This window comes from Macrobrachium rosenbergii, chromosome 40 (genome assembly GCF_040412425.1).
Source record: "Macrobrachium rosenbergii isolate ZJJX-2024 chromosome 40, ASM4041242v1, whole genome shotgun sequence".
NCBI classification, from domain to species: domain Eukaryota; kingdom Metazoa; phylum Arthropoda; class Malacostraca; order Decapoda; family Palaemonidae; genus Macrobrachium; species Macrobrachium rosenbergii.
The window spans coordinates 31,785,070-32,073,427 of record NC_089780.1 but is presented as its reverse complement, the minus strand read 5'-3'; the positions used below and the strand labels follow the sequence as shown (position 1 = coordinate 32,073,427).

Sequence of the window (288,358 nt, the reverse complement as noted above, 5' to 3'; positions counted from 1 at the left end):
ACCAGTGTGCGCCTATTCTCAACCTGTGAATCTGTGAGTAGACACAAGATTTGAGGGAAATATGAAGGCATATTCGAAGGTTCCTATAATCAAGCATTAGCCTAACTCTTTCCTCATACCTCGAAGAGGAAAGAACAGGGGAAAAGGAAGCAGACTTCCATTTTCCACCATGGGGAAGCTTCTGCAAGATGACAGGAACCGAGACAATTAGCTCTAGCCGGCTGGCATTTCCCGAATCGGGAGCACGGGAGAGGTGGTGGGATAAGAGATCGATGGAAAGAATTGCCGAGACCTAAGGGAAATAGATACTTCTCCTGAAGGAATCCATTCCCAGGTCTCGGCAATGTTGCGCTGCCAGCTCCAGAGACTCGATAAGCATCATTTTGTCCAGGCATCAGCAGTTGCAATCTTCTTCTGAAGTCTAGGACTTCTTAGCTAAGGAGTTGAGGTGGGCTGGCTTGAACCCAAGGTCGAGTTGAAATGACTAAGACCCAAAAATTCTTGGCCATTGTCCAAAGGACAAGGCAGTGCCCTGGTGGGAACCTTGATTACCAGGGTATCTGGCAAATCTCTGAAAGAGAAAGGCAGAACCAAGTAAAGGTTCGTTCCCAAGGGTCGAGCCAACTCGGGACTTTGAAACTGGAGATCCGAATTGGGACAAAGTCCTTCTTCTTAGCACCAGAATTGCCCAAAAAACTGTGGTCAGCAAGACCCTCCGAGGCAAGAAGAATTCATATTCTGCCGAGGCAGGGGTGGAAGTTTGGTGTTTCGACCTGAATTAACTCCATCGAAGAAAAGAATCCATCAGGTCGAGAACGTTTCTCGGAAGACAGGACCTGCGCGGTCCCTGACATTCTCGGCCCCTCGGAAACTGCAAGGGTTGCAAGTGATGAAGGTTATTCATTGGGGAGCTGCGGTTCTGTCCCAGGGATCCTCGCGCCGACGAATCAGCGTGAAGTTCCCGAGAACACGGGGCGATCGCACTTGAAGAGGAAGACCCTCGCTGTTCTGATCGTGAAACCCTGTACTTCTCCCTTGGAGGAGACCTTGACAGATCCCATGAAACCCTTCTCAGCTACCTGGTTATAATACGAGAGAATCGGGGGACCGATACCCAAAGCACGCCAGGCAGCCGAACTCCGAAAGAAAATTTCGTCGGAGCTCTCTCTGTCCGTCTCGCTCCTCTCGGAACAACCGAAAGGAGAAGAGAACAGGTGAGGAGAAAAGAGTAGCCCTACCTGTCCTGCCAGAATGATAAGCAGGAGAGGCGGACCGTGAGCAATAATCAACCGAAGGAGATTACTGCCACACGGGGAAAGAAGAGCACCTATGCCGTGGCAAAGTGCTTTCCTGGGAAGAGCAAAAATTCACTCGAGCATAGCCGAGAACCCGAATCGAAAAAACCGAGTAGGGCGAAGTCGAGCCGAGGCGATCACGAACGCGATCCAGCTGGTCGGTATGCTGCAGACTGGGAGGCAGGCGAGATGGGGCGAGCCGAAGCATCGAGCCAAGCCAGTCTGGCAAGCCGAGAGTCAAGTCGAGCCGAGCCAGTCTGGCAAGCCATGTCGAGTCGAGCAGAGCCAGTCTGGCAAGCCAAGTCGAGCCGAGCCAGAGCCAGACTCAAAACTGGGCAGGCCAGACTCGTCTGCTGTGAACAATTGCTAGTTTCCCGAACTCTAAACTCCTTCGAGGCCGAAACTGAGGCCAAGGCCCCTCGAGAAGAAGGTTCAAGGGGAATTCTGTGTCTGCTATCTTGCATGCTCGAACCCTAAAGTTCGAGACACAAGAACGAAGCCCCGAGCAACCGAAGCAGCTGGCGGGCAGAATCGAGACACCTGGCGTCGACACCTGGGGTACACCGACACCTGGGTGTACCCGGCGACCAGACACCTGGGTGTCTCGGCAACCAGACACCTGGGTGTCCCAGCAACCAGACACCTGGGGCGTCCCGGCAACCAGACACCTGGGTGTCTACCTGGGCGTCCCGGCAACCAGACACCTGGGTGTCTACCAGACACCTGGGCGTCCCGGCAACCAGACACCTGGGTGTCTCGGCAGCACTTTTCTCTCGTCCTATGCTCTCGAAGGAGAGCGCTGTGATTCATAGAATTCGAGCTACCCACGAGACTTCCGAAAATCGGGAGCGGCTGCTTGTTACCTAATAGATTAAAAGAGCCAAGCACAGAACCAGTCTTAGATGCAGACTTCCAAGACTGGCAACGAGGGAATGGCCTCGAGAGGCCGTGCTCTCGCGGCCCCGAAACGCAAGATCCCACAGGAAAATGCGATCGGGTCATCGGAGAAACTTGTCTTCCGGAAGAGAGTCAGTCCCTTGGAAGTCCCGCAGGACTCCCAAAGTGAATCTCTTCCTTGCTTCTTCTGGTGTTCGAACCGAGAGGTTCGAGACACCAGGCTGGGAACCCGACCGAGCACTGGCAAACACTCGGGGAGCGCTTGCGGTGCTGGCAGGAAGAGGAACCGAGACACCTGGGTGCCTCGGCCCTTTCTCTCGCACTGCTCCCGAACTGGGCCCAGGAAAATCTCTCCAGACCAGATCGGGATACTCGATATTCCATAGAATCTCGAGCACTCGGCGGCTCGCGATCCAGCGCGCGAAGCAGCCCCCATCTTAGAGGCGGAACCTCTAAGACTCGGGAACGGAACGCAAAACTGAGGTCTGCGCGCTCGCGCTTCCAAACACAAAACCCACGGCTATGCGAATCGGTTCCCTAACCCAAGGTCGGGAAGAGCCAACGAGAGACCCACTGCCTCCTCGGAAGGAGGCAGTCCCTAAATGTCCAAGGGCATCAAGGGGAAGAAGCAGCATCCTTCCTTCGGCCGATGGAGGTCTGTCCGATTCTCGGGACCTCAGGACCTCGGGAGAGGAAGGGAAGACGCAGCAGAAGACGAAATCGAAGATAAGATGAAGAAGACGGCGGCTACTTCCACAGGACAGCTTCCTTCATCTCCACTCCCACATCTTCTACAGGATGGTGGACACGAAACATCGTAACCTCCAGGGTAGTCCGGCAGGAACACAACGGACACCACCACCAGGAGAAGCATGATCAGGACAGCCGATGCAGGAGCTACGGCAGCAGTTCGGAGGGCAGGAGCTACTGCAACGGCCAGGAACATCACCTCAACAGGACCACTTCCTAAATCTTCACGCCGACATCTTCTACAGGATGGCGGACATCATAACCTCTGGGGCAGCTGGCAGGAACGCACGGAAGCGGACCGGGCACGGCGACCGCCAGAAGCAGCAGGAATGATCAGGACAGCCGATGCAGGAGCTACGGCAAAGGTTCGGCGAGCAGGAGCTGTGCAACGGCCAGGAACGTCACTTCCACAAGGCCACTTCCTTCCCTTTCACGCCAACATCTTCTACAGGATGGCAGCAGGCAGGAACACAACGGAAGTGGCCCCGGGCACGACCACTAGGAGAAGAAGCGGGCACGATCAGGACATTCGATGCAGGAGCTACGTTAGCTGTTCGGAAGGCAGGAGCTAATGCAACAGACAGAGTGTCATTGAAAGTCACCAGCATCGACAGGAGCGATCAGGGCGGCTGCGGCAGGAGACCAGGAGAGCCCCGAGACTGTCGTGGGGTTGACATGAGCAAAACACAGGGAACAGCAGGAGCAGATAGACCACAGATACGCTAGAGGGAAGCATTGCAACAGCATACATGAAAACCAGCAATGACAGCGATCGAACTACATCGGCGGGAACAGAGTCAGAGCGATCCCGACGTGGAAATATGTCATCTAATCAGGTATTGTGGTCGATCCCGAAGCAACACTGAATGAAAGTCGGGACTGCTTCATGCAAGATATTCTTGATATATGATATCCAGCCAACTACTGCTGTCTCTGCAATGCTCACTGTCAACCTGAAAGAAAAAACAAATATGATTAGTAGAGGGAGGCTCCTCCCGCTACAAGGGGAACAGCCCTACGCAGCGTTAGGAGTTACTCTAGACGAGGTTGCTCGCTCCCTCCCCCCTTCCCCGTGTCTTCACCCCGAGCGAGCAAAGAGGGCGAAGGAGAGAGAAGGAAGAACCTATGGGAAGAGAAAAAGGACAGAGGGGAGGCCACCAAGGGCGCCGTGGAAGCGGAACTTATCGACGACGCCCGTAACCTCCCACTCAGCCCGCAAATCTCTAAGCGCAGGAGAAACACTCAACATAAGAAGGAAGAAATTAGTGATGCCCCTTACACACGGAGGCGGAAGCCCAAGAAGGGACTAATCTTAAGTCCCGATCGATGTAGGGGAAGTGAAGAAAAAGCGTCCCAAACTAATCCCGAAGTAAAGGGCGCTTCCAGTATTACGTAAAGGGCCGCTGGAGAGAAGCATTACCACTTGGTTACGCTACTCCAGTTATGCCCTTGGCCGTCAAACCCAAGACACAGGCAGGGAACGACGGCTTACACAAGGTTATCACAAATCGTGGGTTTGTATTACCAAATATCAAACACACGCAATATATAAACAAAAATACAGAAAGATCCCACCGTAAGAGCTTAACGACAGTCAGCAGAGAGAACAAAAACACGTCAGCAACGGCTGACGGCCAAAAGCAAACTGGAATGTTTACATCCGGGCAGGCGTGGTATCCCCGCCTACCTGGAGGTAGTTACTGCCTAACCACCTTGTTCAAGAGTTTAATGGCCGTTTCCAGCCTACGCCTGAAAGTATCTCCTAATGTAAAGGACCGAGGGTTTGTATATTGTGTCGGAACAACTAATGTTTTCCACTTTTTCAAGTCCCAGTCGTCACATTCTGCACATCTCAAGTTAAGAGAACAAGTTTGTCCTCTACAAACAGTATACATCACATGAGAATCGTATGATTCCTTAGTCAGATGTGTATTGCAGCCTTTGCTGCAATACCTGAAACTAGAAGCACTAGTGTCAGGCGTTACGAAAAATTCAATTAACAGGTTCTAAAAACGGGAAAAAGGGTCGTAATCTAATGATCAGGTCTCGCCTATCACTAACTAATAAAAGCGGCAAGGCTTACAAAGGAATACTTCACCAATTGACGAAGAAATATCAACCAGGAAAGTACGAATTCCAAAATCAAGCTGCTGCCAACCACAGTACTTCAACCATCAGCCAGAGAAACAAACTGAGCTCTTTGCTAAGTGGTTCCTCTCTTTCCCCCCAAAAGTGGGCAGGGTATGTCACCTACCCCAAAACAAATGAGCGCAACCAGCAAATTTCAAAATTTTAAGCTGCCAGATAAGTGAAACTAATACCTATGTAATCACTGGGTAAATTACTTATATAAAACAAGGTGTTGTATTTGCATATACAGTATTATATAACATGTTATATTCATATATCAGCAATATCAACAATACAGTACGCTAAAACATAAACAAAGTCGAACGGCAGGCACAGAGAATCCTTCCTTGCCAATGGCCAAAAGCAAAGTAAGTGTACTATACAGACTGGTGAGTGGGTGGGACTCCCACCCGTAGTTGGTAGTTAACTATATACTCCAACACCTTGTTTAAAGTTAAACGGCCATTTCCAGCTGCACTGAAAGTACTGTAATTCCTTATGCAAAGGACGAACGGTTTGTACATTGCGTAGGAACAATGGAATGTTTACATCGGGGCAGGTGGGACTCCTGCCAACCGGACAGTTGTTAACTGCCTAACCACCTTGTTCGAAAGTTAAATGGCCGTTCCAGCTTCACTGAAAGTAATTCCTCATGTAAAGGACCTATGGTTTGTATATTGTGTAGGAACAGCTTCTACTTCTTTATCAAGACTGCATAAAGAAATGATTAGCTGGATTTCAGCAAGGAAATTTAAACATACTTTCACCTGAAACCATGACTCTGGCAGTGCTTCCTCGATGACTGTGAATAAAAGCTGAGGCCCTCCAATAATGGGTGAGTGACGAAGCTAGAAGAGGTCTTGCCATTCCTGTAATGAAGACTGCAGTCAATTACAGTACAGTACTGCTAAATTTACACAATATAAGTAACTTCAACATTTGCAGAACTGTATATTTTATAGCCTCTAGGCTTCATGATGTAAATTCCAGCTTTATTTACTTTGAGTTTTGGCCCATAAAGAGTCAATCATCCATACTCTTTTAAAACTAATTTGACCACAGATACAAGTGTCAACAAAAACAATATAATGTCTTACAATATAAATATAAACATTTATTTACAATATAAATATAAACATTTATAAGACAAAGCCATTGCAACAACTTAACGTTAGGCCTATGTTTGCCTGAACAAAACTAAGATGCACCACAAAAAAAGAAGAAATCCCCTAGCTCTGCCCTGGAAGTCCATGCATCCTGGCTCCACCAGCCCTTTTTGTGTTGTCTAGATAAGCTGCATGGTACAGATAGGTTGGGAGGGAGGCAATGCCTTTAAAGTAATAGGTTGGTACTGAAAAAATTAATAGATTTTATAATCATTTGATCAAATAATCACTACTTTATGACAACTTGAATATGTGAAGACTTCCATAGCTATTTCCCCATAAAATAGACCAATAGAACCCCAGCCTGGCAAACACAAAGGAACTTTTGGCAAATGACTGTTTAGCACTCAAAAATTCTTCATTAGACTAGAAACATGCTCGCAAGGTTGTGGGCTGTACTATTTGGAGTGACTAAACAGGTACAGTACAGTACAGTAAACTGTATAGATGAGGATGATGAGTTTGTTACATTTCCCAGCTACTTCTTTCACAAACTGAAAACACTTATTCTGCTGCTTCCACAGGGCTTACTGAGATGATATTAAAAGATCTATAGATTGGAATTATATCTCAAAGAGATGATCTTTATGGAATAGAAGTGCATCTCAAAGAAATGTTCAACACCACTGCATCCAAGGCAGCATGATGCGAAGGGTCTCCATAAAATTCTGCCATTCATGTCTTTCCTGCACTTTGTCTTCAGCAAATCTCCACTTACCTCCAGCCTTCAGTGCTGAGCTTCTTGTGGATGAAGATTAATCCAAGGTACCAAGCTCACTAAGTACATACCTATGGTGAAGATGGATGAGAAGAATAAAGCATTTGTGCTTCTTCTCCTTGTCCCTTGCTTGTATCTTACTCTCCTCTGCTAGAGCAGGAGCCACGGTCAACAATGACTACTAATGGAGGCTCAACAGTGCTGAGCTCCTCATGGGTCTAGCAATAGTAGACAGTAGTGGTCTACATGGTAAGGGTAGGCATATCAATCACTCGCCTCCTGACAAGTAACCCCACCTTTCAGCCAAAAGAGCAGGATATGTGAAAGGCACAAGAAGTTCGGGGCTGGGAAGAGGGACTGGGGATCTAATGTTACTCAACTACCTCTTCTACCTCTTACACCAAAACCTTCCCAACAGCTGCAGATCCTACCTCTACAAAATAAAAATTTTTAAAGTAAATTGTATTTTTCCTAACTGTACAAACCTGAGGTCCTTCATATTAGGAATTACTTTCAGGCATAAGCTGGAAACGGCCGTTAAACTCTTGAGCAAGGTGGTTAAGCAGTAACTACGGCCAGGTAGGCGGGGATACCCGCCTGCCCGGATCTGACAGTTTACTTGTGAACCTAAGTTCTGGAGAGAAGAGGCGAGGCCTTTCAGACCCACTGGTTTTGCTATGACACACTCCTGGCTCCTCCCCCAGACAGCCGTAGCGAGCACAAACCACGCCCATCGGGCGGAGCAACCAGACACATGAAAGTTGACAGGAACCAAACCGCCATATTTGAATTTGCAAGTTGCTATGAAGTATATCTGTACTTACCATTCCATTTTACTGCTGTGAAATTTATTTGAGATTGCAAATTACTACAAGTAGTAACTTAAAGTTCCAATTTGTGAATTTTGACATTTTCCATTCCTCTTATATTTTAAGATAATATAATGTGACAGTAGTTCACCTCCCCTTTTCAAGATATTCCTATCTTGTTACCTAAAAGTTGCATTTCCTCTAAATGCAAGGATAAGAGTCTAAGTATACCTTAAAGAAATTTATGAATAATTGAAAAATGTTATGGCTGGCCTTCAGAAACATGTAAGCTGTTGACTTTTGTATGTAATTACTTTACAAATCCTTTATTTCCTCCAGAATGGTCTCCTAAGATTCTGGGGGTAGGGTCGGAGGGTGAACTAGACCCTGGGTCTGAAAGGCCTCGCCTCTTCTCTCCAGAACTTAGGTTCACAAGTAAACTGTCAGTTCTAGAGAGAGAGGCTTCAGCCTTTCAGACCACTGGTTTTGCTCACCTGATACTTCAGGGGCATGAAGATGAAGTCCTGCAACGACTGCATGTTAAAAGCTCCCTGTAGACCGAGGAGAGCATAAAATGACCCAAATACAGAGTTGCTTTTCCAATTCATTCTAGCCATTATCTCTTGCAGCGTAACTCCATTATACATCATCCTTGAAGCTGCTTGACCTCTGATAGAGTGGAAATTGGTGGAGTGTTTTCTGGCATTGGGATCAGCTCTGAAAATACAGTCCCTGAATAGCTGCCTCATCTTTGGAAGGGACATGATCTTGAAGTTTTCATCCAACCAAATATGGTCTTCCCTATCTATGTTCCTTTCTGCACAGATTTTATTTGTGTACTCCAGATAAAAGTTTAATTGTCTAACTGGACAAATTTTTGGCTTGGTAGGGTGATGCCTAAAGCTGAATTCAATAGGAGTGTAATTGTTTCTCTGATTCTTGGCCATGAAGGAAGGGTGGTTCCTTAACACAATGGTTTCTGGCGTGAAGGTGCTCCTGGAGATACATAGATGATTTAATTGGTTAGCTCTCAATGGGCAAGCCAAAGCTAATGAGGAATAAGGTCTTCTGAATCATGAGCAGCACAGAATCATCTCTTGTAGTGTTGAGGAAGGAAACCACTTTATCAAGATCCCAGCCTGGAAATTGATGAGAATTGCTGGGCCTTCTTCTATTTACTCCATCAAGCATAGCTTTAATATACTTGTCTTCTGTTAGACAATAATTGGGAAAGTATCCCTTCAAAACCGGTCCAAGAGCAGCTCGGTATCCTTTTAGTGTTGTATGCTAGGCCCTTGTCTATTAATTCGTTAAAATAGAGTAGCACTGATAAAGAGGGAACTTGTTACTTCCATATTTATTGTGTATGAACTCTTTAAAGCTACTGAAGAGATTTTGGTACTTGGCCATGGAGCTGTCTCATAAACTGGAAGTAATTTTTGTTGCATATCTCTGGAGGAAATATGGAAGGTAGTTGATCTTTTATATTCTGAAGGCGATCAAATTCAAGTGGTGTTGCGCTAAGGGTAAGGTACAGTCCATATGAAGTATCTGGCAACCTTCTACTTTGACTTTGTACTTCCGGTATTCCTTGGAGACTGTCTTGACTAGGGGGATCCATGGTTCCGTTTCCTGGGAAACAGTGCAGAAGAGCATGTTGTTATCACATTCGTTATATATCTTAAAAGCAACTTTTTATGCAGTAAGAAGCCTGGGGAAAAGCATAAAGAGGAGAAGAACCTTCCCAGCTAATGTGAAGAGCATTATTACTGATTGCTTTTGTGTTGGGTATGGAAGAACAAAATCTCTTACATTTAGAATTAAAGCCATTGATGAAAAGGTCTATTTCAGGAAAGAAATTCATATCTGTGCAAATTAAATTGAATAGATTATCGTCAAGAGTGGCTTCTGGATGTATGGAACCAAAGTCTCTCGATAGGGAATCAGCCATCACATTGCTTTTCCCTTTCATCCATTTAGTTTGAATGTCTATGTTGTATTTTCCTTTGATGTTTAGTAACACTTTGATGGCCTCCTGGGCCGATTTGTTCCTAATGCTACCATGTTTTTGACCCAACAGTATGTTACTTGTGAATCTATGTGAATTAGTACCACTTTGTTTCTTAGTTTGTCTCTGAAGTGTTTTATACAGTAAATGCATGCAAGTAGTTCTCTAATGTTAATGTGCAGAGTATTCTCATTTTGTAGCCATGTATTATTAGTTGAGAGTATGCCATGTTCTCCTACTAATGCTCCACCCCAGCCAAAGTTGGATGCATCTGTGAATAGTTCTAGATCTACTTGATTATTAGGAATGTTTATAGCACTATACATGTTAGTCTGTTTCCATGCTTCTAGAAAGGATTTGAAAGAAGGAGGAATGATTCTATATCCTTTAGCAAAATATCTATGAAATCTGTGAAGGAATTTAAGATGGTATCTACCATAAAAGGTGTAGTAGGAACAGAAGTTAAGTGATCCTATCAATCTTTGATATAATTTGAGGTCAGATCTGTTCAAGTTGGATACTGTATTGGCAAGCCTGATACATTTATCAATGTTTTCCTGCATTGGTCTCATTGTTTTGTTCTCCTAAGTTATAATGAACTCCCAGGAACTCTATCTTTTGCACTGGATGAATAACAGACTTTTAATAGATATTTGCCAACCCAGTTCCGTGAGCACTTCAATGACTATTTGGATGTGAGACTCGCATTTGTGAAAGTCATCTGCCAGTATGAGTATATCATCTAAGTAGTTAAAGATGAGTATATTATATTTCTTCCTAATGTATTTAACTACTGTGTACATTAGTTTGGAAAAGATGTAGGGAGCTGTCTTTAACCCGAAGGGAACAACCGTCCATTTGAATTTACGCTTTCCTAATTTGAACGTTAAGAATCTTTGAGCACTGGAATGAAGAGGGACGTGCCAATAAGCGTCCTTTAAATCAAGTCTACATGCCCAGTTGTTTAAATGTAAATAAGGGAATATAGTTTTAGGTTTCAGCATAGAGAAAGAAGGTTTCTTGATCATAGTATTAAGGCATTTCATATCGAAGATTAGGCGAATGCTCCCATCGGGTTTAAGCTTGTAAAATATGTGGTTAGAGTAATAGAAAGAATTTCTGTTAATTTGTTCTATTACCCCTAGGTCTAGTAATCTGTCACATTCTTTCTCTAGTATTATTCTCTTGCTAGAAGAATAATATCTATCAACCCCAAATCTTTTCAAAGTCTTTTGAGCCTTATTTTTATTGGTAAATGGGAGTCTCACACCCTTACTGATCAAGTTGCATGCAAAAGAAGATTTTGGGAGTTTTTGCCAATTTTTAAATTTATTTGTCAATGACCTACCTATCCCACTTACTGGAGGGGCGTGAGAGGTTTCCTTGGAGCTAGAGGCTTCTGTAGGGAAATTTAACTCTTCCAATATCACTGAATTGTTAGTGGGTACATTTGCCAAATTTTTATCTTTACTGTGAAGCTCCAGGTTATTTTCCACTTGGTCCGAGCAGGGCTCGATGGTATTAAGATTTAAAGCATAATTAGTTTTGTTTCTTATCTTTGACGTCTGAATTAATTGCTGTCTGTCCCCCTGTACTCCTTCCCCCTCTTCGGCCACCTCTCTTGATACCTCGCCTGTAGGGATTGAACCTATTCCTGAACCCAAAGCTTCCCTGAATCTTCTGTAAAAGTTAAATTTTCTCTGGGTAGCCCTGATACTTGCCAAAGTTGAACCTTCCACCTCTAGAGATAATGTCCCTCCTCTAGGAAGGGGACCGCCAAAGCATGCAAGCAATAGCTTTCCTTTGATCATCTGATAAGACCCATATATCATTAGTTTCAGCTTTAATAATAGCATCTCTGGTATCTAAATTGAGGTTCCTGGGTAAAGTTCTACTTCTGAATGAGCGGATTAAACTTTTAATTAGATCAATGTGTTTCCTGAAAGGCCCAATTATCACTTTAGTAATGAAATCAATATCGTTAATCTTAGAGGGGTAAGCTAACTGCGCCAGAGCTGCATGCCCTTGAAAAAGAAGATATAGCCATCTTAATGTTTTCAATATCAAAGTGAAATTTCTTCTTGAAATCTTCATTAAACAACCTGCCACTTGGCCAAAAGTTCAACTTTGGCAAATTTATCAATTTGAAAAGGTCTGCAAGTTCTTTATTATGATTACAAACAAAGAATTGATCATGAGAGTTTTTGTCTCCTTCACCTAATGTTAATGCAATTAAGGAGTCATTTAATTGTATTTTCCCATCTCTGTGAATGGAGGGCACAGCATTAAAATTGTTAGATATATAAGTAGGAATAGGTTTGTTAAAGGTAAGCGGGTTAAATTCTTCATAGTCACTACTATCTTCATTATAAGTTGTAAATAATTCTTCATTTGCATTCTCAGGTAAATCTACTTGACAGCTGAGGCGCTTAGGAGGAGGGGAATTGTCATTCCTTTTGCAGTCGAACCACTTCTGCAATAGGAGTGAAAAACTAGACTCAAATTTGATAATAAAAGTTTAACTGATGTCTATAATATGGCTCATGAATTTACAAATCAGGTTGGACAGCAGCAGACCTAGAAGGCTGAAGCCAGGCAATCGGGTTCTAGGCTCAAATGGCCTTCATCGGTTAATTCAGGTCAATCGGCATCCTCTCACTAGTGTCCCATACTTAAATTTATATAGCCTCTACGGTAATCATCTTATATTATTTATATAGCCGACCTGTCAGAAATTCTTAAGACGCAGTTCCTCATGGTAAGGGGTGAACAATTATATCGAAAGGAAACGAGTGATATAAAATTCTACCCATTAGCTGAGGTAGAGGCGCAATTATACCGCCATTGACAGGAACCCCTCCAGTTAAATGTCGACGATGGGATCTCGGTGGGATAGGCGGAAGGGAGCGGCTAATAGGTAGCCTAGATTGACGTAGTATGTTAAACTCAAAGTTAGGCTAGTTAGGCTACTCGGCTCTTTGGTACGTAAGGCAAATCTAGTTAACACCTCACCTTACAACATTAATTACCTTTGGCATATAAGTATCTAGTCCTTATAATGTTTAGGCTCACTTTACACATACTTTAGGATTAAATGATAATGTACAGTACTTGGTCTCGAAATTTATCTATTCTCAAACTTTTTACGATTATAACTACCGCACGGTCCGCACACAAAGCTCATTGTTTACCTTTTACTGCCATGAAGCTTGTGGCGTCATCTGTCTGAATCCGCTGCTATCCAAGACGTTTTTATATAAAAACAGAATATTCAACCTTACCCTTTCTCCACTAGTTTCAATAATGTTTGATTCTGTATTAATAACATTTGAAGAATTTCACTGTTGGAAGGTTCCTGGCTGGTTTCTTCTGTTTTGGGACATCTCTTCTTTTTGGGTTATGCCGGTGGAATATTGTCATCATCGCTAGTTTCGCTGAGATTATGCACATCTGCTGATACTACGACTTTTTTGGACATTTTAATTGGTTGATTAAGTCGTTGTCCCTCGTGACAATAATTAGGGGAGGGTTGTAGTAATGGTGAGGTGTAACAGGTGTTGCCTGTGTATTTGTCAACTATCAAATATGTCTCTGGTTCCTTTACATTAGGAGATTACTTTCAGATGGGCGTGGTTTGTGCTCGCTTACGGCTGTCTGGGGGAGGAGCCAGGGGTGTGTCATAGCAAAACCAGTGGGTCTGAAAGGCTGAAGCCTCTCTCTCTAGAAGTAAACATTCCAGTTTGCCTTTTGGTCCACATTCAGATTGAGGGGTGGCATGAGGTGGGCATAGAGTGTAAAGGACCTCAGGTTTGTATAGTTAGGAAAAATACAATTTACTTTAAAAATTGTTATTTGTTCCGACACAATATAAAAACCCTCGGTCCTTTACATTAGGAAGACTCACTGGTTGGAGGGAGGAATCTGAGTGAGTCTCCTGAACTGACTGGAGTTCACACACCTTGTCTACTCCTCCTGGTCGAAAGAGCGAGGAGGAAAACCCTGCCTCTGACAAATTGATCGGGTTGTAAGGAACTGCAAGATCAAATGTCAGATACTGGACCTTTTTGCATGAGTGAGGAAACGTCAACTCATGCAAATAGGCTGGAAGGATCTAGAGTCGGATGACAGTAAGGCAAAAGCTGACATAGGGTTCCCTCATTGCCAGTCTCTCCTTCCTCCCCTTGCAAGAGGAAGGAGTGGAATTGCTTCTATGATTCTGAAGAAAAAATAGAATGGGTGCTCAATGTTAGTCTTATCTGCATCAGTGCCAGTTCCAGCAGCTATTGGTTTGAGTCCTATTCTCATCCCTAAGGAGGAGAAGTTGGAGCCAGGATGGGGAGGAGGAAGAGAGGCCAGTCACTCAACGGAATCCATTTCTCACATCCAGAACCAATGCCTTAGGCGAGATGCAACCTGTCCTCTTGAAGGAGCTGGGTAAGACAACACAACTTGTTGAGCAGCCACCACAGAGCCAAGGAAAAAGGGTTCCAAGGGCCTGTGGGCAAGACCGAAGGAAGAAGACAAGAGTGTGGTCTAAGAGACCACGTCTTGCTTCCAGACCGACAGAAACTTCCGGAATGCGAGGGATGGACCAAGCCATCGACTTTGTGAGCTCTCGGGTGAAAGGTACCGGTATCGTCGTCGTCAGCTGCCAAGTACCTCCTTTGATCGCTTCAAGAAGTCAGGAGGAAGATGTGTCCTTAGACACTTCTTCCTTGGGAGAGACAGTACTAGCGAAAACGTTGACGACATCCAGGTTAGGAATGTCAAGCCTTTCGGAAAGTACCACAGCTCCCAATAGGACAAAGTAACGAATGATCTGGATCATCGACACAAAGTCCAAGGAGGAGGGGAACAAGAAGGACTCGAACCCGACAGTCGATGCCAATGGATTTGGAGTCCACCTACGACATCCGAGAAGGAGTCGAGGTATGATCCCCATCCCTGTTCTTCCATCTTCTACGCCAAGGCCAGGGTAAGATGAGAGATGGTCCTAAGAGGGCATATCTCTATCCGACGACTCTCGTAGGGCGAGTGCAGAGCACGGACAGGAACCCTAAACGAGAGTCGCATGCCACCCAGGAAACAGTTCGTCCGTAGCTAACTCTCGACTGAGGAGACGAAGGCTACTTCAGATAGAAGACTAGGTCGCAAGGGCCTACGTTCTTCACAAATGAAAGGGAGAGAAGCAACCCTCGGCGGAGAAGACGAGGAAGTCCAGACTTGACGAGCGACTCTGACCGAGAAGAAGTTCGACAACGACACCACCAGCGAAGACGGATCCAGTCCCTGGGACAGTGTTGCAGAGGACTTCAAGGGATATCCAGCTATATCCGTTGCCGCTCGGCGAGAAAGCCTGTGCTTGCAAGGAAAGCTGGAAAGTCTCCCAGTCCTGAACACACAGGGATGTACTGCCTCAAGAACCGCTTCTTGTGTAGCTGCACAGGAGGTTGGGTCAAGCGGAATTCTTCTCGATGCCTCGGCAATCAGGTCGGATGAAGGCGAAGTCTTCAAGTATTTGTCTGTAACTCAGGGTGAGCAATGTTTGTGAACCCCTAGCGAAACGGACAAATACGGAGGGAAAAACGTTGATATCGAGTTTTCACCAAAAAGACAGCATGCCTCAACAGAGCGGCCCCTGGTCTGGTATGAAGGAGCGAGAAAAAACTACCGACTTGTGTGCAGGGAGGCAACAGAAGGACGGTAGGGATTTCTCAGTCCAGCAGTCTCTGCATGAATCTTCGTGAAAAAGAGTGAGCAGCATGTTCTGTCCTAATCACTCAAACCCTGAGGCCAGGCTTGCCTACCAATACATCCCCACCAGGAATGCATCTGGTTAATTGAGCTGTCGAGTGTGCAATAGAACAACACTCGAGTACCTTCAAATGTCGAGATGAAACAGGAGGAAAAAACGATTGCCTCTTGTTTGTCGACAAAATGTCACTACTGTGGTTTTGTTGTTCAATGAAACCAGTGAGTGCCAAAACCCATCCTGAATTCTCGGATGGCCAAAAGGCTGCCCTGAGCCCAGGACGGTGATGAGAAGGTACTAATCATCTCGGTCACACAAATTCAAGACAAGGTCTTACCAGTGTGCGCCTATTCCTCAATCTGTGAATCTGTAAGTAGACACAAGATGTGAGGGGAATATGCAAGCATATTCGAAGGTTCCTTCAATCAAGCATTAGCCTAACTCTTTCCTCATACATCGAAGAGGAAAAGAACGGGGAAAAGGAAGCAGACTTCCATTCTCCACCATGGGGAAGCTTCTGCAAGATGACAGGGTACTGAGGCAATTAGCTCTAGCCGGCTGGCATTTCCCGAATCGGGAGCACGGGAGAGGTGGCGGGATGGAAGTTCGATGGAAAGAATTGCCGAGACCTAAGGGAAATAGATACTTCTCCTGAAGGAATCCATTCCCAGGTCTCGGCAATGTTGCTGCCAGTTCCAGAGACTCGATAAGTATCATTTTGTCCAGGCATCAGCAGTTGCAATCTTCTTCTGAAGCCTAGGACTTCTTAGCTAAGGAGTTGAGGGGGCTGGCTTGAACTCAAGGTCGAGTTGAGATGACTAAGACCCAAAGTTCTTGGCCATTGTCCAAAGGACAAGTCAGTGCCCTGGTGGGAACCTTGATTACCAGGGTATCTGGCAAATCTCTGAAAGAGAAAGGCAGAACCAAGTAAAGGTTCGTTCCTAAGGGTCGAGCCAACTCGGGACTTACGAAACTGGAGATCCGAATTGGGACAAAGTCCTTCTTCTTAGCACCAGAATTGCCCAAAAAACTGCAGTTGGCAAGACCCTCCGAGGCAAGAAGAATTCATATTCTGTCGAGGCAGGGGTGGAAGTTTGGTGTCTCGACCTGAATTAACTCCTTCGAAGAAAAGAATTCATCAGGTCGAGAACGTTTCTCGGAAGCCAGACCGCGGCAGTCCCTGACATTCTCGGCCCCTCGGGAACTGCAAGGGTTGCAAGTGATGAAGGTTATTCATTGGGGAGCAGTGGTCCTGTCCCAGGGATCCTCGCCGACGGGGCGCCAAGTTCCCAAGAACACGGGGGGCGATCGTAATTTGAAGAGGAAGACCTCGCTGTTTCCGATGCGTGAAACTCCTGTACCTCTCCCTTGGAGGAGACCTTGACAGATCCCATGAAACCCTCCTCAGCTACCTGGTTATAATACGAGAGAATCGGGGACTGATACCCAAAGCACGCCAGGCAGCCGAACTCCGAAAGAAAATTTCGTCGGAGCTCTCTCTGTCCGTCTCTCGCGCCTCTTGGAACAACCGAGAGGAGAAGAGAACAGGTGAGGAGAAAAGAGTATCCCTACCTGTCCTGCCAGAATGATAAGCAGGAGAGGCAGACCGTGAGCGATAATCAACCGAAGGAGATTACTGCCACACGGGGAAAGAAGAGCACTTGTGCCGTGGCAAAGCGCTTTCCTGGGAAGAGCAAAAGTTCACTCGAACATAGCCGAGAACCCGAATCGGAAAAACCGAGTAGGGCCGAGGCTGAGCCGAGCCAAGCCGAACGCCGATCCAGCTGGTTGGTATGCGGCAGACTGGGAGGCAGGCGAGATGGGGCGGCTGAAACGAGCCAAGCCAGTCTGGCAAGCCGAAGTCAAGTCGAGCCGAGCCAGTCTGGCAAGCCGAGTCGAGTCGAGGGGCCGAGTCTGGCAAGCCAAGTCGAGCGCAGAACACAATCATAACTGGGCAGGCCGGACTTGTCTGCTGTGAACAATTGCTAGTTTCTGAACTCTAAAACTCGAGGCCGAGGCTGAGGCCCCTCGAGAAGAAGGTTCAAAGGGGAATTCTGTGTCTGCTATCTTGCATGCTCGAACCCTAAAGTTCGAGACACAAGAATGAAGCCCCGAGCTGAGCAGCTGGCGGGCAGAGAAGCAGCTGGCGGGCAGTATCGAGACACCTGGCATCTCGGCAACCGGCAACCAGACACCCGGGTGTCTTGGCACCCAGACACCTGGGTGTCTCAGCAACCAGACACCTGGGTGTCTCGGCACTTTCTCGTCCTGTGCCTCTCGTAAGGAGAGTGCTCGTGATTCATAGAATTCGAGCTACCCACGAGACTTCCGAAAATCGGGAGCGGCTAATTTGTTTCCTAATAGATTAAAAGCCAAGCACAGAACCAGTCTTAGATGCAGACTTCCAAGACTGGCAACGAGGGAATGGCCTCGAGAGGCCGTGCTCTCGTGGCCCTGAAACACAAGATCCCACAGGAGAATGGTCGGTTACTACCGAGCGCGGGAAGAGCTAATGAGAGAAACTTGTCTCCCGGAAGAGAGTCAGTCCCTTAGAAGTCCCGCAGGACTCCCAAAGTGAATCTCTTCCCTGCTTCTTCTGATGTTCGAACCGACAGGATTGAGACACCAGGCTGGGAACCCGACCGAGCACTGGCAAACACTCGGGGAGCGCTTGCGGTGCTGGCAGGAAGAGGAGCCGAGACACCTGGGTGCCTCGGCCCTTTCTCTCGCACTGCTCCCAAACTGGGCCCAGGAAAATCTCTCTAGACCAGATCGGGATACTCGATATTCCATAGAATCTCGAGCACTCGGAGCAGCTCGCGAAAGAGCGCCCGAAGCAGCCCACATCTTAGAAGTGGAACCTCTAAGACTCGGGAACAGGATCGCAAACTGAGGTCTGTGCACCCGCGGCTTCCGAAACACAAAACCCACGGCTATGCCAATCGGTTTCCTAACCCGAAGGTCAGAAAGAGCCAACGAGAGACCCACTGCCTCCTCGGAAGGAGGCAGTCAATAGATGTCCAAGGGCATCAAAGGGAAGAAACAGCATTCCTCTCCTTCGGCCGACGGAGGTCTGTCCGATTCTCGGGACACCCTTGGACCTGGGAAGAGGAAGGGAAGACGCAGCAGAAGACGAAGTCGAAGATAAGATGAAGAAGACGGCGGCTACTTCCACAGAACGGCTTCCTTCACCTCCACTCCAACATCTTCTACAGGATGGTGGACACGAAACAACGTAACCTCCACGGTAGTCCGGCAGGAACACAACGGACGCAGCCAGGACACCACCACCAGGAGAAGCAGCAGGCATGATCAGGACAGCCGATGCAGGAGCTACGGCAGCGGTTCGGAAGGCAGGAGCTACTGCAATGGCCTGGAACATCACCTCAACAGGAAGACTTCCTACATCTTCTCGCCAACATCTTCTACAGGATAGCGGACATCGTAACCTCTGGGGCAGCTGGCAGGAACACACGGAAGCGCCCCGGGCACGACCGCCAGAAGCGGCAGGAATGATCAGGACAGCCGATGCAGGAGCTACGGCAAAGGTTCGGAGGGCAGGAGCTATGCAACGGCCAGGAACGTCACTTCCACAAGGCGACTTCCTTCCCTTTCACGCCAACATCTTCTACAGGATGGGACATCGTAACCTCCAGGGCAGCTGGCAGGAACACAACGGAAGTGGCCCGGGCACGATCACTAGGAGAAGAAGCGGGCACGATCAGGACATCCGATGCAGGAGCTACGTTAGCGGTTGCAGGAGCTCGTTAGCGGTTCAGAAGGCAGGAGCTAATGCAACGGACAGAATGTCATTTGAAAGTCACCAGCAGCGACAGGAGCGATCAGGGCGGCTGTGGCAGGAGACCAGAAGAGCAGCCCAGAGACTGTCGTCGAGTTGACAAGAGCATAACACAGGGAACAGCAGGAGCAGATGGACCACAGATACGCAGGAAGCATTGCAACAGCATACATGAAAACCAGCAATGACAGCAATTGATCTACATCGGCGGGAACAGAGTCAGAAGCGATCCGACGACGTGGAAATATGTCATCTAATCAGGTATTGTGGTCGATCCCGAAGCAACACTGAATGAATGTCGGGACTGCTTCATGCAAGATATTCTTTGATATGATATCCAGCCAACTACTGCTGTGTCTGCAATGCTCACTGTCAACCTGAAAGAAAAAACAAAGATGATTAGTAGAGGGAGGCTCCTCCCGCTACAAGGGAACAGCCCTACGCAGCAGGAGGAGGTACTCTAGACGAGGTTGCTCGCTCGATCGCCCCCCCCCCTGGTCTTCACCCGACGAGCGAGCGAAGAGGGCCAAGGAGAGAGATCTAATAAGGGGAGAAGGAAGAACCTACGGGAAGAGAAAAAGGACGGAGGGAGGCCACCAAGGGGCGCCGTGGAAGCGGAACTTATCGACGACGCCCGCAACCTCCCACTCAGCCCGCAAATCTCTAAGCGCAGGCGGCGAGCAACACTCAGCATAAGTAGGAAGAAATTAGTGATGCCCCTTATACACAGAGAGGCGGAAGCCCAAGAAGGGAACTAATCTTACGTCCCGATGGATGTAGGGGAGTGAAGATATTGCGTCCCAAACTAATCCCGAAAGTACAGGGCGCCTTCAGTATTTATGTAAAGGGCTGCTGGAGAAAAGCATTACCACTTGGTTACGCTACTCCAGTTATGCCCTTGGCCGTCAAACCCAAGACACAGGCAGGGAACGACGGCTTATGCAAGGTTATCACAAATCGTGGGTTTGTATTAACCAAATATCAAACACAGGTATATATAAACAAAAAAACAGAAAGATCCCACCAGGATAATAAGAACTTAACGAAAGTCAGGCAGAGAGAACGAAAACACATCACCAATGCATGACGGCTGAAAGCAAACTGGAATGTTTACATCCGGGCAGGCGGGTATCCCAGCCTACCTGGCGGTAGTTACTGCCTAACCACCTTGCTCAAGAGTTTAACGGCCGTTTCCAGCCTACGCCTGAAAGTAATTCCTAATGTAAAGGACCGAGGGTTTGTATATTGTGTCGGAACAAATGTTCAGTTACTTCTTATGTCACGTGTGGTTTTGTAACACAAATAATATGTTCTAAGATATGACTTTGAATGCACTAGTAGGTTAAATATTACGTTAAGTACCAAAAAATTAATATTATCTAAAAAAATTTGTGGAGGAAGCATCATCATTACACTGCCTGGAAAAATAAAAAACCAAAGAAAAATTTTATAAAAACCATGAAAAAAACTGCCAAAAAACATAACAAAAAACCATGGTTTTTACTGGTTTAAACACATGGTTTAAACCATTACAGTTATTAAAATGGCCAACCTTACCGATGCACTCTCTTCCCTCCTCAGAAGTATGGCAAAACATCCCAAAGAGACATAGTTATATTCTGTTTCTAGAAGGGAAGAAGAGGACTATGTGTTCCTAATCTTCTTCCAAAGCCTGGGACTTCTTAGGAGTTGAAGGGGGCTGGCATGTTTGAACTCAAGGTTTAGTTGAGATGCAACTAAGACCCAAAGGATTGGCCATTGTCAATTAAAACCAAGGCAGTACCCTGGTATGAACCTTGATTACCGGAGTGTTTGGCAAATCTTGAAAGAGAAATCTAGAAGCCTCCTAAGGGTTCGTTCTTAGGCAGGTTCCAGCCAATAGGGACATCTTTGACACTTTTAGTATCTCAGAAATTGGGACCAAAGTCCTTCTTCTTAGAATCAGCAACAACAATTGCTCAATCTTTTTGAGATCTGAAAGAAACATCAAGTCCACCCTCCGAGGAAAGAATTTGAGGCTACTTCAATACAGTGCAGGGGAAAGAGTAACAATCAACCTGAATGTCAAAACTCCTTCTCTGAAGAAAAGAATTCATCTGTCAGAACATTTAACAAAAGAATCCTGAATTGAGCGGCCCCTGACACTCTTGGCCCTTGGGGACTAAAAGGGTTGTAAGAGTGATGACAATTATTCATTGACTGCCAGAGCGGTCCTGTCCCGAGGATCCTCTGAAGACTCACTCTAACAAATGCTGACAAATCCAGGTGTGAAATTCTCCAAAAAATAACCCAGGGCATAAGATCAACGCAACAGATGGAACTAAGAAGAGGATTTTCCTGGGATCACTATACTTGGGGAGTGTGAGCGTAAAATGCACCTCTCTACTTGTAAACAGACCTTGATAAACAATAACAGAGACCCTCCTCGGAAACCTGGCAGGTATATGGGACAATGGAGGACATGAAACAAAAAACATTAGGAGGCAGTACTGTATGAACTCTGAAGACAAACTCACAGTCAGAGGCATCAGTTTCTCAAGGACAAGCGCACTCTTGGGACAACTGATTCAAATTGTAAAGCAGGTGAAATTGAAAGCAAGAACTTAAACCTGTCCTGCCATAAGACCAGCAACTTTCATGGACCGTCTACAATAATCAACCTTTTAAAGGAGATTACTGTCACAACTATTTTTCTCTTCTTGTGCAGTGGCAAAGCACTTTCCTGGGAAGATCAGAACCAAGAAGAACTGGAGTGGGACCAAGCTGAGATGCACTGAACCAAGCTGATCATGGAAATGTGATCCAGCTGGGTGGTAACATGACGGTGGACTGGGAGGCAGGCAACTTCACTCTCCTGCAACAAAAGAGCCAAGTCGAGCCAAGCAGAACCAGTCTTGCAAAAGCGAAATAGACCAGGGGCTGGGCGGGAAGAGCAATTCCACCCTCAGTTCTGACTCTTAGTTCACCCACTATCTGATCATTGAATCATCTTGGACTGATTCCACCTCTGAGATACCATGAACTATTGTTTCTGAACTCTAAGCTCATTTCAAGGCTGAGGTCCCTCGAGAAGAAGGTTCAAGGGAATTTTCTGTGTCTGCTAATCCTGCATCTTTGCAGTAACTTGGTTTAAGAAAATGCAAAATGAATCCCAGCCAAGCAATTTCAGAACTTAGCTGGTGGGCTGAAAAACAAGAGACACCTGGTGACAACTGCAGGTCAACATCTTTCGTCTCATACAATACACCTCACGTCTCAGCATTTTCAGACACCTGGCGTCTTCGGACACCTGGGTGTTCAAACACCCAGACACCTGGGTGTCAAATGAGGCAATTTCATTGCCCTGTGCATCTCTTGTCAGGAGCTGCTCGTGAGACACACTGGCATTTGAGTGATGTCCAGACTCCAGAAAATTGCACAGGGGCTGGAAACAGTTAGCTGGCCTAAGAAATCAAAATGCCATCACAGAACAAGTCTCAGACACAGACTTATAGAAAACATTCTAAAGGCAGCGGCCTCGTTTGAAGGCGGCTGTTTTTGTTTAATTTCCCAAAGTTAGGAAGGATTAGACCCCTCAAAACTACGTTGCATTATGGTTAGCCCAAAGCGAAAACCCATGTGAAATAGAAACTTGTCTTTCCTGGAAGATCAATCAGTCCTTTAGAAGTCCCGCAGTTCTTCATCAGACAAGTTGGTACAAGGACAGAAATGCACTTTGCTGACTCCAATTTAATGGTCTCCAACCGGCCAATGCAGAATCCAGAAGAATTTATTTCTGGTGATAGAACTTCATTTCTCCAGCAATAACATGGTTAGCCATTCCAGATTAATTTGCCTGCCTTTTCAGGAAACTGTAGGTCCCGTTGCTAGAAAGTAACCAATTGGTAGAATATCCACAAAAATGATATTTTAATGATAAAATAAAGTTTGTTCATACTTACCTGGCAGATATATATATAGCTGTATTCTCCGAAGGTCCGACAGAATTTCAAATTTCGCGGCACACGCGACAGGCCGGTCAGGTGGTTAGTACCCATTCCCGCCGCTGGGGGCGGGTATCAGGAACCATTCCCATTTTCTATTCAGATTTTCTAACGCCACTGTCTCCTGAGGGGAGGAGGGAGGGCAATATGAATATATATATCTGCCAGGTAAGTATGAACAAACTTTATTTTATCATTAAAATATCATTTTGTTCATGAGACTTACCTGCCAGATATATATATAGCTGAATACCACCTTTGGAGGGGGGTAGAGACAGCCAAGAATAGGGAAAAAACCAATTATTGGTAAAATTATTTTGGTTCCTTATCTGATAGCGTAGCTGACTGAGTGGTTACTGTCACTCTAGTCTGCTTCTGCTTTACTAGAGACCCCAGCGAGGTAGTGACCTATATAGCTGGCGACTTCTAGATGATCTGTCAACGGGGCGTGACCACAATGTGACTAGATCATAGCCCATACAAAGAGGACAAAAGAGCATTACTAACCACCTAACCAACACCTAAAGCGTTAGTTTGCAAAGGATTGGGAAGACTGCCTCCAGTAGTCAACAACCATAAAAACACAACAAACAAAAACACAATTAAAAAGGGATAGGATCAGAGTTACCCCTGACCCCAAGGTTGCTGAAGCAGCAATGTATGGTCCCAGCGAAAAGCAATTTTCGTATGCTACCTAAACATCTTGCCAAGAGTGTGAGGCAAACACCGAATTGACTTCTCCAAAATGTGGCACTAAGAATGTCACTGAGTACCATATTTTCTTGAACGCCATGGAGGTAGCAACTGCCCTCACCTCATGTGAGCGTTAACTCTCAACAACTTGAAGTTGGAGTCGTCACAACTAGAGTGTGCGTCCTTAATGACGTCCCTAATGAAGAATGCCAGTGCATTCTTCGACATAGGTTTAACTGGTTGCCTCACAGAACACCATAAATTATCCAATGGACCACGAGTGTCCTGTGTTCTTTTAAGGTAGTACTTGAGAGCTCTAACTGGACATAGAACTCCCTCAGGTTCCTGTCCAATAAGGTCTGCTAAACCTTTAATTTCAAAGTGTCTAGGCCAAGGGTTAGAAGACCTATCATTCTTAGCCAAGAACTTAGGGCTTAAAGAGCAGACAGCATTGTGTCCCTTGAAGCCCACATGACTGATAGCCTGAACTTCTCTCACTCTCTTTCGCCAGAGCAGTGAGGAATGCCGTTTTCGAGTAACATCCTTAAGAGATGCAGAGTGGAGAGGCTCAAAAGGACTAAACATCAAAAACTTGAGCATTACGTCCAAGTTCCAAGCAGGGGAAATCAGCTGAGGAACCTTGGACGTCTTGAAAGAGCTCAATAAGATCGTGGAGGTCCTTATTGTCAGACAAATCTAATCCTCTGTGTCTGAATACAATGAAAGCATGCTCCGATAACACTTGATAGTCGGAACTGCTATATCGAGTTTTTCTCTTAAGTAAAGGAGAAAATCCGCAACCTGGCTCACAGTGATAGAGGAAGAGGAAAAGCCCTTCTTTCTACACCAACCTTTGAAGGTTGCTCACTTTGCTAGATATATCCTTTAGATGAAGAACTTCTGGCTCTAGCGATGGCCCGTGCCACCTGGCCAGAAAAACCCCTTCGCTCTGACCAAGTTTCGATAGTCTGAAAGCAGTCAGGTTCAGAGCGGGAGGTTTTCATGATATCTCTCGTGAAGTGGGTTTGTATGAGCAGGTCTGCTCTCATAGGAAGGGTCCTCGGAACGTCTACCAACCAGAAGAGAAACTCCGAGAACCAGTGGTTCGAAGGCCAAAAACGTGGGGATGAGAGTCATCCTCGTCCCTTGTGAGGAATGAACTTGCGTATGACTTCTCCCAGAATTTAGAACGGGGAAAAGGCGTAAACATCTATTCCCGTCCAATCCCAGGGAAGAGCATCTATCGCAACTGCCCCAGGGTCGAGTACAGATGAGCTTTATAGAGGAGCCTCGCTGTTCTTGAGGTCGTGAAAAGATCCACAAGATGGCGACCCCAAAATTTCCAAAAATCTTGGCAAACCTCCTGATGAAGGGTCCATTCCTTCGGCAGGAGTTGATGGCGCCAACAGAGCAGGTCTGCTCGAACATTTTCGACCCCTGCAACAAAACTTGTGAGAATCGAAATCTCTCGAGCATGGCCCAAAAAAGAGCATAGGCTCAAAGAATAATCTCTCTTGCAAGGCTGAACAGGGAACAAGTAGTATTGTCCGAGTTTGCTAGAACTACACGATTGCAAACTTGGACCTCGAAGAATTGGAGAGCTAAAAGATAGCCGCCAAATCTTTGATGTTGATGTGCCAGGACACCTGTTCCTCTCTCCAGGTTCCTAACACTTCCTCTCCCTCTAGTGTTGCCCCCCAACCTGTTCTGACCCGTCGGAAAAACAACACTAGGTTGGGGTTCAGAAGCTTGAGGGAGATCCCTTTCTGCAATTCCGTTGGATCGAGCCACCACCACAGATTCTCTTTATATAAGGAAGAATTCTCAATTCCTCTTTCAAGTCTTCCTTGCTTTGCCAGTTCTCCAACAAAAAGAACTGAAGAGGCCTGAGATGCAGACTCCCAGAAAACAAACTTCTCCAGCGAGGAAATGGTCCCCAGCAGACTCATTCCATTCCTTCACCTAGCATGTTTCCTTTTCCAAGAAGGCCGAAACTTTTTCGTACATAGAAGTTGCCGTTCTTGCGACGGAGACGCTATAAAAGCCGCTGAATACATCTGAATTCCCAGACACAATGGACAGTGAGGGGATCAGCTGCGACTTCTCCACAGACCAGAAGTCCCAGGGACTTCACGAGTTGCAGAGTCAACTGAAGGTCCTCCAGATACCTTCGCCGACGTTTTCGAATCAACCAGTCGTCCAAGTAGAGTGAGATCCTGACGTGCGACAGGTGCAACTGCATCGCAACGTTTTTCATCGTGTAAACACCCTCGAGCAAAATGTGACGCCAACAGCATCTGGTGTTCCCAGGCGGTCAACCATCCAAGTACTGACCAGAGCGTTGCTTAACTTCGCTGATCGGACGAGAAGCGGTGTTTTCAACGTGGTATGGCGTTGTGCAGAGTCCAAAGCAGAGAGCCCTGAACTGGTAACGTCTAGTCCCCAAGACAACCTGAGATACTTCATCGAACGTGGATGAATTGGGGCGTGAAGATAAGTATCTTGGAGATCCAAAGATACCATCCAATCCCCGGGATGAAGGGCTCCTAGTATTGACTGCGAGGTCTCCATCTTGAACTTTTCCTTCGGACCAAGTTGTTCGACCTGTTGACGTCCAAGACGGGTCTCCAGCCTACTGAAAGTTTTGGGACTAGAAACAATCTGTAGTAAAATCCCGGGAACACCGAGTCCAAGATCTGTTCCACTGCTCTCTTCTCGAACATCTGTTCGAGCAGGTCAAAACAATTTTCTGTTTGACAGGAAGGCAGTTGGGGAAACAAAAAACAAAAGAGGAGGAGACAGGAAGGGAATCAAGTAACCTCTCTCTAACAGTAGGAGGGACCAAACGTCTGCCCCTCACTCTTTCCAGGCTTGTGCAAAATGAAGCCTGGTTGCTACTGGAGTCTGGAGATGAAAGGAGTCACTTGCTACCTCTCTTGGAAGTGACATTCCTTCGGGAAAAAACTCTCTCTCGTGAGGTGCGGGTCTCGTGTTGCTTCCCATGGAAGCCCCCTTTGTTAAGGCAAACATTTAGCTTTCGTTTACTTTTTGTATCTGAGATCAGGTGCAATCGTTATGAAGGAGATGCAGTTTGAATGTCGATAACTTTAGTTTTGAGAAAACCTCCGATATTTTTGCTTCTCTGTGTATTTATTTGCTTGCTGTTACACAGTTTGATGTTTTATGACATAATGAAAAAGAGAAAAAATAGACCTGCAAAAAGTAATATAAGTTCTTCGCTAAATGAAGCTAAATGCCAGTGTCAAAACACTGGACAGCTCCCCAGGTTGGGCCAGCGTGACAGCCTTAGTCAAGCTCTGAGCTGCTACTGACTGACTGCCACTGACTGCCAATGCGTCATTCCTGTCTTTAAGCTGATGGTACTATGTCCACAGGGTTGCCATAGATCGCATTAGATATTATTTCATAGCTAAAAAAATTACCACCGATATACTGACAATATCATTACATTATATGAAAAATGTAATTTTGACTATGATAGGTTACTGTTTTGTTTATAACTCCTAACTGTGGCGAACTTTTAAATAAAACTTTCTGAGAAGATAGTCAGGATATGTATGATGCCATATATAAAATATCCCAGAAAATTTGATTTCCGATTTTTTCGTCAAACGCTCCCCTTAAGACAAAGACAACTGCGAAGGTGGAGAGAGAGGAGCCGAAGGTTGAAAAGTCTCAGGAAACAGATCCTTAAGAAAAAAGCCAGAGTCTGATAATCAGAGGAAGAAGAAGACGAAAGAAGTTTCTCTTCATACAAAGGCTGTGACGAAAGAGGATGTTCTTCCGCAGCTGGCGGGTCTTGAGTGAGTGGTGAAAGTAGTTCCGATTCGCCGATCGTGTAAGGGAACTCCAGAGTCTGAACAGAAGAAGAGCTGTCAACTAGAGTCGTAATAGTAAACATAAAAAATGTGGGGGGTTCTTCTTCACGATTAGCGTGTCATCCTTGCGCGAAGGAGCCATGCTAATCTTCTCTGTATCGTTCCAATTTAGTATATGTACTGCCGAAGCAAGTACTGGCTAAATTAAGAAGGACATCAGATGTTGAAGCGGGTAGTTGTGCGACATGATAAACAACTGGAGCGGCGTCAACACAAGACTTGAAGCTATAGGAGAAGCGAGAAGAGGCGAGCGGGCGTCATGGCGTGACGCGCGAGAGGCTCCGTGGCAAGTACTAGAAGAGAGTCACAGCGTGGCGCGAGCGGCGTCATGGCTAGCGCGCGCCGAGCGTCAAGGTGAGGCGCGCGTGAAGCGTGAAGCGCCACGAAGAGCAAGAGGCGCGCTCCTGGCGCGAGACAAGAGAAAAGGCCAACACCTCAAATCGGGGAAGACGAATAGGAAGCCACTAAACACTCTCTCTAGACGACAGACAGAAGCCCCAAAACATCTAGCAGACGAGGGAAGACGAAGCAGGAGACGAAGGTGAAAGTCTGTACCTCTTAACAGGCAGATTCGAATCTTGAAAGGTTCATGAGAGCATCCAGCTGTTGTTGCAAACCCAACAAAATCTTACGCAGCGTTGGAGAAGCCACTCTCTCGGGAGAAGGGCTGAACCTGAGAGAAGGAAAGGGGCGAGAGACGTATACTTCCTTCCACAGGGAAGAAGCTCTAGCCCTTGCCTTAGCGCGACAGGGGTCGAAGCAGCGTGATCATTCGAAAAACACTTTATTCTCTTCTGCAGAGGAATATCCACGCAACTTTCGGGGAAGAGTACAAACGTCTAGAGGAAGAGGACGTGAAGCGTCCTCTCCTCTAAGCTTCTCTTAAGAGGGCGAGAGTCCAACCGAGAGCTCCAACCCCGAGGCAAGGGGAGGGCGTGTCGGAGGACGAGAAGCAATCCTTCAGGATGCGTGCCTGAGCACGATCCCTGGCAGCCTGGGTAGCGTCATCAGGACCTGCCGAAGGGACGCCAGATCGGTGGGAAGCCCCGTAACCCTCATGCGGCTTTCGACATGCCCCCTCCCTGGTCCTGGGAGTTCGACAGAGGTCCAGGCCTAGAGGCATTATAGGGCCGATCTGACGCCCCCTCCACAACACTAGGGGCACTAGCACTAACACTATGCGTTTGAATTGCATTCACTTTAGTTTCAAGAGCACGCATTGACTCCAACACGAGAGCCAGGAATTACCTTCTGCAGCAACAAACTACAGGGTTAGTACTAAAATTTACTACAGGGTTACTAGTAGGAGAAAACCCTGACTGTCCATCTAAGGATGCACTCTAGGAGGAAGATTTCCTCAGCCTATCACGCTCCAATTTAAGCATATAGGCTTCATATTTCTTCCACTCACCCTCAGACAATCCCTCACATTCATTACCGATTATCATAGAGCATTGAACACCCCTACATATCATACATAAAGTGTGAGGAACTATCAAAGTCTTCGATAGCCTCACCTTACATTCACCCAAGCTACAGACTCGATAGCTAGAGGTAAGACATCTTAATTATAAGAAAAGTCAAAAGCAAAATCAAAACGGTCCACAAAAGAGCGTATGCCAAGTCACAGATCCAGTCGAATACCAAAAACAACCAAAATACTTAAGTGACAACAAATTTCGAAATCCAAATGGCGGAGGAACTGACAACAGGTGTTGACAGTCCGGCGACAGAGAAAATCTGAATAGAAAATGGGAATGGTTCCTGATACCCGCCTCCCAGCGGCGGGAATGGGTACTAACCACCTGACCGGCCACTGCGTGTGCCGCGAAATTTGAAATTCTGTCGGACCTTCGGAGAATACAGCTATATATATATCTGGCAGGTAAGTCTCATGAACAAAATTCAGTTAATTTCAAATTGCCATCTCTAGCCCTGCTGTTAATATTGGCAAAATAGAATTATACAGTGACTAAAATTTCATTTGTCAAGTTATAATGACCTTTCAAAAATGGAAGTCAACTTTTTAAAACAAATTTCGAAAAAACATTTGTTCTTACATTCTAAGTAATATTCAATCATACCTTCATTTTGACAAATAAAAGTCTCTATACAATAAACAATGGTGAACAGTAAAAAAGATTTCTTATGAAAGACTGACCAATGAGCAAAGACAGAGAAAATTTCAGAAATTGGCAAAAACGTCATTTGTAGTAATTTTTGCACTGTTCTATATCACTGTTACCAAAAAAGTTTTAATTAAGAAAATGTCTGCAATTGGGCAAATTTTCTGTGGTGAAAAATCTCAAATACAACCCATGGTCACACCTAGCTTTTATCAGTTTGAAATATTTTCATATAAATCGATAACTGCCAAAATTTCAACCTTCAGTCAACTGTATTCGTTTCTTCTTTCAAAAATGGTAAAAAACGCAATTGTAAGCTAAAACTCTTACATTCTAGTAATATTCAATCATTTACCTTCATTTTGCAACCAACTGGAAGTCTCTGCACAATATTTCGATTTTGTGAATTTTTGAAAAAATTTTAACAGTGTCATGGTTTTGGTAGAGGTTCATTGTCAAGATTCCTGAAATTCTTCAGTCACGTTGAGTAATGTTTGCACCGTTTATATTAGTCGTTACATAAAGTTTCTTATATGGAAATTGTGCAATTTCATGTAGAATACAACAGAAAATTAACTCATGGTTGTAGCTTTTTCAGTTTGGAAATATTTTCATATAAATCACGATAACTGCCAAAATTTCAACCGGATCAACTTTGGACTTCCAAGCTTCTCAAAGGGTCAAAAAGCAATTATAAGCTAAAACTCTTACTTTCTAGTAATATTCAATCATGTACCTTCATTTTGCAACAAACTGAAGTTTCTCAAACAATATTTCGATTTATGGTGCAATTTCTGAAAAAAACTTTTTCACTTTTCTGACTGAACTAAGATTAACAGGCCAGTTGATCTCTGAAATTCTTTGAACACGTTGTCAAGTAATGTTTGCATCGTTTTACATTAGTCGTTACATAAACTTTTAATATGAAAATGTGCGCAATTTCATGTAGAATACAACAGAAAATAGTTCATGGTTGTAGCTTTTATCAGTTTTGAAATATTTTCACATAAATGAACGATAACCCAAAATTTCAACCTTTGTCAAAGCTAAACTTTCGACGTGGAAACAAAACAATTAAAACCTGAGCTAAAACTCTTACATTTAGTAATATTCAATGGGTTTACCTTCATTTTGCAATAAATTGGAAGTCGAGCACAAGTTTCGATTTATGGTGAATTTTAAAAAAAACATTTTTTTCCTTCACCGAGGTCACCCCTCGGTGGTGAACATCTCAAAGTTTGAGGCTGGTCATGTCAGGTGGTAATATTTGCACTGTTTAAAGTCGTTACATAAAAGTTTTATATAAAAGAAATTGCAATTTCACCTACCAATCTTGAAAATAACTCAGAGGTTGTAGTTTTATCAGTTTTGATAATATTTTATATAAATCACGATATTAGGCAAAAAGGACCTTTGGTCAGACTTCAACGTAACTTCCTCCTGAAAATGGTCAAAAACTGCAATTTGCTCAAGAAAAGCTGAGCTAACTGTCAGTCTAGTAATATTCAATCTTAGCCATTTTTCAACAAACGGGAAGTCTCTAACACAATATTTTGATTTATGGTGAATTTTTAAAAACATTTTTTGCCAATCTCAAAAAACAATTCATGCATCATTTGTGATAATATTTTCTCTGTGTTGCCTTTAATCGTTTTACCAATTTGTCATATACCAAAACCAAATGCAATACAAAGAAAAACAAAACAAGCGTTAGCTTTCCTTAAATTCAGAAGTTGCTCACAGAGCATTTGTATAAAATTATATATGAAAAATTTTTTTTAGGAGGAAGCTTCATATATTTCCAACAAATTTAACATTGATAATGATATTTTTCATTTCTGATGGTTACATACTAAACTTCATATTTTGGTGATGACAAAAAATTGCCAAAAATGAAGTCTTAGTCAAAAAACTAAAGGGTGCTGTGATTTGGAAAGTCACTTTTTTCTGTGGGCTTAATCTGAAATCTTCATCCCAACACCGTCTCCTTCAGATGATGCTGTAGTCGAAAGGGCCGGATAGTTTAAAGGTTAATCAGCTCAGTGGTCTGGTTAAACTAAGGTAGAATCTTAACTTTTTAGAAGTCCCGCAACAGTACTCCCGAAGGGAATCTCTTCCCCTGCTTCTTCTGGTGTTTGACCCATTCGGATGGATCAAAGGCTATCCATGAATGAATTCTTCACTCGGGGAGAGCTTGTGGTGCAACAGGAATGAGGACTCCTGGACTGCCCAGCCCTTTCCTTACTCTCCTGAACTGGGCTTGGCAGAGATTTCTCTGACCAGATCAGGATCAGATATTCCCGGAAAAGCACAAGTTTGAGAGCTGAAAATGAAGCCTGCAGGCCCTCCTGAACTTGGGAACAGGGACCAAACCGCCACCATCTGTGCGCTTCCCCACAAAACACAAAACCTTCAATGCTGAAATTGGTTTCCCTAACCCGATGGTTTCAGGCCAACAGCAGACCCAAGCTCTCCTCAGGCCAAACCTTGGAAGACATAAAAGGGCATCAGGGGAAGACAGCATCCTTCCTCTCCTTTGACATGGAGGTCTGTCTGGTTCAGAAAGTAGAGTCTGTTCTTCTGGGAAGGAAGGCCAAGAACACATCTTTGAAATGGTGCAAGATGGGAAATCTGAAGAAGGCCTCCAGCTCCATGATGACTGTCCGTCCACCATCACCAGACATCAACCAGACAGGATGGTGGACAAGGACTGTAACCTCAGGGCAGCTAAGTAGGCTGCAACCAAAGGCAGCCCAGGAGATGGACCGACCACCAGGAGAAACTAAGCAGGACAATCATGACTTCCTTTGTGGAGCTTAATTAAAGGTGCAGAATTGCTAGAGCAACATTTCAGAAGAGTCAGTCAGGGATTCACCAGCAGCGACCAAGGACCGCCATCAGGGGTCCAGGACACCAGAGAGTGCCACACCTTGAAGGCCTGACATGAAGGCCAGCTTTGACAACAATCGCTCAATGATTGGCGCAGATTTGGGAGACTGATTCTGCGTGGAACTATGCCATTCAACCAAGTCTGTCCAAAATCCTTGGCAAAATGATGAGCACTGGGGACTCTGGGCAAGATGCAGGATATCCATTAACTACTGCTGTCTTCCCTGATGGATGCTACTGTCAACCTGAAAGTAAAAGCAAAGATGATTAGTAGAAACAACCCTCTTCCCTACAAGAGGAATATCCCCTATGCAGCAAACCCCTTAGATCCAGGAAGTCGCAGACTGTCAGTACTCAGTTTCCCTTGTCGGTGAGAACCTCCGTCAAGACCGTCCAGGAGTTCAAAGGAAAATGATCTTACTGCACAGGATGAACCAGAAAATCTTGGAAGTCACTTACAGGCAGAGAGTTAAACCTGACATGAAAGGAGGCCAAAGGCCAACCAAAGCTCCTTGTTTGGGGACCCAGCAACTGTGCTGGACCTCAACCTCCCCCAACTGACAACACTATAAGCCATTTTTAAACAACACATCAGTAGGAAAAAGCATTCATGCCCTTGTGCAGAAGGAGGAAAGAGAAGATGGGTCAATGGTGAGGTCATAAAGATCCCAACTTGGATCCAAGCGGGAAGGCTGGAATGCTTTCAGTTTCTGCTCCTGGAGGCAACGCCTGCTGAAGAGAAGCACTACCAGGGATGCCCCTCTAAAACACCCTCGGCTTCAAAGGAGAGACACAGCAGACACAGAGGCGATGGGTTGCTTATCACAAAAGCCTGATGAACAAGTATTAAAAAATCAAACATCACACAATATCCAAAAATGCAGGAAGATCCTACTGGGAAGGATAATAAGAGTGAAGAATGGGTCCATTCATCAGGAGACCTGCAGCACCAGTGGTCTGCATTGAAATCTGTCAGGAAACAAACTGGAATGTTTACATCCGGGCCTGATTCAGGGCCAGAGGTTTGCCTAACCACTTTGTTCAAGGTTTTAATGGCTGTGTCCCACCCCAGACTGGCAAAGTAATTCGAATGACAAAGCTCTGAGGTTTGAATAGCCTTTTGGAAACTCAACCTTGGTTTCCAGTTGTCTCAAAAAAAAGCTTCCTGGATAAGTACAAAAGAAAATGTCATGGCTCCAAAATCAAGCAGTGGGACTGGATTATTTTTCCAGGAGCTCGTCCTTCAAAGCTTTAAAATCTGTAAAAATATTTGGATTAACCTAAAATGTTGAAGATGACTTTGAAATGATAATTACAGTTTATCATTTCAACAGATTAATCTTTAATAGGACTAGGGGTTATAGGGATGTGGCTGGTATTTTTAGGCATACTTTGGTGTTTGACCTTTCATGGATCTGGGAAGTTCAAGCTTTTAGAGGAGGTTGCAGTATTCCCGAGGTGGATGTGTCACAGCCATCCATCACTGCAAATAGAAAATTTTTAAACTTAAATTGTATTTTCCTAACTATACAAACCTGAGGTCCTTTGCATTAGGACTGGATTACTTTCAGAAGCAGAAAAAAGATGGAAACGTACCTGTTAAACTCTTGGGATAGTTCTAACATGAGTAACTAAAGGTGGATACCTACCCATCCGGAGTAAACATTCCAGTTTGCCTGGTGGTCACTGTTCAGATTGAGGGGTGGCATGGAGGTGGGCATTAATGTGTAAGGACCTTGGGTTTGTATAGTTAAGAAAAATACAAAACTTCTTTAAAAATTGTTGTTTATGACACAATATAAAAACCCACGGTCCTAAACATTAGGAAGACTCACTGGTTGGAAAGGAAATCTGAGGAAGTTGAGTCTCCTGAACTGACTGGAGTTCACCCTGACACAGGGATGGTTACTCCTGGTGAAGGCAGGAGGGGAGCCTTTAATTTGATTGGAGTGTAGGAACTGTCAAGATCAAATCAGATACTGGATGTGCCCATTGAGTGCAGAAAGGCACTCATGGAGTTCCATCAGGCTGAAACAGAATCTAGTCAGAAGGCAGTATTTCTGAGATAGGGTTCCACTTCATTGCCAGTCTCTTCCTCCCTTGACAGAGGAAGCCTTAGAAGAATTGCTCCTCTTTGATTCTAGAAGAAGCTAAAATAGAACTGGAAAACCTATTAACCACCTGTAGTCTTACCAACATCAGTGCCAGTTCAGCAGCTGAGCCAAATAACCTTCACTCATATAAAAGATGGTTGGGGACAATACAGGAGGAGGAATTGGCCATAATCAGTATCCTTCTCACTTCCAGAACTTGTTGAGAAAGATCCACAGAGCCAAGACAAAAAAGGTTCCAAGGGCCTGTGGGGTTGAATATGATTAACACAGAAGGCAAGATTTTGTCAAATCAGTACAAACGTCTTGCCTAGTTCAGACTGACAGAAACTATAATGTAAAAGATGATCCAAGCCAGTGCACTTTGTCAGCTCTCGGTGCCATGTCAAAGTCACAATTGTAAATGAAAACACAGAACAAAAACACAATTTTTGAAACAGTAGAAGCAGGAGGAAGATGTGGGACACTTCTTCCCAGAGGTTATTGTATAAAAATCACAATTTAACAAAAAGTAAATTGTATTTTTCCTAACTATACAAACCCGAGGTCCTTTACATTAGGGGATTACTTTCAGGCGTAGGCTGGAAACGGCCGTTGAACTTCAAACAAGGTGGTTAGGCAGTTAACTACTGTCCGGATGTAAACATTCCAATTTGCCTTTCGGCCCAGGTATCAGATTGAGGGGTGGCATGAGGTGGGCATAAAGTGTAAAGGACCTCAGGTTTGTATAGTTAGGAAAAATACAATTTACTTTTAAAAATTGTTATTTGTTCCGACACAATATACAAACCCTCGGTCCTTTACATTAGGAGACTCACTGATTGGAGGGAGGAATCTGATAAAGTCTCTCTGAACTGACTGGAGTTCACCACCTTGTCTTCCCTTCCTGGTCGTGAGAGTGAGGAAAGGAAAAACTGCCTCTGACAAAAGATTGGGTTGTAAGAAACGAGGGATCAGTTGTCAGACTTCTGGGTCCCCTTTGCATGAAAGAGGAAACGTCAGTTCATGCAAAGTAGGCTAGGAAGAAGAATTTGACGTCGGATGACAATAAGGCAAATACAAGCATTGGGTTTGTCTTATAGTCATGGTCTCCTTCCCCCCCCTTGCAAGAGGGAAGGGTGGGGTTGCTTCTATTAACCTGAACGGAAATAGAACGGGAGCTCCCGTTATGTGCTTACCTGCCTCGATCGCCAGATCCAGCTTGTAACGGCACGTCCGCTCCCTGCCCGTGGGAAGAGAGCCAGGATGGGGAGAAAGAAGAGAGGCCAGTCACTCAACATTCATTCTCCCAATCACAACCGTACAATCATAGGCGAGATGCAACCTGTCCTGTTAGAGGAGCTGGATAAGCTACACAACTTGTTGAGCAGCCACCACAGGACCCAAGGAAAAAGTGTCCAAGGACTTGTGTGCAACATCGGAGGTAGGAGGTAGAAGGAGGTGAAGGTAGTCTGTTGGGACCACACACCTGCCTTCAGCACCTGTGAAACCGACATATTCTTCCGGAATGCGAGGGACGGACCAATGCTGCGGACCTCGTGAGCTCTCGGACGAAGCGTACCGGTGTCATCTTCTCCTGCAGCAGAGTACGCTCTCCTTATCGTCTCACGAAGCCAAAAGAGATGGTGTTCTTGGACACTTCTTTCTTGGTCGAGCCAGTGCTAACAAAGAGTCGTCGACACTCAGGCCGGACATCGAGTTCTCTTCAGATAGCGCCGCAGCACTCTAACAGGACACAGTAGCATCTCGTCTGGTTCATTACCACAAAGTCCTCTAGGAGGGGATCGTGAAGGACTCGAAACCGTGCGTCAGGGACCGAAGGGTTCTGAGTCTTGCTACAAAATCCGGGATGAAATCGAGCGTAACTGATCCCCATCCCCTGAGTGTTTTAACATCAAAGGAAAGTCCGTGAAGTTCGCCAACTCTCTTCGCCGATGCCAGGGCAAGCAAGAAGACGGTCTTGAGGGTCAGATCCCTGTCTGACGACTCTCTTAAAGGCTCGTACGGTGCACGAGTCAGGCTCCTTAGAACGACAGTCACATCCCACGCAGGGGGCCTGAGATCCCTGGGTGGGCAAGACCGTTTCAAGCTTCTCATGAGTAGAGAAATCTCGAAAGAGGAAGAGATGTCTACTCCTTTCAGCCGCAAGACTAGGCCGAGTGCGGCGCGGTAGCCTTTTACAGCTGAAATGGAGAGAAGCTTCTCTCGGCGAAGGAAGACGAGGAAGTCCGCGACCTGCTGAACAGTAGCTCTGACCGGAGAGATACCCCTTCGACGACACCAACCACAGAAGACGGACCACTTTCCCTGGTATACCGCTGCGGAGGATCTTCTGAGGTATCCTGCCATCTCTGTTGCTGCGCGGCGCAAAAAGCCTCTCGCTCGCAAGAGATGGTGGATAACCTCCAGCCGTGAAGACACAGGGAATGCACTGCCAGGTGGAACCGCTCTGCGTGAGGTTGACGCAGAAGGTTGGGCCAGGGGAATCTCTCGGTGCCTCGGAGAGGAGAGCTAGCAGGTCCAGGTACCAAATGGCCTGGGGCCATTTGGGTGCCACCAGAGTCATTCTGAGATTCGGGGTGATCATCACTCGGCTGATCACTCGGCGAATCAGACAGAATGGGGGAAAGGCGTACGTGTCGAGGTTGTCCCACGGGTGTTGGAACGCGTCCTCCGCAGCGGCCCATGGGTCCGGCACGACAGAACAGAAGACCTGGAGTTTTCTGTTGTGCTGGGTGGCGAACAGATCGATGGCTGGACGCCCCCACAGGTCGAACAGCCTTTCCGCTACTTCCTGATGGAGGGACCATTCGGTCCCTACCACCTGGCTCTGGCGGCTGAGCTTGTCTGCCACGACATTCCTCTTGCCTGGAATGTACCTGGCTGACAGCTCTACCGAGTGAGCCACGGCCCACTCGTGCACCTGCATGTCAACTGGTGAAGCTGGTGGGACACCAGTCCCCTGCTTGTTGACATATGCCACTACCGTGGTATTGTCGCTCATCAGTACCACGGAGTGTCCCATCACTCGATCCCGGAACTCTTGGAGGGCCAGGAAGGGTGCCTTTGAGTTCCAGGATGTTGATGTGAAGGTGCTTGTCGTCTCGGTGCCACACTCCCGAAGTCAGCAACTCCTCCAGGTGTGCGCCCCATCCCTCGGTCGATGCATCGTCCGAGAACAGAAGCATGTCTGGAGGGGAGTATGCAGGGATACTCCTATCAAGAGGTTCCTGTCGTCCAACCACCAGTGAAGGTCCTCCTCACCTCCTCGGAAAGAGGAATGAGGAAGGACTGGGGTCTTGGGACTGGGACCAATACTCCTTTAGTCTCCACTGGAGAGACTGCAGGTGAAGACACCCGTGAGGTACTAGCTTCTCCAATGACGACAGGTGACCGATGACGACTTGCCATTGCCGAGCTGGCTGCTCCTGTCGTGACAGGAACAGCTGTGCTGCCTGCCTGAACTTGCTGATACGAGAGTCCGAGGGAAAGACTTTTGCTGCCACCGTGTCTATCAGCATGCCCAGGTACTTTATCCTCTGCTTGGGGTGAGATCTGACTTCTCCAGATTTACCACGATCCCTAGATCCTGGCAAAAACTCGAGGAGCCGATCCCTGTCCTGTAGCAACTGCGAGCGAGAGCTCGCCAGGACCAGCCAGTCGTCGAGATACCTCAGAAGACGTATCCCGTGCGAGTGGGCCCAAGCTGACATGAGAGAGAACACTCGTGAACACCTGGGGAGCGGTCGAGAGCCCAAACAAAGTGCCCTGAATTGGAAGACCGACTCCCCGAGGACAAAGCGGAGGTACTTGCAGAGGACGGATGGATGGGTATTTGGAAATACGCATCCTTCAAGTCCACCGTAAGCATGAAGTCGTTCTCCTGATGGAGGCCAGCACGGTTTGCGCTGTTTCCATCGTGAACCGAGTCTGGCAAATGAAACGGTTCAAGGAGAGAGGTCTATGACCTGGTCTCCATCCCCTGATGCCTTTCTCTACGAGAAAGACACGGCTGTAAAAGCCTGGAGACTGGTCCGACACGACTTCTACAGCACCCTTGCTCAGCATGGCTTGCACTTCTTGCTGTAGTGCGGTGTCCTTTGACGATCCTGAAGATAAGTTTGGAGATGGACCGAGAGTAGGTGAGGGGAGGCCGAGACTCGAAGGGTAGTAGATATCCCTCCCGAAGGACATCCACTATCCAGGTCTCGGCTCCATGTCGCTGCCACGTTGCCCAATGGCTCGACAGGCACCCCCCACCTTTGGCAGCTTTTTGGGGAACGCGCCTAGCGTTTCCCCTTCTTCTTCTTACCCTTGCCCCCTTTACCGGATTGGAAAGTGGGCTGAAAAGGGCGGGAGTAACCCCTTTTCGAGGAAGAAGAAGGCTGGGTGTTTCCTCGGGACCCCTTGAAGACTGGGACTTCTTAGGGGCCGAGGAAGTGCCAGCCTGGCCCGAAGGCCTGGCTGCAGTGGAATGCAGAAGACCCGGAGGTCTTGGCCACTGCCTGGTGGACAAGCCGGTCGCTGTCATCGGCACGGCGCTTGTCCACCCGCGGCGTCCACCAACTCTCTAGGGAAGAGAGAGGAGGAACCCAGCAACGGTCCATTCCGAGAGCGATTGCTGACTCGGGACCTACAGACCTGGCAAAGCGAGAGAGAACGGCATCCCTTCGCTTTAGCACCAGGTTTGCCCACAGGTTTGCAGTCTGGTGGGCAAGGTAGGAAATAGCCCTACCCCCAGACTGGCACAGTCTCCCAAAGCAGAGTCCTCCCCAGGTACAATAGCGCCTGAGGAAGCAGCTACCTTCGATACTGTGAAGGACCACAGATCGAGCCAGGAGACTGCTTGAAAGGCCGCCATGGTGGTGGCTTCCAGGGTTGCAGCTTCTTGCTGAGAGAGGAAATACTCTCTGCAGTCAATTGCTGCAACGAAAGACCCGGATCCAGACGAGTCAGGTCGGGTCAACCTGTTTAGTCAGCAACGCCCCTTCACTGGAGAGTAAAAGCGCTTCTGTCGCGAGGCAGAGGGGGAGGAAGAAGCTTGTCCGAGTGGCTCGATCGAAGGGAACTGTCTTGCCCAGACACAAGACCGTTCACCTGGTCGAAGTACCCCCCTCGGCAAGCGTGGACCACGGCAGCCCCACGAAGCCTTGGGTTCCTTCTTGGGTCCCCAGAAGGATTTCAGAGGCGCGATGGACAATCCACAGTTGAGGCTGTGGTCCCTTCCCCGAGGTCATTGTGCTGACGAATCAGCGCGATAACCTCCGCAAAAGTCCTCTGTATTTCAGGGGTGTCCGCATCCTGGGGCAGAGGACCCTCAAGTCCTTCCAGGGTGCGGTCCTCATGAACTACTCTCCCCGCAGGAGGGAGAACCTCGGCAGACCCCGAGGACCTTCCTGAACACACGGGCGTAAGACCTGGTCGAGCCAAGGACCGAGCCAGGAACATACCCCATGCAGTAGAACTCTGAGGAGAACACTCCCAGAGTTCCTCCTCTCCGACTCACGTGCCCTTTGGAAGAGACCGAAGGAGGCGGAGGGGACAGGCGAGGAAGATCGGGGCGCTCCCACTGCCCTTTACTGGCAGAACCAGCAGAGGCAGTGGGCGAGAGCGGTCACCAACCCGCGGTGATGACGGAGCCTCAGGTCGAGGAGAACGTTTCAGCCCAGGTGAAGCAATCTCCCGAGGAGAGCGGAGCGGCTCGCGAGAGCCGAGCCGCCGCACTCGCCTCCCCGAGCCAGGCTGGCCGCGTGCAGGCGTGGCCTGGGACTGGGAGGAGTCGAGCGCGCGGCTGGCTGGCGCGAGCTTGCGCTGTCCTCTGGACGCGCCCCAGTCTTCTTCGAGGCTGAAGCCTCTCGGGAAGACTGAGCAGGGGACTTCTTCCCTGTTTCTCCTTGCAGTTCGGCCCCCCTGGGGCTGAAGCATTATCCCGGGAACCTGACTTGGCACTGGATGGAGTGCCAGCAGGAAGAGAGGGGCACCTGCATGCCTGGCTCTTTCTCTCGCCCCACGCCCTGGTCTGTATGGCGAGAAGTGTCCTCCGTATCAGACTGGGGTACCCGGGTCTCCTTGGGGACCCGGGTACTGAGCAACTCCAAACGAGAGTCCCGACGGGTCTCGCTGGCCTTAGAAGCAGGAGGTTTCTTAGGGTGTGGTGGGGGAGTGCAGGACCTTGGTCTGCACACCCTTGGCTCCCCAGTGCCCCTGGCCCGGAGGCCAGGGCAGCAGTTCCCTGATCCGAGGATCGGGAAGAACCAACGAGAGATCCCACTGCCTTCTGTGTGGAAGGAGGCAGACCCTTAGAAATCTTCAGTGCGAGGTTTCTTGGGGAGAGACAGACTTCTTCTTCTTTGGCCGCGAAGCCTCGGAAGGAGAAGCGGAAGAAGCAGCAGATGAAGACGGCGATGAATGAAGATGAAGATGAAGATGGAAGATGGACACCTTCCTAGACCTCTTCTTCTTCTTCTTCTTCACCATCTGCTTCAGGAATGCAGTCAAGTCCCCAAGCCAGGAAGGCGCAGGCGGACTCAGGACACAGGAACAGGAACAGCAGGAGGGGCTGCAGCAGAAGGTGCAACCCGGGCAGAGACGGCGGAGCTCGACCAGCATTTGCCTGGGTGGGAAGAGCCAGAGCGCGTCGGCCAGGAACAAAAGTGGGCGGGGCCAGGGATGCAGCGCCGCCCCTCCCGCGTGCAGATTCAGGTCGGGCTGCACCAAGGTCGCTGGGATGGGGACTGGAGGCAGACGAAGGGCCGGGCTGGAGAGTCAGGCGAGGAACCGTGTCCAAAGACCAGGCCATGGTCAGCAACGGGGCAGCAACAGTCACATACGGGTATGATGACGTCACCATGTAGGGGGGCCAGTGCGCGTGAATGGTGCCAGGAAGCCAGGTGGCGGAACAGCGTGCTGGCCCGCAGGTGACGCCGAACCTGGGTGTCCAGATGCGAAGCAACTGAACTCGGCATCTGGACAAACCTGAGACAGGTGACAGTCGTGGTAGTGGCTGTGTTGCCGTGTGGGTGTCGTGACTGGGAGGGGCCAGTGGAGCCAACCCTCCAGTGCCAGCCAGGTAGGCCCAGGTGCAGCCAGGTTGAGCTTGGGATCATCGCCTGGCTATCCAGCCCAAGACCTGAAGCAAAGTCGGGTTAATAGAAGAAGCCTCTACCCTGCTCCGGAGGAAAAACTCCCCTCCGGAACGGGAAGAGACCTCAGACAGGATGTCCCGGTCCAATTCTTCCCCATGCCCTTCCACAAATGATGAAATGAAAGAGGAAGGGGAGGGGGAGTCCTCACCCGAGGGAGAGGGAGCAAGCAGAGGAAGCTCGCCGGGAGGGAGAAATGAGCCTGACACATTCGCCACCACTGGAGTCGTCGGGGGCGTTTTCCTCGGACGACTCCTTGGTAGGCTTACGACGGTAATGTCCTCCTCCTTCGAACTTGCCCCATTGCTCAGAGGACCACAAACAACACTCATTACAAGGAGTCGGCGTGAACACACCCCTGCAAGATGTGCAGAGCGTGTGGGTCCACGTCGACTCTAGATCTAAAAGTGTTACACTTTTTCCCCCCTACCCCAGGACACACACGCTGGGGATAGGAGGTTTGGATGGTTTCTCCATAACAAAAAAAAACAGAAATTGGCCGATCAGGTGGTTAGTACCCATTCCCGCCGCTGGGAGGCGGGCATCAGTGGAGAAATTTCATACTCACATTGGTATTAGTAGTCAAGGATTGGTCCTTGAGAAGGCTCCCCTCTTGGGAAGGCAACACGGAAATGTTCATGTTAGATTAGAAAGCACTGTATTCTTCCTGACTAAGTGAGATGACTGAAGACTTGAGGGGACTTTTGCCCACCTTACTCTTGTCTTGTCTTTTCTTTGACCTTATCTCCACCTTAGCAGCCAAGATCTTACATATTCACATGATTGACTCAACACTTGAGAGTTCTGGAATACCAGATCTTGGTCAACTCATGCGGTCTGGAAATATCTTGAACAAACAGATTATGTAAAACCTCAAAGCAAATCATATTTACATCCCTTTAAACATAAATAAAATATATAGAAAATTCACTAACATCTAACTGAACAAATATATTCTCTGTTTTCTTTCTTTCCTTAAATCCTCAGCTGAAAACACAGAGATAAATTACAGGAAAATGTGATAAATAAATAAACATGAGAACAAGTATGAAACAAATACAAGTGAAATTCAAGCCGCCAGGAGAAAGCAGGAGTAGTTGCTCCTCGCCACCAGACATTCAGAATCAGAAGATTCTATAACTGCACTGGACAAACTTTCACATTTCATTTGTAGCCAAATAAAACTCTAGCAAGCTTTTAAAGTAATAAATTTTAATAAAGAGCATCTATACTTTACAGAAGAATTAACGTCTTTAACTATAATTCCAAGACTGCAAAATGAAAGTTTTCATCTAGTTTCGAAATCATATGAACAATACAGGGGCACCACACGAAGAAAAAGTCCCCATCACATTATTCCTTACTTAGTGGTCTGCCAACGTTTCCTTACATTCAGGGTCCTTTATTTTCACACCGCTGGACTGTGGAACAATCTCCCTCAGGAGGTCGTGCGACTGGAATCTCGAAAGCTCAAGCGAAGATGCAAAGCATTATCTGCCCTAAAACTATTCGTCTTGCATTTTAATACATTTTTATCTATTTGTTAATTCATTATTATTTTTCTTTTTAATAAGTGAGATCTCTTCTTTCTGTATTTCCCTTTACCTACTCTTACTTCTTCCAATGAACACCATATTCTTTGGAAGCTTGAATTTCAAGTCAATGGCCCCTGTGGTGGGCTTATAAAGTCCCATGGCAGGTTTTCTATGGTGAACCGCCCGTTTTCTACAAGGACGCTCCTACAAGATTGGGTCAAGCAAAAATAGACACATTTATCTATATGAAATGCTCTACTACTAATTCATTTGCACCTGTTTTCTTTGCACATATGTTAGAATGTTATTTTGTCAATTCTTGTTAACTTACCTTTTATGTTACTTGTATTTTACTTATTATAATTATCACCGAGGAGTAATTGACCTCCAGATTACAACATTATTTGTATTCCTCTGTGTGACGTCCACACACGCCGCCTTATAAGCGGCCTGCGTTCTGAATAAACTTTAGGCAACACAGCCATACAAGACCCAGCCAAAACATGAACCAACTGCAGAAGGACTTTGAGAAGAGCCTACACAGTGCAGCAAATGCTTCCATGCCAAAGAAACCTTTGGTACAAACAAAACCCCCACAAAGACAGCTGGTACACAACTCAAAGAATAGAAATGAATTCGAGTTAACAGAATGAAGCTCTTCAGGAGACAACCCACAGATGAACTACATGCTGTCTTGGGGGGGATGTCATGAATCATGCTTAAACAGCCAGAAGTAAGCGGAAACCACAGTGATGTGGTGCTCACAGACGACCCGTCTAACCAATGCTTGAAAATATGGTGGTGGTTCAACAAGGTATCAGGAAAGACCAGACCACCTGGCACATCATCCCAACCCACAGGCGAAGCGAACAGACTTGGGCAACATTTTTGCCTGACAGGACAAAATGGCACATCTGCCACCTGCCACAAGGGAAAAGCAAGTGACATTAGATCCAGGGAGATGGCTAGTTATCAACACAGCGTGCAATGAGCCTGACGTCACTGACACCCCATTCACAATGAATGAGCTTAACAAAGCCCTCCAAAAAGGAAAAAACACAGCTCCAGGATCAGACATGATCACATACAGCATGCTGAAAAATATGGGCACAGCAGCCAGGAAGTACATCTGCACATAATCAACAGAACATACACTGAGCAAGTCAGACCCACACAATGGAATCAACCAAAACACACAACCAATTCCCAAACGGGAACCAAACTCTACAGGCCCATTTCTCTCATCACGACTACACAGAAAAGACTGCAGAGAGGAATGGTACTAACGAACTTGTATGGAAAACAGGACCACACATCATGCGCTTATGTAGTTACAAGAAGAATAGGCACACAAGAATGCTAGCAGATGTAATGGCAACAATAACCAACAGAAAGTCAATTGTAGTCTTTCTCGATTTAGAAAAAGCCTACGAACGCCAGCACGCCGCCGTCATCCTTGCTACGAGCCGGTGGACAAAGAGTTAAGGGTAACCTGTTAGCATAGGTCAAAGGATACATGCAAACAGACAAGCCAGGTCACCTTCAGGTGCAAGCTCAGATTTCTCAACTTAGAAAATGAACACCACAGGGAGGGCGCCAGTCCCCTTCCTCTTCAATGTACTAATGGAAAATGTAGCCACAATCCACCCTACAGAGGGAGTGGAAATTTTTCATATATGGAGCGATGTGTGCTTAGTGAGCACACACAGGTACAGATCTACCAAAATATGCAAAATGCAATAACACAAATTGGAAATAGCTGTACAGAGCTTGGTCTAAAAATCAATACAGCAAAACCAGAAGCAATGGCAATTCATATGACCTAAACCCAAATGAAATACAACTCATGGGTGAACCCATTGAATGGGTAGAAACTTTGTACCTAGGAGCAAATATCAACAAACAACTCTCCCCCACCAAAGAAATAAAAACACTTAAGCAAAATCAAATGCAGGCAAAATGCTATGAGAAGAATCCTCTCTAAAACAAAGAGCAGTATACCATGCCCTCAAACCTTCATACAGACAATAAGGTCAGCTGTGGAGTACGCAGCACCTGTCATACTTGCCTCACAAACACAGAACAAAAGCCAAAGTAATCAAAACAATGCCTTAAGACTCATCACAGGTGCACCAGCTGTGGACCAACTTGTGTGTCTTGAGAGCAGAAACACACTTACAATCTCTAACACACAGAATAGATCAGAGAAACATCCGCCCTGCTAAAACCTTGAAAGGCAACTTAGAAACTGCCCACTCAAGAGAGAAATCCAAGGAAAAACATTGAGCTTCATGAGGAACTAAGACCCCAAGACATATGCTGGCGACCTCCCCTAGCAGCCTTAAGGCGAGTAGATGTAAAATCAAGCAGCCGCAGTAAGGAAGACACACCAATCGCAGAGTACAGAGAACAAGCACCTGGGAGCCTGAACTTTTCAAGATAAACTTTACAGTCCTCCTGCAAGCAAGAAGCATGCACTGCTCAACAGCTAAGACTTGCAGCCCAAAGAGCAATGGGAAAACTGCAGCCACAAATTAATATTTTACAGATGGATCAGTAGATCTCAGCATCAGCAGCAGCAGGGGATCCACTCAACAACCCTCAAAGGATGCTGGAGGCTCTCTGACAATGCCTCCCACTCTGCAAACTGAACTGATTGCCATTGCAAAAGCTCTAGAAGACTCTCAGCATAGGCAGGAAACGCAACAGAAATTTCATACTGACTCAAAGGAGCACTGCAAGCTATAACAAAGGAAAAAGCAAAGGAAAACATCAGACTTCTATCAGACATATGGGCAATTGCAAGCCTCCATCAAAGCAGAAACAGGAAATAACGCATTAAGCTGGATTCCAAGCCATGTGGGAATCCAAGAAACGAAGAAGCAGATTCTTTGTAAAAAATTGGGGTTGCTACACACCAACGTTGATATCAAAATCAGCCCCTCACTCACACAACTGAAAACAAGGCAAGCGACACTTATAACTTCTGGGAGAAAACAAGTGAAGAGCTGTTTTGGTGGCTCAAAAACCGCCAAATGGTACATAGACACTGTAAACCTAAACCACACAATATAACCAAAGACATGTCACGGGCTAGCAGTCATAATCCATCGGCCCAAGGCTAGGATACCTGTACACATGGCAAGGAATAATGAACAATCCTCAACCATGCAAGTACTGTGAAACAATCCCAGAACCATAGAACACTACCTTCTTGACTGTACAAACAGAACAACTAGAGCAAGTTATGAGAGTAATGAAGAGCAACTACCCAGATAACAAAGCACATACTGACAAACATCCATGAATTTTAGGCTTCTATGCTCCTACCACACCACCAGATAACCTAAAGTCCATACAGCAAACCACCCACCCTCCTTCCCTATTCTTAAATCAGACTCAACAGACTCGACCCAGACAACAAATAAAAATCCACACTCTCTGTTCATCTCTAAATACTGACTTTAGAAATCACCCCTCCCTATGTTCCATCCATCACAATCAACACCAACAAATACACACAAAAACACATACAGACACAAGAATTAGGACTGGACAAAGGAATATGGCTTTGGATCACCACAGAACTAACGTACCCTAGCTACCTGTGCCTACTACTCAATTCTTCTTCTTTCCATCTATTTGGCCTCTCCCACTAGCCAACACTCCCACTGCCTATCATGCTTTTTATCCTCATCTGATGGGTACAGCAGGGTTCAAAGAGGTTGCAACCTTGCCTGTAAACCTTTTTCATTTCAAGAATTTCACTTTTACCAAAATCACTTTCATGTATCATAATAAAGTTTTCATTAACCTACCCATCACAGACTCATCATCAACATATAGTTGCGGGCTGCTCTAGAAGCAAGAGCCCGTGCTGGCACAAGGCCAGCTAAATCTAAAACAACAACAACATGAATAAACTCTGTTACGGGCTGCTCTAAAAGTGACCGTGCTGGCATAAGGCCAGCTAAATCTAAAACAACAACATGAATAAACTTTTATGGGCTGCTCTAGGAGCAAGAGCCCATGATGGCACAAGGCCAGCTAATTCTGAAACAACAACATGAATAAACTAGCAATGCATGTCCACCTGCTCATTATTTAGCACCTCTTACAGGCTTGTTCCATATGAATGAGTTTTTTTTTACCTATGAATAATAATAATAATAATAATAATAATAATAATAATAATAATAATAATAATAATAATAATAATAATATGTAATAAGCATATGTAATAATAATACGCTCCATATCACTGCAGAAGTTGGGATTCTACCCATGAAGAAGCTGATGGGCCAGAAACTCGTGAACCATCATGATTCCGTGACAATAGCACCGCGACGGTCACCAGAAAGGAAGATAAGAGGCCACTGGTATAGTAATCTCCTGTGGGTGAGCAGTGAACCAAACAACAAGAGGTAATGACTAAACGACATACAAAGAGAATGATCCGTGCATTGTCAATGACATCATACCTTTGCCAATGTCCATCCTGCTGTGGTAGTGGGTATAAACACCAGTGATTGCTATCAACAACCCAAAAGGTAGGCTATAACAGTTCGGCCTAAGGGCCATCCTTACCACGCGGCAGAGAGAGCTAAAGACACCCGGCAGACAAGCACGGTTGCCAAAGTGAGAGAACGAGTGAAAAATGCGCCAAAGTTTTTTCTGTGCAATAGGGTTTTCTGTACAGCGTATATTTCTGCATGAAACTCTCAGCCTTGGCCCATGAGGCTCTCGCTTCGGCCCAAGAGCTCTCAGCCACAGCCCACAAACTTTCAGCCACAGCCCAGGCCTGCGTTGATAGCTCCTATATCGTTGCCAGACACAATTATGGCTAATTTTAACCTTAAATAAAATAAAAACTACTGAGGAGGCTAGAGGGCTGCAATTTGTTTGATTATTGAAGGGTGGATGGTCTACATACCATTTTGCAGCCCTCTAGCCATCTCAGTAGTGTTCTTTACAGAAAACTAAAAAGATGTTGGCCTTATTAAGCTTCATATTTTGGGATGAATAGGACTTGTCTGTCGAGGAGACTGACCACCCACCTTCAAGCCACGCTGCTGGAAAAAGCACAGCTTCCATCTCACTTGAGAACTATTAATAACAAGGATGAAATATCGAATAATGGGAGGAACCCTGGATGTGTCCCTGTTCTTGTGGCCTTTCACATTAACAAGAAAAATCGGTTGACTGACTCTCAATATAAAGACATTTATTACTGGCTTTGAAGCACCTCCGCGACCCACTGATCCCCTCCGAGGATCACCACCCTACCTCTTGATTGAGAGAGAGAGAGAGAGAATATGCACATATCACAAATCTAGCATGGCCATTAACATCCCCTACCTGAATAGTCGTTCCCAATAATCCTTATTCATGTACTCTGACTGGCCAATTCCCTAATTGATTTCCACAGACTGTATAAATGACCCCTGTTCTGATTTCTGTGTTGATTCTCCGGTGGGAATCAAACCATGTGGGGTTTGAAACGTCTGGCCTTGTCAACTACTTGGAAATAAAATGGCCACGAGGAAATGCAACAACAGAGTGAAGATCTTTAGCCTTTACTCTAAATCATTTTCCAGCAAACTACATACAATGAAACAAAAGCTTTCAAAGAAGACTCGGTTTTACAAAAAACGACTCAGATTAGAGGATTTTATAACTCTTTTAATGCATACAAAAGTCTTTACTTTTGGGGTAGATCTTCAAGCATAGAATGCCTGTCTAGGATTGTCTCGGGTAACTGGGTAAGCCAAGGGTTACCTATTTTCTTTAGTTTTACTTCTAGATCTTCAAACATTTTGGCAGGATGGGGTCAAGAGTGTGTGGACTTTGGCTTTTTTCTTGGCTGCCCTATCGTCACTTCGATGTGATGCTCACCCAACAAAGTCTTTGCTGGATTGCCGGTCAATTAGTCTCGATATTCTTCCAGTAACTGTAACGTCAGCGTGTTTGCCTCCATTGGCAGTAAGACTAATGCACTCTGCCCCAACTCTGGTCCTCTTGTAAAAGTGGGGCTTCTGTCTGCCCTGTGCATCATAAAAGGTCTCCCTGGCTCTGCAGTCCTCAATTTCATGAGAATCTGCATTGGTCCTCTCACTGTCCTTCCACAAAATAGCTCAAACAGTGGAAATCTGATGCCGGACTTCGGTATTTCTCAATATGCGAACAAGATTGCTGGTAGATACAGGACCAAATCCTTTGGTCTCTCCCGGCACAGCATGGACTTCAGCACACCGTTGAGCCTTTCACTAAATCTGGTACAACTTGGGTTGTACAGCAGCATGAACAGGTGCTTGGTGCTTGCCAGATAGCTCACCTCCTCCATCATTTCAGAAGTCAACTGGGTGCCTCAGTCACTGATCATTTCCTTGGTAAATCCTGTGGCGGAATTCAAAACCACAAAAAAACAGTACACAACACTCACCCTGGTCCTCGGTTGCTGGAAGATGGAGTAAGGAGTCCACGGTCGCCAACACAGCACACAAAACCACACAAACCAAACCAAAACAGAAAAACACACGACTCACGAACATACAGCAACAAGAACAGCACACTAACAAGGGAAAACAACAACTCTGAATCAGCACACAAACAAACTGTTTAAGACCAAAAAAACGACTGACCGGAACTAGCTCTGACTCAAAACTGCCTCCAAAACCGAAAAATCCTCACATATATTCCACAGACAGACAGCGCCGTAAACAAACTAACGACCTTATCCCTCTTCCAACAACCGAAGCACTCACTAACGACAATTACACGACTCTCTCTCTCTCTCTCTCTCTCTCTCTCTCTCTCTCTCTCTCTCTCTCTCTCTCTCTCACACACACACACACAAAACGTTGGGAAATGCTAAATAAAAACAAATTTATTCATCCCTCTATAATCCCACTCTGCTGAAAACTTAGCATAGTGCCTCTGCTACATGTTTGGTTTCTATTTAGATAGTGCCAATGTCTCTGGGTATCTCATAGCAAAATCCACCACCACCAAAATGTACCTGTTGCCCCTCTCTGACATGGGTGTTAAAGGTCTGATCAGGTCTACCATACTCTCTTGAACAGCTCTTCCATCAATGGCCTCTTTCTTAGCAGGGTTTTGCTTGTACAGCCCTCAAGTACTGTGCAGTCTTCTGGCAAATGTCAAAGGATTTACAAAATCTGGTGACACTGGCAACCACTTTCGGCCAATGGAAACTGCTGTTTATACAGTCGATAGTCTTCTGGGCTCCAAGATGATCACAAACAATGGACTCATGAGTCAACCCCATAAAGTTAGAATTTGCCGTAGTTCCCCAGCAACCTCTCCAGGAAAACATAATATAGTATGCCTCTGATAACTTTAACTTAAATGTTCCTTAACCCTTAGTTCTGTATTGTGAGTCACTCTTGGCTCTAACCCCCTGCTTGGCTCGACTAGATTCTTCTTCTGGACTTCTTTTAACTGCTCTGCCAGGCCCTTGGCACTTTATTCTTTTCACTATATTTTGCTTCTAGTCAAAATACTGCTGTCTCGTCATAAGCTTTTTGCTCCAGATTCAATCACTCCCCTCTGCCCATCCTTTTGGTTGTCTGTTCCTATAGCTTTCTCTTCATGGTCCTGAATACTTGGAATATTTCCAAGAATAAAGATATAAATAAAGATTTTGTTCATAGCATACAATTGCCCTAAATAGTAAGGTGTGTGTTCACATTAATCTTTGCAGCTAGATATCTGCAGATACTCCTGTCAATGAGAGCATACACCCATTTCTTATCAGCCATTTGGCCCTCAGTTAACAAACTCGTATGTAAAACAGTACTTGTGTAACGTGTATCTCGTGGCACAGTTACCTTCTCCTTGCCTACATAACCTTCACTTCCTGGTAAATTGTGGTACCTCTTTCTCTGCTCCCCAAATCTGCATGCTCTTAGCACAACGGATAGTTCAACCCCACCTGCCAGTTTCAGCTTTCCATAGTTGGCGTGATTTCCAACTTGACTACGTTGATGCCAGCACAAACCATGATAATGGTCACCTCCCTTAGTTTTTCCACTACCATAGCACTGGCTGCTCTTTGCTTGAACTTCTGTTCGCCCTTATCGTTAATTTGCCAGGTACCCTAGCTTGTGACACACAAAGCACATGCCCTCGCTCTTGTTTGTTTGTCTGCTTCCGCTCAGCTGTGCTGTAGGCTAGTCCTTGCATTTCTGAATACTCCTACTATACTTTTTCACTGGCTTCTGAAAAAAAGTTAAGTATACCTTAGTTTAACCAGACCACTGAGCTGATTAACAACTCTCCTAGGGCTGGCCCGAAGGATTAGACTTATTTTACGTGGCTAAGAACCAATTGGTTACCTAGCAACGGGACCTACAGCTTATTGTGGAATCCGAACCGCATTATACCGAGAAATGAATTTCTGTCACCAGAAATAAATTCCTCTAATTCTTCATTGGCTGGCCGGAGACTCGAACTCGGGCCTAGCAGAGTGCTAGCCGAGAACTCTACCGACTCGTCCAATGAGGAACTTGACATCCCACTAAGCTTGTCCCAAGAACTTCCGAGTACTGCACAACAAGCGTCACCGTCTCACCAATAACCTTTGGTATTGGCAAATTGTTCTCTCATTAACAAGTCATCTGATTCACTAAACTTTTTCACTCAATCATTTCAGCACACCTGCTGAAATATCTCTGCTGCTTTACTACAGACTAGTACGCAGTCTCACTTTGTTTTGGTTTAGTCTCTTGAATTTCTTCCTAAATCCTTAAATCCTTGTTCAGTCCTCACATACCTCTTAATAAGTGCTCTCTTCAGTCTATCACGGTTCAAAGCTTCATCAAGAGACATAGTAGAACAAACTAGAAGACCTTTACCTGCAGTAATGGACTGAGACAAATAGCCAACCTTGGCTTAGTGTAAACTTCTCAAATCTTTTGATGAAAATATCTAAATAGTTATGTTTTTCATTGAGTCTGGATAATTTAGGGTTTGCAGTAAACACACGGGTGCCAGTGCTGCTTACATGTCGCTCTGTGGTTCCTCTACCATTTTCTGCCTGGGGTCTAGACACTTCGAGTTCATAAGCTCTGTCTTTCAATCTCTTGTCTGTCTTTCGGCCTCCTCTCTTGCTTCTTCTCTTGCTTTCTTGCATTCTTCATGCGCTAAGCCTTCCTGTTCCTTAACAAAACCTCCCAATGCATGGCTGTCTAGCTGCGTATCTTTAGCGTTCAACTAGCTGTGATACCTCTGTTGCTGCCTTCATGAATATACATACCCTCGAAATAGAAGAATGACGCTTATATACTGCTTCTTTAAAACTTTTGGCGGTCGCCGATTTTGTTGCAATATGAGAGTGTGACAAGGTCCTTAGATAACAGTTCAAATAGCTTTATATAAAATGTTATGAAAATCCTGTGTATATAAAAACGTAATGTTCATTTCATGGCTCAGGCCTATGCAGCAAAATATCATAGGAAATAAACATTGAATTCTCGCTGATTGTAAAACCACTCACGATACAAAAACGTCCCATTACTCTACTCTCTAGCGCATATCTCCACATATCTAGGTTTCTTTGTGGCTCTGCTCTGGCTCCTGCCATGAAAACAGTGTCACTGAGTAGAAAATACACACCAAGAGGGCTCATCCATTACATCCTCGGTCATTACATCCAGCACATTATTGAGCCAGAGGGGCTCAGTGCTGATCCCTGGTGCACTCCTATCGTCATCTGGAAACTGCTAGTCATCCCAAGTCCCTTTCCATGGTGGTTGGTACAGTTCTGTGCATTCGGTGCCTCCCTCCCCATCAAACTTCTCCGCACCTCTTGCCTAACTATTATGTCAAAAGGCCATGTGAAGACCCTTTGCTTCTCTGCGTACTTCTCCATTACTATATCTTTCATGTCTTTCATGAAGCCTAGTTTGCTGTCTTTCCATCTTGACCTTCTGCCTAAGTGTTCCTTTTATAATTCTTTCAATATTATCAATATATGGGCCATTAATTCAGTTCCTTTATAGTTATTACAACTTTGCAAGTCTCCTCTCTCCTTAAAATCAGTAAGTGTGCTTTTTCCATTTTATGGTACAACTTTCCTTTGCATAATTTTTTTCACTAGCTCCCTCAGTGCATTTATTCCCTCTTCGTCCAGTATCTTCCATGCCATCTGGACCAGAATCTTGACCACGCTTCCAAATCTTGATGCAACTGAGCATATACTGTATATATATATATATATATATATATATATATATATATATATATATATATATATATATATATATATATATGCTTTATCCTTGGCTTTTGATACTGCCCTCCTGACTTGCTTATTACTATATATATATATATATATATATATATATATATATATATATATATATATATATATATATATATATATATATATATATATATATATCTTTATACTTGGCTTTTATACTATATATATATATATATATATATATATATATATATATATATATATATATATATATATATATATATATATATATATATATATATATATATAGATGCTTTATCCTTGGCTTTGATACTGCCCTCCTGACTTGCTTATTACTTTCCCTGCAGGCCGTGAGTGCCGCCAGTGCACATCACGTGGTGCACCGTAGGCATCACTTAAGGTACTTTGCGGCATCCCTTCGACCCCTAGCTGTAACCCCTTTCATTCCTTCAACTGTAGCTCCGTCCATATTCTCTTTCTTCCATCTTGCTTTCTACCCTCTCCTAAGTTTGTTTCATAACGTAACTGCCGCGAGGTTTTGCTCTGGTTACACCTCTATAACCTTTCTGTTCTCATTTCCCTTTCGGTGGTGAATGGCCTCCTCATAGGTCCCAGCGCTTGGCCTTTGGCCTAAATTTTATATTCCATTCCTCTTGACTTTTCTTGTATATTGATATGTCTTTTGATTTCTTTCCCATTTTTCTGCTGTTGCCTTATTTCCTCCTCTTTAACCTTTACTTTCTCATAAGATGTCTTCACCGGGTCTTCAGATGAGATTTTCCGCTTTTTTAAATCACTGAATGACGTTGCTAGAAGGGTTAAAGAAAGAAAGAAAGAAAGAAAAAAAAGCAGATGGCGGAAACCCTCCCCGCTTCCACGCGTGTACCCCATGCGTAAGTGCGAGTACCACGTGGGCAGCAAGGACACTACTCAAATTAAGCAGTCACACACCACTAATTTATTAATTGCATATAACCATTACACTGAAATTCATGAATGTCTTGCCCTGAATTTTGTAAATAATTGATTACTACCTGGGAGTTTTTATGTTAATATTAACATCGTAAATCAGTTCTGTATTCGCGCTAATCGTAGAACTTTCCTCAAAGGCTCTTTTTTATTTTTCATTTAATAAAATCCGAGTGCAGTATGATACAACCAACTTTTTGGCTCAAGTTTGGACCTGACTAAATATATAGTATCCTGTGGTGTGTGTGTGTGTGTGTGTGTGTGTGTGTGTGTGTGTGTGTGTATTTATAAAAGAGCGAAAAACGACCTTATCATTTGAATTACACAATGATTTCGACTCATTTTGTGTACCAATGATTTTTTTCATTCCTTTTGATCGAGCTATTTTCATTCGTTGTGGATGCAACCACCCATTAAATATGTTTACTTCTTAATTATAAAATCCATTGCAAGTTTTGATTTAAAAAGTGTGTTGCATTTATCTCTTTCATTATTGCAGGGACTCTATGATGTTCAGTTCACGATGAACATAATTTGATCCGGTAAATATGCGGTGTTCATAGTATCTTAGTGAAAAAAGGTGACGCATAATGAGTCCTCTGGGTATCAACTCGTGTGCATTCCGTAGGTACTGAGCACTCGTAAGTTCTAGAGAGAGGGAGATCAAAGCAATCTGCGATCTGAGTCCCTGCCAATAGTGACTACTCAGAACTGGGAAATACCTAAATGTGATACTATTAGCAAAAGCAGCGTGTCATTAAGGTATCGTATTGAGAGAGATCTCCCTGTTTCTAGAAGCTGCAAAGCGGGACTGGTGATGCCTTACACAAGACTTTTAAAGGTTTTAGACCAAGTCACATCATAAAGCATAGCCTACAGTCTACTTCGCTCATAAACGGTCAATTTTACACCACGATCCCCGTATGAAAAGTCCCCCTTCATGTAAAAGCCATAACCGAAAAAGTTTTGTCTTCGTGTGAAAGCCATAACCAAAAAAATTCCCCATCCTGTGAAAGCCATAACCGAAAAAAGTTGCCCTTCATGTGAAAGCCATAACCGAAAAAAATTTCCCCATCCTGTGAAAGCCATAACCGAAAAAAGTTGCCCTTCATGTGAAAGCCATAACCGAAAAAAGTTGTCCATGTGAAAGCCATAACCGAAAAAAGTTGCCCTTCATGTGAAAGCCATAACCGAAAAAAGTTGTCCTTCATGTGAAAGCCATAACCGAAAAAAGTTGTCCTTCATGTGAAAGCCATAACCGAAAAAAGTTGTCCTTCATGTGAAAGCCATAACCGAAAAAAGTTGCCCTTCATGTGAAAGCCATAACTGAAAAAAGTTGCCGTTCATGTGAAAGTCAAACCCAAAAATTTCTTCTTCATATGAAAACCATAACGAAAACAGCTCCCTTTCATATGAATGCGCCATAACTGAGAAAAATTACCCTTCTTGTGAAAGCCATAACTAGAAAAAGTTCCCTTTCATGTGATAGCCATAACCAAAAAAAAAGTTCCCTTTCACATGAAAGCCATAAACGAAAAAAAGCAATCTCCATGTAACCGATAAAAACTTCCCTCTCATTTGAAAGCCATAACCGAAAAAAGCTCCCCTTCATGTGAAAGCCGTAGCTGAGAAAAAGTTACCCTTCATGTGAAACTTAGCCATAATAACCGATCAAAAGCTCCCTTTCATGTAAAAGCCGTAGCTGAGAAAAAGTTATCCTTCATGTGAAAGCCATAATAACCGATCAAATGCTCCCCTTCATGTGAAAGCCAAGGTCCAAACAAGGTCATAACCGAGAGATCGTGAGATCGTGGAAAAAAGTTCCCCTTCACGTGAAAGCCGTAAGCGAGAGGAGAGCTGGCGAGACCATTCTGGAGAACGGAGGTCGTACAGTAAGAGAAAAATCGCGAAGGGCGTCTGGCAGGGGAGAGTCGTACCGTAAAGGAGGGTACGACAACTTGGGCAGGGTGGAGGGAGGGAGAACGAGAGAGAGCGACTGAGACTTTAGTGTTGTTGTCATTCGGCTTCTGGAGAATTCTCCTAGAGGAGCACGCGGCCGGCCGTCCCTTCATTCTCTCTCGTGTTTTCGTTGGACAGAGCCTTCCCTTCGAGTCATGGCGGACCCCAAGGCAAAGGTAGGGGCTTTGTGAGGTTTAGTGGTGCCGGGTGGAATTGGGCATCACGAAAAAACGGTCCGAGTGAGGATTTGCCAAGGTTCGATTAGGATAGGCTCCTGCCCCTAAGGCTTAACCTATGGAAGACGCTTCCGTTCTCAGTCGGCGATCATCATTCATCCCGTCGGCATTTCCTTTCCTCCTCCGATTCCCTCCATTAATTAGGAACCTTTAAATTCATTTAAATAGCTCCGCACCCAATGGAACCATTCCTCTCCCCCCTCCCTCCCTCCCTCCCCGTGAAACGTTACCTAAGTGACCTGGTTGTTGTTGTGTCGCTGCAGAAACTCTCGGAGAATCCTTGCGGTGTTATCTTAGTTCGGTTTAGTGTTTTGGTAGCACTACTTTATAATTTAGTTTTTGTGCTGTGTTTTGGCTACGCTTTAACATTATTCACATTATTAGTGTGTATGCTGTCTTTTGTTTATATTTTAACATTATTTGGTAGATCTAAGTAGTAGCTTCGCGGTGGCGATTTCCTTCGAACTGGACGTTTTCTACAGTTTTTGGTTGCTAATTATGGATTTACCTTCAGTTTTTGTTGCACAAATGTAATTAACCCCTGAAGTCCATCCAACAAGGGGTTTCCATAGGCAATCGTCACAAGACAGAGCACGGCCACTTCTGGAATGGTTCATATCCCATCCGGCAAGTGCAATAACTTGTAAACGTATGGGTACCCCCCCTGCCAGTACTAAACACGGTGAAGGGACATTCCATTTGGCTGACAACAAACAAGTGCACCGCCAGTATCAGAAGCCCTAAAATTGTAGAAAAACCCAGTTTCCAAGGTAAAAACAGGTGCAGAGCTAATACTTATAATTACCCATTTAGTGTTTGTGCTGTCTTTAGGTCATGTTTGTTCTGACACGATATACAAACTGTTGGTCCTGTACATTAGGAATTACTTTCAGCGTAGGCTGGAAACTGCAAGGTGATTAGGCTGTAACTACCACCTGGTAGGCGGAAATACCCGCCTGGCCGGATGTAAACATTCCAGTTTGCTTTGGGCCTTCATGCGTTGCAGACGTGGTTTCGGATCTCTCCGCCTGACTGTTGTTAAGCTTTTATTGTCCTAGTGGGATCTTCCTGTATTTTTGTGTATATAATGCATGTTGTTCCCGTGCGCCGAGTCTTGGGTTTGACGGCCAAGGGCATATTTAGAGAAGCGTAACCAAGTGGTAATGCTTCTCTTCCAGTAGCCCTTAATTTAGATACTGAAGGCGTTTCCCTGTACGTTCATACATATTAGATTGGGACGTAATATCTTCGCTCCCCTACATTGATCAGGACGTAAGAGTTTGCTTCCCATCCTGGGCTTCTGCCCTCCGTGTACAAGGGGCATGACTACTTCCTTCCTACTTGTGCTGAGTGTTGTTTTCACCGCCCGCGCTTAGAGTTGCAATGGGGGGGAGGTTGTGGTTATCATCGGTAAGCTCCACTTCCACGGCGCCCTTGGTGGCCTCCTCTCCGTACTTTTCTCTCTCTATGTAGATTCTTCCTTATCTCTCCTTCGGTAGAGATCTCTCTCCTTTGCCTCTTCGCTCACTTGTCGGGAGAAGACTGCGAGGAGGGGGTGCCCTGCAGACAGTAAGGCGACCTCTTCTAGGGGCCTCTTTGCTTTTTCTTTCAGGTTGACAGTGAGCATCGCAGACACAGCCATAGTTGGCTGGATATCTCAGGGGATATCTTGCATGTTGGAGTCCCACCGTTCATTCACTGGTGCTTCGGGACAAAAACAGTACCTGGTTTGAATGACAGTTCCACGTTGGGATCATTCTGACACTTCCCGCCGATGTGGATTGATCGCTGTCATTGCTGGCCTTCATGTACGTGGCACTGCCTCTATCGTATCTGTGGTCCATCTGCTCCTGCTGTTTACTGTGTTATATTCATCTGGGTGGCTCTTCCTGGTCTCGAGCCACAGCCTCCCTGATCGTTTCCTGTCGCTGCTGGTGACTTTCATGTAATGTTCCTGGCTGTTGCTGTAGCTCCTGCCTTGCGAACCGCTGCTGTAGCTCCTGCATCAGCTGCCTTGATCTTGCCTGCTGCTTCTCCTGGTGGTGGTGTCCTGGGCCGCTTCCGTTGTGTTCCTGCCTAGCTGCCCTGCAGGTTACGATGTTTCGTGTCCACCATCCTGTAGAAGATGTCGGAGTGAAGGTGAAGGGAGCCGCCGTCTTCTTCAGTTTATCTTCGATTTCGTCTTCTGCTGCCTCTTCCCTTCCTCTCCCAAGGTCCAAGGGGGTCCCAGAAGCTGGACAGACCTCCTTTGGCTGAAGGAGAGGAAGGCTGTTTCTTTACCCTTGATGCCCTAGGACGTCTAGGGACTGCCACCTTCCGAGGAGGCAGTGGGTCTCTCATTGGCTCTTCCCAACCTTCGAGTTAGGAAACCGATTTGCATAGCCCTGGGTTTTGTGTTTCGGGAGCCATGGGCGTGCAGACCTCTGTTTGCGATCCCGTTCCCAGTCCTAGAGGTTCTGCCTCTAAGACGGGTGCTGCTTCGGGCCCTTGTTCATGAGCCGCTCCTAGTGCTCGAGATTCGGTGGAATATCAAGTATCCTGATCAGGTTAGGAGAGTGCTCTCCCCAGCCCAGTTCAGGAGCAGTGCAAGAGAAAGGGCCAAGGCTCCCAAGTGTCTCAGCTCTTCCTGCCAGCACCACAAGTGCTCCACCCTAGGATCTCAGGCCCCCTGCATGGGATGTGACTCTTGTTTTAAAGAGCCTGATTCGTGCACCTTACGAGCCTTTACAAGAGTCGTCAGACAGGGATCTGACCCTCAAGACCGTCTTCTTGCTGGCCCTGGCATCGGCGAAGAGAGTTGGCGAACTACACAGACTTTCCTTCGATGTTAAACACTCGAGGGGATGGGGATCCATTATGCTCGATTTCATCCTGGATTTTGTGGCGAAGACTCAGAATCCTTCGGTCCCTGACACAGTTCAATTCCTTCACGATCTCCTCCCTAGAGGACTTTGTAGGTATTGAACCAGATGAGATGCTGCTGTGTCCTGTTAGAGTGCTGCGGCGCTATCTGAAGAGGACTTGACGTCTCTGACCTGAGTGTCGACGACTTTTCTTTAGTACTGGCTTGACCAAGAAAGAAATGTCCAAGAACACGATCTCTTTCTGTCTTCGTGAGATGATAAGGAGAGCGTATTCTGGTGCTGGAGATGACGACACCAGTACACTTCGTCGGAGAACTCACAAAGTCCGCAGCATTGGTCTGTCCCTCGCATTCTGGAAGAACATGTCGGTTCTGCAGGTGCTGAAGGCAGGTGTGTGGTCCCAACAGACCACCTTCACCTTCTACCTCCGGGATGCTGCTCACAAGTCCTTGGACACTTTTTCCTTGGGTCATGTGGTGGCTGCTTAACAAGTTGTGTAGCTTACCCAGCTCCTCTAACAGGACAGGTTGCATCTCGCCTAAGATGTACGGTTATGATTGGGAGAAAGAATGTAGAGTGACTGGCCTCTCTTCTTTCTCTCCATCTTGGCTCTCTTCCCACTGGCAGGGAGCAGACGTGTCTTTACATGCTGGATCTGGCGGTCAGTGCAGGTAAGCACCCAATGGGAGCTCCCATTCTATTTTCCGTTCAGGTTTATAGAAGCAACCCCATTCCTTCCCCTTGCAAGGGGAGGAAGGAGACCATGACAATAAGACAAACCCAATGCTTGTGATTGCCTTAATGTCACCCAACTCCAAGTTCTTCCTAGCCTACTTTGCATGAACTGACGATTGCTCTTTCACGCAAAGGCACTCAGAAGTCTGACAATTGATCCCGTGTTTCTTACAACCAGATCATTTGTTCCAACACGATATACAAACCATCGGTCCTTTACATTAGGAATTACTTTCAGGCGTAGGCTGGAAATGGCCGTTAAACTCTTGAGCAAGGTGGTTAGGCAGTAACTACCGCCTGGTAGGTGGGAATACCCGCCTGCCTGGATGTAAACATTCCAGTTTGCTTTCGGCCGTCATGCGTTGCTGACGTGTTTTTGGTTCTCTCTGCCTGACTGTCGTTAAGCTCTTATTATCATAGTGGGATCTTTCTGTATTTTTGTTTATATATACGTGTATTTGATACAGTATTTATTAATACAAACCCACGATTTGTGATAACCTTGCATAAGCCGTCGTTCCCTGCGCTGTGTCTTGGGTTTCACGGCCAAGGGCGTAATTGGAGAAGCGTAAACGAGTGGTAATGCTTCTCTTCCAGCAGCCCTTTACATAAATACTGAAGGCACCCCTGTACATTCAGAGATATAGTTTGGGACATAATTTCTTCGCTCCCTTGCATTGATCGGGACGTAAGATTTCGTTCCCTTCTTGGGCTTCCGCTGTCCGTGTATAAGGGGCATCACTACTTCCTTCCTACTTATGCTGAGTGTTGCTCGCCGCCTGCGCTTGGAGAACTATGGGCTGGGTGGGCGGTTGCAGGCTTCGTCGGTAAGTTCCGCTTCCACGGCGCACTTGGTGGCCTCCCCTCCGTCCTTTTTCTCTTCCCATAGGTTCTTCCTTCTCCCCTTTTTCTCCTTCCCAGGGTGAAGACCAGGGCTGGGAGTGATTGGGCGACCTCTTCTAGAGTACCTCCTCTCACTGCGTAGGGCAGTTCCCCTTGTAGCAAAAGGAGTCTCCCTCTACTAATCATCTTTGCTTTTTCTTTCAGGTTGACAGTGAGCATCGCAGACACAGCACTAGTTGGCTGGATATATCAAAGGATATCTCGCATGAAGCAGTCCCAACGTTCATTTAGTGTTGTTTTGGGATTGACCACAATACCTGGTCAGATGACATATTTCCATGTCGGGATCGTTCTAACTCTGTTCCCGCCGATGTGGATTGACCACTGTCATTGCTGGTCTTCATGTATGCTGTTGCACTGCCTCTGGCGTATATGTGGTCCATCTGCTCCTACTGTTCCCTGTGTTATGCTCATGTCAACTCGATGACAGTTTCTGGGCTGTTCTTCCTGGTCTCCTGCCGCAGCCGCCCTGATTGTTCCTGTCACTGCTGGTGACTTTCATGTGACATTTCTGTCTGTTGCAGTAGCTCGTGCCTTCCGAACTGCTAATGTAGCTCCTGCATCGGCTGTTGTGATTGTGCCCGCTACTTCTAGTGGTCGTGCCCTGGGCCGCTTCTGTTGTGTTCCTGCCAGCTGGTCTTGAGGTTACGATGTCTGCCATCCTGTAGAAGATGTCAGCGTGAAGGGGAAGTAAGTCGCCTTGTGGAAATGACGTTCCTGGGCGTTGCAATAGCTCCTGCCCTCCAAACCTCTGCCGTAGCTCCTGCATCCCCTTTGAACCTTCTTCTCGAGGGGCTTCAGCCTCAAAGGAGTTTAGAGTTCGGGAAACTAGCAATTGTTCACAGCAGATGAGTTCCACCTGCCCAGTTCCTATTGTGTTCGTGCGATCGGCTGGGCTCGGCCCCTGGTCGTGCTTATGAGACTGGCTCGGCTCAACTTGGCTTGCCAGACTGGCTTGGCTCGCCCCGCAGCCCGCCTGCCTCCCAGTCCACTGCATACCAACCAGCTGGATCGCGTTCGCATGATCTGGGCTCAGCTGGTAGTGTGGGTCTTTGTTTTTTTCCAATTTGGGTTCTCCATGTTCGAGTGAACTTTTGCTCTTCCCAGGAAAGCGCTTTGCCACATCACAAGTGCTCTTCTTCCTTGTGGCAGTAATCTCTCCGGGGTTGATTAATGCTCACGGGCTGCCTCTCCTGCTTATCTTACTGGCAGGACAGGTAGGGATACTCTTTCTCCTCACCTGTCTCTTCTCCTCTCGGTTGTTCCGAGAGGCACGAGATGGACAGAGAGAGATTCGACGAACTTCTTTGGAGTTCGGCTGCCTGGTGTGCTTTGGGTGTCGGTCCCCCGATTCTCTCGTAGTATAACCAGGTAGCCGAGGAGGGTTTCGTGGGATCTGTCAAGGCCTCCCTCCAAGGAGAGAGCTACAGGAGTTTCATGCTTCGGAAACAGCAAGGGTCTTCCTCTTCAAGGTGAGATCGCCCCCGTGTTTTCGGAGAACTTCGCGCCGATTCGTCGGCACGAGGAACCCTGGGACAGGACCGCGGCTCCCCCAATGAATAATCTTCATCACTTGCAACCCTTGCAGTTCCCGAGGGGCTGAGAGTGTCAGGGATCGCCGCGGTCCTGGCTTCTGAGAGCGTTCTCGACCTGATGAATTCTTTTCTTCGAAGGAGTTAATTCAGGTCGAGACACCAAGCTTTCCCCCCTGCCTCGACAGAATATGAATTCTTCTTGCCTTGGAGGGCCTTGCCGACTGCAGTTTTTTGGACAGTTCTGATGCTGAGAAGGACTTTGTCCCAATTCGGATCTCCAGTTTCTTAAGTCGGCTCGACCCTTAGGAACGAACCATTACTTGGTTCTGCCTTTCTCCTTCAGAGATTTGCCAGATACCTCGGTAATCAAGGTTTGTACCAGGGCACTGCCTTGTCCTTTGGACAATGGCCAAGACCTTTGGGTCTTAGTCATCTCAACTGGACCTTGAGTTCAAGCCAGCCCCCTCAACTCCTTAGCTAAGAAGTCCTAGGCTTCAGAAGAAGATTGCAACTGCTGATGCCTGGACGAAATGATATTTATCGAGTCTCTGGAACTGGCAGCGACATTGCCGAGACCTGGGAATGGATTCCTTCAGGAGAAGTATCCATTTCCCTTAGGTCTCGGCAATTCTTTCCATCGAACTTCCATCCCACCTCTTCTCCCATGCTCCCGATTCGGGAAATGCCAGCCCGGCTAGTTAATTGGCTTGGTACCCTGTCATCTTGCAGAAGCTTCCCCATGGTGAAGAATGGAAGTCTGCTTCCATTCCTTCGTCCTTCTTTCCTCTTCGAAGTATGAGGAAGGAGTTAGGCTAATGCTTGATTGAAGGAACCTTCGAATATGCTTGCATATTCCCCTCATATCTCGTGTCTACTTAAGGATTCACAGATTTAGGAATAGGCGCACACTGGTAAGACCTTGTCTTGAAGGTGTGTGACCGAGACACAATCAGTATCTTCTCATCACCGTCCTGGGCTCAGGGCAGCCTTTTGGCCGTCCGAGAATTCAGGATGAGTTTTGCGACACACTGGTTTCATTGAACAAAAAAACCACAGTAGTGGCATTTGTCAACAAACAAGAGGTAATCATTTTTTCCTCCTGTTTCATCTTGACATTTGCAGGTACTCGAGTGTTGTTCTATTGCACACTCGACAGCTCAGTTAACCAGATGCATTCCTGGTGGGGATGTATTGGTAGGCAAGCCTGGCCTCAGGTTTGAGTGATCTGAACGGAACATGCTGCTCACTCTTTCTTCACGAAGATTCATGCAGAGACTGCTGGACTGAGAAATCACTACCGTCCTTCTGTTGCCTCCCTGCACAACAAGTCGGTAGTTTTTCTCGCTCCTTCATACCAGACCAGGGGCTGCTTTGGTGAGGCATGCTGTCTTTTTGGGGAAAACTCGATATCTACATTTTTTCCCTCCGTATTTGTCCGTTTCGCTAGGGATTCACAAGCATTGCTCACCCCGAATTACAGACAATTACTTGAAGACTTCGCCTTCATCCGACCTGATTACCGAGGCATCGAGAAGAATTCCGCTTGACCCAACCTCCTGTAGCAGCTACACAAGAAGCAGTTCTTGAGGCAGTACATCCCTGTGTGTTCAGGACTGGGAGACCTTCCAGCTTTCCTTGCAAGCATAGGCTTTCTCGCCGAGCAGCAACGGATATAGCTGGATACCCCTTGAAGTCCTCTGCAACACTGTCCCAGTGACTGGATCTGTCTTCGCTGATGGTGTCGTTGACGGAACTTCTTCTCGGGTCAGAGTCGCTCTTCAAGCCTGGACTTCCTCTTCTTCTCCGCCGAGGATTGCTTCTCTCCCTTTCATTTGTGAAGAACGTAGGCTCTTGCGACCTAGTCTTCTATCTGAAGTAGCCTTCTCCTCAGTTGAGATTTAGCTAGAGAAGCTTCTTCATGCTCTCCCAGAAACTGTTTCCTGGGTGGCATGTGAGTCGTTTAGTGTTCCTGTCCGTGGTCTGCATGCGCCTTACGAGAGTCGTCGGATAGAGATATGCCCTCTCAGGACCATCTCTCATCTTACTCCGGCCTTGGCATAGAAGTTGGAAGAACAGGGATGGGGATCATACCTCAACTCCTTCTTGGATGCCGTAGGTGGACTCCTAATTCATTGGCATCTACTGTCGGGTTTGAGTCCTTCTGGTTCCCCTCCTCCTTGGGTTCCCCTCCTCCTTGGACTTTGTGTCGATGATCCAGATCATTCGTTACTTTGTCCTGTTAGGGAGCTGTGGTACTTTCTGAAGGCTCGACATTCCTAACCTGGATGTCGCCGACGTTTTCGCTAGTACTGTCTCTCCCAAGGAAGAAGTGTGTAAGGACACATCTTCCTCCTGACTTCGTGAAGCGATCAAAGGAGGTACTTCGCAGCTGACGACGACGATACCGGCACCTTCCACTTGAGAGCTCACGAAGTCGATGGCTTGGTCCATCCCTCGCATTCCGGAAGTTTCTATCAGTCTGGAAGCAAGACGTGGTCTCTTAGACCACAATCTTGTCTTCTTCCTTCATTCTTGTCCACAGGCGTATGAACCTTTTTTCCTTGGCTCTGGTGGCTGCTCAACAAGTTGTGTTTTCTTACCCGGCTCCTTCAAGAGGACGATTAGCATCTCGCCTAAGGTGTTGGTTCTGGAAGTGAGAAGGATTCCGAGAGTGACTGGCCTCTCTTCCTCCTCCTTCCCCATCCTCCAACTTCTCCCCCTTGGGGATGAGAATAGGACTCGAACCAATAGCTGCTGGAACTGGCACTGATGCGGTAAGACTACACATCGAGCATCCATTCTATTTTTCTTAGAATCATAGAAGCTATTCCGCTCCTTCCTCTAGCAAGGGGAGGAAGGAGAGACTGGCAATAAGGGAACCCTATGTCGGCTTTTCCTTACTGCCTTCAGCTCTAGATCCTTCCAGCCTATTTCGTAGGAGTTACGTTTCTTCACTTCTGCGAAAAGGTCCAGTATCTGACATTTGATCTTGCAGTTCCTACACTCCGATCAATATGTCAGAGGCTCGGGTACTCCTCGCTCTTTCGACCCAGAGTAGCCCAGGTGTGCAGAACTCCAGTCAGTTCAGGAGAGACTCAGATTCCTCCCTCCAACCAGTGCCATCCTGTAGGGGCTTTCTCTTTATAGTACACAATTGGGGCAGTATGATGGGAACAGTTTTGGAGGTTATTAAATTAAACTCTGATTTTCCTTAACCTAATTTATTTCCTTAATACTGTATTACATTGGCCTGAAGACCTTCAAGCAGAACCTTATCCTAATTTTATTTACTTTCAATACTTAATCTAACTTATTTCCTACTTACTCTTATACCTAACTTAGCCTAACTTAGTACTAACATAACCCCCAAAAGAACCTTTTAAACCTTGCTGACAATAAATCAGGAAATGTAGTGTTATATTTTTCACTCCATAGTTTTTCACTGTCAACATCAACTTCTTCAGTAACCTTTTCACCTTCTTCATTCACCTCAAACTTCTCAGTCTTACCCTTTTTCTGTCTCCCTCTTTGGGGTGATTTCTTCTTTTTCTTTACAAACTATACTATACAGTACTTGAGGCTTCTAATGGAGGCAAGAGCCCACCATATTTTTTTATCTGTAGGCTCCAACGGTTCAGGTGAAGGGGAGCTGCTCCTATTTTTTTTTTCACTCGCTCCAGCGAATGTTTTCTTTAATGTTTCATACAAAGCTCTTCAAACGGTAAGAATGCAAGAAAAAGAAAGTAACAATAATGATTAATTAAACAATCATACACCAACAACACATTCATAAACACCATATACACACACACACACAAACTTAATAAGGAAACAAAGTAAAACAAAAATAAAAAGATCACAACAAACAAAATGGAACAATTAATTCATACAAATGTCTTTCATCATACAAACCCAAACTTAACCTACCACAACCCTTCAATCTGAACCTAGACTGAAAGGCAAACTGGAATGTTTACATCCGGGCAGGCGGGTATTCCCTCCTACCTGACGGTAGTTACAAATTTTCTTCTAACCACCTTGCTCAAGAGTTTAACGGCTGTTTCAGCCTAACGCTGAAAGTAATTCCTAATGTAAAGGACCTCGGGTTTGTATATTTAGGAAAAATACAATTTACTTTCAAAAATTTAATATTAATTTATTATTATATATATATATATAAGGGATTTTGACAAAGGAAAATCTATTTTGAGGAAGGTCCAATGTCACCGGGTGAAATTCCATTACAGCATTAATTTCTAGGTATAATATGCTAGATATACCAGAGAAAAAGAGCTTTCAGGAAAGTTGGGGTTACTACCCCAGTCGGCGTCTTCTCCAGGAAGGCGTCGGTATAAGAAGGGTGAGTGAATTACCACTACCACAGAAACCTATGTGAAAGATCTCTCCTTATCAAAACCCCTGAACAGAGCGGTGAGCCTTACAGCCCTGGGATCTTTCAACACCCGCCAGGTGGCGACACCAGCGCCACAAACCTCATTCCATGCTAGCACTAACCCCAGACTTGGCATGTGCAAGAGGGGGGGAGTACTAGGTGAGTCAGGGAGGGTCACCGGGTGACACGGGACCTTCCTCAGAAATAGATTTTCCTTTGTCAAAATCCCTTTTCTGAGTCCAGTCCCGTGTCAGCCGGTGAAATAGTGATAGAGAATCATGCCAAGGCTGCAACTACCAGGAGGAAAATGGAGGGTAATCTGAAGAAAAAGGCAAAATTTTACCAAAATAATTTTAATAAAGAATCTCTTCCATGTAGCAAGAATACTAAACTAAGGCATATTAAATCTAAGGCACATCAAAAAACTTAATACTATAAAACATGGGGAGGTCCCTGGCACGACGGAGAAAAAGCCCCAAAAATCTTAAAATTACTTAAAGTGGTGAAACGAAAAAATGTGCATAAGATAATTGTAAATACAATCTTAAAACTATACACGTAAACTTAGGCTAAACACGTAAGAGACAAATCAATGAAAATTAAAATATACAGTACATATCATATATCTGGGGTACATGGAGCCAAATAAAAACTGTCCAGTACCCCACAAGAAAAACAATCATGGCATGTCAGATTACAGTTTTCCATCAACAGGTACAAGAAACATCAATATGAGGAGCCAGGCAGTGAGGTATAATCAACCAGGAGAATAAGCAGAGAAGTAAATGAGGCAGGTGGGGGGGGGAAAAAAGGATAAGGATATGATTATTTAAGGTGGGGAGATGACACTTCCCACAGCTATGGTAGAAAATTTCAGGGCTTGAGCTGATTTTAAATAGTGGCGTTTAAACACTAGAGGTGATTTCCAACCCGTATATTTAGATAACTCTGAAAAGTCCATATTATGAAAGTAATTAATGGAAGTAGCAACTGCTCGAATATCATGAACCTTTAGGAACTGAATCTGGGTTGGCCTGTTTAATGAAATACAGAATTTGTTGTCTTATAGCATTCAGTGAAAGAGTACCACCTTTCTCCCTGATAAAAAGAGGACCCGACTTACTCTGTGGAGTTCTTAAAAGGTAAGATTTAAGTGTATAAACTGGACATAAAGACTGGTCTTGAGGAAGGGCACCACCTTCCAAGGAGACCACCTGTCCTGTGGGTCTTCGTTCTTAGCTAAAAATCTAGGGTCAGGGGAAAGGAGGACCTCTCCAGATGGGAGGAAGTTCACAAAATTATCACCTCTAGTGAGAGCCGACAGCTCTGAGATTCTAGCACCTGAAGCCAAGCTAATCAAAAATAAAGTCTTCCTTAACAGATCCTGATAAGAGCAATGAAAGTTATCCATCTCTGATGCTAACTTAGAGGACGTCATTGAGAAACCACGTAACAGAATGTGGGCGTGATACTGGTCTCAGACGAGCGCATGCTCTGGGGATGGATGAAAAATAGGAATCTGTAAGGTCGATTTTAAAGCCGTAAAGAAATACTTTCTTCAATGCTGACTTGACTGTGGTAATAGTGGCGGAGCAAGGCCTTTCTCAAACAGTGATCTAAAAGAAACTCCTAAATTAGTCGTCATGATTTTGGCTTCAGATGCTTTTAGGAAGGAGCGCTAATTTTTTGACTGCTGAGTCATACTGTCTAATAGTAGAATCTCTTTTATCTGATTCTAAAAACAGAGTGTTGACAGGGTCAATGTTTGCTCCTTTTGGGCTGCGAATTTTATAAAGTCCATAAAACTAGGGCATTCTGAATTCTTGAGGAAGCTGACACAGTCTTGGTTTGTACTGTCTGGGTCAGAATGGGCTTGGGAATCCGAAGACTCTGCAATCCCAGTTCCTGAAGAAGAGGGAACCAATTGCTCTTCGGCCAATAGGGGGCTACTAGGGCTGGTTGACCTTTGAATGTCCTGAGTTTGTGTAAAACTTTCAGCAGTAAATTTATTGGGGGAACAGATAAATCTTCTCCCAATTGTTCCAATCTACTGTCATTGCGTCCTGGCGAACGCCTGAGGGTCCAGGTTGGGGCCACATAACAGGGGAGCTTGAAGTTGCTCTCCGTTGCGAACAGATCCACTTGGAGGCCCGGAACCCCGGCGTCCATTTGAAAGATTCCACGTCCAGGGACCACTCCGTCTCCAACGGAGTAAGAGTCCTGGACAGGGAATCCGCCACCACGTTCCGCACCCCGCTAGGTGGGTGGCTGACAGGTGCCAGCCGTGCTTGTTCGCCAGGGGAGAAGATAGCAACCATTACTTGGTTTACTCGACCTGATTTGGAGCCGCCCCTGTTGATGCAATGAACTACCACTGCGCTGTCCAACACCAGCCTGATATGAATCCGGTTGGGGGCGGATTTTCTTCAGAGTTAGAAAGACCGCCATAGCTTCCAGGGTGTTTATATGGAACTGCTGAAACATTGTGGACCACGTTCCTTGTACTTTTTGTTTTGGTGAATATCCCCCAGCCGCTTTTAGGAAGCGTCTGTGTGAACAACTAGTGCCGGAGGGGGAAATTGAAGCGGAACTGTTTTGGACAGGCCTCTGACTGTGGTCCAAGGTCGCAGTCTTGTCTTTAAGATTTGAGGGATAGAGGAGACCTTGTCTCTGAGCTTGACATTGGCTCGACTCCGCCACACTCTGTTTATGTCTTTTAATTTCGCTTTTAAGAGCAGGTCTGTCACTGAGGCAAACTGAAGAGACCCAAGGACCCTTTCTTGGGACCGGTAGGGATGCTGATGGATTTTTGAGAAATCTCCTGGTGAGAGATGCTATCTCTTTCCTCTTGGGAGGCGGGAGGGATAACGTGTGAGAGGACAGATCCCACTGGAGACCCAGCCACTGAAACCGGGACTCCGAGTCAGGCGGGACTTTTCTCTGTTCAGTTGAAAACCCAGCGACTCCAGGAAATTGATGACTATGGACGTGGCCTTCTGACACTCCGGAACTGTTGGTGCCCAAATTATCCAATCGTCCAGGTACGCTGCTAGGGATATCCCGGGACCGGAGTTGTTGAACTACCGTGTCCGCCAGCTTGGTGAATATCCTGGGCGCAATGTTCAGACCGAAGGGCATGACCCTGAAGGAGTAGGCTTGATTCCCGAGTCTGAAACCGAGGAACTGAGAGAAGTTCCGCGAATCGGGGACGTGATAATAAGCGTCTGAAAGATCGATAGAGGTGGTGACGGCTCCACGCGGAAGTAGAGTCCAGGACCTGAGCTACCGTAAGCATGCGAAATTTGTCGCATTTTATGTAGAGATTTAGAAAGCGACAGATCCAGGATCACTCTTTGCTGATCGGAGTCTTTTTGGGAACAGTGAATAACCTGCCTTGAAACTTTAGGTGCCTTACTTTCTTTATTGCTTGTTTGTTGAGCAATTCTGTCACATAATCCTGTAGGATTGATGTGGGTGGCTGGTAAAACCTGGTTAGAGGAGGAGGGTTCTTGATCCAGCTCCATCCTAGTCCTTTGGACACAATGCTGTGTGCCCAAGGGCTGAAGGTCCATTGGTCCCTGAACCAATACAGGCGACCGCCTACCTGTGTTCTCTCAGTGGGAGGGAGGGTTTGTTCCTCTACCACGTCCAGGTCTTCCCTTGGGGTGGTGTTGGGCTTTCCTCTCTGTGGGGGCTTTGCCTCTTCCTCCCCCTTGCAACCCTGTTAAGGCCGTGAAATATCCACGGCCCTCATATGTGGGGTTGTATGCTGGTGAGGCCACAGCAAGGGGAATGCAGCTGGTTGGACCAGCACATACTGTTGGGGTGAGACTTAGAGGTAGAGGCTGTGCCACTGCCGAGACCGGGACGGCTTGAACTACCGCCTGATGGTGGGGCCTCTTATGCCTCCCAAAGCGTTTGCCTCCTCTCGATCTATTAGAGCCGATTCTGGGGTCTTAAACGCTTATAGGTGGAAATGCCCCAACAGAGACAAAAGACTCTGGTTGGCCTTTGTAGCCTCAGCCATAACATTTAGAACCTCTTCTTCAGGGAAGAGGTTAGGTCCCCAGATCGAGCTTTTAATGAGCTTGTTAGGCTCGTGGCGGATAGTAGCATCGGCAAAGATGAATTTCCTGCATTCCAGTCTGGCCATGATAAACTCAAAAAGTCAGACTGAAAGCCAGCCAGCAGGGACTTAGCCAAAACCTGGAAAAATGGCTCATCCCCGCAGGAGACGGCAGTAGCTTCCGTAAGGCAGACGGAGTTCAAGGACCGGGCTAAGCTTAGTCCGGGCATCAAACTCCGCCTTCAACAAAGATTCCGGCAGATTTGGGGAGCTGCTCAAAAAACTGCGAGGAAGCACAGAAGGGGTCCAGCTTCCCGAAGTGAAAGTGGACGGGGCATCCACCCAGAACTCATCACTTCCTGGGAATACCACCAGGAAGTAGGGTCTGTCTCCCTCAGCTGTGGTAATAGTTACCATCAAAGCACGCTCGGGCCGTAGCCAGAGCGACTTTGTCCAAACAAGGGGTGGGAAGGTTGTCTCCCAGGGTGAACATGGTAAAGTTGCCCTTGAAAGGAGTCAACTTCGTGTTATCTGCCTGCCACTCCGTCAGAGTGCGAGAGGGAGAGCCGACTGAGCTTGGTCCCTAGGGGGATGATGACAGTCTCCTAGGAACCTTGTCTGACGAATCCATGCTTCCTCCGTCAATCTCCACGAAAGCCTGGATAAGGGGGCAAGAGATCGGGGGAAGAACTCCAATTCCTCCAACCGTCTCGTGCCAAGACCTTCAAGAGTTACTTAAGTTTGCCATCATGTTGGATGGCCGGAGTGCGAACGCCAAGGGTTACCGACATCAAATAGAGCAGGAGGTCCGCAGTGTCGGGGATAACATACTGTGGTTCGGCTGGGGTGGGTGAGCCATTCCCGCCAGTATGTTATCATGACTGGCAAACTTCTCCGGAGATTTTATCAAATCTCGGTTGATCTAGGTCCTCTGTAAACTTTATAACAGTTGGTTGGCAAGGCCTCTGCGTCAAAGCAGGTTGGCGAGGAGGGCTTGGTTTTGCAGCCCTCTTACTCGCGCCTTTGCTGGAGGAACCAGACTTGCTCCCGGAGGCTACAGGTCCTGAGACCTTAGCCTTCGACGGGGAAGGGCGATGCCTTCTTGGAAGACGAGGACTTATAGCCCTTTCGCCTTCCATGAAGTCTTCAACTTCAACTTGGGGATAGCAGATGGAGCTCTATCACCCAAAGGAGGAAGACTTCACAAAACCTGCAAAAAGAAGAGACAGATGAAGCAGGGGAGTCAAAACAAAGGGGCCCGCCCCAACAACCTCACTTACCTCACCACTTACCACCTGGTCCTGCTCTAGTATTCATGGGTTCCAGGTTAAGATCCATGGCGGTACATCCTCCGAGACCTCAGCGTAGAGGATATCCACTTGGGGTGGCTGGGTCGCATCCCGGATCTGCTGGATGATGGGGGTGGCAAGATCTTCAGGCACTGCGGCCGCCACCCGTGCGCCGGGTAAAGCAAGTCCCTCAACCTGGCGTCGAGGGCGTAGGGCTTCCCCGACGGAACATTCCTGCCAAACCCAGCCACCCAGGCCCGGAGGGATTCAAGGCAGACTTCTTGGAATTTTCGTCCGCCTGTAAGAAAACCAACAATTAGTGGGAAAAGAACTTGATCCTAAAAAACCAGTCCGGGAACCTCATAAACAAACAATATACAAAATGAGGAGCATAAACAGGAACAAAAGAAGACTGTCACTTACCGACTCATCCTGGATGGTTGTGCAGAGAGCAAAGCAAACCTCACAACCATCAGGGTGCCAAACAACCAGGTCATCCAGGCGGACCGCACAACCAGCGTGGGTCCGGCACACTACGTGACCGTAGGGTTGTTGAAGGAGGCGGTGCACCCGGCTCCTCACAGCGAACAGTCTGTAAGTAGAAAAGTACATGAACCTCCCACTCTAAGCAATCTAAAGCTGGCAAGGCCGGAAATTTCAACTACAACCGGAATACTCCAGCGGAGAAGAACTCCCTTATCATAAACTGGGCCAATAAGTTTCTAAATTACACAGAGTGGAAGGTAAATGCTTTCAGACCCGGAGTACTCCGGGGAATGAAGGAAGAGAGACCAGGAACTAACCATAAGGGCTGCCAGTAAAATAACATTGGCGGAGGAGCCCCTGGTGTAGGACCGGACTCACGTATATATATATATAAAATAAGGAAGTACTCCTTTTAGATAAACAGACTTATCTAAAATGGAGGTAACAAAAATAAAACAAAATAACAAGTGATGGTAACAAAACTCCAAGAGGACGGAGGATCCGCTCCCTATAAAATGAAAAACCTTCTTCTAGAACTTACTCCCCGCCGGAGAAACAAGGTGGGCAAAATGCTCATATGTTCATAACATAGGATGATCAGCAATATATATTAACAGTATCAGAGTAACCCGACGGGGGAGATGAGATGATTTTGGGGATAGTGATTCGAACACGTTCGAATAAAACAAACCACCAACCCCAATAACAGCGATGCTAGGGAAATATGGGAGGAGCGAATCCCTCAACCAACAGGAGAAGTCCCTGAACTCGGAGAAAACGCCATCTAGCGTTTTAGTAAAGCAAGGCTGGAAAAAAGGAGGAGGGGGGGGTTAAAGGGAGAAGGAGTAGGCTACCAGGAAGGGAACAGGAGACAGGAAAACAGATCACCCGCTCAACTGCACCCATTCCCTCCAAGAAAATCAAAATCTTGGGAGGGTAAGCCTAATGACTGGAAGCAACCAAGCCCGAAGCCCGACTCCTACCTAGGCAAAGCCTAATATGGACCTAACCTAGTATAGGCTAGGAAAATCAGAAGGAGTGCAAAAGGGGAGGAGGAAGCAACAGGAGAGAAATTTTGTGCCGAGAACCAACCGGGATCGAGAATGGGGGGCAAGGGGGGCGACTAGCCTAGAGGAAACACATCCAAAGAACTCGATTCCCCCAAATGGAGGAAGAGAACTAAGGGGCTCACTCTGCCCACCAAAAACGATCCCGGAGGAAACAGCAACAAAACTCCTCAACCTGAACTCCCACCCAGGGCAAGGGGATGGAAGCAAACAAGCCTACTCCACAAATAACCATCACTCATAAAAACTAAACAAAAATGTGCTCAATAGAGGTGTAGCCTACCTTTATCGGGAAGCGGTTAGATCTGAGGCTGCCGCCAGCACCATCAGAGGTAAACCAACAATAAAAAAAAATAAAATAATATAAATAAAAAATAAAACAAAAAGAGAGCACCATCTTCAAGAATAAAATTAATTAGCCTAGTGAGACCAAAAATAAAAGGAACCCAACCTGGGGGGTACCTGGACGGGCATCACCTAACAAAGGCCAGTAGGCCAAAAAAAAAAATTTTGTAATTCAAAGGGGGAGCCACAAGGAACCACCAGGAAGGGAACCAAGGGGGCTAAAAAAATCTATCTATAATGACAAGGAGACAACTCCAACTGAAAAGAACAGAAGGAGTAAGCCTCATATTCGACATGGCTGGCGGGGACGCCGTGGCGTCATAATAAGATCTCAATATTTATGAAAATACGAGACCAAAACAGCCAAAAAATAGAACAAAACCCCACAAGAAGATGGTACTTAACTTGGAGATGGTAAAGCTGCTCGATGCCATGGCAGATGAAAAAAAATCCAAAATAAGGAGACGAGCACACAAAAAAAACGTAAGCGAATCACGTGCTAGAAAATGGAATGAGGTAGGTGGCGCTGGTGTGCCGCCGTCCTGGCGGGTGTTTGAGTGTGGGGGCTGTAACGGCTCACCGCTCTGTTCGGGGGTTTTGATAAGGGAGAGATCTTTCGAGTACAGTTTCCGTGGTAGTGGTATTTCACTCAATGCCTTCATTATACCGACGTCTTCCTAGAAGACATCGACTGGGGTAGTAACCCCAGCTTTCCTGAAAGCTCTTTTTCTCTGGTATATCTAGCATTGTTATACCTAGAAATTTGCTGTAATGGAATTTCACAAATAGGGCTGACACGGGACTGGACTCAGAAATATATTTTAATGTTCATGAGAAATGCATATTAATTATAAAAATATATAAAATAAAAATATAAGAATATATATTATAAAACAAATAAATTTTATGATTATATAATTTTATTTTAAATTTTAATATATATTTATGATTTGTTAAACAATTTACAAACCCTCGGTTTATTACATTGAGTGTGTTACTTTTTCTTGTAGGCTGAAACAGCTTTTAAACTCTTGAGCAAGGTGTTTAGGCATTAAGTTTCTCCAGGTCCCAGGCTAGATACTCGCCTGCCTGGATGTTGTCATTCCAGTTTAAATTTTCGGGCCGTCATATTTATGAGAGCTGATTTTCAGCTCAGTGGTCTCTCTCCACTGATTTGTAATTTTAGCTCTTATTATCCCGGTGGGATCTTTCTGTTTTTTGTTTATATATACGTGTTAGATATTTATTAATACAAACCCACGATTTGTGATAACCTTGCATAAGCTGTCGTTCCCTGCCTGTGTCTTGGGTTTGACGGCCAAGGGCATAACTGGAGTAGCGTAACCAAGTGGTAATGCTTCTCTCCAGCAGCCCTTTACGTAAATACTGAAGGCGCCCCTGTACTTCTGGAGATATAGTTTGGGACGCAATATCTTCACTCCCCTACATCCATCGGGACATAAAGTTAGTTCCTTCTTGGGCTTCTGCCTCCATGTTATAAGGGGCATCACTAATTTCTTCCTACTTATGCTGAGTGTTACTTGCCACCTGCGCTACTTAGAGATTTGCAGGCCGGGTGGGAGGTCACGGCCGTCGTCGATAAGTTCCGCTTCCACGGCGCGCCCTTGGTGGCCTCCTCCATCCTTTTTCTCTTCCCGTAGGTTCTTCCTTTTTTAGTAGATCTCTCCTTGGCCTCTTCGCCGCTCGTTGGCAAAGAAGGGGGGGGGGAGGGATCAGGCGACCTAGTCTAGAGTACCTCCTCCCGCTGCAGGGCTGTTCCCTGTAGCGGAGGAGCCTCCTCTACTAATCATCTTTGCTTTTCTTTCAGGTTGACAGTGAGCATCGCAGACACAGCAGTAGTTGGCTGGATATATCAAGAATATCTTGCATGAAGCAGTCCCGACATTCATTCAGTGTTGCTTTGGGATCGACCAGAATACCTGATTAGATGACATATTTCCACGTCCGGGATCGCTCTGACTCTGTTCCCACCGATGTAGATCGATCGCTGTCATTGCTGGTTTTCATGTATGCTGTTGCAATGCTTCCTGCATATCTGTGGTCCATCTGCTCCTGCTGTTCCCTGTGTTATGCTCTTGTCAAACGACAGTCTCTGGGCTGCTCTTCCTGGTCTCCTGCCTCAGCCGCCCTGATTGAAATCCTGTCGCTGCTGGTGACTTTCAAATGACATTCTGTCTGTTGCAGTAGCTCCTGCCTTCCAAAAGCTAACGTAGCTCCTGCAAAATGTCCTGATCGCGCATTGCCGCTTCTTCTCCTAGTGATCGTGTTCATGGGGGCCGCTTCCGTTGTGTTCCTGCCAGCTGCCCTGGAGGTTACGATGTTTGCCATCCTGTAGAAGATGTTGGCGTGAAAGGGAAGGAAGTCGCAATTTGTGGAAGTGACATTCTGGTAATTGCATAGCTCCTGCTCTCCAACCTGTTAAAAAAAACTTTTTTCGTAGCTCCTGCATCGGCTGTCCTGATCATTCCTGCCGCTTCTGGCAGTCATGCCCTGGGGCCGCTTCTCGTGCGTTCCTGCCAGCTGCCCCAGATATGAACGATGTCCGCCATCCTGTAGAAGATGTCAGCGTGAAGATGTAGGGAAATGGTCCTGTTGAGGTGATGTTCCAGGCCGTTGCAGTAGCTCCTGCCTTCCGATTGCTGCCGTAGCTCCTGCATCGGCTGTCCTGATCATGCTTCTTCTGGTGGTGGTGTCCTGGCTGCGTCCGTTGTGTTCCTTCCGGACTACCATGGAGGTTACGATGATTTCGTGTCCACCATCCTGTAGAAGATGTCGGAGTGGAGGTGAAGGAAGCTACCCTGTGGAAGTAGCTGCAGTCTTCTTCATCTTATCTTCGATTTCGTCTTCTGCTGCGTCTTCCTTCCTCTCCCGAGGTCCAAGGGGATCCCGAGAATCGGACAGACCTCCATCAGCCGAAAGGAAGGAATGCTGCTTCTTCCCTTGATGCCCTTGGACATCTAGGGACTGCCTCCTTCTGAGGAGGCAGTGGGTCTCGTTGGCTCTTCCCTTCATTTTTGGGTTAGGGAAACCGATTGGCATAGTCCTGGGTTTGTTCCGACACAATATAAAAACCCTCGGTCCTTTACATCTGGGATTTACTTTCATAGGCTGGAAACGGCCGTTAAACTCTTGAGCAAGGTGGTTAGGCAGTAACTATCTCCAGGTAGTTATACCCAGGGGGATATTTGCCTGCCCGGATGTAAACATTCCAGTTTGCTTTGAGCCGTCATGCGTTGCTTTGCGAGAGAGAGTTCTCTCTGCCTGACTGTCGTTAATGCTTTATTATCCCGGTGGGATCTTTCTGTATTTTTGTTTATGACAATACGTGTGTTTGATTTTTATTAATACAAACCCACGATTTGTGATAAGTCTTGAGTCAGAGCTAAGTGCTAGTTCCCGCTTGGCCTGTGTCTTGGGTTTGATGGCCAAGGGCATAACTGCTGTAAGCGTACCAAGTGGTAATGCTTTTTTTTAAGCCCTTTTTGTAAATACTGAAGGATCCTTTACATGGAGATTAGTTTGGGGATATAATATCTTCACTCCCCTACATTGATCGGGACGTGAAGAGTTAGTTCCCTTTTTGGGCTTTTGCCCTCCATGTAAGGGGCATCACTAATTTCTTCCTGCTTATGCTGAGTGTTTACTCAGCCACCTGCGTTTAGAGATTTGCGGGCTGATTTTGGGAGGTTGACAGTCGTCGATAAGTTCCACTTGGCAAGCGCCCTAATGGTGGGCTGAGGGGTGAAAATCCTTTTTCTCTTAAAATAGGTTCTTCCTTCATGAGTAAAAGATCTCTCCTTGGCCCTCTTCGATGAAAGAGTCAGAAGGAGAATGAAGAGAGGATGGATGAACAAGGAGGGATCGATCAAGAAATGCTCTAGAGTACCTCCTGCCCGCAGATGTAGGGCTGTTCCCCTTGCCCCCTTTTTGGAGGAGCCTCCTCTACTAATCATCTTTGCTTTTTTTCTTTCAGGTTGACAGTGAGCATCGCAGAGACAGCAGTAGTTGGCTGGATATATCAAGAATATCTTGCATGAAGCAGTGAGGACATTCATTCAGTGTTGCTTTGGGATCGACCAGAATACCTGATTAGATGACATATTTCACGAAGGATCGCTCTGACTCTGTTCCCGCTGATGTAGATCGATCGCTGTCATTGCTGGTTTTCATGTATGCTGTTGCAATGCTTCCTGTGTATCTGTGGTCCATCTGCTCCTGCTGTTCCCTGTGTTATGCTCTTGTCAACTCGACGACAGTCTCTGGGCTGCTCAGGTGTCCTGGTCTCCACAGCAGCCGCCTGATCGCTCCTGTCGCTGCTGGTGACTTTCAAATGACATTTCTGTCCGTTGCATTAGCTCCTGCCTTCCAAACAGCTAACGAAGCTCCTGCATCGGATGTCCTGATCAGTGCCGCTTCTTCTCCTAGAATCGTGCCCGGGCTGCTTCCGTTGTGTTCCTGCCAGCTGTTGGAGGCCCTGCGATGTCTGCCATCCTGTAGAAGATGGGCGTGAAAGGGAAGGAAGAAGGAGCTGTTACTTATCAGTTTGGAAGTGACGCGTTCCTGGCTGTTGCATGAGGCAGCTCCTGCTCTCCGAACCTGTGCAGAGCTCCTGCATCGGCTGTCCTGATCATTCCTGATGCGCCTGGCGGTCATGCCCAGGGCCGTTTGTTATGTTATGTTCCTGCCAGCTGCCCCAGAGAATTTGATGTCCACCATCCTGTAGAAGATGTCGGCATGAAGATGTAGGAAGTTGTCCTGTTGAGGTGATGTTCCAGAGTTTTGCAGTAGCTCCTGCCTTCCGAACTGCTGCTGTAGCTCCTGCATCGGCTGTCCTGATCATGCTTCTTCTGGTGGTGGTGTCCTGGCTGCGTCCGTTGTGTTCCTTCCGGGAGCTACCCTGGAGGTTACGATGTTTCGTGTCCACCATCCTGTAGAAGATGTCGGTTGGAGGTGAAGGATGCTGTTCCTGTGGAAGTAGCTGCCGTCTTCTTCATCTTATCTTGATTTCGTCTTCTGCTGCGTCTTCCCTTCCTCTCCCGAGGTCCAAGGAAGGTCCAGGAATCGGACAGACCTCCATCGGCCAAAAGGAAAGGAATGCTGCTTCTTCCCTTGATGCCCTTGGACGTTTAGGGACTGCCTCCTTCCGAGGAGGCAGTGGGTCTCTTGTTGGCTCTTCCCGACCTTCGGGTTAGGGAACTGATTGGCATAGCCCTCAGGTTTTGTGTTTCGGAAGCCGTGGCGCACAGACCTCAGTTTGCGATCCCGTTCCCAGTCTTAGAGGTTCCACCTCTAAGATGGGGCTGCTTTGAGGATCGTTCAATTTGTTTTGAGTGCTCGAGATTCTAATGGAATATCGAAGAAGTATCCCGATCTGGTCGGGAGAGATTTTCCTGGTCCCAGTTCGGGAGCAGTGCGAGAGAAAGGGCCCAGGCACCCAGGTGTCTTGGTTCCTCTTCCTGCCAGCACCGCATAGCGCTCCCATAGTGTTTGCCAGTGCTCGGTCGGGTTCCCAGCCTGGTGTCTCGATCCTGTCGGTTCGAACATCAGAAGAAGCAGGGAAGAGATTCACTTTGGGAGTCCTGCAGGACTTCTAAGGGACTGACTCTCTTCCGGAGACAAGGGTTAGTTGGCTCTTCCTGCTCTCATTTGGAACCGATTCGCATTCTCCTGTGGGATCTTCTTGAAGATGGGAATCGAGAGCTGCGGCCTGGAGGAGAGGCCATCTGCCCTCGTTGCCAGTCTTGGAAGTCTGCGTCTAAGACTGGTTCTGTGCTTGGCTCTTTTCGATCTATTAGGAAACAAAGCAGCCGCTCCCGATTTTTGGGAGTCTTGGGAAATGGTAGCTTGAATTCTATGAATCACGAGCGCTCTCATGAGAGGCATTTCCCAACGTTTTGTAAGAGGAAACAGAACCAGGAGAAAGTGCCGAGACACCCAGGTGTCTGGTTGCTGGGACACCCAGGTGTAGACACCCAGGTGTCTGGTTGCCAAGACGCCAGGTGTCTGAAGGATTGTACTGCCCGCCAGCTGCTGTGTTGCTCGGCCAGGCTTGTTCTTTGTGTCTCAAACTTTAGGGTTCGAGCATGCAAGATAGCAGACACAGAATTCCCTTGAACATTCTTCTCTCGAGGGTTCCCTTGTTTTGGCCTCAAAGGGTTTAGAGTTCGGGAAAGAAGCTATTGTTCACAGCAGGCGAGTCCGGCCTGCCCAGTTGAGATTGTGTTCGAAGAGAGCTTGTGTTTTTGGCTAAACAGCTCGAGTCTGGCCTGCCCAGTCACACTTACCAGGACTCGGCTCAGCTGGGCCCAGGCTTGGAGCAGCTGAGTTGGGCTCCCGGGTTGACTCCACTCGGCTTGCCAGACTGGCTTGGCTCAGTTTCGGCTCGCCCTTTCCTGCCTCCCAGTCCGCTGCATACCGACCAGCCAGGCGTTGGCGTGATCGGCTTGGCCATCGGTTTTTTCCGATTCCGGGTTCGGCTATGTTCGAGTGAACTTTTTGCTCTTCCCAGGAAAGCGCTTTGCCACGGCACAAGTGCTCTTCCTTCCCGTGTGGCAGTAATCTCCTTCGGTTGATTATCGCTCACGGTCCGCCTCTCCTGCTTATCATACTGGCAGGACAGGTAGGGCTACTCTTTTCTCCTCACCTGTTCTCTTCCTTTCGGTTGTTACGAGAGGCTGAGACGGACAGAGAGAGCTCCGACGAAATTTTCTTCAGGAGTTTGGCTGCCTGGCGTGCTTTGGGTGTCGGTCCCCGATTCTCTCGTATTATAACCAGGTAGCCGAGGAGGGTTTCATGGGATCTGTCAAGGTCCCTCCAAGGAGAGAGGTACAGGAGTTTCATTGATCGGAAACAAGCCGAGGGTCTTCCTCTTGAAACGACGCCCCTTGTTTCGGGAACTTCAGCGCCGGAGAATTCGGGGCGCAAGGATCCCTGGGACAGGACGGCGGCTCCCCAATGAATAACCTTCATCACTGCAACCCTTGCAGTTTCTGAGGGGCTGAGAGTGTCATGAAGGGGACCAGCCGCGGTCCTGGCTTCAGAGGCGTTCTCGACCTGATGAATTCTTTTCTTGAAGGAGTTAATTCAGGTCGAGACACCAAACTCATTTCCACCCCTGCCTCGACAGAATATGAATTCTTCTTGCCTTGGAGGGTCTTGCCGACTGCAGTTTTTGGGCAATTCTGGTGCTAAGAAGAAGGACTTTGTCCCAATTCGGATCTCTGGTTTCGTAAGTCCCAAGTTGGCTCGACCGGTTGGGAACGAACCTTTACTTGGTTCTGCCTTTCTCTTTCAGAGATTTGCCAGATACGCTGGTAATCAAGGTTTGTACCAGGGCACTTCTTGTCCTTTGGACAATGGCCAAGAATTTTGGGTCTTAGTCATCTCAACTGGACCTTGAGTTCAAGCCAGCCCCCTCAACTCCTTAGCCAAGAAGTCCTAGGCTTCAGAAGAAGATTGCAACTGCTGATGCCTGGACGAAATGATACTTATCGAGTCTCTGGAACTGGCAGTTGACATTAGCTGAGACCTGGGAATGGATTCCTTCAGGAGAAGTATCTATTTCCCTTAGGTCTGGGCAATTCTTTCCATTGAACTTTCATCCCACCACCTCGTGCTCCCGATTTGGGAAATGCCAGCCCGGCTAGAGCTAATTATCTCGGTACCCTGTCATCTTGCAGAAGCTTCCCATGGTGGAAAATGGAAGTCTGCTTTTTTCCTCCGTTCTTTCCTCTTCGATGTATGAGGAAAGAGTTAGGCTAATGCTTGAATGAAGGAACCTTCGAATATGCTTGCATATTCCCTCACATCTTGTGTCTACTTTACAGATTCACAGATTGAGGAATAGGCGCACACTGGTAAGACCTTGTCTTGAATTTGTGTGACCCGAGATGATTAGTACCTTCTCATCACCGCCCTGGGCTCAGGGCAGCCATTTTGGCTGTCCGAGAACTCAGGATGGGTTTTTGGACACTCACTGGTTTGGTTGAACAACAAAACCACAGTAGTGGCATTTGTCGACAAACAAGAGGCAATTGTTTTTTCCTCCTGTTTCATCTCGACATTTGCAGGTACTCGAGTGTTGTTCTATTGCACACTCGACAGCTCAATTAACCAGATGCATTCCTGGTGGGATGTACCAGAGGCAAGCCTGGCCAGTGATTGGACAGAACATGCTGCTTCACTCTCACAAAGATTCATGCAAACAGAGCATGACTGTCATCCTTCTGTTGCCTCCCTGCACACAAGTCGGTAGTTTTCTCTCACCTTCATACCAGACCAGGGGCAGACCACGCTCTGTTGAGGCATGCTGTCTTTTGGTGAAAACTCGATATCGACGTTTTTTTTCCTCCTGTATTTGTCCGTTTCGCTAGGGGTTCACAAACATTGCTCACCCCGAAAGTTACAGACAAATACTTGAAGACTTCGCCTTCATCCGACCTGATTGCCGAGGCATCGAGAAGAATTCCGCTTGACCCATCCTCCTGTGCAGCTACACAAGAAGCGGTTCTTGAGGCAGTACATCCTTGTGTTCAGGACTGGGAGACTTTCCAGCTTTCCTTGCAAGCACAGGCTTTCTCGCCGAGCAGCAACGGATATAGCTGGATATCCCTTGAAGTCCTCTGCAACACTGTCCCAGTGACTGGATCCGTCTTCGCTGGTGGTGTCGTGTCAGAACTTCTTCTCGGGTCAGAGTCGCTCGTCAAGTCTGGACTTCCTCGTCTTCTCCACCGAGGGCTGCTTCTCTCCCTTTCATTTGTGAAGAACGTAGGTCCTTGCGACCTAGTCTTCTATCTGAAGTAGCCGTCTCCTCAGTCGAGAGTTAGCTATGGATGAGAAGCTTCTTCAGTCATGCTCTCCCAGGGAACTGTTTCCTGGGTGGCATGCAACTCTCGTTTAGTTTTCCTGTCCGTGCTCTGCACTCGCCCTACGAGAGTCATCAGATGGAGATATGCCCTCTTAGGTCCATCTCTCATCTTACCCAGGCCTTGGCGTAGAAGATGGAAGAACAGGGATGGGGATCATACCTCGGCTCCTTCTTGGATGTCGTAGGTGGACTCCGAATCCATTGGCATCGACTGTTGTCGGGTTCGAGTCCTTCTTGTTCCCCTCCTCCTTGACTTTGTATCGATGATCCAGATCATTTGTTACTTTGTCCTATTGGGAGCTGTGGTACTTTCGAAAGGTTCGACATTCCTAACCTGGATGTCGTCAACGTTTTCGCTAGTACTGTCTCTCCCAAGGAAGAAGTGTCTAAGGACACATCATCTTCTCCTGACTTCGTGAAGCGATCAAGGAGGTACTTGGCAGCTGACTAATGACGATGATACCAGTACCTTTCACCTGAGAGCTCACAAAGTCGATGGCTTGGTCCATCCCTCGCATTCCGAAGAATATGTCGGTACCACAGGTGCTGAAGGCAGGTGTGTGGTCCCAACAGACTACCTTCACCAACTTCTACCTCCGGGATGTTGCACACAAGTCCTTGGACACTTTTCCTTGGGTCCTGTGGTGGCTGCTCAACAAGTTGTGTAGCTTATCCAGCTCCTAACGGGACAGGTTGCATCTCGCCTATGTTGTACGGTTGTGATTGGGAGAATGGACGTTGAGTGACTGGCCTCTCTTCTTTCTCCCCATCCTGGCTCTCTCCCACGGGCAGGAGAGCGGACATGCCGTTACAAGCTGGACCGGCGATCGAGGCAGATAAGCACATAACGGAGCTCCCGTTCTATTTCCGTTCAGGTTAATAGAAGCAACCCCACTCCTTCCTCTTGCAAGGGGGAGGAAGGAGACCATGACTATGAGACAACCCAATGCTTGTATTTGCCTTATTGTCATCCAACGTCAAATTCTTCCTAGCCTACTTTGCATGAACTGACGTTTCCTCTTTCATGCAAAGGGACCCAGAAGTCTGACAACTGATCCTGCATTTCTTACAACCCGATCTTTTTGTCAGGGGCAGTTTTTCCTTCCTCGCTCTTACGACCAGGAAGGGAAGACAAGGTGGTGAACTCCAGTCAGTTCAGAGAGACTTTATCAGATTCCTCCCTCCAATCAGTGAGTCTCCTAATGTAAAGGACCGAGGGTTTGTATATTGTGTCAGAACAAATAACAATTTTTAAAAGTAAATTGTATTTTTCCTAACTATACAAACCCGAGGTCCTTTACACTTTATGCCCACCTCATGCCACCCCTCAATCTGTACCTTGGCCGAAAGGCAAACTGGAATGTTTACATCCAGGCAGGCGGGTATCCCCGCCTACCTGGAGATAGTTACTGCCTAACCACCTTGCTCAAGAGTTTAACGCCTGTTTCCAGCCTACGCCTGAAAGTAATCCCTAATGTAAAAGACCTCGGGTTTGTATAGTTTGGAAAAAATACAATTTACTTTTAAAAATTGTTATATATATATATATATATATATATATATATATATATATATATATATATATATATATATATATATATATATATATATATATATATATATATATATATATATATATTGTGAAGAAGTGTCCAGTGTCTGTTCTTCAAATCAAACCTGGTATCTAAGTGCTTGATATTTGATTACCAAACTTACCATTTATTCAACAATTTTAGTTGCCTCACAACAGCCAGACACCTGAACCCTCGTCACACACAAAACGACTGATTTCTCTAAAGGCAACAGTGATCCCTTATAAAACTTATCAGTCATCAAAGATAGCAAGCTCATTAAAATAGGTGTGAGGTAAAATCTAAGGCCGTCAGTCCATTGACATTATAAAAGTTCAAGTATTTCTATTTATTTCATTTCCCTGGTTCGAGCTCACTTCAATTACTTGAAGGAAAACATCTCACCTACCACTCTATCTCTAATTCAAATCAGAATTACTGGTGGGTCAATAAAATGAAACTCTGATATAATATTTTAAATACAAAAATTTATTTCTAAATTCAAAGATTATACATGACATTAACAGTCTCAGGGAAATTATTATTACTTGAAGACAAAACAAAATTGGATTAAATCTGAATTAATCATCAGTCAAAATTAAATCAGAAATTAATTTATAAATTAATCAAAAAATTATTAAAGAAAAATTTTAATTTGTTAAGTAACAAAATTTCAATTCCCAAGTGTTAAACAAAATGAAGCAAATAAATCAATCATATAAAAATGTGAATACAAAAGAGACAGAAATATACTCTGCAAAAAATTAAACATCAAAAAATGTAAAGCAAAAATTAAGGCAATAGCAAACACATCACATATATGCATAAAAGAAAAATTCTTCAAAAGATAAAGCATAAAACATATAACATGAAGAAACATTAAAAAGGGCAAAAAGTATCTTTGCTTACAATCACTGTAAACATTATTTTTAGTGCACTAAAAACCAATAATTATGTTACAATACCTTGGTACCAAATGCTTCGTGTTTTTAATCAGGAGCCGTTACACACACACTTAATAAAATACACTGTTCAGATAACTCAGACACATTTACTAAGGAATTAAACAGTTAAAGGATATGCGCGACCATCGTCTATCAAAATATCAATTACGTTATAACAGGACATTCGTGTTCCAGAGAGAGAGAGAGGGAAATGCATTCCCCTTCAGCTTTGGTCTCAGAGTGTGGGCCCCTTGTAAGGGCGTCTTAGACGCAGCAGGGCATAGCCTATGAGTGCATGGACAGGTCCCAGACGAGGTTTTTATTTTAAAAACTCTTTAAAATGATAATTAGAGAGGAAGTGGAATTACAGTTAACAATAATATTTATCATTACATAGTTTCAGAACAAGAGAATCTCTAGTTATTATAATAAGAATGGAAAACATTGTTTCATATAAAATTCCTGAATGACGTTAGGCAACTTTCGTAATGGAATTTTCCACCCAACAGTGTTTTGATAGAGTCCCATAACGCCTTGTACACTAATGGAGTCATCCGAGAAGGTGATAGGAATGCATTACTCCAGGAAGTTTTGAATACTGACTAAACAAATTGTGCCCCTACACAACAAACAACGGCTCCCTGTCCCTTCTCTCTCTACATACCACGCAAATGTCCTCTCTCACACCACACAGCATTTAATCACTGCAACCTTACGCTAACTCTTTTACAGCATATGCACATCTGAATACAAAATCATACAGTTATACAGCAACTCACACATAAACACGGGGAGATTATTGCATTATGAAAACCACAGCATAAGAAATATATATATATATATATATATATATATATATATATATATATATATATATATATATATATATATATATATATATATACACACACACACACAGACAGTCCCCTGTTTCATTTAACGGTTTTTTTACGATGTTCGAAGCAAAATTTACGCTTTTCAAATATATTGATAAAAATTTATTTCCTGGGTTGCAACGCATGTTCCAGGTTTGACACTGACAATGCCCGTCCGACGGAAGAAATATGGCTCCAGAATGGTCAATTTTGGAGGGTTTTCTGTTGAAAAACTCAATGTAAATGCAGGATAAATTGTTTTCAAGGCACCCAAAGGAATAAAAGTAAGGTTTTTTACGATTTTCGACAAGATATTTCAGAAGACGCCAGTCAAACGGTTCATCGGAAGAAATATGCATCCAAAACAGCAGAATGGTCAATATTTGGAGGGTTTTCATTCCGAGAAACTCAATATAAATGCAGAATTCATTGTTTTCAAGACACCCAAAGGATTAAAAGTAAGGTTTTCTCACGATTTTCGACGGTATTAAATTTTGACGCCAGTCCGACCCGACGATCGGAAGAAATATGCATCCAAAACAGCAGAATGGTCAATATTTGGAGGTTTTCATTATGAGAAACTTAATATAAATGCAGGATTCGTTGTTTTCAAGACACCCAAAGTATTAAGAATAAGGTTTCCTAACGATTTTCGACGGTATTTGGCGACGCCAATCCGACGATAAGTCGGAAGAAATATGCATCCAAAACAGCAGAATGGTCAATATTTAATGGCTTTTATCATGAGAAACTCAATATAACTGCAGGATTCATTGTTTTCAAGACACCCAAAGGATTAAAAGTAAGGTTTTCTTACAATTTTCGACGGTATTTGGTTTAACGCCAGTCCGCTAAGGAATAAAATTAAAGTTTTCTTATGATTTCGATGGTAATATTTGGGATGACTCAGTGTCCAACGATCCGACGGAAGAAAATTTACATTCGCAGGGATTTTTTTCATAGAGCAATATTCACTAAATTACTGATTTTTATTTTATTTTTCATGACTAAATACATTTTTATGATGAAAAAATTATTTACTAATTTTAAAATATTAATATTGAGTAACCACAGCAAAGTATCAAGCAAAGTTGAATTAAAATCCGTGAATTAAAACTGCTTACCGATGTAATCTCAAAACTCTCTCTCTCTCTCTCTCTCTCTCTCTCTCTCTCTCTCTCTCTAATTCATAATTAGAATAATTTCACTTCTACGATTTAAGTAAGGCCAACCGCCCATATCTCTCTCTCTATTGCATATATCCTTCAAAAAATAACGATTACTGTATGTAAACATAAAAATATTCTAAAATCCCATCATCGCTTGTGTGACAATTTTTTTATTGCTTTTTTGAAGGCTTATGTGACGATCTGCTCGGGGATTAGAATTAGCCAATAACAGAGCTTCCCAGCAACCCTTTCTCTCCATGACGATATGCTATTGGCTGGTAGGACTGACAGTAGCCAATAACAACTTGTAACAACCTCATCCCCTTCCCACCCTCCTTGACGACATGCTATTGGCAGGAAGGGTAAGATTTTAACCAATCACAAAGCTTGTACCTCACGGGCTTTGCATACACTATAAAGAGGGTGCGTAGTATTTTTTTCTCTCTCACCAACGTACTGCATAATATTTTTCTAACAAAAATTTGTGGGAGCTGACGACTAACTACGCTTGTATGATATATAAATGACTTACCTAATAAGAGCTAATTTTCAAATAATAAGATTAAATAATAATAATACAGCATACTGAAATTACATTTATGCATTTTCAAAGCAGACTAAGGGCAGAAGATCAGTTTCTCCCTTCCTTCCTTCCTCTCTCTCTCTCTCTCTCCAAAAGGTAGAATGAGAAATGGATAGATATATTATAAATCGATACTAAGTTCAGCCCTTCACTCTCACAGGAAAAGATACTGCTAATTTGAGTCTCTTTACCTATGCACACTGTGTGTGTGTGTGTGTGTGTGTGTGTGTGTGTTCATGGTGCTTTAAAAGTGCTTGGTAAAAGTAGTGGTAGCTTACATCTTTGGAAGGCAAAGAAAAAAACAATTTTTGTTGTCAGTCGCAGTAAAGAGAAATGGATTAACATTCTCAAGAGAGATTGAGATAAACTCTCTCTCTCTCTCTCTCTCTCTCTCTCTCTCTCTCTCTCTCTCTCTCTCTCAGTGCCAGCACAAGAATGGCTGAATGGACTTAGTGGTAATTCATTCTCTCTCTCTCTCTCTCTCTCTCTCTCTCTCTCTCTCTCTCTCTCTCTTCTCTTTCTCTCTCTCTCTCTCTCTCTCTCTGACTGGAAAAGGGTACTAGTGTTTAAGATGACTTTGAAAAGATATATTAATATAATTTCAAAGATTAATACAGTAGTAACAGGATAATAATTTAAGCTATATTTGATGTAGGATGATACTTAAAGTAAAAATGGAGAGCACTGTAGTTTTGTATAATTCAAGTCTTTTCCGGTAGATAAGTGGTGTCTCTCTCTCTCTCTAAAATCTCTCTCTCTCTCTCTCTCTCTCTCTATAAATCTCTCTCCGAAACAGTAGAACAGTAGAATGGTAAAATTTTTGGAGGGTTGTCATGAAAGACTCAATAAAAATGCAGGTTATGTCATTTTCAAGATACCCAAAGGATACTCAAAGGATTAAAAGTAAGGTTTTCTTATGATTTTCAACTGCGATTTTTCCGGTTTTGACGATTTTCGGCTTACACGTACCATCGTCAGAACGAAACCCGTCATAAACGGCGACAATTTATATGTATATATATATGTATATATATAGGCAAATTAGATTAACAGAAAGGCGTTATTTCTTCTTTATCCTTTTATTGTTACACCGACGTTTCATATCTCTTGATACATCTTCTAGGCTGAAAAAGCGATGAACTTAAACAGTACTGTGTATCAACACTAAAAGGTATACACATTATATACTTAACACCATGTTAACCCTTAAACGCTTACTGGACATATCATACGTCGACTAAAATTGTCTGTTGGTGCCAAGTGGACGCTATTTTTACACGTCGACTACAAAAATTTCAACCTTCGGTCAACTTTGATTTGACAGAAAATGGTTTAAAACGCAATTGTAAGCTAAAACTCTTACATTCAAGTAATATTCAATCATGTACCTTCATTTTGCAACAAATTGGAAGTCTCTAGCACAATATTTTGATTTATGGTGAATTTTTGAAAAAAAAAGCTTTTTTCTTACGCTTTCACGCCGTAACTCATTTAAAATTTCAGAAATTCTTTTCATTCATTTTGTCGTAATTTTTGCACTATTCTATATTAGCCGTTACATAAAGTTTTATATATGAAAATGTGCAATTTCATGTACAATACAACAGAAAATAACTCATGGTTGTAGCTTTTATCAGTTTTGAAATATTTTCATATAAATCACGATAACTGCCAAAATTTCAACCTTTATTGGGTCAAATTTAACTCGACCGAAATGGTAAAAAAACGCAATTGTAAGCTAAAACTCTTACATTCTAGTAATATTCAATCATTTACCTTCATTTTGCAACCAATTGGAAGTCTCTAGCACAATATTTCGGTTTATGGTGAATTTTGAAAATTTTTCCTTACGTCCGGTCCAGAAATTCTTTAAATCACGTTTGTCGTAATGTTTGCACTGTTTTATATTAGTCGTTACATAAAGTTTTATATATGGAAATGTGCGCAATTTCATGAATACAACAGAAAATAACTCATGGTTGTAGCTTTTATCAGTTTTGAAATATTTTCATATAAATCATGATAACTGCCAAAATTTCAAGCTTTGGTCAACTTTAACTTGACCGAAATGGTAAAAACGCAATTATAAGCTAAAACTCTTACATTCTAGTAATATTCAATCATGTACCTTCATTTTGCAACAAACTGGAAGTCTCTAGCACAATATTTCGATTTATGGTGAATTTCTGAAAAAAAACTTTTTACGCCTGCACGCTGTAACTCTGCTGAACATCTCAGAAATTCTTTTGTCATGTTGTCCACAATGTTTGCATCGTTTACATTAGTCGTTACATAAACTTTTATATATGAAAATGTGCGCAATTTCATGTAGAATACAACAGAAGATAGCTCATGGTTGTAGCTTTTTTATTAGTTTTGAAATATTTTCACATAAATCACGATAACTGCCAAAATTTCAACCTTAGGTCAACTTTAACTCGACTAAATGGTCAAAAAACACAATTGTAAGCTAAAACTCTTACATTCTAGTAATATTCAATTGTTTACCTTCATTTTGCAATAAAATTGTAAGTCCGAACATCTCAGAAATTCTTTCGCTCTCGTTGTCATAATATTTGCACCGTTTTATATTAGTTGTTACGTAAGGTTTTATATATGAAAATGTTTCAATTTCATGTACAATACAACAGAAAATAACTCATGGTTGTAGCTTTTATCAGTTTTTGAAATATTTTCATATAAATCACGATAAATAGAAAAATTTGACTTTTCGGTCAACTTTAACTCTACCAAAATGGTCGAAACTGCAATTGTAAGCTAAAACACTTACAGTCTAGTAATATTCAATCAATTAGCTTCATTTTTCAACAAACGGGAAGTCTCAAGCACAATATTTTGATTTATGGTGAATTTTGAAAAACATTTTTTTGTCCGCTCGTTATTTAATTCATGCATCATTTTGTGATAATATTTTCTCTGTGTTGCTTTGATCGTTTTTACAATTTGTTATATACCAAAATCATCACAATTTAGTACAATACAACTAAAAAAAAATTAACTCATTAGCTTTAACCTGGCTTACAGCGATTTTGTATAGAATATGTTTTTGTTTTTCGCTGTCATATATTCCAATATTTACATATGATAATGATATTTTTTCCCATTTCTGATGGTTGCATACTAAACTTCAGGCAATGACAAAAAGGAGCCAAAATGAACTCTTAATCTTAAAAACTAAGCGCTGCTGTGATTTCAAAAAAAACTTTTTTCCGCTTCAGCGCTAACTCACCAAACGCCGGCATACGGAGACATTTTTTTGTAAATAGAGGCTGGGCGTTTATGAGGTTAAATGACAATTTAAAAAGAAAAAAAAAAAGGACAATTAAAAACACTCACAAGATATTTAAAAAAATATTTAAAATAATTTTAAAAAGGAACAGAAGAGCAGAAGAAGGTAGGGCCAATATGAACAAAAAAATAATAAAGATAAATAAATAAAAAGACACCTACCACACCGGTAGTGTAAAGCAAACTGACACAGACAAGCATTGCAAGGAGGGGGAGAGAAGGGGTTGGGGGCTGGGGGAGTATAAACAAAGAAGTTACAGTAGGTAGTTAGCGATGAACAGCTGGGTGGAAGTTGATTGGTGATTAAGGGCAGGACAGTTAATTTAATCATAATGGATTCAAGTGTGGTTAACTCTTCCACGATCGGGTTCTCCCCACAATACTAAAAATCCTTAGCATCTACTGTATGTGTCTTACAAATTTTGCTGTGATTCCTTACATTGGAACTCGGGATTGATAATCGACAGCCTGTTCTAAAACTAACTCCTTGATGAGAGGAGATTCGGACTTTTAGCAGCCTCCTGGTACAACCGATGTAAGTGCCGAGATCACATCTAGGACAATAAATCACACCGGATGTAAACAAGGGGCTAATCTTGTCCTTGACATGGAAAAGAGATGCAATGGTTCGTGATTTTCCATAGAGCTCTCAACAAATTGCTTAATTTGAAACTTAACCCCCACCTTTAGTCCATATATCTAAATTATGTTTGTATGCAAGATTCTTTTTTACATGACAATAGATTTCGGAAAAAATGCATCAGGCTATTTAACGGACAGTTACCCGCTCTCAATCTCAAGTTAATCCCAATAAACCCACGAACCACTGCATCTCTTTTCCATGTCAAGGACAAGATTAGCCCCTTGTTTACATCCGGTGTGATTTATTGTCCTAGATGTGATCTCAGCACTTACATCGGTTGTACCAGGAGGCTGCTAAAAGTCCGAATCTCCTCTCATCAAGGAGTTAGTTTTAGAACAGGCTGTCGATTATCCAATCCCGAGCAGTCCAATGTAAGGAATCACAGCAAAATTTGTAAGACACATACAGTAGATGCTAAGGATTTTAGTATTGTGGGAGAACCGTTACGTGGAAGAGTTAACTACACTTGAATCCATTATGATTAAATTAACTGTCCCCGCCCTTAATCACCAATCAACTTCCACCCAGCTGTTCATCGCTAACTACCTACTGTAACTTCTTTGTTTATACTCCCTGCCCCCAAACCCCTTCTCTCCCTCCTTGCAATGCTTGTCTGTGTCAGTTTGCTTTACACTACCGGTGTGGGTAGGTGTCTTTTTTATTTATTTATCTTTATTATTTTTTTTTTTGTTCATATTGGCCCCGGCCTTCTTCTGCTCTTCTGTTCCTTTTTAAAATTATTTTAAATATTTTTTTTTTAATATCTTGTGAGTGTTTTTAAGGTTGTCCTTTTTTTTTCTTTTAAATTGTCATTTAACATGGTGTTAAGTATATAATGTGTATACCTTTTAGTGTTAATACACAGTACTGTTTAAGTTCATCGCTTTTCAGCCTAGAAACTGTATCAAGAGATACTAAACATCGCGTAACAATAAATGGATAAAGAAGAAAGAACGCCTTTCTGTTACTCCAATTTGCCTGTTGTTTGAGTGTCTGCTCCTGTCTTCAATTTTATATATATATATATATATATATATATATATATATATATATATATATATATATATATATATATATATATATATATATATATAAATATATATAATCTATATAGAAAAGGGTTTATATAATGGAGTACAGATGGGATAATTTTTTAAAAATAACGATCCAATGAGAAATTTATCTTTTATTTATGCTTTGACTTTAATCCCTTAGTAGCAGCCCCTGAGGGATCCAAGTAAAAATATAGACAAAAGACGTGAATTTCTCATTATCCAGTATCGGTAAACATCAGATTACCACACCTGTACTGCATTATACAGTATATACTATTTCTACAGTGTACTGTTTATTCGTGTGGCCCTCTCCGTTGAGTTTACAAAACTGATATCGTGTTGTGGTATTACTGTTGAATAATACTAGGCTAATTTGCTTTTATGTTAAGTTTTGATGGTATGATGATTCTACACATAAGGGTAGCCAAAACAAAAATATTAAGCATGTAAAGATAATTTTTAGATATTTTTTAAGGGCATTTATTTTGAATTTGTACCATGTAGGCTAATTAGTAATAAATCATTGATTGAAGATTTGGGTCATGTGAAGTGTATATTAGAACTTACAGTTTTATTCATTTTTGTGACCCAACTAGTAATTTTCCAAAATTCATCACAGATGAGAATAGTAGCTGCAGACTTCTGTTCATAGTTCTCTTTATGATCAGTAGATGGCTTTCTGATTGCCAGGGGTGCTGGTTGCTGGTTGATCATTTGAAATCATGCATTGGCCTTCGCTTCCATTGTGGCAACACAAAATTGCCTTCAAAGATGATGTAACTTCAGCAGGGATAGAGCTCCCTGGGGTTGGTCCAGGGTGGGCAAAGCCTTCCTGAAAAAGTCAAGTTAGAGTTAGGTCAGATCAGGTTGTATCAATGTTGAAATGCCTTTGATCCGCGTTTAAATTGTTTTGCTGTCATTTACATGGTCCAGGGGCAAAGCCATGCAGCCTTGTCAAGGCACAATGCTTCAGAATAGGTTAGGTTAGGATGTATTCTTATTGAATGTCACAGGATTTTTTCATGTTGCCTGAGTTGAAACTAAGGCTAATGCATGTGACCAAAGTTTCTGTAACAGAGCAACAGGTCATAGTATTTCCTTCCTTGTAGATCAGCAGAACAAGTGTTATTTTGAACACTTTTCACTATATTATTTCTGGATTATCTCAAAATTTAAAAAATAGTACAGTATTGGCAACTTTTGTTCCATTTTCTTCTCCAAACAGCATTCATCCGCTTTACTGTAATCATGTAAAGCAACATCATACTGTTAAAGGCAGCATACTGTACTGTATGTGTTTATAGTTTAACCAATTTACAATGAACAATTATCCCATTTGAAATTTTGTTACCTCTATATTTGTATACTGTAAGGTAACGGACTGCAGTAAGTTATTAATTCCTTGCCAACACTTAATTAACTAATAGAAAAGGTCAGAGGATGGTAGTTTTGTTGCTTTTGCCATTGGGGAATACCAGGATCAAGTAACTAAATTGTTTGTACTGTACTCATGGAAATACCATTTTCTGTTATGGAGGAATATTCCTCAGCATGAGCTGAAATGGTTTCTGGAACTTGGTAATGAAGTGGTTAACTATAGGTAAGATGGTGATGGTGGGCAGTGGAAACCTCACATACTACTGTAAGCCAGTAATGTACCTTTCTTTGACTATACACCAGTTTAGGATGCGAATGTAGATAGAGACATGGTCGACTACTAACTGAATTATTATCACAGAGTTCTGACAAGACATTGGTTTCCTTGAGCAGAAAAGTAGTGTAGGACATTAGAACAAGCAAGGCATAGTTTTGAAAAATACCTAACAATTCTTTGTCCCACATGGGAAGAGCTTTCTAATGCATACGACTCGAAAGCTTGACATGTTTTACATTTGTGGTTGATGTTTTGTTTTACAAATAAAATATTGTAGTTCCTGTAAATACATAAAAATCATTGATTCAGCCGTTAATCATCGATTTGTGTTTTCTTGGGAAACCCGATACCTGTAATCTATGAGGGGTCACATTTTGTTTTGGATGGTGAGTGCCTGGAGGGCCTTAGAAGACCAAACTTTCATAAATCAAGTCACCTTTCCTCAGTAGATGATGTTAGGTTTGTATAGCTGAGAGAAATTGAATTTCCTTTAAACAAAGAGAATCCTTTAAATTTTTTACAATGCTTAATTCTATGGTTTTATACATGATAATAGCTCAGTTATGTAGTTTCATGCAACATTCTCAGATACACTTGTCATATGATCTCTAAGTTTAATTTGTGTAGCTAGGATAACTGGTATTATGGAACCTGTTTTCATAGCCTGAGCTAGAATGGAATCACTAGGTGCAGATAAAGGCAAATTGTGATTGGGAGAGGTATTACTCTATTATGTATAGTTGGCAAAGTAATTTTTTCCTGTGATTGCTTCCTAACATTAGAGCGCATGATTTCATTTCAGGCAGCCGAGCTGAAAGACAAGGGCAACAGTGCCTTAAGCGCAGGGAACATGATGGAGGCGATACAGTGTTACAGTGATGCCATCAAGTTAGATCCAACAAATCACGTCCTGTATAGCAATCGGTCAGTCCGAAAACCTTTCTATACTAGTTTAATTTAGTATTTTGCATTTCATTAATAAGGTGTATGTTCTGTACACAGTAACACCTCAACTTAATGGACTACTGTACTTGTCACCTAAGTTACTGTGATAATTTTTTTGCTATAAAATGTTTTAGATGTGATAATTTTGAGATAAATCTCCTAAACAATGTTAAGTCTAAAGAGCTTAGGAACTATGAGGAATTGCTGATAGCTGTAAGATGTCCATAAAAAAATCAGTGCAGGCTATAATATGGGGTCTTTGTTAATGAACAGACATTGTTACAGATCTGAAAGTAGCCCTTAAGTTGAGGTGTTAGTATATATTAGTAGTTTTAATTTTTTCCCAGGTTGAGGTAAAAAATTTTTCAGTTTTCTATTGTTATACCACAAGGTTTTTTTTACCCAAAACATGTTTTTAATCCTAAATCTGAGTCCATTGTTTCTCAAAAGTTGTTTATAAATCATGATGCACTTCAGATAAAGTTTCATAAAAAGTTGGTGGTTTTATTTCTAGATTTGGCTAACTATTTGGTTTATTGAACAAACTTAATTGTTCCAACACAATATACAAACCGTCAGTCCTTTACATTAGAAATTACTTATTGTGAAGCTGGACATGGCCATTAAACCCTTGAACAAGGTAGTTAGGCAGTAACTACTGTCAGGTAGGCGGGAACCTGCGTGCCTGAATGTAAACATTCCAGTTTGCTTTCAGCCGTCATGCATTGCAGACGTGTTTTGGCATCTCTTTGCCTGACTGTTGTTAAGCTCTTTATTATCCCAGTGGGATCTTTCTGTATTTTTGTCTATATATTACATGTGTTTGATATTTATTAATATACAAACAATTTGTGATAGCCTTGCATAGGCCATCGTTCCCCTGCGTCTGTGTCTTGGGTTTGACGGCCAAGGGCGTATTTAGAGGGGCGTAACCAAGTGGTAATGCTTCTCTTCCAGTAACCCTTTATTTAGATACTGAAGGCATTCCCCTGTATGTTTGGGTATACTAGATTGGGACGTAATATCTTCGCTCACCTTCATTGATCAGGATGTAACAAGTTCATTCCCCTTCTTGGGCTCCCACCCTCCATGTACAAGGGCATGACTACTACTTTCTACTTGTGCTGAGTGTTGTTTTCGCCGCCTGTACTAAGGAGAGTTGTGGGTGTCGTCAGTAAGTTTTGCTTCCATGACACCTTTGGTGGCCTCTCCTCCTTCCTTCTCGCTCCCTGTAAGTTTTTCTTTAATCTCTCCTTAGGGAGATCTCTTTCACCTTCACCCTCTTCGCTTGCTCATTGGGCGAAGACCTTGAGGTGGGGAACGTGGGCAGTCTGGCGACCTCTTCTCAGGGGCCTCCTCTCACTCCATAGGCAGTTCCCCTTTGAGTGAGAGGAGTTTCCCTCTACTAATCATCTTTGCTTTTCCTTTCAGGTTGACAGGGAGCATCATAGGCACAGCAGTAGTTGGCTGGATATCTCAGTTGGGATATCTTTGCAACGAGTCCTGATGTTCAACGGTGTTTGCTTCAGGATCAACCACAGTACCTGGTTGGACTGGCATAGATCCATGTCGGGATCATTCCGACTCTGTTCCCACCGATGTGGATCGATCACTGTCATTGCTGGCCTTCATGTATGCTGTGGCACTGCCTCTGACATATCTGTGGTGCATCTGCTCCTGCTGTGTTTCCAGTTTTACTGCTCCTGTTGACACGGCAACAAGTCTCTGGGTGGCTCCTCCTGGTCTCCTGCCGCAGCCATCCTGATCTTTCCTGTCGCTGCTGGTGACATTCATGTGATGTTCCTGGCTGTTGCTGTAGCTCCTGCATCGGCTGTCCTGATCGTGCCTGCTGCTTCTTCTGGTGGTCGTGTCCTGGGCCGCTTCTGTTGTGATCCTGTCTAGCTGCCTGGGAGGTTACGGTGTTTCATGTCCACTATCCTGTAGGTGATGTCGGAGTGAAGGTGAAGGAAGTCGCCCTGTGGAGGTAGCTGCCGTCTTCTTCAGCTTATCTTCGATTTCATCTCTCCCGAGGTTCGAGGGAGTCCTGGGAAACCGGATAGACCGCTGTTGGCCGAAGGAGAGGAAGGCTGCTTCCTCCCCCATGATGTACTTTGGATGTCTAGGGACTGCCTCCTTCTGAGGGGGCAGTGGGTCTCTTTGTTGGCTCTTCCCGACCTTTGGGTTCGGAAACTGATTTGCATACCCCTGGGTTTTGTGTTTCGGGAGCCGTGGGTGTGCAGACCTCGGTTTGCGCTCCCGTTCCCAGTTTTAGAGGTTCCACCTCTAAGATGGGTGCTGCTTTGGGCGATCGTTCATGAGTGCTCGAGGTTCTATGGAATATCAAGTATCCCAGTCTGGTCTGGAGAGTACTCTCCCCTGCCCAGTTTGGTGTGGCGGAACTTAAAACCACAAAAACAACACACAACACAGATACACAGAACACTCACCCTGATCCTCGGTTGCTGGGAGATGGATTAAGGGTCCACGGTCGCCAACACAGCACACAAAACCACACAAACAAAACTAAAACAGAAGAACACACGACTCACGAACATACAATAAGAAAAGGAAGACGAGACACATGCACCGACAACAACAGCATCAAAAACACAGACGAACCATAAAAGGAAGACGAACTCAATTGACTACTTTCCAGGTTGAACCTCTACTCAAGACTGCAATCTCCCCCACACCTTCACAGACAGACAGCGCCACAAACAAACTCCAACTAACGACCCTTATCCCTCTTCCAACAACCGAAACACTCACTAACGACAATTACTCTCTCTCTCTCTCTCTCTCTCTCTCTCTCTCTCTCTCTCTCTCTCTCTCTCTCTCTCTCTCTCTCTCTCTCTCAAACCGTCATTCGTCAAATGTAATAACCTCATTCCTCCATATTACTCCCCCACTACATTTGTGATGTCTTCTCTCACACATACTCCCCAGATTTTATATAGCCTTAGGCAGGACCCACGGATGCCCGGAACAGGCCCCTGGATCTTGTTCGAGGGTCTTCATGCATTCTCTCTGTCTCTACCCCTTCTCAGCACCATTTTCACTCAACCCCTCCAGTCCACCCCATTCCAGATGCACACTACCCTCCTCATCACTATCCTGACCTATCTCACCCACCACTTCATCCACATCCTCCAATTCTGCCCAAATATCTCTCCAAATTCTGCCACTAACCCATTCAATTCATTCATAGTTCTGTCCAGCTCGCAAAGACTCATCCATACTACCAATCACCTGCCTACTAGTAGGTTCCTTTCCCACGTAAATTGCACTCACCCCAGTCAACTCAGTTATATCAAACCCGCATATGCTATACGTTCTATTCATACCATCCCATTCATCCGTGATTACACGCTTTATCACTCATTTTCACTTTGGCACTACACCCTATCACACAACTTATGGTCATTCCTTTCACTTACGTTCTTCCCTTTCTTACGCTTCCTACCATACTCTATCAAAACCAATTGCTGATCCTCATGCAACAACCCTCACATACATGCATCACACGCACCGCTTGCATCCTGGAGGATCCACCCATTTGAACTCCCCTTCACACTTAGTTTCCAATTCGCTGTCATAGTCACCTCTTCGCGTCTACATACACTTGATACATGCCCTTCCATTCCACATTGACACACTTCACTCGGTTCTGAAACACATTCTCTGATAATGCCCATTCTTACCACAGTTGCCACATATTACATTCACTCGGGTACCCCTACAACCATTAGCAATATGACCCACCTGTCCGCACCTGTAGCATTTAACCCCTATCTTTCGTGACACTCCCTTACCAAATGTCCCGATTGCCCACACCAAACACGCTCCTAAAGCCCACCTATACCCATTCTTTGTATGTCCTTCCTTTCCACATCTAAAACACTTCGCTCGACTTCCACTCACCGACCTTCCCTTTGTACACTACTATCCCTAACCCGTCCAACCCGTTGTTCCCTTTACAAACCTACCATTCATCCTCACTGGCACCTCCACATTACTTGCTCTTACACTCCTATCTATTACACTATCTGCCATTCTCATTGGGCCCCTCAACACTGCATCCCTAAAGCTTCCAAACTCTGGCACTCTCTCATCTACCCCAGCCCTTACACTCACACTTCTGCTCTCTTTTATAACCCTGTCAAGCTCATAATCCTCCACAATTTCCAAAATTTCTCCCCAAGTCAACCTTTCACTTGTCCATCTTTTCTTCTCCTGCTTCAAGTTCACAAATTCTCTCACTCCATCTGGCACTGTCTCTAACAACTTTCGTACTAACTCCTTACATTCATCTGTCCCATCATCCCCAAACTTCTTCCTCGCCAACATCTCCAGCCTACAAGCATATAGTGACAAGGTTTCCCCAGCTTTCATTCTTGCCTCATCAAATCCATTCTTCCTCTTATACTTAACACTCGCTTTCATACGCCCCGCTTGCTCAACTAGTCTAGCTTTCACCTTGTCATACACAACATCTCCCACACTCATAATAACCCTATACATATCAAGCAAAAACCCAGTCAAATACTCTCCTAATTCGGCGTGCCCACACTCTCTTACTCTCCCCATACTTATCCTGACAAACCTTTCATACTCCCTAAAGAAATCATGCACATCCCTACTTCCATACTCACTATACCTTTCACACTGGGGTACCTCCCTCACATACATAGCCTTTCTCACTTCTTTCTCACTTTCAAGCTTACTTTCACTCTGTCCTTTCATACCCCTCTTCCAAATACTGAAGAGTCCACTTCAGACTTACATTCATCTTACTCATTACACTCTTCTTCCCCCTTCTTTTTATCCACTTTATCCATTCACCTCCATCCACCTCACTATCACTACTACCTTTACCCTCTTCTCTCCCTTCTTTCCTGCTTACCTTCCCACTTCCTTACCCTTCTTTTTTTTCCTGACTTTCCTTTCTTTTCACTCCCCTTTTCCTTACCCTGCCTCTCATTCTCTCGTTTCTTACTTCCTATTCCCACATCACTTTCATCACTCACGCTTCCATTCACTTCTTCCTCCTTTTCTTTCTCTCTTGCCCCTTCACACGTTCCAGAGAACCTGCCTCCAACAGCCCCTTCTCCAAAAACACCCTTGAACATACCTTTCACCATTTCTTCCACACCTTTCATTATTCCCTCCAACTTCTTATCCACCCTCTCTTCCATTCTCTCTTCCGACTCTTTCATCTCCCTTTCATTTCCTCTTTTGCACTCCTTTCACCAACGATCCCATCTCTTACAACTGAAGCCTCAAACTCTCATTCTCACTCTTCAACCATGCATTCTCCTCTCTTGCCAGCCCTAACTCCTCTCTCAACCTCACCAGTTCCTCTTCCATCCTTTCCTCCAGTCACACTACCCGCCACAAATCTCAATTGCAACATCAACAACAGCCCTGACGCAAGTGCCAAATTATATGTGGCGGAACTTAAAACCACAAAAACAACACACAACACAGATACACAGAACACTCACCCTGATCCTCGGTCGCTGGGAGATGGATTAAGGGTCCACGGTCGCCAACACAGCACACAAAACCACACAAACAAAACTAAAACAGAAGAACACACGACTCACAAACATACAATAAGAAAAGGAAAGAAACACATGCACGACAACAACAGCATCAAAAACTCAGGCCAACCATAAAGGAAAACGAACTCAATTGACTACTTTCCAGGTTGAACCTCTACTCAAGACTGCAATCTCACACCTTCACAGACAGACAGCGCCACAAACAAACTCCAACTAACGACTTATCCTCTTCCAACAACCAAAACACTAACGACAAACTCTCTCTCTCTCTCTCTCTCTCTCTCTCTCTCTCTCTCTCTCTCTCTCTCTCTCTCTCTCTCTCTCTCTCTCTCTCTCACACACAAGACGTTGTTTGTTCTCTCTCTCTCTCTCTCTCTCTCTCTCTCTCTCTCTCTCTCTCTCTTCTCTCTCTCTCTCTCTCTCTCACAAGACGTCGTCAAATGTAATAACCTCATTCCTCCATATTGGGAGCAGTGCAAGAGAAAGGGCCGAGGCACCCAGGTGTCTCAGCTCTTCCTGCCAGCACTACAAGGTCTCCCCGAGTGCTTATCAGTGCTCGGTTGGGTTCTCAGCCTGGTGTCTCTATCGTATTGGTTCAAACACCAGAAGAAGCAGGGAAGAGATTCCCTTTGGGAGTCCTGCAGGCCTTCTAAGGGACTGACTCTCTTCTGGGAGGCAAGTTTCTCTCGTTGGCTGTTCCCTCCCTCAGGTGGGAACTGATTGGCATACTCCTGTGGGGTCTCGCGTATCGGGGGCCACGAGAGCACGGCCTCTCGAAGCCGCACCCTCGTTGCCAGTCTTAGAAGTCTGCATCTAAGACTGGTTCTGTGCCTGGCTCTTTTTGATATCTTAGGAAACCGAAAGCAACTGCTCCCAATTTTTGGGGGTCTTGTAGGTCGCTCGAATTCTATGAATCACGAGCTCTCCTGGCGAGGGGCACAGGACGAGAGAAAATACTGGGACACCCAGGTGTCTCGATACCACCCACCAGCTGCTTCGGTTGTTTGGCCAGCTTTCATCCTCGTGTCTTGAACCTTGGGGTTTGAGCATGTAGGACACAGAATTCCCCTTTAAACCTTCTTCTTGAAGGGCCTCGACCTCGAAGGAGTTTAGAGCGCTGGAAGCTAGCGCTAGTTCATGGCAGATGAGTTCCACCCAGTCCAGTTCCGATTGTGTTCGTGTGATCTGCTTGGCTCAGGTTGCTCGTCCCACCCAGCCCCTGGTCGTGTTCGCGAGACTGGCTCGGCTCTGCTCGCCCCGCCTGCCTCCCAGCCCACCACTTACCACCCAGCTGGATTGAGTTCGCGTGATTGGCTCGGTTCGGTGCGGCTCGGCTTGGCCCCACTCTGTTTTTCCGAACTGGGTTCTTGGCACTGTTCTAGTGAACTTTCTGCTCTTCCCAGGAAAGCTCTTTGCTACGGCACAAATGCTCTTCTTCCCCTACATGGCAGTAATCTCCTTCGGTTGATTATCGCCTCTCCTGCTGGTCGTTCTCACGATTCGCGGACTCACCCATTCACGGGTTTTTCTGTGGAACCTATCTAAAATTTATTCGCGGGAAAACTCATGTACTGTATTTGCAGTTTTTTCTGTGGAATATATCTATAAAAATATTCTCGGATAACCTGCCTGTTCGCGGATGCAGATTTTTGTCATTTTTGTATAGCAGTATTCTCTATTTTCATATTATTATATAATTTAATTAAATAATAATGTAAATTAATAATAATACTACAGTACATATGATAGTCATATAAATTAATTAATAATATTATGTAATACTACACTGGGTACCTGTAATAATAATGGATAATGAAGTTAAATCATATGGGTAGTAACTGGTGATGAATGTTGATTACAGTATACTGTAGATGATGATGGTGAATTAGCTGTGCAGTATGATGAATGACGGGAGATGCTGTCATGTTAAGGTATTTGAACATGGCAACAAAGATGGTATGGTAGGGCTGTATGAGTATTTTACCTTGTTCATGCTCAATGGATGACACTCGATTAATGTCATGCTGTAATGGGCTGCCAACTCCGTGACTTTTGCCCTCTCTTAACATAACAGTCATGTCTACTTTCTTCTCATCAGTCATTAATTGTAGGCTATTTGCCAGAGGCCTTAGAAGAAGCAGAGCATTTAGAGAACATCTTAACACTTCCCCATCTGCATAGTTTGAGCGCCTCGCCTACCTGCGACCCAAGGTGACTGGGAGCGCTCGACAGTGCGAAAAAATAATTATTTAGAAAATTCAGCAAAAATACAAATTTTATGCCAACAACATTCATTTTGCTGTCTTTTTTTTTCTCATTGTTTATATTTCCAGGCGAATGAATTATCTTTTATGAGAAAGCCAACAAAATTCTCTAAATATCGACATATAAATGATTGAAAAACTAATAAGTCCAGTTGGTGAAAAAATTGATAGAAAGAAGGGTAAGAAACAGCGCGCTGCCTGGCGCATGGTGAGAATTATCGCTAGAAATTTTTTGTTTTTGAAGAGCCCTGTCTCGGTTATTTTTCACAGAAATTACTTTGTAAATATACAAAAATGTAGAGGAAAGGTTGAGGAATAAAGTGAGAGTCAAGAAAAATGGCTTTGGTAACGGCAACAGTTTCATTTTGACGTTATAAGTTGATCGAAACGAAAAAAAATTTTACCATTGTCAACATTATCGTTCGTAGCTCAAAAACTATAATAGTTAGGAGAATGAATTATTTTTTATGAGAAAGCCAACAAAATTCTCTAAATATTGACATACAAAAGAATGAAAAACGAATAAGTCCAGTTGGTGAAAAACTTGATAGAAAAGAGGGTGAGAAACAGAGCGCTCTGCCCAGTGTACGGTGAGAATTATCGCCAGAAAATTTTTGCTTTTGAAGAGCCCTATCTCGGTTATTTGTCATAGAAATTACTTTGTGAATATATGAAAATGTAGAGGATAGGTGACAATAATCAAAGGTCTAGCCATTGTGACGGTTTCAAGATCTGTTCCAGTAGCTCGCCTTACTCGCCTCCTGTGCACAAACTCTTCTGTTTCTGCATTGCAAGCTGTAGTGATTATTGTGACCAGTCGGATGTCCTGCCAACAGATTTTAAAACGTTCTCTCCTGAAGTGCATTGCATTCCGAGGCACCTTTGTGAGCCAAAGTCTTTAGAAAGATAGGTGCTCCCTTCCTTACAAGACGAAGTGTCCCTGAACAAAGAACACCATGAGAATACAACTGCTCAGCCAGTTCAATAGAGTTGTAGTAGTTGTCCATGAAAACATGGTAACCTTTGTCCAAGAGAGGGCCCATTAGTGTTAACACAATGTCCTTCAAGGTTGAGGTACTTCCTTCATATGTCAGGAAGTCAATAATGTATTCGCTCTTGGCTTCACACAACATATAGAGTTTGATACCATGCTTGGAAGGTTTCTGGGGGTTGTAGGTCTTGATAGACAGCCTACCCTTGTATGGCATCAAGCCCTCATTCAATAAGACATTGCGTTCTGGGGTGTAGGTGGCCCTAAATCGTGCCTTCAGGTAATTGATGACAGGTCTCACAAGGAATAATTGGTCGTTGTTACCTCGAGGGATAGCCTTTCGGTTTGCAGTGTGAAAGTACCGGTTGATGGTATCAGATCGGTTCCTTGACATGATCTGAGCAAAACCTGGCATTGAAAAAATTTTGCCCATCTGCCAGTACATTCGCTTCTCTGGTGCCGGAAAAATCCCCATGATGATGAGGCCCAGGAACATAGCCATCTCTTTCACAGTTACAGGCACCCAGGATCCCTTGTCCCCACGACGATCTCCTTATTAACGTAATCAGCGTGCGCATTGGTTTCTGCAGTATTATATACCAACAGCTCTCTAGTAATAAAGAGCTGCAGAAACTACAGAAGTGTCGTAGGGGTAGGGACATTCAACCCTGGCATGCCTGTGAAATGCAGAATCACTGGAGGCATAGGATCCTGGGTCCACTCCTCATCAACATCATGGGTTGGTTGCCTGTCACGGCTGCTCATCCACAAAGATCCAGACCTCCTCCTCCTTCGGGAACGCTCACCTCGGGCATGACGTGACCACCTACATCTACACCACCGCCAGCACCCTCTGCCTCAACATCAGAACCACTGCTTTCACTACTACTACTACTACTCCTGGCATGCCTACGGCCTCTTTGAACCCCTGAGGCATCATCAGAACCCAAGGCCTAATCACTCCCAGCATCACTAGGGGCACCATAAAATCCCTCAAAGCCTCCCTCATCATCACTAACACCCCTCCCAGCATCACTGCCTTCAAGAAATCCCTCAGAATCAAGTGAATGCCTCCCAGGATCAGCAACACCTTCCTTTGCACCTCCAGGATATACAACAGACACAGCAGAACCCTCAAGATTTATCACTACAACACCATCATCACCAACACTCCCAGCATCACCATCTCCTCCCCCAACACTGCTCCCAGCATCTCCAACATCACCATCTCCTCCAACACTACTCCCAGCATCCCCAACACCTCCAGCATCACCATCTCCTCCCCCAACAGTACTCACAGCATCTCCAACACCCCCAGCATCACCATCCCCAGCATCACCATCTCCTCCATCAGCATCTCCAGCATGCCCAGCATCACCATCTCCTCCAACACTACTCCCAGCATCCCCACCACCTCCAGCATCACCATCTCCTCCTCCAACACTACTCACAGCATCTCCAACACCTCCAGCATCTCCCCCCAAAACACCAACACCAGCAGGCCCTCTCACAAACTTACCTTTTGTCTTTTTCTTGGCATATATGCCCTTCTTACCCTTACCCTTACCTTTACTCGCTATACTTCCACCACCTGTTGCACCACCTCGAACAAGCATACCGGTAGAAGTACCAACAGAACCCCTAACAACACCAGCTTCACCAACAGAACCCCCAACAACAGAAATACCAGCAGCATCTCTCTCCAACTTAATACTTTTTTTCTTCTCCTCTTGCCTCTCCCCTGATGCTTACGCCACTTAAGGTACTTCACCAACACTAATAGCGGCTCTCTGAACTCTTCTTTGTGTACCTGTAACACATTTTCTAATGCTACAACTCCTGGAGCCATTACCTCATCAACATCACTCCCCTCCATCATTTCATCAGCATCAGCATCAAGCACTTCAACATCGGAATCATCTTCCTCCCACTCCAGACGAAGCAGTTCCATGGCTTGCTTGGTTGGGGTAAGATTAATCCTACGAGCCTTCCAAGAAAAGTCGTAATCCATTAGCAGCCTCCTTATCTTCGCATCTTTTGGAGATTCAGAGCCCTGCCTAAAATCTAAACGTCTCTTATGGGATGCACTAACCCGTTTTGCGCTACTTTTACTGTAAAAACTTCGCGAATGCATATCGGAAATTGTTCTCTAGTGACGTCACTGTATGTAAACAAACACACGTCTACCGCAGCTCGCACGCGTGGTCACTGAGAGAGAAGTGTGGGTGGGATCAGCTGATTTCATTGTGAGAATTTTACTACGCCAGGGATTTGAGCATGCGCAGTACAGGAACTACTTGGCTGGTGTATTGATACCTGAGTTACACGGTTCAAGGTATGATTTAGCCTATGGAAACCACTACTTGTCCGAAAATAAAAAAAATTTACTCCTAACATTATGTAAAAAAATTAAAAGCATAAATTTATGTTGTGGTACGTCAGTTGGGTAGGAAGGGGTGTAGGGTAATTTTATGTACCACTACGTCAATTGGGTATGAAAGTGTTAATGCACGATTTCTAAAAATATTCTTAGTCCATAGTACTGTACACGCAAAACACACAAACGAGAGAGAGCAATGAAACGAGTTATATTGGGTCATTTGCCGATAATTTGCCTTCTGGTCGGTATATGCATGGTACTACTGTTATTTTATTATGTATATATACTAACATTAACATTGATTCGATAATGTGTACAGTACTGTACATTTTATTAAGTGTTTTGTTGTAGGATGATTTTAAAATATTACATACAAAAAGTGTTTTAGGATGATAGGTAGTACTACAGGTAGTACGTGGAGCATATCTAAAATATGTAAGACAACAGGAATAGCAGGGTACGTGTGTTTACATCTCAAATGAGTAATTTTATGACGTCCCCCAAGAATGACATTTTCAGCACAACAGGGACATAACTCTATTCAAATTATATATTCATGACGATTTATTTTAATTTTCAAATATTACAGTACTGTAATATATCAGTATAAACACAGCAAAATTTCAATAATATATACTTGTTTTTCATAAAAATGCTCACCCAAGCACCTCTGCGGGAAAAGGGCTTAAATATAAAAATATCGAGATGCTGGAATGTGTACCCAGGACCAGTGATATTTACGCACTATTGGCTGTCATCTGCAAAGCAGCCAGTCCAGAAGCGCCATTCATTTTCCTTGGTGCTCATTGGCTGTTCATTTTGGTGCTCATTGGCTGAACATTCACAACCAAACGAAAAACATGGAATTCTGGGAGACCGCATCCACGGCATTCTTCTCAGTTCATGCATAGTTTGCAGCATCTTCTTACCATGTGACATCGCGCAACTTTGTGTTTGGTTTCTTAATCTTTGTGCATCAGCGGTATTCAGCCCTAAAATGCCTCCTAAAAAATGTCCTGCTCCTTCTAGGACTTCTGGCAAAGAGTGTAAAAGAAAGAAGACTGTTATGAAACTCGAGGAGAAGGTGAAACTTCTTGACATGTTAAAGGAGGGCGCCGCCATTTTAATGTTAACGAGAGCACAGTGAGATAAATAAAGAAGAAAGAGGCGGAGATACGAAAGTCTGTGAGTATGAGCTACTTCAGCAGTGCAAAGACAGTTGCGACAGTGCAGGATAAAACAATCGTGAAGATGGAATCTGCTTTGGCATTCTGGATAAAGGACTGCCGGAAGAAGAACATGCCCCTTGACTCCAACATCATTCGCGAGAAAGCGCGACAACTCTTACCAGCAATTATCAACTGCTGTGGAAGGTGATGACGTGGTACAGGCAGAGGAAGGCATTGAAGAACGGGAATTAGAATTCTTAGGCTTCGATGAACCAGCGCCTACAGAAGCAGAAGAGAGGGGGAAGAGCCCCAAGCAGGACCATCATCAGCGCCTCAAGGTTTCCAGGCCAGCAAGGGGTGGTTCCACCAATTTCAAAAGCGGTTCCACCTAAAGCCTATTACTTTGCATGGGGAATCAGCTTCTGCAGACATTGAAGCAGCCGTGAAATATCCGGAGACCTTCAAGAAAATCATCGAGGAGAAGGGCTACCGTTCAGTTCTGGAAGAAGATGCCTTCCCGGACATACCTCATGAAGGACAAAGCTAAAGCCTCAGGATTCAAGGCCCAGAAGGATAGGGTTACCCTCATCATGTGTGGGAATGCAGCTGGTTTCATGCTTAAACCAGGCCTCATTTACAAGGCTGCAAACCCCAGGGCCCTCAAGAATAAGAACAAGGCGTTGCTTCCTGTGTTCTGGATGCATAACCCTAAGGCCTGGATCACCAAAGTCCTCACAGAGTACTGGTTCCATCAGAGCTTCATCCCTCAAGTTAGGCAATGCGTGAATGACTTGGCCATGGAGTTCAAGGTGTTGCTGATTATGAATAATGCTGATGGCCACCTCTCGATCTTTATTACATGGGAGTCCAGCTTGAGTTCCTCCCTCCCAACACCACCTCTCTCCTCCAGCCTATGGACAAGGGCGCGATCCGTACCTTCAAGGCACTCTATACTGGGAACTCCCTCCAGCACCTTGTGAATGCAATGGACAATGACAGTGAATTTACACTAAAAGACTACTGGCTTAAATTCACGATTGCCGCATGTTTGACCATCATCAACCGATCACTGAATGACATGAAGAAGGAGACCCTGAACGCATGCTGGAACAAGTTGTGGCCAGAGTGTGTTCATGATTACAGGGGCTTCTCTCCTGAAGAAATTCAACATTCGGCCATTCATGAAGTTGTCCAGTTGATGAGGATTCTGGGTGGAGAAGGCTTCGAGGACATCACCGAGAATGAAATCGGCACCCTCATTGATGCTCACTCTGACCCCCTGACGGACCAGGATGTGGGATACCTGATGAAGTCTGCCAGTGAGGAAGAAGATACGCCAGGCTCAGGGGAGGAGCAGGAGGAAGAGAAGGGCAGCCTGACTTTGGAACGTCTGTCCCCCATTAAGAGAATGATCAAGGATATGCAGTAGTATGTTTCAACATGGGATCCTTATATGGAATGCTCCTTAAAGTTTTCAGACATCCTGATTTAGCATTGGAGCCCTATAATCAAGCCCTCACCACCTGAAGAAGCAGCGACAGCAGCTGTCTATCACCATGTTCATCAAACGGATGAAGAAGGCCCCTCCAAAGCCTCCCAAATCACCCGAAGTAGTGCCTCTCAAATTCCCTGAAGAAGTGCCTCCCCAATCACCTGAAGTAGTGCCTCCCAAATCAACTGAAGAAGTGCCTCCCGAAGCATCTTTAATCAACATTCATCACTGGTGAGTTCCCGTATGATTTACTTATGTAGTAATCTTAATATTAATAATTATATCATTTCAAAGATTAATACAGTAACAAGGTAATAGTTGAATGTATATTTGATGTAGGCTGGTATTTTTAGGCATACTTTGGTGTTTGACCTTTCATGGTAGACAGTTGTAAGCATTTTTAAGGGGGATTCTAAGTATTCACGGATTGTAGCTATTCTTGGTGGGTGTCTGGAACGCATCCCCCACGAATACAGGGGTTTACTGTACTGGCAGGACAGGTAGGGGTACTCTTTCTCCTCACCTGTTTTCTTTTCCTCTAGGTTGTTCCAAGAGGCGTGAGACGAACAGAAAGAGCTCCGATGAATTTGTCTTTCTTCGGAGTTCGGCTGCCTGGCATGCTTTGGGTGTCGGTCCCCCGATTGTCTTGTAGTACAACCAGGTAGCTGAGGAGGGTTTTTAGGGATCTGTCAAGGTCTCCCTCCAAGGAGAGAGGTACAGGAGTTTCACGCTTCAGAAGCAGCGAGGGTCTCCATCTTCAAGTTGTGATCGCTTTCGTTTCTCTGGGAACTTTGCACTGATTCGTCAGCGTGAGGATCCCCAGAACAGGACCTCAGCTCCCCCAATGAATAATTTTCATCACTCGCAACCCTTAGTTCCCGAAGGGGCCAAGAGTTTTGGGGCAGCCGCACTCCGTGCTTGCAAGAGCGTTCTTGACCAGATGAATACTTTTCTTTGGACAAGGAGTTCATTCAGGTTGAGACACCAAGCTCCTCCCCTGCCTTGACAGAGTATAAATTCTTATTGCCTCAGAGGGGTCTTGCTAACTGTAGGTTGTTCTGACTCTACTTCACCCTGACTGGGTTTCTCTCTCTGCTCCTCCTTGCCATGAAGGGTATTCTCTTTCACAACGAGAGGGGATGATCTTGGAGGACACCTGCTGGTTTCCTCAAGGCAGTCTCCTGATGGATCCACGATCCTTCACTTTTAGGCTTTTTCTCCTCGGATACGACCATTCGTGGAAAGAACCCTGCCTTCTGGAGACTGGTCCTGTCCGGGGGTGAGTCTTCCTATACCAGACAGCAATGTGTGGGCAATTCTGGTGCTAAGAAGAAGGACTTTGCCCTAATTTGGATCCATGATTTCGCAAGTCCTGAGTTGGCTCGACCCTTAGGAAGAACGAACCTTTACTTTGTTCTGCCTTTCTCATTCAGAGATTTGCTTGATACTGTGGTAATCAAGGTTCGTACCAGGGCACTGCCTTGTCCTTTGGGCAGTGGCCAAGACCTTTGGGTCTTAGTCATTTCAGCTCAACCTTAACTTCAAGCCAGCCCTCCTCATCTCCCAAGAAGTCCCAGGCTTTGGAAGAAGATTGCGGAAACACACAGCTCTTTCTTCCCTTCTAGGAAAGTGCGCATAACTGTTGCTCTTTCCACCCTCTTTTCCATAAGGAAGGAGGGTAGAAGGGAAGAGAGAAAGAAGTATCGACTAGGCAGAAGTTCTACTGCAGATACCTGGATGAAATGATATTTATTGAGTCTCTGGAGCTGGCAGTGACATTGCTGAGACCTGGGAATGGATTCCTTCAGGAGAAGTATGAAGTATTCATTTCCCTTGGGTCTCGGCAGTTCTTTTCATCAAACTTCCTTCCTGCTTCCTCTCCTGTGCTCCCAATTTGGGAAATGCCAGCCTGGCTAGAGCTAATCGACTTGGTATCCTGTCATCTTGTAGAAGCTTCCCCATGGTGGAGAATTCCAAGAATTCAGGATGAGGTTTGTGACACTCAGTGGTTTCGTTGAACAACAAAACCACAGTAGTGGCATACGTGGACGAACAGGGAATCGTTTTTTCCTTCTGTTTCATCTGTCGACATTTGCAGGTACTCTAAGTGCTCTGTAGTGCACTCGATAGCTCAGTTAGCCAGATACATTCCCGATGGGGATACATTGGTAGGCGCGCCTTGCCTCAGATTTGAGTGATAGGGACAGAACGTGCTCCCCCCTCTTTTTTTCATGAAGATTCACGAAGAGACTGCTCAACTGAGAAATCGCTTTTGTCTTTTTGTTTGCCTCCCAGTACAACAAAGTTGGTAGTTTTCTCACTCCTTTGTACTAGACCCAGGAGCTGCTATGGTGAGGCATACTGTCTTTTTGGAAAACATCAATATCTACATTTTTCCTGCTGTATTTGTCTGTTTTGCTAGGGGTTCACAAGCATTGCTCACCCCGAGTTACAGACAAATGCTGGAAGACTTCACCTGTTACCCGACCTGATAGCTCTGCTTCCGAGGCATCGAGAAGAGTTCTGCTTGACCCAACCTCCTGTAGTAGCTACACAAGAAGTGGCTCTTCAGGTGAAGTACATCCCTGTGTGTTCAGGAGTGGGAGACCTTCCAGCTTTCCTTGCAAGCATAGTCTTTCTCACCGAACGTCAACGGATATAGTTGGATATCTCTTGAAGTCCTCTGCAACACTGTTCCAGGGACTGGATCCATCTTTGCTGATTGGTGTCGTTGACGGCGGAACTTCTTCTCGGGCCAGAGTTGCTCTTCAAGTCTGGACAGTCTCATCTTCTCCGCTGAGGGTTGTTTCTCTCCGTTTCAGTTGTGAAGAACGTAGGCCCTTGCGACCTAGTCTGCTATCTGAAGTAGACTTTTTCTCCTTAGTTGAGATTTAGCTGCAGATGAGAAGCTTCTTCGGTCTTGTTGTCCCAGGGAACTGTTCCCTGGGTGGCACATGACTCTCGTTTAAGGTTCCTGTCCTGTGCTCTGCATGTGCCCTTACGAGAGTCATCGGATAGAGATGTGCCCTCTTAGGACCATCTCTCATCTTGCTCCAGCCTTAGCATAGAAGATGGAAGAAAAGGTTAAGGGCATCAATACCTCGACTCCTCCTCGGATGTCGTAATTGGATTCCGAATCCATTGGCATGTATTGTCAGGTTCGAGTCCTTCTTGTTCCCCTCCTCCTTGGACTTTGTATCGATGATCCAGATCAGTCGTTACCTTGTCCTATGAGGGAGCTGTGTTACTTTCCCAAAAGGCTCGACATTCCTAACCTGGATGTCGTCAACATTTTTGCTAGTACCATCTCTTACAAGGAAGAAGTGTCTAAGGACACATGTTTCTCCTGGTTTCGTGACACAATCGAAGGAGGTACTCGGCAGCTGGCGACGACGACACCAGTACTTTCCACCTGAGAGCTCATGAAGTCAATGGCTTGGTCCATCCCTTGCATTCCAAAAGTTTGTCAGTTTGGAAGCAAGATGTGGTCTCATAGACCACTCTCTTGTCTTCTTCCTAAGGTCTTGCCCACAGGCCCTTGGAACCTTTTTTTTTCCTTGGCCCTGTGGTGGCTGCTCAACAAGTTGTGTTTTCTTACCCAGCTCCTTCAAGAGGACTAAGGGCATCTCGCCTAAGGTGTTGGTTCTGGAAGTGTGAAGGATACCGAGAGTGACTGGCCTGGCCTCCTCTCCTCCTCCTTCCTTATCCTCCTACTTCTCCTTCGGGAAGAGAATAAGACTCGAACCGTCACTTACTGGATCTGGTGTCTGATGCGGTAAGACTGCACATCGAGCATCCGTTCTTTTTTTTTCTTTTAGAATCGTAGAAGCAATTCCGCTCCTTCCTGTAGTAAAGAGAGGAAGAAGAGACTAGTAATAAGGAAAACCCTATCTCGGGTTTTCTGTAGTGCCTCTGACTCTTAGATTCTTCCCAGCCTATTTCGTATGAGTTACGTTTTCTCACTCGTCCAGTATCTGACATTTGATCTTGCAGTTCCTACACTCCGATCAGTATGTCAGAGGCACAGTACTCCTCCTCGCTCTTTTGACCAGGAGGAGTAGCCCAGGTGTGCAGAACTCCACTCACTTCAAGAGACTCGCTCAGATTCCTGCCCTCCAGCCAGTGAGTCTTCCTACTGTAAAGGACCGATGGTTTATATATTGTGTCAGAACAAATCACAATTTTTGAAAGTAAATTGTATTTTTCCTAACTATACAAACCTGAGGTCCTTTATACTGTATTACTTTTTTATGCCCACCTCGTGCCACCCCTCAGTCTAAACCTGGGCCAAAAGGCAAACTGGAATGTTTACATCTGGGCAGGTGGGTATTCCTGCCTACCTGACGGTAGTTACTGCCTAACCACCTTGTTCAAGAGTTTAACAGCCGTGTCCAGCTTTGCCATAAATAATTCCTAATGTAAAGGACCTCAGGTTTGTATAGTTATGAAAAATACAATTTACTTTTAAAAATTGTGATTTTCTGCTGTCAGTATAATACTTTGTGTTTCAGTGATTAGTAATTGAAGTGAAGAATTTGGAAATTTGAAGAACCACTAAGAATTTGGGAAGTTATTTAACTTATTAATTTATATTCATTTTTTTTTAGCTCTGCGGCATATGCAAAGCTTGAAAAGTATGAAGATGCCCTCACAGATGCAAATAAGACAGTCGAATTGAAACCTGATTGGGGAAAGGTAAGTTACAAGTGCTGTATGAATTACCAATCTTTAACTTTAATATACTTTAGGTTCATCATATGGTGAGATCTGGACAAATAATTGATTAAGCTAGCAATGTTTATCCATACATGTGAGAGTCCCCTCTATCACTCATCAAACATATCCATATCAGGTTTTAAATCCTGATATTAGTTGGTAGCCACTTGAAAATGCCACAGATAAAGCACTTATGACAAAAAAAGGGGAAGAAAGAAGTCAGCATATTTTTCACCAATAACTGACATGACAAAAAAAGGGGAAGAAAGAAGTCTGCATATTTTTCACCAATAACTGACATGTCAGAATTAGAAGATACTCAGAAGATATGAGGATTCCTGCAAACGGACTATTGATGCCACTAAAGCAATTGCTATTTTCATGATGTTGCCTTGTAATACATATATCATCCTATAATTTTGACGTTTACTTTTTTATCATGTTGTGTGTAATTGTTGTGTGTAATGATGATGATTGTTGAAGTGTCATATTTAGTTTGGCATCAGGTCTCAAAAGAACTAATGATTAAATAACTTAATAGCATAATTTAGAGTTGATAATACAATTTTAATAGTAACATAGTTTAGAATGAATAATATATTTCTTGATAAAAGCGTAGTATATGAACACGTGTGTGTCCAGCAAAGACTTGTTTCATTTCAATTGTCATCAGTTGAGATAAGAGAGAACGCTTTGTTTCGTGTTAACGTGGTGACAGGTTGGAATAACAAATGCCGATTCGTCCCATACGAGGACAAGACGAGTGATTTCATGTTGTTACATGCAATGTTCGAGTCACGTACGCCACTTTGAGAGAAAGAATACATGTCTTGATCAGTTACACCATGTTTTGTAAGATTGCATTCAAAGCGTTTTACTGGGATGACGTCACTTTCCTTCTAGAAATTTCTCAGTGGTGTCTCGCACTCAAAATGCTTTAATGACGTCACCTCCCTGCTTCTTGAACTTTTTTGTATCTCGCACCCAAAATGCTTTAATGACATCATGTAATTGTTTCACTTGTTACTGGAATTCTAAAATCTGTTTCATTCTGATTTCCGAGACCAGTTAGTTTGGTTCCCTCTCTCTCTCTCGTTCTTAGAAAGAGATTACTTTTAACGTAGTGTTTTGTGGTCACGTATTAGTATTAACTTTTGAGATCTGAATTTAGTAAAGTTATTTAATTTGTAACATTGCCTGGTAAAAAGTGTGGTTTGTGGTAAAGCAGCTGCAGCAGAGGTTTTCACAATTTTGTGTAAGGTAACTTGAATTTTACTTATTAATACCATAAGTTAGGAAATTGTGCCTGAGTGAAATTGTTATTGATAAATCTTATATGTATTTTTGTGTGTTTTTCTGTTTGCAATCTCTTCATATTTTCACATATTTTTTATGTTTGTGATGTAACATTTATTTATGTAGTATTTTAAATGTTTCTTGGTAATTTAACATACATATTTGATTTAATATTTCATTTATTAAGATTTTCTTTTCAAATCTTGAGTAATTCTTGACAGTTTAAATTTTGCTTGATTAATTTAAATTCCTGATAAAGTTTTTGAGAGTCAGTTTTGTTTCATAATTTAATTCAAGAACTAATTAAGTGTTGTGTTGTTTTCAAGTAATAATAAATTTTTCAGATTGTGAATTCTAATTATAAACTTTGAATTTAAAAATAAAATTTTTGTATTTAACATTTTTAGAAAAACAGTGTTTCATTTATTGATCACCAGTGAATAGGATTGATTGTGTGTGCATAAGGCAAAGTGATAAACATGTTTTGTTCTTTTAGTTTTGCTAAAGTGAATTAAGACCAGGGAAACAGTTAGAGTTGTTTTGGTGGAGTGATGCCCTTTTACTCTAGAATATTTCTAGTTTAATTTTTGATACCTCACACATATTCTGATAAACTTAGTTTGATTTTTCAAGTGATAAATAAGTTTTTTCTTAAGGGATCACTGTTACCTTTAGAGTACTCAGTCGTAATAATTAATGTTATGAGAGTTCAGGTATCTGGCTGAAGTGAGGTATATTTTTGAATTTTGAGATTAGTTGTCTTGATACGCATCGTGACATCATAATACTATCAATGAAAATTGTTTGAGAAGAACTTTCTTGGTAAAATATATCATCTCAAAGAGTACAAGAACATTTGGTTACCAACTCTAGAATCCAGAATAAACTTTCAAGAGAGATTGTCATTAACTTGAAAAGGCTATTTTACAAGGGGAGTTGATTTATTAAAGATTAACTCAGGGGGCACGGTCAAAAAACCAAGAAAAATCCCTTTTCTACTTAGGGTTCCAGGTAAACTCAACAAGTGAGCACCCTAACTACTGCTGTAAAGTCCTGTGTTAAATTTATGACCCTGATTCCAGCAAAATGGAGAATGAAGAGAAAACAGGGATTATCAGGAGATAGGTTTTCAAGATAACTTGATTATAAAAGTGATTTCGGGAAAGGTTTACACTAAGTGATCATTGGAACCAATTTGGGCCAGAGTTCAGGCTGGGGCTCATCTGCTGCTTTTAGCAGGTCATGTGGGCAATTTGCGTAGGTGAGCTGGGATCTATAGGTTGATGCCCTTCATGTTAGCACAATTCATAAGGAACCTGTCTAGATGGCCTTGTCTGAGGGAGACCCTGTGGCTATTTCCATAGCACAGTATCTGTCTGCTGCTTCTTAACCTGTCATGATAAAATAGAAATAAGGAGGGATTGAATTTGGGAGGGCTATGGGCATTCCAGAAGATGCCAAAAAGTAGATATCCTAAATGGTTGTTGTCAAACTCTAGCATTTGAATTAAGACTCTACAGGAAAATCAGGACTAATATGTAGCTGGCTTTCAGGCTGTAGTAGAAGGGAATGAGTGACAGAAGTTAGACATTTTGTATAAGTGAGTGTACAGTAAACTCCCGCATTCGCGTTCTCACAATTTGCGGACTCACGTATTCACGGATTTCTCTGTGGAGCGTATCTACCCATTATTCGCGGAAAGTTGGCCCATTCACAGTATTTTTCACTGAGAAATATTCACTAATTACTGTATTTTCATATCATTTTCATGACTAAATGCACTTTTTTGATACAACTATTAAAATATTCAGGTATAAGCATTTTTTGCAGGTTTTTCTTGTGTTTAAACTATCAAAATAGGCAGTTCTAAGTGTTTTTAGAGGGGTTTTAAGTATTCACGGATTATAGCTATTCGCGGAGGGGTGCAGTACGCATCCCCCGCGAATAGGGGGGGTTTACTGTAATGTGGTAGACTGTCAAAAATATAAAAAAAAATGAAGGAGTTGGAAGTGTGAATGTCACAAAAGTACAACCTTGGAAGGTGGTCTCATACTAGACTAAAATTTCTCTCTCACTCATTTGAGTCTGTTTTAACAATACAGTCACTACCTGACTTACGAACGAGTTATGTTTCGGATGGCCGTTTGTTCATATCTTGGATAGTTTATAATTTGGTTTTTAATATGTAGTGCATAATTTTTGTTGATGTTTATTTTTCTGAGTTAACTTGGGAGTCAGATATTATATGATTTTCAGTGTATTTTTAAATCATGCAATATTTTAAAGAATTACTTTGAATGCCAGAAAGGTAAAAAAAGAAAATAAAATTTAGATTTATGCAGCATTCAGCATTTAGTATTTTTTCCATGCTTTGAAAGTCATGAACTCGAGAGGATTTTGCAGGAGCAGCGTCTGACATTGGAAATTCACAAAGTAAATCATACATACCACCATCTGTTGACAAAAATACATACTAAATGTTGCCTATGGGGAGAGGAAATAGAGAAAATGGGAATTTATTAAAGAACAAGTTAAATCGGGAAGAAAGAAATAAGTGGGAATTTTGTACAAGTATGAACAAGTATTCTCATAATTATAAGAACACGGTAGTTCATCACGAAAATACTTGGAATAATCAGGGAAGATGTTAAAGGAACAGGTTCTTCTTCTTCCATGTGTTCTTCTGTTCTTTTAAAAATTCTTAGGAGCAGAATAGGCGCACAGAGCAAAATTTGAACTTGTAGGTGGCAAAGGGGAGTGCTCCAAAGTCTTAAATTGTAACCTTGTCTGTTTATATTCCTGAATGTTTGTAAGTAGGCTGGTGACTGTAATGTGGTTTGATTTTTAAACATGCTTTTGTAAATGTCAGTTTCATATATGTAACTTACCAAGAAATTACATAGCTGTATTTTCCACTCGTGTGGCAGTTAAAAGTTTTGAAGTTCGCGGTAGCGTTTCTTTTGCTTGTAGTGTAGGTAACTACCCGGCCCTCTATCGGGGAACAATAGGTACAACGTAACAGCGATTGTTACTACTTTTTTGGTGGCTTTATTGTCAATATTGAATGGTTTGGTGGTTGAATTTGAGGGTTTTTACTTCACCTTTCCAAAGTATTTGGTGAAGTACCCATTATTTTGTTAGCTTTTCAGCTTAGCCTAGTGGTTTATCTACAGTGTATTCATAATATCTGATTCCAGTTCATCAAGTATTAGGTATTGTAGGGAGGGTTGCAAGACCTGAATGACCCAAGTACCTACGATAGTAATACGATCTGTGCAAAATGTAGAGGACAAGAGTGTTCAATAGGTCACACTTGTGATGAATGTGTTGGATGGGATGAGAAGAAATGGAAAGTTCTCAGGTCTTATTTAGATAAGTTAGATAGAGATAGGAAAACGAAGGCGGCTGTTAGAGCCGAAAGTAGAGCTCAGAGTACAGAGAGTAGAGCTCTAAGTGTAGAGCCTGTCACTAACACTCGACTCATTGACTGTAACATTCCTTCTCCTGCCCTAGCTTTATCCCCCATCCTTAGTCCTCCTAATAATTCTCCATCAACTTCTATTCCTGCTCCCGTGCTTCCGATCCCGGTACCTTAGCCAGCCTCGAGAGTAAGTTCGATCGTAAATTCGATCTCGTAGTTAATACTGTTTAAGTTGGGTGAATCACTTGAAGTCCTTATGGACGAAGTGCAGAGTATTAAACAAGTGTCAGTGTCAGTGTCATTGCCTGTGGAGGAGGTGGCTGTCCGTCCTGCTGATGCTCCCAGACAAAGGTCACTGTCACACTCCCATGAACCAGAGGTCCAAAGGAGGTTAGCTGGGTTTGCCCACGGTTAGTTGCCCCCTCATCCGACTCAGTGCTTCGTAATTCTGACAGCGGTTGGAAAGGCGTCTCAGTGACCGCCCACCAGTTATCGTCGGACTCCAATAGTGATCCTAGTGCTAATAAGAGGCATTTTTGGTGCCTCCCAGGTGAATCTCATCCCTTGAAGAGACGTCATGATAGATACGCCTCTCCCTTTTCTCCGAAGCGTGCTAGAGACCGTTCCGCTAGTCTGCAACCGGGTTGCAGTACGTGACATAGCACCATTCGCCCTTCTTCTGAGCATTCATATACTGAACTTCCTCACTTGGCTCACAAGCACACTTCTAAGAAGTGATCTTCTTTTGGGCGCCCATATGAGCATCTAGAATTTCTGAGATTGTAAGAGCCAGACGCCGTCTCTTCCAAACACGTATGTGTTCGTGTGTACGTCTTCCATCGGAGTGGTGAGACGTTTGGTGTCTTCACAAACAGAAACATACACACAGTTTGATACAGAAGATTCGCTGGAACATTATGGGTACATGATTAGAATGCTTGCATGGCTATGCAAGTAGTGGTGATTGTACATACATCAAGACAGCAATGGTTAGGGAGAAACAGGTGGAAATATTGTATGGTTGAAATCGCATTCCTTTAGAGAAAGAAAACAAGATGCTCTTGTTGTCTTGTCCTTTCCGATGGACAACGAACACACACGTGTTTGGAAGAGACGGTGTCAGGCTCTTACAAGATTTTCAGCAGAGTTAGCGCGGACGTAAGGAAAAAGTTTTTTTAAAAATTCACCATAAATCGAAATATTGTTCTAGAGACTTCTCGTTTGTTGCAAAATGAAGGTAAATGATTGAATATTACTAGAATGTAAGTGTTTTAGCTTACAATTGCATTTTTCAACCATTTCGGTCGAGTCAAATTTGACCGAAGGTTGAAATTTTGGCACTTATTCTGATTTATATGAAAATGTCAAAATTGATAAAAGCTACAACCATGAGTTTTTTTGTTGTATTCTACATGAAATTGCACACATTTTCATATAAAAACTTCATGTAATGGCTAATACAAAACAGTGCAAAAATTATGAGACAAAGTGACTAAAGAATTTCAGAGATTTTCAGCAGAGTTAGTGCGGACGTAGGGAAAAAGTTTTTTTCAAAAATTCTCCATAAATGGAAATATTGTGCTAGAGACTTTTTGTTTGTTGCAAAATGAAGGTAAATGGTTGAATATTACTAGATTATAAGAGTTTTAGCATACAATTGAATTTATTGACCATTTCGGTCGAATCAAAGTTGACTGAAGGTTGAAATTTTGGCACTTATTGTGATTTATATGAAAATATGTCAAAATTGATAAAAGCAACAACCATGAGTTATATTTTGTTGTATTCTACATGAAATTGCGCACATTTTCATATATAAAACTTTATGTAAAGGCTAATAGAAAACGGTGCAAAAGTTACGTCAATGTGACTAAAGAATTTCTAAGATTTTCAGCAGAGTTAGCGCCGATGTAAGGAAAAGGTTTTTTAAAAAATTCACCATAAATGGAAATATTGTGCTAGAGACTTCTTGTTTGTTGCAAAGTGAAGGTAAATGATTGGATATTACTAGAATGTAAGAGTTTTAGCATACAATTGCATTTTTCGACCATTTCGGTCGAGTCAAATTTGACTGAAGGTTGAAATTTTGGCACTTACCGTGATTTATATGAAAATATGTCAAAATTGATAAAAACAATAACCATGAGTTATTTTTTGTATTCTACATGAAATTGCACACATTTTCATATATAAAACTTTATGTAAAGACTAATAGAAAACGGTGCAAAAATTATGATAAAGTGACTAAAGAATTTCTGAGATTTTCAGCAGAGTTAGCTGATGCTTTCTTTTGGGATAAGAAAGAAATTCGCTCATGCGCAGCTAGGTCACGCTTGTAAACAAAGCAACAGCGTGATCCGTGAACTCCCAGCATCCGTCAAGGCAAAATGACAAGATTTTTTGCAAACGAGGCCTATAAGTATTTTTCCGCGAATATTTAAAAAAACTTTTTGTAGTCGACGTATTTTACGTCCACTTGGCACCCGACAGACAACTTTTGTTGATGTAAAATACGTCCAGTCGGCGTTAAAGGGTTAATGTTATCAATAGTCAAAATATTATCAACAAATAATCCAACTCTGGCATATATCAGATTCAAGTTCCTTATCTATCTCAGCACTTCAACTTAGAATAATCCAAGATAACCACAAAAGTCAACAAAATTTTGGGTATCACTACGGAGTTTATTTCAGCTATCCAAGCTTAGGGCAGAAATTACTTTGGAATTTCTTCATGCAGTCTTTTTCTACACAAAAGCCCTTCTCTCCTTTCAAACAAGAATCTGAGATCTCATTCACAATAAAATCAGCCTACAGATTTAAGCACTTTCTATAATCCCCAATCCGATTTAGGACAGTCACTGTCGTAAATAACTGACATAATAACTTTCACTCTGTGGAACCTGAAAATGGCTCGGTCTCACCAACTGTTCGACTGCTTTCATATTTGCAAATGTCCATGTCCTATTCCCAGGTAAAGCTTCTTCCGGTTCAGGTGAAGGGAAGCCAATTACTCTACCCTATCACACTCAGGCAAACTGCAAATAAAAAGGTAAAAAACAACATGAAAACATGCAATCAGACATTCATAACAGAAACTCAATAAAAAAAATCATAACAAAAATGAAACATTCAATACACACAAACCATCTTTCATCATACAAATCCAAACTTAGCCTACCACACAGTTTGCTCAGCGAATCGATGGGTAAGTCTACTGGGAATCCTCTCATCCATAGAACAGTTTGTGTAGGAAGACTTCATATGAGGCCCCTTCAGTTCTTCCTACATGCAAGCTGGAACAGAAGACAGCAACCAGACACAGTGACATTCCCAGTTGCAAATGAGATAAAGGAGGAGGATCTCCGGTGGTGGATGTCCAGGGAGAGACTTTCAGAGGGAAAGTCTCTACTACTTCTGAGCCCCAACCTCTCTTTCTATGCAGATGCCTCAAACCAGGGTTGGGGAGCTATTCTGGACACTCGGGAAGCTTCTGGCCTTTGGTCTCTGGATCAAAGGAAGCTGCATATACTATAAACACCAAGGAGTTATCTGCCATTCACCTCGGCCGGAAGCATTTTGTGAAAGCAGTAGCAAACAGAACTGTGGTGGTACATTCCGACAACACCATGGCTCTCTCCTATATCAAGAATTGGTGGAACCCGCTCGTTCTTCCTTTGTCAGACAGCAAAGGAGCTGTTAATTTGGGCAGACCAGAATCAGGTCATACTTATCACCAGATTCGTCCACGGAAAGATGAGTGTCTTGGCAGATGGATTAAGTTGACGGGGTCAGGTCCTTTCGACAGAGTGGACCTTGCACTTAAGTGTCTGCGACAGCCTCTGGAAGTTGTGGGGCCGGCCAACAGTGGACCTGTTCACCATATCGAAGAATTACTGTCTTCCTCTATTTTGTTCGCCAGTCCTGGATCCTCAGGCGTGGGCGACAGACACTATGCTGATAGACTGGTTGAACCTGGACCTCTATGCCTTTCCCCATTCAATGTGATGAGTATCGATAACCCTGATAGCGCCCTTTTAGCCTCTCAAAGAATGGTTCCCTTACCTTCTCAAGCTTCTTGTGGACTTCCCAAGGTTACTGCCTCAAGGTCCACATCTTCTCAAACAGCCCTATCTTTGGAAGTTCCGTCAAGGACTATCTGCTCTAACTCTGACAGGGTTCAGATTATCTGGAGACTCGTCAGAGTGAAGTGCTTCTCAAAGCATGCTGTGGAAGTTATTTCTACATGTAGACATAAATCTACGAGCCGAGTCTACCAAGCCAAGTGGGCTATCTTCCGCAGGTGGTGCAGCAGCAATAACATCTCATCTGCTAAAACCACTGTAAGCCAAATAGTGGACTTTCTTCTCTATCTCAGGACTTCCAAAGGACTCTCTCCATCTACTATTAAGGGCTATAGAGCTATGCTGGGATCAGTCTTCAAGCATAGAGGAGTAGACTTGGCCTCCAATGAAGACCTAACAGATCTGAATCTTTCGAGACTTCTAAACAGGTGAAGGACAACTCCGTGTCATTTAACCTGGATGTTGTACTTAACCGGTTCCTGCTTTCAAGCCTCTCCATACGATTTCATTCAAGAATTTAACTAAGAAGACACTTTTTCATGTAGCCTTGGCAACCAGCAAAAGAGTGAGTTGCAGGCTATAGACAAGTGCATCAGTTTCTCGAAGGGAGATGCTGTATGCACCTTCGTACTTGGCTTCCTAGCTAAGAACAAGTCTCCGTCTAATCCCTGGCCACTCTCATTCTCTATTAAAAACTTCTTGGACAATTTGGGACCAGAGGAGGAGGAAAGGGTTCTTTGCCCAGTGAGGGCACTGAGGTATTATTTAGACAGGACTGAGAGAATTGGAGGCCCTGCCAGTAACCTCTGGTGTTCGGTCAAGAACCCTACCAAACTGTTATCTAAGAATGCTCTGTCATTTTTTCTTAGAAGTCTGATCATTGAGACACACTCTCAAATAGAAGATGCCCTACCTTCCTTTAAGGTGAAAGTGCATGATATTAGAGCTGTTGCCACTTCGTACATAGTATGTTGCCCTTGACTATCCTCCAGTCGACATACTGGAAATGCAATTCCATTTTTGCCTCACACTATCTTAAAGAAGCTGAAACAACATAAGAAAATTGCAGTACCTCCAGTCCATTATCGGTGGCTGGCTTGGCATTGGGAGAGGAAGCACTGGAAGCAACCCTTCCTATCCATGATTCCTTCGCCTTGAAATTTTGGGTGTCGAGTTTTTTTGGGGAGAGCCAGGGGTACTTATACCTGGAGTGCCCACCAGTCTGTGGTAGTGGTATGATAGGTTTTAATCTTTATTGTTGTTGGTGCTGGTAACTGTGTTTTAATGGTCTATTGTTTTTTGGTACTGCGCCCATGGCAAGGGCAGTTTTTCTGTTTTGCTTTATGGGTGTTTGGAAGTCTCCTCCACTCTTAAGGCCCTTTCAAAAGTAGGGACTTATCACAGCCATTCCACTAAGTCGCTACAGGTCAAGATGAGCGCAGACCAAGGCAGTAATCATCTACCTCTCTTACCAAGTAAAGTTACAACAAGGATTTTATCAATGCTAACAAATTTTTATGTTGCAAATTCATCCTCTTATCTGATTGTTTTTGGAACAGAGCATGTCCATTTATCCCACCACCTATCAATGTGGGATTCAGTTATGTAATTACTTGGTAAATTACATATATGAAAATGGTATTTTTGTAATAAAATTGTTTTATATATACAGTACTTACCAAGTAATTACAAGATCAGAGCCCTCCCTCCTCCCCTGTGGTGGACATTAAGCATAAAAGTAGTGATGATCAGTGTGATATTGTACCCATTGTTCCCCGATAGAAGGCGGGGTAGTTACCTACATTAAACAAACGAATCACTACCGCGAACTTAAAATTGGTAACTGCTGCACCAGTGGAAAGTATATATATGTAATTACTTGGTAAGTATTTATGAAACTTAATTTTATTATGAAAATACCATTTTAAGAAAAAATTGCTCTAGCAACATTTTAAATTTAGATGTTTTGAAGTAGTTAACCTTAGATTTCAACACTAATGTTAGTTGAATGTTTCAGGGTTATTCCAGGAAAGGTGCTGCTTTGGCATACTTGGGTAGATACCCAGAAGCAGTGGCAGCCTATGAAACAGGTCTTCGGCATGACCCCAGCAATGCACAATTAAGGGAAGGTCTCACTGATTGTCGGAGAAAAGTAAGTGTTATGTATGATTTTGTGTGATCAAAGTTTTAGTCCAAATAGAGAATATAAAAAGCAAAATTTCCTTTGGCCATGGCTTATAGGGGATTTTCCTCTTTCCTTTGTTGTTATTTGCTATTTTTGTCTGAAGATTCTTTTATTTTCTCACTTTCTGGTGAAAAAAAAATCTACTTTTGTTGGTGGATATTGAATGGAAACTGCAAGCCTTCTGTTTTCTGTAAAAATTAATGATTTTGATGACTGATATTTTTTCTTGAGCATCTATCAGAATCTGGTGGTCAACCAGCAACACAATGTCCATGATAATGGTTTGTTTCATCAGCCATGACTTAACCCCATTTCATCTTCCTAAAATAGTGATTGTTCCGACACAATATACAAACCCTCGGTCCTTTACATTAGGGATTACTTTCAGGCGTAGGTTGGAAACGGCCGGTGAAACTTCAAACAAGGTGGTTAGGCAGTTAACTACTGTCCGGGAGGCAGGAGTACCGCCTGCCCGGATGTAAACATTCCAATTTGCTTTCGGCCGTCATAGAATGCGGACATTGTTTCTTCGCTCTCTGCCTGACTGCCCTCTTTTCTCCTTTTTTGTTGGGAAAATCTTTGTTTTTTCTTATAATTATGAATGTGGACAAGCCTTCTAAGCCTTCCTATCCCTAGCGCGTGTGTCCCCGGGGGCAAGAAATGTAACTCATTTAGATCTAGCGTCGACGTGGACCCACACGCTCTCTGCCCATCTTGCAGGGGGCGTGTGTGTTCGCACGATGCTCCTTGTAGTGAGTGTTGCTCCTGGTCCCCCGAGCAATGGAGGAAGTTCGAGGGGAGGAGACGCTACCATCGTAAGCTTGCCAAGGAATCGTTTGAGGGTAATACGCCCCCGACGACTCCAGTGGTGGCTAATGTGTCGGGTTTGTTTCTCCCTCCTGGCGAGCTTCCCCTGCTTGCTCCCTCTCCCTCGGGTGAGGACTCCCCCTCCCCTTCCTCATTTGTTTCATTGGGTGTGGAAGGGTGTGGATGAGAGGTGGACCGGGACATCCTCTCAGGGGTCTCTTCTCGTTCTGGAGGGGAATTTTTTCCTCCAGAGTGAGTGGAGGCTTCCCAACCTAACCCGTCTTTTGCTTAAGGTTTTTGGGTTGGATAGCCAGGCATCAGACTTATCATCAACCTGGCTACACCTGGGCCTACCTGGCGTTCCGTCACTGGAGGGTATGGTGTCACATCTGTCCATCGCTGCAGTGACAACTCACACCACAGCGACTCTCACCACCACCTCGGTCACCATGTCAGGTTCTGCCAAGCTCCCCTTGTCGGTGGCTTCGCACTTGGATACCCAGGTCTCGGCTGCCCCTGCCGTACACCACGCAGTACCACTGCCTCCTGGGTTCCTGGCTCCGTTCTCACGACCGGGCCCCTCCTTCATGGTGACTTCTACTCTGCCTTACGTGACTGTCCCTGCCCCAGTTGCTGACCCTGGCCCGATCACGACAATGGTTCCGGCTCCTCGCTTCTCTCTCAAGCCCTGCACTTCGTCTGTTTCTCTCCCCATACCTTCCACCCTGGCATGGCCCTGCCTGGCTGCCCGTGCACCACCTTTGCCTGCATTCCCGGCCCTGCCTGGCTGCCCGTGCACCACCTTTGCCTGCATTCCTGGCCCTGCCTCCTTACATTCCTGGCTGCCACATGGTTGCTCCCGCCCAGGTAAGTGCTGGCCTGAGCACCACGTTCTCTACCCAGGATGCGCTTACGGCTGCAGCCCCTCCGACTGCTCCTGATTCATCGGCTGCGCCTGCTTGGTTTGGGGACTTGACTGCGATCCTGAAGAAGATGGCGAAGAAGAAGAAGAGGAGGTCTAGGAAGGTGTCATCATCTTCATCACCGTCTTCGTCTGCTGCCTCTTCTTCTTCTCCTTCCGAGGCTTCGCGGCTGAAGAAGTAGTCTGCCTCTCCCCCCACAAAGAAGTCTAGCACCGAGACTTCCAAGGGACTGCCTCCTTCCACAGGGAAGGCAGTGGGATCTCTCGTCGGCTCAGAAAACAGTGCAAAAATTACGACAAAGTGACTAAAGAAATTCTGAGATTTTCAGCAGAGTTAGTGCGTGCGGAGGTAAGGGGAAAGTTTTTTTTTAAAAATTCACCATAAATCAAAATATTGTGCTAGAGACTTCCCGTTTGTTGCAAAATGAAGGTAAATGATTGAATATTACTAGAATGTAAGAGTTTTAGCTTACAATTGCATTTTTCGACCATTTCGGTCGAGTCAAATTTGACTGAAGGTTGAATTTTGGCACTTATTGTGATTTATATGAAAATATTTCAAAATTGATAAAAGCTACAACCATGAGTTATTTTTTGTTGTATTCTACATGAAATTGTGCACATTTTCATGTATAAAACTTTATGTAACGCCTAATATAAAACTGTGCAAAAATTCAGACAAAGTGACTAAAGAATTTCCGAGATTTTCAGCAGAGTTAGTGCGCACGGAGGTAAGGAAAAATTTTTTTCAAAAATTCACCATAAATTGAAATATTGTGGTAGAGACTTCCCATTTGTTGCAAAATGAAGGTAAATGATTGAATATCGCTAGAATGTAAGATTTTTGCTTACCAAAAATACCCCCAAAAAAAGTATATATATATATATATATATATATATATATATATATATATATATATATATGTATATATATGTATATGTATATATATGTATATATGTCTATATATGTATATATGTAAATATGTATATGTATATATGTATATATGTACAGTATATGTATATATGTATATATGTATATACATATACATATACATATACATATACATATATATATATATATATATATATATATATATATATATATATATATATATATATATATATATATATATTACATACACACACACACACACACACATATATATATATATATATATATATATATATATATATATATATATATATATATATATATATATATATATATATATATATATATATATATTATATATATATATATATATATATATATATATATATATATATATATATATAATTTTATTTTGGTACTTAATACATAACTAAAGGGATGCAGGTGAAAACTTTTTTTTGCATAAAATGAAATAATATACAAAACACCAATAAATACAGATATATAAAAACTTGTAATATAAAATTAAATATAAAATCAATGCAGAATACTCACTGTAATCCTGACTCTTCTGTTTCTATTCTTGTTTTCTCCTCCTCCATTGAAGAGTCTTGCATTTTTTCCTCTCGACATGATGAGGTACAGGTGGAGGAGGGAGACGCGCGACCTTACTGCAGATGGGCCGCCCTTCGGCGGTCCGCTGTGCCCTTCAGTGTCCCTCGGGTAGGCGCACTCCAATATATGACCGCAGTGTGGTATTTGCGGCCACACTCCCCAATCCTGCAAAGTGCTACCTTGCAGTGCGACAGACGAACCAGGTGTCTCTTCTTCTGCCATTCATATGGCACACCCGGCACCCATTTCTGCCACGCCCTTCTAGGGGGCTCCAGTGTGTGATCCCCTGCCTGCAGCCAACACACAGGCTCCACTACCCGACGGGACATTGGAATGTGAGGGAGGGCGGCAGCAGGGACAGGGACAGTAGGGGCGGCGGCATCATCAAGGGCAGCAGCAGCAGGGGCGGCGTCAGCAGGAGCAGGACAACCGAGGTTGGCCCTCCTAGCGACATCTGTCCTATCCTCTCGGGGCAGGTGGGCAGTGTCGGAAGGCCACTCCTCAGGATTGAAGTTTATGAGGGCATTCCTGGCCACCTCGAGAAACTGGATGTGGGACATCCTCCGGGTGTCTGGATTGTACCCACAGTACAGGATGTCGGCATTCTGGAGGGCCAACTGAAGGAGGTATTTGAGGAGCTTCTGTGTCCACCTCCTGGTTCTCCTGGCGAAGGGATAATACTGGATGAGTTGATCAAAGAGATCAACTCCTCCCATGTGCCTATTGTAGTGCCCGATGACAGTAGGCCATTGGACACGAAACTCCTCATACGTAACTCGTCCCTGCTGACGTGTCTTCTTCCACTGAACGACCTCTTCTTGGATGGGCTCATGACTGGTCGTAATCATGGGCACGAGTCGGACCCCCTTCCAACAGATGACGAAGACATCTCCCTTCTGCCACCACTCTGTCTCTCCTCTTGCCAGATGTTGCGGGTGGTTAGTGAACCTCTTGAGGACATTGGGTCCCCACGCACCAACCGAAGGGTACCACTGACGCACACCTGCTTTCATACAGTTCCTGGGCCAGGGCTACCAAGTTATAATAATTATCCATAAACAGGTGGTATTCCAGGTTACGGAAACGATCCACAAGACCAAGACAGTGTCACGCAGCGTGGAGAAGACCCCGAATATACAGAGAAGTCAACGACGATTCAGTGTTGGATTCCGTAATAAAAATAACTTCACACCATATTTCTTTTGCTTCTTGGGGTTGTACACTTTTATGCTTAGATGTCCTTGTATGGCATCATCCCTCATCCAAAGAAAGGTTCTTGGAAGGAACCATGAGAAACTGGCACCATTCACAAATGTACTCCAACACTGGGTGGACTAAGATGAGGCGCTCTGGGTTATTCCGGGGTATGGCCCTTCGGTTGAAGGCGTTGAAATACCTGTCCAACTCCAGGAAACTATCACAGGGCATAATGCCGGGCACAGTGGGCGTACTTAAAAAAAAATTCCGCCTCCAGTATTGCCTAACGTCGGCAGCAGGCATCATTCCAAAGAAAATGTGGAGCCCCAAAAAGTGCACCATGTCCGTGAGGTTGCAGCCCTGCCATTGATACGACAACGTCGTCTGCAGTTCCTCATGGCAGTATCGAGCATAATCCGCCGTCTCTGCAACGAGGTATTCCAGCAATTCCTGCATAAGGAAGAGCTGAATGAACCCCAGTGCAGTGAGAGGCACAGGGACGGTCAGTCCAGGTGCTGCCGTGAATGGGTGCATGTTAGGTGGGGTGAGGTGCTCCAACCACCCCTCATCACTTTCGGACGAACGGCCTTCACCTAAGCTGCCGCGACGTTGCGACCTTCTACAGGCCCGTGCGCGGGCACGACTTCGCACTCCCACCCTCCCCACTGGCCCATCTCCCTCACTTTCACCATCACCTTGTGTCTCGTCCCCACCAGCTACAATCGGTGCCGCCTCCTCCTCCTCAGACTCTCCCTCATAAGCACTGAAACCACTGAACTCAAGTTCACTTTGATGCTGTGGCTTTCGTTTGGACATTAGGGGCAAATACTCGTCATCACTGACATTGGGCGTGATGTCCTTGTCACTAGATGACCAACTGCCATCAAAATGAGGACTTTCCACCTGCTCTCGATCGAGCTCCAACAAGTATTCATCAATGTCCTTTTGTTGGAGGCCTCCGAAATGTTTAGAAATGCCTCTCAGGACACCCCGATGTTTCCTAGGTGTCGTAAAAGGCACAAGGTACGGCCCTTGGTCACTTTCGGCCACATGCAACACGGCGTTGAAAAGCTGGATCACCTTGGGTGCTTGGTCCCTCTCCAGCATCCAAGTCTAAAAACACGTCTCACCCAAGTCTAAAACGCGCCTCACATGCTCACTACCGACAGGCAATACGCGCCTTTCATGGTCCTGACGACGTTGGGACATCTCTGCATACGTCCTATTGCATCACAAACACGCTAACACTTGCACAAGTTCGGCAAAACACAAATGCGTCGAGAAATTGTCTCTGACGATGCGTCGCTGATGCTTTGTAGTGCGAGAAGAAAGAAATTCACGTATGTGCAGCTGGGTCACGCTTGTAAACAAAACAACAGCGTGATCCGTGAACTCCCAGCATCCCTCAAGGCACGTGATTTAAAATTTTTCGCAAACTAGACCTATAAGTATTTTTTTGTGAATATTTAAAAAAACTTTTTGTAGTCGACGTATTTTACGTCCACTTGACACCCGACAGACAGTTTTTGTTGACGTAAAATGCGTCCAGTCGATGTTAAAGGGTTAATTGGTATACAGGCAGTCCCCGGTTAACAGCGATCCGGTTTTATGGTGCTTGTCTAGAGACGAAAATCGGCAATTTTCGGCGCCGAAAATCTACGATTTCCGCTTATCGGCGCCGAAAATCTACGATTTCCGCTTATCGGCGCCGTAAATCGCCGATTCTGCTTATCGGCGCCGATAACCCCCGAAAATCGCAGAAAAAGCTCTGGAATCGCCGATTTTCGGTTATCATCACACCCTCAGAAACAGAACCCCGCCGATAACCAGGGACTGCCTGTACTGTGTCTCTCAGTGTGCTACAAAAACACTAATACAAGACCTCTGCTGCCAGAAGAAAAGTCCTTGATCTAATTTACAAGACTATTATAATTTGATGAAAACAAAAATTATACAATTTGTTTCATTTCATTCATCACTAACCAACCAGCACATGCATTTTAGGTATGTTTGTCATTCTTTAATATCATCCTAGATGAGTTAGTATTTGATGCTAATTCTCATTTCACAAATCCCATTACAGCAAAGAAAACTAACTCATCTGGTACTTTTTTATCGATTCCAAAGTCAGATATGACGTTGGTTTCAGTACCTGTTACCACTTAAGGACCTCACCCCCAAAACTAGGTGCTGACGACTTATTAGTTCCAGCTTGGCCAAGAAGTGGTGTTCAAGAGCTCCAGGCGAGATTTCATAAGGGCAGGGGCATTGGTCTGCCCCTAGCATTCAGGAAGAACCTGTTGGACAGGTACTAAGGATGGGAATGTGTTCATGACAGACCACATTCGCCTTCTTCGTTGCCCATAAATCCTTGGACTCTTTTTTTCCTTGGTTCTGTGATGGCTGCTCAACAGTCATGTAGCTCACCCAGCTCTTGAGGACAGGTGGCATCTCACCTAAGTTGTATGGCTGCAAAAGAAGTGGTGTGTGTGGGACTGGTCACCTACCATCTCTTTTATACCCTACTAAGGGATGATTAGCAAAGCTGTCACATGCCGGACGGGCGTGCATATAGGTGTTCTAGATGAGTGAGTATCCTGTCTATAATCTAGCCCTTTTTGAATTAATAGATGCAACTCCTACCATCTGTCTACCATCTGTCTAGCAAGGGGAGAGAGGGACTGACATTGAACAGACCCTTTGGTTATCTTCAGCTTTATTGTTCCCGACAATATGGGTTCATCCAAGCCTATCTTCGAATCAATGCCGTTGCATTCCATTTCAACAGACCAGAGGCATTAGTTTCCTTCCTTTGCTCTTATATGACCAGGAAAGAGCTCCCAGGTGAGAGAACTATCAGCCAGTTCAGATATTTGCTCAAAATCCTCCCACCAAGAAGTAAGTCTCCCTTACGTAAAGACCAAGGGTTTGTATATGTGTAAGAACAAATGACAAATTTTTAAGTAATTTGAGTGTTTATATAAGTAACTTACCAAATAATTACATAGCTATTGTTTGTACTTTACGCGGCAGCTCAAAATTTAAAATTCGCGGTAGTGCTCGTTTGTTTAAGGTGTAGTTATACTGCCGCGCCCACTTTCAGGGAAGGATTGGTACAACACAGCAAAAGAGCCGAGTTCATTTCTGCCAGTTGATGACTGAACTTGGTCATGAGCAGCTCTGAATTCGTTCTTTTTCAGTGAATGGTTGCCATTATTCTTCATTTGTTGAAGTACTTTGTTCTTTTTGGTAGCGCAGTCGTGTTAATTAGCTTAGCTGATTCAGACTTCTCTTTCGTGACTTCCCGATTTTGACTTATTAATCATGTCAGATTCTAGCCTTTCTAGTATAAGGTATCATAGTAAGGGCTGTAAGAATAGGTTGACTTCAGCCAAATATTACAATCATACTGTTTGTAGTTCTTGCAGGGAACAAGTTTGCTCTCCTGAACTTTGCTGTGATGAGTGTAGAGACTGGAATAAGGGGAAGTGGAAAACTCTTTATGCATACTTAGACAAATTACAATGTGACACAATTAGGAAAGTGACTGCTAGGGCTGAAGCGAAGGCTTCTGCTAGTCAGGCTTTGTCTCCGGAGGTTAATTTGACTCCTTTACCTATTCCTGCAACACCTGGAACCGCTGTTTCCCCTATCTCAAGTCCTCTTACTTTCCCTGCAACTCCGATCCCAGGCTGTCATTCCTCTGATCCCAATGCCATTGCCAGCCTAGAAGCAAGTGTGGACAAGAAATTTGATTTATTAGTGAACACCTTTTCCCAAATTGGGAATTCAGTGTGTATCCTCTTGGACAAATTCAACAGTGTGAGTGCAGCGTCAGTGGAGGGGGCGGTACTCGTCCCACCGATGCTCCTAGATCAAGATCCCTGCTAAACTCCCCTTGCTCACCTGGGAGGAAGCAAACTGGCAGTCCAAGGGAGGTCGATGGGGTTTGCCCATGAGTAGTCGTCGCCTCGTCCGAGCCTGTTGTTCGCCCGTCCCAGGTCTCGGAGGATTGCCATTGGAAAGGCATCTGAATGGACATATATGCGTTATCTTCTCATGACTCGGATTCTGGCACTTAAAAGCGTGGTTGGCGATTTGCCGGTGTTTCAAGGCCGTTGAAAAGGTCTGATGTCTCGATGGACGAGGACATTCCCCCGTCTCGTAATCGAGCATTGAATAGGGCTTGTAGTCCTCTGTCCTCCTGTAGTTTTTGGCAGTCTCCTCAAGCTTCTCGCTCCCTTTCAGTGGACATTGAGTGCCACAAAATGTGTAAAAAAGTGTCTGTTAGTCCAGCATATGGTTATCGAGCGTCCGAACATCCAGAGTCCAAGAGTGTAATGCCCGATTGTGAGAAATCAGTGTCCGAGCAGCATTTGTTGGAGCCCCCGTTGTCCGCACATCCAACAATTGGACGTCCAGTGTCCGTGCATTCCGAGAGTGATTGTGTTTTGTTAGATTGTTCTGCGGTTAGACATCAAGTGCCCGAGTGTCTGTCTAATGGATGCCCAGCTTCCGAGCATCCTCCCTTTGGAAGCATAGTGTCTGAATTGCAGATTTCAGATCTGTCCGCAGGATCAGTGAGCGGACGTCCAGGGACCGAGCGTCCAGTGTTAGGGGGCACCAATGTTAAAGTTTGTCCGCCTTCCAGCATCCGTCCAGCACCACAGGTGGGATTTGCTGTCTCTGGTGTGACTTGTGCCAATCCCCTTGCAGTTTAGGATGCTTCCCTAGTCCCTTTTCATCGACATTTAGATAACATCTTGAACTTGCTGCAGAACCCATTTACAACCACTCTAGCATAACCACTCTAGCGCCTTCGGATTCTTCCATGTCCCCCATCTCTTCTGAAGAGGAACCTTTAGAGGACGACGTTCCTATATCGAACTGCACGGCCCTGTTGTGGTACTTCCTGTTATGCTACCCAGAATTCTTTTCTCCAGCCATCCCTTCTTCAGGTTTGGTGTTTATGATGCGGCAACCGTTAGGAGCAGCTAAATTGCCACGTATGATTCTGTCCTCCACATCCAGGAAAGCTTTCGCACGTATCAACGTATGGTTGTCAGAGAAGAGAGACGTTGGTAAAGTTGTGTTCTGTGTGCCTCCTTGTCGTCTGATACGTCAGAAGTATTTGTCTTATTCTACTGGGAAAGTTGCATCCTTGGAAGTTTCTGCCTCCTCTCAAGGGGACTTCTCCAGTCTCATTGACACTTACTTGTCGGTCAGCCTTCTCAACCACCAGGATTTTGTTTACCTCGTTGGAACTGGACCATTTGCTTTAAGATATTTGTAAGGTTTTCGAGGTTCTGAGTTTCCTCGATTGGACCATTGGTGCGCTAGCAAAGAAGATCGAAGACTGCGCATCACTTCAAGAGAATTTTGCTTCGGACTGGCTGGGGGTTCTGGCTTGCGCAGATCGTTCAGTGAGGGACGGCGCCCATGAACTAACCACCACTTTCACTACTGGTGTACTGAAGAAACGAGACTTATGGTGCTCATTCACCTCTAAGGGGGTCACTCCTCAACGTTCTTCCCTTCTGTTCGCTCCCTTGGACAGCAACAGCTTATTTCCTCAAGAGACTTTAGAACAGATGGCAGGAGAATTGCAGAAGAAATCCACCCAAGATTTACTCGCTTAGTCCACCAAGAGGACTAGGATCTCGGCATATCCTTCTTCCACCGCATTTCCTCCGCCCAGGAATACTTCTCCTTTCCCTCAGCAACCCTTTCGAGGGAGTAGAGGTTGTGTCCAGTCCCATCCGAGAACCAGTTTGCGTCCAGTGCGACCCAACAAACAACCCTCTAACAAAACCACCTCTCGCAAGTGAGCTACCTGTCCTCCATGCTCTGGTGGGAGCAAGACTACTTCATTTTTGGAACAGATGGAAATCAATGAAAGTAGGTCCTTGGGTGCTTCAAGTCTTGAAAGAGGGCTACTTGATCCTGTACAGGGAGAAACCTCCCTTAGTAACCTCTCCCATTAAATTGACGGCCTTCTCTGCAGGCTCAGAGAGGTTGTCAGCCCTGTCTTGAGAATGTTTGGCTCTGCTCGAGAAACAGGCAGTGGAGGAAGTCGAAGACTTGAGCACAGAGGGATTTTACAACCACCTCTTCATAGTCCCCATGTCATCCCGGGGATGGAGACCTGTCCTGGACGTCAGTGCTCTGAACTTCTTTGTCCAAACTATGAAGTTCAGCCATCCATGAGGGGGATTGGATGGTGACAATAGATATGGAAGATGCTTATTTCCACATTCCAGTTCACCAGGATTCCAGGAAGTATCTGAGATTTGTGTTTCAGGGCAGGGTCTTCCAGTTTCAGGCTCTGTGCTTCAGCCTCTCCACACCCCTCGAAGTAGGTTCCTTCACGTGGTGAGGGGGTAAGGGGCCCTGGCTTTTCGCCTTCGTTCTTACGAAGAATAAGAGCCCGGCCCTGACGGATCACCTACAAACTTTTCGATTTAAATGGCGTGGATATTTTCACTTTTGTACAAATTTCTTGGACCTGGTAAATAGGAAAAGGTATCATAGCTGGGATTGGGTTTATATCCGGTTAAATAGTGAGAACCGTGGCAGGACCATCAACTGCCCGACAATGTTCGGACCTGAGTTTTCAGGCGGAACTATTCTCTGGGACTGGACCACGGATTCCAGGGGTCTAGTTCTGGGAATAGGACTCTCGGCATTCTGTCCGGTTTGCCCATAATGTGATTAGGGTGGGGATGATTGTATTCTAGTAATGCTCTCAGTCCTATCAAGCGGGTTGGCTTACACTTGAGCCACTCTAATCATGTTGTGCCATCCCCTTTGGGGTAGGGTAGGGATGCGACATTTGGGAGTCGGTTCTCACTTGTGCCATTAGTGGAGGAATGAACTCCATGAAAGGCTGATGATATCTTTTAAGATTTTCAGTTTTTTTTTTTTTTTTTTTTTTTTTTTTTTTTTTTTTTTCTTCCCATACTTTTATCTTTATGGACGGTATAAATAAGGATATAAGTACCCCTGGACCCTGTGATGATAACCAATCGCACAGACAAAGACCTCTGCAACCTCGCTCTCGAATACGTGCACGAAAACCCAAATAAACATTCCAGTGTAATAACACTGAAATCCTATGCTCCAGCACGGAGCAAAGGGAAATTTAATGGAAATGGTGATTGTGAAATTGACCAGGAATATATGAACAGTCGCATGACAAATATTTGACCTTTAGCCTGGAAGAACCAAATTGTGACATTTTCAATGTATACAGGGATATTTTAAAGTGTTGTGGCCGAGAGCCTAAGATTAGTCCCGAAGGTAAAGGAAAGCTGACGGTTGAATCTACCTCAGCTAAAGAAAGTGAAAATCTAAAATCATTGTCTCGCCTTGGAGGAGTCAAAGTGGAATGTGCCTTACATGCCTACTGGAACCACTCCAAGGGTATGATATTTGCCCCACAGCTCATGACATATTCTGAGGAAAAGTTAGTGGAAGAATTGAAAGATCAAGGTGTAATAAAAATAGAAAGAATGAAGAAAAAAGTAAATGGAGCCCTAGTCCCACTTCCCAACTTGATAATCACTTTTAATTCCACTCGATTGCCTAATATAGTGAAAGCAGCCTGGTTACGCTTCAAGGTCAAACAATACATCCCAAGGCCGAGGAGATGCTTTCATTGCCAGGAATTTGGACACATGTTAGGGTCATGCAGGCAGAAACTGCAAGGCAAACCTGCCATTTGTGTCAAGTGCAGCGAACCAGAGCATGGCATATGTAACAAGCATGCCAGGTGTGTACATTGTGGAGAGAATCACCCTTCATCTTCAATAAATTGTGATGTATACATCATGGAAAAGGAGATTCAATCATTAAGGGTAACTGAACGACTTACATTTAGAGAGGCAAGAGAGAGAGTATTAAACTTATATGTAAGACCAGGAATATCCTTTGCCAGTGTAGCCTAACCGGAGAAAGAATATAAATGGTACAAAGGCCAATCTAAACAAAACACCAGTGATGACTCAGAATCGAGCCTCTTCGAGGCTGTGCCAGGGATGGTTGGCACTTCTGCCTCTTCAGAGGCTGTGCCAGTGATGGCTGGCACTTCTGCCTCTTTGGAGTCTGTGCCAGTGACTGCTGGCACTTTTACCTCTTCGAGGCTGCGCCAGTGGTTTCTGGCGCTCATGCCTCCTTGAGGCTGCGCCAGTGATTGCCGGGCGGTTCCGCCTCTTCAGAGGCTGCTCCAGGCATTGCTGGCGCTTCTGCCTCTTTGGAGGCGGCGCCAGTCATTGCTGGTGCTCGCCTTCGGAGGCTGCGCCAGTGGTTGCTGACGCCCCGCCTCTTTGGAGGCTGCGCCAGTCATTGCTGGCGCTCCCGACTCATCGGAGGCAGTGCCGGATGTAGCTGGCACTGCTGATCTTCACACCCTCCTCAGGAGACATCAGCTTTGTCTGGTGTCCCTGAAACCGACAACCCCTAAAAAGGAAGGCCGCTACTAACAATCGGTCTCCTTCTAGAAAAAGGAGCAAGGTAGCAAGCTGAAAGCGTTTAAAAGAGGCTCCAATATTACAGCCTCTAAAGGAAAATAAAATTCATTAACTTTCTGCAGTGGAACTGTCAGGGATTGAGAGCAAAGTGGGAAGAATTGAGACTGCTTATATCAGAAGTGTCTCCTGTTTGTATAGCTCTGCAGGAGACCATGATTGGTAACAACATGTGCCCCAGCCCACGAGAGTATACATCTTATTACTCCACCTATAATTTAAATATGGGAAGTCATGGTGGTGTCGCATTTTGTATGTTGAAATGATACCCCACAAAATCCTATTAATATCCAGTCAGCTTTGCAAATAATAGGTGTACAGATCCATCTTCAAAGAAAATATACAGTATGCTCTCTCTATCTACCACCAAATGAAGTCTTCCCAATCAATGAATTTAAATCTCTTATCCAACAGTTACCACGTCCCTTTATTATTTTGGGAGATATGAATTGCAGAAGCCCTCTTTGGGGTGATATTGTCACCAACCAAAGAGGAAGATGCCTAAGTTCCATCATAGAAGGTGAAAATGTGGGGATCCTTAACTCTGGGGAGTCTACACATTTTCACGTTCAAACAGGCACGCTATCGGCAATTGATCTATCTATATGTAGTGATGACTGCCTTATAGATTTTAACCGGAGAGTTATAAATGATAGATTCACCAGTGACCATTTCCCAATAGTGGTGAGTTCAGCATCAAGTCCTCCATCTTCCAGGATACCTAGATGGAATCCAAAAAAGCTGATTGGGCAACATTCCAAGAGCAAAGCTCAATAGATGACTCTGCTGATGACTTTCCCAGCGTAGTCATATGATGCTCTTGAATTTTTAAGTACAATATTGTTCTCGGCTGGTCTTCAGTCCATACCCAGGACATCAGGCGTATTTATCCGCCGACGGTTCCCCTGGTGGACTCAGAATGCCAGGAAACTCATAGAACTATGAGGTCTGCATACACAAGATTCCGTGAGACGAAAATGTGAGTATTACTGTGTAGAATTTGAAAAGCAAGAGCTCATTTTCGTTTGAAATCAAAAAGCACGAAAAGAATCTTGGACAATCTTTATTTCTTTAATAAATTCGAAAACTCCTCTAACACTAGTTTGAAAGAGTTAGAAAAATAGCAGGCAAGTTTACTCCCTGTCAACCTCCAGTTATCAAGATCAATGGTTGTGAGGTAGCAGACCCCCAGTTAGTTGCAAATGAGTTTGCTAATCATTTTGCTAATGTTGCAAAGAAAAACGATGATGGAACAAGTTGAAATAGATTTTAATACGTTGAGACATGAGAAATACAATGATCCATTTACGATGAGGGAATTTCTATCGGCCCTAAATAAATGTAATGAATCAGCTCCTGGACTGGATGATATAACGTATTCAATGATTAAGCAAACCCTGAAAATACCAAACAATTCATATTGAGCCTTAACAGAATTTACAGGAGCATATCTTCCCTAAGATCTGGGAGATGTTAAAATTATTGCCGTTTTGTAAACCTGGAAAAGACTCGTTTAAAGTAGAAAATTATCGTCAATTGCACTATCATCATGTTTGTGCAAGATCATGGAAAAATGGTAAACACACGCTTTTGATGTGGTACTTAGAACGGGTAAATATCTGTCCCCAGCACAGTGTGGCTTCCAAGCATGCACTCCACAACTGATGTTCTACTGGAATGGAGTCTTCAATATGTGAAGCTTTGCCAACAAGCAACATCACATCACGGTTTTCTTTGATTTGGAGAAGGCTTATGATACAACATGGAGATATGGCATTTGAGGATCCTTCATGAATGTAACCTGAGAGGCAATTTGCCCCTCTTCATTAAGGCTTTTATTAAAAATAGGCTATTTCAGGTCCTGGTTGGAGCAACAATGTCAGAAGTATTCAGTCAAGAAGAAGGAGTACCACAAGGAAGTGTTTTAAGCGTAACATTGTTTGCCTTGGCAATCAATGGGGTTTCCAAAATAATTCCCTCAGATATAACATATACCCTTTGTTGTTGACGACCTTTCAATCTCCTTTGCAGCTTCAAGGATGGCAGTGGCTGAACGCGCCTTCAGCTCTGCATCGACAATATAGTGAAGTGGGCTGAGGTTAATGGTTTTAAATTTTCTACTAGTAAAACGGTAACTATGCACTTTTGTCGATAAGAGGATTTCATCCTGATCCAGATCTATTTATTCATAGGCAAAGAATTCCATGTGTAGAATAAACGAGGTTCCTTGGATTGATTTTCGATAGTAAGCTGACCTGGATCCCAAATCTGAAGTATATTAAGACCAAATGCTTGGAAAGCTGATGGATTTTGCTGAAAGTTCTGTCTCATACTGTGTGGGGTGCAGACAGAACTCAGATGTTGAGATTGTATAAAGCCCTGGTCTTTTCAAAATTAACGTATGGATGCGAAGTTTACACGCCTGCAAAGCCCAATAGCCTTAAAATGCTCAACTCGATTCATCATGGTGGGAATACAGGTTGTGTACAGGAGCATTTAAATCATCTCCCATTGAGAGCATGTTGGTAGATGCTGGTGAGGTGCCACTGGATCATCATTACAAGCGTCTGCTGGTTCGGAGCTGGTATAGATTCCAGAGGCTACCTAAGTCTTTGACCAGCATATGTATGAGAAGGAAAGGCATTGGCATTATTATGAAAATCATCCCAAGCAACCGCATCCGCTTGCTTTTAGAGTAAACTTGATTCTCAGGAATTAAATATGCCTAGGTGAAGATTCTACCAGTAAAGTATTCTGTTATTCCCCCTGGAAATTTCCAGAGGTAGAATTCTGCAAGTATTTTAAGTTCACCAAGTCAGAATTGTCATGTGAGGCCATGCGGTCAATATTTTTAGAACATCTGATGGGACATGGCACCTACACACCAATCTTCACGGATGGCTCAAAGTCTGATGCTGGCGTTGGCTTTGGTGTAGCCTTCCTGATATAGAGAGGAGTGGAAGGTTATCATCCGTTGCCTCAATTTTTACTGAGTGAGATAAATGCAATTTTAAAAGCTTTAAAGGAGATTTTAATTCATAATGGAAACAATTTTATTATATATAGTGATTCAAAAAGTGTACTTCAGGCACTGGAATCTTTTAATCCTTTAAACCCCTGATTTTAGAAGTATTAGAATGGTTGTTTTTATTGAAAAGAAGAGAGAAAGAAGTTAAGTTCTGTTGGGTGCCTTCCCATGTTGGGGTGGATGGGAACGAAAAAGCAGACCAACTAGCGAAATCAGCGGTCAACTCTCCAGAACCCACAAGATGCCTACTGCCATATCGGGATGTATATCCTGTAGTAGGACAAACAATAAAAAAGCGTTGGCAGTCCCAGTGGGAGAATATTTTAACAAATAGAAAATGCGTAGTATTGCATCATCTGTGTCTCCTTGGTCATATCCCCATATGCCAAGGAGACAGGAGACAATGCTATGCAGGTTGAGGATTGGGCACACAAGACTCACGATGGGTTCTTGATGTCCTTGTGAGAATCCTCCAGTTTGTGAAGGCTGTGCTGTACCCTGAGTGTGGGACATTTGCTGGTTGAATGTCCCACACTTAGGAATTTGAGACAAAGGTTCCTGTCTTGGGGACTAGATGAAGTTGATAATTTTAATCTTGCTACAATCCTTGGAAAGGATTGTAACACTCAGCAATTGTATACTTTTATGTTGAGGCAGGCCTTCTGAAGAAAATTTAGCTTGTATATAGAATATATGAAGAAATTTATTTATATAGGTATCATTTAGATACTTTTTATATGAAATTTATTTTAAACCTATTTTTATTCATATATGCATACCTTTTAGATATTTTTATATGGAATTTTTTTTTTTTTAAAACTTTTTTTTTTTTAAATTTAAATATTTATATACATAACTTTTAGATATTTTATATGAAATTTATTTTAAACTTATATTTAAATTTGTTTCAAGGACTCAATAACCTAGATGTTATGACACCAGATTTAATAAACAAATCAATCAATCAGCCTCTCCACGGCACCTCAAGTTTTCTCCCAGGTTCTCGCTCCTTTAGTGAAGTGGCTACACCTTATAGGAATCAGCGTGTCCTTATACCTGGATGATTGGCTCCTACACTCCCCATCAGAAGCCCAATGTACGGAGGACCTTCAGAAGACCCTTCAACTTGTGCAAGACCTAGGATTGCTAATAAACTTCAAGAAATCACAATTAGTCCCCACAGTCAATTCTTTATTTGGGGATAGTGATAGATTCTGTGAATTTTCAGGCTTTTCCATCCAACAAAGGATTCACAGCTGCATTTTGAAAGCTTGGGAATTCATGTCTCTTCTGTCCTGCTCGGCCAATGCTTGGATGAACCTTGTGGGAACTCTGTCGTCGATCGAGAAGTTTGTACCTCTGGTCAGACTACACATCAGACCCCTTCAGTTCTATCTCAAAGCCAACTGGCAGAGAAAGATATTTCCAGATTCGTTCATCTTCAAACTCACCCCCAAAATCAAGGAGGACCTTCGGTGGTGGCTGGCGGAGGACAGATTTGAGACAGGGATGTCACTGTCTCCTGCGAACCCCAACCTAATGTTGTACTCCGATGTGTCGGATCTGGTTTGGGGAGCCCTTCTCAACGACTTGAAAGTATCAGGTTTATGGTCCCTGACTGAAAGAGATTTGCAAATAAGTGTGAAAGAATTGAGGGTGATTCACCTGGCCCTTCAGTGTTTTGCGACAGAGTCCTTCGGGAAAACAGTTGCGGTACATTCAGACAGCATGACCGCACTGGCCTATGTAAAGGAACAAGGAAGAACCCACTCTTTTTCACTATACGAAGCAACCAAAGACTCTTGTATGGGCACAGAACAACAGGACCATCGTTCTGACCTGCTTCGTCCAGGGCAAAATGAACGTTCTCGCGGACGAACTAAGTCACGGCAAACAAGTTCTACTGACGGAGTGGACACTCAATCCACAAGTGTGCACCAACCTGTGGAAACAGTGGGGAAAACCGACGGTAGGTCTGTTTGCAACGTCAAGAAACCACTGTCACCCTCTGTACTGCTTCCCGACTCCAGTCCGCAAGCTTGGGCAACAGATGCCATGTTGCAAGTTTGGTTGGGTCTTGACATCTTCGCCTTTCCTCCCTTCGACATGGTAAGAGAAGCGTTGAAGTTCAACACCCACAGCAGTGTATCAGTGACCCTAGTGGCCCCCTTTTGGCCTCACAAGGAGTGGTTCTCGGACCTTTTAAGCCTACTAGTAGACTATCCAAGGTTTCTACGTCAGAAGAAAAATCTTCTTAGACAGCCCCATTTTCTTCGTTTTCACTGAGGCTTATCCACTCTCGCTCTGATGGGCTTCAGACTGTCAGGGAGCTTGTCAGAATGAAAGGGTTTTCAAGGGAGGCTGCAGAAGCTATTGCAGGATGTAGGCGATGATCTTCTGCTGCAGTCTACCAATCGAAGAAGAGTCTTTCGGAGCTGGTGTTGAGACAGAAATATATCCTCTACTCAAACAACTGGAGCTCAGATCGTAGATTTCTTTGCTGTTCCTCAGATCCTCGAGGTCTAACCACGGGATACAAACCTTTGTTGAATTCTGTCTTCAAGCACAGAGGAATAGACCTTGCATTAAACCAGGACTTGAGTGATTTAATAAAGTTCCTGAATACTACTAAGCAGGATAGAAGCCCGGCTCTTGCATGGAATTTGGATATCCTCCTCTCTTAAAGATCTGACAAGAAAGATGCTTTTTCATATGGCCTTAGCAGCGGCGAAGAGGGTTAGCGAGCCACATGCCTTGGATAAGAGAGTAGGCTTCTCGCAAGGTGATGCTATCTGCTCCTTGACCTTAGGTTTTATGGTGAAGAATGAAGACCCCTCTAGTCCCTGGCCACTCTCCTTTAGAGTCAAGAGCCTGGCTAACATTCTAGGTCAAGTAGTTCAAGAAAGACTCCTCTGTCCAGTTTGTTCTCTTCGCGAGTATTTATGAAGAACCAAAGAAGTTAGAGGCCCTTTTCCGAATCTGTGGCATTCAGTTAAAAACCCCAGTCGGCCACTATCCAAGAATGTCTTTAACATTCCTTTTAAGAACTGTGATTTCTGAATCACACTCCAAGATCCAGGAGGATGTTTTCCCTTCATGCAAGGTCAAAGCACATGAAATTAGAGCAGTAGCGACTTCCTTGGCCTTCAAGCACAATCTATCGCTGTCTTCTCTCTTGCAATCCACATATTGGAGGTGCAAATCAGTTTTTGCAATGTTCTACCTGTGTGATGTGGAAACAACTTAGGAAAATTGCAGTACTCTAGGCCTGCTTTTCACTGCTGGCATGGTGTTGGGTGAAGAGCAATAGGAGGAATTTCTTATTTTTCCTCTATCCACTCTCCTTGAGTGAGGATTGGTATTTTCTTGGGAAGCCTGATTGGTACTGTGTTGTGAGTACCATCAGTTGGTTTGATTTTTGACAAGTTTGTGGTGTAGGTTTTAAAGTTCTGGTCATATTTTGTACTGCGCCCAGGGCAAGGGCACACACACACATTCATATTCGATGCGTCTTGGTTGGATTGTTAGCTTTGGCAACTTGCGATTAACTTCTATGTTGCAAAGTACCCACTGAATAGAGACGACTCTTGGCTCTACCGCCACACCACTACAGTTCGAGAGGAGCTCCGACCAGAGGCAGTACCCACCTGCCGTTGCTCCCTCACCAGGTAAGGTTACAACAAGCATTTCACAATGGTAGCTAAATTTCCTATTTCAAATTCATCTCCATCCCTGAGTGTTTTTGAGTATGTTTGTCCATGTATCCCACCTCCTGTCAATGTGGGATTCAGCTATGTAATTATTTGGAAAGTTATGCGTATAAGTTTTTTATATACTTACCAAGTAATTACATGATCAGAGCCCTCCCTCCTCCCTTCTCATGGACATAGAGCATAAGCTAACTGAGCTCTTTAGCTGTGCTGTACCTATCCTCTCCCAAAAGTGGGCGAGACAGTATAACTACACCTTAAGACAAATGAGCACTACCGCAAATTTTAAGTTTTGAGCTGCCGCGTAAAGTAGAAACAATAGCTATGTAATTATTTGGTAAGTATATGTAAAACTTTGTTTTATTATAAAAATGTAATTTTTCCTAACTTACAAATCTGAGGTCTTACATAAATTGCCCACCTCTAGCCACCCCTCATTCTGCATCTTGGGCCAAAAGGGAAAGGGAATGCGCACCAACTGGATGGTGGGGATTCCTCCTCTACCATCAGTAGCCAACTACCAATATCCATCTTGTTTTTAGTTGAACGGCCAGCTCCAGCTTTCACTAAGCTCTTCGTTGGGTGAGTCAGTAGAGCTGCGGATTGGCACTCTCTGGGCCGGAGTTCAATTCCCACACCAGCTGATGAAGAGTTAGAGGAATTTATTTCTGGTGATAGAAATTCATTTCTCGCTATAATGTGGTTCAGATTCCACAGTAAGCTGTAGGTCCCGTTGCTAAGTAACCAGTTGGTTCTTAGCCACGTAAAATAAGTCTAATCCTTTGGCCCAGCCCTAGGAGAGCTGTTAATCAGCTCAGTGGTCTGGTAAAACTAAGGTATACTTTTTTCTTCCAGCTTCCACTGAAATTGAATCCCTTATGTAAAGACCTCAGGTTTGTATGTTAGGAAAAATACAAATTACTTGAAAGTTTGTCGTATCATGTGAAGTCCTTGGTAAGGTTATGGACCTTGACTCTAATCTATCAAAGGCAGAAGATGAAAAGAAATTGATTGTATACTCCCAGTTTTTAAAGGCAGACAAAGCAGTTTTAACAACATGACCTCTCCAAAATAAGTTGGAAGAAACCTGAACACTCAGAATGTTGGTAGAAGTGAGCTGTAACTGCACTTACAACAAAAATAAATGAGGAGGAGGTTGCTGAATGGGTAGGAACTGTCTATGAAGCCTTGAGTTTAAGTTTGTTCCGACACTGTATACAAACCAGTGGTCCATTACATTAGGAATTACTTACGGCAAAGCTGGACACCGCCATTAAACTCTTGAACAAGGTGGTTAGGCAGTAACCACTGTCAGGTAGGCAGGAATGCCTGCCTGCCCGGATGTAAACATTCCAGTTTGCTTTCGGCCATCATGCTTTGCCTGACTGTTGTTAAGCTCTTTATTATACCGGTGGGATCTTTCTGTATTTGTGTGTATAAAATGCGTGTGTTTGATATTTATTGATACAAACCCACGATTTGTGATAGGCTTGCATAAGCCCTCATTTCCCCTGAGTCTGTGTCTTGGGTTTGACGGCCAAGGGCGTATTTAGAGGGGCATAACCGAGTGGTAATGCTTCTCTTCCCGTAGCCCTTTATTTAGATATTGAAGGCATTCCATTGTACGTTCAGAGATATTACATTGGGACGTAATATCTTCTCTCCCCTACATTGCTCGGGACGTAAGAGTTCGCTCCTCTTCTTGGGCTCCCACCCTCCATATACAAGGGCATGACTACATGCTTTCTACTTGTGCTCAGTGTTGTTTTCACCATCTGCGCTATAGAGAGTTGCGGAGGGGGAAATGTTTCAGGCGTCGTCTGTAAGTTTGCTTCCAAGGCCCCCTTGGTGGCTTCCCGTCCTTCCTTCTCTCTCCTTGTAGGTTCTTGCTTATCTCTCCTTCGATAGAGATGTCTCTCCTTCTCCCTCTTTGCTTGCTCGTCAGGCAAAGACCACGAGGGGGTTGGTGGCAGTTGGGTGACCTTTTCTAAGGGGCCTCCTCTTCCTGCGTGGGGCAGCTCCCCTCGTAGCGAGAGGAGTCTCCCTCTGCTGATCATCTTTGGTTTTTCTTTCAGGTTGACAGTGAGCATCGCAGGCAAAGCAGTAATTGGCTGGATATCTCAGGGGATATCTTGCATGACGGAGTCCCGACGTTCATTCAGCGTTGCTTCGGGATCGACCACAGTACCTAGTTGGAATGGCATAGCTCCATGTTGGGATCGTTTTGACTCTGTTCCCGCTGATGTGGATCGATCGCTGTCATTGCTGTCCTTCATGTATGCTGTGGCACTGCCTCGTGTATCTGTGATCATCTGCTCCTGCTGCTCCCTGTGTTATGCTCTTGTTAACTCGACGACAGTCTGTGGGCGACTCTTCTTGGTTGCCTTCCGCAGCTGCCCTGGTCGTTCCTGTCACTGCTGGTGACTTTCATGTGAAGTTTCTGGCTGTAGCTGTAGCTCCTGCCTTCATGTGAAGTTACTGGCTGTAACTGTAGCTCCTGCCTTCCAAACCGCTTCCGTAGCTCCTGCATTGGCTGTCCTGATCGTGCCTGCTGCATCTCCTGATGGTCATGTCCTGGGCTGCTTCCATTGTGTTCCTGCCTAGCTGCCCTGGAGGTTACGATGTATTGTGTCCACCATCCTGTAGAAGATGTCAGAGTAAAGGTGAGGAAGTCGCCCAGTGGAAGTGATGATCCCGGCCGTTGTGGTAGTTCCTGCTTTCCGAACTGCTTCCGTAGCTCCTGCATCGGATGTCCTGATCATGCCTGCTGTTTCTCCTGGCGGCCGTTGTGTTCCTGCCTAGCTGCCCTGGAGGTTACGATGTTTCATGTCCACCATCCTGTATATGACGTCAGAGTGAAGGTGAAGGAAGTCTCCCTGTGGAAGTAGCCCGTCTTCTTCAACTTATCTTCGATTTTGTCTTCTGCTGCCTCTTCCTTTCCTCTCCCGAGGTTCAAGGGGGTCCCAGGAACTGGACAGACCTCTGTTGGCCGAAGGAGAGGAAGGCTGCTTCTTTCCTCTTGATGCCCTTGGACGTCTAGGGACTGCCTCCTTTCGAGAAGGCGGTGGGTCTCTCGTTAGCTCTTCCCAACCTTCTTGTTAGGAAACAGATTCACATGCCCCTGGGTTTTGTGTTTCGGGAGCCAAGGGTACGCAGACCTCTGTTTGCAATCCCATTCCCATTCCTAGAGGTTCCGCCTCCAAGACGAGCTGCTTTCGGGCACTCATTCGCGAGGTGCTCCAAGTGCTCAAGATTCTTTGGAATATCGAGTATCCCGATCTGGTCTGGAGAGTACAGTAAACGACCCCATATTCGCAGTCTCGCGATTTGTGGACTCACCTATTCGCGGATTTCTCTGTGGAACATACATACGCATTATTCGCTGAAAATCCACCCATTCACGGTATTTTTCTCTGAGAAATATTCACTAATTACTATATGGTCATCTCATTTTCATGATTAAATGCACTTTTTGTGATAAAACTATTAAAATACTCAGGTAGTGCTAGAGTTACAATAGTTCACCTTACGATAGTTCGATTTTGCAATGGGATAAGCAATTAATACCGATATGACACTATTTATAAAATACTTTTAAATTTCATGCAGGCACAGGCAGCAGCGTACAATCAGGCAGCAAGAGAGACCAAATTACAATAGACCAGCTTCTTTTTCTACAACTTGTTAATAATGTTATACTCTTGCGTAAATGTGTATAGCCATAAACAACCAACCGAGAAACATCAGCCCTTTTGCTTGTATTTCAACCATCGTACAGTAATACACATTTACCGTAGGTTATAGTACAAATGATGTTAAGTAAAATAAGACTGATATATTTTTACATTATACCCTTATTTGGCATGGATAAAAGATCGGCAAGGAAATATATGCTAAATTTATGCTGCAAGTTGTAGCTGAAGCCTGAGAAAGCAATGCTCAAACTGCTAATGACTATAAATTATCGGCAATGTGGATGAAACTCAACTGTAATTAAAATTGAGAGAAAGTATTTAAGTCAAAACTACTGGGCATGAAAGAACACATTACAATACAGTAATACCTCGAACTTGCGCAATTCGAGTTGCACAAATTCACAGACACAAATTTTTCATTGGAACCTAACTAATGGTCATACATGAGTTTTTCACAGAGACGCGGACATTTGCGAACACTGAGAAACCCAGCAAAAGTGTTTGTTTAATTTTTTATGTACTGTAATTTATAAGTTTTCAAGCTTTTATGTGTAAATTAATTAACATTAAATATTATTAAAAGTAATAATTTTTCTCTCTTTTAGCGAGATGAATTTTTATGGTACATGTATACAGGTATGTTTATTTGTATGATAAAAAACTTTTTGCCTAATAATAAGTACTAATTTTCAGATAATAAGATTAATAAAATTAATTAATAATAATAATAATAATGATAATAATAAAACTGTAATTACAAAATTCGTATTATTTTGAACAAACAAATTCTTCCCTCATCTTGTGTAAGGAGGTCGAAAGCAAAAGCTGTCAGACATGTCATTTAACATGACAAGAAGGGGAGTGTTGCTAATCAGTGGTCAAATTTTCTCTTGTCTCTCTCTCTCTCTCTCTCTCTCTCTCTCTGTGTGTGTCCATAATAATTCATAAAAATTTCACTTAAGTACAGTGAACCCCCATATTCGGGGATCGTCCCACACCCCATCAAGAAATAGCTAAAACCGCGAATACTTAAAACCCTCTAAAAACACTTAGAACTGCCCATTTTGATAGTTTAAATTCATAATTTATGGAAAAACCCTGTAAAAATGCATATACCTGAGTATTTTAATAGTTTTATCACAAAAAGTGCATTTATTCATGAACATTATATGAAAACACAGTAAATAGTGAATATTTCTCAGTGAAAAACACCGCGAATGGGTGAATTTTCCATGAATAATGGCTAGATATGTTCCACAGAAACCCGGGAATGTGTGAGTCCGCGAATCATGAGAACGCGAATACGGGGGGTTTACTGTAAGGACAACTGTTATCTCTCTCTCTCTCTCTCTCTCTCTCTCTCTCTCTCTCTCTCTCTCTCTCTCTCTCTCTCATTCGAAGTTAGCAACCTACGTATTATAGCACTGTTTCTCTGTATGTCTTTAACTGTACAGTAGATAATTTTGAATTGATCTAATTTTACCTGTACTGTTTACAAACTGTAAATGCGGCATTCTAAAACATAGAGACATAGAGCATTTCAGAACAAGAGAAAGTGACAGAATAGAGAAGTTTTTAAAAATGAGGTTGAGAAGACGTCTAAAAATAGATTGGTGGAATGGGGGAGAGAGTCACACCATTTATTTCTTTTCTTAAGGGTAATGTATTAAGCTAACTTTTAAATGAAAACACAGTAACTTTAATTTTATTTAATAGTTAGTTTAATACTGAATTTCCATCTTTTGATATCTAACGTAAGAAGATTCTCCTCTAAGTAATAATTCATAAATAATATAACTTGATATTTCAAGTAAGGACAATCTCTCTCTCTCTCTCTCTCTCTCTCTCTCTGTAGTAATTGATAAATAATTTCACTTTCTTAAGGACAACCCTCATCTCTCTCTCTCTCTCTCTCTCTCTCTCTCTCTCTTAGTTAGCGTTCACACATTTTACTACTTATTAATTCTCTGTACATCTTTACCTGTACAGTAGATAGTTTAAACTGATCTAATTTGACCTGTATCGTCTACGAAGTGTAAATGCGCTTGTGTTGCAAATACGTTCTAAAACATAGAGACATAATAACTAAGAGTTGTATTAGTCAAAATATAAAACACTGTTTGTTCATGAAAAAGCATTTCAGAACAAAGAGAAAGAGACACAGAATAAACAAGTTGTTAAAAAGAGGTTGAGACGATTCTAAAAATAGATCGGTTGGAAGGGGAGGGAGAAAGAGAGAGAGAGAAATTTTCCTCCAAATCTCAGTTTTTATGTCAACCATTTATTTCTCTTTTTTAAGGGTAATGTTAAGCTAACTTTTTAATTAAATTACAGTAACTTTGATTTCATTTAAAAGTTAACTTAATAATTTGGGAGCATGATTAGGGTCATATTTAGTGTTTAACTTTAGAATTAAGCATTTATTAGCATTTTTAGAGACCATGCCAAACTTACGTGAAAATTCACCCTGCACGAGGGGTTCTGGAACCTAACCTCGCATAAGTTCGGAGTATGACTGTACTACTATTTTTACGCCGATAAACGATAAAAACGTAAAGCTCTTATTATGATGAAATCAAGTGAAAATAGCGAACGGAATCTCGATTTTTTACACAAAACGAATGCCTCCAAATTGCCAACGTCATCTATTAACGAAAAAAATAGCTAAATTAATTTCACAATGAGACGTATTTGTTATATTTCGACTTAAAAACACTTCGTACAGTATAACGAAAAATAACCTTGCCCCATATAAATAAAGTATCCAGAGATACACTTACCCCAACTAGAAGCAAGAAAAGTGCTCTAAAATGAATTAAATACGACGAAATAAACACAGGATAAACAATTTCCCAACTCAAAACATTGATCGCTATGACCACAATTTATAATACAAAAGCAATATAAGAATATACTGCATACAATATTACTGGATACAGTGAATTAAGGCATAACATTTTAAAAGATCCATGGAAAAGATGCATATTCGTTATGTTGATGTTTATATAATACGATATGTAAATATAGAGTACAGTATAATGTAGGCTACGCTACCGTATATGTATAAGATATACCATAGTGTAGGCTAAGCTAATTCTTGTTTGTTATTCAATTTCTCTTTGTATTGAATTATTATAAGTAACTCTGCATGAACCTCCAGAATTAACTGATATTAATAATTACTATACCGTGTATGTATGGAGTATACTTTTTAGTGTAGGCTAGGCTACCATATATGTATACTTGGTACCAAATATCCTAACGAAGGCTAGGTTATATTCGAGATAAATTTTTTCCAACAAACGATGGGTTTTTTTGGAACCTAACCCCATCTTAAGCAGGATAATACCTGTATAAGCAATTTTTTTGTGTGTGTGTGTGTGTGTCTGAACTATCAAAATAGTCAGTTCTAAGTGCTTTTAGAAGGGTTCTAAGTATTCGCGGGTTCTAGCTATTCACTGGGGGTGTGGTATGCATCCCCTGCAAATAAGGGTTTTTTTTTTTTACTGTACTCTCCCCAGCCCAGTTCGGGAGCAGTGCGAGAGAAAGGGCCAAGGCATCCAGATGTCTCAGCTCTTCCTGCCAGCACTACAAGTGCTCCCCGAGTGCTTACCAGTGCTTGGTCGGGTTTTCAGCCTGGTGTCACGATCCTATTGGTTCAAACACCAGAAGAAGCAGGGAAGAGATTCCCTTTGGGAGGCCTGCGGGACTTCTAATGATTGACTCTCTTCTGGGAGACAAGTTTCTTTCGTTGGCTGTTCCCTCCCTCATGCGGGAACCGATTCGCATTCTCCTCTGGGTTCTCGCGTTTCGGGTCCGCGAGAACGCGGCCTCTCGAGGCTGCGCTCTCGTTGCCAGTCCTAGAAGTCTGCATCTAAGACTGGTTTTGTGCCTGGCTCTTTTGGGAGTCTCGTAGGTCGCTTGAATTCTACGAATCATGAGGGCTCTCTTGATAAGAGGCACAGGATGAGAGAAAGTGCAGACACACCCAGGTGTCTGGGTATCAAGACAGCAGAAGTCTTGGTGTGGAGACGCTTTGGTTGCTTGGCCGGGTTTCATCCTTGTGTCTTGAACCTTAGGTTCGAGCATGCAGAATACCAGACACAGAATTCCCCTTTGAACTTTCTTCTTGAGGGGCCTTGGCCTCGAAGGAGTTTAGAGTTCGGGAAACTAGCACTAGTTCACGGCAAGACAAGTTCCGATTGTGTTAGCTCGATCGGCTTGCTTGCCCCGCCTGCTTGATCAGCTCGGTTCGATGTGGCTTTCTCGGCTCAGCTCACCCGCCTGCCTCCCACCATACCACCCGCTGAATTGTGTTTTCAAACCAGGTTCTCGGCTCTGTTCGAGTGAATTTTCTGCTCTTCTCAGAAAAGCGCTTTGCCACAGCACAAGCCCTCTTCTTCCCCTGTGTGGCAGTAATCTCCTTCAGTTGATTATCGCTCATGGTCCGCCTCTCCCTGGTCTTACTGGTCTTACTCTTTCTCTTCACCTGTTTTCTTTTGGCAGGACAGGTGGGGCGGACTAGCTCCCCTCACCTATTCTCTTTTCCGGAGCTCAGCTGCCTGTTGTGTTGGCCCCCCAATTGTCTCGTGGTACAACCAGGTAGCCAAGTAGGGTTTCTTGGGATCTGTCAAGGTCTCCCTCTAAGGAGAGAGGTACAGGAGTTTCACGCTTCGAAAGCAGCGAGGGTCTTCCTCTTCAAGTTGTGATTGCCCTTGTTTTTCGTCAGCGCAAGGATCCCCAGGACAGGACTGTGGCTCCCCCAATGAATAATCTTCATCACTTGCAACCGTTGTACGAGGGGCCGAGAGTTTCGGGGGCCGCCACGGTCCTTGCTTGCGAGAGCGTTCTCAACCAAATGAATACTTTTCTTTGGACAAGGAGTTCATTCAGGTTGAGACACTAAGCTTCTCCCCAGCTCGACAGAGCACGACTTCTTGCCTCGGAGGGTCTTGCTGACTGCAGTTCTGTGGCAGTTCTGGTGCTGAGAAGGACTTTGTCCCAATTCGAGTCTCCGGTTTCATAAGTCCCGAGTTGGCGCGACCCTTAGGAATGAACCTTTTCTGAACTTGGTTCTGCCTTTCTCTTTCAGAGATTTGCCAGATACCATGGTAATCAAGGTTCATACAAGGGCACTGCCTTGTCCTTTGGACAATGGGCAAGACCTTTGGGTCTTTAGTCATCTCAGCTGGACCTTGAGTTCAAGCCAGCCCCCTCAACTCCTAAGAAGTCCCAGGCTTCGGAAGAAGATCACGGAACAAATAGCCCTCTTCTTCCCTTCTAGAATAGTGCCCATAACTGTGTCTCTTTTTACCCTCTTTTCCATAAGGGAGGAGGGAAGAAGGGCAGAGAGAAAGAAGTATCAACCAGGAAGAAGTTCTCCTACTACAGATGCCTGGAGGAAATGATTCTTATTGAGTCTCTGGAGTTGGCTGCGAAATTGCCGAGACCTGGGAAGAGATTCCTTCAGGAGAAGTATCTATTTCCTTTAGGTCTCAGCAATTCTTTTCATCAAACTTCCATCCCGCTTCCTCTCTCATGCTCCTGATTCGGGAAATGCCAGGCCTGCTAGAGCTAATCGTGTCGGTATCCTGTCATCTTGCAGAAGCTTCCCCATGGTGGAGAATGGAGATCTTCTATTCCCCCATCCTTCTTCCCTCTTTGAAGTATGAGGAAAGAGTTAGGCTAATGCTTGATTGAAGGAACCTTTGAATATGCTTGCATATTCCCCTCACATCTTGTGTCTACTTATGGATTCACCGATTGAGGAATAGGCGCACGCCTGTAAGACTTTGTCTTGAAGGTGTGTGACCGCGACAGTTAGTACCTTGTCATCAACATCCTGGACTCAAGGCAGCCTTTTGGTCTTCCAAGAATTCAGGATGAGTTTTGCGACACTCAGTAGTTTTGTTGAACAACAAAACCACAGTAGTGGCATTCGTTGACAAACGAGGAAATTGTGTTTTTCCTCCTGTTTCATCTCTCAACATTTGCAGGCACTCAAGTGTTCTATTGCACACTCGACAGCTCAATTAACCAGATGCATTCCCAGTGGGAATGTATTGGTAGGTGATCTTGGCCTCGGGTTTGAGTGATCAGGACGGAGCGTGCTCTTCACTCTCTTCCTCACGAAGATTCACAAAGAGACTGCTCGACTGAGAGATCCCTACCATCTCTCTGTTGCCTCCCTGCACAACAAAGTCGGTAGTTTTTCTCACTCCATACCAGACCCAGGGGCCGCTATGGTGAGGCATGCTGCCTTTTTGGGAAAAATCGATATCTCTGTTTTCCCTCCATATTTGTCTGTTTCACTAGGGGTTCACAAGCATTGCTCACCCTGAGTTACAGACAAATGCTGGAAGACTTCGCCTTTCGCCTGACTTGATAGCTCTGCTTCCGAGACATCAAGAAGAGTTCTGCTTGACCCAGCCTCCTGTAGCAGCTACACAAGAAGGGGTTCTTCAGGCATTACATCCCTGTGTGTTCAGGACTTGCAGATCTTCCAGCTTTCCTTGCAACGGATATAGCTGGATATCTCTTGAAGTCCTATGCAACTGTCCCAGGGACTGGATCCGTCTTCGCTGGTGGGTGTCGTTGACGGAACTTCTTCTCGGGTCAGAGTTGCTCGTCAAGTCAAGACTTCCTCGTCTTCTCTGCCGAGGGTAGCTTCTCTCCCTTTCATTTGTGAAGAACATAGGCCCTTGTGACCTAGTCTTCTATCTAAAGTAGCCTTCTTCTCCTCAGTCGAGATTTAGCTATGGATGAGAAGCTTCTTCCGTCTTTCTGTCCCAGGGAACTGTTCCCTGGCTGGCATGTGACTCTCATTTATGGTTCCTGTCTCGTGCTCTGCATGCGCCCTTATGAGAGTCAGATAGAGATGTGCCCTCTTAGGACCAGCTCTCATCTTGCTCCAGCCTTGGTGTAGAAGATGGAAGAACTGGTGAAGGGGATTAATACCTTGACTCCTTCTCGGATGTTGTAAGTGGACTCCGAATCCTTGGCATCTATTGTCGGGTTGGAGTCCTTCTTGTTCCCCTCCTTCTTGGACTGTGTATCGATGATCCAGATCATTCGTTACTTTTTCCTATTAGGGAGCTGTGGTACTTTACGAAAAGGCTCGACATTCCTAACCTGGATGTCGTCAACATTTTCACTAGTACTCTCTCTCCCAAAGAAGTGTCTGAGGACATATCTTTCCCCTGGTTTTGTGAAGCGACCGAAGGAGGTACTGGGCAGCTGGCGACAATGATACTGGTACTTTCCACCCGAGAGCTCATGAAGTCAATGGCTTGGTCCATCTCTCGCATTCCGGAAGTTTCTTTCAGCCTGGAAGCAAGACATGGTCTCATAGACCACACTCTTGTCTTCCTGTGGTCCCACAGGCCTTTGGAACCTTTTTTTCTTGACCTTGTGGTGGCTGCTCAAGTTTTGTTTTTTTACCCAGCTCCTTCAAGAGGACTAGTTGCCTCTCGCCTAAGGTGTTGGTTCTGGAAGTGAGAAGGATACTGAGAGTGACTGACCTCTCTTCCGCCTCCTTCCCCGTCCTCCTACTTCCCCTCCTTCGGGATGAGAATAGGACTCGAACCAGCACTTACTGGATCTGGTGTATGATGCGGTAAGACCACACATTGTGCACCCGTTCTATGATTCTTGTAGAATCATAGAAGCAATTCCACTCCTTCCTCTAGCAAGGGGAGGAAGGAGAGACTGGCAAATGCCAATCTTGGGTTTTCCTTGCTGCTTCCGACTCTAGATTCTTCCAGCCTATTTCGTATGAGTTAAGTTTCCTACACTCTGATCAATGTGTCAGAGGCATGGTACTCCTCCTTGCTCTTTCGACCAGTTGCAGCCCAGGTGTGCAGAACTCCCGTCAGTTCAAGAGACTCACTCAGATTCCCCCCCTCCAACCAATGAGTCTTCCTAATGTAAAGGACCGATGGTTTGTATATCATGTCGGAACAAATCACAATTTTTGAAAGTAAATTGCATTTTTCCTAACTATACAAACCTGAGGTCCTTTACATTACATTTTTTGCCTGCATCATGCCACCCCTCAATCTGAACCTGAACCAAAAGGCAAACTGGAATGTTTACATCTGGGCAGGCGGGTATTCCTGCCTACCTGACGGTAGTTACTGCCTAACCACCTTGTTCAAGAGTTTAACAGCCGTGTCCAGCTTCGCTGCAAGTAATTCCTAATGTAAAGGACCTCAGGTTTGTATAGTTAGGAAAAATACAATTTACTTTAAAAAATTGTGATTTTATAATCCCCATTCATATAGCCTCCTAAAGCTAGAGTTAAAAGATAATTTACAAATGGATTGCAATTTTGTGATGAGTTTACTTACAGAATATGACCGGGATGTGAATTGAGGAGAAATATTGGAGCTATAATCTTTATCAAAAGGTTTAGTAAGAGAGGAGGTGGTTTAGAGGCACTTGTCTATCAGTGGATTTAAAATAGGACCATGAAGTCACTAATTTATTAAGAGATGAGAAAGGGTAGATTTGCTATCACTAACAGATGTAAAGCAGTTAGATGAGAAGTCTTTAAGAAGAAAAAAATTACATTTCAGGTAGGAAAATACACCAGTAGATTTTGTGTTATAGAAGCCTTACTTTCTCGTAAAGAAGCTGTTTGGGTTCAAAGAGTTTTTAAAGGTGGAGTTGAGTGATGTTCTGAAGACTTTAGCAATAATATGAATTAAAGCAGTAAGGGTGGTAGTTGGAAGGTTGGAGGCATTCACCCATCTTTTCTGTCTTCAGAATGTTGTACCAGTGAGAACATATGCAATAAGATGGCGTCATATAGAGATTAATGCTAAGTGAAGTTCATTGTCAAGTCTTAGTAAGCTACATTATAGTATTCCTTGTATATTACCAGATGGGAGGAGATAAAATGAACCCGTTCAGTGATCCAAATATAATGGTGAAGCTTACTCAGGACCCACGTACAAGAGAGTTCATGAAAGACCCCGAATACCTCAAGATGATTAGCCAACTACAGTCCAACCCTCAGGACCTAGGGTAAGTAGCATTGTCATTGTCAGCATTTTTTGTATTGCAGTAGAATAGTCATTTGAGTTGTTATACAAGAAACAGAACTTATTTTAGATGGCTGGTGTGGCCTCTCTAATTCAATAATAATTTATTCATTTATATCATGCAATCATCTTCATAATTACAAGCACATATGTCAAGTTTTGATACAAAAACTAACCTACTACTTTACAAAACCCTCTGTTTTAAGGCTGGGTAGATCCCAAGACCTGAATGTCTTTAATTAATGTGTATTGTGAGCTTTTTGAAAATCATTCCCTTTTGTTAGCACCAGCAAGTGCTGTATTCTGGACTGTATTTCACTACTGTGTCTACTTTATTGTGGCTTTTGATATATGTAATGTACAAATATTTATTTTTTCAGTGAATTTATGTAGTTTTTTTTATAGATGCTTCTTATCAGTGCCTAGCAGTATTGTTTTAATGTTTTTAAACCATTGGGTCATACTGCTAGACTGAACCAACTGTTATCCAAGTAGATGGATTATATTATATTACTTTATTTTATAAATTCATAGTTCAAAGGTTTAAAGGTCGCTCTTGGACGGCAAAAGCAAGGGACAGGTCATTGCACAGGTGTACAATATTTTAAGAGACCAACCATATACTGAAATGATCAGTATATGCCTGAGCCCCCTTTTCCACCCAAACCAGGAACAGTGACCAAAAGGGTAGACCTAAGGGCTTCCCTCAAAGACCCCCATTGCTAGCTCACAGGACAGTAGTGTCATATTTATCCAGTGGAATCTGTCAAGCCACACTATGAAGTCTAGGCAGAATCAGCTGAGCTTGGTTCTTATTGTCCTGGACTATTCCATTGAGGATAGAAAGATACACAGGTCAAAATCGTGTGTTTTATCTTGGGCAGCTGATTATATGTCAGTTTTGGAAGGTTAATCATTAATATTTTATTTTTATTTTTTGCATTAGGGAAATGGTATGGGTGTTACGAAATGCATAAAAAGTACATGTTTAACTTTATATGATGTTTTTATAGCAAAACATTCTTTGTTTAAAAGTATCCACTCATGTTGTGACATCATAGCATGATGAATGGTGGGAGAGAGCCAAATGTAAATAATGCCAACGTGAGGGATGAAAACACTGTGGTGAGGTAAAGAGATCTATGGTGGTTAGGTTGTCAATTTTGGGTTGTAAGTCTGTTTTGTGGTTTTTTGTAGTCGTAAGCTGCATTATAAAAGAAGAATGTGAATAGGTGAGTGGGTTGCATAATTGTAGCATTTTTGGACGGGTTAGGCTAGAAAACTTTCAGGTGGTATCAGAGTGTGGTTGGTTAAAAATGGATGGATCCAGTGGTAAACTTTGGGAGATGATGTGGAGAAGAGACTGTCCGAGATTTAACGGGACTTGGCGATAAGGATGGAGAGGACAAGTCGAAGATTGGCTTGTGGTGTGTGGAGAAGAAATGAAATATCTGGGGATAGAGATAAGAATGAGCTTAAAAGGAAAAGCTGTAGAAGTAACAGAAGAAATAGATAGAGATGAACTTAAGGATAAAGACAGTTCAGAGATAATCCTATCCAAACTAGATGAAGTCTATCTAAAAGATATGCTACTGGAAAATTACACTAAAATGAAAAACTGTTTTAAAATAGGAGAACCTAGTGGAAAGATGAGAGATTTTAAAATTAGGTATCAAAAGGCAGAGTCAGTGTAGTAGAGCAATAGGGAAAAGCATGCGGGAAGCCAAAGGTTTTCATGTGCTAGAACAAGCGAATCTCACAGAAAATACAAAACAAATGGTATTAGCAGCTTGTGGTCAAGGAAAGTTGGAATATAAAAGTGTCACAGATAATGAAAAGAATTTTTGAGGGATTAGGGAATAAAGAGGAGAGGGAATGTTGGGGATCAGAAGGTTATACGAATTCCAGGAGAGGGAGGGAAAACCAAAGATATTGGGGAAAAGTGAATCAAGGTGGAGGTGGAAGAAATCATATAAATAGAGAAGGTTAAGTAACATTGTGTGTAATATGCAAATTGGAATGGCATTGGTCCAGAGATTGTCCTCAGAATTTTCAAAATAAGAAGAAATCAGAAACTTGACAAGAAGAAGAAAAAGTTTATATAGGAGAAGTTAGTAAAATAGAGGAAGAATCATGGGAAAAGTTAGTAAAATAAGAGGAATAATCATGGGAAGAGATCGATGTAATTTTAGACACGGGATGTAAATTGACAGTGTGTGGGGGAATCAGGAAGAGTTGAGGAGAATGAATGATACTAAGAAAGAGTCTAATGAAGTATTTAATTTCTGTGAGTCATCATACAAGTAGAAAGGAGTAATGGAAATACCAGTGATATTGAAAAACAAAAAGTTTTATTTGAAGACAGAAATTTTGCAGGGTGATGTACCGTGGTTAATAGGTAAGAAAACTATGAGTAAAATGGTTATGACTATAAATTTAAAAGAGATTTGTGTTAAAAATAGAAGCATTAGGGGAAATGAAGTTAAGTTAAGAGAAGACAAACAGGGCCACTTAAGAATACCAGTTTTGAGGAGGAAGGTAGACGAAGAATTGTTACTGGAGGGATGGAAGGGAAAGAGTCTTAAGGGAAATTAAAGGTGCAGTGATGAAGTTACATCTACAGTTTTGTCACGGAAGTGGAGATAAAATATGAAAGCTAACAGAAGAGGCACAGTGGAGTGATGGTTTTAGAGAGAAAGAAAAAGAGGAAATAAAAAAGTTACCAACAGACTTAATCGCATGTTGTGATGGTTTGAGAGAGAGAAAAAGAGGAAATAAGTTACTAACAGACTTAATCACAAGTTGTGAGGTATGTAAAAGATACAAAAGAAACCCAGCTAAACCAGTAGTGGGATTTTCTTGGAGTAAAACATTTAATGAAGTTGTAGCAATGGATGTGGGAGAGATAGAAGAGAGAAAGTTCTTGGTATTGTAGATATGGCAAGGAGATATTGTCAGGCTTTTTGGATGAAAGACAAGAAACCAGAAACTATTACAAAGACACTTTTTGATGGGTGGATTGCTATATTTGGAGCACCTTCTAAAATATTATTAGACAACGGGGGAGAATTTCAAAATGAAAAAGTAAGGAGGATGAGGATGGCAGAAAGATGGGATATTAAAGTATTGGCCACAGCATCTGAGTCTCCATGGAACAATGGACTATGTGAAAAGATGGTGGGCATAATCAAAGAAAGCTTAAGAAAGATGAAAGATGATTAAGTGGATTGGCCCATAGCATTAAGATGGGTAGTGAATGCTAGGAACTGCTTATTAAATACAGGTGGTTTCTGCCCTAACCAATGGGAGAAGAGAATTCAAGTCCTGCAAGCAGAGGTATGGAAGAAAGCATAGTAAGGGATACACTGAATGCAATGCATAAGGCCAGAGAAGTGTTTATCAAAAATGAGTCTTGTAATAAAATAAGAATTGCTTTCAACAGAAACAGCAGAGAACATAAATTTGAAGAAGCAGTAGTGGAAGATGAGGTATTCTATAAGAGAGAAAATGAAAATGAATGGAGAGGACCTGCTCAGGTAGTGGGAGTATCTGGTAAAACATCAGTGGTTAAACATGGGGATTCTGTAAGAGAAGTAGCTAGAATACATGTTACTAAGATTCAAAGACTGTCACTAGAAAAAGAAAAGATACCTAAATAGATAAAACACATACTGTAGGGGAGGATGAATCCTGTGCAGCAAAGGAAGGGAATATAGATGGGCAGGAAGAAAAGGAGATGATAATGGGCTGGAGAAGGAATGCAGATATAGAAGAGGCTGTAGAAAGAGATTTGGCAGAGGAAACACTGGAAGATGAAGGGGAAAGTGTGGTAATAGAAGGTGAGTTAATAGCAGAGATACCCAACTTCAAAAAGGGAAATAGAGTTAGCACTATAAACAAGAATACAGGACAAGTAGAAGAATGGACTATATATTAAGTCTTGCAGGAAAAAAATCAAGCAGATCTTGGACTGATTTGTATAATGTACGAGACTCACAGTCAGGTAACAAGGGATGTGTTAACTTAGAGATAGTCATGTAGAAGAAATTGACGATGAAGAAGAGGTTTTGCTGGGATTTGAAAATAGAAGTCGTAATTGAAGCTAAAGAAAAAGAATGGCAGAGTTGGAGAGAAAACAAGGTATACAAGGAGGTAAATGATGTTGGACAAAAAGCTATACAGTATCCACAAGATGGATAGTAATGAAAAGGTAAAAGTGGGGAAAGGATATGCAAAGCAAGACTGGTAGCTAGAGGTTTTGAAGAAGAAATGGCTGAATGGGAAAAAGACGCTCTTACATGCAATGCTGAAATTATAAAATTTTGTTTGACATTAATAAAATTGAACGATTGGAATTGTTATACATTAGATGTAAAAACTGTGTATCTACAAGGTGATGAAATACAGTGAGAGGTATATTTAAAACCACGTAGTGAAGATTGTTGGAGTGGATTATAGAAATTGAAGGAAATTGTTTATGGGCTCAAGGATGCAGGTTAGAACCTAATATATTCTTTTGGAAGAAAGACAATAAATTGACTGGTGTTTTATATACACATGCAAATGATTTTTGCTATGGAGGAAGTGAAGGATTTTTAAAGGAAGCAATTGGGAAATTGCAAGTAGGGGAACAAGAAAGTAAAAGTTTTAAGTATATAGGAGTAATAGTAGAGCATAAAGAAAATAGAATTTGTCTTAATCAGTGGCAAGATATAAATTCTATAAGACAACCAGAAGCTAGAAGATTTATGGGTAATAGAGTATAAGGACAAAAGGAGTTAACAGAGTATAGATCAATGGTAGAACATACCATACCAGAAATATCATACAATGTTAGTGAATTAAGTAAAACTTTTACAGAAGGAATGACTCAAGATATGAAAAAGCTGATTAAAGTAGTGAGAAAAACTAAGAACATAATGGGAGAAGTGATAATAAGTGAGTTAGATGCAGAAAAGATTTATTGGGAAGTCTAAACAGATGCTTCATTTGGGAATATTGAAGATGGTCATACACAATTGGGTTATGTGATATCCTTGACAGATGGTAAGAGGAGAAGTCCCATATGGTGGAAATCCAGAAAATCCAGAGGCATACCTCCTTGATGTGGGACCACCTTGACATGTTGAGGAGACTCTTGAATCCCAGGAATCTGTTCCCAGGTTTGAGCCCAAGAGTCTCATGTGCCATTATATGTTTGTTTGGATTAATTTTTGTGGAATTTTCCACTTTTACTAAAATTTATTGGACCTGATAAATAGGAAAAGATATCATAGCTGGGAATGGGTTTTTATCCGAAGCTAAATAGCAAGAACTGTGGTAGGACCGTCAACTGCCCAATAATGTCCAGGCCTGAGAGTTATCAGATTGATAGGTCGAAGGTGGAACTATTCTTTAGGGCTAGACTATGGATTCCAGGTGGGTCTGGTTCTAGGGATAGTACTCTTGGCATTCTATCTGGTTTGGCCATGATATGATTAGGACGGGGACGATTGTATTCTTGAAATACTCCAGTCCTAGCAAGCAGGTTTGGCTTACACTTAGGCCACTCTAATCATGTTGTGCCATCCCCTATGGGGTAGGGTAGGGAGCAGACATTTGGGAGTCAGTTCTCACTTGTGCCATTGGTGAAAGAATAAATTCCATGAAAGGGCTGATGATATCTTTTTAAGGTTTTCAGGTTTATTTATTATTTTTTATTTTTTTTTTATATAATGTACCTTAATCTTTATGCCTAGCAGTTTTAAAGATTTAAGTACCCCAGGGTCATTTGATGCCAGGGACCCAGCACAGTTGACAATCACTGGAACCTCCTCTGACAACCTCTCTCTGGGAAAAATCAGAGAAAATTACTAATGTAATTAACTGGTGCCCTATACTCCAATGGAAAGCAAACCAAAAAAAAGCAAATATCTTGACCCAACCTTGACTCACTTCGACTCCCTCAGTGGGAGTGGAAGTTGGTCAGATTCCTGACCATAGAAACAGAGAAGAAAATATCGGCATTGAAATTAGAAAACTTCCTGTTGAATCAACATTCAAGTACTGAATGTTATTCAGACAAATAAAAGAGCAGATGTGGTTGATAGAAACCACAAGCAGGTGTGGTTGATAGAAACCACAACAAAAAATAAGTCAGAAAATTACTTAACTATAAAGAATATTGACAATGTAAAAGTACATATAAAAAAACATGACAGTATGAACAGTGTACAAGGTACCATAGTACTCCCTGATAATGATAAAGAACCAGTAGAAAAGAATATATTGCTGGATTCCCTTAAAAATAGGTACAACAATGTACAAGATTAAATATACAACATAGCCAGTAGACGGAGTAATGGAAAACACTGAGAATAGCAAAGATAAAATTTGAAGGCCATGAATTACCCTTAAAAATTAAAATCTTGGGCCAAAGCAGAGAACTGAGACCGTATGTTCCAAAACCACTACAGTGCCAAAACTTTAGTACGTATGGACATACAAGGAAATATTGCCGTAATACATCTATATGTGTGTACTGTGGATCTGACAAACATACCACACATTGGAGGTGTGGTGAACCAAAATGCGTGAACTGTGGACAAAATCGCCATGCAAGATCTAAGGAGTGTATGTATTATATATACAATACAGAATTAAAATTGCTTCAGGAAAGGACAGGAATGCCTGTAAAGAGTCCAAATTAGAATTAAAAGTTAGAGGAATGCATGATCTGGCTAGGAAACGGATATTCTCTACTGTAATAAGATCAAATAATGAAACAAAAATGGAAATAGATAAGAATAACAAAACCCTTATATGATAGATCAATCTCAAAGAAAAATAACCACTTTGTAAGAAGAAACTAATATAGCAAAGAACCAAGAAATGTATACAAATATTTGCTCAAATTCATTTGAGATATTAAGAGAAATGGAAACACTAGTAGATAATACAAGCACCACAGAAATATTAGAAGAAAGTTATGATGAATTAGAAGCTAAAGAAAAAAAGAGGCCTTTAGAAAGAACTTCACCCAAGACCAACAAAAACCAACTATTATTAGGGATACATCCATCAAAATGTAGGCGGGAGACCCGAAGAAAGAACATAAACCAAAAAATAAGAATATACCATTGTCTCCTAAACTAATAATAAAACCAATGGAAACAGATTGCCAGAACATCAAAGAAATAGTAGAGGAACAAACCATTGACAAGAATGATTATGTGATGGGAGAAGAGATTACTCCATCACCAACAATAGGTGCCGCAAGAGTAAATGAAAAAAAGGCACATGAAAACACGTGGATTTAATGAATGTTTTGTTGAACTCTGCAACAAAAACAAAAGCATAACAAAGGGCAGTTTATCAAACACTGTACAAAATTTTATAAGATACAGAAATAAAGAAACTACTTGTTTAGATACTCACGAAAAGGGCTGTATGTGCATTGGGCACATAATGTCTTATAAAGAAAAACCAATAAATATTGTAAATAAGATTTTGGAAAAAATGCAAATTGATGATCCACAAAAAGAAAATAGCACTTGAACACACTAATGTTATACTTTCAATAATTATATTATTCAGTGGAACGTAAATGGTCTACAGACCAGATAACATTTGGGAGAAATACAGTGATTACTAAGGGAATATGAAGCAATGATACTATGTTTACAACATAGTATCTACATCTAGAGAAGAAGAAGGAAATTTAGGTACTGCTATAATATGTACTGTACATAACAAAGTATGTAATGACAAAGTACCTGTAAACTTTACTGATCCGCAAATATCAAGTAGTAAAATATGAGTAAAAAGTGATAATTATGTAATTTATAATTTATGCAACCAACCTAATAAAAATCATGACTTTGACAAACTTAAAGATTTACTTAATAATGCCAAGGAACCTACATTAATAGTAGGTGATTTTAATGCTCACAACCCGATGTGGGACTGTAATTGTACAGACTCAAATAGAAAGCAGGAAGTAAAATAGAAGAATTCATAGATACATATGACATGTGCTGTATAAATGATAACGAAATCACCACATATTTTTCTAAAACACATGGAACACTTTAGTTAATCAACTTAACTCTATGTACAACAAACGTAGTTGACAGATTGGATTGGAATACAGTTGACGACTTGCATACAAGTGACCACTTCCCAATATTAATTTCATTATTACAAAATAATCCCACCAAGCATGTCCCTCAATACAACATTTATAAAGCAGATTGGGAGCAATATGAATTCCATACTAGGAGTATCCCACCATTTGAATATTTAAAAGACCGTAATGAAACTAATAGATCTCTTGTTGATTTCATTAAAAATGCTGCCGATAAAGCAATACCAAAATCAAAATCTCATCCAACAAAACACAAAGCCCCATGGTGGTCTGAAAAACTAACAGAATTAATAAAATTTAAAATGCCAAATTGGAAGACGATTAGATAATTTGAATAGAAAGTTCAGTAAAACAAACAAAACATTACCGATAGTAGAGGGAACTTTTCAAAAAGAAATTGATACATTAAAACCTCTCTATAACAAAATATCTGCAAATTTTAAAAGAGAAGTAATTCAAGGAAGAATCATTTCATGGAGGAAATGTGTATTAAATCTCTATTAATACTCCCATGCAAAAAATACGGGAAAATTTCAGGAAAATAAATGGTACCCATGATAAACCACCTAGATATGCCATAATAAAAGATGGAAGAAGAATACTTGATCCTAAAGAAATAAGTAATGTAAAAGGAGAAAATTTAGCAAAAGTAGTGACAGAAATTTGGATGAGTGTTTCCGCACAAAGAAAAATAGTATAGAATTAATAACAATAAGTTTTGAAACAATAGTAGATATATATTATAATAGAAAATCTAGTATGTCAAGAGTTGGAATTTGCTCTGTTGAACAGCAATAAATCTGCCTCTGGAGGTGACAGTATTTGTTTTGAAATGATCTGCCATTTAGCACCTTTGGCAAAGACATACAGTAAACCCCCAGTATTCACAGGGGATGCATACCACACCCCCCTGCGAATAGCTAAAACCCACCAATACTCAGAACCCTTCTAGAACTGCCTATTTTGATAGTTCAAAAAGACAAAAAACAAACTAAATATGCTTATACAATTATCCTACTTATGATGGGGTTAGGTCCCCCCCCCCCAAAAAAAGGAAAAAACGTAAGAAATACAAAACCTTTTCTCGAACATAGCCTAACTTACACTAGGGTATTCAGTACCATGTATACATATATGGTAGCCTAGCCTACACTATGAAGTATACTCTATACATAACACTGTATAGTAATTATTAGTATCAGCTAATTCTGGAGGTTCATGCAAAGTGACTCATAATAATTCAGTGCAAAGAGAAATTGAATAGCAAACAATAATTAGCTTAGCCTACACTATGGTATACTGTATACATATACGGTAGCGGAGCCTACATTATACTTTATTTTATATTCACATAACGTATTATACAAACGTGATCATGACAAATATGCATCTTTTCCATGGATCTTTTAAAATTTTATGCCTTAACTCACTGTATCCAGTAATTATTGTATACAGTATATTCTTATATTGCTTTTGTATTATAAATTGTGGTCATAGCGATCAATGTTTTGGTTTGAAAATCGTTTATGCAGTGGTTATTTCGCTGCATTTAATTCAGTTTAGAGCGCTTCTCTTGATTCTAGTTAGCGTAAATGTATCTCTAGATACTTTATTTATATGGGGCAAGGTTATTTTTCATTATACGAAGTATTTTTTTAAGTCAAAATATAGCTAAAGTATGTCTCGTTGTGAAATTAATTTATCTATTATTTTTGTTAGTAGATGATGATGGCTGTTTGGGGGCGTTTGTTTTGTGTAAAAAAATTAAAGATTCTGTTCGCTATTTTCACTGGATTCTCATCATAATACGAGCTTTACGTTTTTATCGTTTATTGCTGTAAAAATAACAGTAATGTGTTCTTTCATGCCAAGTAGTTTTGATTAAAACTTTAATTACGATGGAGTTTCATCCATGTTGCCAATGTACGATAATTTGAAAATATTTTATAAATTATATTACCACATCAGTATTACTTGCTTACCCCATTGCAAAATCGAATTATCCTAACTGGAGCATTACCTGAGTATTTTAATAGTTTTTCATAAAAAGTGCATTTAGTCATGAAAATGAGATGAAATATAGTATCTAGTGAATATTTCTCAGTGAAAAATACCGCGAATAATGGGTAGATAAATTCCAAAGAGAAATCCATGAATCATGAGACCGTGAATACAGGGTTTTACTGTACTTATTAGAATTTTATAACCACTTAGGCTTCGAAATATATTTCCTGATGAATGGCATAAAGCTATAATTATTCGTAACCCCAAACCGGGAAAAGATCTCGGTAATGTAAACAATTACAGACCATTTTCTTTAACCCTTAAACGCCAAGCGTCTATTTACAAAAGTGTCTGCCGTATGCCGGATAGGTTTGGGAGTTAGCGCCGAAGCAGAAAAAAAGTTTTTTTCAATAAATCACAACACGCTTAGTTTTTTAAGATTAAGAGTTCATTTTTGGCTCCTTTTTTTGTCATTGCCTGAAGTTTAGTATGCAACTATCAGAAATGAAAAAAAAATATCAATATCATATATAAATATTGGAATATATGACAACAAGTCAAAAAAATTTCATATATAATTGTATAAAATCGTGACTTGTGAACAAAACGTACTTTTAAAGTTAAAGCTAATGAGTTATTTTTTTCGTTGTATTGTACACTAAATTGCGATGATTTTGGTATATAACAAATTGTAAAACAAAGCAACACAGAGAAAATATTATCACAAAATGATGCATGAATTACATAACTTGTGGACGTAAAAAAAAAGTTTTCCAAAAATTCACCATAAATCGAAATATTGTGCTAGAGACTTTGCTTTGGCAAAATGAAGGTAAATGATTGAATATTACTAGAATGTAGAGTTTTAGCTTACAATTGTAGTTTTCAAACAAGGGTCGAAAGTTAAAGTTAACCTGAAGGAGTGAATTTTTCTATTTATCGTAATTTATATGAAAATATTTCAAAGTTGATAAAAGCTACAACCATGAGTTATTTTTTGTTGTATTCTACATGAAATTGCACACATTTTCATAATATAAAACTTTATGTAACATTTTAATAGAAAAAGTACTAGAAAATTACAAAAGGTGACTAAAGAAATTTGAGATTTTCAGCCGAGTTAGCATGTCAGTGCAGGTAAGGTCAAAAAAGTATTTTTCAAAAAATTCACCATAAATCGAAATATTGTGCTAGAGACTTCCCGTTTGTTGCAAAATGAAGGTAAATGATTGAATGTTACTAGAATGTAAGAGTTTTAGCTTACAATTGCATTTTTCAGACCATTTTGATGAAGCTAAAGTTGATTCTGCAGGTTTAAATTTTGCACTTATTGTGATTTATATGAAAATATTTCCAAACTGATAAAAGCTACAACCTTGAGTTATTTTTTTGTATTGTACATGAAATTGCACACATTTTCATGTATAGCACTTTATGTAACTGTGGGAAAATTACGACAAGGTGACTAAAAAAATTCTGAGATTTTCAGCCAAGTTAGAGAGTGCGGACGTAAGGAAAAAGATTTAAAAATTCACCATAAATCGAAATATTGTGCTAGAGACTTCCTGTTTGTTGCAAAATGAAGGTAAATGATTGAATGTTACTAGAATGTAAGAGTTTTAGCTTACAATTGCATTTTTCTACCATTTTGGTTTAAATTTTGGCACTTATCGTGATTTATATGAAAATATTTCAAAACTGATAAAAGCTACAACCATGAGTTATTTTTTGTTGTATTCTACATGAAATTGCACACATTTTCATGTATAACACTTTATGTAATGCCTAATAGAAAATGGTGCAAAAAATTACAACAAGTTGACTAAAGAAATTCTGAGATTTTCAGCAGAGTTAGCGAGCGAGGAGGTAAGGAAAAAGTTTTTTCAAAAATTCACCATAAATCGAAATATTGTGCTAGAGACTTCCCATTTGTTGCAAAATGAAGGTAAATGATTGAATATCACTGGAATGTTAGAGTTTTGCTTACCAAAAATACCCAAATATATATATAATATACATATATATGATATATATAAGAGATTTTGACAAAGGAAAAATCTATTTCTGAGGGAGGCCCCGTGTCACCCGGTGAAATTCCATACTAACACGAATTTCTAGATATAAAATTGCTAGATATACCAGAGAAAAAAGAGCTTTCAGGAATGCTGGGGTTACTACCCCCAGATCGAGCGTCTTCCACAATGGAGACGTCGGTATAACCAAGGGTGAGTGAAAGGATCACAACCACAGAGCCACACTCGAAAGACATCCCCATGTCAAAACCCTTCGGAAAGAGCGGTGAGCCGTTCCAGCCCCCACGCTCATCCGCCCGCCAGGCCGGCGACTCCAGCGCCATCTACACTCATTCCAGACTAGCACCACCCCAGGCTTGGCATGTGCAAGTAGGGGGGGCAAACCAACTCTGGGAGGGTCATCGGGTGACACGGGCCTTCCTCAGAAATAGATTTTTCCTTTGTCAAAATCCCTTTTCTGAGTCCAGGCCCGTGTCAGCCGGTGAAATAGTGACAGAGAATCATGCCAAGACTGCAAACTACAGAAAAAAAGTCAAGGTGATCTGAACAGAAAACACAGGCTATGAAAATAGATTTAATTAGAATATCTCTCCACATGAAAATATGATTAGTAAAAGGTAAGTACATTAATATAACCTTAAGAGTAAAATACAAAAACAGGCACACAATGGAAATATAGTTGGGGCAAAATACATCCAATAATACAAAATTACAAGGAGTAAATATAAACTTATACCTAAGAATAAAGAGAGACATTTACAATATGAGAAATTTATGGGGTACATGGAGCAAAATAAAAACAGCCCAGCACCCCTAAGACAATCCAAAATCACAGCATGTCAATATACAATCACCAAGAAAGATAATATTAAAGGCAATAATAACATCAATTATGAGGAGCAAGGCAGTGAGGCATGATCGATCCAGAAGGGCAGGCAGAGAAATAAATGAGGCAGGCGGGCGGGGGAAGGAGAAGGATAAAGATGATAATTAAGGTTGGGGAATGACACTTCCCACAGCCACTGCTGAAAATTTTAGGGCTTCGAGTGATTTTAAATAATGGCGTTTAAACACTAGAGGTGATTTCCATCCCGTATATTTGTAAGTTCAGCAAAATCCATATTATGAAAATAATTAGTGGAAGTAGCTACTGCACGGATATCATGAACCTTAGGGACTGAATCTGGGTTGGCTTGTTTAATAAAATACAAATTTGCTGTCTTATAGCATTTATTTAAAGAGTTCCACCTTTCTCTCTGATAAAGAGAGGACCCGACTTACACTGTGGAGTTCTTAATAGGTAAGACTTTAAGGTATAGACTGGGCATAAGGACTGGTCCTGTGGAAGAGGCACCACCTTCCAAGGGGACCACCTGTCTTGAGGGTCTTTGTTTTTAGCTAAAAATCTATGATTAGGAGAAAGGAGGACTTCTCCGGACGGAGGAAATTAACAAAATCATCACCTCTAGAGAGAGCCGATAGCTCTGAAATTCTGGCACCTGAAGCCAAGCTAATCAGAAATAAGGTTTTCCTTAACAGATCCATATAAGAGCATTGTGAGTTGTCAATCTCAGATGCCAACTTAAGAACATCATTGAGGAACCACGTAACAGAATGTGGGCGTGTTACAGGTCTCAGACGAGCACATGCTCTGGGATAGATGAAAAGTAAGAATCTGTAAGGTCAATTTTAAAACCATACAAAAATACCTTCTTCAAGGCTGACTTAGCTGTGGTAATAGTGGCCGGGCAAGGCCCTTTTCAAACAATGATCTAAAGAAGGTAAACTGCTAGGTTAGTAGTCATAGTTTGAGCTTCAGATGCCTTCAAAAGGATGCTAATTTTTTTGACTGCTGAATCATATTGTCTGAGAGTAGAATCTCTTTTATCTGATTCTAGAAACAGGGTGTTAACGGGTCAATGTTTGCTCCCTTTTGAGCAGCGAACTTTACAAAGTCCATAAAACTAGAGCATTCTGAATTTTTAAGGAAGCTGACACAGTCTTGGTTTGTACTACTTGGGTCAATCTGGGATTGGGAATCCGATGACATCGCAACTTGAGTTCCTGAAGAGAGAGGGAACCAGTTGCTCTTCGGCCAATAGGGGCTATCAAAGCCAGTTGACCTTTGAATGACCTGAGTTTGTGCAGTACTTTCAACAACATGTTTATTGGGGAAATAAGTAGATCTTCTCCCAATTGTTCCAGTCTATGGTCATTGCGTCTGTGGCATAAGCCTGAGGGTCCAGGTTCGGGGCCACTCCGTCGTGAACAGATCCACTTTGAGTCCCGGAACCCGGTGGCAAATCCAATTGAAAGACTCTCCGTCCAGAGACCACTCCGTCTCCAACGGAGTGGTTCTGGACAGGGAATCCGCCACCACGTTCCGCACTCCCGCTAGGTGGGTGGCTGACAGATGCCAGCCGTGCTTGTTCGCCAGGGAGAAAGATAGCTACCATCACCTGGTTTACTCGACCTGATTTGGAGCTGCCCCTGTTGATGCAATGAACTACCACGGCGCTGTCCAACACCAGCCTGATGTGAATCCGGCTGGGGCGGATTTTCTTTAAGGTTAGAAATACCGCCATAGCTTCCAAGGTGTTTATATGGAACTGTTGAAACATTGTAGACCATGTTCCTTGTACTTTTGTTTTGGTGAATATCCTCCCCAGCCGCTTTAATGAGGCGTCTGTGTGAACCACCAGTGCCGGAGGAGGGAACTGAAGCGGGACTGACTTGGACAGGCCGCTGACTGTGGACCAAGGTCGCAGTCTCGCCTTCAAAATTCGTGGGATGGAAGAGACCTTGTCTCTGAGCCTTGACATTGGCTCGACTCGCCACACTCTGTTTATGTCCTTTAATTTCGCTTTTAAGAGCAGGTCCGTCACCTGAGGCAAATTGAAGGGGAGCCGAGGATTCTTTCTTGGGACCGGCGGATGCTGCTTTGTCCTCAGAAATTTTCTGGTGAGAGATGCTATCTCCTTCCGCTTGGGAGGCGGGAGGGATAGCGTGTGAGAGGACAGATCCCACTGGAGGCCCAGCCACTGGAACCGGGACTCGAGTCAAGCAGGACTTCTCTGTTCAGCTGAAAGCCCTAACGACTCCAGGAACTTGATGACTATGGCCGTAGCCTTCCGGCACTCTTGGACTGTTGGAGCCCAAATTATCCAATCGCCCAGGCACGCTGCTAGGAGATCCTCGGGACCTGAGCTGTTGAACTACCGTGCTTCCGCCAGCTTTGTAAATATCCTGGGACTATATTGAGACCGAAAGGCATGACCCTGAAGGAGTAGGCTTGTTTCCTGAGTCTGAAACCCAGGAAGGGAGAGAAGTTCTGCGCAACCGGGACGTGATAGTAAGCGTCTGAAAGATCGATAGAGGTGGTGACGGCCCACGCGGAAGTAGAGTCCGTACCTCAGCTACCGTAAGCATGCGAAATTTGTCGCATTTTATATAAAGATTTAGACGCGACAGATCCAGAATCACTCTTTGCTGACCGAGTCTTTTTTGGGACAGTGAATAACCTGCCTTGAAATTTGAGGTGCCTTACTTTCTTTAATGCTTGTTTGTTGAGCAGTTCTGCCACATAGTCCTGCAGGACTCTGGAGGGGGCTGGTAAAACCTGATCAGGAGGGGATCCTTGGTCCAGCTCCAACCCAGACCTTTGGACACAATGCTGTGTGCCCAAGGACTGAAGGACCACTGGTCTCTGAACCAGTAAAGGCGACCACCTACCTGACTGGTCTCAGTGGGAGGAAGCGGTTTGTTCCTCTGCCACGCCCAGGTTTTCCTCTTGGGGTGGAGCCAGGTTTGGCTCTGTAAGGGCCCTGCCTCTTCCCCCTTTGCGCTCCTATTAAGGCCGTGAAAGAACCCACGGCCCTCATAGGTGGGGTTGTATGCCGGTGAGGAGACATACGAGGGTGCAGCAAGGAATTGGGCTGGTTGGACCAACACGCATTGTTGGGGATGAGCCTTGGAGGTGGAGGGCTGTGCCACTGCCGAGACCGGGACAGCTTGGACGACCGCCTGATGGTGGGGCCTCTTATGCCTCCTGAAGCGCTTTGCCAGACTTGGTCTGGGAGCCGCCAGATTCTGGGGTCTTCCGCTTGTAGGCGGAGATACCCCAACGAGAGCGAAGACTCTGGTTGGCTCTAGTAGCCTCGGCCAACACACTGGCTACCTCATCATCTGGGAAGAGATTGGGCCCCAGATAGAGCTCTTCACGAGCTTGTTAGGCTCATGACGGATGGTGGCATCAGCAAAGATGAACTTCCTGCATTCTAATTTTGCCATGATAAAATCATACAGGTCAGACTGAAAACCCTGCTAACAGGATTTAGCCAGAACCTGGAAGAATGGCTCTTCTGCGTTGGAGACGGCAGTTGCTTCTGTGAGGCAGAGGAGTTCAAGGACCAGGCCTAATCTAGTTCAAGCCTCAAACTCTGCCTTTAGCAAAGCTTCCGGGAGCTTAGGAAGCTGTTCGCTGAACTGGGAAGAAGCACAGTGAGCGTCCAACTTACCCACAGTAAAGGTGGACGGGCGTCTTTCCAAAACTCCTCACCTCCTGGGAATACCAGGGTGTGGAGTCTGTCTCCTCAATTGAGGCAAGGGATTACCTTCAAAGCAAGCCCGAGCCTTAGCCAGAGCAACTTTGTTAATGCAGGGGTGGGCAACTTATCACCTAGGGGAAAACATAGTGTAGTTGCCCTTGAAAGGAGTTAACTTTAGTATTCTCTGCCTGCCACTCCGTAAGAGTGCGCAGGAGAGTAGACTGAGCCTGGTCCTCGGAAAGATCACTGTCTCTCTAGGGACCTTGTCTGAGCGCACCCAGGCTTCCTCCGTCAGCCTAACGAAGCCTGGGTAAGGGGGCAGAGATCGGGAAAAACTCCAACTTCTCCAAACGTCTCGTGCCAAGACTTCGACAGTCAGATGTTGCCATCATGCTGAATGGCACGGAAGAGCAAAACGCCAAGGGTTCCCGACATCAAAGGGAGGGAGTCAGCCGTATCGGGAATCTCATACTGTGGGTCGGCTCCGCCGAGCGAGCCATACCCGCCAGTATGGTATCATGGCTATGGAGCTTCCGAGATTTTGAGAAATTTTGTGTCGACCTCCGCCGAGAACCTCTCAAGAAGAGAGTTGGCAAACGCCTCAGGGTCAAAGGCAGGCTGGCGAGGAGGGCTTGGTTTGGTGCCCTCTTACTCGCGCCTTTGCCCGAGGTTCCTGGTTTGCTCCGGAGGCTACAGGTACGGAAACCTTAGCCTTCGACGGGGGAAAGGAGATGCTTTCCTGGAAGACGAGGACTTGAAGTCCTTCGCCTTCCATGAAGTCTTCAGCTTCAACTTGGGGACAGCTGATGGAGCCCTGTCATCCAAGAGGAGGAAGACTTAACAAAACCTGTAAAAGAAGATGACACAGAGGATGATGGGGAATCAAATAGGGCCCTGCCCCACAACCTCACTTACCTCGCTACCTACCACCTGGTCCGCCCGTGTTCATTGGCTCCAGGTCCAAGTCCAAGGCGGCGACGTCCTCCGAAACCTCCGCGATAAGATGTCCTCTTGGGGTGGCTGGGTCGCATCCCGGATCTGCTGAATGATTGGGGTGGCCAACTCGCTGGGACGGCAGCAGCAACCCGGCACCGGGTAAAGCAGGTCCTCAAGTTTGCGTCAAGGACATAAGGCTTCCCCGATGGTACATTCCTTCCGAACCCAACCACCCAGGCGCGGAGAGATTCTACTGATGTCTTCTTTGAGGACTCGTCTGCCTGGAAGAGAGCAGGCAATCAGGACTAACATACTGTAATATAAAAGCAATGAATACAATATGAGCACTTATTAGACTGAGGAGACATAGGGAACGAGAAGCGATATCTTACCGACTCGCCCTGGATGCTACTACATAAGGCGAAGCAGACCTCACAGCCATCAGGGTGCCAAACGATAAAGGCCGTCCAGCCGACCGCACAACCAGCGTGGGTCCGCACACCACATGCCCGTAGGGTTGCTGGAGGAAGCGGTGCACCCTGGCTCCTCACAACGCACAGTCTGTAAGTGTAAAAAGTACATGAACCTACCACTCTAAGAAATCTAAAGTAGGTAGGCCCGGTATTTCGACCTACTACCGGAGGACTCCGGCGGAAGAAAAACCCTCACAGAGACGGGTCCACCAAACCATAAATTAAACAGAGCGGTAGGCAAGTTGCATCCCTGCCACCGGAATACTCCGCGAACGGAGAGAGTTGAGTCAACAGGGCCCTACCACAAGGGATGCCAGCAATAAAGACGGCGGAACCCCAGGGCAGACACCGAACCCCCAAAATGATAAAATATAATAATAATTATATGTGTAGTGGCGGAGTGAGAAGCTCGCTCCGCCAGTGGATATATATATAAAATACAAGTGATGGTAACGGAGCTGGTAACATAAGGTAAAGAAACGTTCATTCCGGAGACCAGAGATACCCCTCCCCCCGGAGCCTGAACCTCCCTGCTAGAGAATCTATAGGAGGGTGAGGCTACCGACATCGCAAGGCCATATATAATAAGAGCCGGAGTAGGCGCCAATCAACCCAACTAAGGCAAACTCAAACGGAGAGAGGTCGAGAACGAAATTAAGAATGTTCGAAACCTGGTCGATCCTAGGAGAGAGAGGTTAACGAAACATCAAGACAAGCGCAGCGCTACCGGGACTTGCTCTGGGGGGGGAACGAATCCCTCCACCAGGAAAGCCCCCAACTCGGAGAAAACGCCATCTAGCGCCACCCGCACGAGAATAGGCAAGAGCTGGCCTGAGATGGGGAGGGGAGGGAGGGTTGGTGTGGGTAGGGATGAGGAGTAGGCTAAGTCAAGCGAAAACAGGAGACAAGGGAAAATGCTTCACCCGCTCAACTGCAATCACGCGCCACGCCAAGTAAATTAATACTAGCCATGGCAGGACAAGCCTACCCCAAATGATAGGAGAAAGGGATAGCGACCAAGGCCTCAACACGCCGGCTCCCGCCTAGTCATAGCCTAGGTCAGCGCCCATGCCTAGGCATAGCCTAGGCTAATGGGGAGGGACAAGGGAAGGGTGGGGGAGGAAATAACAGGGAGAGAAATTTCCGTGCCGAAATCCAACCAGTGCCGAAAGAAGAAAGGGGGGAGAAAGCCATAACAGCCTAGAGGAGACACACCCAACGAACTCTACTCCTTCGTGGAGAAGGGGGAGGACTAAGGGGTCTCACTCTACCACCAAAACAACGGCCCATGGAAGAAACAGCAACAAAAACTCCCTCAACCTGAGGGTCCACCCCACGCCTAACCTACGAGGAGAGCGGGAGGTCAAGGAAGCAAATTACGAGCCTAACTGAACATGAAAGGCAAGGGGAGGGCCCCACACAACAAAATACCCAATAAATCACCATCACAAAATATACATAACCCAGGAATATTGTGCTTGTGCAAGGCGCATAGCCTAGCCTAGAGGAGCGACCAGATAATCAAGCTGACGCTACCCCACATGAATTTCAAGGCAACAAAACACGTACAGCACCAGCACGACACAATAAAATGATAAGTTAAATCTATCATGGGAACACATCCCGGAGGGAGAATCTTAAAGCGTGGAAATGACGGAACCCTAATAGAGGAAACCCGACATGTGGATCAGTAAAACATATAAGAAACACCGATAAAAACCCGCCCAGGAAACACTGCCAGGATGAGTTCCAGGGGAATAATGATAAGAAATATAACGACAAGGAGAAAGCCCAAACAGAATAAGCTGGATGGGTGAATCTCTGGTCGACATGGCATTAGGGGACGCCACAAGCGCCATAACAACAATCTCATATAATATGAAAATACGGACTGATCCAGCCACACTCATCATAAAAATCCCACAATAAGATGGTACTTAACTTGGAGATGTTAAAGTTGCTGGAAGACATGCTGGTAAAAGGCAGAAATCACCCAAAAACAAAAGCACAAAATTCTGGGTCAAAAATCACGTGCTGAAAATGGAATGAGTGTAGATGGCGCTGGAGTCGCGGCCTGGCGGGTGGATGAGCGTGGGGGCTGGAACGGCTCACCGCTCTTTCCGAGGGGTTTTGACATGGGGATGTCTTTCGAGTTTGGCTCTGTAATTGTGATCCTTTCACTCACCCTTGGTTATACCGACGTCTCCATTGTGGAAGACGCTCGATCTGGGGGTAGTAACCCCAGCATTATTGAAAGCTCTTTTTTCTCTGGTATATCTAGCAATTTTATACCTAGAAATTCGTGTTAGTATGGAATTTCACCGGCTGACACGGGGCTGGACTCAGAAATATCTATATACAGTAATACCTCGAACTTGTGCGATTCGAGTTGCACGAATTCACAGACACGAATTTTTCACTGGAACCTAACTGATGGTCATACACGAGTTTTTCACAGACACACGAACATTTGCGAACACTGAGAAACCCAGCAAGTGTTTGTTTCATTTTTATGTAATTTATAAGTTTTCAACCTTTTATGTACAGTGAACCCTCAGATTCGCGAAGGAAAATCCCACACCCCTGCGAATGAGTCAAACGCTGAATGCTTAAAACCCTCTAAAAACACTTAGAACTGCCCATTTTGATAGCTTAAACCAAGAAAACCCTGTAAAAATGCTTATACCTGAATATTTTAATAGTTTTATCACAAAAAGTGCATTTATTCATGAAAATATGAAAATACAGTAATTAGTGAATATTTCTCAGTGAAAATACCGCTGAATGGGCTGAATTTTCCCGCTAATGATGTTCCACAGAGAAACCAGAACGCGTGAGTCCGCAACCATGAGAACGTTTTGAATATGGGGGTTTACTGTAAATTAAATATAACATTAAAATTATTAAAAGTAAAAGTCTCTCTCTCTCTCTCTCTCTCTCTCTCACTTTTAGTGAGATGAATTTTTTTATGGTACATGTATACAGGTATGTTTATTTGTATGATAAATAAACTTTTTACCTAATAATAAGTACTCATTTTCAAATAATATACCATTAATAAAATTAAATAGTAATAATAATAATAATAATAATAAAACTGTAATTACAAAATTCTTATTATTTTGAACAAAACAAATTCTTCCTCATCTTTTGTAAGGAGGTGAAGGCAAAAGCTGTCAGACATGTCATTTAACATGACAAGGAGGGAGTGTTGTTCAGTGGTCAAATTTTCTTGGTGGTCAAATTTTTCTGTCTCTCTCTCTCTCTCTCTCTCTCTCTCTGTAATAATTCATAAAAATTTCACTCTTAAGTAAGGACAACTGTTATCTCTCTCTCTCTCTCTCTCTCTCTCTCTCTCTCTCTCTCTCTCTCTCTCTCTCTCTCTCTCTCTCTATATATATAAGTCAGCCAACCTACGTAATACAGCAGTGTTTCTCTGTATGTCTTTAACTGTACAATAGATAACTTTGAATTGATCTAATTTTACCTGTACCATTTACAAACTGTAAATGTGCTGTTCTAAAACATAGAGACATAGAGCATTTCAGAACAAAAGAGAAAGTGACAGAATAAAGAAGTTTTTTAAAACGAGGTTGAGGAGACTTCTAAAAATAGATCGTGCAATGGGGAGAGAGTCACACCATTTATTTCTTTTTAAGGTAATGTATTTCTTTTTTAAAATGAAATTACAGCAATTTTAAGTTAATTTAATAGTTAAATACTGAATTTCCATCTTTTGATATCTAACAAGAATAACTCTCTCTCTCTCTCTCTCTCTCTCTCTCTCTCCTCTCCCGTAATAATTCATAAATAATATAACTTGATATTTCAAGTAAGGACAATCTCTCTCTCTTTCTCTCTCGTGTGTTATTCTCTCAGTCTCCGTAATAATTGATAAATAATTTCGCTCTTAAGTAAGGACAACCTCTCTCTCTCTCTCTCTCTCTCTCTCTCTCTCTCTCTCTCTCTCTCTCTCTCTCTCTCTCTCTCTCTTAGCTTAGCGATCACACATTTTTACAACTTAATCATTCTCTGTATGTCTTTACCTGTACAGTAGATAGTTTAAATAGAGATTATTTGACCTGTATTGTTCACGGAGTGTAAATATGCTAGTGTTGCAAAATGTTTTAAAACACAGAGACATAATAACTAAGAGTTGATTAGTCAAAATATAAAACACTGTTTGTTCATGAAAAAGCATTTCAGAACAAAGAGAAAGAGACGCAGAATAAAATTGGTAAAAAGAGGTTCAGACGATTCTAAAAATAGATCGGTTGGAAGGGGAGATATAGAGAGAAATTCTCTTCTAAATCTCAGTTTTTATGTCAACCATTTATTTCTCTTATTAAGGGTAATGTATTAAGCTAACTTTTAAATGAAAGTGCAGTAACTTTAATTTCATTTTAAAGTTAATAATTTGGGAGCATGATTAGGTCATATTTAGTGTTTAAACTTTAGAAATAAGCATTTATTAGCATTTTTAGAGACCATGCAACTCTGTAATTCATTCTTTCCTTTAACATTTTTTTCCTTCATTATTCTGTTCTATTAATCATATTGTTTTACCGCCTCACAAGGCTTATATTTTACCTTGTTTCCCATTCTGCTAATGCAGAGTGCAGTTGACAGATATCCCAATTTGGTAAGTCCTATGACTTCCTTTCAGGCCTTTTGGGCAAAGAATGAACCTAACCACTTCCATAGGCTAAGGAAAATAATTTGGCATACTTAATCATCATCTGTTTGCAACAATTTATAATTACTTTGTATCTGTCATCTATTCCTTTGTTGTTCTTTTGTGATGAATCCTGAGTCCCAGACTAGCATACTGTGTAAATTATACACAATCTTATAGCTCACGTACGTAGATGAGTGCCACATGGCACCTATAAGGTCAGTGCCATGTTGTCGGTATGCCTTATCAGTGACTTCCTAAGTGAGATAATCTTCTGTTATTGTTCCGTCCTAGTAATTTATAATCTCTGGCTTCCATAGCCAGTACTACTTATTGATACATCACTTGTACTTATAGTATGTGACCTGGCACAAGTGTTTATAGTACCCTGAATGGCACTGAGCCATTGCCCTCAAAAATTGTGGCAACACCTAGCAAAATCCACGAATAATTTCATTGTATTGCTCCCTTGGTGTATATTAACCGCATGAACTTGCAACTAAAATTTTTACTAATAAGTGCATGGAGTATTCTGAGTATAACAATATTAACCTCACGGTAGGTTCAATTTTATTTCCAACTAAGCGATAATCTAGCTATTTTATATTCATTACCGCTGCTTATTATAATTTCAGAAAGCAAAATTATTGCTGTTGCCAGCAGCGTAAATTAATTCTGCAAGGTAGAGTAAAATTATAATTGACTTTTGCTTGTAATTGACTCTGATATTAAGCAGAAATACGATATTTTAGACTAATGTACCCCAAAGGTTGTGAAGAGAGAATTATCGTCTGTTGCAATAACGTAACTTTAGCCATTTCAACTCAACTATAAATGTCATCAAGGTGGGGAGGTATTAAGAATATCCTCCTACGCCATCTTTCATGTAATAATTCAAAAGTAAAAGGACTAGCTAATTCAATACGGTCAATTTAGTATGATTCACTGAAGGCAAATTCGCCTCTAAAATCTCTCTCACCACTGCCTCTGGGAAACCCTTAGCCCCTTTCTTGTCTTAAGTGCTGTCGGAAATCCTTAATCATCACCTGAGGCAGGTCAGCTGGTGGGCTGAGCATATGCGTCTGCCATTTTACTTGGAGCCACACTGCCTGCATTTCCATGTGGGCAGAGTGATCACAGCACCATCTAGGAAGATAAAGCTGTAACTTCCGAAGCTATAAAGGGCCTTGGAGAGAGGAGCTTGTTTCAGAATTGACAACGGCACGGACACCAGAGCTCCACAATTCCTCCATCAAACTTTTGCTGTGAATTAATCACTGCCCTCCCTCTCGCTGGTCCTTATAAGAAGAGAACTTCAGCCCCTAAAGAAAGGTAAAGTACCAGCATTTAAGGTTTTTCGTCAGTCATGTTCCCTATTCTCCTCCAACCATGTTCCTTTCTTTTCATAGTGCGATATACTTACAGTGAAACCTGCATTGCTTTATATTTTGTTCTGTTAAATTTGCAAAGCATTTACAAGAAGTGTAACGTAGGCATGTAATGTCTGAGTCACAGGAATTGCGTTCAGTCTACGCATCTTCTATGCAATTCCTCGACTTCTCATTACAGTGCTAGTTTCGGTTGAGTAACCATAAGCGTTTTGATTGCAGCTTTGAAATCTTCAACTGTGGATCTGCGTCTCACCTTGTCTGCGTAGCAGCCCTTGCTACTTCGTTATCAACAACTTTTGAAGCGGGCAACCTAATATATTCCCTCCAGAAATTCCCCATCATTCGCTATTGCCTCAATACCAGAATTACCATTCTTCCGGTGTGTTTTTTAAATATAATGAATTAAACAGTTACCTTCTTTGCGATCAAACCCAGCCAGAACCACATTCATTGCCCAGGCAGCGGGCGTGATTAGCCAGTCCTAAACTCAATCTCGGAACTGGTAGTGGCAGGAACCACTAGAAAAGGTCAGAATATGCCTGCTTCCTCCTCTCAGAGGCATCTGGTATTAGCCCTACCAGATCTAATGAAACACTTTCATTCCATTCATCTTGTATACACAATCGACACCACATTCATCGGGAATCGCTTCTTCACAGTTACTTCATTCACCTTCCGATAATCCACTACACATTCGCAAACTTCCATCTGGCTTTACGCATCGCAAGATAATATCTGTACTGCATTCTCTAATCACCATCCAAGCCTCGCCTCCTTCATTCACGATTGATAGACGGAGAAAATGTCGGGACGCTGATATATGGGGTGTCGCCTCAGAACTATTTTAAATCTCGGAAGCTTCGATCCCAAAATCCTCGGGCCACCACGACTCAATGCCCCCTGCCTATCCCACAACATTCTCCTCAATCGCTTTCACGCGTTATCACTACATTTTCATCTACCTTTACTCTTTCTTTTAACCTCATACGCCCAATCATTAGCTCCTTTCAAATCACCTGTCACCTGTCGCATCTTTCACGCACTTCTCTCATCATCCACATTCACCAACGACGTAATATTCTACCTACAATCTCCCTCACATATTCCTCGACTCGCTTCTTTCCTGACACTCCGCAATGACGCTATATATACCTCGGATCATGTTCAAAACTCATCATATACACACACATTTGCCCTGACTAATTTATTTATGTCTATTCCCTCAACCACATACTCACACCTATCATTGTTGGCTATCCCGAGGCTATCCGGCCATGCCACTTTCACACTCACAACTTCTCCAATTCATGTGGTACTTCTACCTCTGTCGCAATTACACTCTCTTCCACAATTTTTCTCAACCCTACCATCTTCCCCAAATACAAATCCCCAAGCACATCCTTCTATACGTAAATTCAATTACATTCATACTAGGACGATCACCATCCCAAGATTTTTCAAAAACTCACATCCCAATAAAACATCATATTTATCATTCAGACTTCAATCACACAAAAATCACTTTCATCCATCACTACACCCCCAATTTCTAACCGCTCACAATATCTTTCCAACCACTGCTACTCCCTAAATTTCCATCCTCTTACTTCCCTGACAGTCTTAATCTCATGTATTCCCTCAATTTCTCACATCCATTCTTTAAATATGACATTCATACACACCGGTATCTACTAAGGCAATCAATCTACTCCCTTTACAACACACTTGCACACCTTCATGCACTGGGCCAGTCTTTCCAGCAAACCTCCTCATGCAACAACCCTCACGCATGCATCACGCATCGCTGCATCCTGGAGGCAGGATCCACCCATTTGAACCCCTCTTCACACTCAGTTTCCCGACTGGGCTGTCACAGTCACCCTCTTCGGCTTCATACACTTGATACATGCCCTTCCATTCCATACTCGCTACACTTCGCCTCGGTTCTAAACATACTTGATAATGTTCATTCTACCACAGTTACTATTATTATATCTACTGGTGTTCTACAACCATTAGCAACATGACCCACCTGTCCGCAGACCGTAGCATTTAACCCCCTATCTTTCAGACACTCCCTTACCAAATGTCCCGGTTGCTCACACCCAACACGCTCCTAAAGCCCACCTACACTATTCTTTTGTATGTCCTTCCTTTCAAGATCAAACACTTCGCCGACTTCCACTCACCGACCTTCCCTTTGTACACTACTATCCCTAACCTGGGCTCCAACCTGTTGTTCCCTTTTACAAACCCATCATTCATCCTCACTGGCACCTCCAAATTACTTGCTCTTACACTCCTATCTATTACACTATCGGCCATTCTCATTGGGCCCCCAACACTGCATCCCCTAAAGCTTCCGAACTCTGGTACTCTCTCATCTACCCAGCCCTTGGCACTTACACTTCTGCTCTCTTTATAACCCTGTCAAGCTCATAATCTTCTACAATTTCCAAAATTTCTTCCCAAGTCAACCTTTAATTCATTCACATTCTTTCTTCTCTCCTCTTCCGCTTCAAGTTCACACCTCTAACTCCATCTGCACTGTCCCCAACAACTTCCGTACTAACTCTTACATTCATCTATCCCATCATCCCCAAACTTTCCTTGCCAACGCCTCCAAGCCTACAAGCATATGGCACAAGGTTTCCAGCTTTCATTCTGGGCTCGATCAAATTATTCTTCCTCTTATAATTAACACTCGCTTTTCATACGCCTCGCTTGCTCAACTAGTCTAGCTTTCACCTTGTCATACTCCAACATCCCCACACTCATAATAACCCTATACATATTTCAAAAACCCAGTCAAATACCCAATTTCAGTGTGGCCCACACTCTCTTACTTTCCCCATACTAACTGGACAAACCTTCATACTCCCTAAAGAAATCATGCACATCCTACTTCCATACTCATTATACTTTTCACACCGTACTCTCCTCACACATAGCCTTTCACTTCTCTTTCTCACTTTCACTCTCACTTTCGCTTACTTTCGCTCTGTCCTTTCATACCCTCTTCCGAATACAAAGAGTCCACTTCTGCACTTACATTCATCTACCACACACTCTTCTTCCCCTCTTTTTTATCCACTTTTATCCACTCTCACCCGCTCCACCTCACTATCACTACTGCCTTCACCCCTCCTTCTTCTTTCCTGCCTTTCCACTTCCCTTACCCATCTTACCAGTTTCCTTCCTTTCCCTTCTTCCCTTTTTCTTCCCTGACTTATCTCATTTCTCCGTCTCCTTCCCTTGCTTTTCATTCCCCTTTTCTTACTCCCTGCCTCTCATTCCTCGCTTTCTACTTCCGTTTCCATCTCACTTTCATCACTCACGCCCATTCACTTCTTCCTCCTTTTCTTTCTCTCTGCCCCCTTCACACGCTCCAGAGAACCTGCCTCCAACAGCCCCTTCCCCAAAAACACCCTTGAACATACCTTTCACCATTTCTTCCACACCTTCATCATTCCTCCAACTTTATCCACCCCCTCTTCCATTTTCTCTTCTGACTCTTTCATCTCCCCTTTCATTTCTTTCTTTTTGCACTTTAGCATTCCCCCATCTCCTCCAACTGACTCCTCAACTCCTCATTCTCACTCTCAGCCTCCCATTCCTCCTCCTCCAGCCTACCCTGGAGTTCTCAGCCACCGGAGTTCCTCTCTCAGTTTCTCTATCTCACCTATCCTGACCCCTACTCACTACCCACCACAAACAATCCTAACGTTATTATACAACAGCCCCATCGCTACGCCAAATTTATGTGGGCGGAATTCAAAACCCACAAACAAACAACAAACAACACTCACTCCTGATCTTCGGTTGCTGGAGATGGATAAGGTCATTGCAACAACTACAAACGCAATATGAAATACAAAAAAAAAAGAAACGTGAACACACACAATAAATAAACAGCACACCAACAAGAAGACCAACAACTCCTTAGAAAAGCATACGACAAAAACTGTCCACACAAGAACCACTGACCGCACTAGCCTCTGACTAAAGACTCTCAAACCAAAAACTCGACATTTGCACAGACAGACAGCAATCAGAACAACCTAACACCCTATCCCTCTTCCAACAAATCAAGCACTCACTTACGACAATTACACACCCTCTCTCTCTCTCTCTCTCTCTCTCTCTCTCTCTCTCTCACAAAACGTTGGGAAATGCTAAAACAAAAACAAATTTATTCATCCTCTATATCAGAAAGGTTTGCGCATATTTCAGTAGGGCGTGGAGGGCAGCTGGGATACCAGGATGGCGGTGGGTTCTATACACAGTCCAAGATCAGCCCGGATGGTCTCTTGATGGACGCAGAAGAGGACATCTATCTCGCTAAATACATCCTGGGGGTGCTGCTCTGCTGTCTTCCAGAAACTCTGCTGATGATTAGGTTGTGAGCGTTCAGGACATAGTCAGATGGGGCATTCAGCTCTTAGCCAACTTCAATGTCAGGCAGGAATTTGACTGATGATAGGTTTAGTGGTTATTTTTTCGCTTTGTGCTTAACATTCCCATAGATGTACCCCAGGTTATAGTCTTCCTGTGATTGGTGGAGAAGGGCGCAGTGTTGGGCGCTGACCATCTCTACCATCCCGTTCGGCCACACACCCGACCGTCGCCAGGGTCTTTATAATTCTTCAGAATTTGTATATCTGCCAGATATTGTCAGCTTCGTTGGCAGTCCTCGTACATAGTGATAAAGCGACAGTCTTGTCGGCCCTACAAACAGTGATGTCTTCGTAGAGCCGGCAAGACTGCCGCTTTTGTCCTAATAAACACAGGACTACCATCAGAAGTTGGATGATATCCTGGTAGATGGTACCAAATTCCGAAGAATTACTAGGAACCCTGTCAACGAGATTCGGGTGGGAGATGAACAGGATTGTAGAGATGGTCAACGCCACCTCTAACGCCCTTCACCTACCACCAATCACGGGAGACTATGAGACTATGACCTGGGGTACATCTACGGGAATGTCAAGACGCACAAGCAAGGTAACCCCCTTTGCCCCATCATCAGTCAGATTCCTGCCCCAACATGCAAGTTGGCTAAGAGGCTGAATGCCATCCTGACCCCTTATGTCCTGGGCAGCCACAGCCTGAATTCGTCAGCAGAGTTCCTGGAGGCCCTAAGAGCGGTGCCCCCGAAGGATGTATTGCTTCGATGGATGTGGAGTCCCTCTTCACCAACGTTCACATCAATGAGACCATCCAGATGTTCTTGGACTGTGTGTATAGGGACCCCACCACCCCATCCCTGAACATCTCTTAGTATGCCCTCCATGCCCTCCTGGAAATATGCACCAAAAAGATCCCTTTCTCCAACCATCGTGGCCATATGTACATCCAGATCGGCGGGGTGGCTATGGCTCTCCCTTTGGAGTCCTTCTTTGCCAATTTCGGCATGGGCACTGTGGAGCAAAGATCAAGACATGACCAGCCAAGGATGCACGCTCGCACGGCGACGATATTCTTCATCAGCGCTAGTTCGCAGGAGATCAAGAACCTGAGGCTGCTTTCCACAACCATAGCTGCCCCCCAGTTTCACCATCAAACATAGCCAAACCGCTGCCTCCTTCCTTGACGCCCTTGTGGAGCAGAGAGTTTACACTGCGGACGCAGCCTGGGCATGTGTATGAATGGGGCTAGCGTAGTGTCCCGAGAGGTATAAGCGCTCCACCATTAGTACCTACGTCAGGAGGGCCCTCTTGCACTGTTCCTCCTGGAGTGACACACGGAGAAATGGAACGTGTAGTCCAGACCCTCGTCGACAATGGACACCCAAACTGGAATATAGAAGAGTCTATCGAGGCAAACATTGATAAATGGTACCAGCACGAACCTCGCCCCGATGCCCCTGAACTCACAGAGCTCTTCTATTAAGGACAATTTCATCATAAATATAAAGAAGATGAACGTGCCCTCAAGAACATCATCGAGGATAATGTCTGCCCCGTTAACCCCAATAAGAATATTCATCTGGTCATTTATCACGAGCAAAAAGATGAGCAGCCTGGTGGTGTGTAACAATCCAGCCCCCGCTCAGCAGGACCTCTTGAAGAAAACCAACGTGGTATACCAGTACTCATGCCTTGTCCTAGGATGCCTCGGTTCTTACATCGGTATGACCACCATGCGTTTCTCCAAGAGGATTTCCTGCCACGCCAAGAGGAGCCATTCTAACCATGCCAGGACTGCCCATAAACTTGAGAAATTGCAAGAAAAGATATAATCAAGAATATAGAAACAATTGACCAAACTACTGACCACTGCTGCCTGCGCCTCTTGGAAGCATTGCACACTGGGAAGGAGAAACCAACCCTCAACATTGTGCAGGAAACTTTTCTCCTCCCCACGGCTGCCAGGAGACCTACATCAAGCTTGGCCCCATAGCTTAATGAAAGGAATCAAAATTCCGCATCTGAGGATCAAAATTCTCCCATTCATCCCCAGCACTACAATGCCACTCGCACGCAAGATGAGCCCCGAACATCAACATGGGAGAGAAGGTTCCTCCCCGAGATGACCTGCCCAGGCAGCCAATCATAATTCAGCTCCAATCAAGACACCCCCCTATAAATACCCAAGTGCCTTGTTTCTCCAGATCTTGCTCAACCGCATCCAGAGGATGACCAATGAGTTGGTCGAAACATGTCGATGGTACCATAACCTGAAGCAGAACCTGAATCCAGACGACGAAGGGTTCCACAGATTTCTGATTGAATACTTCAATAAAAGACTTCCCGCATTCCACACACTATCCTTTTTCCAATATGAATATTGGCCAGTTGCTGACCAACATCGCTGAGCCTGAAAAGCAAATTATAAGGAAAACAAAAGTACAGTGTAAGATAAATTCGCATAATACAGCCATCCAACATTTGCGAACACTGAGAAACCCAGCAAGTGTTTGTTTCATTTCTTATGTAATTTATAAGTTTTCAACCTTTTTGTGTACAGTGAACCCTCAGATTCGCGAAGGATCGCCCCACACCCCCTGCGAATGAGTCAAATCATGAATGCTTAAAACCCTCTAAAAACACTTAGAACTGCCCATTTTGATAGCTTAAACCAAGAAAACCCTGTAAAAATGCTTATACCTGAATATTTTAATAGTTTTATCACAAAAAGTGCATTTATTCATGAAAATATGAAAATACAGTAATTAGTGAATATTTCTCAGTGAAAAATACATGAATGGGCGAATTTTCGCATAATGATGTTCCACAGAGAAACCCGCGAATGCGTGAGTCCGCGAACCATGAGAACGCGAATATGGGGGGTTTACTGTAAATTAAATATAACATTAAATATTATTAAAAGTAATAATTTCTCTCTCTCTCTCTCTCTCTCTCTCTCTCTCTCTCTCTCTCTCTCTCTCTCTCTCTCTCTCTCTCTCTCTCTCTCTCTCTCTCTCTCTCACTTTTAGTGAGATGAATTTTTATGGTACATGTATACAGGTATGTTTATTTGTATGATAAATAAACTTTTTACCTAATAATAAGTACTCATTTTCAAATAATATACCATTAATAAAATTAAATAGTAATAATAATAATAATAATAATAATAAAACTGTAATTACAAAATTCTTATTATTTTGAACAAACAAATTCTTCCCTCATCTTTTGTAAGGAGGTGAAGGCAAAAGCTGTCAGACATGTCATTTAACATGACAAGGAGGGGAGTGTTGCTAATCGGTGGTCAAATTTTTCTTGTAATTCTCTCTCTCTCTCTCTCTCTCTCTCTCTCTCTCTCTCTCTCTCTCTCTCTCTCTCTCTCTCTCTCTCTCTCTCTCTCTCTCTCTCTCTCTCTCTGTAATAATTCATAAAAATTTCACACTTAAGTAAGGACAACTGTTATCTCTCTCTCTCTCTCTCTCTCTCTCTCTCTCTCTCTCTCTCTCTCTCTCTCGTTCGAAGTCAGCCAACCTACGTAATACAGCAGTGTTTCTCTGTATGTCTTTAACTGTACAGTAGATAACTTTGAATTGATCTAATTTTACCTGTACCGTTTACAAACTGTAAATGTGCTGTTCTAAAACATAGAGACATAGAGCATTTCAGAACAAAGAGAAAGTGACAGAATAAAGAAGTTTTTTAAAACGAGGTTGAGGAGACTTCTAAAAATAGATCGACGCAATGGGGGAGAGAGTCACACCATTTATTTCTTTTTTTAAGGTAATGTATTAAGCTAACTTTTAAATGAAATTACAGCAATTTTAAGTTAATTTAATAGTTAAATACTGAATTTCCATCTTTTGATATCTAATGTAAGAATAACTCTCTCTCTCTCTCTCTCTCTCTCTCTCTCTCTCTCTCTCTCTCTCTCTCTCTCTCTCTCTCTCTCTCGTAATAATTCATAAATAATATAACTTGATATTTCAAGTAAGGACAATCTCTCTCTTTCTCTCTCGTGTGTTATTCTCTCAGTCTCCGTAATAATTGATAAATAATTTCGCTCTTAAGTAAGGACAACTCTCTCTCTCTCTCTCTCTCTCTCTCTCCTCTCTCTCTCTCTCTCTCTCTCTCTCTCTCTCTCTCTCTCTCTCTCTCTCTCTCATAGTTAGCGATCACACATTTTTACAACTTAATCATTCTCTGTACGTCTTTACCTGTACAGTAGATAGTTTAAATAGAGATTATTTGACCTGTATTGTCTACGGAGTGTAAATATGCTAGTGTTGCAAATACGTTTTAAAACACAGAGACATAATAACTAAGAGTTGATTAGTCAAAATATAAAACACTGTTTGTTCATGAAAAAGCATTTCAGAACAAAGAGAAAGAGACGCAGAATAAAATTGGTAAAAAGAGGTTCAGACGATTCTAAAAATAGATCGGTTGGAAGGGGAGATATAGAGAGAAATTCTCTTCTAAATCTCAGTTTTTATGTCAACCATTTATTTCTCTTATTAAGGGTAATGTATTAAGCTAACTTTTAAATGAAAGTGCAGTAACTTTAATTTCATTTTAAAGTTAATAATTTGGGAGCATGATTAGGGTCATATTTAGTGTTTAAACTTTAGAAATAAGCATTTATTAGCATTTTTAGAGACCATGCCAAACTTACGCGAAAATTCACCCTGCTCGAGGGGTTCTGGAACCTAACCTCGCGTAAGTTCGAAGTATGACTATATATACACATTCATACATACACACATATATGTATAATATATATATTTTTTTATTTTGGTACGAATACATAACTAAAAGGAATGCAGATGAAAAACTTTTTTTTGCATAAAACGAAATATACAAAACACCAATAAATACAGATATATAAAAACTTGTAATAAATATAAAATTAAATATAAAATCAATGCAGAATACTCACTCGTAAAACTGACTCTTCGTTCTGTTCTTGTTGCTCCCTCCTCCATTGAAGAGTCTTGCATTTTTTTCCTCTCGACATGACGAGGTACAGGTGGAGGAGGGAGACGCGCGACCTTACTGCAGATGGGTCTCCCTTCGGCGGTCCGCTGCGCCCTCCAGTGTTCCTCGGGTAGGCGCACTCCAATATATGACCACAGTGTGGTATTTACGGTCACGCTCCCCGATCCTGCAAAATGCTACCTTGCAGGTGCGACAGATGAACTGGGTGTCTCTTCTTCTGCCATTCATAGGGCACACCTGGCACCGTTTCTGCTTACGCCCTTCTAGGGGCTCCAGTGTGTGATCCCCTGCCTGCAGCCAACACACAGGGTCCACTACCCGACGGGACATTGGAATGTGAGGTAGGACGGCAGCAGGGACAGGGACAGTAGGGGCGGCGGCATCATCAAGGGCGGCGGCAGCAGGGGTGGCATCAGCAGGGGCAGCATCATCAAGGGCGGCGGCAGTAGGGGTGACGTCGGCAGGAGCAGGACAACCGAGGTTCGCCCTCCTAGCGACATCTGCCCTATCCTCTTGGGGCAGATCTGGAGCAAGGGGCAGGGGGCCAGTGTTGGAAGGCCACTCCTCACGATTAAAGTTTATGAGGGCATTCCCAGCCACCTCGAGAAACTGGATGTGGGACAACCTCCAGGTGTCTGAATTGTACCCACAGTAGAGGATGTAGGCATTCTGGAGGACCAAGTGAAGGATGTATTTGAGGAGCTTCTGTGTCCACCTCCTGGTTCTCGTGGCAAAGGGATAATACTGTACTGGATGAGTTGATCAAAGAGGTCAACTCCTCCCACGTGCCTATTGTAGTGCCCAGTGACGGTAGGCCAGTGGACACGAAACTCCTCATACGTAACACGGCCCTGCCGACATGTCTTCTTCCTCTGAACGACCTCTTCTTGGATGGGCTCATGACTGGTCGTAATCGTGGGCATGAGTCGGACCCCCTTCCAACAGATGACGAAGACATCTCCCTTCCGCCGCCACTCTGTCTCTCCTCTTGCCAGATGTTGCAGGTGGCTGGCAAACCTCTTGAGGACATTCGGGCCCCACGCACCAACCGAGAAGGGTACCACTGACGTGCACACCTGCTTACATACAGTTCCTGGGCCAGGGCTACCAAGTTATAATAATTATCCATAAACAGGTGGTATCCCAGGTTAAACGAACCACAAGACCGAAGACAGTGTCATGCAGCGTGGAGAAGACCCGGAATACACAGAAGTCCACGGCGTATCCAGTGTTGGATTCCATAATAAAAAATAACTTCACACCATATTTCTTTTGCTTCTTGGGGTTGTACTTTTTTATGCTTAGACGCCCTTTGTATGGCATCATCCCCTCATCCAAAGAAAGGTTCTTGGAAGGAACCACGAGAAACTGGCACCATTCACGAGTGCAGTCCAACACTGGGCGGACTAAGATGAGGCGTTCTGCTTTATTCCGGGGTATGGCCCTTCGGATGAAGGCGTTGAGATACCTGTCCAACGCCAGGAAACTATCACGGGGCATAATGCCGGGCACGTTGGGTGTACTTAAAAAAAAATTCCGCCTCCAATATTGCCTGACGTCGGCAGCAGGCATCATTCCAAAGAAAATGTGGAGCCCCAAAAAATGCGCCATGTCCGTGAGGTTGCAGCCCCACCATCGATACGACAACGTTGTCTCAGTTCCTCATGGCAGTACCAAGCGTAATCCGCCGTCTCTGCAACTAGGTATTCCAGCAATTCCCACGTAAGGAAAAGCTGAATGAACCCCAGTGCAGTGAGAGGCACAGGGACGGTCAGTCCAGGTGCTGTCGTGACTGGGTGCATGTTAGGTGGGGTGAGGTCCTCCAACCACCCCTCATCACTTTCGGACGAACGGCCTTCACCTAAGCTGCCGCGACGTTGCGACCTTTACCACAGGCCGATGGCGCCGGCACGACACACCCCACCCTCCCACTGGCCCATCTCCCTCACTTTCTGTCTCGTCCCCACCAGCCACAATCGGTGCCTCCTCCTCCTCCTCAAACTCTCCTTCATAAGCACTGAAACCACTGGACTCGAGTTCACTTTCATGCTGTGGCTTTCGTATGGACATTGGGGGGCAAATACTCGTCATCACTGACATCGGGCGTGATGTCCTTGTCACTAGATGACCAACTGCCATCAAAATGAGGACTTTCCATCTGCTCTCGATCAAGCTCCAAGAAGTACTCATCAATGTCCTTTTGTTGGAGGCCTCCCAAATGCTTATGAATGCCCCTCAGGACACCTCGATGTTTCCTAGGGGTCGTAAAAGGCACAGGATGTGGTCCTTGGTCCCCTTCGGCCACAACACGGCGTTGAAAAGCTGGATCACCTTGGGTGCTTGGTCCCTCTCCAGCATCCCAATCTAAAACGTCGCCTTACACGCTCGCTACCGACAGGCAATACACGCCTTTCACAGTCCTGACGACGTTGGGACATCTCTGCAAACGTCCTATTGCGTCACAAATACGCTAACACTCGCACAAGTTCTGCAAAACACGAATGCGTCAAGAAATTGCTCTCTGACGATGCGTCGCTGATGCTTTGTAGTGCGAGAAGAAAGAAATTCGCGCATGCGCAGCTGGGTCACTCTTGTAAACAAAACAACAGCGTGATCCGTGAACTCCCAGCATCCCTCAAGGCGCGTGATTTAAAATCTTTCACAAACTAGGCCTATAACTATTTTTCCGCGAATATTTTAAAAAACTTTTTGTAGTCAACGTATTTTACGACCACTTGATACCTGATAGACAGTTTTTGTTGATGTAAAATACGTCCAGTCGGCGTTTAAGGGTTAACAAGTTGCTTATGCAAGTTACTAGAAAAAGTGGTAAATGTTCGAATAATATGACACACTTGAGAAAAAAAAAATTTTGACTCCTACTCAATTTGGGTCACAATGTAACAGATCTACACTTGATTCTCTGTCTAACTTGGAAGACCACATACGAAGAGGATTTGAATGAAAACAAATTACTATAGCTGTCTTTTTTGGCATTGAAAAGCCATATGATACATGTAGATATGCAATACTAAAAATGTTATATAAAAACAGCATCCATGGACATTTACCTAGGTTTATCCAAAACTTTTGACAAATCACGCTTTTCAAGTGAGAATTGATGATGTATTGTCAAGTACATTTCCACTTGAAAATGGTGTTCCACAAGGAAGTGTCCTTAGTGGCACACTATTTACTTTAGCAATGAATGTTATCAGTAATAATCTGCCTATTGGAATTAAAAGTAACTTGTGTATGGATGATTTTGCCATATATTATTCAGCATCATTAATAAAACTATAATAAAAAATCGTTAATAAAACTACAGTATAGCAAAAATAGATGAATGGGCCTCTTCTGTAGTCGTTAAATTTTCTAGACAAAAAACTCAAGCAGTAATGTTTTATAAAAATAAAAAGTGAAAAAAAAGGTGAAGAAACAGATTTAAAAATCAGAAACCACAGTATACCAACTGGCCAAACAGCAAAATTTTTTGGGATTAGTATTCGATACTCAGTTGAACTGGAAAGCCCACATAATATAGGTAAAATCAAAATGTAAAAGAGCATTAAACCTTATTAAAAAAACTATCGAACACTTCTTGGGGAGCCGATAGACATACCCTTACTGTACTGTATAAAGCAGCAGTTCTGTCTGTCGATTATGGAAGTGAAGTATATGGCTCAGCATCTGACTCAGTGCAGAAAATGTTAGACCTTAGTATATGCTTAGGAGCCTTTAGATCATCACCAAAATCATCTTGACAAGTTGAATGTGGTGAACTACCTCTGTCTTTCCATAGAGAGCTAGTAACAATGAAAAGCTCTCTAAGAATTCAGACAAGTGATTCCCCAACAAAAAAACCATTTGAATTAATATTTATAAATAACCATCCTTCACCTTTCCCAGTTAAATCTAGAAGATTGTTTGAGTTGCTGAATATAAATATACAAGTGCCTTTAATAGTGAAATCACCTTCTCCCTGGACAATGAATAAATGAGAATTTGTACACACCTGAAATATTTATCAAAAAGTTACCCATATACACCAGAAAACCATAGACAACATACAATAGAGCATATAAACCGAAAAGGTCCACGTTATGCAATATATACAGATGGCTCTAAATCAGAGCACAGAGTGGGATATGCTGCAGTGTCTTAAGATAGAACTTATCAATTCTCTCTAGCTAATAATGCTTCAGTATTCATAGCAGAATTGTGTGCAATTGCATCAGGTATAAAAATAATTAAAGAAACATCATTCAATAATTTTGTGATTTATAGCGACTCGAGAAGCGCCATAGAAGCAATTCAGTTACAAAACAAAAAATAACATTGTACAACAAATTATTTCTTTAAATTATATAATAATGGAAAAAATGTAGAAATATGTTGTCAAAGGGAATGAAGTGGCAGATAAAGCAGCCAGAGAAGCAAGCCACATGACAAGATCAAATGTGAATATCCCTGTTACTGATTATGTAACACATAAAGGTGGGTGTCATAAACAAATGGCAGTACTGTACATATGGAATGAAGAACCTGAAAATAATAAATTAAAACAAATAAAACCTAAAGTTGAAAAATGGAGTTCATCATATCTGAGAGAGAAACATGCACAAGTAATTCTAACACATTTCAGAATAGGCCACACATGGACACTTAACCCTTTAACTTGAAGCCCTATTTACAAAAACGTCTCCCGTATGCCGCGGCGTTCAGTGAGTTAGTTTAAAAAAGTTTTTTCAAAAATCACAGCACGCTTAGTTTTTAAGATTAAGAGTTCGTTTTGGCTCATTTTTTTTTGTCATTGCCTGAAGTTTAGTATGCAGCCATCAGAAATGAAAAAAAATATCATTATCATATATAAATATTGGAATATATGACATGAAAAAAAAAACTCATATAATTGTATACAAATCGCTGTAAGCAAAACGGTTAAAACTAATGACTTAATTTTTTTAGTTGTATTGTACACTAAATTGCGATGATTTTGGTATATAACAAATTTTAAAACGATCAAAGCAACACAGAGAAAATATTATCACAAAATGATGCATGACTTCGTAACGCGCGGACGTAAAAATTTTTTTTTTCAAAAATTCCATAAATCGAAATATTGTGCTAGAGACTTCCTGTTTGTTGAAAAATGAAGCTAATTGATTGAATATTACTAGACTGTAAGTGTTTTAGCTTTTAATTGCAGTTTTCGACCATTTCGCCGAGTTAAAGTTGACCGAAAGTCGAATTTTTCTATTTATCGTGATTTATATGAAAATATTTCAAAACTGATAAAAGCTACAACCATGAGTTATTTTTTGTTGTATTGTAAATTAAATTGCGCACATTTTCATATATAAAACTTTATGTAACGACTAATATAAAGCGGTGCAAATATTACGACAACGAGACGAAAAAGAATTTCTGAGGTGTTCGGCCGAGTTACAAGCAGAGCGTAAGGAAAATGTTTTTTAAAAATTCACCAAAAATCGAAATATTGTGCTAGAGACTTCCAATTTATTGCAAAATGAAGGTAAACGATTGAATATTACTAGAATGTAAGAGTTTTAGCTTACAACTGCGTTTTTTACCATTTGGTTGAGTTAAAGTTGACTGAAGGTTGAAATTTTGGCAGTTATCGTGATTTATGTGAAAATATTTCAAAACTGATAAAAGCTACAACCATGAGCTAATTTCTGTTGTATTCTACATGAAATTGCACACATTTTCTTATATAAAAGTTTATGTAACGACTAATGTAAAACGATGCAAACATTACGACAACATGACGAAAGAATTTCTGAGATGTTCGACCGAGTTACCGCACGCTGACGTAAGGAAAAAATTTTTTTTTTTAGAAATTCACCATAAATCGAAATATTGTGCTAGAGACTTCCAGTTCATTGCAAAATGAAGGTACATGATTGAATATTACTAGAATGTAAGAATTTTAGCTTATAATTGCGTTTTTTTACCATTTCGGTCGAGTTAAAGTTGAACGAAGCTTGAAATTTTGGCAGTTATAGTGATTTATATGAAAATATTTCAAAACTGATAAAGCTACAACCATGAGTTATTTTCTGTTGTATTCTACATGAAATTGCGCACATTTCCATATATAAAACTTTATGTAACGACTAATATAAAACAGTGCAAACATTACGACAACGTGTGAAAGAATTTCTGGCGCGGACGTAAGGAAAAAAGTTTTTAAAAAATTCAGCATAATTGAAATATTGTGCTAGAGACTTCCAATTGGTTGCAAAATGAAGGTAAATGATTGAATATTACTAGAATGTAAGAGTTTTAGCTTACAATTGCGTTTTTACCATTTCGGTCGAGTCAAAGTTGACTGAGAAGGTTGAAATTTTGGCAGTTATCGTGATTTATATGAAAATATTTAAAACTGATAAAAGCTACAACCATGAGTTATTTTCTGTTGTATTGTACATGAAATTGCGCACATTTTCATATATAAAACTTTATGTAACGGCTAATATAGAACAGTGCAAAAATTACGACAAAATGACGTGAAAAAGAATTTCTGAAATTTTCGGCTGAGTTTGACCATGGCGTAAGAAAAAGTTTTTTCAAAAATTCACCATAAATCGAAATATTGTGCTAGAGACTTCCAATTTGTTGCAAAATGAAGGTACATGATTGAATATTACTAGAATGTAAGAGTTTTAGCTTACAATTGCATTTTTCGACCATTTTGGTCGAGTCAAAGTTGACCGAAGGTTGAAATTTTGTGTAGTCGACGTTTGCTACGTCCACTCGGCATTCAACAGACAATTTTAGTCGACGTTTGCTACGTCCAACAGGCGTTTAAGGGTTAATGAGCAGCCCACGTGGCCAGGCTCCAGAGCGCTCAAAGTGCAAGGTGATGGTAATGGTCAAACATGAATTTTGTGTGTCCAAAGTATGACCAACAGTGACTGTCAACTATTGGAAATACATCAATAATGAAATTTTGTCAGAATTTTTTACATTTTCAGTCGTCCCGGTTTAGTTTTTGATTAGGAACTGCGGTTTGATAGATAAAATATAAAAATAAATAAATAATAAAAGAAAGCATTTGTCGAATTTAAATGTAAATTTTTTAAAATATTACTTAACTTGTGAATTTTAATACAGACAGTCTCTGGTTTACGATGGGCTCTGCTTATGACATTCTGAAGTTTACGACGCTTTTCAAATAGATTCATAAAAAAATTATTTCCTGGGTTACAACGCATGCTCCAGGTTTATGATGCTGACAACACCAGGCTGGCGGAAGAAATATGGCTCCAGAATGGCAGAATGGTCAATTTTGGAGGATTTTCTGTTGAAAAACTCAATGTAAATGCAGGATACATTGTTTTCAAGGCACCCAAAGGATTAAAAGTAAGGTTTTCTTTCAATTTTCGGCGGTATTTCAGACGACGCCAGTCTGACGATGATCGGAAGAAATTTGCATCCAAAACGGCAGAGTGGTCAATATTTGGAGGGTTTTTATTGTGAAAAACTCAATATAAATATAAATGCAGGATTCGTTGTTTTCAAGACACCCTAAGGATTAGCCCTTAAACGCCGAGTCTCTATTTACGAAAGTGTTTGCCGTATGCCGGCGGCGTTCGGGAGTTAGCGCCGAAGCAGAATTTTTTTTTTTTTTTTTCAAAAAAAAATCACAGCACGCTTTGTTTTTAAGATTAAGAGTTCATTTTTGGCTCCTTTCTTTGTCATTGCCTGAAGTTTAGTATGCAACTATCAGAAATGAAAAAAAATATCATATATAAATATTGAAATATATGACAGCGTGAAAAAAAATTTCATATATAATTGTATACAAATTGTGCTGTGAGCAAAACAGTTAAAGCTAATGAATTATTTTTTTTTCTTTGTATTGTACACTAAATTGGGATGAATTTGGTATATAACAAATTGTAAAATGATCAAAGCAACACAGAGAAAATATTATCACAAAATGATGCATGAATTGTAATGCCCATACGTAAAAATTTTTTTTTTTTTTTTTTTTTTTTTTTTTTTTTTTTTTTCAAAATTCACCATAAATTGAAATATTGTGCTAGAGACTTCCTGTTTGTGGCAAAATGAAGGTAAATGATTGAATATTACTAGAATGTAAGAGTTTTAACTTACAATTGCAGTTTTTCGACCATTTTAGAATTGAGTTAAAGTTGACTGAAGGTCGAATTTTTTCTATTTATTGTGATTTATATGAAAATATTTCAAAACTGATAAAAGCTACAACCATGAGTTATTTTTTGTTGTATTCTACATGAAATTGCACACATTTTCATATATAACACTTTATGTAACAACTAATATAAAACAGTGCAAACATTACGACAAAGTGATGAAAGAATTTCTGAGGTGTTCGGCCGAGTTACCGCATGGACGTAAGGAAAAAGTTTTTTTCAAAAATTCACCATAAATCGAAATATTGTGCTAGAGACTTCCAATTTGTTGCAAAATGAAGGTAAATGATTGAATATTACTAGAATGTAGAGTTTTAGCTTACAATTGCATTTTTCGACCATTTCGGTCAAGTCAAAGTTGACCGAAGGTTTAAAAGTTGGCACTTAACATGATTTATATAAAAATATTTCCAAACTGATAAAAGCTACAACCATGGATTTTTTTTTTTGTATTTTACATGAAATTGCGCACATTTTCAAATATAAAACTTTTTGTAATAACCTAATATAAAACGGTGCAAAAATTATGACAAAATGGCGAAAGAATTTCTGAAATTTTCAGCTGAGTTACCGCGCGGAGGTAAGGAAAAAGTTTTTTTAAAAATTCACCATAAATCGAAATATTGTGCTAGAGACTTCCAATTTGTTGCAAAATGAAGGTAAATGATTGAATATTACTAGAATGTAAGAGTTTTACCTTACATTTGCATTTTTCGACCATTTCGGTCAAGTCAAAGTTGACCGAAGGTTGAAATTTTTTGTAGTCGACGTACAGTACGTCCACTCGTCACCTGACAGACAATTTTAGTCGACTTACAATACGTCCAGTCGGCGTTTAAGGGTTAGAAGTAAGGTTTTCTTTCGATTTTCGACAGTATTTTGGACGACGCCAGTCCGACAACAATCGGAAGAAATATGCATCCAAAATGGCAGAATGGTCAATATTTGGAAGGTTTTTATTATGAAGAAACTCAATATAAATGCAGGATTCATTGTTTTCAAGACACCCAAAGGATTAAAAGTAAGGTTTTCTTATGATTTTCGACGGTATTTTGGACGACGCCAGTCCGATGATGATCGGAAGAAATATGCATCCAAAATGGCAGAATGGTCAATATTTGGAGGGTTTTTCATTATGAAAAGCCCAATAATAAAAATGTAGGATTTGTTGTTTTCAAGACACCCAAAGGATTATAAGTAAAGTTTTCTTATGATTCTCGACGGTAATATTTGGGATGAACTCGGTGTCCAACGCATACGATGGAAGAAAATTCACATTCACGGATCTTTTCACAGAGCAATATTTTCTAATTACTGATTTTTATTTTCATGACTAAATACATTTTTTATGATGAAAAAATTACTTACTAATTTTAAAATATTAAATATTAAAATTAAAGTAACCACAGCAAAGTATCAATAAAAGTTAAATTAAAATCCTGTGAAATCATAAAACTGCTTACCGATGTAATCAATCATCTCTCTCTCTCTCTCTCTCTCTCTACGGATAATTTAACTTTTGAGATTTCAGTAAGGCCAGCCGCCTATTTTCTCTCTCTCTCTGTACTGCATACATCCTTCAAAGAAGTTCGATTACACTATATATTTTATGTACTAAAATCCCATCATTGCTTGTGTGACATTTTTTTATTGCTTTGACGTAGGCTTCATGACGATATCGGCTCAGGGATTAGAAGTAGCCAATAACAGAGCTCGTAGCAACCCACCCTTTCCATGGCGATATGCTATTGGCGGGAAGGACTGACAGTAGCCAATAACAACTTGTAACAACTCCCCTCTTCCCCCTCTCGCCCTCCTTGACGACATGCTATTGGCAGGAAGGGTGGGATTTTAACCAATCACAAAGCTTGTACCTCACAGGCTTCGCATACACTAAAAGTAGGGTGAGTAGTATTTTTTTTCACTCTCCGACATGGGAGATGGTGAGGTCTAACCACGTTTGTATGATAAATGACTTACCAAATAATAAGTGCTAATTTTCATATATTAATAAGATTAAATAATAATAATAATATACTGAAATTACAACATTTATGCATTGTGAGTATAAATGATTTCAATTTTTAAACAACAAAATATCACACCCTGTCTTTTGCCCAAAACTGAGAAGCTATGGGGGAGGGTGGAACTGTCAAATTACTTGACATTTCTGACTAAGGGTAGAAGATCAATTTCTCTCCCTCTCTCTCCAAAAGGTAGAATGAGAAATGGATAGATATATTATAAATAGATACTTAGTTTGTCCCTTTACTCTCTCAGGAAAAGATATTGCAAATTTGAGTCCCTTTACCTATGCACACTGTTTGTGTGTATGTGTGTGTGTGTGTGTTCATGGTGCTTTAAAAATGCATAGTAAAAGGAGTAGTACATCTTTGGAAGGCAAAGAAAAAAAAATTTTGTTGTTGTCAGTCGCAGTAAAGAGAAATGGATTAACATTCCTCGAGAGATTCTCTCTCTCTCTCTCTCTCTCTCTCTCTCTCTCTCTCTCTCTCTCTCTCTCTCTCTCTCTCTCTCTCTCTCTGCTGGATATAAAATGTAGTGGTAATGTGCTGGAAAAGGGTACTAATGTTTAAGATGACTTTGAAATGATAGTAATAATATAATTACAAAGATTAATACAGTAGTAATAGGATAATAATTTAAGCTATATTTGATGTAGGATGATACTTTAAGTAAAAATGGGAGGGCACTGTAGTTTTGTGAAATTCCAAGTCTCTCTCTCTCTCTCTCTCTCTCTCTCTCTCTCTCTCTCTCTCTCTCTCTCTCTCTCTCTCTCTCTCTCTCTGTGTGTGTGTGTGTCTTCAAAACAGCAGAATGGTAACATTTTTGAGGATTTTTTTATGAAAGACTCAATAAAAATGCAGGTTACATCATTTTCAAGATACCCAAAGGATACTCAGAGGATTAAAAGTGAGGTTTTCTTACGATTTTCGACGATTTTTTCGGTGTATGACAATTTGTGGCTTACGACGCGGCGTCAAAACGGAACCCCCATTGTAAACCGGAGACTGCCTGTATACCTTTTTAGTGTGGAAGCAAGAGTAAATGTATTTATTGTCTGTATGTGTTACAGTATGAGAACGTGTGCCTATGTGGCATTTTATCCTAATCCTTTAGGCCAGCCCTATAAGAGCTGCAAGTCAGCTTAGTGGTCTGGTTAAACTACTTTAATACTACTACTCCAGAGGAGTAGCTGAGTCCACTATTGAAGCAGAAGCCCTGAGGCCATAGAAGGATTGATATATTTCAAACATTTGTGGGAAGAGATGGTAGGAGGGAAAAAATTAGAAGCATTGGTTAAACCTGATAGTAAAGCCCTAATGACTGCAATAAAATCAAGTACTGGAGCAAGTAGTAAGAGATTAAAAATTGATATTGCAGCAGCAAGAGAAAATAGAATCGGGAGAAATAAAGGAGGTGAGATGGATAAAAGGAAAGCATCAAATAGCTGATGTATTGACTAAAGCTGGAGTTTCAGGGGAAAATATTAGAAATTAAGTAGAGGGTAAAGAATTGGAGAATAATGGAGATTAGAGGGGATTAGGTTAAGGAAGAGTTTTGGGGGAGGGAGAAGGAGATAAGTGTGATTATATGTCAGTTTTGTAAGTCTAATTGTAAAAAGTGCTTTTGAGTGTTGGGTGAAAGGAACAGACGCTTTTCTTGAAATGATGTATTTAATAAATCCTCAATCATTCTTCATTTACATCTTCATAGTAGATCACGTCAAGCTCGTCGTTCACTGTAACACAACAGTGGCACATCAATAATCAGTCTAATTTAATTCAATTTTAATCAGAAAAACAATAGGCTATATTATATTACAAGATCATAAATAATTAATAGGTAAACATTTCTACTCATTGTACTATCCCCACTCAGTTCTTAACACTTTTTAATGAATGACTCGCGCCAACCTCTCAGTCTCGCTGGCATGTGCACTGTCCCAGGTGTCCCTTCAAGAAATGGGGAGATGGCGCGCTCTGGCCCTGAGATCCGAGAGGCAGAGGGGAGCCAAACAGTTGTTGCATTTATATCCACATTTAAACTACAAAGAGCAGCTCCAACAATTCAAAAAACAGTTTAATAAATTTCAGTGGAACCTAAATCTATTTTCTTGATCATTCATGAAATCGCCAAATTGCAACCAGGAAAACATATCAATACAGTACAAAAAATTACTAACTAAAAAACTCAGTCATTTCCATCGTAGCAGCCTCCCATTGGCTGAGAAACAACAAAGGGGCATATAGCGGCAAATTCGGCATCGCTCAGATATGGCAAACAAAGTGCAATAGAACAAAAACACTCAATTCACGAGAAAGTGCACAAATTTTAATGAATTTTGATATACAACACCTCATATTTTAGTGCAATATCAACCAAGAATCATGCTTTTAAAAATGAAATGAGAGGCGAAGAAGGTACGTGGTCGTGCATGTAAGTCGTTTTCTTTCCTTTTGAGTCCACCAAAGAGCACCGTTATCACTGCGTATACTCAATTAATTCTTTTAATATCAGTTGGCTCTAGGCGTTTTACACTAATCATTGTTTTATTTTATTTTTTGCATTAGTGAAATGGTGTGGGTGTTATGTGAAATATATAAAAAGCACATTTAATTGTATAAGATGTTTAAAAGTATCCGTTCGTGTTTTGACGTCATAGGATGACAAATGGCGGCAGGGAGCAAAATGTAAACAATGCAGGTGTGAGGGATGAAAATACTGTGGTGAGGTAAAGAGAGCTCTCTGATGGTTAGGTTGTCAATTTTGGGTTGTAAGTCTGTTGTGTGGTTTTTTGTAGCTGTAAGCTGGATTATACAAGAACAACAACATGAACAGGTGGGTGGATTCCATAATTGTAACATTTTTGGATGGATTAGGCTAGAAAAACTCAGCAGTAACTGCTCTGAGGTGCATGGATTACTTAGGCATGTGCATATTGTTTTCATAATACATAAATAAGGCAAATGAAAATAGGATTGGATGCACTGGTAGAGCCTTATTGACCAAGACAGACAGACAAATAGGACTCATATTGGGATTTGAATGGCAACATTGGAAGTCTTAATGGGGGAACAAATTACAGGTGACAAAGGTGTCAGTTTTCATTTTATTGCCTAATACCATAACTGTTTTTATGGATGTATTCTTGTTTAGTAAGTGATGCTTGAAAGCTTTTATCTTCAATACAAATTGCTGTTATATGAATAACAGGAGGCTTTGGGTGTGGGTTAACTGAATATTTGGGTAAAGTAGTCAAATAGATTATTCGAGGAATAAAATGTGCTATTTTTTGGCACAACAATAGATTTTTAAATAAGTAACTTACCAAATAATTATATAGCTATTGGTTTCTACTTTACACGACAGCTCAAAATTTAAAAATCGCAGTAGCACTCTTTTGTTTTGGGTGTAGGTAGCTTGCCCCACCCACTTTTGGCGAAGAATAGATACAACACAGCTAAAGAGCACAATTCATTTCTGCCGGTAATCAACAACATTGGTTGTTGAGCAGCTCTTTGGATTCACTTTTTCACTGGATGGTTTTGATTTTCTCTTCATTGGTGAAGTATTCTGTATTTTTTTTTTTTCTTGGTAGTGTGCTAATCTTGAATATTCAGGACTTTTCCGATTGTGACTTTACCTATTGTGACAGTTTTTGACCTATTATGTCTGACTGTAGCTTGTCTAATGTTAGGTACTGTAGTAAAGGCTGCAAGACCAGACTCACGTCAGCTATGTTTGACGGTCACACCATTTGTTGTTCTTGTAGAGAGCAACTTTGCTTACCAGACCTTAATTGTGATGAATGTAAAGACTGGGATAAGGGGAAGTGGAAAATTTTGAATTCTCATCTGGAAAAACTTCGTGAAACTGAGGAAGGCAACCTGGGATAATGGGAAGTGGAAAATTTTGAATTATCATTTGGAAAAACTTCGTGAGACTGAGGAAGGCAACCACTAGGGCTGAAGCTAGAGCTTCTGCTAGTCAGGGAATTCCAATCCCTGGCTCCCATTCTTCTGAACCCAATGCCATTGCCAGCTTAGAAGCTTGTGTAGATTAGAAGTTTGATCTTTTGGTTAATGCCATTTCCCAGATTGGGAATTCAGCTAGAGTCCTGTTGGACAAGTTTAACAGTGTGATGTTGGTGTAAGTACAGTGTTGAGTGCAATGTCAATGGAGGGGGGTGTCTACTCGACCCACCAATGCTCCTAGACCAAGGTTCCTGCTAAACTCCCCTTGTTCACCTAGGAGGAAGCAAACTGGCAGTCCAAGGGAGGCTGGTGGGGTTTGCCCATGGGTAGTCGCCTCCTCACGAGCCAGTGGTGCGGAAATCCCAGGACTTGGTGAACGGGCACTGGAAAGGCGTCCGGTTGGATGTGCATACCTTGTTGTTAAGCGACTTGGACTGGCAAGAAGCGAAAAAGCTCAGTAGGTGCTTTTCCATTTTGTCAAAGCCACTGAAAAGGCACGGTGCCTCAGTGGAGGATGACTCACCCCCTGTGCGTAAGCAAGCCATGGAGAGGGCTCATTGTCCACTCCCCTCCTGCAGTTTTTGGGAGCTCCCCAGTCTGGCTCTGCTTGTACCTCCATTGTCATCCGAGCGGCCAAAGTCCAAGCATTCAGTGTCCAAGCGCCCAGTTTCTGAGCATCCAGAAGCTGAGCACCCATTGTATGAGCGCTCAGTGTCCAAGCATCCAGTGCATGGCTGCCCAGTGTCCGAGCATTTAAGAGTACGAGTGCTCAGTGTCTGACTGTCCAGTGTATGAGCGCCCAGTGTCTGCAAAATGCTCAGTGTTCGTGAAGTGTCCGAGCACCCCATTTTGGTGGGCCCTTCTGTTGAGGCACGCCCGCCAGTCATCAAGCGTTCGGCGCCCCAGTAGGGCATCCAGTATCTAGCTTGACAGGTGTGATTTCTCCTGTTATTGAGGACCTGTCTTTGGCACGAATTCAACGTCTGAAGCCTGCTTCAGTTTTGCAGGACCCTCCGGACCTTCCTATGTTTCCTACTTCCTCAGAGGAGGAACCTGTGGATAAGGAACAACCAACCATGAACTACTCTGCACTTTTGAGATACTTTTTAGTCTTATCCGACCTTCTTCACTCCAGCAACCCTGACTTCTCTGGCTTCAGCTTTCTTGATGCAACAGCCTACAGGGACTTCCAGGCTGCCTCAGATGGTGCTTTCCTCTTCCTCCAGGAAAGCTTTGGCCTGCATCGACAGCTGGTTAGCAGAGAACAGAGATCTGGGCAAAGCAGTTTTGTGTATGCCTCCGTCTTGTTTAATACGACAGAAGTATATGTCGTACTCCACTGGAGAAGCTCCTTCCTTGGGAGTTTCTGCCTCCTCTCAAGGGGACTTCTCCAGTCTCATCAATGCGACATGTCGTTCGGCGTTGTCCTTGGCTTGGATTTTGTTCACTGCTTGAGAGTTGGATCACCTCATTAAAGACATCTTCAAGGATTTCGAGGTCCTGAGTTTCCTCGATTGGGCTGTATGGCTTTGGCCAAAAATATTGAAGATTGCATCACTCTGCAGGAGAACTTCACTGCAGATTGGTTAGGGTGCTTTCATGGGCTAACAGAGTGGTTAGAGACGGTGCCCAGGAGTTAGCAACCATTTTTGCTACAGGCCTTCTTAAGAGATTTATGATGCTCATTCACCACTAAAGGGGTCACTCCCTCTCAGAGATCGTCCTTCCTGTTCACTCCTTTAGACAAGACTATAGTCTGTTCCCTCCAGCTACCTCAGAATGAGTGATAGCCGAACCTCAAAAGAAGTTGACTCAATACTTGCTTGCGCAGTCATCCAAGAGATCTAGAGTCCCACCATGACTACCTTCGAATTCTTCTGCTGATAGGACGCCTCCCTTCTGACTCAGCAGCCCTTTCGAGGAGGCAGAGGCCGCTTTCAGTCCCAACCACGGACCACTCTCTGGTCAGTACAACATACCAAGAAGACTACAATCAAACCTACCACTTGCAAATGAGGACCCTGTCCTCTGTGCCCCCATGGGAGCAAGGCTCCTCCATTTTTTGAGCAGATGGAAGGCTGGGAGCATGGAACCTTGGGTTCTAAAAGTCTTGAAAGAGGGCTATGCTATCCCTTTCAGGGAGAAACCTCCCTTAGCCACCTCACCCATCAGCTTGACGGCCTACTCGATAGGCTTGGAGAGGTTTTCGACCCTGTCTTGAGAAGTCTCAGCCCTACTCGAGAAACAAGCTGTGGAGGTGGCTGAAGATCTAAGCACAAGGGTTCTACAACCGACTCTTCGTTGTTCCCAAGTCATTGGGAGGATGGGGACCTGTCCTGGACGTCAGTGCTCTGAACTTCTTCATTCAAACAACAAAGTTCAGAATGGCAACGAACCAGTCAATCCTGTCAGCCATCCATCAGGGAGACTGGATGGTGATGATCGATTTGCAGGACGCATACTTCCATGTTCCAGTACACCCAGACTCCAGGAAGTATCCAAGGCTCATCTTCCAGGACAGGGTCTTCCAGTTTTGGGCACTTTGCTTCAGCCTCTCCACAGCTCCTCAAGTTTTTACCCGTGTTCTCGCCCCTCTGGCAAAATTGCTCCACCTATTGGGAATAAACGTACAGGCAGTCCCCAGTTTACAACGTGGGTTCTGTTCCTACGCCACGTAAGCCGAAAATCGTCGTAAGCTGAAAAGTCGTCAAAATTCCAAAGAAAACCTTACCTTTAATGCTTTGGGTGTATTGAAAAGGATGTAAACTGCATTTTTATTAAGTATTTCATGAAAAAAACTCTAAGTTTTGATTATTCTGCCATTTTGGAGCCACATTTCTTCCGTCAGACCAGCGTTGTAAGCGTCGTAACCCCAGAACGCGTCGTAAACCGGGAAATAATTTCTGATGAACATATTTGAAAAGCGTCGTAACTTCGGAACGTCGTAAGCCGGACCCTTCGTAACCTGGGGACTGCCTGTATGTCTGTATCTAGATGACTGGCTCCTACACTCCCCCTTGAGACCCCAGTGCATGGAGGACCTTCAGAAGATGCTGCAATTGCCCAGGATTTGAGGCTTTTAATCAATGTCAGGAAATTGCAACTGGTTCCCACTCAATTGATTCTCGGAATTTTTGGGCTTTTCTGTCCCATCAAAGGATCCAGAACTGCCTCAAGAAAGTCTGAAACTTCATCACTGGCCCATCCTGCTTGGCCAACGAGTGGATAAGCCTCCTGGGAACACTGTCTTCCATCGAAAGCTGTGTACCATTGGGCAGGTCACAAGCCAGTGTGTTGCAGTTCTTCCTTAGGGCCAGCTGGCACAGGGAAAGGCTCCCGGACTCTTCCCCATCACTCCCGAAATCAAGGAGGACCTTCGGTGGTGGCTAGCAGAAGACAGATCCTCAGTAGGAAAGTCACTGCTCCCTCTGAGCCACAACCTAACGTCATATTCAGATGTGTCAGAGCTGGGTTAGGGGCCTCTATTCAACGACATGGAAGTTTCTAGGGCTTGGTCATTAGAGCTGAAGATGATGCATCTAGATCATGAGTTCTCAGCAGCAACCTTCAACAGGACAATCACAGTCCATTCAGACAGTGTAACCCCCCTGGTCTACATCAGGAATCAAGGGGGGATGCATTCCTTTTCGCTTTACTAAGCAGCCAAGTTTCTCCTCTTATGAGCACAAGACAACAGTACCTGCATTGTAACCCACTTCATTCAGGGCAAGCTGAACGTCTGTGTGGATGAATTAAGTCGCAGCAAACAGGTTCTATCGACGGAATGGACACCGAATCCACAGGTATGCACCGACCTGTGGGAATGGTAGGGAAAGCCATTGATAGACCTGTTTGCAATGTCAAGAAACAGTCGTCTCCCTCTGTTTTGCTCTCCAGCTCTGGATCCTCAGGTATAGGCGACAGTTGCCATGGTGCAGGATTGGTCAGACCTAGACGTGTACACCTTTCCTCTCTTCAGCATGGTGAGGGAAGTGCTGAAGAAGTTCATCACACATGGCAACATAATGATGACTCTAGTGGCTCCCTTTTGACCACACACAGCATGGTTCCTGGATCTTCTTGGCCTTCTTGTAGATTTCCCTAGACTGTTCTTACCCCAGAAGAGAAATCTGCTCAAGCAGCCTCATTTTCACCATTGTCATCAAGGCTTTTCCACTCTTGCTCTGACAGGCTTCATACTGTCCGGGTGCTTGTCACAGCGAAGGGTTTTTCAAGAAAAGCTGCAGAAGCAATTGCGAAATGTAGGCGCCTATCTTCCAAGTGGGCAGTCTTTCGACCCTGGTGTTTAGAGCATAATATCTCCTCTTTTAAAGTGACTTTAGGCCAAATTGCTGGTTTTTTACTGTTTTTGAGGTCTACCAAAGGATTGGTTACATCCACCATAAAGGGATACAGGGCTTGAAGAGTTAGAGGAATTTATTTCTGGTGATAGAAATTCATTTCTCGCTATAAAATTCAATGCTGTTTTTAAACATTGGTTCTTGGGTAAAATAAGTCTAATCCTTGCCCAGGAGAGCTGTTAATCAGCTCAGTGGTCTGGTAAAACTAAGGTATACTTAACTTAAGGGCTGTGTTAAATTCTGTTTTTAAACATAGGGGAGGGGAATAGACCTGTCTACAAATTAGGACATTAGTGATTTGATTAAATTATTAAATACAGTACATCTAAACGAGAAATCTACAACCGTCGCTTGTAACTTGGATGTGGTCCTTAAATGGCTTTCAGGCCCTCCATTCAAACCTTTGGACTCCTCCTCGCCAAGGGATTTGATGAGGGGGAAACATTTTTAATGGCTCTTGCTACTGCAAAAAGAGTGCGAATTACATGTCCTTCATAAGAAGGTAGGCTTTTCTCAAGGGAATGCAGTGTGTTCTCTGACCTTAGGGTTCTCGGCAAAGAACGAAGACCCTTTTAATCCCTGGCCACTTTTGTTTACTGTCAAGAGCTTGGCTGATATCCTGGGTCCAGCAGATCAGGAGAAAGTGCTCTGCCCAGTAAGAGCACTGAGGTGTTATTTGGAGAGAACTAAAAGAATCTCTGGTGTTCAGTTAAGGATCCTGGACATCCGTTATCCAAAAATGCCTTAACCTTCTTTTTAAGAACTGTGATTTCTGAATCACACTTGAGAGTTCAAGAGAATACCCTACCCTAATGTAAAGTTAAGGCCCATGAAATAAGGGGAGTTGCCACTCAACTGACCTTCAGACAGAATCTCTCTCTCTCCATGATCTTGCAGTCCACATATTGGAGATGCAAGTCAGTTTTCTGTATGTATTACGTTCGTGATATAGAAAAAGTGTATGAGAAATGCAGTACATTAGCCCCATTCTTTGCAACTGACATGGTAGTGGGGAACAAAGGATGGAGAAATACCTATTCCTCTGTCCCCTCTCCTCTTTAAGGATTGTTGCCTTTCCTTGGGAAGCCTGGGGGCACTGTGTCACGTGAATGCCCACCAGTCGTTGTTATGGTTCAGTTGGATTAATTCTTAAGGTAGTGTGGGTTAAATTTGTCTTGTCATATTTTGTTGTATTGCACCCAGGGCAAGGGCACACACTATATATATATATATATATATATATATATATATATATATATATATATATATATATATATATATATATATATATATATATATATATATATATATATATATATATATATATATATATATATATATATATATATATATATATATATATATATATATATATATATATATATATATATATATATATATATATATATATATATATATATATATATATATATATATATATATATACTGAATGTATGTATGTATGTATGTATGTATGTATGTATGTAAATATGTATATATATATATGATATAATATATAAATAAAGATAAATAAATATGGAACGTGATGAATATATAAATGAAGATAAAATACATACATATATATATATACATATATATATATATATATATATATATATATATATATATATATATAAAAATATATTGGATTGTAAACTTTGGCAACCTGTGGTTTACTCCTATGTTGCAAAGCACTCACTAGAGTAGAGGCGACCCTTGGCTCTACCGCCACGCCACTACAGGTCGAGAGGAGCTCCGACCGGAGGCAGTATCTACCTGCTGTAGCTCCCTCACCAGGTAAGGTTAGAACAAGCATTGTACAATGCTAGCTAATGTTCTATTTCAAATTCACCTCTATCTCTGAGGGTTTTTGGATAGTGTATGTCCATGTATTCCACCACCTATCAATGTGGGATTCAGCTACAGAATTATTTGGTAAGTTACTTATATAAAAATGACATTTTTATAATAAAATACAGTTTTATATATACTTGGCAAATAATTACAGGACCGGAGCCCTCCCTCCTCCCCTTTCATGGACAGAGGGCATAAACGAATTGAGCTCTTTAGTTGTGTTATACGTATTCTTCCATGAAAGTGGATGGGGCAGTCTACCTACAACCAAAACAAAAGAGCGCTACCGCGATCTTTAAATTTTGAGCTGTCGCGTAAAGTATAAACTAATAGCTATGTAATTATTTGCTAAGTATATATAAAACTTTATTATAGTATAAAAATGTCATTTTTATCCTTAGGAAATATAAATCTTTCTGAATTATTTCTATGTTACATTGAACTTGGAATTGGAATAACGATGTAAAAGTTTGTTAATATTTTAATTGGAATTTAACACTATCCTAGTATTTTGTGGGTTATGCATGGTAAGGAGGGTAAATATATGTGGTTAGCAGATGTGGGATTAAGAAGAGAAAGCCCAGTAGGAAAGGATCATGTAGACTGAATAGTAGTGGATAATGAATAAGCAGGATTAAGACCAGTTGAAGAGGAGCATGTGGTATGAAAAGAAATAGAATTGGAATTAACAGGATGAAAACCAGTAGAAGAGGAGCAGTTCATTTGAATAGTAGTAGGAGCACAAGGAGTTAGCAGGGTGAAGACCAGTAAGAGAGGAGCAGGTAATATGAAGAGTAGTAGACAAGGAATTAGCAGATGAAGACCTATAGGGAGGAACAGTCAGTTTGAATAGTAATAAATGTAGGATTAGAAGGATGAAGACCAGTAGGAGAAAAGCCCAGAATAGCAGAAGTATGAGAGCAGCAGTTAGTCTGAATGTACTAAATAAGTAGAAAATGGGAATGGAGACCAGCAGTAGGAGACTGTATTGATGTCATTGGCAAGTCATTTTTTGCAGATTACCAGGTCTGTAAAGTCATGTTCATAATTACAGTACCACTGTCAAACATACATCTGGCAGTAGTATTGCTGCATGCCCAAACCTGCAGACATATTTGCTGTCGACAGACACAGACAAAATGAAAGTTTGCCATAGATGAAAATTTTGCCTATCTGCCAGCCACTCACCGTAAGGGGATTTTGGCAACCAACTGTTTGTCAGCCAAGTGCTGTTGTATTGTAGACACACCCTTAGTCTGAGTAGTATTAGATAAGGAATAAGTAGGATGAACTGGAGAGGAGCAGCCAGTCTGAATAGCAGTGGGTAAGGAATTATTAGGATGAAGTATAATGGCAGATTAGCGGCCAGTGTGACTGCCAGTAGCTGTTGAATTATGGAGACTAGTAATGTCCAAAAAAATCTTGAAAAGGGTATATCGGCAGTCCCTGGTTATTGGCGATCCAGTTTTACGGGGCTCGTCTAGCGTTGAAAATTGCCGATTTCCAGTTATCAGCACTGATAATTTGGTATTGGCCCCGTTACATACCTAACAGAGGCGCTGATATCTGCTTATCGGCACCAATAAGGCCGAGAATCACCGATTTTTGGTTATTGGCGATTTTCGCTTATCATCATGCCATTGGAATGGAACCCTTGCCGATAACCGGGGACTGCCTGTAGATAGAAACCTGTACCAAGTAATTGAGGTAGAAAGAGAACAATACAGAAGAGAAAACTGAGTTCACATTACTACCTGCTAAATCTTTGTAGGTTCCACGAGCAAAATAAAAAGAAAGATATTTCCATCTACAATTTCACTCCATTCTTATTGTGATTCAGAACTTTTGCACATCTGTCTTTATTTGTGGAAGCTCTTTTGTGAAAAACTGATTTTGGTCTGAAGCAAGTTGTTTCAGATATTTCTGATAGTCCACTTACATTTGTGTATGGCATGCCCTGGAAGTTATGAATATTTCTGCTAATATGACATAGTTATGAATTGAATGCTTTAATTGTGCTGTTCTGGAGTACTGTTGGTTTTCAGGGGAATAATATTCTTTAAAATCAAAAGATGTTAAAGCTCATAGCTCTAGGTATGTAGTGTCTATGGTCTTATATTCTGGCAAAGGTGTTTTTAAACCCACATAAAATGTTTTCATGTATTTTTGGTAGTTCAGTATTCTCAAAGATAAAAAAAAAACTCTTCAGTGATCTTTTTGTCACTCAGCAAATCTTTATTGCTCATAGGACTCGGCTTAACGACAAGAGAATCTTGACAACTTTGAGCGTGTTGTTAGGCATGGATGTAGGAGCAGCATCAATGGATGATGATGATGAGGATGAAGATTCTGAGCAATCTCCACCACCTAAAAAAGCATCCCCTCCTCCCCCTAAGAAAGAGGAAAAAATGGAAGTTGACAAAACACCAGAACAACTCAAGGTAAAAGTTTTCAGTTGACCCAAGGAGTCTCTACTTGATTTCAGCATTTATCAGTATTAGGTCTCAGACCACCACAAATAAAATTTTTCTGGGTTAGAAGACTGAAATTTTAACAGCAGTTCATTATGGAAGATTGCAAAGTACTTACGGTAATAAATAACAAGCTGCTTTATTCCTTGATCTTTTAGGCTCTTCAATGTAAGGAAAAAGGAAATGCGGCTTACAAGTCCAAAGATTTTACTACTGCATTGAATCACTATGATGAAGCAATTAAGTTGGATCCTACTGATATGACTTTCATCAGTAACAAATCTGGTAAGTAGTTCCAGGTTTCCTTCATGGGCAAGTAAGATGATATGATAAGTTATGATTTTATATAAGTAACTTACCAAGTAATTATATAGCTATTGTTTCCTAACCTATGGCAGCTTAAAAATTCAAAATTTGTGTGGCGGCGATTCTGTCATTTTGTGTTTAGGTGACAAGGTCCTGCCCACTATCTGGGACTCAAAGGAACAACTCAGCAGAGAGCTCAATTCGTTTCCTGCCAGCTTCCGATCAACATCAGTAGTTTTTCGCAGCTAACTTATAGCTATTTTGGATTTTTTCTTTGCCTGATCTTGAAGTATTCACGATTTGTTGTTGTGGTGGTGGTTTTGTATCATTATTGGATTATTTGTTCGTTAACTTTAGGATTTCCCTCAGCTAACATGTTGGATTCTAGTTCTGGTATTTGCTTTTTCTCAGAGGGTTGTAAAACTAGACTAACCAAGTTTTCTTACGATTCTCGTACTATATGCACTAAATGTAGAGGACAAGAGTTTAGTATGGATAATACTTGCTTAGAGTGTCAGGATTGGGAGGAGACAAAATGGAAGACCTTAAAATCTCACTTAGAGAAACTAGAGAGAGATAGAAAGAAGAGAAACTAGAGAGAGATAGAAAGAGGAAAGCAGCCCTAAGGGCTGAGAATAGAGCTAGTACAGAATCTGCTCCTTTACCACTAACTCCTAATCCAGGCTCCCGTGATTCCGCTCTCTGCGCCATTGCCAGCCACGAATCAAGGTTCGATCAGAAGTTGGAGTATTATCTAATACCTGTATGGAGATGAGAAGTGCTATTAAGTCTCTTATGGAGAAAAATGTGATTAGTGGCAATGCTGTGAAAAGTGACAGTGTTGTGCGTGTTGAGGAGGTGGTTGCCCATGCCACCAGTGCTCTTAGACAAAGGTCCCTGTCCTGCCCCCCTGCACCGGGGAGAAGACATACTGGAGGTCCAAGGGAGGCTGGTGGGGTTTGCCCACAGGCAGCTGCCCCCTTTGTCAAGCCTGTCATTTGTTCCCAGGCTTCGATTAAGTGCCTTTGGAAAGGTGTTCTTGTGCATCAGCTCTCCTTGGATTCAAAGGTGTCCAGTCCAAGCAGGAAGCACCCGTATCACCTCCCCTCTTCATCGCACCCACTCAGGAGACATGCAGAGCTTGGCGACGCGTCTCCTCTGGCAGTAAAGAGGTACGGAGAGGTTAGCCCACAACCTTTCTGCAGCTATCAGGATCAGTCAGTTCATCCCGCTCACCCTTGCCAGTCGATAGGAGACAGTCCTGAGCGCTATAAGTGCTCATATTGCCCAACTTCTTCTGAGCGCCTGGCGCCCACGTCTCACGCCAAACTTCTGCTTTTGACCGCTCGGAGCCAGCTCCTGAGCTTCCAGCGCTAACAGCCGAATGCCCATTGACAGTTTCTGGATGCCCGTCACCTCCCTCTCATCCTTCGTCAACTTCTATGCAAGAGGATAACTTGTTAGCCCCTCTTCAGCGCCAGTTGTTGGAACTTATGGGGCTTTTGAAGAAAACTTCGTCAGTTCCCGAGACCAAAGATAAGTCTTTGTCTCGATATCTTCAGAGGAAGGAGAAGTTGTTCAGGATACAGTCCCTTCTGCTTATTTGTTTCTTTTGAAGTTTCTGCGTGAGAGCTTCCCAGACTTCTTCATTCCTGCTGCTCCATCTTCTCTAGCTCTACCTTCCTCATGAGGAAATGGTCTTCTAAAGGTACCAAGTTGCCCAAGTTCGTCCTTTTCTCTTCCTTGAGGAAGGCTCTCCGAGAGGTACATGATTGGTTGGCATCTAAGAGGGAGCAGGGCAAAGTGACATTTGCTTTTCTGCCCAGCAAGTTAATGAAGATGAGGTACACATTTTTGTCACGGGGAAGCTCCTTCCATGGGGTTTCTGCCTCCTCCCAAGGGGACTTCTCCAGCCTGGTAGAATCGCCTCGTAGAACTGCCTTTTCTAAGGCCAATTAATGTTTTCATCCCTGGAACTGGATCATCTTATCAAGAATATTTTTAAAGTTCTAAAAATATTTAGTTGTTCCGAGGTAACATACAAACCATCAGTCCTTTACATTAGGAATTACTTACGGTGAAGCTGGACACAGCCGTTAAACTCTTGAACAAGGTTTTTAGATAGTAACTACTGCCAGCTAGGTGGGAATACCCGCCTGCCCGGATGTAAACATTCCAGTTTGCTTTTGACCGTTATGCGTTGCAGACGTGTTTTTGGATCTCTTTGCCTGACTGTTGGTAAGCTCTTTATTATCCTGGTGGGGTGTTTCTGTATTTGTTTGTATATATTGTGTGTGTTTGATAATACAAACTCATGACTTGTGATAGTGTTGCATAAGCCGTCATTCCCCTGCGTCTGTGTCTTGGGTTTGATGGCCAAGGGCATATTTAGAGGGGCATAACCAAGTGGTAATGCTTCTCTTCCAGTAGCCCTTTACAGTAAACCCCTTGTATTTGTGTTCTCACGATTCGCGGACTCACATGTTCACGGATATCTCTTTAGAATGTATCTACCCATTATTTGCGGAAAATTCACCCATTTGCAGTACAGTATTTTTCATTGAGAAATATTCACTAAATACTGTATTTTCATCTCATTTTCGTGACTAGGTGCACTTTTTGTGATAAAACTTAAAATACTCTGGTAATGCTCGAGTTACGATAATTCACCTTATGATAATTCGATTTTTCAATGGGGTAAGCAATTCATACCGATACAACAATATTATTTATAAAATAATTTTAAATTTCGCGCGGGCGCAGGCAGTAGCGTAGTCCGGCAGTGAGAGAGACCAAATTACAATAGACAACTTTTCCTCCATTTCTTTATCACATCTTCTAGTTAAAAAAGTAAAAGAGAATGATAAAAGTATTGTTAGTAACGTTATACTCTTGCGTAAATGCGTACAGCCATAAACAACCAGCTAAGAAACTGTTGTTTTGCTTATAACCGAATCGGATAACAGCAGCTGTGTACTTGTATTTCAACCATCGTACGGTAATAAACAGTTTCCATAGGTTATGGCACAAGTGGCGTTAAGTAGAATAGGACTGATATATTTTTACATTATACCCTTATTTGGTATGGATAAAAGATCATCAAGGAAATATACTGCTAAATTTAAGCTGCAAGTTGTAGCTGAAACTGAGAAAACAATGTTCAAGCTGCTAATGACTATACTGTAAATTATTGTGCATTGGCAACATGGATGAAACTTGATCATAATTAAAATGGGAGAGAAAGTATTTTAATCAAAACTACTGGGCATGGAAGAACACATTACTGTTATTTTTACTCCGACAAACGATAAATATGTAAAGCTTGTATTATGATGAAATCAAGTGAAAAAAGTGGGGTCTTGAATTTCCTTTACACAAAACAAACGCCCCCAAATGGCCATCATCAATCATCATCTATTAACGAAAATAATAGATAAATTAATTTCACAACAAGACATATTTTAGTTATATTTCGACTTGAAAACACTTTGTATAACGAAAAATAACCTTGGCACCTATAAATAAAGTATCTAGGCTCTAGAGATTCATTTATGCTAACTGGAAGCAGGAAAAGCGCTCTGAACTGAGTTGAATGCAGCGAAATAAACATCGCATAAACATTACCAAACCAAAACACTGATTGCTATGAATGCAATTTTTAATACAAAAGCAGTATTAGAATATATACAATATTATTGGATACAGTGAATTAAGTCATAACATTTTAAAAGATCCATGGAAAAATGCATATTCGTCATGTTTACGTTTGTATAATACAATATGCGAATATAGAGTACATTATAATGTAGGCTATGCTACCGTAGATGTATACAATATACCAGAATGTAGGCTAAGCTAATTCTTGTTGTTATTCAGTTTCTCTTTGTATTGAATTATCATAAGTCACTTTGCATGAACCTCCAGAATTAGCTGATATTAATAATTACTATACAGTGTATGTAAAGAGTATATTTTATAGTATAGGCTAGGCTGGCATATATGTATACAGTACACGGTACTGAATACCCTAGTGTAGGCTAGGCTATGTTCGAGATACATTTTGGTATTTCTTACATTTTTTCAAACAAACTATTTTTTTTTTGGAACCTAACCCCATCATAAGTAGGATAATACCTGTATAAGCATTTTTAGTTTGTTTTGTGTGTTTGAACTATCAAAATAGGCAGTTCTAAGTGTGTTTAGAAGGGTTCTAAGTATTTGCTGGTTTTAGCTATTCGCAGGGGTGTGTGGTACGCATCCCCCATGTATACGGGGTTTTTTCTGTATTTAGATATTGAAGGTGTTCCCTTGTACGTTCAGAGATATTAGTTGGGATGTAATATCTTCGTTCCCCTACATTGATTGGGACGTAAGAGTTGGCTCCCCTTCTTGGGCTCCCACCTTCTGTGTACAATGGCATGACTACTTCCTTCCTACTTGTGCTGAGTGTTGTTTTTGCTGTTATAGAGAGTTGTTGGGGGGGAGGTTGAGGACATCGTCAGTAAGTTCCACTTCCACGGCGCCCTTGGTGGCATCCCCTCCTTCCTTCTCACTCCCTGTAAGTGCTTCCTTATCTCTCCTTTGGTAGAGATCTCTCTTCTTCTCCCTCTTCACTCGAAGACTGCGAGGTGGGGGGTTGCCAGTCGGGTGACCTCTTCTAGGGGCTTTCTCTCGCTGCAGAGGGCAGTTCCCCTCATAGCAAGAGGAGTCTCCCTCTACTAATCATCTTTGCTTTTTCTTTCACGTTGACAGTGAGCATCGCAGGCACAGCAGTACAGTAGAACCTTGGTTCTCGACGCTAATTTGTTCCAGAAGAAGTGTCGAGATTCGATTTTGTCGAATTCTGAGTTAATTTCTCCCATAAGAAATAACTGAAAATGGATTAATCCATTCCTGACCACCAGTCATTACCCCTACCTTGCCTTTTTATACAAAACTTTACACAAATCACAATTAAATAGGTTCAGAGTTGAATAACTTACCGTATCAAGCACTTTTTACATTTTTAAATGCATACTGTATCAAAAAAGTTGGTCTATGACCAATGCGGCCGTATTACCATAGGCTAGGCTAAGTAGCCTTATAGGCACTACCAGAATGTACTGTAACAGGTACACATGAAAACTGTTGTTAATAATGATAACATTGAAAAACAAGCCATATCACATGAAATTAATAATACAGTATTTATAAACGAATTACTGTATGTCTGTTATCATAAAATTAAGAAAAATTTCGAAATTACGTCGGAACTCGGCAGCCTGTGGCAGATATAAACAAACCACAGGCTGCCTGGTGGTGTATCGTGGTACTAATTACATAAACATTCTGAATGTTTATGTAATTAGTTGATCCAAGAAGGGCTTTTTTTTTTATATCTGCCACAGGCTGTTTGAATCTCGACGTAATTTCGAAATTTTCTTAATTTTATGATAACAGACATACAGTAATTCGGTATATAAATACTGTATTATTAATTTCATGTGATAATATGGCTTGTTTTTCAACAGCAGCAGCAGCAGCATGTGTGGGCTTTAAATGCTTTTAAATAAGCATGGGAAGAACGCCACCAACAATGCCAACTAGCGGCAGCCGCCCAAAACTTTTTTCTACAAGCATCATATGATTCATCGGGTCGGATTCCGGTTTGTTGTTTGAACTCCGACACAAAATTTACTCAACATTTCGTGTTGAAATCCGATTATTTCGAGTTCTAGTACAGTCGAGGACCGGGGTTCTACTGTAGTTGGCTGTATATCTCAGGGGATATCTTGCATGAAGGAGTCCCGACGTTTATTCAGTGTTGCTTCGGGATCGACCACAGTACAGGCAGTCCCCTGTTTACGATGGTGGTTCCGTTCTTGCACCGCGTCGTAAACCGGAACGACGGCATACAACGCTAGAAAAATGTATAAAAATTTGAAACAAAAGTTATGAAAACCTTACTTTTAATCCTTTGGGTATACTGCATGTTGTTTCTTGATGTTTTACTTACATTTTAATGTGGTGTGTATCCAAAACTGGTGGTTCTGGAATGTAAAAATTTACAATTTCAGTACAAAGTACAGTATGTAGTAGTGCACTGTACAGTAATTGAAAAATCCTGTATGCAATAAAGTATAGAGTACTGTACATATACTGTACAAGAGTAAAATACATTTTGTTATACAGTAACACAGGTGTACAGTACTGTAATTTATACCAAAGAATGTATAAAAGATAAATAAAAAGTGAATTCCTTACTTTTATTTTGGAAACCCCGTGCTTCTTAACCCTGGAAAAATGGTGTGGCCTCATGATTCAGGGGATTCTGGAATGTAAAAATTTAGTATTAGTGTACATATAATACTGTACAGTAGTCCTGCATGCAACAAAGTACTGTATAAATACAGAACAGTCAGTATTTTATAGTAGAATAATAAATATATAAAAATTATAAAAAGTTAGGAATTCCTTACCTAATTTCAGTGATTGTCAAAGCTGTTACAACCGCAGGCTAGGTTGGGGGAGATGGAGATTGTTTGTGTGGGGAGCCTGCAAATGATAAGGATAAAATTACTGCAGAGTACTGTATGTGTTACACTGTTCTGTATCAGTTCTGGTATTTCACAAACCTATGTTCAACAGTACAAAATAAAAAAATTAATTCCTTACCTAATTTCAGTGATTTTTAGAAGATGGAGGCTAGGATGAGGGAGCTCTAGTAAAGGTGCTGGGCAGTCTGGAATGATATTAGAATAAAGTTGTAACTTTATATTTATCAAATGTACTGTACATTTAACAATTTATAACATTAAAAACAGTTAAGAATTCCATACCTTTAGTGATTTGAAAGACGTAGGCTACATGAGAAAGGTTATGTACAGTTACAGTAGAGGTCAGGTTAAAGGTGCATGTCAGTCTGGTGATAATGTACATGATAAAGATTAGAATAAAGTACTTCTGTGGATTTCATAAATAGTACACTATTTTATAAATGTATAACAATTTATAAAATAGAAAGTGTTCTTACCAAATTCTAGTGGTTGGCTTGCTTACTGGGATGGGCATATGGTAGATGAGAATATGGGGGCTATGGTGTGGCATCTGCAGGTGCTTGGGAGTCTGCAATGAAAAAGATAAAAATGATACTGTACACAGTAGTATTGTATAAGTATAATGACACAATTTAAAACAATGTAGGCTAATACAAATTTCTAAAAAGTGAAGAATTCCTTACCTGGTGGACATGAAATGGGTGCAGGTGCTACTGGTGCAGGTGAATTTGGAGATGAGCAGGGACCAGTCATTTGTGGAATAATAAAAGATAAAAATTACTGTACAGTACTGTACTGTAGTACAGGGGTATGTATGCAATAAGCTATACAGTTTTATAAAGTGATTTGAAAGAAAAAAAGTCATGAAATCCTTACCTGATGGGGCTGGAGAGGGGATAAGGTCAGCTGAGTTGGGTCGGGAGGAGGCTATAACGTGGATCTGGAATGATAATGATTATGTAAAGTTGCAGCACATACTATACTAAAGCAATACTGTACAGGTGGGTGAAGTGCAGTACACTTTTTGTAACATTTATAACAATTTATAAAACATTAAAAAAAAAAAAAAAAGTTAAGAATTCCTTACCTGATGAAGTTGGAGAGGAGACAGGTCCCGTAGCTTCAAAACCCTGGAATTCTTCAGGGGAGTCAGGACTGTCATCACTATCAAAGAGATCTGGAATGAAACATAATGAAAAAAATTAGGTTATGCAATGGTAAATATAAAATTTTTACCAATATGTGCAAATGATTTCATGCATGAAAATTATAAAAATGAAACACTTAGGAATTCCTTACCTGATGGAGCTGGAAAAGCTGCTGGGGAGGGTACTACAGGTACAGATTCAGGCTCAGGTTCTGATTCATAGTTAGGTAGAGGTTCTGGGGAATCTGTATTAGGAGTCACTTCTGCAATGATACAAATGATAAAATTTATTGGGTTATGCTGTGTATCTACAGTATGTAAATATAAATTGCTGTAACATTTTTATAAATTTTATTACAATTTATAACAACTTATATTACAGCAGTTAACAAAAATAAAGTTGAGAATTCCTTACCTAGACTAGAAGTGGCAGGTGGTGCTGGAGACTTCTTCTCGAAGAAAGAGTCTAGCTTAGACTGCACTTTCTTCTTCAGCTGCTTCTCCTTCAGTGTCTCCTTGTAGAACATAGTAAGATCCAGCATCAGCATCCCTCTGCGAATCCTTTCAAACCTGGCAATGTTAGGGTCCTCACCCTCAAATGCTGCCAAACATTTCTCCAGGTGAGCAAAACCCTCTGTCAAGCCCTTGACAGTTAATGCCCTGACATTTGGTTGTGGTGCCTCTTCCTCCTCCTCGATCATCTGCTTGTCCAGCTCAATGAGGTCCTCTGATGACAATTCCTCTCCGTGGGATGCCAGCAGCTCGGTGACATCCTCAGCTTCCAAGGCCAGTTTCAGCCTCTAGCTTAGCCCAACAATTTTCTTTGTCACAGTCTCAACATCTTCTGCCTGCTCAGACCCCTCAAAACTATTCACAAACTGCGGACACAGTTTCTTCCAGGCACCATTCAGAGTCGTCACTTTTATTTCGTCCCAAGCACGTGCGATGTTCGTCACAGCATCTGCAATGTTGTAGCCCTTCCAAAATTCTTTCAGAGTCAACTCCTTGTTACCTTCAACAGCTTGTAAAGCAGAGCGTATTGTCCTCCTCAGGTAGTATGCCTTGAAGTTAGCAATGACTCCCTGGTCCATCGGCTGTATGAGGGATGTAGTATTTGGTGGTAGATACACCACCTTCACATTAGGGTGCATGTTACTGAGATTAGCCGGGTGACCAGGGGCATTGTCTAGGACAAGCAGGACCTTAAAAGGCAGACCCTTTGAGGCACAATACCTTTCCACTTCTGGCACAAAGTGGTCTTTGAACCAGTCCTCGAAGACCACCAAGGTAACCCAAGCTTTCTTGTTGGACTTCCAAATGACAGGGAGTTGACTCTTGAAAATGCCCTTAAAATCCCTGGGATTTTCTGCCAAGTACACTAGCAAGGGCTTAAGCTTCAAATTGCCACTAGCATTGGCCCCAAAGAGTAAAGTCAGCCTCTCCTTACCAGCTTTATGGCCTGGTGCTGACCTCTCCTCCTTGGAAATGTATGTACAATTTGGCATTCTTTTCCAAAATAACCCTGTCTCTACATTAAATACCTGGTCAGCAGTGTAACCACATTCCCTAATTATCTCAGCCAAACCACTAGGGAAACTTTCTGCTGCTACGCTGTCAGCGCTAGCAGCTTCACCTTGCAATTTCACATTGTGCAAATTTGCACGAGCCTTGAAGCGGTTAAGCCAACCTGTGCTGGCGGAAAATTCTTCACTAGCACTGCCTTCCCCACTCTTCACCACTGCCGCATGCAGCTCCCTAGCCTTTTCTTGAATCACACTCAGGCTCACTGGAACATGTCGTTGGTTCTGGTCTTCCAGCCAGATCAACAATAACTTCTCCATCTCCACTACGCTCTGGCTACGTTGCTTCACGTTAATCACCGTTGCCTTCATTGGTGCAGCCTCTTGCACGTTTCAGAATACGCTGCTTGTCCTTCACTATGGTAACAACCGTCGTTCTACTAAGTCCCAAGACACGGCCTATCTCGGTGTTACTCTCACCCTTCTCCGAACGCTTAATTACATCGTACTTGACTTCCATGGTGATGCTTTTCCTCGGCTTCTTGGATGCACTAGCATCAGATGATGAACTCTGCCGTTTTGGAGCCGTAGTGAAGGCACAATTCACAAATAAACTGCAGCTAAAGAAAAGCAACAACGAGGCAACGTACCTAGCTCAGCGGAGGCAAACACATGAGTGAAGAAAGGGTTGTTTGGTATTGTTACACGCGCCTGCATGTTCGACCCAGGAAGGTGGTTGTCCGGTCAACTACCAGTGCAGTTACAGTACAGTAAATACAGAGCACAGCTATGCTCAGGAAACTAGTTCCGCTTACAAAGTGGTGTGAAATGCGTCGAAAAAACATCGTAACCTTGGAATGTGTTTTAATAATTGTAACCAGAAACTGATTTTTGATGAATACTGTTAAACCAGAAACGGATTTTTTGATAAATATACGTAATTGAAAAGTGTTGTAAACAGGCTGCGTCGTAAACTCGGAACAAGCATCGTAAACCGGCCTGGATTTTTTAATGAATATATCTGAAAAACCGTTGTAAACTCGGAACGTCGTAAGCTGGAACTGTCGTAAACGGGACTGCCTGTACCTAGTTGGATTGGCAAAAGATGAAGGAATCTTGCTTGCTTAGCAGACTACCAATATGATGAATTGGCATGCAGGGAGCTGCGGTTTCTTATCGTTGAGATCAATAACAACTCCAACCAAAAAGAAGTAAGAACATATGCAGACATAGTGAAAGGATATGATCCTTCAAGCTGGAACAAGTCAGCAGAAAACACAGTGAAAATAATTGAAGGAATACCAAAGAAAGTCCAAGTAATCAAGAGACTTTTAAAGAAAATCTACATCAATCAACACATTCCAACAAAGAAAATGAACAAGGTGAATATACTGATTGATGCAATAGGAAAACGAATGCATAAAGCATGCAATCTATGTAATGTGTGGTATAGCATTGTAAATACACAAAACCTAATAAGGAAATGCTGTGCATGCCACATACCAACTCGCCCTACATGCGCAGAAGTACAGCAAAATAAAAAAAAGGACACAAGTATTTTGCTCAATATGTCTAATATGGATAGACAATGTTATTATGTTAAGACTTAATGTACAAATAGTTAAGGATGAAGAGAATGAGGAAGAAGAGGAAAATGAAATCGAAGAAAATAAGATTTGAAGAGATAGAAAACAATAATGAAAACAAAGAACAGGATAAGAGTATGGATGCAGAGAAACTCAGACTCTACATGAGGCAATACAACAGCATACATACGAAGAAATAAACTATGAAATGACAACCCAAAATAAAATCCCAAAGAGGTTGTACCCGGATATACATACTGACGGGGGAGAGCAAGAAAAGAAAGACATAGTCTGCACTCTTTTGAAAAGAGGGAACTGCAGATTCGGTGAAAGATGTTACTACAAACATCCCAAGATATGTCACAACTATGAGATTTATGGCAAATGTGCATATCTAGATGGCTATGAGGTTGAATGCAGCGATCTACATCCAAAAATATGCCAAAACTTGAGAGAAGGAAAAGGGTGCAGATTCAACAAAAAGTGCAGGTATATGCATCCTGTAGCCATGAAGAACGAAAATCAAAAACAAATACATATAAAAATCAAAGCAAAAAAAAAAAAATAAAAAAAAAAGAAGGGAATAAAGAGTATGAGACGAAGGAAAAAAGCAAGCCAGCACCACGTTATGAAATGTCAGCATCACGGTAGGAGGCATCAGCACCCAGGTACAGTGCAACGAAGCAATGTATCTACGATGCAAAGGGATGGTGCAGATATAGAGATAGATGCAGGTACAAACACAAAATGAATAAATATGAAGATGGAAGATCAACTATATTGGAAAAGTTGGATTTTTTAATGTCTGAAGTTATGGAAATGAAGAAAAGAACAACATATCAGAACAGGAAAGAGACATGGGAAAATCCTTATTATTACCCATATTAGATAATGGGGATAACACGCAAACCATCATAGTGATGAATGTGCAGGGTTTAGTTTCGAGTAACTCAAAAAGAAAAATAGAGTTCTTAGAAGAACTAACCCAAACTGAAAAAATAGATATAGTGAATATAAGTGAAACCTGGTACTCCGAAGAGACTGGTAATGATGATCAGATAAAGGGTTCCAAACTTATAGATCAGATAGAAAAATTAGGAATCAAGGGGGAACCGTGATATATGGGAGATGTAAATCAAGGGAAAATCTGTGAGAAATATAGTAACACGGAATGTGAATTAATAGCGGTAGAATTTGAATATGAAAAATTTGTGAACATCGCAATATACAGACCTCCTAATATGAAAGAGTTTAACCCTTAAACGCCGAGCCTCTGTTTAGAAAAGTGTTTGCTGTATGCCGGCGGCGATAGGGAGTTAGCGCCGAAGCAGATTTTTTTTTTTTTTTTTTTTTTTTTCCCAAAAATCACAGCATGCTTAGTTTTTAGATTAAGAGTTCATTTTTGGCTCCTTTTTTTGTCATTGCCTGAAGTTTAGTATGCAACCATCAGAAATGAAAAAAATATCATATATAAATATTGAAATATATGACAGCACAAAAAAATATTTCATAAATAATTGTATACAAATCGCGCTGTGAGCAAAACAGTTAAAGCTAATAAAGTTTTTTTTTTTGTATTGTACACTGAATTGCGATGATTTTGGTATATAAAAAATTGTAAAACGATCAAAGCAACACAGAGAAAATATTATCACAAAATGATGCATGAATTCGTAACGCGCGGACGTAAAAAAAATTTCTATAAAAAATTTTCCATAAATGGAAATATTGTGCTAGAGACTTCCTGTTTGTTGCAAAATGAAGGTAATTGATTGAATATTACTAGACTGTAAGGGGTTCAGCTTACAATTGCAGTTTTCGACCATTTCGGTCGAGTTAAAGTTGACCGAAGGTCGAATTTTTTCTATTTATCGTAATTTATATGAAAATATTTCAAAACTGATAAAGCTACAACCATGAGTTATTTTTTGTTGTATTCTACATGAAATTGCGCACATTTTCATATATAAAACTTTATGTAATGGCTATTAGAAAAACGGTGCAAACCTTACAACAAAGTGACGAAAGAATTTCTGAGATTTCGGCAGAGTTACCGAGCGGACGTAAGGAAAAGGTTTTTTTCAAAAATTCACCATAAATCAAAATATTGTGATAGAGACTTCCAATTTGTTGCAAAATGAAGGTAAATGATTGAATATTACTAGATTGTAAGAGTTTTAGCTTACAATTGCGTTTTTCTACCATTTTGGTTGAGTCAAAGTTGACCGAAGGCTGAAATTTTTGCACATCGTGATTTATATGAAATTATTTCAAAACTGATAAAAGCTACAACTATGAAGAAAAGACCCTACAAAATATCAAGCAAAACCCCAAGATTTTTTACTCATATGCGAAAAAGATGAATAAAAGAATAGTAGAAATAGGCCCTCTAAGAATTGAAGGGCGGTTAATGAATGAAAAAAAGGAGATATGTAATATATTAGCAGAAAAATATGAGTGAATTTACACCTAGAATTGATAATGATATAGAAATAAGAGACGAAAATAGTGAATATTTATCGGACATAGATATTAATGAAGCCGATATTGTGCAGGCTATTAACCCTTTAATGCCGAAGCCCTATTTACAAAAACGTCTCCCGTATGCGTGGCGTTCGGTGAGTTAAGCGCCGAAGCGGAAAAAAGTTTTTTCAAAAATCACAGCACGCTTAGTTTTTAAGATTAAGAGTTCATTTTTGGCTCATTTTTTTGTCATTGCCTGAAGTTTAGTATGCAACCATCAGAAATGAAAAAATATCATTATCATATATAAACATTGGAATATATGACAAAAAAAAAACTCCGTATATAATTGTATACAAATCGCTGTAAGCAAAACAGTTAAAGCTAATGACTTAATTATTTTAGTTGTATTGTACACTAAATTGCAATGATTTTGGTATATAACAAATTTTAAAACGATCAAAGCAACACAGAGAAAATATTATCACAAAATGATGCATGAATTAAGTAATGTGCAGACATAAAAAAATTTTTTCAAAAATTCACCATAAATCGAAATATTGTGCTAGAGACTTCCTGTTTGTTGAAAAATGAAGCTAATTGATTGAATATTACTAGACTGTAAGTGTTTTAGCTTACAATTGCAGTTTCGACCATTTCGATTCGAGTTAAAATTGACCGAAAGTCAAATTTTTCTATTTATCGTGATTTATATAAAAATATTTCAAAACTGATAAAAGCTACAACCATGAGTTATTTTTGTTGCATTGTAAATGAAATTGTGCACATTTTCATATATAAAACTTTATGTAACGACTAATATAAAATGGTGCAAATATTATGACAACGAGGCGAAAGAATTTCTGAGATGTTCAGCGAGTTACAGCGCAGCAGACGTAAGGAAAATGTTTTTCAAAAATTCACCATAAATCGAAATATTGTGCTAGAGACTGCCAATTTATTGCAAAATGAAGGTAAACGATTGAATATTACTAGAATGTAAGAGTTTTAGCTTACAATTGCGTTTTACCATTTCGGTCGAGTTAAAGTTGACTGAAGGTTGAAATTTTGGCAGTTATTGTGATTTATGTGAAAATATTTCAAAACTGATAAAAGCGACAACCATGAGCTAATTTCTGTTGTATTGTACATGAAATTGCACATATTTTCATATATAAAAGTTTATGTAACGACTAATGTAAAACGATGCAAACATTACGACAAAGTGACGAAAGAATTTCTGAGATGTTCGGGCGAGTTACCGGCGCAGGCGTAAGGAAAATTTTTTTTTTCAGAAATTCACCATAAATCAAAATATTGTGCTAGAGACTTCCAGTTTGTTGCAAAATGAAGGTACATGATTGAATATTACTAGAATGTAAGAGTTTTAGCTTATAATTGCGTTTTTACCATTTCGGTCGAGTTAAAGTTGACCGAAGCTTGAAATTTTAGCAGTTATCGTGATTTATTTGAAAATATTTCAAAACTGATAAAAGCTACAACCATGAGTTATTTTCTGTTGTATTCTACATGAAAATGCGCACATTTCCATATATAAAACTTTATGTAATGACTAATATAAAACTGCAAACATTACGACAACGTGTGAAAGAATTTCTGGCGCGGACGTAAGGAAAAAAAGTTTTTTTTTAAAATTCACCATAAATCGAAATATTGTGCTAGAGACTTCCAATTGGTTGCAAAATGAAGGTAAATGATTGAATATTACTAGAATGTAAGAGTTTTAGCTTACAATTGCATTTTTTTACCATTTTGGTTGAGTCAAAGTTGACCGAAGGTTGAAATTTTGGCAGTTATCGTGATTTATATGAAAATATTTCAAAACTGATAAAAGCTACAACCATGAGTTATTTTCTGTTGTATTGTACATGAAATTGCACACATTTTCATATATAAAACTTTATGTAACGGCTAATATAGAACAGTGCAAAAATTACGACAAAATGACGAAAGAATTTCTGAAATTTTCGGCCGAGTTACACTGCTGGCGTAAGAAAAAAGTTTTTCAAAAAATTCACCATAAATCGAAATATTGTGCTAGAGACTTCCAGTTTGTTGCAAAATGAAGGTACATGATTGAATATTACTAGAATGTAAGAGTTTTAGCTTACAATTGCATTTTTCGACCATTTCGGTCGAGTCAAAGTTGACCGGAGGTTGAAATTTTTTGTAGTCGACGTTTGCTACGTCCACTCGGCATTCAACAGACAATTTTAGTCGACGTTTGCTACGTCCAACAGGCGTTTAAGGGTTAATGAAATTAAAAATGGATCAGCAGCCGGCCAGACGGCGTCCCTGCCATTTTGTTAAAGAAAGTGGTTCATTCAATCGCAAAGCCGCTCGCAATATTATTAAGACAAAGTGTAGGTACAGGCAAGATTTATGATGAGCATTTATTAGCATATATTACCCCTATTTTCAAAAGTGGATCAAGACTAGAGGCAAGTAATTATAGGCCTGTGAGTCTGACATCTCATATTATGAAAGTGTATGAAAGGGTAATGAAGAAAAATATAATGAAACATTTAATGAAAAAAAGTTTGTTTAATATAGGACAACATGGTTTTGTACCTGGAAAAAGTACACAAACCCAAGCATATATAAAACCCATGAAAGTGAAAACATATATAAAAATATGATAAACGAAAAAGATAGATGTGGTTTACCTAGACTTTGCAAAAGCTTTTGATAAGGTAGACCATAAAATATTAGTGAAAAAAATTAGAAAACACAACATTGTGGACAAAGTAGGAAGATGGATAAAAGAATTTTTGCAAAACAGAAAACAGATAGTGATTGCAAACGACGAGAAATCGGATGAAGCTACGGTAATATCCGGTGTGCCACAAGGTGCGGTGTGTTAGCTGCATTGCTGTATGTGATTATGATTGCAGACATAGACAGTAATGTTAAGGACTTGGTAGTGCGAAGTTTCTTGAGATGACAGAAGAATAAATAGAGAAATTACTTGTGGTGAAGATAGGAACTCGCTACAAAGAGGTAAATAGGATGGTAATTAACTCTGATAAATTTGAATCAATTAACTATGGTGATAAAGAAGGAATGCTATATGCATATAGAGGACCTAATAACGAGACAATCACAAATAAGGAAGCAGTTAAAGACTCTGGTGTGATGTTGAATAGGAATATGTTATGCAGTGATCAAATAGCAATACTATTGGCAAAGTGCAAAGCAAAAATGGGAATGTTGTTCCGGCACTTCAAAACAAGATAAGCCGAACACATGATTATGCTTTATAAAATGTAAGTACGTAGTCTACTTGAGTATTGCAATATAATATGGTACCCACACTACCAAAAGGATATTGCACAAATAGAGAGTGTACAAAGGTCCTTTACAGCTAGAATAGAAGTAGTTAAGGACTATAATTCTTAAATTTATATAGTCTCGAAAAGAGAAGAGAATGCTAAATGATAATACAGACATGGAAACAGATAGAAGGAATTACCGAAAACATCATGGAGCTAAAAATATCAGAAAGAGCAAGCAGAGGTAGATTAATAGTGCCCAAAACTATACCAGGTATTACGATCTCGCCTCTCGAGATTGACAGGTTCTTTACAGAAAACAAGCAATTGGGCTGTAATGACTGACGAGAGGTGACAAACAAAGGAGAGAGGAGCAGAACAAATACAAAAAGTTACCTTAATATTAGTTTATTTACAAAATTTACAAGTGAGTCAGGTCCAGAGGAGAAAAAAAACTTAAAATGACCAAATCAATAAACAAAACACATGGCAGCAACATAGAATTCACATAAAAACAAAAAAACATAAGACACAGGCAGCATTAAATCATAAACAACAAAAGTTACAATAAATAATAAACAAGCAGCATAAAGGAAAAAAAAATCGAGAACTGTAGAAACCAACACTGCAGGACAACTAAACAGAGCCGACACGGCAGCGATCAAGTCCTCAGAAACAGTTCTCCCAGACTGGACTCCACGACAGAGCCGATACGACAACCATCGCGTCCAAAAGAATGTTCTCCACTGCTCTACTGCGTGACCTGCTGCTGTCCTGGACCTGACTGGCGAAGTCTGACACCATCCACCACACGTCAACTCGCCAACAAGAAAAACAAAAAAAACAAAAGGAGGCAACAATCCACCAAGGGAACAATCGACAAACGATTGTCCCTAACACCAGGAAAACTAAGGAAAGCACACAGGAGATTAATCCACCACGCACCAGCATCGATAATGCAGCGTCTATTCAGTGCGCTACCAGCTCATCTGAGGAACATATCAGGAGTGAGCGTAGATGTGTTTAAGAATAAGCTTGACAAATATCTAAGATGCATCCCAGACCATCCAAGATTGGAAGATACAAAATATACCGGAAGATGCATTAGCAATTCTCTGGTAGACATCACAGGTGCCTCACACTGAGGGACCTGGGGCAACCCAAACGAACTGTAAGGTAAGGTAAGGTCTCTCTCTCTCTCTCTCTCTCTCTCTCTCTCTCTCTCTCTCTCTCTCTCTCTCTCTCTCTCTCTCTCTCTCTCTCTTTGCTTGATTATTTTATTACCAGGTAATATCCTTTAATAAAGTGCTATTTATATAAATGTGTTTATCAGTAAAAATATTGCATTACTGTATACCCAAGGTTTCAAATTATTTCATTCAGCGACTAATGGGTGTGAGGGTACAGTATCAATAGTATGCATTCAGCTGTCATTTTAAAGTATATGGCAATGATATTAGTAAAACTCAATCAGTTGATGACATCAGGAATGTAAACAATGCCATTATGCAAATGGCTAGTGATTGCAATCTTCATGTTTTATAATATGAGATGACAATACATGCATGCGCTATCACTGGATACAGCTAGTAAAAAATTGTATGAAAATGACCAGTATTTTAAATCTAAGAGAAGAGTACAGTACTATAATATTTGAATTTTGCAAATGGATACTGTTGGTGTAACAGTATAACTGGAGACAGCAGGTCACACATACACACGTTTTGATGGCATACCTGACAAGTCTTTCCATATCATACCCAAGAAATATTCCAGTCTGACACTCCTGTGGTAGTTTGGGGTTACAGTGTACAAGGGGTATGCCTTGGATTGGGGACCCTTGTTTACTTAGGTGCAAGGTACAGATACCACCTTACGTACGAACATCCAACTTACAAATAATCAGAGATACAAACAAATGGGACCGCAAATTAAAATTATATTCAGAGCGGTCCCCTTTGCCATCCAGAACGTAACTCATTTGTAAGTAGGGCTGTGTCTTATGTGAAAGCTTGCATAGTGGAACTTGGGATATAAAATTGGAGTGTTATGACATAGGCGAATCGTGTACTGTGAACACATGCAATGTGGGTAAGGACTGTAATACAGTGACCCCTTGTTTATCGCAGGAGATAGGTTCCAAGACCGGCCGTGATAATTGAAATTCCGCAAAGTACGAACAGCATATTTATTTAATTAACGTGTACAGTATTTGGACTTTTTAAAACCCTCCCTGTACTCTTAACAACCCACCCTTTACTCTATTAATAACAGGGACAACTGTTAAGCAATATGACTTCAGTAGGTAAGTTTACAGTACCATATAACAGGGGCTAATTTACTGTGGTAAAGTAGCTATAGTATATGACGTGATCGGCAAGCTTTAAATTTTAAAGAATACATTATACATACAGTAATAATATATACAGTAATACAATACAGTATCATGTTACTGTACTGTATTACATGTAATACAGTACAGTAACACTTAAGATTAAAAAAAAAATAAAGATTGTTTGTTACTGTACTCACCACAAAAGAAGTTGAAGTAAAACTTGAATGAAGATGGTGATGAATTTGCTGCGCAGTAAAAATGATGACGATGAAGGTGATGATGGCTTTTACTGCGCAGTCAATGATTGTATTTTATGTCTCTTCAGATGGTGGTGCCATTTCCTGGGGCACCTCTTCCACTTTTTCTGCGGTTTCTGAAGGTGTAACCGTAGTAGCAGCAGCAGGAACTGGCTCTTTTTTGCGAGGCTGCAAAAACATTGTGATTGGCAGTTGCTGCCGCTGCTTCTTTTTCCAGTCGAAGAGCATCTTGTAGGGGGCCATGACGTCATCGACCATGTTGCAGAATTGAACCGATCGAACCATATCGTTGTCTTCTGGGCGGCATCCACAGAAGCAACCAGGTTCGCCAGGGCATTCCTCGTGTATAGGGCCTTGAACGCCCTAATAACTCCCTGGTCCATTGGCTGAATAAATAACGTTGTGTTGGGTGGTAGGAAAACCAGAACCCCTGAATACAACAGATCAGTAGCATGGCCACCAGCATTATCCGTAATGAGAAGGAGTTTGAATGGCATGCCCTTTTCTGCTAGACACACCTTCACTTGCGAGATAAAACACTGGTGGAACCAGTCGGAGGTCAGCATCTTCGTTATCCAGGCCTTTGGATTGTGCATCCAATGTACGGGTAGCAGGTTCTTGTTTTTGTTTTTTAAAGCCCTTGGGTTTTTAGACTTGTAAATAAGTCCTGGCTTTAATAAAAATCCCGCAGCATTGCCACACATCACGAGGGTCACACGATCCTTGTATGCTTTAAAGCCAGAGGCTTTTGCTTCCTCTTTGAACAGGAAAGTTTGCGAGGGCATTATTTTCTAAAACAAGCCCGTCTCGTCCATATTAAAAACTTGTTCGGGCTGATATTCACCTTCAGAGATAATCTTCTTGAAGGTTTCATTGACGTATGTTTCAGCAGCAACTGTGTCAGCCGAAGCAGCCTTACCATGCAAGGAAGCTCTTTTTAGGCCGTAGCCTTTCTGAAACTTTGCAAACCACCCTTTGCTGGCAGAAAATTGCAGTTTCTTACGTGGTGAATGACTGGACGTCTCTGGTTGCGGATCATCTATGTCTTCTTCATCTTCTGCTTCTTTACGCTCGCCACTGTCGTCCTCTGGTTCCTTAGCGGCGAAGGTCTCGTACGGGCTCCTAGCCTTTGTTTGGATAATGTTCGTATCCAAGGCTATGTTCTTCTTTTGGCAGTCGGCTATCCACACGGCCGAAGCAGCTTCCATACGGACGATAGTTTTATTACGAGCTGTAACCACTCTCTTCGCCGACTTGTTAAAGGTGATGGCAGCTGTCTCCCTAATCTTCGCCTTGAACTTGTAGATGTAGCGAATGGTGGATTTGTTCACGCCAAAATGGTGGGCTACAGCCGCGAACTTTCTCCCTTCCTTCAACATATCGAGAAGTTTCACCTTTTCAGCGGTTGTCATCATTCTTCGATGGGGTTTAGGCTCAGTACCAGCCTTGGAAGAAGCAGCATGCTTGGGAGCCATTGCAGGGGGTGAAAATTGAAGCAAAGTTCAACAAAAACCACAAAAAAAATCACACAGCACAGCGTAAAGTAAACCGTTCGTCGAGAAAGCTTGAAGCGAAGTGGCCACAAGAGAGAGACAAGGGGAGATGCTGCGGGTTCTGAGCATCAGTCTAAGCACCAATCACAGGCCCAATTAGAAATCGGGAAGCTGTGATTTGTTGTCTCCCTCCCATGCACCAATCACAGCCCGTGTTACAACACACTTAGTCACTGAGATGGTATGCTTTGTGTTTTCCCAACAATGGAACACGCAGTACTGTACTGTATAGGCATCACTTTCCAGATGGGTTATTTTTTTTGTCATAGGAGTTACAAGTGCAAATATGTGTTTTTTTGCTATTTTACGCTTGTTTTGTTGTTCTTAGACTAGGAAATACTATTTATTATTAATATTTTAATGGATTTAATGAGAAATTTTTGGTGTTCATATATCACGATTTTTCTCCAGAAAATCCGCGCTATATTTTCCATTAACCCTTAAACGCTGACTGGACGTATCATACGTTGACTAAAATTGTCTGTTGGGTGCCGAGTGGACGTACTGTACGTCAACTACAAAAAATTTCAACCTTCGGTCAACTTTGACTCGACCGAAATGGTTGAAAAACGCAATTGTAAGCTAAAACTCTTACATTCTAGTAATATTCAATCATTTACCTTCATTTTACATTCTAGTAATATTCAATCATTTACCTTCATTTTGCAACAAATTGGAAGTCTCTAGCACAATATTTCGATTTATGGTGAATTTAAAAAAAAACTTTTTCCTTACGTCCGTGCGGTAACTCGGCCGAAAATTTCAGAAATTCTTTGGTCATTTTGTCATAATGTTTGCACCGGTTTATATTAGTCGTTACTTAAAGTTTTATATATGGAAATGTGTGCAATTTCATGTAGAATACAACAGAAAATAACTCATGGTTGTAGCTTCTATCAGTTTTGAAATATTTTCGTATAAATCACGATAAGTGCCAAAATTTCAACCTTTGGTCAACTTTAACTCGACCGAAATGATCGGAAAACGCAATTGTAAGCTAAAACTCTACATCCTAGTAATATTCAGTCATGTACCTTCATTTTGCAACAAATTGGAAGTCTCTAGCACAACATTTCAATTTATGGTGAATTTTTGAAAAAACTTTTCCCTTACGTCCGCGCGCAGTAACTCTGCCGAACATCTCGGAAATTCTTTTGTCACTTTGTCGTAATGTTTGCACCGTTTTATATTAGTCGTTACATAAAGTTTTATATATGGAAATGTGCGCAATTTCATGTAGAATACAACAGAAAATAACTCATGGTTGTAGCTTTTATCAGTTTTGAAATATTTCCATATAAATCACAATAAGTGCCAAAATTTCAACCTTTGGTCAACTTTAACTCGACCGAAATGATTGAAAAACGCAATTGTAAGCTAAAACTCTTACATTCTAGTAATATTCAATCATGTACCTTCATTTTGCAACAAACTGAAAGTCTCTAGCACAATATTTCGATTTATGGTGAATTTAAAAAAAAAACTTTTTCCTGACGTCCGCGCGCAGTAACTCTGCCGAACATCTCAGAAATTCATTCATCACTTTGTCATAATGTTTGCACTGTTTTATATTAGTCGTTACATAAAGTTTTATGTATGAAATTGTGTGCAATTTCATGTAGATTACAACAGAAAATAACTCATGGTTGTAGCTTTTATCAGTTTTGAAATATTTTCATATAAATCATGATAAGTGCCAAAATTTCAACCTTTGGTCAACTTTAACTCGACCAAAATGATTGAAAAACGCAATTGTAAGCTAAAACTCTTAGATTCTAGTAATATTCAATCATGTACCTTCATTTTGCAACAAACTGGAAGTCTCTAGCACAATATTTCGATTTATGGTGAATTTTTGAAAAAACTTTTCCCTTACATCTGCGCAGTAACTCTGCCGAACATCTCAGAAATTCTTTCATCACTTTGCCGTATTGTTTTGCACCGGTTTATATTAGTTGTTACATAAAGTTTTATATATGGAAATGTGCACAATTTCATGTAGAATACAACAGAAAATAACTCATGGTTGTAGCTTTTATCAGTTTTGAAATATTTCCATATAAATCACGATAAGTGCCAAAATCCGGTCTTTAACTCGACCGAAATGATCGAAAAACAATTGTAAGCTAAAACTCTACATTCTAGTAATATTCAATCATGTACCTTCATTTTGCAACAAACTGGAAGTCTATAGCACAATATTTCGATTTATGGTGAATTTTTGAAAAAAACTTTTTCCTTACGTCCGCGCGGTAAGTGCCGAACATCGCAGAAATTCTTTTGTCACTTTGTCGTAATATTTGCACCGTTTTATTTTAGTCGTTACACAAAGTTTTATATATGGAAATGTGCACAATTTCATGTAGAATACAACAAAAAATAACTCATGGTTGTAGCTTTAATAGTTTTGAAATATTTTCATATAAATCACGATAAATAGAAAAATTTCAACCTTTGGTCAACTTTAACTTGACTGAAATGGTCGAAAACTGCAATTGTAAGCTAAAACACTTACAGTCTAGTAATATTCAATCAATTACCTTCATTTTGCAACAAACAGGAAGTCTCTAGCACAATATTTCAATTTATGGTGAATTTTGAAAAAACTTTTTACGTCCACGCGTTACGAATTCATGCATCATTTTGTGATATTTTCTCTGTGTTGCTTTGATTGTTTTACAATTTGTTACATACCAAAATCATTGCAATTTAATGTACAATCCAAAGAAAAAAAAATAACTCGTTAGCTTTAACCGTTTTGCTCACAGCACGATTTGTATATAATTATATATGAAATTTTTTTTTGTGCTGTCATATATTTCAAGTATTTATATATATGATAATGATATTTTTTTTCATTTCTGATGGTTGCATACTAAACTTCAGGCAATGACAAAAAAAAAGAGCCAAAAATGAACTCTTAATCATAAAAACTAAGCGTGCTGTGATTTTTTTAAAAAAACTTTTTTTCGCTTCAGCGCTAACTCCTGAATGCCGCCAGCATACGGCAGACACTTTTGTAAATAGAGGCTCGGCGTTAGAGGGTTAATATATATTAAAAACTCCGCGAAGTCGTGAATTTGCGATAATCGAATCACGAAGTAGCGAGGGGTCACTGTATGTGTGATTTTGATACCTAATGAAGTATGCTTGGTAGGGGCTCTAAGGGCCATGCAATGTACAACCTTGTTCCATGTTAGTTAAATAAGATTCTGAGATTTGAGAATAAATATTGAAGCAGATGTTATGCTCACAGGTAGTTTCTTTTATTCCTATAATTGTAAGGTGATGTTTAATTTTATTCAACTTCAATTTCAGCTGTTTATTTTGAGATGAAGAATTATGACGAATGTATAAAAATTTGCCAAGAAGCTGTTGATGTTGGTCGTGAAAATAGAGCTGACTTCAAGTTAATTGCAAGGGTCCTCACTAGAATTGGCAATTGTCATAAAGCCAAAAAGGTAAGGACTGACACTGTGTGTGTGTGTGTGTTTGTTGTTTTAAGGAAAAGTCATTCAGAAATTGTGTACACCTGTTCATAGATATGTATTTGGATGGGTAATAGCGAGATAAAAATTGGGAGTGGGAAGGGAGACCTTACTTGAAAGTGTATGGGAAAAGTGATATGTACAAATGAAAGCACAGCTGTGGAAGGGGTGGAGAGGAGGAAAAATATCCCTTACGAGTAACTGCTTGCAGTACCTGTGAGTTTCAAGATGCCAAAATATAAAGATCCCAGCTGATAGGTACACAAGAAAGAGGAATTGGTATAGGTCCCCAGTAAGCATGTATACAACATTAAATGGCTGACCACCCCATTAGGTGCTCCTAGTAGTTTATAGCTAAACTGCTTGAGAATAAAAGAGCTTTTTATCTCTAAAATCCGACCAGATTCTGCCTTTTGGTAAAACTCATTGACATGAGAAGGCCTTAAGAGTCTGGCCACCCAGGAGACTCAGGATGTGTTTATTAAGGGTGAGATGTGTAATGAGTCTACTTGGTGAGAGAACTTGTTAGGGACTGTTCAACATTATGGAGGCCTGTTTAGAGTGCCAGCATGAAGTAATCCAACCCTAAACTTTGGAAGGTGTACCAAGATAGGCAAAAGCTGAAGGGTGTGAAATGTCATTCACATCCATATCACTTATTCATGGGTCACATAGTAAAATTGTTAGTACCAAGAATGTCAATGTTAATTTTACAACTACAGGTAGTTAATTACTAATCTGAGTAGATTAAAATGCACTTTAAATTGCCACTTGAGTGGCAGTGAAGCAGGTGATATAAGATTAAGAATTATTCTTATCATGCAAGCTCCATTTTTGCAAGTAATAGTAAACTTGTAAAACAGGCAGCCAATCTCTTCCGTCAGCGGTTGGTGGTCCTTCCCCAAAACCTGCCACTGCTATTGGCAACGTCTGTGCACGGCTAGTTATATGGAAGAAAATGCTTTGCACAAATTAAGAAATTTATCATTTTTGTTACTGATTTCAATTGCATTTTCTTAACCAACAAAGGTTTTTTTTTCACTTCCTTTTAGTTAGCTGATCTTGCTATGTATCAGTATGCATCAAGGAAACTATTAGAAAAATTTAGACGTTAACAATAAAATTATTTTTTGACTGCCCAACTTGGCAGCCCAGACAAAAATATACCCTAGACTATCATCCCAGAGCTTCCTAATATCATTTCAAAGTCATGTTGCAAAATTAAGTACCAGCCTATAACTGTTACTCTTAAGTACCCCTATCATTCAGACACAAAAATTTTCTTTGGCCTAACATAACTTTGTGCATCGTTCTGCACGTACTGTAACGCACTGGGTGTACTTTTTATGTATATTGATATTTTCCTGTGTTGTAAGATGATTTTGAAATGATCTTTACTGTACATGTAGGTATTTTAGGATAGTACTACTGTATAGAGGATATCTAAAATACATGGGTAGTTTAGAATGACGGGACACGTACATACCTCCAAACAGAATGCTAGGTTTGTGTCATGTTAGTATTTTCATGATTACGTACAAATACATTTATGATAAAAAAAATTATTTGCTAAAGTAAGTTCTCTGTGTATGTCATTCTGTGGCTATTCTTCACTATCTCCCATAAATTTACTAAAAAAGTTCTTGTGCCATCATCTCTCTCTCTCTCTCTCTCTCTCTCTCTCTCTCTCTCTCTCTCTCTCTCTCTCTCTCTCTCTCTCTCTCTCTCTCTCTACATATACTTAATGAGAAACAGCAGAATATCTATAACACATTATTCCACTTACAGAATCCATTTATATTGTATTGATCTAATCACTATAAAAATATTTAAAATCCAAATTTCATACATAGGCTCCAGTAGCAATTTTTCTGTGACAACATAATCTCTCTCTCTCTCTCTCTCTCTCTCTCTCTCTCTCTCTCTCTCTCTCTCTCTCTCTCTCTCTCTCTCTCTCTCTCTCTCTCTCTCTCTCTCTCATATATCAGTACTGTACTGTACATATCCTTTAATGAAAATAATATCAATTACTGTACCATAAACATAAAAAAACATGAAAATAAAAAATCTAGCAAGTTCATGACAAATTGGCAGAGGTAGTGTTGCCATATTTTTTGCCATATTATTGTACCGTATTTCATTACAAGTTTAGTTGACTACGATTATCACAGTACACAAGAGAATAATTTATCAGTACACAAGAGAATAATTTATCACTGTTGATGTTTTATCTCTAATCACCATAAAAATATTTAAAATCTGAATTTCATATGTAGGAAACACTCACCACTCCTTCCCGGTTATCACCTTCGACTCTCTCTCTCTCTCTCTCTCTCTCTCTCTCTCTCTCTCTCTCTCTCTCTCTCAGTATACATATATTTTAATGAAAAATACAGTAATTACTGAGTAAATAGTGTTGCTCTACGAAAAAAAAAAGTGAATCGGTGATAATTTTAGAAATGTGGCCCAAAGAAAATGTGCGATTTAGTGAGAGTTCCCCTGCAGAAAAGTGAATGATGTGTTCCACAAAAACCCGCAACAAAGTGAAGCACGAAAAAGTTGGGTAGCACTGTAGTTAATTGTATTAAGGTCAAATGAATATAACCTAAAAGTTGTAGTAGAAAAGTAACGAACAAAAGCTTGTGAGCACCAAAACCTATAAGCCACTCACGATGCATGTACACATGGATTTTCGTCCAGGTAGTAGTTTGAAATATATTTTTAAGTGTACACAGCAAATGCTAGGTCATGCATTGCTAGTGATTTTGTAATTTTTGACATTATTGGAGGTACAGAATGGAAAAAGTACAAGTAGAGACAATGAAAGACAACACAAATGTGTAAGAGGTGCAGTGTATATATTTACATAGTTCTTGTGCTAGCTCATTACAGTATGTCTACTTTCATGGGTACAGTAACAGTAAAATGCATAAGTGGATTTTTTATATATATACAAAAGATATACAGTTAATACATAAATTTTATTAAAAGTATATAATTAAATAACTACCACTATCATACCCATTATTAGACTGAAGATGAACCCAGGACAGGGTTCGAAAGCTCTTGTAACGTTTTTATAAAATCAACAATAATTCACCACTGAATATTGTTGTGGACCTGATATACAGCATATCCTGTTCTCGATCTAGAGGAGGAAGACATATTCATCCATTATTATTTTTTGCACCAGAATACAAACTGTACCTTCATACAGTATACTCTTATATCATTGGTCATGATACTTAAGGTAGTTATACAATATAAATACTATTTAAATACAGTAAATACCTATAACATAAATGCAAGCAAACAGCACTATTGAATAATATTATGATTGAAAAATTTATCAGACAATCTAACTTAACACTGAGATTATATTCACTGATGGTACAAGTTTTCCTATCTTCAAATTGATAAATTAGGTTTTAAGTGTCCATATTGAAAATTTGTTGTTTAACAATTAATTGACAATTTTGGATGACCTCCGCTGTTTATACAAGTATTTGCAAACCTCAAATTGCATATGAATATTAGGTTTTAAGTGAATTCCTAGTATTCAAAATCAAATTTGCTTTTTTTTAACAATTAGGTTGAAACTTTTTAATTTTAACATCAATATCTGACAGTGGTTCTCGCTTTTTATTATATACAAGTAGCTGGCCCTTTTGCAAATTCACTCCCAGCTTAGGAGGAAAATAATGACATATTAAGAGGAGTTTGAGGGACAGGGAGGAGGTAAAAATTACAAAATAACGGGAAAGCCTAGCGAGTCTAACTAGTGGTAGACTCAAAATCAAAATCGTTTGCATATTTTTATAAACTTCAATCTTAGTTCCTAGTGTTCAGAAACTTGAATATAATTCTAATTTTAAAAACATCAATATCTAAGAAGTATCCAGTTTTATAAAAGTTTTTTAGTATTAGCCCTCTGGGATATACTGTACTGAATTAACATTAGGTAACATACAGTATCTGTTATTTAGTTATAAAAGATCCTTATTTGTATTTATTTTTTATATCTAATCTAGGGGATTAATTTGCAAGAATTCTGAATCATACAAATGTAAATAGAAATTGGCAATGATATGGCTGCAATTGGCATCCATAGGGATATGTATTTTTTGCTTATTAATACTTTTATTAAATTCAATATAGTTATGGTTATTACACAATTTCAGTATTTTAACAAAGTTAGTTTGTTCCTACACGAATACAAACTCTCGGTCTTTACATGTGGGATGAACTTTCAGCCAGCTGGAAATGTGGCCGTAAAACGTTTGCAGGGTTGGTTATGGTAACAGTTATTGATAGATGGTACCGGCAGAAGCACCACCCACTCAGTCTGTATGCATTCAGTTCTCTGCATTTACTTACTTTTGGGCGAAGTCTGGTATAGACTTGCCTTTATGTCTCTGTCCTGCCGTTCGACTGCCCCTTTTGTGTTTGAATATATTTGTTTTTATGATATATTTTGTATTTTTTATTTATACTTTGCATATATTGATATATTGAAACATTTCAACATGTTTTTCTATGTCTCACAAATGATATATTCAATTATTCTTGCTATGTAGCCATGTTGACTCATTTTAGCCTGTATAAGTTTTAGAGCTTTTCTCCTTATATATCATTTTACTTACTTTTTCGTATTTATGCAACCCAACACCTCCTCCTTGGTGTTTGTTCCATGTATTCTGTTTTCTTTCATGTAACTGTGGAGAGTTGGAGGGATAGTTTATAACTTTTGATGCAATCTGTCCTATTTTTTAGACATCTCTCAATCTTGTTTAAGAACTTCCCTCTTCGATGTTCTTTTCCTCCTTGTTCTGAAATGCCTTTTCATGAACAAACAGTGTTTTATTTATTTTTTACTACAATTTCTTGGAATGTTGTAATGTATTAGTATTTCAGATGTGTAATTGAGAGGATTGAGACAAGGCAGGTTTTCAGTTGTATGAAGATACTCCTTGCCTAAACCTAGCAAGTTTCCCCCTCTCCCTCAACACAGAGGTTTATGCTGTAAGATCTTTGACAGTGCTTTTGGTCCAGACTTTCTCTCCAGAACCAGTGGGAGTTCCTGTCTATGGTTCCTGTCTTGTTTCTTGCCCCGTCTTTGTGTAGGGGTGTTGTGTGAGGCGAAGGCTCACTCCCTTCCCCTCTCTGAATGTTGTTCTTGGCCTACTGAGCAGTGGAGGTTTTTTGCCAAGAGGAAGTATCAGGGGAGGAGGAAGAGCGCCATCTTGGAAGGGATTTTCTCATCCTTCGATTGCTGCTTCTCAGTCTCCTTCTGGTTCCTTCTATTCCCAATCTTCCTTCAGTTGCTTCTTCTTCCTTGGAAGATTTTACCCCTGCCCAGTCTTCCATAGTTTCATCTCTGGAAGTTTTGGGTAAGTGGTCAGGCGACATTATCTCTCTAGCTGTTCCCGCTCTCTCCGGGGAGTAGGGGGGAAGGCAACTTCATCTTGTTCAATTTCAGGTTCGGAGACTCAGAAGATGACACATCTGGGCTTCTCTAGGATTTCCAGGAGTACCAACCTATGGTGGCCTATTGTTTCATTCTCTGTCCTCTCACTTTTTCATGTCGTCCACCTTGGCAGTTGCCAACCCTGCTGCTCTCCCCTTGACTGTACCAGTGATACCCCATCAGCCTTTGGTGTACCCTGAACAGCGTTTTGAGTCAGCTGCTGCAGCGGCTAACCTGTTCACCTTTTCGTAGACCTTCGGTTCCGGAATCCAGAGATGTCAGCTTTGTATCACTCTCAGAGTTTTAGAACCCTTTTGTGTTGGTGGCTTCTCCCGCTCAGTTGGCAGTGTGTCCCTCGCAGAGCTTTGGACCCCCTATTGCAGTGGTGACTTTTACTTAGGATCCTTCTTCTGATGGTCTCACAAACCGCTAGTTGACAGTCGACATCGTTTTCGAGAGTTCACCTGTGTTTTGAAGAAGAAGCGTTGCAAGTCTCCGTCTTCTTCCTTCTCTTCTTCTCCATCTTTGCCCAACCACGGCTGTTGTTCTCCTGCGCCTGCTCCTGGCCATCTTGCTGGTGAGGAGGTGTCACGTCCAGCCACTTCTCGTCTATCAGGTTTCACTCCAAGCAGAGCTCAGAAATGGGAAGCTCTACAGCAGTTTCATATTCCCCCGATCCCCCTGTTCGTGTTCGTAGGAAGGATGACAGGCTCCTGTTTAGAATCCCATGTAGGAAAGACTTCAGAAGTTCAGCTGTTTCCTTCTGTTTCCTGCTATCGTTTGATGGATGTGAGAGATTCTGGATGGCTGCGGACATGTTTCCAGCCTAGACAGTTGTCGTCTTGTTGCATGCATGTCCGTGACCTTAGTGTCTGTCATTCCAGAACTCCTCCCTGTTCATGCTCTCCCAGGAGGCCCTCTGATCGTCATTCCAGCTCCAATGAACATGTCCTGTTGCGTGTCCGTGTCCTTTTAGACAAATGTACGTGCAGTTAGATCATTCCAGTCTGCCATTCACCATCTTGTCATCTCTCACGTTCTTGCTCTCCTATGGGAAATCGAGTTTACATGGCCGCGGACATGACAGCACAAACATATGGCCATATATTGACACGACTGTCACATGGGGAGGTATGGAAGTTGTCTCAGGATGGCGTTTCTGGGAACTGGATATCAACCTCACTCATGTGAAGGTTTGGGAAGAGAACTGGATGGCTAAGGTCATACCATATTGAAGGACCGATTCCCGTCTTATCACCATCTCGATCAATTCTGTCGAGCAAAGAGCTTTGATAGAACTGCTGTGAACTTCTAGAAAGGCGACAACCCACATGTGAGTGCATCAGCAGCACATCTGTGCAATGCATTTCGATCACTTACATGTTTTAGCTTGATCATCTGGTAACGGTCAGGGGACATTACCATACCTTTTATATACAAGCGAACGGGATTGTTCTGCCAACTTTTACATCCTTCACAACGTAAGTTGATGAGGTCTTATTCATCAGTAGCAGTCGGCCTTCGTTTTCAGTAAATGTCCGCCGAACGAACGGTCAGTGGATTCCAATGAATGGATTGTTCTCCCAGATGTTTCAAACGTAAGTTACGACTTTCATCAGTTGTTTTCATCATAGCATCCAATGCCCTTTTCATAACACCTACAACCAAACGAATGAGTTCATTCTATCAGACCCATACAGATGTAATTATGAGAAGTGACAGTCTTTTTACAGTATTGTGTTCAGCCAGAAACTCTGACATTTTTCAGGTAGAAAGAAATCACTGTTTCATCGTTTGCATTCGAATATTGACTCTTGACTGTTCCTACACTAATACAGTGTTAACTTTCAACTCCCTGATCCAAGGTAGTTACAGTTCGTCAGCACGGATGTCTTCGGATTCCTGTTCATTTTCGACTGCAGGTTGGTTTCGTTTGCACTGAAGTTCTGTAGAACCATACCGACCTACGCTTTTGAAACAAGATTAATTTAATTCTGATTGTGCAAGGTTTTTTCCTTGTGCGATCTGAATTATTTAATAGCTCTGTAGATGTATAAACAAGCCTTCGCCTCGGTACAACAGCCTGTGTTCTCTTCTGCCATACTCTTCTTAGAACAAGGATGAAGACTAATTTTTGAAGATGGAAAGGGAGGTCATAGTCTTTTACAAGGTCTCCCCATTCCTTCCCATCCTCTCTCAGAGAGGTGAGAGAAATTAGCCTATTGGTGAGACAACAACTATTTCCTAGGGGTGTTGTACACACTTTCCCTCCAGAGATACTCCGTGCCTCAAAGCATCAACCAAAGGGTATTCACCTACACTTCAAGAGGTTAGGTTGGGTTCGGCTTAAGTTGGGTATATAACCTAACTTAGTGTAGCCTAACTACAGTAGTTCTAGTCTAACCTACCAGACCTGCATTTCAGTATCCTGGAGCTACTTGTGTAATGGCATCAACCAGGAGCTGGTCCCTTGCTGTACAATGGATTAGGTTGGATTAGGATTTGGTTGGGTACTTAGCCTAGCCTAACTAGTTCCAGACCAACCTTACCAATCCTGTACTTCAGTATCCTGAGACTTCTTGTTTCATGGCATCAACCAGAAGGTAGTTAACCATTCTTCAAGGGTTTAAGTTGGGTTAGGCTAGGTTGGGTACTTACCCAACCTAGTGTAGCCTGACCTAATCCACATCTCAATAACCTGGATCTTCTTAGATCTTCAAGCCTCAGGATCCAAGGATAGGCATTCCGTAGTGTTGTTAAGGAACAGTACCATGGTAGCTCCTTAGTCTACAAAAGGGGAGGAGGCTAGTACAGTACCACGGTAGCTCCTTAGTCCACAAGATGGGGGGAGACTAGTATCCTACCGTCTCAATTGACAGTGCAGGTGCACGGGTTTGCACTAGTACACTCAGCACAGCGGTCAACCAGACACATTCCATTAGGGGTGCGGGTGCACGGGTTTGCAGTAGCACACTCAGCACAGCAGTCAACCCGACAAACTCCAGGATGATGTATGTACAACAGAAGTTCAGTTTTGCATCCATGGTTCAAGTCTTGTGCTTACAACTTCCTATCATTTTGCCTGATTCGTTGGGAGATCAACAATACCTCCAAACTAAGTTCCGACAACTTGTGTTTGGTTCCTACTTAGTGAAGAAGCAGTGTCTAGGAGCTCCGTTTCTTTTGACTTGATGTAGTTACACTCCTCCTTTGATGAGTGGGAGATGTAAGCAGTAGCTGCTGCTGCTGTAATTATCAGTTGATCCACAATCCGAGGAGAGAATATTATGTGGATCTTAAGACTTTCGAGAGTCTCAGTATCCAAGATAGACACTCCTCAGTGTGAAAGCAACGACACCATGGTAGTGCCATGGTGGACAAAAGGTCCTAGTGTCCTTTCATCTGCTCTATTGCAGTGTAAGTACATGAGCAGACAGAAGAACATTCAGTGCATTGGCCAACCATACATCCCAAGCAAGATGCATGTCATTACAACATTTATTCGCTGATGTCAGGAGATTAGGACAGTTGATCTTTGCACCTTGACTTCCAGATTCATTCATGCTGTGAAAAAGCTTGATCATAGTCCTTCTTTCTCAACTGAAGTTGGCGCTGTTCTGTTCTGCCTTCTCGCACCTTTGAATAAAGTAAGACATCTTTGGTACCCATTTACATCTGGAAGCTTACACCTTTCGTCATCTACATGTTTCGAAAGTGTTCAGTGAGATGGATCATTTCCATTTCTATGGTCCTGTGGTGCTAGTGACAGTATGACATCTATGTTTCCTCCTTAAGGACTAGACTTTCACCGTAGTGCTAACGACTCGTTCATTACCTTCTAGTTGGCCGAGAAACGGTATCCAAATTGTCATTTCTCTGACAGATGAGATGATCAAATGAGCGTACCCCACAACTTCTTGGGGAACATCAATAAGTTTCTGACCAGATCTTGTGAGGCCATTGGCAAGTCTGTCCATTGCATTCAAGGAGAACCTGTCAGTCGAATACTTGGATGGAATGTAATCTTGCAGATCACATTCATTTCCTTTTACCTTGGGACACTGCCCAAAGGTCCTTGGATTTCTTTTCCTTGGATTCTGGGGTGGATGCTTAACAAGTCATGTAGGTCACCCAACTCTTGAGAGACAGGTTGCATCACACCTAAGGTGTGCGGCTGCTAGGAGAAGTTGTGTGTGGGACTGGCTTCCTCCCTTTCTCCTGTCTTCCTTCCACTTCCAGTGGGCAGAGGAATAGTGAATGAACTGTTGCATGCTGGACTGGGCTTGCATGCAGGTGATCTGGATGACTGAGTATCCTACTCAATCTACAAGCTAACTCTATTTGGATTAGTAGATGCAAAACCTTCCTTCTCTCTAGCAAGGGGAGAGAGGGACTGACTATGAGCAAACCAGTGGCTTATTCTTAGCTTTATAGTCTCTGATACTGTGGGTTCATCGAAACTTTTTCACATCAATGATATTGCATTCCTTTAATTCGAAATGCCCAGAAGTCTGACGATTGAACATCTCTCTTGTTCAGTAGATCAGATTTATGGTGTCCTTGTTTTGCTCTTTCATGACCAAGAGGAGAGCACCAGGTAAGCCGAACTACCAGTCATTTCAGAGAATTACTGAGAAACCTCCCTCCTAAAGTACATTTCCCACATGCAAAGACTGAGGGTTTGTATTCGTGCAGTGATTTGTATTTTTCTTAACATATAAATCTGACTTCTTGACATTAAGGGCCCACCTCTTACCACCCCTCATTCTCTTAACCTGGGCCAAAAGGTAAACTGCGTACAGCTGAATTTATACCGACTGGGTGGGCGGTGCTTCCGCCCTCCCATCGATAACTGTTACCATAACCAACCTTGCAAGAGTTTTCCGGCTGGATTTCCATATGTAAAGAGCTCAGGTTTGTATGTTAGGAAAAATACAAATTAATTTAAAAATTTGTCATTTCTTAATGGTAAATGTAGTATACAAAGTACTAAAATCAAATGAAGATTAGCATACAATTACCAGGGCCTGTAGGGTTTTTGTTACGTGACTGAATCTATTCCGGTACTTCCGTTATTTTTAATGACAACAGTTGCTATTATCATCAGTATTATCTATTATAAAGTCATCTTAAGTTGAGTTAAGCATAATATTCATCTCTTTATTAATGCACTTGACTAAGTTTGTTACATATCTAAATTTTGTAAAACATGACATTTTGGTAAGGTTTATATGAGAGGTGATTCATTTGAAGCAGGTACCACTTTATATGACTTAAATATGTGTACAAATACTTTATTAATGTCCTTTTGATTAGTGTGTGCATGTATTTAATGAATTCTGTTAAAGAAATAATTTTCAAGAGAATTTTATTTTGATCAGATTATCTTCCCTTTGGTTTTTATCACCATTTGGACAGGACTTTTATTTAGTTTTGTTCACCAAAATTGTATCACTTTTCAGGAGTATAAGAATGCTAAAACATTTTACGAGAAGAGTCTATCAGAACACAGGACGCCAGAGACTAAAGAACTACTAAGTAAGGTGAGTTTGTTGGAATGTTTTATGCTGGTGATGGCATTTATTGCACCAGTTCATTTAATTCATATTGCCTATATTGCTTTATAGAAAATATTCTTTATATCTGGCTTTTGATTTGTTTGTGTTGAGTTGCAGATCTTTGTATCATTTTGAAGCTTAATCATTTTACTTTTGATGTACAATAATATCTTCACAATTAAAAATATATGTGTATACGTATATATTTATACTGTTGATATATTTATACCAAAAGTCTTTTTCTAGACAATGTGTATACATATATATTTATACTGTTGATATATTTATACCAAAAGTCTGTTTTTCTAGACAATGTAGCTTAAGTCAAACCTAAGAGACCATCCAGAAACACTTGAATTATTACAGGGATATATGGTTTAAGTGGTTCCAGAAGATTTGGTATGCTAACATTTTTATATTTTCCATCAAGAAAGGTTTTACATTTAGACACTCATTTTGCATTTCTGTTGGGTATTAAGATTCTTCATTCGTTCCTATGCAGAACAAACCTGGGTCTTAACTTATGGGTAATTCTTCTAGCACCAGCTGGAAACTGGTGAAAAGAAAAACACACAAGGAATTGGTGGCAGTGAGGTAGGTTGATAGACCTAGGTGGTAACTGTCACCTCCATCGCTTCATTTTCTTTCTTACTGCCCTCGTAGGAAGACGTGCTTTGCTCATCTCTCTGAAGCTGGTGTTTTTCTTCTTTGCCTGTGTTTTGTATTTGCTTGTGCTTTCGAGTGATACTGTGTTTTTTTGTGCTTTGTGCTTCTGTGTTGGATCATGCAACCCCTAGAATCATCGTAGCCTCCAGTTTCAGCCAGTCCTTCCAAACATCAGAGGATGTTCCCTGGCGTTGATGGCTATCCTTGCTCTCGATTTTTGGCATCAGTTGAAACTGATCCCCACACTATGAGTAGCCGATGTAGAGCTAATGATTGTAATATCACTAATCCATGCCCTGAATGTCGTTCTTGCTCTCCTTAGCAGTGGAGGGTCTTTGCCAAGAAGAGGCAGCATAAGAGGAAGATGGAGGCTCCATCTTGGAGGGGGTTCCCTCTTTTCATGGCTGCGTCACATGCTTCTTCTTGTTCTGCCTCCTCCTTGCCAAATCCTCCAGTTGCTTCGTCTTCTCTGGAAGATTTTACCCCCTTCCCGCTCTTCTATAGCTTCGCCTATGGAAGTTTTGGGAGAGGGTCAGGAGACTTCTCTACTAATGCTGCCCCTGCCTTTTTGGGGAAGGTAATTCCTTCTCCATATGAATGGATGTGCAGCCATCGTGCTCTTCTCTTTCAGTTTCCGATGTGCAGAAGATGGCTAGTATCTGACCTTCTCTAGGCCTATCAGGGTTACCAACCTTGGATGGTCTGTTGTCCCACTACTTGGCTTCACGCAGGCCTAGGTCAGCTGCTATGGGAGTGTCTGTTCCTGCTACTCCCCTCCCCCCTTTCCTAGTACATCAACCGTTTCAACCCCTCAGCTTACTGCTTTGCTCTCTACCCAGCTTGTTATCCTGCCTCCTGCTGCTCCGACCTCCGCCCCTTCTGACTCTTGGGTTCAGGCAGTAGTTAATTGAGTTAACGTCATTATTTGCAAGAGTTAAGGATATTCTGTGAAGATGAAACATCGTAGGACTCCCTCTCGTCCTAATTTGTGTTCTTCTTCATCTTCACCTTCTGTTAAATGTTGGCTAGTTAGAGACTTTGTCTCTTCCCCCTGAAAGGAAGTGTCTCAGTCCTGTTGTATCCTCGTCTCCTCTAGATCATGATCATGCCTCTCCCCATCCTGGCGTCCATGCTTCTGGTGTCAAGGTTTTACGCAGTGTGAAGAAAATGCCTTCAGTAGTACCTCCCACTGCCCACGTCAATAGGAAGGATAATTTCGCTCCTGTTAAGAAGACTCGTGTTCCTGGTCACGTTTGTGGGGAGGGCTCTTCTCGTACATCTCCAGTTCCTCATCACCCTCCCTCTTCATCATTCTTCACGTTCACCTAAGGAAGTCCAGGGCTCACATTCTGGGATCCACGTTCATGTTGGTAGCCCTTCTCGTTCCCTGTTGTTTGTCTTCCGAGATATTCCTCCTGTTCTCCCGACGGGACCTGTAGTAGGCGTTCCAGTTCCTGTCTTCAGGTAGTTGGGCACGCCTGAATTGAAGAACATGTCCGTGTTACAGAGCATGGCTGTGCTCTTACTCGGTTATTTGGCATCCTTCTGGGAAGGATCCTCTTAGACATTCTACGTCCTCTGGTATAGAGGGCACTATCAGTCCTACATGTCTGTCTCCTCGCACTCGTCTGTGTTTAAGCTCTCGTCCATCTCTTTGTTCACACCCCTCCAGAGCAGGTAATGTTCATCGTTCCAGGTCGGTTGTTTGTGGTTAATCTGTTACTCCCACATGTCCTTGCCCTGGTACACACCCGTCCACTGGCCTTTTGCATAGTGCATTGGTCTCTCTGTCTGTTGAGAGGACTGTAGTTCTGAATAATTCTCCTTCAGCCTCAATGGGGTTCATTCTCCGAGGAGAGCTTTAGGTCCAGATAGAGCCTACACTCCAGCCTTCTCCAGGAACATTTTGGATTCTTCTGATCTCCCTACTGTCAGAAGCTCCAAGAGAGATTCCGCCATGGCACAACCTTCTGTGTCAACCCCACTTCCAGAGGCACCACAGCTCAGTAGGGTCCATCTCTTCACAGCTGGAGACTATCCAGTATCTCTGAGCGAGAGTCTTTTCTTGCAGAACAGCATTGGAGATGACTGGCTACCTCAGATCATCTTCCTCAGCCGTGTACCAGAGCAAGTGGGCCATTTACTGTGGTTGGTGTTAGCAAAGGGTCTCTCTATAGTCGGAACTTCTGTTCAGCAAGTAGCAGACTTCCTTGTTTTTCTCTGCAGAGAGACGACTTCCCGTGGCTTCCATCAAGGGCTACAGAGCTGCCTCAAGTGCAGTTCTACTTATTAGGAATGTCAATCTTTCTCTCTCGTGGGAAATCTCAATGCTTCTCAAGAGCTTTGAGCAGTCTTGTCCTCCAAAAGAGCTTAGACCACCCAGTTGGGACCTGACATTGGTACTGGGCAGCCTCACCTGTGCTCCTTTTAAGCCTTTACGCTGTGCGTCAGACAGGAACCTGACTCTCAAGACAGTTTTCCTGTTGGCCTCTTCAAAACAAGTTGGTGAACTACACGGCCTATCCTTTGATGTCAAACATACAAGGGGGTTGGATGTCCGTAGCCTTCAAATTTGTCCTAGAATTCGTGGCTAAGACTCAAAACCCCTCATCTCATGATGACAGATTTGAATCCTTTTCAATTCCGTCTCTTAATGACTTTGTTGACAACGTTCTGGATGAATTGCTCCTTTGCCCTGTCAGAGCATTATGCTGCTATCTGAAAAGGACTCGTAATCTCAGACCTCATGCCCTAGTCCTAACACAGTGCATGCAAGAGCACATGATATTAGAGGGCTTGGCCCTTCTTTGGTATTCAAAGAGAACTTTTCTGTTTAAAGGATTTTGAAGGCTGGCACTTGGCTCTGTCAGACAACCTTCACTTCATTCTATCTGTGGGATGTTGCCCACAGGTCCTTGGACACTTCTTCCTTGGGTCTGGTGGCGGCTGCTCAACAGGTGGTGTAACTCAACTAGTGCCCCAAGTGGGACAGTTTGTATCTGACCTAAGATGATGGTATGAAAGCGAGAATGAATGAGATGGCTGGTCTCTTTCCTTTTTCTTTCTCCTCTTCTCTACCCAGCAGGCAGTGAGAAATCATTCCATCGTGTGCTGGATCGGACTTGATACAGGTGAGATTGGGTTTTTTGTTTTGAGTTTTGCCTGTTCCTACATGAATATTAAAACTTTTGCAAAAGCAAATCCCTCCTCTCTCTAGCAAGGATAGAGGATTGATAGCAAACAATTGGTAGCTACAAAGGTTTGTTATCTACAGATATAGTTCTTTAACTTCCTTCTACATTGTACAAAGGCCCAGAAGTCTGGCTGTTAAATGATCTCTATCATACCAGAGGCTTCAGTTTTCTTCCTTAACCTTCTTTAAACCAGGAAGAGTTACCAGGTCTGCTGAACCTCCAATCGGTTCCAGACTTTCTTTCCTCCCTCCAAAAGTGAGTCTATCCATAAGTTAAGACTCAGGTTTGTTCTATATATGAACAAATAAATTTTTAATCAAATTCTATTTTTCATAGCTAACAATCTTGCAGTCTTAACTTGTACTGCCCACCTCTAGCCACCCCTCAATCAAGTTTCCTGGGCTGGAAGAAACTGGAGTGTTATCTCCTCGATTCATATGCGATGGAGGTGACAATTGCCACCTAGGTCTATCAACTTACCTTGTTGCCGTGTTTTTCTTTTTACCAGTTTCCAGCTGGCGCTAGAATTATCCATAAGTTAAGACTGTAGGCTTGTTACCTCTGAAAAATACAAATTGATTAAAAAATTTGCCAATTTATCCATTTCATTGGAGAATATCATGTATAGGGGAAGGTAGTTTTTTATAGGATGCCCCAGAGCAAGAGCCGGTGCCAGCACAAGGATGGCACGATCTAAATCCAACTAACTAGTTTTATGCTTAAAGTTTAAACCATTATTTGTATCAAAATACTAAATTTTTTGGTCCTGTTGCTATATACCTGAGGAAAAATAGTTTTGAAGCTTTATGCAATATTTTTAGATTTTCATCAATGTTTTTGTAATCCTGCATTCAGCTATTTTTAATATAGTGTCAAGTAGAATTTTGTAGGTTTTGATAGTTGGTTTTGCCTTCTGGTATACTGGGATTTTTGTTTTCTTAGTGCCCATTATTGACTAATTCAAGACCTAATCTAAAGGTGAAATGTTGACTTTACAGTTAGAAAAGATTATTAAAGAAGAAGAGCGCAAGGCCTACATAGATCCCGTGAAAGCTGAGCAGGAGAAGGAGCTGGGAAACGAAAAATTCAAGAATGGGGATTACCCAGCAGCTATCAAACATTATTCAGAAGCCATAAGAAGAAACCCGGACGACCCAAAGATTTACTCCAATCGTGCGGCTTGCTACACTAAGCTAGCTGAATTCAACTTAGGGCTGAAGGATTGTGATGAATGCATACGACTTGACCCTAAGTTTAGTAAGTATCCCCTCTGTACTACAGCCTTGTTGCAGTCATGCCCCCTTTTTTTACTTTCAGTTAACCCTTTAACGCCGACTGGACGTATTTTACGTCAACGAAAATTGTCTGTCGGGTGCCAAGTGGACGAAATTTGACTACAAAAATGTGTTTTTAAATATTCACGGAAAAATACTTTTAGGCCTAGTTTGCAAAAAATTTTAAATCATGGTTTTGAGGATGCTGGGACTTCACAGATCACTCTGTTGTTTTGTTTAGTGCGTGATCCAGCTGACTAATGCTCAATTTCTTTCTTCTCCCACTGAAAGCATGTTGACTTTATCTAGAAATTCTTTATCACTTTGAAGAATTTTTGCACCGGTTTATATTAGCCATTACATAAAGTTTTATATATGAAAATGAGCAATTTCATGTAGAATACAACAAAAATGGGGTTGTAACTTTTATAAGTTTTGAAATATTTTTCATACAAATCACGATAAGAAAAATTTCAACCTTGGTCAACTTTGATTTACGAAATGGTTGAAAAATGCAATTGTACAGGTAAAACTCTTACATTCTAGTAATATTCAATCATTTACCTTCATTTTGCAACAAATTGAAGTCTCTAGCACAATATTTCGATTTATGGTGAACTTTTGTAAAAAACCTTTTCCTTACAGTCCTTGTTAACTCTGCCGAAAATCTCAGAAATTCTTTTTTTCACTTTGTCAGTTAATTTTTTTAACGTTTATATTAGCCGTTACATAAAGTTTTATATATGAAAATGTGTGCAATTTCATGAAAAAAATACAACAAAAAACAAAAAGCTTTTATCAGTTTTAAATATTTTCATATAAATCACGATGGCAAAATTTCAACCTTTGTCAAAACTTTTTACCGAAATGGTCGAAAAAAACACAATTTGAGCTAAAAACTCTTACATTCTAATAGCATTCAATCATTTGTTTTCATTTGGCAACAAACATGAAGTCTCTAGCACAATGATTTATGGTGAATTTTAAAAAACTTTTCTTCTTACCTCCTAGAAACTCTGCTGAAAATCTCAGAAATTTTTTAGTCACCTTGTCGTAATTTTTGTACCATTTTATATTAGGCATTACATAAAGTGTTATACATGAAAATATGCACAAAGTCATGTAGAATACAACAAAAAAATAACTCATGGTTGTATCTTTTATCAATTTTGAAATATTTTCATATAAATCACGATAAGTAGAAAAAATTTAACCTTCGGTCAACTTTAACTGACTGAAATGGTCGAAAACTGCAATTGTAAGCTAAAAACTTACAGTCTAGTAATATTCAATCAATTACCTTCATTTTTACAACAAATTGGAAGTCTCTAGCACAATATTTCTATTTATGGTGAATTTTTAAAAAACTTTTTTGCATCCACTTTTAATTCATGCATCATTTTGTGAAAATATTTTCTCTATGTCGCTTTGATTGTTTTACAATTTGTTGTATACCAAAATCATCGCAATTTAGTGTACAATACAACGAAAAAATAACTCATTAACTTTCGTTTTTTGCTCACACGATTTTTGTACAATGAAAATTTTTTTGCTGCCATATATTTCAATATTTTATATGATAATAGTTTTTTCATTTGAAAATGGTTGCATACTAAATTTCATGGCAATGAAAAAAGAGCCAAAAAGAACTCTTAATCTTGTAGCGTTATTGATTTTTGAAAAAAATATTTTCAGGCTATAAATCACGATGACGGCGAACACTTTTGTAAATAGAGGCTCAACGGTTAAGGGTTCAGGTACTTGTATTACAGGGACATGAGTTAAGCTCATGAATACAAGTTGTAAGGCTTTTGTAATGCATTGTTTCATTTCATTGACAAAGAATAGGATAATAAATTTGACAAGCTCTTATATTCATCAGATTATTTCAATCATTTAACCTCTGACCTTTGGTTATTAACAACAAGTTTCTAAACAGCACTTGTCACTTCAGGCTTATATTGTACTTATCACATGAGGGTTATATTGGTGAATTTACTCATCACATCAGGATTATATTGTTTAACTCTGTCAAATTCAGAAATACCTCCACTTTCGTCATTTCGATTTTTGTAATTTTTAACTTGGATTTTTTTTTTAAATAAGGAAAATTAAAATTCATTTAATTTAGTTAATACATCTTTAAGTTTGATCAAGAAAAAATATAAAACTATAAAAATAAAAAATAAATTATGGAAAACAATAAAAGTTCAAAATTACAAAAATTAATGTTTAAATGTATAGGGTAATGTCATCTCTGAAATCATTTAAGGGCATAAAAATGTTTTAGAAAGTTTTGTGTACGTTATACATGTACTGTACCTGTACAGCACTATGATACTAAAAATAACTCACTGTACTGTTGTATCTGAGTTTATCAATTTTGAATCAATACCAATTGATTTACTGTAATTTTAACCTCTCACCTTATATTTTTTGTAACAAAAAATTCCAATTTCATCTTTTACACGTTGACTCAACTTTAATTATGATGCAATAAAACTGATGCAATGGGTTATTACAGTTAAAAGTTAAGACCTATTCAGACACAAGAACACAAAACACTTAGGCAGTCACTTAGTAGTATCGTTTGGATTCAATCAGTATGTGTTGTATCATTTTGTCAACAATCTGTGATGGAAGAAATGGATTCTTGGTGTGGCCTTGTGATTTCTTTTTACCTTTGAATTTCAATTTTTTGAAAATTGGTTAAATGGTGCAGTTCCCTCTTCCGCCATTTCCATCAGGTACATGTGAAATTTTAATACAAGTAACTTACCAAATAATTACATAGCTATAGTTTCTACTTTATGTGGCAGCTCAGAATTCGAAATTCACGGTAGTGCTCTTTTGTTTTGGGTGTAGGTATACCGCCCTGCCTGCTATCAGGGAAGAATAGGTACAACGTAGCTAAAGAGCTCAATTCGTTTCTGCCGTGTAATGACTAAACACCAGTTATTAGCAGCTCGTTTCGTTTTCGTTGGATGGTTGGAGATCGTCCTTGGTGAAGTACTCTTTGCTTTTGGTAGTGCAGCTATCTAGCTTAGCTAGAATTTGGATTATTTCTTCGATTGTGACTTGTCTAATTGGAACTTTGACCAATATGTCTTGACTCTAGTTTGTCAAGCATTAGGTACTGCAGCAAAGGCTGCAAAACTGGACTCAAGTCTGCAAAATATGACTCGCATACCATTTGTTGTACTTGTAGGGAACAAATTTGTTCTCCGGAATTGAATTGTGATGAATGTAAAGACTGGGAGAAGAGCAAATGGAAGACTTTATAGACACACTTAGACAAATTGCAGCGTGACCGAATTAGAAAAGCTATAGCTAGGGCCGAAGCTAAGGCTTCCGCTAGTGTAGCTCATTCTCCAGGAATTGATATTGATGTTATGCCTATCTCTTCAACACCTGTGACAGCCTTTTCTCCCATTTCCAGTCCTCCAGCTTTTCCTGTCACTCCATTACCTAGCTCTCATTCTGCTGAACCCAATGCCATTGCCAGCTTAGAAGCATGGGTAGATAAAAAATTTAATTTACTTGTCAATACTGTTTCCCAGACTGGGAACTCTGTGAAGGTCCTAATGGGCAAATTTAATAGTGTAGTGTCGAGTGAAGTGTCAGTTAGGGTGCGGCTGTTTGTCCCACCGATGCTCCTAGACCAAGGTCCCTGCTAAACTCCCCTTGCCAACATGGGAGGAAGCAAACTGGCAGTCCATGGGATGTCGGTGGGGTTTGCCCATGAGCAGTCGTCACCTCATCCGAGCCTGTCGTCCGCCAATCCCAGGCTGCGGAAGAATGCTGTTGGAAAGGTGTTCGAATGGATGCGCATGCTGTATCTTTAAGTGATTCAAATTCTCCCGCATCAAAGAAACGCAGTGACCATTTTGCCAATATTTCTAGGCCATTGAAAAGGCCAGGTGCTTCCTTGGATTCAGATTCGCCCCCATCTCGTAAGTGAGCTTTAGAGAGAGATAGAATGTAGCCCTCCCCCTTCTTGTAATTTTTGGGAGTCACCAGCAAGAGATTCTCACTCCCATTCAGGTGCGAAAGTGCGTTCCAACCCCAAATGAGTGTGTGCCAGTCCAGCTCATGGGTGTCAAGAGTACAAGTGCCCAGTGTACGTTAATGATGTGTGTAAACGCCAAGTCGTAGATCATTCAGCATCCAAGCTTTCATCTCTAGAACGCCTATCGTTGTCCGAGCGGCCATCATCGTCCGAGCGTACATTGCATGATCGCACGGTTTTCGCCTTGCCTGTTTGTGAGCGCCTGGATTCCGAGTTAGAAGAGCCTGTGTTTGACCGCTCTGAGCAGGAACGTCAGATCTCCGAGTGCCCATCCTTGGGGCGCCAAGTGTCCGCGGACAATTCATTCGCTTCCAAGGAGTCAGTGTCTGCTTCAACAGCGGGTGGGCGCCCAACGTCCATGCGTCTAGTCGCTGTGGGCGCCTCTTTCGAAGTCCACCCCACTTCTAATTTCTCCATGACCCCGCAAGGAGAATTTCCAGTATCGGATGCCGCAAGAGAATTTCTGTCAGTTACTCAAGATCCCTCATTGACGCCGCTACAACTTCGGCTTGATAAAGTGTTGAGCCTTCTTCAAAAGCCATGCAAGACACCATGTAACCCCTAGGATCACCCGCTTTGTCCATTGAGGAACCTGCAGAAGATGAGCAACCTGCCTCTCATCACTCGGTACTGCTCAGGTTTTTCCTGGTCTGCTATCTGTCGTTCTTCTCTCCAGTCGTCCCAGTATTGCCAGGTTTGGTCTACTTAATGCGACAACCACCAGGTACCGCCAGACTGCCACGTTTGGTGTTGTCTTTGTCGTTGAAGAAAGCTTTCGGCCACATGGATGCCTGGCTAGCAGAGAACAGGGAAGTCGGGAAGGCAGTTTTCTGTTCTCCTCCCTCTCGTTTGATAAGGCAGAAGTATCTGCCTTATGCAACTGGAGAAGCTTCGTCTTGGGAGTTCTGCCTCCTCTCAAGGGGACTTCTCCAGTATCTTATATGCCTCTCATCACTCTGCTTTCTCATCGGCCAGAATTCTCTTCACAGCCTCAGAATTAGACCATCTTCTTAAAAGATATATTTAAGGTCTTCGAGACCTTTAGTTTTCTAGATTGGACGATGGGGGCCTTAGCCAAAAAGAGAAGACTGTACGTCCCGTCAAGAGAACTTCGCATCTGACTGGCTGGGAATACTGGGATGCATGGATAGAGCCGTAAGAGATGGAGCACTAGAGCTAGCAACCATCTTCACAACAGAAGTCCTCAAGAAACAAGATTTGTGGTGCTCGTACATGGCAAAAGGATTCACCCCATCAGAAGGTTCTTCGCTTCATTTTGCACCCTGGACAAGAATAGTCTGTTCCCGCAGGACACCCTGGAACGGATTTCAGTGGATCTGCATTAGTCGTCAATTCAAGACCTCCTCACTCAGTCCACCAAAAGAACTAAGTTCCCTGCACAAGCCACTATGAGCACAACTACAAGAATGTCGTCACCCCTGCAGCAACAACCCTTTTGAGGTTCTAGAGGTCGTTTCTAGTCCCGACCTAGAGCCAACCTCCGAACCTCCAGACCAACTAGGAAACCCATTAACAAGACAACACTTAGAAAATGATACGTCCGTCCTTCGTGTTCCAGTTGGAGCAAGATTTTCCCATTTCTGGACAGAATGGAAAAAATTGGAGCTGTGGGTGCTGAAAGTATTGAATGAAGGCTCTGCTATCCCTTTCAGGGAGAAACCTCCTTTAGTAACCTCCCCCTTCAGCTTAACAGCCTACTCGGTAGACTCAGAGAGATTTTCGGCCCTATCTCGGGAGGTGTCAGCCCTACTAGAAAAGAGAGCCGTGGAACTAGTTGAGGATGCAAACAAGGGGTGGTTTTACAACCGCCTCTTCGTGGTTCCCAAGTCATCGAGAGGATGGATACCAGTCCTGGACATCAGTGCCCTGAACCTCTTCATTCAAACAACGAAGTTCAAAATGGAGACGAATCAGTCGGCTTTGTCAGCCATCCATCAGGGAGACTGGATGGTTACGATCGACATGCAAGATGCTTACTTCCATATTCCAATTCACCCAAACTCCAGGAAGTATCTGAGATTTGTGTTCCAGAACAGAGTCTTCCAGTTTTGGGCACTTTGCTTCGGACTCTCCATGACTCCTCAAGTTTTTACCCGGGTACTCACTCCCCTAGTGAAATGGCTACATCTTATGGGGATAAACATCTTTCTGTGCCTGGACGATTGGCTTCTACGCTCCCCCTCGAGATCTCGGTGCATGGAGGACCTGCAGAAAACTCTTCGTCTCGCCCAAGATTTAGGCCTTTTAATAAACTTCAAGAAGTCACAGTCCCGACTGAGTCTATTCTATATTTGGGGATAGTGATAGACTCTCAGAGTTTTCGGGCCTTTCCATCCCAGCAAAGGATACTAACTTGCGCCAGAAAGTCCAGGACTTCGTAACTCACCACTCCTGCTCAGCCAACACATGGATGAGTCTTCTAGGAACCCCTCTCTTCCATAGAGAAGTTTGTTCCATTAGGCAGGCTACTTACAAGAGCATTGCAATTTTACCTCAAGGCCAATTGGAAAAGGAAGTCGTTCCAGGACTCATTCATTTTCAACATCACTCCCCAAATAAAATAGGACCTCAGGTGGTGGCTAGTGGAAGACAGATTCACAACAGGAAGGTCTCTGGCTCCAACAAACCCCGACCTAACGTTATACTCAGACGCTTCGAATCTGGGTTGGGGAGCCCTTCTCAACGATATGGAGGTGTCAGGAGCATGGTCAACTACCTAAAGAAACCTCCACATCAACGTAAAGGAATTAAAAGCGATTCATCTGGCACTTCAACACTTTGCAATGCTAACCTTCCACAAGACAATAGCGGTTTATTCAGACAGCATGACTGCTGTGGCTTATATCAAGAACCAAGGAGGGACCCATTCTTTTACACTCTACGAAGCGACAAAGGATTTTCTTCTTTGGGCAAAGAGCAACAAGACCCAATTAGTGACCTGCTTCATTCAGGGCAAGATGAACATCCTTGCGGACAAATTGAGTCATGGCAAACAGGTCCAGCCCAAGTTACCCAGCGCGGGCGTAAAAGAAGAAGTTTTTCAAAAATTCTATAAATCGAAATATTGTGCTAAGACTTCAATTGTTGCAAATGAAGGTAAATGATTGAATATTACTAGAATGTAAAGTTTGCAGCTTACAATTGCGTTTTTAGACCATTGGTTGGAATTGAAATTGACGAGTTTTGAGAATTTTGTAATCGGCGTCTGATGCGTCCTCGTCACCCGACAGATAATTTTAGTTGACTTCTGATACGTCAGTCGACGTTTTAAAGTTAATTACCTTTATACCCAATTTTTTGTATAAAAATAAAAATAGATTCTATTAATACACTTGTGTCTTAAAACTAAAATTATTTCCAGATTCTTTAAATTTGTAATCAGCTGATTCTGAGAAACGTAAATGTTGCAAATGGTGGGGCGATCCGTTTTTTGTGCTGTTATGATATCCAGTATTGTTAAATGTATGTTTTGTCAAAAAAGAATGCTCGATCTTATGTTCACGTTTGTTAAATGTCGTTTAAGCGTCTACAAACGCTCCTATTTATTTGTGTATCAGTGCATTAGAGTTAGTAGATTTTTAATTATTGCCTAAACTTTACTTATATGACAATTGTAGGTGTGTTTAATCAGGTATATATGTGTTTGTGTTGTAAAACTATTGTTTGCCCCCTTTATGAGGAGTGACATATTTTGAAGTTCCCCATTCCCGCAATGCTCATGTCATATTTATACCCGTTCTTTGAAGTTTCTTATATTTTATGTGAAGTTGTAAATTGATGTACCAATTGTGTTTTGTATCTTGTTTGTACCGTTATTGTGAATTTTGAGTGAACAGAATTATAAAAAATTGTAGACCTGTTACGTTCTTCCCAAGCTGTTTGAATTTTGAATTTTTGTGAAGAGATAAAATTTGAAGGAAGCCGCAGCGTTTCTCTCTCCAGTGAGAAAGTTGAGTATTTGAGAGATTATGTCTCACGATGAAGCCAGAGGCTAAAATAACCTATGGTGCCCAGAACCGAGAACAGAAAGAAGTGACGAAGATTTTCCTGGATTTCCTGACATTTTGATGAAACTGAGAGTCTTAATTGAAGAAAGTCAGAGCTGAAACATGGCTGCACGTTGTGCGAGAAAAAATTAAATTATAGAGTTCTACGAGCCAACCAAGCTGGCATGAGTTGACTAGCCTAATGGACGAATTCGACCACCGTAAGTCTAAGTGGGTTGAACTAGATGATGCGGTGCAAGACTTGATCGAAAATCGGAAAAGTCAAAGTTAGTCTATGAGCCGACGATTTCCTCAGTGAAGTAGACCAAACACGCATTGCTGCTGCCAGGGGAGTTTTAGAAAGGTTAGGCAATGGTAGACTTGTGAACTTGAATAGCAGAGGGCTGCACTGAAGGCAGTATAATTTCACAGTAAAGGCTGGTAAGTGAAGCACATGATGTGAAGTACCTAGCTCAATTATTAAATTTAGCGGGAAAATAACTGAGTGGATGCCGTTCTAGAAGGATCAGTTTAAAGCTATTATTGATGACAAACCTATACACTCCTGTTAACAAATTTATGTACCTACAAATCTGTGTTGGAGGGCGAGCGAAGAGGATTATCTAGTCTGGCTCAGACAGCAGCTAATTATAAATCAACATGTGAACACTGTTAAAGAAATGTATGCCAAACAAACAAGATAATTTCCGCCCATTCAGGACCTAATGCAGCTTAGTTGTCAAGGAGATCGAAAATGCGACAGTAACTCTTGGGTTGCAGAAGTTGCAAGGCGATGTGACCATGTTCACCAGTTTGGAAGCTCTTGGGGTAGGAGGGGACCAATATGGGCTGTTATTGGCACCCATGATCTTATCCTACTCCCCCACGAGATTAGACTGGAGTGGTCTCGAGAAGTCAGAGGAAGAGGGAGACCTTAAGGGCTGCTGGAATTCCTAACAAGAAGTTGAGGCAAGAAAGGGCTGAGGCCCTTTGGGGCTGAACCTTGATAGACTGAAAGATCGGCATGGAAAAAATGAAAAAGCTCATCAGGTTCAGCCTCCCAGCCTTCAAACTTCATCAGAAGATAGTGCCTCTAAGCAGCAGTGTGCATTCTGTGGAAAGCTGCATCCTAGTGGTAAGTGTTTTGGTATAGTGAAGCTCTCTCTTCATGAAAGAGAAAAAGCCATTCGTGGAAAGCAGCTGTGTCTTAAGTGTTTATCTCCTGGCCATTATGCAAGGGGTTGCTGGGCCAGGTGTTCCAAAGTCTGAGGTGGCCATCACCACGCACTTGTTGTCGTAAGAATCCGAAGCGATAACCCCTGTAACGCTAGTGAAAACCCGTGAAGGAGAGAAAGAGTGCGGGGAAGAATCTGTTGCACATGTGGAGTGGCTCCTTGTGAGTCAAGGGCTAGGGCTATTAAGCAGTGTTGTGTATTACAAACAGCAAAGATAAAGGTTGTAGGCTATCAGGGTATAATCTCTGCAACTGTAATGTTTGATACAGGATCGGATCGATCCTACATTTCCAAGGACTTGGTCAAAAGGGTCAGGCCAAGTGGCTGACCTCTGAGTATTTATCTTTTTCTGCCTTTGGGAGGTAAGGCCTCCAAGGCAGATTTGTGTAACATTATGACGTGATGAGTTTAGGGGCTAATAGCAAATATAGCTTTAAGGTAGCTGAATTAATGTGTTGTCCCCTTTATGTAGGACCAAGGTGGATCCTAAGTGCTTAGAGCAGCTGCGCATCATAACCTAGCTGATGAGTATGGATCAACCGAAGATACAAAAGATTGGATATGTTGATTGGATTAGATTTGTATTGGAAGCTGATGCTCATTAACAAAATTGTGTCATGAAGGGACATAGCCCCAGAGACTGTTTTGGTTGAGTTTGTCTGGATCCTCAATTAGGTCCAAAGATAACTGTGATGTAGGTGTGCAACTGTTAATATTTTCAATTTTTCAGGAAGATAGCTTGGTAACTTTTGGGAATTAGAATCTGTGGTATCAAGCCCAGAAACACCGTTCTGACGCTATTAAGCCTGACCTATTCTGGTGCAATTTGAGAATTGGTAAGTTACAAGGAAGGCCAGTTTATACAGGTGGCCCTTCCACACAAATCAGTCTGTAAGTTAAAGTTACTTGATAACAAACACACCATGCCTTAGAAGATTGGATAAATCACAGGTCGTAAGTTAGATAGGGGACCTGGTCTGCAGGAACATATTCAGTGTTAGAAAGAGTATGAAAAAGGAAGAGTATTATAGAAGAGATCCCACCCCATCAGTTGGGAGGTGGGTACCAGTGTTCTATTTGCCTCATAGACCTGTGGTGCGGGGCGAGTATCCACCAAAATCAGGCCTGTGTTTTTGATGGGTCCGGCTGCGTGGCGTGTGGTGTGTCCTAAATGACTGTTTGAAAGTGGTCTTCCTTAAGCAGATTTAGTAGAAGTTCTACTGAGGTTTAGAAGATGGAAGGTGGCCTTAACTGCCGATAATACAAAGGCTTTCCTTCAAATTAAGGTGAGAGGGAGGACCCATTGATGTTCTGCAGGTTTTGTTGAAGAAAGGATGTTGTAAAACATTCCGTTTGTAAATGCCCTTGAAATAAGTAGTCCTTTTTGTTGAATGCCACTTTGAAATTTCATTTTAAAAATACCCTCACTCAAATTGGTTTCTGGTGCTTGAGAATCTGTATGTTGATGACTGGCTTTCTGGGGCTGATAGCCCTGCTGCTGAGAACCTGTGCAGATTTGATAAAAGCCTGTGGTATGTTGAAGAGAATGGTGTGTCCCTATCAAAGTGTACTTCTAATTATAAAACCTTGCCATGACAGAAGATTCCTATTGTAGAAGGTGTAAAGGTGTTAGGCTTACAATGGGGATTCCTCCTCGGACTGTTTACATTTAAGATAGAGAATGTAGATCCCTTTGGGGATATTGTTGTACTAAAGAAATGCGTTTAAGATAGAATGTGAGTCCTTTAGGGGATATTGTTGTACTAAAAGAAATGTGTTAAGCCTAATTGCTCGATGTTTTGACCCATGGGGTTCATATGTCCCTTTGTTATGCATGCAAAATGCTATTTCAAGAAATCTAGGTCGGTCGGTGGGATGAACCATTACCTGAGGCTATGCAAGGCAGAGTTAAGTTGTGAGTAGTAGGACTTTCTGTACTTGAATCATTGAGAATTAATCGTTACTTATTTTCAGAATTGTCTGGAGAGATCTCCTGCTATCCCAGACTTCTGTACCGGCTGGTGATGAGTCCGGAAGAGTACAGTGCTACATGTGTATGTGAGGTGCCCGAAGGGTAGATTTCAAGGTAACATTGATTGCTGCTAGAGGTAAGGTAGCCCCTATAAAGAGGTTTATATCACTGGAGGCTGGGAGTACTTGGTGCCTTATTGTGTGCTAGACCCAGTGCGTATTTGTGAAGTCTCACGTTGCGGTTGGTCAGGAGGTTTCAGTTGATGTTAGTTAGTTCCTGTTGCTAGCGTGGATTAAAGGAGAACGAATAGATGGAAAACCTTTGTAGCCAACAAGTTGTGGAGAAATTCAAGATTGACTCCACCATCTTGTTGGCAACATTGTCCTGGAAAGGACAACCCATGAACCTGATATCGAGTGTTTATCTTGAGCAACTCCACACAGTCTGATGTTTAGTTAGTACTGGGTCTGCCTAGCAGCTTCTGCACCTCATCTCTCCTACTTAAGGAAGATGCGAGAGAGGGATTCCCACGAGAAGAGCAATGTGAAACAGACACTGTTTGTGTTGCAGTTGAGTCTGATCTGCCCTTGTTTGAGTTTTCCCGATGGAGCTCCTTTCCGAAGGCTCTCAAAATAATTTATCTTCAAGAATATACAGTTGCAGAAAGTGAGGCTAGCAGATGCAGATATTCGTATAATTTCAGGGGGAATAACAGATGAAAGAGCTAAAATAAATGTAGCCTTGTTGCTAGTCAGCTCAGAACATGGAGACGCACATAAAACTTTGAATTCCACAATTACATAGAAAAAACAAGGCTAATTATCCTGACCTAAGGTCAGGCAAAAGGTACAGTAGAAAACAGGAGGCTCTTCACAGAAAACCCGTTTAGCGGGGACTTTACAATACTCCCCCCTCCAAGACGTAGGTAACGTCTGACCACGGCAAGTATCTGATGGGCAGCGGAGAGGGCCGTGGCTCCTTGACGTCAGGTGGGGGGTGCGTTCGATTCTGGTGTGTTGCATGCGGGAGTGGTTGGTAGACTCCCTGCATGGGCCCGGGCATTTCCGGGGTACCGGCCGACTTCTTGTGAGCGGGGTGGGCGGGTGGGGCGACGTCCTGGGTGCGGGGGCCCTGGGCAGTGCCGTCAACGTCCTCCTCCAGGATTGCGGGCTTGAGGCGGTCTGTCGACACCCAGTCGTCCTCCCTGTGGATGGCCACCCAGAAAGCATTTTTGTTTCTCTACTTTGCTGGCCTGGCACTGAATGCAATGCCTCGCCCAGGCCGTTGCATCCCTCTGTATGTCGTGCCAGACGAACTTCTCTGCCAGCAGTTTGGCTGTCGTCCTGCCGGAGGGGTGGGACAGTCCGTGGATGATGTCGAAGACCAGACATCAGTGGGAGGCAGGCACCAATGGGCGGGGGTGGCCAGTGCTTACGTCACTCAGCAGTGTTGGCCCCCCAGGGGCGAGGGGCACGTCCTTCCACTTCAGCGACGTGATGGCGGTGCGGTAGGCTGGAATCTCTGTGTCAGTGGCTTGTTCCTGGGTGAGGTCCTCGTAGTTGATCCCGAGCTGCACCACTTTGAGTTCAATTCTCGAGAGGGCATCTGCTACAGGGTCCTTCCTGCCAGGGAGGTATTTGATGGTGCAGGTGAACTCCACAATGGCCGCGAGGTGCCACTGCTGCCTGGAGGACCATGCATCCCCCATCTTTGTGAAGGCGTGGACCAGCGGCTGGTGGTCCATCCAAACTGTGAAGGGTACCCTCCAGGAGGAACCTGAAGTGGCACACCGCCTGGCACACACCACGAAGAGTTCCCTAATCGAAAGTGCTGTAGCGGGACTTCGGTGGGGCTGAGTTTCTGCTGAAGAAGGCAGATGGGCTGAGGCTTCATTGACGACTTGTTCCAGGACGGCCCCACAGGCGACGTTGCTGGCGTCCGTTGTTAGCTGGAGGGGGTGTTAGTCCCTGGTGGGCCAGCTGTTACTCACGAGGGGCAGCCATCAGGGGAGAAGGCTGGCTGGTGGTTGGGGCCCCATACTAAGGTCTTCCGATGGCCCTTCAGGATCTCTGTCAGGGGCCATGGTGTGCCCAACCCGGGGATGAACCTCCTGCAGTAGTTGACCATCCCGAGGAACTCCTTGGTACCTTGACGGAGGTGGGGTGGGGAACTGGACGACAGCCTCAACCTTCGATGCAACTTCAGGTGGATGCATCCTGGGGATAATCTCGTGGCCCAGGAAGTCCAACTTTTTCGACGCCGAAGTGCACTTGTCGAACCTGACGATGAGGCCGTTCTCCTGCAGGCGCTGCAGGACCTTCCCGGATGTGCTGCAGGTGTTCTTTGTGGGACCTGGAAAATTGAAGGATATCATCAACGTAGCAGGCAGAAGTTCCAGGTCCCCCAGGATGCTGTCCATCAGTCTCTGGACAGTCGCCCTCGTTCCTCAGTCCAAGGTGGACAAGGTGAAGACGTAGGACCTGAAGGTGTGATGATGGTGGTTTTGGGAATGTCCTCTGGAGCAACTGGTACCTGAAAATAGATTTAACAAATCTAAATTTGAAAATATTTTGGCCCCATGGAAGGAGGCCGTGAGGTCCTGCATGTTCAGGAGGGGTAATGATCTGGGTTCTGTAGCGAGGTTGAGCCGCCTGTAGTCGCCGCCAGGGTCTCCAGGAGCCATCCGGTTTCTGCACCATGTGGAGGAGAGGCCCACGGCTGGGGCCTTTCTGCATATGCCCATCGCTCCATCTCGGCGAAAGCATTCTTGGCCTCCTGAAGGCGCTGAGGGGAAGCCTCCAGAACTTTGCGTGCATCGGGGGCCCCTTGTCTTGATGTGATGGTAGATCCACGTGTTTGGTGGGGGCCTGGGTACCTGGCCAGACTCGTTTTGAAACACCAGGAATTCCTTCAGGAGCTGGCCACATGGTGGTGGGCGACGAACATACTGTAGGCGCTTGGGCCGGCACCAGGGACAGGGACTGACAGGACTCGGTGTCCAGCAGGCATTTGTGGCCGACATCGACTGCCAGTCCGAAGTGGGCCAGGAAGTCCGCACCCAGAAGTGGGGTCCTCACGTCCACGACGGTGAAATTCCACTTGTACCTCTGGCCCAAGATGGAGACCAACAGGAGCTTGGTGCCATAGGAGAGGATGGGGGACCCGTTGGCGGCCGTCAGGGAGGCAGCTGGGTCCGGCGGGCGTTTGCGGTCCTCTCTGGAAGGCGGGAACACTGACAGCATGGCTCCCGTGTCAATCAGCATCATCCTGCTGCAGATGGTGTTGGGGCGTGAGCCCTTGGGACTGGGTGCCTCTGCTGCCATGGCGGCCTATGAGGGTGGGCCGCCCCCGTTTTTGGATGGGAGAATAAGGCAGGGGCCGCACCGAGCGTCCTTGCCAAACCTCTGGTAGTAGTAGCAAGCCCCAGCCTTTCTTTAGAGCGATAGGTACGCCTCCTGGTGATGGCGTTGATCTGCTCGTGTTGTGTTCCCCTGGCTGGAGGCAGTTGATGGGGTGTGCGGGCGTGGATGTCGCCCCCACCCTCGTGGAGTCCGTGCTGCTAATCGTTTAATCAGGTCCTCGACCAGCAGGTGTAGGGCTCCTTAATCTGACCCCAAACCTCTGGGAGGAGCTGCGGCAGGAGGATCTCCCTCGACAGGTTGATCTCCTTGTGCCTGCCACCACTGTCCGTCTCGGGGAGGAGGAGGAGGTCCTGGAGGGCGCGCCATGTCTCCAGGAAGTTCGTGTCCTGCTGGGGGTTGATGGCGAGGTCGAGGGGGCGGACGGCTCTCTCGGAGACCGGTAGGGATCAGGTCTCGATGAGAGAGGCCTTCAGGTGCTGGTAGGTGGCAGGGCTCGAAGACGAAGTCACCCACGGGGCGACCTTCCTATATATCTCCTCCGGTAGGGCGTTGATTACTAATGTCTGCCTGCAGCACCTCGTCGGTCAGGCCTGCCACCCTGAACTGCCCCGCGACCCTGTAGAGCCATGATGTCGGGTTGTTATGGGCGAATGGCGGCAGCTTTATGGTGAGGGCAGCCCTTGGTTGATCTGTTGGGAGGGGCATTGCAAGAGGAGCGGGTACTGGCGTGGTGGGACGTGGGTTTTTGGCGTGGGGAGGGGCGTGAGTGGGGTTGCGCCGTGGGGAGATTTCCATCTGAGAAGTTCTGGTTATTTGTATGTGGAGGGGATGTCTGTGTCCATGCTCATTTCCACGCTCTCACTTGGAGTGTGAGTTAACACTCGCGCCAATACATGCTTGGGAGCGTGCTGTGTGGGTCTGCTAATGACGCTGGTGATTTGCCGACGAGGGTCGGTAACGCCCGAACGCTCTGTTAGAGCGCCAGTTAGTCCGTTAGGCCTGGGGTGGTTCATGAGGCCAAGACTGAGTCGTCGTTTTGGGTCCGTTAATGGCTCCAGGAACCACCCAGGGGTCACCACTGTGAGAGGTGCTAAAGAAAAGAGCAGGTAGATGAGTACTGCTGGTTTATTGAGGAACAGGCGGTCTTATAAAGCGGTATGTGACGTCAGTACAAAGACATACAGCGGGACACACATGTGACCCTGAGGTCAATCATTCATTATGCAAAAATAAGACAGGTACATATAGATAACGTGACAATAAAAATGGATTAAATGCAAAGATACTCTGTAACATACACAACAGACAAAGGCAAATATGGATTGGTAATAAATGTACAATTACATAGAAAAACAATAATTATCCTGACCTGGTTTTGGAAAGCATAGATATTGGCATAAATGGGGGTTCTTCACAGAAACCCGTTTTAGCGGGGACTTTACATGTTCGGTTAGAACAGAATAGGGGACTTAAAATAACCATATTTATTAACAAATCATATGGCTCCTATGGCTCTTTAGTTTTCGTCTTTCTTCTGCTGCCTCACACAATGGGCATGCAATATGAGTGTCCCCCCCCCATGCTTTCTCTTATTACTCATGGATAGGCAATTTGCCCTGGCTCGTTAAAGAGTAATTGGTAATGTCCTATTATCGTATATTCCATTTTTTCTTATTCCTGTTTCCCATTCCCTGTGTATTTCTAAACCTGTCTTTACTGTTGACCTCTTCCTTCAAATTTTTACAATGATTTTTTTTCTTTCTTTTTTATTTCCCCTCCATTCATCCTCCCGAGTATTCTTCCACCCATTCCATCTCTTCCATGTGTTTCCTACATACTTTCAACATTTATTGCTCTCATTCCGTTTCACTTCCTCTGACACACTTTTCACAAACATTTCCCATTTCTTCATAATCTGTATTCTTCGACTGATGATTTTCATTTTCATTTCTGACATACCTATCTCTCCACCTAATGTACGTACTGTAGAATTTTCTTTGGTATCAAGTTTTCTATTTTTGCAGCCTTTTTATCTCCATTCATTGATGTTTATCACTGTAGTACCACATATTATTGCCGGCAGAGCTCTTTCTGCTATAGCTGACTGCACTGAGCTGCTAATTTCTCCATTTTTCTGTTATTTTCCTCTTCTGTGCCTTGAATATGTAAAGTCCCCACTCAACGCATTCTCTGTAATGAACATCCCGTTTTCTGCAGTGCCTTCACGTTCAACCTAAGGTCGGACGAACACAATGTTATTATCATTATTATGAACTGTATATTTATCATCTGTTCAATTGACCATGCACTATGTATATGCAACACAGTATTTTTTTATGTCTAACCAGACATTGTTAATCATTATGTTTACTGTATGTACCTGGCCTGTTTTTTTGTAGAGAAATAGTTTGACATCAGGTCACCTGTAAATTTTTGCCTTCTTCCCAGTCTCTCGTCATACGCAGACATCCCGGCGCCCGCTTTATAAGTGGATTGCTTCATCAATAAACTAGCAGTACTTGTCTTCCTGCTCATTATTTCGCATCTCTCTCACAGTGGTGACCCCCGGAGGGGTTCCCGGAAGCCATTAAGAGACCCAAACGGCAACTTAGTTTTGTCCTGATGAACCAACCCATGACCCTAACAGACTAACTACGGCGCTCTAACAAAGCGTTCGGGCGTTACTGGCCCTTGTCGGCAAGTCACCGGCGTCATTAGCGGACACACATGGCACGCTCCCAAGCGTGTATTGACGCGAGTGGTCCCTCACACTCCAAGTGAGAGCGCAGACTGAGCATGGAGACAGACACCCCCAACCACTTACAAATTACAGCGAACTTCTCGGAGGCAGACGTTGCAATCGTGCAACCCCCTCCTGCACGCTCCTCCACGCTGGTGTCTGCACCCCGCGCAATGGCCCCCCTGACGGACCAACCAAGGGTGGCCCTCAGCTAAGGCTGCCGCCGTTCACCCATCAGAACGCAGCGTCCTGGCTCTACAGGGTCGAGGGGCAATTCCGGGTGGCAGGCCTAACCGACCAGGTGTTAAAGGCGGACATCACCATCAACGCCCTCCCAGAGGAGATATACAAGATCGCCCTGTGGTTAATGACAACGTTGAGCCCCGCCACCTTCCAGGAGTTAAAAGCCACTCTCGTCGAGACCTGCTCCCTGTTGGTCTCCAAGAGCGCTGCCCATGCCCTAGACCTCACCATCAACCCCCGGCAGAACAGAAACCTCTTGGAAACGTGGCATGCCCTCCAGGACCTCCTCCTCCTCCCTGAGACTGACAGCAGCGGCAGGCGCAAAGAGATCAACCTGTCAAGGGAAATCTTCCAGCAGCAGCTACTACCAGAGGTCCTTGGGCAGATCACAGAAGCATACACCCTGCCAGTTGAGGACCTGATCAGGGTGGCAGAGCAGCTGGGGGACTCCACGAAGGCGGCGAAGCGGGCGTCCACACCCGCACACCCCATCAACTGCCTCCAGCCGGAGGACCCCACCACGGAGGGCATCAACATTGTCGCCCAGAGGAAGCCACCCCACCAGCAGAAGAGGGAGAGGCCGGGTCTCTGGTATTACCACCAGAGGTTCGGGAAAGCTTTAAGAGGTGCGAAAGAAACGAGCAGGATAAAGTTACTGCTGATTTATTGAGGACACAGGCGGTTTATATAGCGGCGGACTGACGCCACGCCGAGGAATACAATGAGAGCCAGGGTGACCTGAGGTCAATAACATTTGACAATAAATACAATGAATAAATACACTCTGAGTTACAAAAATGGACAATAATGAAGTTGAATACATTCTGATACTTGAGCAAAAGAAACATATGACGTACAAGTTGGTAACAGGTAAATATTTACATAAATCAGTTTAAATGATTGAGTATGGCTGATCCTGCGTGACCCGTTATCCTAGGAGCGGCAAAGAAAACGGGTTGCCATCACAGAAAACCCGCTTAGCGGGAACTTTACAAATACTCCTCCCCCCCCCAGACATGGTTAACGTTTGATTAATCGGCATATCTGCTGGGGCGTTGAAGAGTGTCGCGGCTACACGAAGTGAGCGAGCCGTTGCGCTGTGCATGGGAGCGGCTGGCTGCGGGTGTGGGTGTGGGTGTCCTCCTTCTACGGCAGCCTGGCTGCAGAGACGACTGCTCAGGCGGAGGGTGCAGTGCGGTGACGTCTGTTTCCTCCTCCAGGAGGGCGGGCTTGATGCGGTCGACCGACACCCAGTCGTCCTTTCCATGAAGGGCGAGCCGGAAAGCCTTGTTATTCCTCTCCAGCATGCGGAAGGGTCCCCTGTAGGGCCTGGTCAGTGGTGGGCAGACGGCTTCATCCCTGATGAAGATGTGAGTGGTGGAGGACAACCAGGAGGCGTGAAGGCGACTGACCTGTCGGTGTATGTCCGCTTACAGGGGGCGAACTTGCCGACTATGTCGCGAAGCCTCTGGACTGATGGGTTGTGGCGGTCCTCTGTGAACAGTTCGCCCAGGACTACGAGAGGCTCCCCGTAGATTTTCTCCACTGCGGACGGGTCACCGTTGGCTCTGGGGGCGGTTCTCAGTCTGAGGAGGACCCACGGCAGCTGGTATTTCCAATCCTCAGCGGTGCAGTGGGCCATGAGGGACGCGTTCAGGGACTTGTGGAACTGCTCGACCAAGCCGTTGGCTGCGGGGTTGTAAGCGATGGTGGTGTGGTGAGATGTCCCCAGCAGGCATGCCAGGGCGGACCACAACTAGGACAGGAAGGCAGGGTCCCTGTCGGTGGTTATGTGGTCCGGGATGCCGAACCGGATGATCCAGCTGGAGAGGAGGGCCTCGGCGCACGCACTTGCAGTGGCTTCCTGCATGGGCGTCACTTCGGGCCACCTGGTTGAGCGATTGACAATCGTCAGGAGATATCTGGCCCCGCCTGACGGGGGAAGAGGGCCGACAACTTTGATGTGTATGTGGCTGAACCGTCGCCCCGGCTGTGGAAACTCGCCTACTCCGTACTCGGTGTGACAACCTATCTTGTTGGTTTGGCACCAAAGACACTGTCTCGCCCAGGTCCTCGTGTCCTTCTGCATTCCGTGCCAGATGAACTTCTCTGTCAGCAGCTTGGCTGTCGTCCTGCCGGAGTGGTGGGACAGCCTGTGGATGACGTCGAATACCTGGCAGCAGCGGGAGGCGGGCACCAGGGGGTGAGGCTGGCCGGTGCTGACGTCGCAGAGGTGTTTTGGACCCCCAGGGGCGAGGGCCACGTCTCTCCACTTCAGGGATGTGATGGCGGTGCGGTAGGTTGGAGTCTCCGGGTCGGTGGCTGAACTCTGCAATGGCCGCAAGGTGTCGCTGCTGCCTGGAAGACCATGTGTCCCCCTGCTTGGTGAAGGTGTGGACCAGCTGCTGGTGGTCCATGTAGATTGTGAAGGGCGTACCCTCCAGGAGGAATTTGAAGTGCCGGACCGCCCAGTATACTGCGCAGAGTTCCCTATCGAAGGTGCTGTAATGGGCCTCCGCGGGGTTGAACTTTTTGCTGAAGAAGGTGATGGGCTGGCGGGGCGCCGTCGACGATCTGCTCCAGGACGGCTCCGCATGCGATGCTACTGGCATCCGTCGTCGGTTGGAGGGGAGCACTGGGGTCCTGGTGGGCCAAGGCGGTTGCCTCGGCAAGGGCAGCCTTCGTCAGGGAGAAGGCCTGCTGCTGGCTGGGTCCCCACAATAAGGATTTTGGTTGGCCTTTCAGGATCTCCGTCAGGGGAGCCATGGTGTGTGCGATCCCGGGGATGAACCTCCTGTAGTAATTTACCATCCCGAGGAACTCCTGGACGGCCTTGACAGAGGTGGGGATGGGGAACCTGGTGACGGCTGTGACCTTTGATGTGAGCGGGTGGACGCTATCCGGGGATATCTCGTGGCCTAGGAAGTCAGCTTTCTCGACGCCGAAGGTGCACATGTCAAATCTGACAACGAGGCCGTTCTCCTGCAGGCACTGCAGGACTGCCCGTATGTGCCTCTGGTGTTCTTTATGGGATCTGGAAAATATAAGGATATCATCCACGTAGCAGACGCAGAACTTCAGGTCCCACAGGATGCTGTCCATGAGCCGCTGGAAAGTCGCCCCCACATTCCTCAGGCCGAAGGTGGAGAAGGCGAAGACGTAGGACCTGAAGGGCATGATGATGGCGGTTTTCAGGATATCCTCTGGAGCAACTGGTACCTGAAAGTAAGATTTTAAAAGATCCAGCTTAGAAAATATTTTGGCCCCATGGAAGGAGGCCGTGAGGTCCTGCATGTTCGGCAGGGGGTAATAGTCAGGTTCAGTTGCGAGGTTTAGCCGCCTGTAGTCGCTGCAGGGTCTCCAGGAGCCATCCGGTTTCTGCACCATGTGGAGGGGAGAGGCCCACGGGCTGGAGGCCTTCTTGCATATGCCCATCCACTCCATTTCGGCGAAGGCATCCTTGGCCTCCTGAAGGCACTGAGGGGAAAGTCTCTGGAACCTTGCATGTACAGGGGACCCCTTCGTCTTTATGTGACGGTAGATGCCATGTTTTGCTGGGGCACCGGGTACCTGATGGGGCTCGGGCCTGAATACGTCGGGGAACTCCTTCAGCAGCTAGGCGTATTGGTGGGGGGCGATGGAGCAGATGGTAGGCGCGCTGGGTCCCATTGCCAACGGGAGGGACTGGCAGGAGTCGGTGTTGAGGAGATGCTTGCGACCGACATCGACTGCAAGTCCGAAGTGGGCAAAGAAATCCGCACCCAGGAGTGGGGTCCTTACGTCCGCAACGACGAAGTTACAAGAATACCTCCGGCCAAGGATGGAGATCAACAGGAGCCTGGTGCCGTAGGAGAGGATGGGGGACTCGTTGGCGGCCGTCAGGAAGGCAGCCGAGTCCGGTGAGCGCTTGCAGTCCAATCTGGACAGCAGAAATATTGATTTAACGGCCCTGGTGTCGACCAACATCATCCTGCCGGAGATGGTGTCGCAGACGCAGAAGCCTAATGGTTCTGGGCTCCTGGGTTCCTCTGTTGCCATGGCGGCCTGTTCTGTTGGCCGCCACCTCCCCCGTTTTTTGGATGGGCGAATGAGCACGGGGGTTGGCAGTTCCGGGCATCCTTGGGCAAGGATGCCCGGAACTGCCACCGCTGGTGGTAGTAGCAAGGGCCCGGTGGGTTCCTCTTGTGATGATACGGTGGCCACCTTCTGGTAACGACGTTTATCTCCTCCTCTGCGCCCTCCTCCTGTTGAATGGAACTGATGGGGTGTGCGGGCGCTGATGCCAGCTTCGCTGCCCTTGTGGAGTTGGTCAGCTGCTGTGCCGTTCTAATCAAGACCTCAAGTGGCATGGTGTAGGGCTCGAGGATCTGAGTCCGGACCTGCGGGAGGAGCTGGCAGAGGAGAATCTCCCTCGACAGGGTGATCTCGGACTGCCTGCCGTTGCTGTCGGTGTCGGGGAGGGTGAGGAGGTCCTGGATCATGCCCCACAACTCCGTGATGCTCTGTTCCTGCCGCCGGTTGATGATGAGGTCGAGGGCACGGGTGGCCCTCTCAGCGATCGGCAGGGAGCAAGTCTTGATGAGGGATGTTTTCAGGTGGCAGTAAGTGAGGGGGCGTGCGGCGAATACCCACGGGACGAGTTCCTGTAGACCTCCTCCAGCAGGGCGTTAATTACTGCGTCAGCTTGTAGCACCTCGTATGTGAGCTCCGCCAGCAGGAACTAACCCTCAACCCTGTACAGCCACAATGATGGGTTTCCCTGAGTGAAAGGCAGCAGCTTTATGGTGAGGGCGGCTTTTGTTTGTCCTGCCGGGCAGAGAGCCAGGCAGGGCAGCGTTCAGGGTGCAGGTGATATGGGCAGGAGGTAAATGTCTGAATCCGCGAGGTTCGTGGTTAACTGAACGTGGGAGGGGATGTCTGCGTCCAAGCTCGCTCTAGCCCTCTTAATTGGAGTGGGATACTCGCATCAATATGTGCTTGGGAGCGTGCCATGTGAGTCAGTTAATGACGCTGGTGATTTGCCGACGAGAGTCAGCACGCCTGAACGCTGGTTACAGAGCCGTAATGAGTCCGCTAGGGGCGTGGGTAGTTCCTGGAGCCAAGACTGAGTTGCCTTGTGAGTCCGCTAATGGTTCTGGGAACCACTCCTGGGTCACCACTTTAAGAGGTGCGAAAGAAACGAGCAGGATAAAGTTACTGCTGATTTATTGAGGACACAGGCGGCTTATACAGCGGCGGACTCACATCACGCCAAGGAATACAAAGAGAGCCAAGGTGACCTGAGGTCAGTAACATTTGACAATAAATAAAATGAATAAATACACTCTGAGTTACAAAAATGGACAGTAATGAAGTTAAATACATTCTGATACCTGAGCAAAAGAAACATATAACGTACAAGTTGGTAACAGGTAAATATTTACATAAATCAGTTTAAATGATTGGGTATGGCTGATCCTGCATGACCTGTTATCCTAGGAGCAGCAAAAAAAACGGGTCGCCATCACAGAAAAACTGCTTAGTGGGGACTTTACAAAGCTGCCCGGAATTGCAAAGCCCCCTGCCTTTTCTTCCCTCCAAAAAACGGGGGAGGCAGCGGCCACTATCACAGGCTGCCATGGCAGCAGCAACTGAAACATCCAGGGGCACCGCACCAGTAGGCTTCTACGTCCACAACACCATCTCCGGCAGGATGATGCTGATCGACAGCGGAGCCATGCAGTCAGTGTTCCCACCTTCCAGAGAGGACGACAGATATCCGCCGGACCCAGCTGCCTCCCTGACGGCCGCCAATGGGTCCCCCATCCTCTCCTACAGCACCAAGCTCCTGTCGATCTCCATCCTTGGCTGGAGGTACAGGTGGAATTTCATTGTCACAGATGTTAAGACCCCGCTCCTGGGTGCAGACTTCCTCACCCACTTCAGACTGGCAATCGATGTCGGCCGCAAGTGCCTGCTGGACACCGGGTTCTGCCAGTCCCTGCCCTTGTCGCCAGGCCCCAGGAGCCCGCAATTTGTTCCATTGCGCCCTACCAGTGTGGCTTCCTCCTGAAGGAATTCCCGGAAATCTTCAAACCCAAGCTTCGTCAGGTGCCCGGGACCCCTGCCAAACACGGGATATATCATCACATCAAAACAAAGGCCCCCGATGCACACAAAGTTCCGGAGGCTTCCCCCACAGCGCCTTCAGGAGGCCAAGAAGGCCTTTGCCGAGATGGAAGGGATGGGCATAAGCAAGAAGGCTCCCAGCCCGTGGGCCTCCCCACTTCACATGGTGCAGAAAGCGGAACGCACCTGGAGGCACTGTGGCGACTACAGGCGGCTCAACCTCGCTACAGAACCCGACCACTACCCTCTACCAAACATGCAGGACCTAATGGCTCCTACCACAGGGCCAAAATATTCTCAAAATTAGATCTTCTAAAATCATATTTTCAGGTACCAGTAGCGCCAGAAGACATCCCCAAAACCTCCATCGTTACGCCTTTTGGGTCCTACGTCTTCGCCTTCTCCACCTTTGGCCTGAGGAACATGGGCGCGACCTTCCAGAGGCTGATGGACAGCATCCTAGGGGACATGGACTTCTGCATCTGCTACGTCGATGATATCCTAATTTTTTCCAGATCCCACAAGGAACACCTACGGCACATCCGGAAGGTCTTGCAGCGCCTTCAGGAGAGTGGCTTCATCGCCAGGTTCGACAAGTGCACCTTCGGGCGTCGAGAATTTGGAATTCCTGGCCCACAAGATATCCCTAGGAGGCGTCCGCCCAATGTCGTCGAAGGTCGAGGCCGTCGTGAGGTTCCCCACCCCTACCGCCATCAGGGCCGTACAAGAATTCCTCGGAATGGTCAACTACTACAGGAGATTCATCACAGGGATCGCGCACACCATGGCCCCCCTGATGGAGGTCCTCAAGGGTCGTCCAAAGACCTTAGAGTGGGGTCCCGACCAGCAGAAGGCCTTCTCCCTGACGAAGGCCGCCCTCACCAAGGCAACATCTTTGGCCCACCAGGATCCCAGCGATCCCCTCCAGCTGAAGACGTACGCCAGCAACGTCGCCTGCGGAGCCGTCCTGGAACAAGTCATCAATGGGACCCCTCAGCCCATCGCCTTCTTCAGCAGGAAACTCAGCCCCACCGAGTCCTGCTACAGCACCTTCGACAGGGAACTCTTTGCAGTGTACCAGGCAGTACGCCACTTCAAGTTCCTCCTGGAGGGTACTCCCTTCACGGTTTGGATGGACCACCAGCCGCTGGTCCACGCCTTCATGAAGCTGGGGGATGCATGATCCTCCAGGCAGCAGCAGCACCTCGCAGCTGCCACGGAGATCACCTGTACCATCAAGTACCTCCCTGGCAAGAAGAACCCAATAGCCGACGCCCTCTCGAGGATTGAAATCGAAGCGGTGCAGCTCGGGACCGACTACAAGGACCTCGCCTGCAAACAAGCTGCTGACCCAGAGACCCCAGCTTACCGCACAACCGTCACGTCACTGAAGTGGAAGAACATGCCTCTCGGCCCTGGAGGGTCAACACTGCTGAGTGACGTGAGCACTGGTCCCCCCGCCCACTGGTGCCCGCCTCTCGTCGTCGGCTGGTCTTCGACGTCATCCACAGACTGTCCCACCCCTCCGGAAGGACGATGGCCAGGCTACTAATGGAGAAGTTCGTCTGGCATGGCATACGGAAGGACGCGACGGCATGGGCAAGGCAGTGCATGCAGTGTCAGGCCAGCAAAGTAGGGTGGCACACCGAGTCTGGGAGGACGATTTCCCCAGCCAAGGAGACGTTTCGGGCACATCCACGTCGACGTGGTGGGTCCTCTTCCCCCATCAGCAGGAGCAAGATACCTTCTAACAGTCGTCGACCGCTCCACCAGGTGGCCCGAGGCTATGCCCATGGAAGAAGCCACCTCCAGTGTGTGCGCTGAGGCCCTCCTCTCCAGCTGGATCAGCCAGTTCGGTGTCCTGGACCATATAACTACAGACAGGGGTCCGCCTTTCCTATCTGAGCTGTGGACCGCCCTGGCACGCCTGCTGGGGACCACTCACCACAGCACCACTGCCTACAACCCCGCAGCCAACAGAATGGTGGAGAGGTTCCACAGGTCCCTGAAGGCGTCCCTCATGGCTCGTTGCACCTCCGAGAGTTGGAAGCACCAGCTGCCCTGGGTCCTCCTTGGGTTGAGGACCGCCCCCAGAGCCAATGGCGACCCATCTGCAGCAGAAAATGTCTACGGAGAGACCCTGGTAGTCCCAGAGGAACTCATCACAGAGGACAGGGACAACTTGGCAACACAGAGGCTCCGCGACAGGGTTGGGAAGTTCGCCCCCTGCCAGCGGACATACACCGATAGGACGTCCCCCTTCATGCCTCCCAGTCTATCCTCCACCACCCACGTCTTCATCAGGGACGACGCTGTACGGTCACCCTCAACCGGACCCTACAGAGGACCTTTCCTCGTGCTCGAGAGGGACAAAAGGCATTCTGGGTAGCCGTTCACGGAAGGGAAGACTGGGTACTGATAGACTGCCTCAGGCCTGCATTCCTGGAGAAGGACGTCGGGGGCGGTTCCCAAAGCCCCCCGCAGGAAATAGCAACCCCCCATCCTGCCCCATGAGCAGGAGAACGTCGTGGGTGTCCCCAGAAAACCCCGAAACCAGACAGGAGGGCACCCCAACACACCACTCCAAAGGGCGCCGAAGAAGACGACCACCCCATCCAGCTGGCATCGAGAAAGCGGGGCCCCCTCTGCCGCCCCAGCAGATACCTGCTTTGATCAGATGTTACCTACGTGTTGTGGGGGGAGGAGTATTGTAAAGTCCCCGCTCAACGTGTTCTCTGTAATGAACATCCCGTTTTCTGCGGTGCCTTCACGTTCGACCTAGGGTCGTACGAGCACAATATTATTATCATTATTATGAATTGTATATTTATTATCTGTTCAATTGACCATGCACTATGTATATGCAACACAGTATTTTTTTATGCCTAACCAGACATTGTTAATCATTATGTTTTCTGTATGTACCTGTCTTGTTTTTTTGCAGAGAAATAGTTTGACCTCAGGTCACCTGTAAATTTTTGTACCCGCAGTCTCTGCGTCATACGCAGACGTCCGCACACCGCTTTATAAGTGGATCGCTTCATCATAAACTATTACGGGCTGCTCGAGGAGCAAGAGCCCGTGCTGGCACAAGGCCAGCTAAATCTGAAACAACATCAATAAACTAGCAGTACTTGTCTTCCTGCTCATTATTTCGCACCTCTCTTACAAATATATTCCAATGTATTTTGCACTTGGTTAGTTTTGTGCCCTCCATTTTCCCAAAATTTTGCTTAATATTATATAAATGTACCAGAATGCTGATTGATTGATTATGAAATTTAGGTCTTGAAGACCAAGTGCCGGAACCCATTAGGATTATTCAGCGCCATAATGAAGGTGAAATAAATAAGTTAATGATATGATTGATAATGAATAGGTGAATGATGACATACTAGTAAAATTCAGCGTTAAAATATGAACGTAAAAAATGGAGAATGATATTGGATAGAACCAGCAAAAAATAAATATATATTAAACTTTTATATTCAAAATATATACTTAGCATATAAAATAAATATGACTAAAATCTTTATTGAATATACTAAGGTCATATCTCATTAACATAACCAGATTCTTTCAGATAACCCATAAGATTATCTACCTCAACGTGATCATTTAAAATTTCTAAAATAGTCTTCCCAGTTAGTAAGTACTTTGCCCCAAGGCGATTAAATTTAGGACAGTGCACCAGCATGCGCTCAACGGGTAGCTGACCACCACAGTGAGCACAAACTGGGGCACTGGTTCCCTCTCAAATATAGCTATGAGTGAAGCGGGTATGGACAATCCTAAGCCGTGTTAGGATGATCTCAAATCTTCTGTTACGATTAAAACCCGAACTCGAAAAATCGATACTTTTTCTAATGCTTCTGTACTTCCTATTTGTGGATAAAATGGGGAAGTCCATCTCTGCTGCCATTTTGTACAAATGTATCGTCTGATAACTGGACGCATATCCAAATGTGGCACCTTATTAGTTAAGAAATCACATCTTGCAGCATCCTTTGCTTTGCTGTCAGCCAGTTCGTTCCCTTCTAGACCAGTGTGCCCAGGAATCCAACAAAACTTTACTGATTTGTGGCAAACAGAAAGATAAAAATGCCATTCCTGAGCCTTTTGAATTAAGGGATGGATAGGGTTAAACTTCTTTAGGGCTTCTAAAACACTCCTTGAGTCACTATATATTACTGTGGATTTAAATTTATTATCAAATGCAAGATTTAAAGCATCAACTGCGGCTGCTGCTTCAGCAGTGAATATGGATGAGGAGTCTGATAACTTTTTTATATATGATTCCCCCTCACACACCACTGCACATCCTACTCCATCTTCCGATTTTGATCCGTCAATATAGATTTTCCTGTCATTTATATGCCTCTCATCATGCTCCAAAAACTTGTTTCTGACTTCTTCTTCCGGGTGATCTTTCTTCTTTGTCTCTTTAATGCAGACATCTACTGATGGAATAAACCATGGAGGGATAGCAGGATGTTTAACTTGGGGGATCTTCTGCGTTTTTATGCCTTCATCCTCCAGTTTACCCAGCTGTCTGATTTGAAATGGCATTGAAGATCTAGATCCAAAAGGCCTTGAGCCGCACTGTTTTAAGATCTCAAAAGAAGAATTCTCCTTTGAGCTTTTCAGCCGCATGGTCTATCTCAGACCTAGTCCATGCCTCCTTAAGTCCAGTGGTAGCTGATGGAAGTCTACATATGTGACGGTAGAAAGTCACTCATCTAAGTAATATTGGTTATTTACGAACTGATTCATCATCCTTCTCTAATATCTTTAAATTATTACTGCAAGATTAATTATAAAACCACGAAAAGGAAAATTTTACTTATCAACGAATGTATAGCAGTGTAGCCACCCCTTGTTTCGTATTTTTCTTCTCTCTATGCCTGAGCCATTCCTATATTTTGTTTTGTCAACACTGTTATACAGCGTAAAGACACACTGACGCCACTTTTCCAATTTATCATGAGTTTCTTCTGTACTTGAAGATATATCCCCATTGAGGAACCTATAGGGGATGAATAAATTTGTTTGTATTTAGCATTTCCCAACGTTTTGTGAGAGAGAGAGAGAGAGAGAGCGAGTGAGTGTAATTGTCGTCAGTGTGTGCTTCGGTTGTTGGAAGAGGGATGGGGTCGTTAGTTTGTTTACGGTGCTGTCTGTCTGTGCAAATGTCGAGGGAGTTTTTTTCGGTTTTGAGTGAGTCTTGAGCTGAGTTCTGTGCAAGGCGGACATTGATGGTGGATTATTGTATGTTTCGTGAGTCGTGTGTTTTCCGTTGGATGTCATTGTTGTCTGTGCATGTGTCTCTTCCTTTTTGCTCGTTTTTTTTGGGGTTGAAAGTCTGTTTTTCGGTTTTGTTTGTGTAATTTTGTCTACTGTGTTGGCGACCGTGGACACGTTCATCCATCTCCCAGCAACCGAGGATCAGAGTGAGTATTGTATGTGGTTATATGTTCTGTGTATCTGTGTTGTGTATTGTTTTTGTTTTTTAAATTCCGCCACATAATATTTGGCGCCCAACGTGGGGCAGCTGGTGTTGCAGCTGCAATTGAGATTAGTGGCTAGTAGTGTGACTGGAGGGAATGGAAGAGGAACTGGTGAGGTTGAGAGAGGAGTTGTGGCTGGCAAGAGAGGAGAATGGGAGGCTGAGGGGTGAGAATGAGGAGTTGAGGAGTCAGTTGGAGGAGATGGGGGAATGCTAAGGAGTGCAAAAGAAGAAATGAAAGGGGAGATGAAAGAGTCAGAAGAGAGAATGGAAGAGAGGGTGGATAAAAAGTTGGAGGGAATGATGAAAAGTGTGGAAGAAATGGTGAAAGGTATGTTCAAGGGTGATTTTGGAGAAAGGGCTGTTGGAGGCAGGTCCTCTGGAACGCGTGAAGGGGCAAGAGAGAAAGAAAAGGAGGAAGAAGTGAATGGAAGCGTGAGTGATGAAAGTGATGTGGAAATAGGAAGTAAGAAACGAGAGAATGAGAGGCAGGGTAAGGAAAAGGGGAATGGAAAGCAAGGGAAGGAACAGAGGGAAAGTAAGGATAAGTCAGGGGAAGAAAAAGGGAAGAAGGGAAAAGGAAAGGAAACTGGTAAGAAGGGCAAGGAAGTGGGAAAGGCAGGAAAAAAGGGAGAGGGTGAAGATACTAGTGATAGTGAGGTGGATGGAGGTGAATGGATAAAAGTGGATAAAAAGAGGGGGAAGAAGAGTGTAATGAGTAAGATGAATGTAAGTGCAGGAAGTGGACTCTTTGTATTCGGAATAGGGTATGAAAGGACAGAGTGAAAGTAGCGAAAGTGAGAGTGAAAGTGAGAAAGAAATGAGAAAGGCTATGTATGTGAGGAGGTACCCTGGTGTGAAAGGTATAATGAGTATGGAAGTAGGGATGTGCATGATTTCTTTAGGGAGTATGAAAGGTTTTGTCAGGATAAGTATGGGAAAGTAAGAGAGTGTGGGCACGAGAGTTAGGAGAATATTTGACTGGGTTTTTGCTTGATATGTATAGGGTTATTATGAGTGTGGGAGATGTTGAGTATGACAAGGTGAAAGCTAGACTAGTTGAGCAAGCGAGGCGTATGAAAGCGAGTGTTAAGTATAAGAGGAAGAATGAATTTGATGAGGCAAGAATGAAAGCTGGGAAACCTTGTCACTGTATGCTTGTAGGCTGGAGACATTGGCAAGGAAGAAGTTTGGGGATGATGGGATAGATGAATGTAAGGAGTTAGTACGGAAGTTGTTAGGGACAGTGCCAGATGGAGTTAGAGAATTTGTGAACTTGACTCGGAAGGAGAAGAAAAGATGGACGAGTGAAAGGTTGACTTGGGGAGAAATTTTGGAAATTGTACAAGATTATGAGCTTGACAGAGTTATAAAAGAGAGCAGAAATGTAAGTGTAAGGACTGGGGTAGATGAGAGAGTGCCAGAGTTTGGAAGCTTTAGGATGCAGTGTTGAGGGGCCCAATGAGAATGGCCGATAGTGTAATAGATAGGAGTGTAAGCGCAAGTAATGTGGAGGTGCCAGTGAGGATGAATGGTGGGGTTGTAAGGGAAAAACGGGTTGGACGGGTTAGGGATAGTAGTGCACAAAGGGAAGGTCGGTGAGTGGAAGTCGAGCGAAGTGTTTTAGATGTGGAAAGGAAGGACATACAAAGAATGAGTGTAGGTGGGCTTTAGGAGCGTGTTTCGTGTGGGCAATCAGGACATTTGGTGAGTGTATGAAAGATAGGGGTTAAATGCTACAGGTGCGGACAGGTGGGTCATATTGCTAATGGTTGTAGGGGTACCTGAGTGAATGTAATATGTGGCAACTGTGGTAAGAATGGGCATTATGCGAGAATGTGTTCAGAACCGAGAGCGAAGTGTGTCGAATGTGGAATGGAAGGGCATGTATCAAGTGTATGTAGACGAAAGAGGGTGACTATGACAGCGAATTCGGGAAACTAAGTGTGAAGGGGGTTCAATGGGTGGATCCTCCAGGATGCAAGCGGTGCGTGTGATGCATGTACGTGAGGGGTTGTTGCATGAGGATCAGCAATTGGTTTTGATAGAGTATGGTAGGAAACGTAAGAAAGGGAAGAACGTAAGTGAAAGGAATGACCGTAAGTTGTGTGATAGGGGTGTGAGTGCCAAAGTGAAAATGAGTGATAAAGCGTGTAATACGGATGAATGGGATGGTATGAATAGAACGTATAGCATATGCGGGTTTGATATAACTGAGTTGACTGAATGTGTAGGGGTGAGTGAACGGTTGGAGGTGAGCGAAAGTGTAAGAGTAAGAGAGTGTAGCAGTGATAGACGAGTGATTGAAAGCATGAATGAATCGTTGCAAGAATTGGAAAGGTCAATAAGCGAATGGGATGGGTTAGTTGAAGAATTGGGGGAGATATTTGGGAACGAGTTAGAGGGTATAGATGAGATTGTGGATGAAATTGAGAGTGGTAATAGTGAAGAAGATAGCGTGAATCTGAGAGAGAATGGAGGAGAAGATGTGAATTTGAATGTTGCTAGAATAGAGAATGATTCTGAGAGAATGATTGCGTGCCCGCGAACGCGATCTAGAGGACCTGCTAGTGAGCATCTGTGGGTGTTGCGTAAGGCGATTTGAATGCAATGTGAAAGGTGTTGGTTGGGAAATGCTAAAAGGGGAGAGAATTATAGAGGGATGAATAAATTTGTTTGTATTTAGCATTTCCCAACGTTTTTGAAGAGAGAGAGAGAGAGAGAGAGCGAGTGAGTGTAATTGTCGTTAGTGTGTGGAATGGTTGTTGGAAGAGGGATGGGGTCGTTAGTTTGTTTACGGTGCTGTCTGTCTGTGCAAATGTTGAGGGAGTTTTTTTTCGGTTTTGAGTGAGTCTTGAGCTGAGTTCTGTGCAAGGCGGACATTGATGGTGGATTATTGTATGTTTCGTGAGTCGTGTGTTTTCCGTTGGATGTCATTGTTGTCTGTGCATGTGTCTCTTCCTTTTTGCTCGTTTTTTGGGGGTTGAAAGTCTGTTTTTCGGTTTTGTTTGTGTAATTTTGTCTACTGTGTTGGCGACAGTGGACACGTTCATCCATCTCCCAGCAACCGAGGATCAGAGTGAGTATTGTATGTGGTTATTGTTCTGTGTATCTGTGTTGTGTATTGTTTTTGTGTTTTTTAAATTCCGCCACAGGACCCAGTCCTGGAGACAGTGATTGACGTCTGTAGGAAATTCTAATGGAATATAGAAGACATGAAGTAACAAAGGAATTTTCTTCATCCAAGAACTGATCCCCTCAAAAATGGCAACTGGATTTTAGGGGGTACATCATCCCAAGTATAGGATAAGGCAGGAGATCTTTGATAATTATCAAGTCTAATGCATCCTGATGAAGACGTCAGAATCAACGATCCAGCTACGAGGAAATATGGTGTATGAAAATTCCTTAATCTACTTGTAACTTATATGATGAACGTCACGGGAAAATCACCCGTGACATATAAATACTTTCAATGGGTGAAATTCTAAAAGCTCCGGTGCAGATCCTTAGCCCCATATTATGCACAGCGTCCAATTCCTTAACTTTAGTCTTTGAAGCAGATGAGTATA

The 288,358-nt window shown here is 43.0% G+C and overlaps 2 protein-coding genes and 1 non-coding gene across 4 annotated transcripts in view; 1 reads left to right on the top strand and 2 right to left on the bottom strand.

Annotated features, from left to right (window-relative positions):
- LOC136826318 (bolA-like protein DDB_G0274169) overlaps positions 1 to 5,988 on the bottom strand; it is a 114,488-nt gene extending 108,500 nt beyond the window's left edge. Inside the window, exon 1 of one of the 2 annotated variants that reach the window (XM_067083567.1) lies at positions 5,834 to 5,988. In XM_067083567.1, the coding sequence (XP_066939668.1) occupies positions 5,834 to 5,939 (106 nt within the window). In that variant the 5' untranslated portion in view covers positions 5,940 to 5,988. The remainder of the gene's footprint in view (positions 1 to 5,833) is intronic. The other variant, XM_067083568.1, reaches the window with a different exon arrangement.
- A 21,937-nt stretch (positions 5,989 to 27,925) lies between these two features.
- On the bottom strand, positions 27,926 to 28,035 carry LOC136826397 (U6 spliceosomal RNA). Its single transcript, XR_010849600.1, has one exon. It is a non-coding gene; the product is annotated as a U6 spliceosomal RNA (small nuclear RNA).
- Positions 28,036 to 56,801: 28,766 nt separating this feature from the next.
- LOC136826316 (stress-induced-phosphoprotein 1-like) lies at positions 56,802 to 255,817 on the top strand. Its single transcript, XM_067083560.1, has 10 exons — positions 56,802 to 57,052; positions 96,288 to 96,409; positions 114,898 to 114,985; positions 125,825 to 125,959; positions 158,268 to 158,410; positions 214,679 to 214,871; positions 215,060 to 215,186; positions 239,216 to 239,358; positions 250,315 to 250,395; positions 255,269 to 255,817. Exons 1-10 carry the CDS (start codon positions 57,032 to 57,034, stop codon positions 255,662 to 255,664), a joined length of 1,449 nt encoding a protein of 482 aa, XP_066939661.1. The 5' UTR covers positions 56,802 to 57,031; the 3' UTR covers positions 255,665 to 255,817.
- Positions 255,818 to 288,358: the final 32,541 nt, after the last annotated feature.

Bases quoted from the DNA above. Each gene is read 5' to 3' on its own strand.
- LOC136826316 (XM_067083560.1), top strand. From the start codon at position 57,032: ATGGCGGACCCCAAGGCAAAG. The intron at 96,410-114,897 runs GTCAGTCCGAAA...ATTTTTTTTTAG, and splicing joins CACGTCCTGTATAGCAATCG to CTCTGCGGCATATGCAAAGC. The intron at 114,986-125,824 runs GTAAGTTACAAG...TGAATGTTTCAG, and splicing joins TGAAACCTGATTGGGGAAAG to GGTTATTCCAGGAAAGGTGC.